At 38.0% G+C, this 284,800-nt stretch overlaps 15 protein-coding genes and 2 long non-coding RNA genes across 23 annotated transcripts in view; 13 read left to right on the forward strand and 4 right to left on the reverse strand.

Moving 5' to 3' along the window:
• Positions 1-55,600: 55,600 nt before the first annotated feature.
• On the reverse strand, positions 55,601-65,579 carry LOC139126071 (uncharacterized). 2 transcript variants are annotated; one of them, XR_011550453.1, is made up of 5 exons: positions 65,270-65,578; positions 60,142-60,258; positions 58,875-59,113; positions 56,251-56,392; positions 55,601-55,685 (listed from the first exon to the last, which is right to left on the reverse strand). It is a non-coding gene; the product is annotated as an uncharacterized lncRNA (long non-coding RNA). The 2 variants fall into 2 exon arrangements; XR_011550454.1 differs by having other exon boundaries at positions 55,637-55,678; positions 65,270-65,579.
• A 10,466-nt stretch (positions 65,580-76,045) lies between these two features.
• On the reverse strand, positions 76,046-84,089 carry LOC139125867 (uncharacterized protein PF3D7_1120000-like). The gene is made up of 11 exons (XM_070691962.1): positions 83,999-84,089; positions 82,980-83,026; positions 82,529-82,804; positions 81,747-81,954; positions 81,347-81,536; positions 79,722-80,001; positions 79,124-79,422; positions 78,363-78,641; positions 77,679-77,786; positions 77,435-77,494; positions 76,046-77,298 (listed from the first exon to the last, which is right to left on the reverse strand). Exons 6-11 carry the CDS (start codon positions 79,768-79,770, stop codon positions 77,086-77,088), a joined length of 1,008 nt encoding a protein of 335 aa, XP_070548063.1. The 5' UTR covers positions 79,771-80,001; positions 81,347-81,536; positions 81,747-81,954; positions 82,529-82,804; positions 82,980-83,026; positions 83,999-84,089; the 3' UTR covers positions 76,046-77,085.
• Positions 79,861-82,983, reverse strand: LOC139125763 (guanylate-binding protein 2-like). The gene is made up of 5 exons (XM_070691858.1): positions 82,980-82,983; positions 82,529-82,804; positions 81,747-81,954; positions 81,347-81,536; positions 79,861-80,001 (listed from the first exon to the last, which is right to left on the reverse strand). The coding sequence occupies exons 1-5, from the start codon at positions 82,981-82,983 to the stop codon at positions 79,861-79,863; spliced, it is 819 nt and encodes a 272-aa protein (XP_070547959.1).
• Positions 84,090-91,082: 6,993 nt separating the features above from the next.
• On the forward strand, positions 91,083-99,683 carry LOC139125907 (guanylate-binding protein 2-like). Its single transcript, XM_070691992.1, has 8 exons — positions 91,083-91,248; positions 94,631-94,906; positions 95,404-95,611; positions 95,904-96,096; positions 96,673-96,952; positions 97,532-97,826; positions 98,850-99,110; positions 99,574-99,683. Exons 1-6 carry the CDS (start codon positions 91,236-91,238, stop codon positions 97,753-97,755), a joined length of 1,194 nt encoding a protein of 397 aa, XP_070548093.1. The 5' UTR covers positions 91,083-91,235; the 3' UTR covers positions 97,756-97,826; positions 98,850-99,110; positions 99,574-99,683.
• An 8,328-nt stretch (positions 99,684-108,011) lies between these two features.
• Positions 108,012-203,264, reverse strand: LOC139125764 (guanylate-binding protein 3-like). The gene is made up of 11 exons (XM_070691859.1): positions 203,197-203,264; positions 114,776-114,807; positions 114,144-114,419; positions 113,290-113,497; positions 112,210-112,399; positions 111,066-111,345; positions 110,524-110,771; positions 109,935-109,967; positions 109,232-109,324; positions 108,611-108,670; positions 108,012-108,224 (listed from the first exon to the last, which is right to left on the reverse strand). The coding sequence occupies exons 2-11, from the start codon at positions 114,777-114,779 to the stop codon at positions 108,012-108,014; spliced, it is 1,605 nt and encodes a 534-aa protein (XP_070547960.1). The 5' UTR covers positions 114,780-114,807; positions 203,197-203,264.
• Positions 118,161-133,993, forward strand: LOC139125765 (uncharacterized). The gene is made up of 10 exons (XM_070691860.1): positions 118,161-118,252; positions 119,483-119,639; positions 120,902-121,054; positions 123,998-124,354; positions 125,860-125,984; positions 128,087-128,230; positions 131,121-131,943; positions 132,047-132,319; positions 132,641-132,772; positions 132,991-133,993. Exons 2-10 carry the CDS (start codon positions 119,531-119,533, stop codon positions 133,017-133,019), a joined length of 2,145 nt encoding a protein of 714 aa, XP_070547961.1. The 5' UTR covers positions 118,161-118,252; positions 119,483-119,530; the 3' UTR covers positions 133,020-133,993.
• Positions 140,519-154,404, forward strand: LOC139126127 (uncharacterized). 2 transcript variants are annotated; one of them, XR_011550477.1, is made up of 13 exons: positions 140,519-140,661; positions 143,243-143,322; positions 144,028-144,302; positions 144,812-144,976; positions 145,822-145,961; positions 146,854-146,996; positions 147,923-149,367; positions 149,992-150,123; positions 150,723-150,881; positions 151,052-151,324; positions 151,953-152,108; positions 152,376-153,008; positions 153,129-154,404. XR_011550477.1 is itself a non-coding variant. In XM_070692177.1 (12 exons), the coding sequence occupies exons 7-12, from the start codon at positions 148,419-148,421 to the stop codon at positions 152,402-152,404; spliced, it is 1,698 nt and encodes a 565-aa protein (XP_070548278.1). In that variant the 5' UTR covers positions 140,522-140,661; positions 143,243-143,322; positions 144,028-144,302; positions 144,812-144,976; positions 145,822-145,961; positions 146,854-146,996; positions 147,923-148,418; the 3' UTR covers positions 152,405-154,404. The 2 variants fall into 2 exon arrangements, 1 of the variants encoding a protein (XP_070548278.1); XM_070692177.1 differs by having other exon boundaries at positions 140,522-140,661; positions 152,376-154,404.
• On the forward strand, positions 158,180-165,117 carry LOC139125887 (uncharacterized). Its single transcript, XR_011550398.1, has 4 exons — positions 158,180-158,341; positions 160,751-160,867; positions 161,872-162,111; positions 165,000-165,117. It is a non-coding gene; the product is annotated as an uncharacterized lncRNA (long non-coding RNA).
• Positions 188,963-196,756, forward strand: LOC139126097 (guanylate-binding protein 2-like). The gene is made up of 8 exons (XM_070692151.1): positions 188,963-189,051; positions 190,757-190,831; positions 191,348-191,623; positions 192,735-192,942; positions 193,805-193,994; positions 194,401-194,680; positions 195,314-195,612; positions 196,491-196,756. The coding sequence occupies exons 2-8, from the start codon at positions 190,819-190,821 to the stop codon at positions 196,557-196,559; spliced, it is 1,335 nt and encodes a 444-aa protein (XP_070548252.1). The 5' UTR covers positions 188,963-189,051; positions 190,757-190,818; the 3' UTR covers positions 196,560-196,756.
• On the forward strand, positions 196,559-198,817 carry LOC139125766 (uncharacterized protein PF3D7_1120000-like). Its single transcript, XM_070691862.1, has 4 exons — positions 196,559-196,756; positions 197,058-197,126; positions 197,386-197,445; positions 198,605-198,817. Exons 1-4 carry the CDS (start codon positions 196,559-196,561, stop codon positions 198,815-198,817), a joined length of 540 nt encoding a protein of 179 aa, XP_070547963.1.
• Positions 203,265-212,874: 9,610 nt separating the features above from the next.
• On the forward strand, positions 212,875-227,463 carry LOC139126098 (guanylate-binding protein 2-like). Of its 2 annotated transcripts, XM_070692153.1 has the most exons (12): positions 212,875-213,004; positions 216,020-216,092; positions 216,553-216,828; positions 217,246-217,453; positions 218,401-218,590; positions 219,000-219,279; positions 220,122-220,419; positions 220,781-221,045; positions 221,239-221,321; positions 221,570-221,629; positions 222,748-223,404; positions 227,327-227,463. In XM_070692153.1, the coding sequence occupies exons 2-7, from the start codon at positions 216,080-216,082 to the stop codon at positions 220,346-220,348; spliced, it is 1,194 nt and encodes a 397-aa protein (XP_070548254.1). In that variant the 5' UTR covers positions 212,875-213,004; positions 216,020-216,079; the 3' UTR covers positions 220,349-220,419; positions 220,781-221,045; positions 221,239-221,321; positions 221,570-221,629; positions 222,748-223,404; positions 227,327-227,463. The 2 variants fall into 2 exon arrangements, with proteins under 2 accessions (XP_070548254.1, XP_070548253.1); XM_070692152.1 differs by lacking the exon at positions 227,327-227,463 and having other exon boundaries at positions 222,748-224,394.
• Positions 220,787-222,960, forward strand: LOC139125767 (golgin subfamily A member 6-like protein 7). Its single transcript, XM_070691863.1, has 4 exons — positions 220,787-221,045; positions 221,239-221,321; positions 221,570-221,629; positions 222,748-222,960. Exons 1-4 carry the CDS (start codon positions 220,787-220,789, stop codon positions 222,958-222,960), a joined length of 615 nt encoding a protein of 204 aa, XP_070547964.1.
• A 5,300-nt stretch (positions 227,464-232,763) lies between the features above and the next one.
• LOC139125768 (guanylate-binding protein 2-like) lies at positions 232,764-237,012 on the forward strand. The gene is made up of 7 exons (XM_070691864.1): positions 232,764-232,957; positions 233,651-233,921; positions 234,649-234,947; positions 235,306-235,566; positions 235,937-235,999; positions 236,273-236,332; positions 236,791-237,012. Exons 1-7 carry the CDS (start codon positions 232,790-232,792, stop codon positions 237,010-237,012), a joined length of 1,344 nt encoding a protein of 447 aa, XP_070547965.1. The 5' UTR covers positions 232,764-232,789.
• An 11,038-nt stretch (positions 237,013-248,050) lies between these two features.
• Positions 248,051-256,569, forward strand: LOC139126074 (guanylate-binding protein 2-like). 3 transcript variants are annotated; one of them, XM_070692130.1, is made up of 10 exons: positions 249,025-249,403; positions 249,949-250,069; positions 251,647-251,720; positions 252,165-252,440; positions 252,678-252,885; positions 253,587-253,776; positions 254,149-254,428; positions 255,111-255,409; positions 255,879-256,150; positions 256,450-256,569. In XM_070692130.1, the coding sequence occupies exons 3-10, from the start codon at positions 251,693-251,695 to the stop codon at positions 256,517-256,519; spliced, it is 1,623 nt and encodes a 540-aa protein (XP_070548231.1). In that variant the 5' UTR covers positions 249,025-249,403; positions 249,949-250,069; positions 251,647-251,692; the 3' UTR covers positions 256,520-256,569. The 3 variants fall into 3 exon arrangements, with proteins under 3 accessions (XP_070548233.1, XP_070548232.1, XP_070548231.1); XM_070692132.1 differs by lacking the exons at positions 249,025-249,403; positions 249,949-250,069; positions 251,647-251,720 and adding exons at positions 248,051-248,335; positions 248,914-248,996; XM_070692131.1 differs by lacking the exons at positions 249,025-249,403; positions 249,949-250,069; positions 251,647-251,720 and adding an exon at positions 248,386-248,996.
• Positions 256,517-258,592, forward strand: LOC139126075 (uncharacterized). Its single transcript, XM_070692133.1, has 3 exons — positions 256,517-256,569; positions 257,074-257,133; positions 257,454-258,592. Exons 1-3 carry the CDS (start codon positions 256,540-256,542, stop codon positions 257,673-257,675), a joined length of 312 nt encoding a protein of 103 aa, XP_070548234.1. The 5' UTR covers positions 256,517-256,539; the 3' UTR covers positions 257,676-258,592.
• Positions 258,593-265,668: 7,076 nt separating this feature from the next.
• On the forward strand, positions 265,669-280,200 carry LOC139126076 (guanylate-binding protein 2-like). Of its 2 annotated transcripts, none has more exons than XM_070692134.1 (11): positions 265,669-265,797; positions 268,552-268,596; positions 269,034-269,309; positions 269,541-269,748; positions 274,830-275,019; positions 275,453-275,732; positions 276,696-276,994; positions 277,396-277,668; positions 277,935-278,054; positions 278,530-278,589; positions 278,929-280,200. In XM_070692134.1, exons 2-11 carry the CDS (start codon positions 268,584-268,586, stop codon positions 279,142-279,144), a joined length of 1,935 nt encoding a protein of 644 aa, XP_070548235.1. In that variant the 5' UTR covers positions 265,669-265,797; positions 268,552-268,583; the 3' UTR covers positions 279,145-280,200. The 2 variants fall into 2 exon arrangements, with proteins under 2 accessions (XP_070548235.1, XP_070548236.1); XM_070692135.1 differs by lacking the exon at positions 265,669-265,797 and adding an exon at positions 266,249-267,693.
• A 4,271-nt stretch (positions 280,201-284,471) lies between these two features.
• LOC139125985 (coiled-coil domain-containing protein 91-like) overlaps positions 284,472-284,800 on the forward strand; it is a 12,264-nt gene continuing 11,935 nt past the window's right edge. Inside the window, exon 1 of the mRNA XM_070692057.1 lies at positions 284,472-284,600. The gene's annotated coding sequence lies outside the window, so the exon portion shown is untranslated. The remainder of the gene's footprint in view (positions 284,601-284,800) is intronic.

Genomic DNA, 284,800 nt, shown 5'->3' on the forward strand with positions numbered 1-284,800 from the left:
TTGCTACATTTCTGGTGCATTTGTAGCCCGCCTGAATGGAGCAGTGTGAACTGAGTTGTTACAACCACCAGGACAGATGAGATAGTTTTTATGCCTCTGGAAGGAGAAACCTGGACTTTATTGTTGTTGTTCTTGTTCATTCATTAATAAACTTCAAGTTTGTTGTAAGTATGTTGTATTTACATTGGATGAAACACAAAGTGTGTTCCCAATCTTAAGCCCCACTAGCTGTATCTTTTAGCATTATTTTTATGATTTTACTTTCAAACTAAAATAAGTTTGTGACAATGTAGTCATTTAGGTCTGTGTACACACTGCCGGGGCTATATATGCAATTTTGAACAAGATAAAGATTACACTGCGATTAAATGTTCGCCCAAACATTAATCACAGCCCCATGCAGAAAAGCTAAAACCCTTGATACTATGCATATCTGCGGGGATTTAAATCTTCATATAAACTGCACAGCGTAGTCCAAACTGTAATCCACAAGGGTGAATGTTTTCAACTATGACATTGTATGTTCTGATTCCTTTTTAATTTACCAATTTTTGAAAATGCCAGGAAATCAAAATGACCGTTAATAAAATTTTAATTTACATGTCAAATGTTTCTGAAAGGAATGGTTTCCTAATGCAGTAAAAGCTCATATCTCTTCAGAGGGTAGATTTCAGAGAGGAAAGAATAGGTAGATAATTTGACGTCAACAAATTTCAAGAGTTACAGCTAGTGGGCCTTAACGATGCATTACTTTATTTCACCCTAAATTGACTGATCCTTAGATTCGCTTTACATAGATAGAGCCTGGCAACAGGTTCAATATAAGTCAATAAGTTTCTAGGGGGTGGGGGGGGGGGGTTCGGGGGAAACTAAGGGAATTAAGTTTTTTATCCTACATTGAACTTTTGACGTCGCCCCATGGATCCTTATAAATCGCCGCTTTTTTGGGTATTAATAACAGTTCACAATATGTGAATAGCGAGGGGCATTTTGACGACAAAGGACTTAAAACTCTTCAACTCTACAATTTTTACACATTATACTTAGTTCATAACTAAGTTAATAACTACTCAGTAAAGAGAAAAATGACGTCAATGTGACGCCTTTGAAGCCATTCATATTATTCCAGTTTAATACAACAAAAAAGAATATAACATTATTTTGCAAAAAAGTAAAGGTACACATTTGTAGTTATGTTATACCACAAATTATGATTGTAATATAAATTCATGACACCTAGACTATGACGAAACAATTTTAATGTCATGGGGACATGATTGAAGTCAAAAGCATTGCGGCTATTTTAAGTAATTATAACAGCTCATGATACCCAGAATATGATAATGATATTTGTGAAGACAAAGGGCTCTTAAAGTCATACTAATCGCTGATATTAATTACTTCATTTTAATAACGGTGAATACATGCGAAGGCACCTCTGACATCACGCTGTTGCTGTAATTGAGTAGGACACAATCAATATATTGATATTATACCACTAATAGACAGACAACGAATCAGTACGACTTTAACAATTTACCTATTGTCTTAAAAGGTAACACTTTTGTGGCATGGATATCCCAATTACATTTAAAATATCCAAGTTAGGATATTTAATAGCAGCGGTTAGCAAGTTTAACATCCCCTTTTCTTCAACTTGTTTTTCCTTTTACTCTGCAGATCATTAAAGGTATTATTATGTCAAACTTGTTGTATCAAATAGAACCGATCAGTATGACTTCAAATGTGTCACTGTGTCTTTAAAAATGTCCCTTTGTAGTAAGGGGGTTATGAACATTTATTTATTTATACCTAGAAAATCACCAATTACGACGACAGCAAAAGTGTTTTAACGTCTTCCAAGGTGTCCGATAATTGTCTACGTATGGAAATTTTCAAGCGAAATATTCCAATCATAGCAGCAATCAGTTTCACTAGAGACGTATCTCATTGCCTTCAGAAGTGTCCCTTTATACTTTGTGTGAGTTAGAGTCTTTAATCATTGGGTCCTCGTTGCGGTACCAAATAGAACCAATATTATTTCAAAAGTTTCCTAATCATTAAAAATGTCCAAAGCAACAATAAGAGTGCCTTCGAAATTGCCATTTCCTAGTCTCGCAGCATATGCTAGCATTTATATTAAACTTACATTAATTAGTGGGATGAATTTGATTGGCTATACTCTGCAAGCTTGGCTATGTATTATAGCCTAGCCTTAATAGATCCAACTAGCACCTGTAGATTTAACCGAATGTCGCACTCCTAAGGCGCATGCTAGTTGCCACAAATATACTTGCAGTGAATTCAAATTGGTCCAGAAAACGAAAAATTAATTTATGTTCCAATCTGTTCGTAACTGACCCTGACACCGTGTCTTGGCTTGTAAATTTTCTGTGATATGTTGAAATAGGTCAGACTCCATCCTAAAATTCAGGTAAAAGTACTTGTGTCATTGTTGTCCATATGATATTATGACAACATATATTGTCTTATAGACAACAGAGATTTAGGTGAGCAGATGATTTATGAAGTTTACATGTTTAACAAAATCCAAAATGCTCTATATTTTATTTGCTTCCATTATGCGAAACGTAAGGAGGCCAACGACTTTTGCATACAGGGATAAGCTAAAGCAGATTAACATAAGTCGTAGACACTCATTTTCAAAAGAAACTAGTTATTTTGCTTTCTTCTAGGCATTTATTCTAGTGGTCGATAAACAGGATTTGAAACATAACTTGTTTTGGTCAAACGATAACACTCTTCCTCAAGGCTACTTACCACAATTTCCGGATATCCAGTGGTATTCATCCCGGCATTTGCAATTGTCGCGATAGTTGAAGTGTACCACCGAGTCAATGTATTGAAGATACTCCTAATGATTGTGAGGTTAGATCCCATTTTTCTGGAAAGAGAATGAATTGCTACGCTTATCAACAGTAACGAAACAATCAAAAGATGGCCCTTGGCAATTACAGCTAATATAACAAACTTGTGTAGCAAGAGAAAGGATTCAAAAACGCGTAAAGAAATATGATACTTTGATGAAGTTCCTTCTTTTCAAAAAAATCAAATACAAATTGCAACATAACAAAAATAACAGGACTTCAGTTCATCATAATCTACTGTGAAACATTCACATGCCCTGCCAGCTTTTGTAGCATCTTTGACTTTTCATTGGAATCACAGACCTATTTAATTTAGCTAAAATACATCCTTCCAAAGCAAATACAAAGACACTTGAAATTATTTGAGGTTTGTAGCTGAATTTGCTATGTAGCGTGTTAGCTAAATTTAAATGTTATCAGGAGTCAGACACTTTACGACATTATTTGCTAGTAACGTTGATATATGTAACTGTCATCTTAAGTGTTTAAATTAAGATGCTGTTCTACAATACGCCCATACAAAGGAATCCTATATATCTTCATATTCGTGCAGTAGTTATTCGTGTATCTTTATTAAGCGTCAGTCCTTCTTTACAGTGATATGACTACTAACAACACCATGCGCATGCGCTGCGGCAGAAGACTCCCTATATGTAGAGTGTGCATACATTGCGTTTAATCAGGCAGTTTTACCATGAATCATACCTTGAGGCAATATAACACATTCTAGGAATCTTTCAATCAGGATAAATTGAAAATCGCACCTGTACAACTGTCCTACATTACGTCATTTTAAGGAGAAAGCATAGCTTTGTCAAATATCATTAAATCATTTTCGTTGGATATAGAATTTTCTTCATGATTGAAAGCAAAGAATACTTAATACCCCTTTTTCGACGCCATATTCAAATTTATGTTATAAAAGTACTTAGAGTATTCTGACGAAACCTTTTGATTTGTAAAGACCTAATGCTGGCTTTGATTAATTATGTATCAATAAACATATCATAAAACGCGACACACAACTTGCGTTGAACGCTTAAAACTATTAAAATTGTGTTCAGGTAGCAGGCAGATTTGCGTTAGAAATAATTAACTCATCAAATACATAAACATTATCAATTAATACCTGCAAAAACATCTAGCTTACTATTCACCACACTGCCGTCTTCACCTCGTGTCGTCTGCGTAAGCTCTAATGCCATGATAGCCGAGTACATGTGCACGTATCCCCTTAGTTCCCGGCATTGAATTCCCGTTTGATGTCTTTCACTCAGCTTTTTATTCTATTTTCTACTATACCATTTAATTTGAAAACCACATGAAAAAGGTTCGCATCTAAACGCTTTCGATAACCGTACCGGCCCTTACGTTCGATCGCGACGTCACCAAATGTGAACACATATAAAAGTTTGATCACGTATTTTGACGAACATGCAACAAATTCACCAGTAAATGAACAGAACCAATAAATATTAAAATAATTACATATCTGCTATTTTATGATGAAAGAAATGTTATAGATATAGGAATATGACGCAAGTTCAATAGTTCTGAACGTGCCGTGTTTAGTTGTACATTTTGTACAACACAAGCCTGTGATCGGTGGCCATCTTGGCCGTCTCAATAAACGGTGAAGAATGCCGTGATACCAAAGTTTACTTTACATAAAGAAACCTGATCGCTCTAAAATTACATATTGAATTAAGATTTAGTGAAAATACTTTGAAATTTCTTCATCGTTAGTGTTTTCGGCCAACAAAACCTATCTGACAGACTTGATCTTGAGCTTTCATAGCCCGTGGTGACACTCTCAGAGAGCATGGGCATCCATGCTCGTTCCACAAAATTTCAGGATACCCCTAATCTGGGATTTTTCGATAAAAAGACCCCCTTATTTTGCGAAATATGGGAGAAAATACGACCAAAAATACCCACTTACTAATAAAATCTAGGAGAGGGAGACGTTATTAGAGTCAGGTCAATGCTGAATTATGATATTAATTTTACATATATTAACACATCAGAGTCTGAAAGAAACTGTTAACTTTGGAATCGGAGTGTCAATCTCATAAAATTCAATAGATTTAGAATCACAGTTTTAAACCAGATCAAAACATAGGAAACACACAATGCAACTTATGGTTAAGTTTGAGTGTCTGATACTATTAGGTAATTCCTGGGATATTTCAAACCTTTCGTAGGCCTGATTTTTGGAAATGTACCCCTTTTTCTCGATTTCATGGACCCTTGATAGGGAATAAAAACACTCCCTTCCCCGTGATTTTCGGAACACGCATGGATAACCATTTCCCCCGACAGTGACACCACTTGGTTTCAGAGAGACTGGTCAACGCGATGTTCTATGGTGACGCCATTCGAGCCGCTGTTCAAATTTAAAATCACGTTCGACCGATCAACATAAGTCTTCATTTTCAGAGAAAATATCCTCAAAAATACCAAAATATGTCAATTCTATCATGAAATGGCTAACAACTTGTCACAAAATCATCGTCCTATTCGTGCCCGGCAGAAAAATTGTTCAGAATGTCTCTTACTAAGGCTGAGTCAGCGACCTGATCTGATTAGAAATTCACCGTAAAAATAGTTGACCAGTTTTCCTCGAAAGTTGCTTAAATTACTGGAAATTGCCGTAGCTACATTAGATGATGTCATTATTTTAGTCCTTATATGGACCTGAAGTGGGTTCAAAGGGTAAGGAATGGATTTATTTGTCAGGTGACCTCTTAAACGTGGGAAATCAAGTTCCAAACTTTGCCTTAGCGAACCTCTGTGTACGGATATACCCGTGCCTGGCGCTGAGCGTCACCCGTGCCTGGCGCTGAGCGTGAGTTGGGCGTGTACGGATATATACGGGCATGGCATATGAGGGTTAAGACTATCAAATATTGTGATATAATATAACATTCGTGCCAGTGGCTAACTGACTACGCATGCAGAGGTTCAATATACTGTGCGAGCAACCGGATATGTCCCCGACTAAATGCTAGGCGACCGCCATATTGTTTGAGTGATTGTCAAGAAATATAGTCTAGTCGGAAGGTAGGGTTCCCATGCACCCCATGGATGTATTTTTTTTACTTACATTTTTGTAATCCTTAGGGTCTATATTTAATGAATTTTGATGTTCCCAAAATCAAATCGTGTCCCATGGGGTTCATTTGGCGCCATCTTTGCCGCCATCTTGGCCGCCATCTTGGATTTAACAATGGGGTAGGGGTCACGTATCTACCGCTCGACGGAAACAGAAACAATAAAATACTATAAACGTTACATTTTAGAAAGCCAAGATCATGGCCTTTTCATTGATATATAACTTAATAGGGATTAATTAATATTTGAACGTCGATTAGACTTTATATCGGTCATTGGCCGTAAATCGTAAAATTTGCGAAATTTCACACCCAATAATTAAGTTCCCGTTCCTCCAAACAATTTTCATAAGGTATTTTATATTTTTTTGGAAGAACTCAGTGCAATAAACAAGAAAAACAAGATTAAAAGTATGTGTCTTGAGATTTAGTGGGTGCATGAGCTTGTTTTCCTATTACGCGGTATGTCACATATCCGTGTGTAACATAAGGGGTAGGGGTAATGTTTCCCTTTCTGTTTCGAATCATGAATGATGAAACCATAAAAATGTTACATTTTTTGAAAGTGCTGCATCAGACCTTTCTAAAAATATATAGATTTATGGGGAAAAGTTGCATATTTAAAAGTTACAAAGCTTAAACCTTTCAGTTTGTGTCGATTTCAAGTGATTTTTTAAGAACGAAATTACAACATATGGGGTAGGGGTAATGTTTCCCTTTCTGCCTCGAATCATGAATTACGAAACCATATAAATGTTACACTGTTTGAAAGCTCTGAAATGGGCCTTTCAAACATGTACAGTTTTATTGGGAAAAGTCCATATTTTAAAGTTACAAAGCTTATGCCTTTCAGCTTGTGTCAATTTTAAGTGATTTTTTTAAGAACGAAATTACAACATATGGGGTAGGGGTAATGTTTCCCTTTCTGCCTCGAACCATGAATTATGAAACCATATAAATGTTATACTGTTTAAAAGCTCTGTAATTTGCCTTTCCAAACATGTATAATTTAATTGGTAAAAGTCCATATTTTAAAGTTACAAAGCTTAAACCTTTCAGTTTGTGTCAATTTTAAGTCATTTTTAAGAACGAAATTACAACATATGGGGTAGGGGTAATGTTTCCCTTTCTGCCTCGAATTATGAATTATGAAACCATATAAATGTTATACTGTTTGAAAGCTCTGAAGTGGGCCTTTCCAAACATGTATAGTGTTATTGGGAAAAGTCCATATTTTAAAGTTACAAAGCTTATGCCTTTCAGTTTGTGTCAATTTTAAGTGATTTTTTAAACAAAATTATAATATAAGGGGTAGGGGTAATGTTTCCCGTTCTGCCTTGAACCATGAATTATGAAACCATATAAATGTTATACTGTTTGAAAGCTCTGAAATTGGCCTTTCCAAACATGTATAGTTTCATTGGGAAAAGTCCATATTTGAAAGTTACAAAGCTTAAGCCGTTCAGTTTGTGTCAATTTTAAGTGATTTTTTTGAACAATATGCACAAAACAGTTAGTCCGTTGGCCAGGTATCGAAATCATCCCCTCTAAGGCATTTTACCCACTATGATTTTCTGTTAGCTAGTATTCTCAGCTGTCATAATCTGCTTATTTTCCATTTAACTGATGGTGTGTCAGAGTGTAACGACTTGTTTGTGAAGGGCTGTCACGCCCTCGGTAGTAAAATAGGAATGGGTTAGGGGTAACATATTTACCGCTAGTCGGAAACAAAACAAAAAAGTACCATAAACAATACATTCTTAGAAAGCCCAGATAATCCCCTTACCATTGGTATACAACTAAACGGGGATAAATCGATATTCAAACATCGATTAGATTTTATATCGGACATGAAATGTAAATTGTAAAATTTGCTTAATTTCAAACCTAATAATTAAGTTCACGTTCCTCCAAACAATTTTTACAAGGTATTTATATATCATTTGAAAGAAGTTAATGCAATAGAGAAGTAAAAAACATTAAAGAGTGTATCTTCTTGAGACGTATGGGGTGCGTCGATTGTTTACCTAATATATGGTATGCCGTACATCCCTCTATAATATACATTTAAGGGATAGAGGTATGGGTAATGTTTCCTCTCCTACCAAACGAAGCCACATAAATATCATATCTCTGAAACACTAACGCAGTTGTTTTTCCAACAAGATATGGCTTGATTGGGTAAACTCAAAAATTATGCAGTGACAATGCCTAAACTCAAAAGTTTGTGTTACTTTACTGACATTTACTTGTTAAAAGGAACATAGAAAAATACTCTATAGGCATTAAATAGCACTAAAAAGCTAAATGGTGGTTAATAAAAGACGTTTTACTCATTTCAATAACTCAAATTAGGGAAAGAAAGTTAACAGCTATAATATGTCAAGAATTATATATTCCAAACCCACAAACACTAAATTGGATGTCATAGTCGTCATGCCAAGTTGATATGACAGCAGCAACAATCAATCCCTTTTCTTTAATTGTATCGCGAGAGATATATAAGCAATAAAGCACCACTTTGAAAGGATACCACACGGTTTCGACGGTAAACAACATATACGCACGAACTTCAGTCGTTGTATAAGGAGTGAAATGGTCAAAACCGAGCTCGAGTGGTGTACCCAACTTATAGGGGTTGTTTATCGCTATATTATATCAGTATATCGAAACTTGTGATGAAAATACAAACAATGTGAAAGAAACCCACTTTGGAGATAGGAATGGCCAACTTTACAGTATATCGTAAATACATGCACAGTCACGTGACCGTCTGGGCAAATCAGAGCTCACTAATAATAGTGTTACTTTATATACCACACGGGAACACGAGAGAATCTTTTATCGCTGAAAACCAATCACCATTAATCCACAATATAGCTTCTCCATAATAAGATAAGATGGATCGACAACACTTTACCTTCCTTACCAGAAAACAAGAGATCATAACCAATTTTTCGAAATTATTTTACAACGCAGAACACTATATACTCCCAATGAGGATTACTTTTTCGACTGGGTACTAAAAGTCGATAGCAAAATAATTCTGGAACTAAAACCCGAAAAGCCAAATGTCACAGAACGCATTCAAATTACGCAACTAAATAGTAAACAGAAGGCAAACAAACACTCTCTACACCAAGCAATAAGAAGGCGAGACAAACCTCAGAAAATGACTAAAAAGGCTTATATTCCCATTGACACCTAAATGTTTAAAATGCCTTGTGAGTGAATCTATCATTAGTTTCTTATCATGGATGACATTTAACCAATGTTAGACCCTGACGTCTTTGAAGCAAAGACCCTACAAACGGACGTTTTAGGGTCAATGCTTGAAGATACCATTCCCACCAGCATGATCGAATCAGAGAGACTAGATTGATCTAACTTTCGAGCTGCAGCTGAGAAAAAATAAGTCAACATAATCATCAGAGTCAAGCGAGGTAGACAACGGCTTCATACATTATACTCCACAGAGAGGACATTCTTACACAATTCACAAAAAGCGTTCAAAAGCTTCGTTAAAGGCATTGTTCGCGATCCCAGGGACGGGCATGGCTGGTGGTGTGGCAAATGCAAAATGTTAGTCATGCTGATCAAGGTGTAATCAAGTAATAGCTTATTTATAGATTGGGAAAATCCTAATCCTGATAGTAATGATGGAATATAAACTTTGTGAAAAGTTGAGAAAATTTGCCACTTCTTTGATTTGTATGTTTTACATTCCATGTTGTACTAGCCTGTACTATACATGAACAGTCAATACATCCGGCAAGTATTCTGTGCTGTTCTTTTATAGTTAGGTCCCCGCAATCCGAGATAGTCTTTCTATAGTGTCAACCATTCTCTTCGATTACTGTAATCTACACCAATAAATTCCCATTTAACCATTTGTATGATTACAGGGAAGCCTAAGCCTATCTTTTACAATCTAAGATTTGAGATATTTGACAACAATATGTATGCAATTTTCATATTTTTCATAGGCCTAAATAACACACAGAAGAAAGTCATACTGAATGTTTTGTCCAATTGAAAGTCAAATTTTCAACGAAACAAGTAGAGGTGGCCATCTGTAAGCCAAACGAGAATTAATATTAGCAAAGATGGATATTAATTGAGCCTTTCCCATTTCCGATCCCAGTTACTCATACAACGGGGTATAAGCGAAAGCCAAGAGTATCGAATGTGTTGAAACCTAAGTGGCCCCTATTCAGTACCACGTATCCTACAGGTACACCTTAAAGAATACTTACCAGGCCAAAATACCGAGTGTTGAATTCCTTCAAAAGTGGCAACACCTGGAAAGACACTGCGGCAACCAATTTATCACCCTGATCTCAACTATTTACCTCTACACCCAATAAAGCACCGGGACTCAAGACAGTTGTACATCACAAACTTAAGAGAGCGATCGAAGACACTCGCTACACAGAACGCAGGATGGAAGGCTGCAAAGACGATTCTTCAAATAGGCAAAAAAAGAGGCTAAAAACAACACAAACATTCACAGCAACGACGACAGGTCGGGTTTTCTTCCTATACTACGGTACAAAACCAAACCAAAGGGTCTTTCAAAGGCCACCGCACTTCCCTTAAAGCCCGGCTCGAAATGGACTGGGATCATGATTAGTGCCAAGTTTGGTTGGGCGTTTTGCATAATGAGTCTGTTGGTAACGGTTGCGATCGTTCGCATTATCTGCGGATCTGTTTGCTCTCAGATCACGCTCAGGCTCGGACTAATATAGATACGTACAGCCTTCGTTTCAAGGTTCGTTTCAGTCATGCCATGGCAAATACTCGAAATAAAAAAGAAAGGAAAACTATCAACTTAATCAAACAAGAGTTTGCTTGAATGAATTTACCGAAGTTTCAGGCCATATCAACGTTCGTTATGTGAATGATTCAGCTGCTGACCGCCATGTACATACGGAATATTGGCGCCATCTAAAGTCGAATAATTATAAAAAATTAAAAAGCTTATATCTGGGCTTCCTAAGAATGTATTGTTTATGGTACTTTTTTGTTTTTGTTTCCGACTAGCGGTAAATATGTTACCCCTAACCCATTCCTATTTTACTACCGAGGGCGTGACAGCCCTTCACAAACAAGTTGTTACACTCTGACACACCATCAGTTAAATGGAAAATAAGCAGATTATGACAGCTGAGAATACTAGCTAACAGAAAATCATAGTGGGTAAAATGCCTTAGAGGGATGATTCGATACCTGGCCAACGGACTAACTGTTTTGTGCATATTGTTAAAAAAATCACTTAAAATTGACACAAACTGAAAGGCGTAAGCTTTGTAACTTTCAAATATGCAACTTTCCCCAATAAAACTATACATTTTGGAAAGGCCAATTTCAGAGCTTTCAAACAGTATAACATTTATATGGTTTCATAATTCATGGTTCAAGGCAGAACGGGAAACATTACCCCTACCCCTTATATTATAATTTTGTTCAAAAAATCACTTAAAATTGACACAAACTGAAAGGCTTAAGCTTTGTAACTTTCAAATATGCAACTTTCCCCAATAAAACTATACATGTTTGGAAAGGCCAATTACAGAGCTTTCAAACAGTATAACATTTATATGGTTTCATAATTCATGGTTCAAGGCAGAACGGGAAACATTACCCCTACCCCTTATATTATAATTTTGTTTAAAAAATCACTTAAAATTGACACAAACTGAAAGGCTTAAGCTTTGTAACTTTAAAATATGGACTTTTCCCAATAAACCATACATGTTTGGAAAGGCCTATTTCAGAGCTTACAAACAGTATAACATTTATATGGTTTCATAATTCATGGTTCAAGGCAGAACGGGAAACATTACCCCTACCCCTTATATTATAATTTTGTTTAAAAAATCACTTAAAATTGACACAGACTGAAAGGTTTAAGCTTTGTAACTTTAAAATATGAACTTTTCCCAATTAAACTATACATGTTTGGAAAGGCCAATTACAGAGCTTTCAAACAGTATAACATTTATATGGTTTCATAATTCATGGTTCGAGGCAGAAAGGGAAACATTACCCCTACCCCATATGTTGTAATTTCGTCCTTAAAAAATCACTTAAAATTTACACAAACTGAAAGGCATAAGCTTTGTAACTTTAAAATATGGACTTTTCCCAATAAAACTATACATGTTTGGAAAGGCCCATTTCAGAGCTTTCAAACAGTATAACATTTATATGGTTTTGTAATTCATGGTTCGAGGCAGAAAGGGAAACATTACCCCTACCCCATATGTTGTAATTTCATTCTTAAAAAATCACTTAAAATCGACACAAACCGAAAGGTTTAAGCTTTGTAACTTTTAAATATGCAATTTTTCCCCATAAATCTATATATTTTTAGAAAGGTCTGATGCAGCACTTTCAAAAAATGTAACATTTTTATGGTTTCATCATTCATGATTCGAAACAGAAAGGGAAACATTACCCCTACCCCTTATGTTACACACGGATATGTGGCATACCGCGTAATAAGAAAACAAGCTCATGCACCCACTAAATCTCAAGACACATACTTTTAATCTTGTTTTTCTTGTTTATTGCACTGAGTTCTTCCAAAAATATATAAATACCTTATGAAAAATGTTTTGGAGGAACGGGAACTTAATTATTGGGTGTGAAATTTCGCAAATTTTACGATTTACGGCCAATGACCGATATAAAGTCTAATCGACGTTTCAATATTAATTAATCCCTATTAAGTTATATATCAATGAAAAGGCCATGATCTTGGCTTTCTAAAAATGTAACGTTTATAGTATTTTATTGTTTCTGTTTCCGTCGAGCGGTAGATACGTGACCCCTACCCCATTTTTAAAATCCAAGATGGCGGCCAAGATGGCGGCAAAGATGGCCCCAAATGAACCCCATGGGACACGATTTGATTTTGGGAACATCAAAATTCATTAAATATAGACCCTAAGGATTAAAAAATGTAGGTTAAAAAAATACATCCATGGGGTGCATGGGAACCCTACCTTCCGACCCGACTAATACGGCTAGTTTTCAATCGGGTTCGAACCCACAACATACGGCATCAAGAAAGAAATACGAAAGATGTTATGTATTATATTAAAACTGACTATAAAAATATATTGTAGCTATTAGCCAGTCGGTATTATTCTCCACATCTTTATTGATACAAGATATCGTTAGTTTTACACCATAAAAACAGAAAAGAGAGAAATATGTCGTGTATATGAACGAGAACAACATTCAGAATGCAGAGATTCACAATTCCATAGCGCCCTCTCTGTCAATACACAGAAGCAAACATTGCCGGTTTTGGGCTGCAAGGTTTTATTCTTACCACTGTGAATTAGGCAGTACAGTTGCAATGGCAACGGCAATTATGGGACAATAGCCTCTTGAGGACCTGTCACACCCTTGACGATTTAGCCACCGTGTGCCGACATACGAACAAATTGGCAAATACGTCATGAGTAAGTTTTGTATAAGATAAGAGCACGTAGAAGCCCGCTGGTATACGTCGTAGTACGGCGTGGTCATCGAAAAGTTTTGTGCATGCACAAAATATTTTTGATGTATGCCAGCGTATGGCTCATAAGTCCCGCACACGCGGGCCATAAGTTGTGCGCTCGTTGACACACGTTCACACACGTTACTTGTAAGTTACTTATAAGTGGAAATGCGTCGAGATAATTGTCTAGCGTACCCAAAACGTATTTAAATATTTTTAACCTATGAGTAACGTGCTTGGGACCTATATCGAACTTGCTTCCAACGCATTTTGAGGTATGTAGACGTATTTAACGTATTGTATTTACACTAGAGAACTTACTGAACGTGTTTCTCACTTACAGCATACCGTATAATGGCGTATCGACAGTGTTAAGGCGAATGGGTATGTAAAAATGGGTTCACAGGAGGAACTTGTCAGTACTCCTCAAGACTCCATGGGTGAGCAATGTCTATGTCATCCGAGAGATTGAGGATCCGGCAAGGCTGAGACGAGAATACTTACTAGCTGTCCTCCAATATCAGCATGACCTCATCGATTTGACACTGTACCAAGTTGCGTGCCAATAGAGCCATAAGAAGAAGAGGCGAATGGAGGAGAAGGAACCGGGTGAGACCATGGATCGGGAGGCGACGGCAGTTTGGCATGTTTGCCCAGCTTATGGTGGAACTCCGTAACGAGGACCATGCACCCTTCACCAACTCCCTGCATATGCCCCAGCGATGTTCGACGACCTCTCAGCCAGAGCGGTGATAACAAAGCAGTACACATTCTAAAGGGGCCCGCTTGAACCTGGCATGAAGCTATCCCTGACTTTGCGTCACCTTGCCGTGTGTTATGCATAAGTTAGACTATCGTTGGGCATAAGTTAGAGCATTGTTGGGCATAAGATGTAAACGTCAGCAACACGCTAAGCATTCGTTGATATTAGTTATCTATAAGTTAATGAACCTTTCTACATACGTTACTAATACGCTATGTATAGGCCCGAAATTAAAAAAATACATCGTAAAGTTCAGCGTATGCCGGTGTTTTAGAGAAATTTGATATGCATACGCTGGCTAAATCGTCAATGTGTGACAGGGCCTTTGAACACGATAGGTTGTAATCATGGTATATGCAAAAAATGCTACTCTTTGACTTATTAAACAGAAATTATGTGACAATGAACTATCCATTGCGATTTAATTGGTCGAGCTGAATCGCGTGATTGCCCACAAATACACAGTAATGGTTTGTTTTCATGCCCGTGAATATGAATAATATCGTAAACATAGTCACTTTACGGCTAAAACGAAAATTGTGATTTGTACAAAGATCAAAATCAACCACAAAATAAAATGGAACATTTGTTGGCCAGTTTAAGACGCTTTCTTTTTAAAACAAATCTCCGGATTTGCAATTTTTTTGGCAGCGCGCGCACTACTCACTGACAGGTTATTAGGCGCCGTTGTCGTTCGCACGGGAAATTTTCGTAAATTTTGACAGTTTTTTCGGGTTCTTTGATTACATATTTTTTATTAATTAAAATAACAGACTCCGCACTGACCATTAACATTTATTTAAGGGCGCGGGTGAGAGGGAAGCCAAATTAACGGGCTCGGCAATTCTCGCCAGTTAATTTTTGGCATCATTTTTTCCTCTCGCTCTTGCCCATAAATATAAAAATAACGAACGACGCGCTGACCATTAACGTTTATTTATGGGCAAGGGCGAGAGGAAACCAAACAAATAAAGCCGATCCCGTTAATTCTGGCTTTAATCTCGCCCGCGCCTATTAAAAACGTGAATGCTCAGCGCGGAGTCTGTTATTTCCATGATATTATCAACGAACCCCCAAAACAGTCAAAATTTACGAAAATTTCCACGCGAAAGACAACGGGGCCTCATAACCTGTCAGTGAGTAGTGCGCGCGATGCAAAAAAAATTCAAATCCGGAGATGTTTTGGAAAAAAAAACGTCTAAACTTGGCTCACATATACTCCATTTTATTTTGTGGTTAATTATGATCTTTGTACAAATCACAATTTTCGTTTTAGCTGTAAAGTTACTATGTTTAAGATATTATTCATATTCACTGGCATGTAAACAAACCATTACTGTATATTTGTGGGCAGTCACGTGGTTCAATTCGACCAATCAAAACGCGAAGGACAGGACATGGTAATACAATAAACATTAATGGTCAACGCGTCGTCCGTTATTTCTATATTATTGACCATGCTAGCGTCGATTGTGCATCTTCAGACGGAATAAAAGTCTAAGCTTCAGAAGCTTAACCTCTGTCTCGACACCAAGAGCTAAACATCATTGATATTAGCAATAATACCATTGCTTTGATCAGCCTTCGTCTCTTACGTTCTCCTTGCTTTCAAAGTTCCTACGGATAAACGAACATGGGAATATCAGCGAGAACTCTAATCCCATGTACGCTAACTATGGTTCCCATAGAGGCGGTATAGACCTGACAATCTCACATATTGGTAATTGTAAGGTAATTTGTTTCTCTGGTGCCATACTTTGAGCATTAGACCCTGATTTCCATTCTCGATTTTATAGGAAAATGCTGAAAGATTAATTGGGAAAAAAGTTTGAGCAAAAGTTGAAGTTATTCATTTTAGAGATATTACCTTAAATACCTGGGGCAGCCACAGAGAACTTAGTTACAAAATCTATTTGAGGAAGTACAAATGCGCATATGAGTGTTTTAGTAGGTTCAAGAATTTGTAAGTACCAAAGTAATATTCGTGTAAGGTGAAGCTTGGCCATTTACTCAGTGGTACTTTTTGCGAATGCGTTTGGACATAGTTAAAAGTCAGTCGAAAGTGAAAGGTAAAATTTTGACATTATCAACGAAGTTAATTTCAGACTCTTCAACACATATTGAAGTACGAAACGACATACTAACTGTAAAGGTGAACTTTGGGACAGATGTAACAAAGGCATGCAATGATATCATTCAATTTAAATTTATTGTGAGTCACCAGGCCTTGATGTCAGTAAGGTGATTCGTTTTTAAAAATCAAGAATGGCCAAAAGGGCTCCTTTGCCAATCAAACCAAAGTAAAAATCATACGCTAGGCGTTGATACTGAATCACGCAATTTCAAAAGTAACGCCACCTAGAAAACGATAACAAATCGATGTACCAAGCCAAACTCTGCGCAGATTGTTATTCAGTCATGCGGATCTTTAAAAAAACCGGATGACTGACTAGCAAATTGATAAATGAAATTTGTACCGATTTATTGTTGTAGACACATACCAGACGATTTCCCGTCCAATGATACACAGTTTCACCACAAGACAAATGACGCGTAGGCGTTACAAAACTTGTGAAATATAACACTTTAAACAATGAGCAGGTGGCTCGACTGCATTCGTTTCATACTAGAACTTGGCTGCATGGTTATACACTTAAATAATCAAAAACAGTAAAGTATTGTAGATTTCCATTTATCTAATTCATCATGACCTACTATATGTAGAAATTGCTGGTTTATAGATTACTCATGTTTACCTTGCAAAGTGTTATCAATGGCACGTAATGACGGCGATCTCTCCTACTGGCGTTGATGTGAACGCCCCTTGAAAAGTTCTTAAAAATATGAACAACAATCATTACGTACTAAAAATCACGAGTTTCCCCATCACTCTCTTTATTTCCGTGAGGTGTAGCACTTTCAATAGCATGCACAGAATGTGCCAGAATAGTTTAAATCAGTAATTCTTTCTTCCTCCTTTCTCATATACACAGGTCAGGTATAGTAACTTTCTTAGATGTTGGGCATAATATTGCAACTTTAGATGTGAACATGTGCGCCAATGGAACGTTGATATTGTTTAAAGCTTTGAATTATTACGCAAATTAAAATGATCTTGAAACCACGCTTTCAATATTACTAGTAACACAATGCACTGCTTAGAAAAGTGATAGAACACGGATAAGATTAAACTGTATTACCTTATATTAACAGTATAGGAACGCTAGGTTGATGACTACGTAACGATGAACTGCTATATAAAGTCGATATGTCTACGGTTTAAGATCCCAGACATACACAGAATGAAATTTGTTGTATTGACGGTTATATCTTTATAGTAGAGCTGTGACAACAGCATATTTACTCTATCACCAGTTCATTCCGGTTCATTTTATTGTGAATGCAAATTTCAACATGTGTGCAGACATCCAATTCTGCAGGATGCGCACATTTTCACACCAGCAGGGGCCGTTTAAAACTGACAAGGGGCGTTGCCGCACAAAAATCGACAATAGTTTGTTAAAAAGCGACTTGTTGTTCTCGCTTGGCAAGTCATAACATGTTAAGGTATTTCGTTTTATCGCCCACAGTCGTCAACGAATGTCCCAAGGGCAACCAGGCTAAAGTGAAAGAATTAACCAACTGTAATCTCAGTTGCATTATTCCGTAAATGCAAGAGACAAACCCCTTTTAATCATACGTTAACATAAAAATGACGGCAAGCATATTTTTGAGTCATATAATAACCAACACAAAGAGGAAGATAGACAAAAAATGATGAAATTTATTTCAATGTACATAGCGCTATTTATTTTATATGAGTCAACATTCATACGAAAAGGACAAGGAAGCTCACTCTGCGAATAAGATAAGCGTAAACACAAAATTAACTGACGACTTTAATGTCATGCTATCAGCATCAAAAGCCTGTTGGAGTATACCGCAAAGTACAGTGATTACGGTGTTGTAAAACGTATGTTTAATAAAAAGGTTTGGTTAGACTTTATTATAACACGCCCAATGCTCGTTCCGTGTTACGATTCGTAAATATGTCATGTGACGGGAAATATACACGTCTACTCCCCATAGAATCGACGTAAACGTTACGCCAGAGTGTATTTTGAAAGATTATTGCCATAGGGAAAGTTTTTTTTACTGAATTTGAGTTTTTGAAAGACTATTTCCCTAGCTAGGGAAACAGTGTTTTGACGAAATCTGGAAAAGTGCTCGGTCACGTGATCGTGATGTCCAACTGCTAGGAACTTGAACACCTCATCGACGAAAAAGATTCAAGTGCAACCAAGGATGTTTCTACGTATGCTAAGAATATTTTTTGGAAGAAAGTGGTACTACTGTTATCACTTTGGTGAAATCGCAAAGTAATCTTGTCACAATGGATTGTTGCGGTGCATAATATCAAACACATTAAAAACCATAACATGATAGTGGTCGTTGGAGTGTGTTACCCAGAAACACATCGGGGAATAGCGATGTGTTTCTTGTAACGCACGGCCCCTCGGGGTTATAAACGGGCGCGTTAGCTCTTATGACCAGGTAATGTGACAGAACTTCATGACCTTGCCTTGACGTTTGTGTGTTACGAAAGTTATTTTCACGAGTGATGCGGTGTATCCTGCGGCCGTATTTTCACGACCGAAGCGAGTGAAAATACAGCAAGGATACACCGCATCACTCGTGAAAATAACTTTCGTAACACACAAACGTCAAGGCAAGGTCATGGAGTTCTGTTATTATTACATATGTTCCCAAATTACACACGTTGGTAACTTCGTCGAGCAAGTAAATTCTTCGGGTCGGCGGATGGATATTACTTAACCAATAGAGTTATTCGCCCCTCAGCTGGTACACTCAAACAACGTCACTCACACGTATGACACTACAAAATGTTTTCAAGCGAAACCGTTCGTATTTTATATCATTATAATCGAAATTCATGTACACTGGAACAAGAACAATGAGTAAAACTTCAAAACGAGAAAGTCTAATTATGTTATCGGTTGAATAATTCAATCTGAGTCGGAATCGGAGTAGATCACTGCAGGTCGGCGACGTTTGGAGGCGATGCAACGTGGTATACAGGTGAAGACTGTTTAGATAGGGAATTATTTCCGGTGATGTTGAAGGTAAAGTTGAACGATCCACCACTGATGTGTGCATTTGAGAACATCCCTGGTAGTTGCGGCAACTGATGGAGGGCATTTTGATGCATTGACGACAAGGGACCTCGAATAGCATACGAAGGACCGGCCACCGGTCGCGGTGTATGTTCGGCCGGCGTCAGGCTTGTACTTCCGGTCGCGGTCGGTCGTGGATGCAGGTTGTGTACCGGCGAGTATGTTGCTCATCTGACGCTGCTGGTCTGCACTGGCCACAGAATAACGGTTGAGTTTTTGTGCCCGCTTAGCTTAGTTGTGAAGCCACAGTTGGTGTAACGCCGGCATCGAGCAGTCGTTGTACGCAGGCTTTACGAGCGCTGTGATTACTCAATTTGTCAGTGAGTCCCGTCGCTCGGTAGATAGTCCATGTAGCCGACACGAATATAGGGGTACACGAAAATTATGCTAATGAGTCCAGGGCAAATATGGTAATGGGGGGGGGGAGAGGGTTGTCTGTAGTTAGGGTGGGCCAACTAGGCAGGGGCCTGTATCAAGTTGCGTACTTACTTAGTAGCAGAGTTAGGTTGGGCCAACTACGCGGGGGCTTGTATCAAGTTGCGTACTTACTTAGTTACAGAGTTAGGCTAGGGGAACTACGCGGGGGCCTGTATGAAGTTGCGTACTTACTTAGTTACAGAGTTAGGCTGGGCCAACTACGCGGGGGCTTGTATCAAGTTGCGTACTTACTTAGTTACAGAGTTAGGGTAGGGGAACTACGCGGGGGCCTGTATCAAGTTGCGTACTTACTTAGTTACAGAGTTAGGCTGGGCCAACTACGCGGGGGCTTGTATCAAGTTGCGTACTTACTTAGTTACAGAGTTAGGCTGGGGGAACTACGCGGGGGGCCTGTATGAGTTGCGTACTTACTTAGTTACAGAGTTAGGCAGGGCCAATAACGCGGGGCTTGTATCAAGTTGCGTACTTACTTAGTTACAAAGTTAGGCTGGGCCAACTACGCGGGGGCCTGTATGAAGTTGCGTACTTACTTAGTTACAGAGTTAGGCTGGGCCAACTACGCAGGGGCCTGTATCAAGTTGCGTACTTACTTAGTTACAGAGTTAGGCTAGGGGAACTACGCGGGGCCTGTTTGAAGTTGCGTACTTACTTAGTTACAGAGTTAGGCTGGTACAACTAAGCGGGGGCCTGTATCAAGTTGCGTACTTACTTAGTTACAGAGTTAGGCTGGGCCAACTACGCGGGGGCCTGTATCAAGTTGCGTACTTACTTAGTTACAGAGTTAGGCTGGGCCAACTACGCGGGGGCCTGTATGAAGTTGCGTACTTACTTAGTTACAGAGTTAGGCTGGGGGAACTATGCGGGGGCCTGTATCAAGTTGCGTACTTACTTAGTTACAGAGTTAGGCTGGTCCAACTATGCGGGGGCCTGTATCAAGGTGCATACTTACTTAGTTACAGAGTTAGGCTAGGGGAACTACGCAGGGGCTTGTATCAAGTTATTTACTTACTTAGTTACAGAGTTAGGCTGGGCCAACTACGCGGGGGCTTGTATCAAGTTGCGTACTTACTTAGTTACAGAGTTAGGCTAGGGGAACTAAGCGGGGGCCTGTATGAAGTTGCGTACTTACTTAGTTACAGAGTTAGGCTGGGCCAACTACACGGGGGCCTGTGTGAAGTTGCGTACTTACTTAGTTACAGAGTTAGGCTGGGCCAACTACGCGGGGGCCTGTATGAAGTTGCGTACTTACTTACTAATAGTTACAGAGTTAGGCTGGGGGAACTACGCGGGGGCCTGTATCAAGTTGCGTACTACTTAGTTACAGAGTTAGGCTGGTCCAACTATGCGGGGGCCTGTATCAAGGTTGCATACTTACTTAGTTACAGAGTTAGGCTAGGGGAACTACGCAGGGGCTTGTATCAAGTTGCGTACTTACTTAGTTACAGAGTTAGGCTGGGCCAACTACGCGGGGGCCTGTATCAAGTTGCGTACTTACTTAGTTACAGAGTTAGGGTAGGGGAACTACGCGGGGGCCTGTATGAAGTTGCGTACTTACTTAGTTACAGAGTTAGGCTGGGCCAACTACGCGGGGCTTGTATCAAGTTGCGTACTTACTTAGTTACAGAGTTAGGCTGGGCCAACTACGCGGGGGCCTGTATGAAGTTGCGTACTTACTTAGTTACAGAGTTAGGCTTGGCCAACTACGCAGGGGCCTGTATCAAGTTGCGTACTTACTTAGTTACAGAGTTAGGCTAGGGGAACTACGCGGGGTCTGTGTGAAGTTGCGTACTTACTTAGTTACAGAGTTAGGCTGGTACAGCTAAGCGGGGGCCTGTATCAAGTTGCGTACTTACTTAGTTACAGAGTTAGGCTTGGCCAACTACGCGGGGGCCTGTATCAAGTTGCGTACTTACTTAGTTACAGAGTTAGGCTGGACCAACTACACGGGGGCCTGTGTGAAGTTGCGTACTTACTTAGTTACAGAGTTAGGCTGGGCCAACTACGCGGGGGCCTGTATGAAGTTGCGTACTTACTTGTTACAGAGTAAGGCTGGGGGAACTACGCGGGGGCCTGTATCAAGTTGCGTACTTACTTAGTTACAGAGTTAGGCTGGTCCAACTATGCGGGGGCCTGTATCAAGTTGCATACTTACTTAGTTACAGAGTTAGGCTAGGGAACTACGCGGGGGCTTGTATCAAGTTGCGTACTTACTTAGTTACAGAGTTAGGCTTGGGGAACTACGCGGGGGCCTGTATGAAGTTGCGTACTTACTTAGTTACAGAGTTAGGCTGGGGGAACTCCGCGGGGGCCTGTATGAAGTTGCGTACTTACTTAGTTACAGAGTTAGGCTGGGCCAACTACGCGGGGGCTTGTATCAAGTTGCGACTTACTTAGTTACATAGTTAGGCTGGGGGAACTACGCGGGGGCCTGTATGAAGTTGCGTACTTACTTAGTTACAGAGTTAGGCTGGGCCAACTACGCAGGGGCCTGTATCAAGTTGCGTACTTACTTAGTTACAGAGTTAGGCTAGGGGAACTACGCGGGGGCCTGTGTGAAGTTGCGTACTTACTTAGTTACAGAGTTAGGCTGGTACAACTAAGCGGGGGCCTGTATCAAGTTGCGTACTTACTTAGTTACAGAGTTAGGCTAGGCCAACTACGCGGGGGCCTGTATCAAGTTGCGTACTTACTTAGTTACAGAGTTAGGCTGGGCCAACTACACGGGGGCCTGTGTGAAGTTGCGTACTTACTTAGTTACAGAGTTAGGCTGGGCCAACTACGAGGGGGCCTGTATGAAGTTGCGTACTTACTTAGTTACAGAGTTAGGCTGGGGGAACTACGCGGGGGCCTGTATGAAGTTGCGTACTTACTTAGTTACAGAGTTAGGCTTCGGGAACTACGCGGGGGCCTGTATCAAGTTGCATACTTACTTAGTTACAGAGTTAGGCTAGGGGAACTACGCGGGGGCTTGTATCAAGTTGCGTACTTACTTAGTTACAGAGTTAGGCTGGGCCAACTACGCGGGGGCCTGTATGAAGTTGCGTACTTACTTAGTTACAGAGTTAGGCTGGGGGAACTACGCGGGGGCCTGTATGAAGTTGCGTACTTACTTAGTTACAGAGTTAGGCTGGGCCAACTACGCGGGGGCTTGTATCAAGTTGCGTACTTACTTAGTTACAGAGTTAGGCTGGGGGAACTACTTGGGGCCTGTATGAAGTAGCGTACTTACTTAGTTACAGAGTTAGGCTGGGCCACCTACGCGGGGGCCTGTATCAAGTTGCGTAATTACTTAGTTACAGAGTTAGGCTTGGGGAACTACGCGGGGGCCTGTATGAAGTTGCGTACTTACTTAGTTACAGAGTTAGGCTGGGCCAACTACGCGGGGGCCTGTATCAAGTTGCGTACTTACTTAGTTACAGAGTTAGGCTGGGCAAACTACGCGGGGGCTTGTATCAAGTTGCGTACTTACTTAGTTACAGAGTTAGGCTTGGGGAACTACGCGGGGGCCTGTATGAAGTAGCGTACTTACTTAGTTACAGAGTTAGGCTGGGCCAACTACGCAGGGCCTGTATCAAGTTGCGTACTTACTTAGTTACAGAGTTAGGCTTGGGGAACTACGCGGGGGCTTGTATGAAGTTGCGTACTTACTTAGTTACAGAGTTAGGCTTAGCCAACTACGCGTGGGCCTGTATCAAGTTGCGTACTTACTTAGTTACAGAGTTAGGGTAGGGGAACTACGCGGGGGCCTGTATGAAGTTGCGTACTTACTTAGTTACAGAGTTAGGCTGGCCAACTACGCGGGGGCTTGTATCAAGTTGCGTACTTACTTAGTTACAGAGTTAGGCTGGGGGAACTACGCGGGGGCCTGTATGAAGTTGCGTACTTACTTAGTTACAGAGTTAGGCAGGGCCAACTACGCGGGGGCCTGTATCAAGTTGCGTACTTACTTAGTTACAGAGTTAGGCTGGGCCAACTACGCGGGGGCCTGTATGAAGTTGCGTACTTACTTAGTTACAGAGTTAGGTTGGGCCAACTACGCGGGGCCTGTATCAAGTTGCGTACTTACTTAGTTACAGAGTTAGGCTAGGGGAACTACGCGGGGTCCTGTGTGAAGTTGCGTACTTACTTAGTTACAGAGTTAGGCTGGTACAGCTAAGCGGGGGCCTGTATCAAGTTGCGTACTTACTTAGTTACAGAGTTAGGCTGGGGAACTACGCGGGGGCCTGTATCAAGTTGCGTACTTACTTAGTTACAGAGTTAGGCTGGTCCAACTATGCGGGGGCCTGTATCAAGTTGCATACTTACTTAGTTACAGAGTTAGGCTGGGGGAACTACGCGGGGGCTTGTATCAAGTTGCGTACTTACTTAGTTACAGAGTTAGGCTGGGCCAACTACGCGGGGGCCTGTATGAAGTTGCGTACTTACTTAGTTACAGAGTTAGGCTGGGGGAACTCCGCGGAGGCCTGTATGAAGTTGCGTACTTACTTAGTTACAGAGTTAGGCTGGGCCAACTACGCGGGGGCTTGTATCAAGTTGCGTACTTACTTAGTTACATAGTTAGGCTGGGGGAACTACGCGGGGGCCTGTATGAAGTTGCGTACTTACTTAGTTACAGAGTTAGGCTGGGCCAACTACGCGGGGGCCTGTATCAAGTTGCGTACTTACTTAGTTACAGAGTTAGGCTAGGGGAACTACGCGGGGGCCTGTGTGAAGTTGCGTACTTACTTAGTTACAGAGTTAGGCTGGTACAGCTAAGCGGGGGCCTGTATCAAGTTGCGTACTTACTTAGTTACAGAGTTAGGCTAGGCCAACTACGCGGGGGCCTGTATCAAGTTGCGTACTTACTTAGTTACAGAGTTAGGCTGGGCCAACTACACGGGGGCCTGTGTGAAGTTGCGTACTTACTTAGTTACAGAGTTAGGCTGGGCCAACTACACGGGGGCCTGTATGAAGTTGTGTACTTACTTAGTTACAGAGTTAGGCTGGGCGAACTACGCGGGGGCCTGTTTGAAGTTGCGTACTTACTTAGTTACAGAGTTAGGCTTCGGGAACTACGCGGGGGCCTGTATCAAGTTGCATACTTACTTAGTTACAGAGTTAGGCTAGGGGAACTACGCGGGGGCTTGTATCAAGTTGCGTACTTACTTAGTTACAGAGTTAGGCTGGGCCAACTACGCGGGGGCCTGTATGAAGTTGCGTACTTACTTAGTTACAGAGTTAGGCTGGGGGAACTACGCGGGGGCCTGTATGAAGTTGCGTACTTACTTAGTTACAGAGTTAGGCTGGGCCAACTACGCGGGGGCTTGTATCAAGTTGCGTACTTACTTAGTTACAGAGTTAGGCTGGGGGAACTACGCGGGGGCCTGTATGAAGTAGCGTACTTACTTAGTTACAGAGTTAGGCTGGGCCACCTACGCAGGGGCCTGTATCAAGTTGCGTAATTACTTAGTTACAGAGTTAGGCTGGGGGAACTACGCGGGGGCCTGTATGAAGTTGCGTACTTACTTAGTTACAGAGTTAGGCTGGGGGAACTACGCGGGGGCCTGTATCAAGTTGCGTACTTACTTAGTTACAGAGTTAGGCTGGGCCAACTACGCGGGGGCTTGTATCAAGTTGCGTACTTACTTAGTTACAGAGTTAGGCTGGGGGAACTACGCGGGGGCCTGTATGAAGTAGCGTACTTACTTAGTTACAGAGTTAGGCTGGCCACCTACGCGGGGGCCTGTATCAAGTTGCGTACTTACTTAGTTACAGAGTTAGGCTTGGGGAACTACGCGGGGGCTTGTATGAAGTTGCGTACTTACTTAGTTACAGAGTTAGGCTTAGCCAACTACGCGGGGGCCTGTATCAAGTTGCGTACTTACTTAGTTACAGAGTTAGGCTGGGCCAACTATGCGGGGGCCTGTATCAAGTTGCGTACTTACTTAGTTACAGAGTTAGGCTGGGGGAACTACGGGGGGGGGGGGGGGGGGGGGGGGGGAGTGGGCGTGGGTGAGTGGGGGGGGGGGGGGGGGGGGGGGGGGGGGGGGGGGGGGGGGGGGCCTGTATCAAGTTGCGTACTTACTTAGTTACAGAGTTAGGCTGGGCCAACTACGCGGGGCTTGTATCAAGTTGCGTACTTACTTAGTTACAGAGTTAGGCTGGGCCAACTACGCGTGGGCCTGTATCAAGTTGCGTACTTACTTAGTTACAGAGTTAGGCTGGGCCAACTATGCAGGGGCCTGTATCAAGTTGCGTACTTACTTAGTTACAGAGTTAGGCTGGGCCAACTACGCGGGGGCCTGTATCAAGTTGCGTACTTACTTAGTTACAGAGTTAGGCTGGGCCAACTACGCGGGGGCTTGTATCAAGTTGCGTACTTACTTAGTTACAGAGTTAGGCTGGCCAAGTACGCGTGGGCCTGTATCAAGTTGCGTACTTACTTAGTTACAGAGTTAGGCTGGGCCAACTAAGCGGGGGGCTGTATCAAGTTGCGTACTTACTTAGTTACAGAGTTAGGCTGGGCCAACTATGCGGGGGCTTGTATGAAGTTGCGTACTTACTTAGTTACAGAGTTAGGCTTGGGGAACTACGCGGGGGCTTGTATAAAGTTGCGTACTTACTTAGTTACAGAGTTAGGCTGGGCCAACTACGCGGGGGCTGGTATCAAGTTGCGTACTTACTTAGTTACAGAGTTAGGCTGGGCCAACTATGCGGGGCCTGTGTCAAGTTGCGTACTTACTTAGTTACAGAGTTAGGCTGGGCCAACTACGCGGGGGCTTGTATCAAGTTGCGTACTTACTTATTTACAGAGTAAGGCTGGGCCAACTACGCGGGGGCTTGTATAAAGTTGCGTACTTACTTAGTTACAGAGTTAGGCTGGGCCAACTACGCGTGGGCCTGTATCAAGTTGCGTACTTACTTAGTTACAGAGTTAGGCTGGGCCAACTAAGGGGGGCCTGTATCAAGTTGCGTACTTACTTAGTTAGTTACAGAGTTAGGCTGGGCCAACTACTACGCGGGGCTTGTATCAAGTTGCGTACTAACTTAGTTACAGAGTTAGGCTGGGCCAACTATGCGGGGGCTTGTATCAAGTTGCGTACTTACTTAGTTACAGAGTTAGGCTGGGCCAACTACGCGGGGGCTTGTATCAAGTTGCGTACTTACTTAGTTACAGAGTTAGGCTTGGGGAACTACGCGGGGGCTTGTATAAAGTTGCGTACTTACTTAGTTACAGAGTTAGGCTTAGCCAACTACGCGGGGGCCTGAATCAAGTTGCGTACTTACTTAGTTACAGAGTTAGGCTGGGGGAACTACGCAGGGGCTTGTATGAAGTTGCGTACTTACTTAGTTACAGAGTTAGGCTGAGCAACTACGCGGGGGCCTGTATCAAGTTGCGTACTTACTTAGTTACAGAGTTAGGCTGGGGAACTACGCGGGGGCCTGTATCAAGTTGCGTACTTACTTAGTTACAGAGTTAGGCTGGGCCAACTAAGCGGGGGCCTGTATCAAGTTGCGTACTTACTTAGTTACAGAGATAGGCTGGGCCAACTACCCAGGGGCCTGTATCAAGTTGCGTACTTACTTAGTTACAGAGTTAGGCTAGGGGAACTACGTGGGGGCCTGTGTGAAGTTGCGTACTTACTTAGTTACAGAGTTAGGCTGGGCCAACTGGGGGGGGGGGCGTGTATAAAGTTGCGTACTTACTTAGTTACAGAGTTAGGCTGGGGGAACTATGCGGGGGCTTGTATGAAGTTGCGTACTTACTTAGTTACAGAGTTAGGCTGGGTGAACTACGCGGGGGCCTGTACGAAGTTGCGTACTTACTTAGTTACAGAGTTAGGCTATGGGAACTACGCGGGGGTCTGTACGAAGTTGCGTACTTACTTAGTTATAGAGTTAGGCTGGGTGAACTGTGCGGGGGCATGTATCAAGTTGCGTACTTACTTAGTTACAGAGTTAGGCTGGGTGAACTACGCAGGGGCGTGTACGAAGTTGCGTACTTACTTAGTTACAAGAGTTAGGTTGGGTGAACTACGCGGGGCATGTACGAAGTTGCGTACTTACTCAGTTACAGAGTTTTGCTGGGGGGAGTACGCGATTGCTTGTATGGTGACCTTATCATCGACCATAAAACCCTTCGACAAGGTTTGGGGCATAGTCATTTTGAACACAAAAGATTACGAACACAAAGGGGAAAGGCAATTACGCAACACTCAGTTTTATAGCCTGATTCTGTTAAAATGTTTACCCAGCAGTTGATGTGTTTGAGGATTAAAACTGTTGCTCAGGACGACTTATCAGGTGTGGCTGGGTTTTTGCGTGATTAAGTGATTAACTACTGAAAGAAAACTTGGAAGCGGGTGATAAATGATTACGTACTGAAAGAAAACCACAGAGGTGTTAATGCGAAAGACGACCTGAAAAAATACACACGACCTAATATCAATTGAGATAATATAAATTAGTGCTATTATGTGCGTCGCCGACAGTAAGGGTGTTAGAAAAACGCAAGATGAACACGTGATTTTCATTCAAGCTCCTTAATGTGTAGCGAGTAACATCTCAAAGGTTTGCCTCCAAAGAAGACTAATTTGAAGACCACGATGGCTGCAGCACGTAATCGCTTCCATGTCATGTCTGAAGACGATATTAAGGAAAAAGTGTGTGGAAGAGCGCCGCAAAACACCAGAAGAACCACAAGCTGGAGTCTCCGCGTGAGGAATGAGTGGGCCGAGGCGAGAAATGCTACAGAGGTTTTGGGGAAGCAGCTACAAATTCCCATGGCAGACAATCTGGCAGAGTTTGGCGTTGATGATTTAGATGTGTTCCTGAGCCACTTTGTAATGGAGGTAAGAAAGAAAGAAAGTGAACCGTATGCTCCCGACTGTCTCAACTACCTAAGCGCAGGAACCGCAACTGTAACGCCAAGCAAACTACTCGAAGAAGTTCAAGAAACCTCGCGATTCACACTACCGTCATAAGAACTTCCAGTACAAGGACGTGATATTATCATCAGATTCGGATGTAAATTTTGAACTAAACTTTGATTTTTCAGAGTTAGATGATTGATGATATATTGGTTACAAAAGGATTTCTTGACTCATTGACTGTCAGAGACTCAATTGCATGTTAACTGGACGGCTATAAGTCGGTCATCACCGGCTTGAAACACATAGTATTTTGTTCGCAATTTATCCATAGACCGTACGCTCTACGATTTATTGATAATAAAGAATGAAGATAACTTGATAACCTCCAAAGTTGTTATTTTTCATGTGTAGGTGTGTGAGTGGTTTATCCATGGTAAATTTTTCCCTGATTTCAAACGTGTCAATGTCATTGTGGTCTGATGGGCAAGTTACGTGGCCCGAAAACAAAACATTTAAAATCGTAAGCAGTGTGACACGAGTGATAAACGCAAGTTGTGATAAGTCGATGTCATGCGGTCTGATGGGAAAAATTAGGTTGCCTGAAAACAAAACATTTTAATCGTAAGCACTGTCTGACAGGAGTGATAAATACTAATCCTGGGTTCCTTGTTAGCTCGACGGCTATAAGTAGGTTATCGCCCGCTTGAACGTAAAACAACTCGGCTCCGCCTCGTTGTTTACGTTTCAATCGGGCGATAACCTACACTTATACACAACCTGGCGGTGACGACACAGAACAAACAGTAAAAAGTAGTACACAAACTATTAAACGAAATGTACGAGAACAAACACATCGACCATGATACTTATAAGTATCTTGATCCAAAACATAAATGTCCGTACTCCACAGTGGTGCTCATTGCCTACAATTCACAAACTGCCGCCTGAAAACTCAAAATTTGCAGGCAGACCAATAATCAGTGGCTACTCCAGTCCCATTTACAGAATTACAGAATTCCTGGATTACTTCATAAAACCACACGTTCAGCAACAACCAACATATATAAAAGATACAACAAATTTCATACCAGAAATAGAAAAGACAAATGTCCCTTAACAAGCATTTCTCTTAACACTCGACGTGGTGTCAATGTACACAAAGACAATTCACAACGAAGCAATTCGGCTAGTCAGTGAAACACTAAACTCACAAACCTCGCATGAAACAAAATACAGCATCAAAAATGATCCACGGAAGAATTAATGGAAATGCTATCATTAATTCTCAAACACAACAGTTTTGAATTTAACAGGCAATTAATATTTCTGCCAAACCCGAGACTGCAGCATGGGATCAAACGCCTCACCGGAAATAGCCAACATGACTTTTCATAATCGTAAATAACCACAACAACATTCATTTCTGGAAAAGATTCAGAGATGATACTTTGCTATCTTTCTCGGAACACAAACCGAACTCACAAACTTCATCCAAAAAATCAACACAATGCACCCAACATTTAAGTTGTCATTCGAAAGCTCAACACAAGAAATAACATTTATTGATGTAGTTGTTTTCAAAGGTGCAAGATACTACAAAGAAAATATCCTCGACATCTAAACACATACAAAACCAACACACACATTCCAATTTGTACATAGAGAATCGTGTCACCCGACAGCAACTGTTAATGGCTTTATCAAACTTAAGGCAAAATCCTTAGATACGCTCGCACTTGTAACAACAATGACGACTTTACTAGAAAAGTCGCTTTCTTTACAAACAAACTACTCGATAGAGAATACAAAACAACGAAATGACGAAAATAACAGGAAAAATAGACCAGATTATCCAAAATACACTAACAAACCGCACACTTACACGTAAAGAAACAACAAACAAACTCATGTTCAGCACAACATACAGCCCACACATCAAAACAAAATATCTTAGGGGAAGTCATTTGAAAGATTGGGCTGAACTGGAGAAGGATTCAACACTAAGGAATGTATTCCTAGAATCACCAATCATTGCTTACAGATAAACAAAAATCTAACACTGCATGAAAACCCAATAATTCAGATAAATTCATATTAATGAGTTGCCTGTATTATAGTATAATACACGTGAATTCACATGAATCCACATGAATACAGGCTTGCTGAATACAAAAAATGGATTCTTGACTGTATTCATCTGTATATGCACTCTTCAGCTAAAATACAGGCAATAATCCATGTTAATACAGTAAGTATTGAAGGGTTTTTATGCAGTGTAAAAGACACACTAGTCAAAACAAATTTAGTTAGAAGTAAAAAAATAGAACAAACAAACCGGACCACCAAACAGACTCACAACAAGACCCAAACATTGATATACTTGCCTCGCTACTCGAAGAGCAAGAACACTAAATGCATTAAAATAAATTTTAACAAACACAAACTGAGGAAAGAATCTACACTGCGACTGATGAGAGACCACACTCGGGTTTCAAAACGCAAGCATCAAAGGGCCACTCTATGAAATAAGCTTTCCCCCACACAACAAAACATTACCGTACACACTAATGCAAATCCCTACATATATCCGAAACTAAACAAACATTATATGAACACAAACAATCGGATAAGAATGTAGGAACACATATCGAAAACGAATCAAACACAAATTCAAAAAAAAAAACATTTTGGATAGTAAGGGGGGAGCCTCTTTCACATTTTTTGTGAAAACAATTTCGGGCAAAGGCTAGTTGTAATGGCGGCAGAAAGTGAACCGAAAGAACGTAGAAAACGCAAAAGAATGGTCGTACTAAAGCAAGTATATGGTCTTGAGTATATGTGCGATTCCGATGAAATAGTTAACAGGGGAAAATGGAAAATCGAATAAACGCTGGTAATGGAGTGCATTCACAGGAGAGTTAGCGCCAAATCGGAAATGAATGAAGAGGAAGTTGTAACACTTTATAACACAGTAGCTGAAAGTGACATTGCACGTAACGAGGGTGTAATATATCGCAGAAATCCGAACCTTCTATCATGGTAAATGAAGAGAAGTTAGTAATAGAGGGAAATATCCCCACATTTTGATATAAAGGGCGACGATGAAAATCTAGAATGTTTAATGAAAGTCATGCCTGTAGACCTAGCAAACTTTGTAAGTAAATGCTTTTTGTAAGAGAATGTTTAAGTATGTTTACGCTTATTTATTCATAACTTAAAGAACTGTATTACTCCAGTGTCTTGTAAGCCGTAGGGGCTGGGTGTGGCATTATATAAGTCCACACATGACACTTTAATAAATAAAGATAACATTAGATAACATAACAATAAGAGAACGAAGTTTGCTCCGCATATTCGCCCGCCAATTAGCAGTTTCCATCGATGGTCAAAGGAAGGACACCTGATAAAAATGAGCCGGCATATTGCTAACACGAACACAGACACACAGTGCTAACACGAACACACCACACACACACACACACACACACACACACACACACACACACATGATACATAACATAACTTACAAACCCTGCCTATGGCATGTACCTTGACGTGCAGGGTGGTAGGGCAACTAGTTAATAGACAACAAGAAACACTTACAAATGCGTAAACAGAAAAGTAGACTATGAATCAGACAAAACCATGGCAGTGAAAAGAAGATGAAATTTATGACAAAATGAATGAAGTGAGTGTGGTTCGTGGACGCAGATTTTCAATGAAAATATTATCATAAATCGGGGTTTCACATCTAACATATATTTGAAGAAATGCGATTTGTTATGACATTGTAACATTATACCTTCGTATGTGTTTTGAAGTAAAGAAATTGTGATGTTAAGGTTTTCAAATGCTACATTGTTCCCCAGCCTAACTCTGTAACTAAGTAAGTACGCAACTTGGTAGAGGGCCCGGCATAGTTCCCCTAGCCTAACTCTCTAACCATGTAAGTACGCAACTTGATACGGGCCCCCGTGTAGTTCACCCAGCCCCCGCGTAGTTCACCCAGCCTAAGTCTATAACTAAGTAAGTCCGCAACTTGATACAGGCCCCCGCGTAGCTCACCCAGCCTAACTCTGTAACTAAGTAAGTACGCAACTTCGTACAGGCCCCCGCGTAGTTCCCCTAGCCTAACTCTGTAACTAAGTAAGTACGCAACTTCATACAGGCCCCCCGCGTAGTTCACCCAGCCTAACTCTGTAACTAAGTAAGTACGCAACTTGATACAGGCCTCCGCGTAGTTCCCCTAGCCTAACTCTGTAACTAAGTAAGTACGCAATTTGATACAGGCCCCAGTGTAGTTCACCCAGCCTAACTCTGTAACTAAGTAAGTACGCAACTTGATACAGGCCCCCGCGTAGTTCCCCAGCCTAACTCTGTAACTAAGTAAGTACGCAACTTGATACAGGCCCCCGCGTAGTTCACCCAGCCTAACTCTGTAACTAAGTAAGTACGCAACTTGATACAGGCCCACGCGTAGTTCACCCAGCCTAACTCTGTAACTAAGTAAGTACGCAACTTCATACAGGCCCACGCGTAGTTCCCGCAGCCTAACTCTGTAACTATGTAAGTACGCAACTTGGTACAGGCCGCCCGCATAGTTCCCTTACTGTAACTCTGTAACTATATGTAAGTCCCCCCGACGTACACACTGGAATGTGTAGGACGCCCTCAACCAGTCGTATCTAACTTCATAACTTAGTACGCAACTTCGTACAGAGGCCGGGTTAATCAGACGTAGGTAAGGTAGTAATATAGGTGTAACAACAATCTCGCTTCTACTGTGTAATAGTGTAACTTTAGTTGATACTTGACACAGATATACTGGAACTCCGCAAGGCCAACTTGTACTCCGTACACATGCAATTGATCTAACTCAGGTGGTGGAATGTTCAGAACTTCGCAAGTTTCTTCTGTCATGGTGTGAAGCCATTCCTTGAAAACTGCCACTTCGCGTCTTGTTTTCATTTCCGTGTTTTGGTTTTTCTGCGCTCCAACTTGGACGTCGACATCAGCTGTGTTGACACGGGCACATCTCCCTGTGCTCGCAGTCCCAGACGGCACTGTCAACGACGCTACCGTCGCGTTATCCTTAAAAAATACTTGTTTCTCCGTGTCACAAGGTGTTTCCATTGTGTCTCCGTAATAAAATTCAATTTCAAAATGATCAACATATTCGCAATTTTGCCAGTCGTAATGCTGGTCCTCAATCGAGCTGGTTTCAATATACAGCAGACGACAGTTTTTACCAAAGTATAAAGTAGTCCGCCAAATTTGATACTCATTTGCATAATTTAGCGTGAAAATACCGAAAAATTATTGAATGGGCACGTGACTAATTTGCATAGTTATTTGATGGCTTGTGACATTCTCCTTCAATCTGTAAGTACGTTTTTAGCTGTTTGACAAGGAGTTTATTGTTAACATTTTGTATTATTATGATAAAATTAATAAGTGTAGGAAACAACTGTGTGGTCAATATGATATGCAATTTATCCTGCCCAAAATCGAATTTTGAAAAGGAACTATTTTTCTCATATGCACATTACTGAGATTCAATACCAACTTTATGTGGTGGGGCACAATAGAATAATCTGCAGTACATATGTAATAATAAGTAATAGACGCAGATGCAATATTATAACAACATATCACACCTCCTTGTTTCGCAAATCTTTAACAATCGATGACACTTCAATTGTAGAAATTGTCGTGTTCAGTAACTGTTTATATCTGCCTTGCTACAAATAGATATTATTCTTTATCGATATCAAATTGGATCATCGTTTGAAATTAATATACCCCAAAATATGATTTTAATGTACTAAAGACAGCGTCTTTCGATATTAATGTATGGTACTCTGAAACGTTCAATATAATGTAACTTACTAAAGATAACATTGTAACAATATGTTTTCAATCCATATGTCCTTGTCATTCGTACAAAGCATAGGTGATTGTGCGTTCGCTCATCCCTTTCAAATGTGTTGATTCTTTTGTGACATATGCTCTTCATCATACATTGAAACCATCAAACGGTAATGAAGTAAAATTCTAACTTTTTAAAATGAATCTGTATAGAACTGACAAACGGTGAAAGCTAATTCGGGAATGACAGGGAAAGAGTTAATATTAAAGGAATCAAGAGGAGCTAATAGCTTTCACATTTCAAAACAACGCAAATCCGTTAAAAAACTGATACTCATTTGTCCACAATAAGTTGGTAGGGTTCTCGTAGTCTTTATTCACATTATACGAGGAAAACAAGTGAAAAATTCTAATGTTTACCTCCTAAAAAGTAATATCGAACCACAGAGCATCCATGTTTGAACATGTGATTTTTGATTTACGAGTAAATCACTGATCCTGCAGCGTGACATTGTATTCCTGCTCAGCGTCTTTGAATTTTGCATGCAGGCTGTGTAATCTCAAAGAAATGCGCAACATTGTATGAAACATACTTTATGTACCTATACCTTCTCTTTTCATTAATTATGTGATTATCAAGCAGGAACAGAGGTCGCGGCATAATGAAAAGCACGTCATGAAAAAAAACAAGGAAACTATTAGCTATACCGGACTTTATCAGAGTCAAACCTCGGGTATTTCAAGAGACACTGCTCGATCCCTATTCACGTATTGTTGTTGTTCGCCTCTCATTTAAACGTTGGCTCCATTTCAATTTTTAATGTGCTAGCAATACACATCAATCGCAACCGTTTGGTACCTGAGCTAGTCACCTAAAAACTGGGCTTCATTGTCATCAAAGCTGTTACAAACTAAGGTAATTGTAGCGTTCCACTGTTAAACAGTTGCCAAATATCTTCCAGACTTTCATCCAATCAAATTATTAACATCCCCTGTCGATGAGATCTTTTGACTCCAATTTGTCTGGCCGATCGTTTTGACAATTTTTACCCTAATCTTCCTCAGTCTGCTAATTTGATCGACGACACGACCTTCTGTTGAAGAGTCACTGTCCTACATTACACCGTTGGCTAAGAAAGTCGGGAGGCATCTCGTCCATAAGTTTTAGCATATGTACTTGCCCTGAATACACAACGTTTGACATTGATGGGCCTGAGTCCGCGAGGTGTACACAGTAAAACTGTCCTTCAACATGCCACTAGATCATCTATGAGCGTAGTTGTATACATGAAAGAATCCTTTCTTTTTTGACATGGATAACAGTGATTCTGCTGCTGAAGTATATGCTTAGGACATATGTCCTAAATCGAGAAAAATCTTTAGGACAATCCCATAATCCTTTGTGGTCACTTGTTTACCTAATCGCAGCGTTTGTGTCAGAGAATATTGTTTTTAACACACACATATACACCATAAAGGTACCAGCCTTGTTGGTAACCAACAAGGCTGGTATCTGTATTCAGATCTAATAATACACTTGGAAATCTGGAACACAAACAAAAGAAACAATAAATTTTGAATGTGAATACATCCCTGAGCTGTTTTATCCCTTGAATTGTCCTTGTGAAAGGTTTACACCTATCCTTGAGTCAGAAAGTTGAAATTTCAAGTCTCAAAGTGAGGTTCACAGACAAATTACAGTGAGGATATCACATAACTGTGGTATCTTCACTGTAAGTTTGTTTCTGAAAATTACTTTAGAACTTTAAATTTTAACTTTCAGACAGGGTCATCTGCAACAGAAAAGCTTTTCCATAAGATGGCCCTGTCTTCACTCAAGAAACTTGAGAGATCCATCTCAAATATTAGTGTTCCCTAATTTAACTCTCATCACCATATCTTGATGGTTAACAGTTAAACGATTTCTGAGGGGTGTGAGAATATGATTTTGTTCAATAAAACTTTTTGTGAAACAAATACTGACACTGTGTTGAATCTAGGATCAGAGAGTAGGGGCATTTTGGCCATGGACTTCAATTTGGGGGCTTTTTTCATTCATTAATGTCCATAAGATTAATTAATATTTATTTTTCTTACTGTAATTATTTATACTGTAATTGAGCAGTGTTTTAGCCAGTTTTGCTAGCATGAGGACACAGTGACCCATAGGAGGTTTAAATGGGGACAAATTGCATTTTTAAGGGACATAAAGTATTTCAATAAAATAACACAGTACAGTGTCATTGTGTATCATCATCACCTGGTACTATATTTGGTGTTAAATAGACTAGTCAGGTGAGTGCATTAAAGGTAAGTAATAGACCACTGTGTGTGTTGTTTCAAATTGTACCAACATAAAACCTTCAGTATCATTTAGTTTACTGCATTCGCATAAACTGCAGGACTTCCCTAGATCACCAAAATGATTAGCCAACTCATTAGCCAAATCAAAAATCTTGTAGCCACTTTGAACAACTTTTAGACAGTTTACGATTTCAAGTGTGGCAACAGCTTTGTTGGCATTCAGAAGTTCCCAATTATACAAATCAAGATGTTTTGTATGTTGTTCATGATAATTTTTACATTAAACAAATATTTGTTCAGTTTTTATTACATTAACTATCTGTGTTTTTATGACATTAGAAGGATAGAAATATATTTTTCATTTCTGGTGGTAAACTTTTTTCACCAGAAATAAAATTAGGTGGCAATTCTACAAGTCTGGTAGCAATGTGAAGTGTATATTACCACAGATACAGAATACTTCTTCAGCATTTATTCAGTATTCACAGTATGACAACTTATCATATACCGGTATGTAAGCTAAAAGCTCCTCATGTGGCTTATTTATGCAGTCTTTAAAGTCATGTTGAAAATTTTGTGAGCCACACAAATAAAAATTTTAGATGAAGAAAGCATTTGGTAGCATAGTGGCAGTATAGATCTATTGTGGTGTTTAAGGCCCTGGTGTTGTGTCATACGGTAGTTGTGATCAAGCAGGCTCAATAGCATCTTAAGCATAAGTATTTTTCTTGAGGACAAAAAGGGTCGGGCCCAAATTATGTAAGACAAGCAAGACACAATGATATTGTTCATTTAATTTCCCAATGTTTTTAAAAGTAATCATTGTATTAATGATTATGATAACATTTTAGCCCAGAAATATTTTCATTTGATATTTTGATATCATCAAGAACTGTCTGGTAATGTTCACTATTGCGTCATTATTAAACTGTTGGAATCTGCAAAATATTAAAATCATCCAGAATAACATCATTTCGTGTAGAAGTTATGGCAATTTGAAATAGGCCAAATGGACAATTTTCATAGTTCTACTTTTGAATTGTTGCTTTGATGTTAAGTTACCATGCAAAATTGCAGTTCTCAAATGTGACGATTTGAAAATGGATATGCTTATTGCAACTACTGTTCACAATGTCCCTTTGCCATGACTCTTAATAACTTTTGATTTAAAACTGACAGTCAAGCTAAATGCCATTAAATTGGAAGGCACCAAGGACCTTTGAACATAAGATTGTACCTATTGGACCTCCATAGGTGGTTTCTTTTGAACCATAATTGTGTACTTAAGGGGTCTTCATTCATGATGACATCACATGAGGTGACCCAGATTTGACCTTTGAGAAAACCTCAGTTTTTCTCCTCTTCCCTTGTATTATGATTCTGTTTGTGAAAGTTTCCTTTGAAATTATGGTTTTTACTATCAAACTGAGTAGTTACAGGCCAATTTTTTATTCAAGCAAGGTAGGTAAAATTTGGACCCATAGATGACTCGGGGACTCACAGAAGTGAGTCAGTGCAGTGTATTCATGGACGTATCGAACAGCAACAATGTTTGCTTCACGTACCAGGGAATTTGTAACTTTGTAGAAAGGAGAGTAAACTGTTTCAATACATTGCAACTTTGTAGGAAGGAGGGTAAACTGTTTCAACATCTTACAACATTTTACTTTTAGCTGTAGTTTTCTGTTGAGGAGGCAGCCACTAAAATACAGCCGACGGGGATTGTAACTTTGTGCCTCAGGGCCTGGCCGATTGAAGTTGGTTTGTGACAATTTTTTCCGGCCATTTGTCAGAAATTACAAAAAAACTTTAGGACATTTTGCAAAAAAAACGGCCATTTGCCGAAGGCCGGTGAGTAACTGAATCACTGGATCATGGGTATAAAAGGTTTTTACTGTGTCTGCAAAGTTTGTAGAGCCGGGGCAGGATGTGGGAGGGGAAGAAGGGCGATATACACCTACAATGGACGTAGTTGCTTGGCTCGGAATGGTGATACATGAAAAACAAGTGAGCTTATCACGCTTCTAATTACATGTTACGATCTTTTTCCCCTATGATCTATTGTTCTTTTGTTCACCGCAATTAGATAAAGTGTTATGGAAATAAGTTGTTCTATATATCAACTAGAACACGGATAAGGCGCAATAAACACCGACAGTAGCCCTATTTTGCTTAATCATTTGACTGCCGGTTGTTCTTAAGGAACCAACGGTTGTCACTTGCCGAGCTTTTTGTTTACAGCCGACGAAACCCGCATTATCGGGAGCGTATACTTGAGTAATAGCCTTTACACTACAGTTTTGAATAATGACGTCACCATCACGACAACCTCAAATCGATTGATATAAAGACTACACCTTTGAAGGGACAGGTGGGTAAAAAAGGAGCAAGATGGCAACATAGGGAGAGTTCTCAAGGTAATCTACCTTTTAGGGTGTTGTTTTTTCTACAAAGTCTCAAAAACCAATGTTGCTGTCATCTTGAATACATAAACACTCGATTAAAACGCTAAGTTTTTAAATCTAACTTACTGACATCTTTTTCTTCGCTTCAGTTTGAAACGATAAAAGAGAAATGATCTCTCTGTCGATAAAAAACCCTACAGCGTGAATCTCAGAGTGCATTTAAGCCAAATCGGTGTTGGCTCGATAAACAAATCCAAACAATACTGGTATTGTGTACTAAAGTTTATTACCACGTTCAAAAAAACAAGAAATGCTTGCGTCAAACTTAAGCGCTACTATAATGTTGGAATTATCGTACCATCAAATAATGTAGCTCTGAAGAATTACCACTTATAAACGATCTTGATACTTCGAATAAAGCAATGTTATGAAATCTAAGAAAGCCGTAGAACATACACACACACATTCACAAACACACATACACATATATGCATATATTATATAATATATCACACCAGTATATTGATGGTGCAAATACAGCGATCTGATTGTTCGGGGCGCGAAGAGAACCGTGGTATATTGGCGATATAACACGTCTGGCATGCGCACTAGCTCTCAGCATGAGTAAAAGTCCTTTTATGACGTTTCACGCCAGAATTTCAATATACTGTTATGATATAATAGCAATAAATCACACCAAGCGAACGGTAACCACTCGATTTTGACCATTTCACTTAATATATGCACTCGCTATTGCTCGTGCATATATGTTGTGAACTGGTCAAAATCTCGTGGTATACCATCGCTGGGTGTGCTTTATTGCTTAATTATATTATATATATATTATATATAATCTTGATATGTACACGCACTAACATATTTATTATATATTATAGTGTTATATATATATAATAAATATATATATATATATATATATATATATATATATATATATATATATATATACACTTTATATTGTATTATCAAATATTGATGGCGTAGAAACAAAATCAATGACAACATGACTATGAACTGCTCTAGAGTTGGTCAGGGCCCAAAACATACATAGAATGAATTGTTGTAGTGACAGGGTCTTCTTGATAGTCATACTATGGCAACAGTGTGTTTACCATATCGAAATTTCGTCCAAGTTTATAATAATAATAATAATTGTTCTTATATAGCGCATATATCCACAAGTACATGTGTTCAAGGTGCTTTATATTATTATTAGCCCTGGTCACTGGACCTAATATGATACCACTCAACTCCCTGGGGAGAAAACAACAGCTCACCTGTGCACGCAGCAGATCTAAACGCACACATGTACAACCACTGCCTTAAGGGAGGGGGAGTGTTACGAAGGAAGTTTGTTTACAGAAACGTTTGTTAAGACACAGTAATCAGTGCCCAACAGCATGCCAACTTCAGGGCTGGACAGTTGTATGTAATTAGAGACCATGACAAACATCTACAAAGGTGCCGACAGACACTGACAAGATGTCATTATGTTTAACTTGGCAACCGAGTTGGAAGTTCACGGTAGTCATATGCTTATAACATCCGTTGTTTCTCACTTTAATATTCTTATAACATCTGTTTTTTTCACTTTAATATGGTAATGAGTTAATTAACGTCTGCTGTATTTGCAATTTAGTTGAGAAAGTATGTAGTTGGACTTAAGTTCGTTTAGTAAGCTCTTAACACCGGCGGGCTCATCTGTAAGCATATTCCTTTCGGAAATAAAGACTTTTAATTGTCATCCACACGCCTCTACTCTGGTCGATCTCTGGTATCCTGCTCGTAAGACGAACATAGTATCCATAATAATACTGTTAGTAACACAACGGTCGTTGCCCATGGAGTACATCAAAGACAGATGTACAGAAAATGCATCAAATTGAAAAACATTTTTCTGAAAAATTGTAATACTCGATATACACGACTGTCAAAGTCAGACAGTATGGCAGGATATTTTTGTATCTACTTGATAGCCTTTACAATACCCGAAATGCATTCACAATTTTGACGAAATTTTTATTTTGTAATGTATAAATATACACTGCAAGATCCGAGGTGCAAACTTTTTATAGACTACCCCCTCGCTACGTATTTAAGTGTTGCGAGTGTAGCGAAGGCTAGGAAAAGAAGTCTAATTACAGAGAAATATATCAATGCGCAGCCTGTTTAAGATGGGACTATTTTCACATAGGGTGTCTTGTATGGAACAGTTCGATCTTCCCATCGATTTACATATCGTGAATAATTATTCCTTTCATAAGAGAAAGAAAGTTTAGAGTAGTCAAAAGAGAGAGGGTCACCTGAACTTTGTTTAAAGGACCAGAAACCCCTACGAATAATATAAAAACTATACTAGGGTACGTTGGCGATGGATGAAAGCTTAAACATGATAAGTTTCAAGATATGTTGAGGTGATGTATGTAGATATTCAGTATGGAATACAGCAGTAAAGTTGTAAAGAGCAGTCGCGTCATTACTCCGCCAGAGAGACAACCAATCTTGTAGCGTAGTTAAGAACGTGTAGCGAGGTGTAACCAAGTCTAGGAGTAAAATTTTGTGAAAATTGGAGAAGGGGGTGTAGCGAGCGTAACGAAGTGTAGCGAGGTGTAAGGGGCTGTAAGATGGTCACTTTTTACTCGCCAGAGAGACACCAATCTTGTAGCGTAGTTAAGAACACGTAGCGAGGTGTAACCAAGTCTAGGAGTAAAATTTTGTGAAAATTGGAGAAGGGGGTGTAGCGAGCGTAACGAAGTGTAGCGAGGTGTAAGGGGCTGTAAGATGGTCACTTTTTACTCGCCAGAGAGACACCAATCTTGTAGCGTAGTTAAGAACATGTAGCGAGGTGTAACCAAGTCTAGGAGTAAAATTTTGTGAAATTGGAGAAGGGGGTGTAGCGAGCGTAACGAAGTGTAGCGAGGTGTAAGGGGCTGTAAGATGGTCACTTTTTACTCGCCAGAGAGACACCAATCTTGTAGCGTAGTTAAGAACATGTAGCGAGGTGTAACCAAGTCTAGGAGTAAAATTTTGTGAAAATTGGAGAAGGGGGTGTAGCGAGCGTAACGAAGTGTAGCGAGGTGTAAGGGGCTGTAAGATGGTCACTTTTTACTCGCCAGAGAGACACCAATCTTGTAGCGTAGTTAAGAACATGTAGCGAGGTGTAACCAAGTCTAGGAGTAAAATTTTGTGAAAATTGGAGAAGGGGGTGTAGCGAGCGTAACGAAGTGTAGCGAGGTGTAAGGGGCTGTAAGATGGTCACTTTTTACTCGCCAGAGAGACACCAATCTTGTAGCGTAGTTAAGAACATGTAGCGAGGTGTAACCAAGTCTAGGAGTAAAATTTTGTGAAAATTGGAGAAGGGGGTGTAGCGAACGTAACGAAGTGTAGCGAGGTGTAAGGGGCTGTAAGATGGTCACTTTTTAGCAAAGTTTAACCAAGTGTGGAGAATTTAATTTTCTTGAAAATTGGAGGGAGAGGGGGTTTAAGAATGTAGCTGCGTTTGCATGATGTTAATTCAAGTAATACAACAAAAGTTACAGAGTGTTGTTAAAAATGTTTACAAATTACTCGAACATATTTAATTTGAAAAATTGTCACTTGTATAGTGCCCTGTAGCCTCTATATAGAACCTTTTTTAGATTATTCAAATAACAGAAAATTCCCCAAAACGTCATTCTTTCTTCTTCGATCAAAACCCTCGATCCTAGGTAAATTCTGTAACCTTCGTACGGAGCTATTTAACCTCGCGAAGGCATGGCACTGTGAAGCTCACCGAGCACTCGCACATGCGTAATTATAACAAAAACACTTCATATAGTACGCAAATACAAACACAGCAACTAACTTATACATCGGTAAATTGTGAAACAGATAGCCTTCCGACAGTAAGTGCATAAATTGGTTCTTAAGTATCGATGCCCTTATATTATCAGGAAGAGCATTTTCAATAAGGCATATTTTTGTCAGAAAACACTGATAGTTTCATCAAAATTTGTGACATAGAGCAGCTTTTGAAAAGGATATTATTGTATTATTGCTCTGTGACAGTGATTAACTTGAAGAGGATAAAATCATCAAAGTAAACCGCGTATTTAAAGAATGGCATCTTTATCAAGAACAACAGTGGAACTGAATTAAAGCGCAGTGGTCGTCGCACTGCGCATGCTCCTGAGGGGTTCCCCCCCCCCCCCCCCCCCCCCCCCCGTTGACAACATATCCGAGAATGCCGCATGAGGTTACGGGTTGATTGGTATGTTTGCGATATTGTCGATAATATGGCGGCTGATTTGTCACAAGCATACCACCTTTCCAAATCTAACACGCAATAAAAGGTCAATTAATCTAAGTTAAATATCTTCTGAATATTGAACAGTAATTACACGCTGGATTGAGATCACATTTGATCATGATTTCCTTGAATCAGTTGAATGGGCCTCGCTCGAGCCATGGAGCTGAGTAAACGTCAACGCGGTGACCTTCTCCATTATCGAAGCAACAACACCTCCCTTGTGCTGCTCTGGCTTGCCGATCATGGTCTTGAGTGTAATTTTTGTGTTTAGGCATTGTGCTTGTTCCTGGTCTTCATATATATACAGTGTTGATCATTTTAGTGATGTATTTTTACCGTGCTGTACATAGCATTGTGTACAACCAGCGTGATAGCGTGATCAAACCCATTTGTTCACTGTGACTGCGTGCAGTAAACTCGGCGACATAATGTGCAGAGTCTCTCAATGTTCGTAGCCTTACATGAGTTTATAGATAGAAATACACCACTGAAGTTCGTTTCCGATCTTAATATTTTACTAGTGCATGATGTTGAGTCTTACAAAGGCGTTAACAAAGTGAGGGACCGCCCCATCTCACTCCAATTGAAGTTGGCAAGACTTATGTTTACAAACATTTATGTTTATCAACAAAAAAATCGCGCACGGGCAGCGCGACGACCACTGCGCTTAAATTTCCTAAATACCACTCATACGTCATGAATCGGCTCTCCAATATATATTTCATTTGCAATTTACTCAAACAATGACAATGAGAATGCAACATCGACGATGGACAGAGAGACAGACACTGAACAAATTAGGAAAATACATGTACAGCTGTTTTGCAGTAAAACAACGAAAACATCAAGAAGCCTCAGATCAGAGTGCCGTGCACCAAAAGATGAAACTTCTCTATAAAATCATAAACATTGCGGAAGGTGGTACACGGATCGGTATTAGCTGTTCAGTGTTTCCTTACCTGCTCAGTGTCTGTTTTCTCTGAAACAACAGCACTCAATAGCTTGAAATTTAATTTTAAAGTGTACATGCAGGTTTGGTCTATGACAGTTTTTCTGAGATATTAATGTTATGGCTCAAGAAATATGAAATTGAGTTCGAACAAGAAAAGAATTAATAAAAAAGCCACAAGATTTGTTTACATTTTCCCAAAATATAGCCTTACTGGGTGGCAAACCTAAGTTGTTTAAGGAAAAGCCAAGTTGATCAATTGGTATACAAATAAACGTAGGGAGTGATCGCTCTATGACTTTAAAATTTTGTCATTTGTTTTTATGTTGTTGTTGTGCTAGTTTGCTGAACCAAGTTGATGACATAACTAATAGGCAATTGTACAAACATAATCCTAATAGTAATAAAAAATTCTAAAATAAGAAAGTATTTTCGCTGTAGTCTTAATGTCGTATGAGCAAACTGTCGTTGCAAACAGCATTTTCATCTTTTGGTGTCCAAAAAATTTAGTTTGATCCTGAAAGGGGCTGAAAACATACTCAATTCCGTACAACTTGAAATTATAAAGGTGGGTTGACCATGTCAAATGAGGGAATGGAAGGGATAGGAACAGGAATACCCGTGGTGTGCCGAATATGACTCCGTTCTACGACTAGGGCGATGTTCGGCCTCTGAAATAAACCATTTCATAAACAGATTGAAATATATGTGAGATGACAGCTTTCACACCTCGGGTAGCATTCATTGATTAACCGATCGACCGGTAAGTTATATGGTTGACCAGCTTCTTTGATAATGAGTCATGCTGTCGAGCGTCTGCAATGTCGCATTTGTCGTAGAAAAGGCGATATAATCTATACAAATAGAAATTAGAAATTAGGCTAATCATCAATTTTCAAACGTTTCTTCACGTTGATGAAGCGCGCTTTGGCCCTTTTCGAAATGAACAAGTTTTCAACGCCGGTGAAACTTTGAGAAATTGGTAAAAACTCTTGTGAAGATGGTACTTTGCGGACAGTCAGTATTTTCATATACAAATGTCATTGTAAATGATAGTTATCTTAGAAAAGTGCCTATTTTCATTGATGTTAGATAACTTTGTGTGATGCCGATCACCTTTCAAAACTGCAGGTGGGACCTTATTTCCAATTTGCCATTTTCCGACTTCCTATTTGAGTTTAGGCGTGGTCTATGCTAAGAAGAGGCGGAGCACGAGACGAGTTATCATGACAACTAGATTGATGTCTAAGCATTCCCGCGAATATTACGATTAAGCTAATCACAATTTCATGAATGTTTCACTGTACATTCCTGGCTCTTCGACACCTAATTATGAATCAGCCTATTCCGACAGTGTACATATTTGGAAGTATATCCGATATAAATGAAAGGATTGACATGATTGAATTGTTCATTTTCGCCACCGGTATGCTCATGCAACTTCTCCGTGCAAAATTAATATATGAAGTTGATCAACGGGCCGCGGTCTATCATTTCGTTAAAATACTAGCGCTCCTTTCGTACCCTATTACTGTGATGAGGGAACTAATAAAATTGTACATATTTTAGAAATATATTTTTAACTATAACCCAAATGGGATTCGAACCCCCACACACTCACGGCAACATCGCCTAGCTGCTAGGCCTCACACAAACCAGTCGGCTACCGTTTCCAAGAACATTAATTTAAATAATTTTATTCAGCCACAGGAAGTTTTCCTATCTTGAAATGCCATGACGGTCAAGATATTTAACATCGGGACTGTAAAGATGTTCACCTTGACTGAGTTCCTGCTGCTCCTCCCGGTTTACGTTGAACCGTTGGCTGTCGAAATTGAGATGCCAACACTCCGCTGTTATCATCTACTGAGCGGTAATATCCACCAAAAAATCAAGTCTGCGAAAGTTGAAACATTAATTGACTTGCGGAGGTCAGACTTGTAGTCAAAACGGATGACACCACACTAGATCCAAGCACACCTGATAGCCACCACACTGGTTGATATTATTAGTGATATATGTCAACGTCACTGTTTGGTTCAATCTGATTGGCTGTTTCGAGGTGTCCATTATTTACGTTCCGGAGGGAATTCCCAATAGACCACGCCTAAACTCTAATAGAAATTAGGATATGGTTGACTTTTGGAAAGTAAGAAAATAATCAGGTGTTAGCTAAGCAGCATTTTGAAAAAGATATGATTTTCAAATATTGAATGAAGTTTTCCAAGCAAAATTCTGATTTGCCGCAATGTACCATCCTCCCTATTTCTCACACTTTAACTTGTGGCAAAATTTAATATATTTAGAAAAAGGCTGAAATGCTCTTCATCTGCTCGCCTAAAATATTTTAAATCAAATTTTGATAATTACCCTTCATTTTATTTTTTTAATTGAATAGCTACATTAGAAAATGAACTGACTGCAAAGTTCCACGGATTCGATACTCGGCGCGCTTTGCCCTTTTTCTTTCTTTCGTTTAACACAATACACAGTAAACCGGCCGTTACAATTTCCATTTGCACTTTTAAATGGTTTTCAAACCTATACACTCAGAGTCTAGTCTTGCGTTTAGCCGAGCGTCGTCAGTGGGTTAGAAAAACGAAGTATGGTCTCCGTTCTTTCGAGTTGACAAGCAACCTTGCTATTTTACTTGTACAATAAAACGGCTTTTGTTCCGTTTTTTCATGTAAGATTTACACCCTCAGATACGCATTGTGTGTAAGGGATAAGGCGAATATAATATTTCGTTTCTTGCGTTATTCAAGTTGGAGGATATAGCCCCAATGTTTTCGCCATAAAAGCGTCAATGTTTCTGTAACGTTGGCTCAAGCAACGAGTTTTCATTCATCTGTTCAACTGTCAGGACTCAATGGGTTTATTTATAGAATGAAATGCGTCTATTTCCTTTCATGGAACCTCACTTGAGATTATTCTTTTTACAGAAGAGGAATAGGAGAAAGATGGAATAATGGAACTTTTAATTTCCTACTGTACTTACTTATTGTTGTACTATTACAGTATGGGAAATAAACGACTGTTATAACAAACTTGAGAAGAGAGCTGGGAGGGTTATATTGGTAGTACATGTTACGGTTTCTTCTCGCTTCCTTCTTTCACGTCAATGGGCTATGTATGGATTTACTTATTAATTATTTTGTCGCTGTTCAGACATTTAAAATAATGAATGATTTTTCACGTGATTATTTACAGTTTCCACGTTTTTTAGATGTATCACTTCAATACTCGGAGTTCTGGCAACGCTGATTTGTACATTCCAACTTTTCAGACAGCAGCAAGATATGTAGTTTGTATAACGTACTTCTACAATCGGATATAGTATTCCTTCATCTATATAGGAATACCGAAAGTTTGCCACAGTTCAAAGCGCAGTTACGTAGTTTTTTTAAATGATAAGTTTAAGAAAAAGGCTTCGATTAGATTTCATTTGTTATTGTTAACTTTCGTATTTATATTAAATAAAGTCAAATTTTGTATTTTCCTTATCTTTGCACTCGGAAGTCTCTGATGTAAATTATGATTTCAAATGGCAGAAAATGTAAAATATGTAAACTATTTACAACCTTGATACACATAAACATCGATCTCGTCATCCCTGAGAGAGAGAGAGAGAGAGAGAGAGAGAGAGAGAGAGAGAGAGAGAGAGAGAGAGAGAGAGAGAGAGAATCGAAAACCTATGGAATATACTCTTGGAGACCAACCTGCTAAATCACCTTCAGCTTTGCTATTTCAATACCAATACAGTTTTAAATTACCATATAAAATGCTTACTAAATAACCACATGTATACTCTATGTTCCTGAAGGTATAAAATAAGAACAAGTTTTTTCACAGTATTTATTAATTTTATTCACGTCATCACAATCTGAATATATATGGTACTGCACTCAATGGAACTTTCATGCCAAATTTCAACCAGCATCGGAAGTGATTGTTGTAGGGATATTTTTACCAAGATCGACAAAGAAAAATAATAAAATATCAGAATTGTTTATCTCATTCTAACATGCAATGTATGTATGAGAACATTTGTAGGGATTTGCAAACCTAATTTCCAATCAATACAACGAACTATTTCTGTATTTTTTCCCGTCAAAAATTCCGAAAAAAACTTCACAAAAACACAAAATTGAAGATATTTCTCTGAAGCTAGAGCCTCTTATGTTATATAGAGAACTTTTTGTGACATATGTGTTGATGGAGGAGGACATCTTTGACAACCATTGCAGGCTAGCCTGACCAAAATAGCAAAAATAGCTGCAAAAATACTTGATTACATATGTCATCATAATTTTGACATATTAAATTAAGATCATCCATGGGAATATGTCTACTGAATATCAAAGTTATCAGACGAGTACTTTTTGAGAAACAATTATTTAAACCAAAAATGACAAAAATTTTCCCCAAAATACAAAATTGTGGATATCATCAGACTTTCAATACATCACATTTCGATAAAGCTTATGAACCATTATACCAAATATCAAAGATATCATATGAGTAGTTTTTTGACCCAAAATTTGGAGAAAATCCCCGAATATTACCAACAAGAGAATTTCACTACAATTTTGATAAACTTGACTATAGTCATCCCATGGAACATGGATACCAACTTTCAAAGCAATCGGACAAGCCGTCTCAGGGAAAATTTTTGACTAAACACTGAAAAAAAAACAAGTCATTGACAATGACATAGTCCCCACTTGTAAAAGGAGTATTAGTCTTGATGGGGCAGGGGAATGGGGTCATTAAGAAGTATCACTGTGGTGTATATGCTGAGATCTAGTGGCACATAGGTCTATGTCGTTGTTCCAATTTGAAACACATGAGCATGTCTAAGTTGTGGTTCTAAATCGGGAAAAGATAGACCTCTAGCTGTATTGGCCAGCCAAGAAATACATATGTGCATAATAAATGAGGTACAAGATGTGACATCTGAAGGTCTAACATCCTATCAAAATTGGAGGGTATAGAACTTGCAGTTACTGAGTTATGCATATATATATATATATATATATATATATATATATATATATATATATATATATATATATATATATATATATATATATATATTTATGTGTGTGTGTGTGTGTATGTATAACCAAGGTCAAAGGTCATCGAGGTCACGTGACATTTTCAAAAAAAAATTGTATTGCTAATTAATCCCTACATAACAAAAATCAGACCTCTAGCTCTATTCGCTTGCCCAAAATTAGATATGTGCATAATTAATGAGGTACAGTATGTGCCGTCATAAGGTCTCCCATCATACCAAATATAGAGGGTGTACCACTTATGGTTACTGAGTTATGGACAAATATGTATATTTGAGGTCAAAGGTCATTCAGGTCACATGACATTTTGTCAAAAAAATTGTATTGCTAAGTTATCCCTTTTTACCAAAAATCAGACATCAAGCTCTATTGGCTCGCTCAAAATTAGATATGCGCATAATTAATGAGGTACAATATGTGGCGTCATAAGGTGTCCCATCACACCATATATGAAGGGTGTAGCACTTGTGGTTACTAAGTTATGGACAAATATGTATATTTCAGGTCAAAGGTCACTGAGGTCACGTGACATTTTGTCTAAATATCTGAGATATCTGCGTGAACGGATGGACGAACAGATGGACGAACGGACTGACATGACCCAATCTATAAGCCCCCTTGACTTCATCCGGGGGGACTAAAAACTGTGTCACTCCATCCTTTTTGCAATATGAATACGATGAGAAACTAAATTTTTATTTTTCTTGGCCTTATACATGGGAGTCTATGTAGAACTGCTTTATACATGGGAGTCTATGGAGAGCTGCCTTATACATGGGAGTCTATGGAGTTGTAAACTAAAAAGTCCTCTAACACGGCCAAAATGATCGCATTGTGAAACAAATCGACGTGCATCTGTATGGGGTAGGGTACTGTCCTTGTGCAAAGTGTGAAAGAAATTGACCACGGCATGTCTGAGATATCTGCGTTAACGGACTGACGCACAGATGCACGGACGACGCACTGACAGACTGACAGACAGACATGACCCAATCTATAAGTCCCCCCGGACTTCGTCCGTGGGGACTAATAACCCCAAAAATGCAAACATACATGTTTCACCTCAATTTGTACACTCCTTACTCTGTAACTTACTTAGTATACCTAAAGGAACCTGCGTACACCACGTTTCAACCCAATATGACCTAAGGTTACAGAGTTTTAGCAAGCTGCCGCATTTTTCCTTTATTCCCCTAATTTGCATATTTTTGGCACTGACATTTGAACATGTTCTCAACTACACCCCTTGGTGCACCTGTACGTGAAATGCTAAGATGGTAGGTGCTGCGGTTTAGGAGTTTCTAATCTTAATTGACATACATACACACACACACACACACACACACACACACACACACGCACACAAACACACATACAGACAGACATACATACATACACAGATATGCAAATGAACTGATTCATCTTTATAAGATAGCCTCTCATTGATTTTATATATATACCAAATGTGAGGTAAAAATGTTTCTGTTTCCTGAAAACCATGGCTTTTTGAATTTAAAAAAACCTGAAAATCTTAGAAAAATTGCAACAAATTTGCCTGTTTTCATTGAAAAATTCAACAAGTGAAATTCCACACTGAAAGATCTACATCTGTACATCATTTTCTAGGAACTATGCTACGACGTGTTATCAAATTTGATGCAGTATTTCTTAACTAATTACGCTTATAAGTAAATTTCATTAAATATGCAAATTAGACCTTAATTATCATGATACCGGTAAATGTCTTTGAACACTATTACAGGACTAGATTTTGTAAACTTTGCAGAATTTCTAAACACATCATCTTAATTATGAAAATTCATCAAATATGCAAATTAGCAAGTAATTGACTTAACACTGCTAAATGCCATTGCACACTATGGTAGTCCTGGGAGATCAACATCTGTACCACATTAGTCAAATTTGATGCAGGATTCCTTACATTAAACTTATCATAAATATTCATTAAATATGCAAATTAGCAATTAATTGACAAAATACTGATGTAAATCTTTGTCTGTTATCAGAGTTGTGTGAGAAACACCAGTACTAAATTTCGTCACCATCTTTCTAGAAACCTAGCTTTTTCAAAATTCACTTAGTACTAATTATTCACGCCACGCCAAAAACAATGGTTTTTGCATATGTATTTCATAGTTTTATGTCCTTGTACCAAGTATGAAAAGAATTGGCTCAGGCACGTCTGAGATACCTGCATGCACAAATGCACAGACTCATGCAACCATAAGTCCCTCTCTGAACTTACCTCCGTGGGACTAATGTGTGTACACAATGCAACAAGACCTCTAATATGTGATATTTCTTTGGAAAAATATCATATGAAAATATAGTTTTACTGTACATAGAAAGATAACTGATATTTTTTTTGGAGAATATACATTTTCATGACACGTAAACGTTTACTTAAATTTTTCTTGAAAACATTAATGCTTTCTATGATAAAATACGCATAATATCTCTGACACATTGAAATTGGTGGGATTCAAGATTGATCAACTTGCCATTTGGCACAGTGTATGAATGTGATATTCAAGATGGCTTACATCTATTTGAATATATTTCAATACATTTTAAAAAACACTAGAGACACACATACCCGGTAGATCATCCTACGATATGATAGAGACAGAAATACATGTTATGCTGTATAAAAGCTTGTTAGGAGGTTTTATTTACCATTAAATATCTGTATTACATTGTAAAAGAGTGATACACAATCAACCAAGTGTTCTTACATATGCAGCCTTGGAAAAAACTAACATATATTTCCACAATTACAAAGGTTACAAATGCAATAATTTGAACTACTGAGGAATCAATTAAATCTTACATATGTGAGGAAGTTTCAAGTATACATCAGTGTACAGCTGATACAATGTCAATCCTGCCAATTGGGGATGAGATCATTATCCCATGTAAATCAGCATTAAGTATTGTGATAAAAGTCTTTACTGTGTAACAAGAGAATTTCACAATACACAGCTTTAATACTTGGCTGCATATATTTTTACAGGCATAAAAGTGGAGGGCTTTTTCCAATTGACAATTGATGTCATGAATACATTCATTTCTAAACAACATGGAAACTCTCTTTTAATGGTTTGTGACATATTGGTAGCATTAAAAGTTCTCATTTGTAAGCAAGTGAAATGGCAGTGGATAGAGCTCAGCTGTGTGTTTGTTAGAGTGTAGAGACTATTTCTGACACTTATTGATGAAGAGGGTGGAAATCTTTGCTAGCTCATTTCAGGACAGCTGTAAAAATTCACAATGTCACATTAAGATCATCCCTAAGAACATGTCTGCCAAATATCAAAGCTATCAGATGAGTAACTTTTGAAACACAAATATTTTGACCAAAAATGGCAAAAATTGACCAAAAATACGAAATTGAAGATTTCATCAAATTTCAATATATCACACTAAGACAATCCCTAGGAACCTGTATACCTGATATCAAGGCATCAGACAAGTAGTTTTTGAGAAACACATTTTTTGACCAAAAATGGCAAAAATAGCACCAAAAAAACAAAATTGCAGATTTCGTCATATATTCAATATATCATATTAAGTTTATCTGTAGGAACCTGTCAGATGAGCGGTTTTGATGAAATAAAGTTTTGACCAAAAATAACAAAAAAATTCCTTAAAAATACAGATTTGCATATATCATCACAATTTGAACAAATCTAAGTTGGGTTATCCCTAGGGATCTTTATAACAAATAATAAAGCTGTCTGACCAGCGGTTATTAAGAAGAAGATTTTTTACCCAAAACGCCTTTTTTGGCACTAATTTGGATATTTTCAACAATATCAAAAACTTGAAAAAATTGGTTTCTCAAAATCATATTTTCATCTACACAACAAATATCAAATCAGTAAGTATGGTGGTTCTCAAGATATTTGAGAGGACGGACGCCTCACAATTAGACATACATATACATACATACATACCGTACATACATACATACAGACGGACGCCAGACGGATACCCATCCCAATAGCTTCTATAGACTATAGTAGCTAAAAATAAGCTCATTCACACTAACTGCAGAGCTAAAATAGAATTTAAACCATTTGATTCCATGTCTGTTCTTTTTAAAGTTATATTCCTTGGAATACAAGTAAACAAGTAATGATAACAATATACTTGTAAATCTCTATTTTTCATAAGCTTGTCAGACTGCTAAGGTGTGCTTGTGATTTTCTGATAACATGAATTTTAACTTATTACAAGCAATAATTTTGATCTCCAAAGCAAGCTTCAGATGTAGTTTTCAGCTTTTGCTCTTGATAATGGAATGGGACTTCATGTACTGTATTCACGAGTTAGTCCAATTTGCAATAATCTGCAACATAAATCTCTGTACCCTGTCCACAAGTTGACATTGCCTGAAATCCATATCACACAAGCTTGAAGATATATCTCCTTGGAAGCCATCATTGTTTACAGCCGGGGGGGGGGGGGTCAGAGGAATATGAAGGGGGTCACTCAAAATATTGAAAGCTATAGGGGGGGGGGTTACTCAAAATGTTGAGAGAAAGAAGGCGGTACTCAATTTTGGTGCAAAATGTATTGAAACGTTGGTGCAAAATGTATTGAAACACGTACCTCTCAGATTGCACCACTTCACACATCAATTTCTAAAAATTTTTACTCAGTAAAATTACACATTGAAAACACCTCTGAGATTACGCCAAACTGTACCAATGCACACTACAATTTCTCAAATTTTTCCATGCAAGGGAGATGAGCAAGCCCGTCGGACACTTTCCCCATCAGCCTTCCGCATGTTCTTCAATCAGTACTTTCAAAGTCTACCCTATCAGATATCCCAGTGAGGACCCTGTTATGATACCCATCCATATTAAACAATACTGTATGTGGTTGTATACTGGTTATAGTGTGACCTTTGACATCTATGTTTTGTTGTGACTTTGAATTTCATTTTGTGGTTTCACCTTTTTCAACCGTCATGAGATAACCAATGATTATCTAGCAGGGTACACTAGGATTTGAATGGTCTTTACTATTGCTGTATTTATGTAAATTATATAAAATACATGTATTGAAATTTAAGTTTTCAAAGTGAGGGGAGGGGGTCAGTCAAAATTTCCATGTAAGAGAGGGGGGTTACTCAAGTTCATCATGGTTTTTGGGGGGGGGGGTACTTGAAATTTTAGAGTTTCCGACAAAATTCCTCCAACACCCCCACCCCCCCCCCACCCCACCCCCCCCCAAGCCTAGGCTGTAAATAATGACAGCTTCCAATGAAATTTGGGCTGCAGTGTAGCTGTATCTTTTTGATGAATTTTTCACAAATTTTATAATATCAACTCTAGTTTCTTGTTCTTCTTCTGAAAGCTTACTGGGAAACAAAGTACCTATATATATCATACATGTGCACATTGCAATGTTATTGACCAGTATATGTAAATCTGGGTCCTGATTGACATGTACACCTCTGGAGCAGAAAAAGTGATAATGGAATGTTTATAAACAATCATCACAAGTGACAATTACCTACAGGTTTGTTATTATACTACAGAGATCACCATGATACTGAGGGGAGGCATGAAATAATAATTGTGTTTTCTCAGTGCTCTGAAAGTTGAATTTTTCCTCTCTTTGAGCTGGACTACCTTAAACAGTTCTGTGTACTAGCTGTAATATGATGATGCTTAGTATTGCGGGTTATATCTGTTAAGTTGCCCACTGTTTGTCTGTGGTAGGTGTAGTGGTTTAGGAGTTTTTGATCCCAACATACATGTACATACAATCTGTGTGCTGAGCAGTGTAAGGGTTCACGTCTGTCCACCATACTGACTAATAGGAAATCCTCTACCAAATGGAGGTGCAATCCCACTGTCTTCATCTTGAGACAACTGTCCCTGGTAGTTGGTCCTTTCTTTGCGTGGTAAAATGCTGCCTTGAAGTCGGTTTGGATTTATCTTGCTTCCTCTTCTGCATGGATATACACACCTGTTCCCTAACATAGAAATAATAATAAACTCATGGAAGACAATCATGGACCAATCATGGAAGATAATAATTTCTCTTCACAAAAAAGTTAGTTTATTTGTGTTTACATATCCAAGAATTCTTGTGTACAAAGAACAAATAAATTTATTTTTGTCTCCGCTATATGCATGTTTCTCTAACCTAGACATCTCAACCACACTTTTTCCTTCTTGCTCATGTCATATGTAATAGATTGGCTACAACCAATGTCCTGCACAGTTTAAGAATGAGGATTGCTATCACATGCATGTTGTGTATAATTCTGGATGGATTAGTGTTAAGCTGATGCACCTGCATAGTTGCTGCTGGCAATGTCAATTAAAATACAGCAATGTATCACTTATGTTTTTGTGAACCTGTGTTTCTAATTAGTATTCTTGTAATTGTAAAGATGCTATACATGTGTAGCTATATAAAGACAACTAACATAAAACACTTTGTGCAAGTTACAAGATACCACTTCCAGCACATCTTTGCAACAGTCACTTGTGTACATATACTTGGGTGCAAGGACTGAAATGGAAGAAATTTACCTGTTGTTTGATCATTTCCATTCATCTTTCGTTATAATGTCATGGTCCAAGTCCAATTCAAAGCCCTCCACTTTGTCTTTAACGCTCTTGTCAAGGTCAATGATATTTCTCATCCTTGATATTGCAGCATTCACTGCTGATCCTGAATTGTAAACAGATAGACTCATGATTACTTATAACTCTTTAAATGACAATGATAACCGGAATGATTAAAATACATTTGATGATGGGATGTATTGCTGGGATGAATTGTAAACACTCTGTATGTCCTTAACCCTAATGATGATAAGCATTACACACATGTAAACGTTATAAATCACGTGTGCATACCAGATGTATTCTCTCATTGGAATATATTTCATCATAACAGTTTTATGGATCCTACGAATGAAGCTACATGTATTGAATGTCTAGTCATGTGCATTTATCATATCATCTGCATTTCACTAGGCAATTCATAGAGTGCCAAGTCTAAAGAAAATTTTTTAGCAAATTCAGCTAAAAAAGAGAAAATAACTTCACCAAAATGTGTAAGCCATGATTATCACAACAAAATTACTGATTAAATACTAGTAGAGGTGTAATACATTTGATCTACTCAAGAGGGTATTTTAAAAAGAACTACAACTGTGTATGACAACAGCAGTGTTTCCGCTGCCACTCGCAAGAGCGTGAAATGGGAAATGAAATGTCTGCAGATTGGGAAATATTTTTCAACTATCCTTCGCAAAACTGGTTAGTGCTATTTTTCAGGGGGCTGATCGAGAGTGTAGTTAAAAGGCAGAGATATTTTTCAACATCCCTGGGTGGTCATTCTTTCCTCGCTTTAGTGTGCAGTCTCAGAAAACTATTATAATCAGTAACAAGTGATATGCCATGCTTTCAGATGGCTGCATGCAATGACCTTGTTATTTTATGATGACAAGTGCTTTGTAAACAATGCTTCTAACATAGTCAGGAAACACTGATTGCAGTGTATTTTCAAAAACTAAGCAGACAGCAGCAGCCAATGACAGCAAGGGTGGTGAACAGAATGAAACCAGTGTTTCAAAAACCGGCACCTTAGAACACTTCTGTGGCAACCTCAGAGGCAGCTATAAATGAGTGCAGCATGGTAAACTGTCAATTGGATGACGTCCTGAGCCTAACTTCATGTAAATGTTATAACCTATGCAAATACAATGACCTAGGCCTATCCACAAAACAATTATTCAGCATCGCAGGTGACCCTGGGCTAGCCAGAATACACATACAGGTACCTGCTATGGAAAATGACCCAGGCCTATCCTGAATACAATAACGGTACATATTTTATTGAAAATGACCCACGCCTATCCTGAATACGATACAGGTACAGACTGTTTGTATTGATGATAGGCCTTGGTCATCTCCCACTTTGTATTCTACATAGGCCTGAGTCATCTTACATGTACATACTGTGTGCATGTATGTGTATTGTGGATTGGCCTAGGTCATCTTCCATTGCATTTTATATATTATGTGTATTGTGGATATGTCTGTGCCATCTTCCATACCATGTGAATGCATTTGGATTGAGGATAGGCCCGGGTTATCTTCCATACCGTGTACATGTATTTGTGGATATAGGCAGGGGTCACTTTCTGCCATGATGTGTAAAAGTACTGAATATAACACTGTATTGTGGATAGGCATAGGTCATAAATTTGCATGAAGATATAACTAGGATGTTGTCCAGTTGAATGTTTACAATGCTGAACAACAAGCAGCACACTGTGACATGCTAAGTCGTGTTCGAGTACAAGTAAGCAAAAAAGATAATTGCACAGGCTGTCCGCAGAGTTGCAGGGTAGGAGTAGTTACAAAAAAAGAAAGTGTGCCAGGAATAGTTCGTTGAATTTCCATGGCTAGTGTTTGAATAAGAGAAGAGTCAGCTTTTTTTTTCTGTAAGACATGTGGCCAGACAGGACATTTTAACATATACACCCAGTTTGATTTTGAAACTAAAGCATTCACTGTTTGGACTACCAATAGAAAGAGGCGACTGTTTACACCTAGTGTACAAAATGTAATTACCAGTACACCTTCTTAAAGTGAACAGTTGGTGTAAAAATTAGACTCTGTGATTGGAGAACTGAAAGCACTTGATGACTGAGGCAGAAGCTATGGATCTTTCAAAGGAAACATCTTGAAGTTACCCTGTCAATGATGTAATACTTGTGATACATCTTGATACATTTACAAAAGTGCAAGTCACATAAGTGTTTGGCACACAGGAAATAAAATTTGTTGTGAATGTTATTAAGAAAGCAGTTTGTTCCATAAAAAATAGTTGTTTATTTACATTGCCACTGATTATCAGTCGTTCAGGATGGTCCTACTTAAATTTTTAAATCACAAATGGACCTGGTAATGTATTACCTTGAATGTAAATGATTATTGGACTAGTTTAATGTCATCTTGCCATTGTAGCAACTGATAGGACCCACCTGAGTATACAACTGTCAGTTGGATAAAAATCATAAATGCAATTACATGTAATTTTGATGGCTATAGTTCTGGCTAATCAATTTTGGTCTCAATTAGCCATAATGGCTTAGGGGAAAATTTAGCCAGTGGAAACACTGAACAGTGTAAGTACAAACCTGTGCCACAGCAAGGACCCATTGTCTTAGGAAAGTAAATATATTGATGAAAGACTCCCTCAATTCCACAGGTTTTTGCTCTGCATTGATGCAACACCACGATCTCTGTTCAGTTTTGGCTGTTTGCATAGCCACACACTGTGTATTTCCTTTGCAATGGAGGATGGTATTGTCACTATGTTGCTTTTCACCTGGTTGTCATTGCCCAGTATGCACTGTCTCAGCAAGGGATCTTGAATCTGATTAGGTGAAAAGAAAACATTAACTTGAAGCATGCAATGTAAATATTATCTCCTGCAAGTTGCTGACATTAGTTTACATCAGTTCATTCTAAAATATGGCTTTTTATATGCAAGATAAGACAACTTGATTGTTTATGACTTCTGTAATTTTAATTAAACTATAACTTTGCCCCAAACCCATTGTATTCACTGGTGATTGTGGACCTTTTAAGGAAACAGGTACATAATGTAGGTCAAGACGTGTATTCAAGCAAGTAGCAATATATTTATTTATATATTTATTTCAAAGGAAGACCAACAGGAACAAGTCACATTAACAGGCTCCATAAAATAAATACATAAAAATATAAATGCATAAGGTACAATAAAACAATAAACAACACAACAAACTATATGAAACCATTAAAAATATGTACATATTTAAGCATGACATTCTGACCAGGCATCTGAAACTTTGACAAGATAAAGTGATGTCAATGGCAGGGCTGGAAATGCACAATTCATTTAGAGTAGCCATATATCTTTGAAGAGCCAAGTACCTAAATACATTGAGTTTTATACTGCGAGTCTAAAAAACAATGCGGGTTCTAGTACATGTAGTTTACTGAGGAACATCAAAATTAATATGAAACATGACTGGGGACAATCATACACATTATTCTTATATTTCTAAAAAAATATAAATAATTTCCAATGATAAAGAGGCCAAAGGTTCAAACGCTTGCAGAATTCTTCATAATTATTTCGGCTGTAAGGATGCTATGTTTGAAACAAAGGAACTTCATGAATTTCATTTGCACTTGCTTTATTTTGTCCTGTTGTTTTTTTTTGCCAAGGAGACCACACTAAAGACGCATATTCTAAAATACTTACATGTATTACATAAGTTATGTACAAAGCAATTGATGTTGAAGAAAGTATCCGCCAAATAAAACAGAGCATGCGAAAAGCTTAACTGATAATGAATGAGACATGTGCAGGAAATTAAAAATAAAAAATAATTAAAAATTTAAAACAAATCTTACCTGATGAAGGATTTTATTAAAGATCAGTTATCCATCTTTTGCTTCTTGTTCCTTCTAAGTTTCACATACATGTACCTCTGAGGCTTTACGACCAGGGTACGTGAGGTATACTTACAGCTGTAGGCAAATATCAATGAATACAATTAGAATCTTGCAGATAATCCTATTCCTCACTGTCTGTACAATGGATACTCAACTTTATAATCATGAATATATGGGTCAAATGATTAGTAAAATCATTCACTCATTCATTATGTATTACCATGCTATATACATCTCATTTAATTGGTCGAGCTGAACCATGTGACTGACCACAAATACACAGCAATGGTTTGTTTTTATGTCCGTGAAAATGAATAATAATGCTAACATTGTAACTTTTCAGCAAACATGTAAATTGTCAATTGTACAAAGATCAAAATAGTGACAACATCACTGTTCGCTCCCATATAAGTTATCAAAACAAGTCAACAATTGTATGAAACATGGACATACATACAGACAGACTGACATACACAGACTGGCACAGAGTGATGACATTGACCCCAAGTGTGCCTTGGCCCATGGAGAGTGATAAAGATATAACAAACAGCTGAATGTAATGATAAAATAGTTAAGTATAGGCCTATACAGGCACTGAGAGTGAATACGTTACAGCAATTTGATTAGTTTCTTTTCCTTTTCAACTTCTGTGATAATCTTTAAGACAATCAATCTGCAAGGCAGTTTATGTATTGACAAATATGCTATCTTTTACAAGCACACAGCAAACTGTTCTTGATTTTTCATTTACAATACATAGACTGAATTACATAACATGCAACCAATGTTTACACTTTGCCCATACACCAGATACATGGAGAAATTTCAACATACAATCATCAACTCAGAAACCCTACAGGGAAAAGTAAACATTGTTTTCTTCCAGAACAGCTGGTGCATCCACATATGGAACAACTTACAAACTTAACCAATTACACAAGGATGATGACACAAGAGATAAAGTTAAACTGTGGTGAACTTGACTATTCCTTTCAAATCCTTAATTAACTTGACATCTTAAACTAAAATACACTGCATGGTTAATTGTGTGCAAAAATACATCGGGGTGGACCATTTGATAAGGGATGGTGTCTGAAAGATCGATGAGGTACATTATCTTTTTTATCCGATCCATTGTACATTCTGTTTTCCCCACCTTCCCACCTTTTCTTTTGTCAAACCTTCTCTGGCTGAATTTTTTATTGGCATTTGTTTGGAATTTTTTCAAAATCTGCCAGGATTTTTTTACTGCATTTCAACACCAAATACAGTTTACCATATCAAATGCTTACTAAATAACCACATTATATTCTCTTAGTTCCAGTAGGTATAAAATTACCAAAAAAATCTTAAAAATACAAATGAAAGATATCCCAGTAAAACTGAGAGTTTCACAAAGTTGCCCCAAAAATTCAAAATTCCGGATTTCAACTTAATTTCAATATATCTTATAACAAAAACCCTAAGAACCGGTTTACTAAATATCAAAGCAATCAGACTGGTAAATTTTGAGAAACAAATTTTTTGACCAAAAATGAGAAAAATTGCCCCCAAAATACAAAATTGCAGATTTCATCCTAATTTTAAATATATCTAATTAACGTAAACCCTAGTAACCTGTACACTAGATATCAAAGCTACCAGATCAGAAGTTTTAGGAGAAAAAATTTTTGACCAAAAAGGCAAAAATTGCCCCCAAAATAAAAAAAAATTGCCAGTTTCAACATACCTTCAATAATTATATTGAGATTAATCTTAGATACCTGTATACCAAATATCAAAGCTATCAAATCAGTAGTTTTTGGATAAAAAAAAATTATCAAAAATTGGGAAAATTGCCCCAACATTGCAAATATGACAATATCAATACAATTTGTACAAGCGTGACTGAGTTCATCCTGAGGAACATGAATATCAAGTTTCATAGCAATCAGACGAGTGATTTCAGAGAACAAGATTTTTTTACTAAAAACGGAAAAAATACCCTAAAAATACAAACATGCAAATTTCATCCCAATTTTTGCACACATAATTTAAATTACCTAAAGAAATCTGCATAGCAAGTTTCAACCAAATCTGACCATGCTTACTGAGTTTTAGCCATTTGCAGGATTTTCCTTTTTTCCCCTCATTTGCATATTTTTGACACTGACATGTTCATTTGAACAAATTCACATCTCCACCCCTAGGTGCACCTGTACACCAAATACTAAGACAGCAGGTGCTACGGTTTTGGAGTTTTTGACGTGGACGGACATACATACATACATACATACATACGTACTACATACTACTACGTACATACATACATACATACATACATACATACATACATACATACATACATACATACATACATACAACATGTCCTTACATACAGACGAAATTTTTCCACCATACAAGAATACCTCCCATTTGCATATATACTATACATATGCATATATGGGAGCTAATAATCAATTACAAAAACAAAATGAAGCACTTGTGGCCAAATTATACTTTTTAAAAAAATCTCCAGATTTGCCAAATTTTTAGGGTGGGCATGACCGTGCATTGCCTATTACATGCCTTGATGTGAGTGCAAATCAGTGAATTGATTTGAAAAGGAATATCTGGGTAGTTAGTGGGTCGGTTAACGATGTACTGACTGGTTTCCATGGTGACCCAGGCCAGTGAAGCACTTCAATGTTTTCTTACATCTAAGTAGACGCTTAATGATAGATGTAAAATATACATGCACACACTTTTTTTTACTTTCGTTAAAATCCGTTTGATGTTGGTCGATAATGGTAAAATTGTTTGAAAATGTCCTGCATATAACTACATTGTAAATGTCATATAGCATTTGTAACCATGAAGAGGCATGTAATAAAAATATTGTTGCCTGAATACATGGGTTTATGTGCCCTCGCAGCAGGAGACAATTTGCCCTCCTGGCGTCAGGCATATTGTCACCTGTTCTCGGGCACATAAACCCATATATTTAGGCAATAATATATATTATATCAAACCAGTATATTGATGGTGTAAATACAGCGATCCGATTGGTCGAGACGCGAAAAGAACCGTGGTATATTGGCGATATACCACGGCTGGCACACGCTCGAGCTCTCAGCTTGAGCAAAAATCCGTTTTTTGACGTTCCACACCACAATTTCAATATACTATTATGATATAATAGCAATAAATCACACCCAGCGACGGTATACCACGAGATTTTGACCAGTTCACTCCATATATACACTCGCTATCGCTCGTGCATATATGTCGTGAACTGGTCAAAATCTCGTGGTATACCATTGCTAGGTGTGCTTTATTTTCACATGGGAAATTTTTGTAAATCTTGATGGTTTTCTAGGGTTTGTTGATAATATCATGAAAATACAAGACTCTGCCTCGACCATTAACATTTATCTATACGCTTGGGCAAGACTGAAAGCCAAAATAAGCATGCTCGCCAAGCCTTGTTAATTCTTGACTTTCCGCTTGCCCTTGGCCATAAATGAATAATAATGGTCAGGGCATCACCCATTATTTCTAAATATTAATTACATTAATCATTAATTAATATGGTTAACATAAGTGTGATAAGGGCATTTATGTACAAGAAATTAAATTTTGGAATTTCCCCAAATGCACTCCATGTATACAAGGCTGCCAATAGAACAAGGAACAATTTTTTCCAATACAAAACTGACTACATTTTTGCACTCTGTAGACTTGCTCCAAGTCTGTGGGCATATAAATATCAAAAATTAATAAATTGAAGGAATAACTTCTGCAGGCTGGTGGGGCTGGTGCTCAGATAGTGGGGTGAATGCTTTTCCCCACAGACTTGTAAACCTTGCAGGGTTTCAGTAGCGATAAATAATTCATATGACGTCAGGTAATAAATATGCATGACATATAATCTCAATCTTACTCAAGCATAATTTTCCAACTAATTTAAAAATGGGGATAGAGAGGAATGGTGTTATAAACATGTTTTCAGAATTTTTACAACAGTCTGTGAATCTGTCTAAACATGGGGGATATTTTTGCCTTCCCCGGGGAATCACAGCGGTACAATTATCATAATGAATCATGAGAATCTCCAGTCCTGTGTAGCATCAGTAAATTTCAAAATTACAATAGCAGCTTGTCACCTTCCCTGATGTTTGTAAACACAGCCTCCAGATCCCACCACAGCACTGCAAAATTGCATACAAGCTCTCCGTATGTGTGAATAGGTTGTCAAACTTTGAGGCGTCACCGTTCTCCTAAGGCTATGATGATCTGCGGGTACGGGTATTGATGTCAAATGACTAGAAAATTCACTTCCTGAATAGAATCATGAAAAATAAATCTTTCATTGTCTAGATATAAATAAAATATCCTTCACAAAAAATCTTCATTCATGCATGGGCTACCAGACCTTGTCACTGGGCTAACAACTTCAGAAAATGGTAGCCCAATGCAATGGGACTACAAGAGAAAAAAGTTAATTTCGAGCCCTGGGGTGTGTTACCGGCGTTATACGGCCGTAAAAGGCCGGCAACACATACAGCGCCCTGCCACGCAGAGCTATAGATATAGCCATGCTGTGATTATTAAACCTCTGCGTGCAGAACTTTCGTTTCTCGGCGGTTCAGCAATAAAATGGTCTTCTCTGCAGGCGTCTACTGACAATATAGTATACGTTTGTACGTTTCGTGTGACTGTTTGTTGTAACAACACATGATGATTGACAAACACCGAAACCAGTGCGATCTCACTGCAATATCAATACAGCAACTCTGCGTGGCATGCTGTACGTGTTGAGGCTGACCAGCTGCAGTATCAGTACAGCAGCTCGCGCTTTAGGTTTTGCCTGGGTATTTGGGTCGGACGGCAAAACCTCGAGCCACTGTGCAGTTTTACACACACTGCTACAGCAGTGCCACGCATAGCTGCAGTACAGTAGCTCGAGGTTTTGCCTGGGTATCTGGTTGGACGACAAAACCAGATTTGCCGTCCGACCCAAATACCCAGGCAAAACCTCGAACTTACTGTACTGCAGCTATGCCGAGGCAGAGAGCCCCATAAGCGGCAGCATACTGTTACTTACGTGGAAGAAAGGACTTCGCCAGTCGAGGAAAATACGTGATCATCAGCTGCTACCCTACAATGGTGAGACTTGCAGTACGATGTAACAAAACGCAACTCATACGCGATCGACCGCGGGGCCGCATAATGAAGTGACTTCGGCGAGTTCCGCCTGGGCATTCCTCGTACAGTCTTCGGGTCACGGGGGTCACCGAGCGTTTGTGACAGTAGGTCCGCTTTACACAGGCATATCCTTCCATGACAAACAATCAAGTACGCCACTCTTGGCTTTATTTTGACAATACATCAAAGAAACTGAATGTACAAATTTTACAGAATGCTTTATAAAATATAAACAACACTCCTAACACATTAAGTTTTCAAGTATAGTGGTTAATTTAGCGTCGCTACACTTCGCTACACTTCGCTACACTTGTTCTCATTTGCATAGAACTTTACACCTCGGAATATTGCACTAGATGCAATGCTGACAAAGGTACCGAATTCTAGGTTTCTCCGTAGAGATCTTAGGAGCCTTCAGCAATTACAGGGGTGAGCCGGGGGAATTCAACGCACACCTGTACCGTAAAATTTGACCCTACTCCCTGTCCTCCTCTCTAAAATGTGACCCTCACCCTTGTCCGACATTCTAAAACTTGACCCTCCCTCCACCACTTCAGTATTCTCCCCAGTGGTATTAATGTTCTTGATTAGACTAGAGTGTAACAGGTCCATGGTTGTGCAAGAAATTTTATTTTGAAATTTCACTGAAATGTAGATTTATTATACATGGCAGTCTATGATGAAACTTTGAATAATTTTTTTCCAAAACAAAATAGGTAAATCAGAGCATTTTTGTACGCCTGATTATTTATATTAATGTTCTTGATTAGACAAGAGTGGTTACAAGTCAATGGTTGTGCAAGAAATTTGATTATGGAATTCACCGAAATGTTGATGAACTATGCCATGGCGGTCTGTGATGAAACTATATTTTTTTTTCAATACAAAACTAAGTAAATATGTGCATGTATGTGCGCTTGATATTTGATATTAATGTTCTTGATCAGAGTAGAGTGGTTACAAATCAATATGTGTGCAAAATGTGATTTTGGAATTTCACTGAAATGTTGAAATGAAATGAAATGTTACATGGCTGTCTACAGTTTTTTTTCCAATATATATAACCAACAATGTCTTTGCATTTATGTACATTGATAATTGGTATACACTTTTCCACTGTCTCTTGTCTTCATCAGTTTAACTGTTCAATGAGTTTAATGTAGAAAACCATGACACTTCCTTGCACGTGAAACTTGTGGATAATGTGTACCTATTGAAAATAATCGGCATATTTCGTTGGTAATTTCCTATTCAGGAAAATTACACGGACGATCAAAGGCTTAGCCATAAAATCAGCTTCAGTCAAAAATGATTATCCCCAAAAATAGATTTATAAAAGTGGCCCTCCCCCTTGAACAGTATTCTAAAAAAGTGACCCTTACACATGTTTTTACACATGTCTGTAGAACTCTTGCTCGAAATCGAAATAACGTTTTTCAAAGAAAAACTTAGATTTAGCTGTGTAGTAGTATGAGCAACTTTGATAGTATTTGTCTATTTCGAAACACTTACACCGAGTTCTAACCCCGCCAGGATAAAAAACAATTCCAGAATCTATATTTTGATGATACACATCGATGGTAGACACATGAAAAATAATCGATAAAAATTATTTTTAGATAAAATGAGGGAGACATTGTCAAGGTAGTAAGAGTGACGGTAGCTCAAATAACATCTTGTGGAAGTCACTCATCAAGCTGTATTGCTCAGTGTTTACCAGTCTCCTTATAATAGTTGATCTGCTATCTTGCTTGGTCTCTGATGAAAAACTGTGTATAGTATGTCGGAATGAAACAATGCAGGGAGACAAGACCTTAAAATGGGTGATGTTTTCTGCTTGACTTTTGAAGTTAGTGCATGCGGTAATATTATTTATTTATCTTGATATAGATATTTTGAAGACGTGCTGGTTTCACAGCAGTTAGGTATTGATAAGTCTCATACACCTTCACTTGCTATCGAGGTGCAGCTCTGATATTGCCTTAGACGGGCAGGTGGCATGTTGATCACCATATATAAAGCCTTTGTGCGAACACAATATCATCATTCTTGCCTGCGTCAGTAGAGCCTCGAGATGTTGGAATGTGCACTGTGGTGCAGGGGGGAGGTGCCGCCAGGCATGTGACTTTGTAATTTGATCTCAGTGTCGGTTGCCAACGATGTCAGAATAAGGGAGTTGGCGATTGTTGATAATGTCATATCAGGTATTTTAAAAGTCATGATTTAGTGTAGTACCCCCATTAAGGTAAAATATGGATAAAATGTGTCAATTTTAATTATTTTTATTCACATAATGAACAATTCTGTCGAATGACCTTTTTTCAGTCGGGGTATGAAGAGGCTGCCACAAGAATACGAGCGAGACATTTAAACTTAACTGCAAATGCTTTCAGTATGACCATTGCACATGCATGAGGAAAACCAGAATGACGCTGTAAGTAAAATTTAATGTACCTGAATTAGAGAGGTGTTCCCGTTCGGATATCTATAGATGAAGATCGATGCCTTTATGAAAGACTTGAATTGAAAATATCACAAATCAGTGTCATGATTTTCCAATTGGCGGAATGAAAATTAATATTTCACACTCTCGATACATTAGCTTCCAAGGACGCGATAAATCCAGCGCAAATCTGGCTAGTAAACCCTTAGCTATAGCCAATCCAAATTAACGTAGAATGTAGGACCAAGAGAGTCTCAATTAACTTAAAATGGTCTAAGATGCACGACCTCAGTGGGACAAGTAAGTCATATCTGGTCCGAATGAACTCAAGAAACCTAAATAGCTGTTCAAAGCAAAGAGACAATTTTTCTGAAAATTAGAACTGGTCTCATTCATTGTGAAATTGTGCATTTTAGGAATAATAGTGCAGTATCAAAAGTGCTAAAAATTTAAACACAGGAAAACTACCCATTAACCGAGCGTGGCTGCTCACAATGCTGCTATACCAGTGTGTACGCAATCTGAGGTATTTTCCATGCTATTCAATAGTTGTAATATTTACCTTAATCGCCTTAGTGCTTATGTTTTTATGGCCTTTCAATATCGCTCGCTCGCCGCTGACTTCACCCATGTGTTAGCCAGTTAGTGCGCCAGTCTCAACTATCTGCTGACGTGAGGCTGGCCTGATAGTTCCAAGTAAACAGTTTGTAATCGCCACCCTCCTTCAGTTTGTTGTAAGCAAGCAGACATCATTAGTATTTCTTGCGGCTTTATGTAATTTTGGGACTTTGCTGTGTTAGTTTAGAAACCAATCTTAATAATGGTGTTTCTCGATTTTTAAGAAACGCAAATCCTCTGGCATCTTCCAAACGGACATACATTCAAGGAACCGGGACAACGCTTCATGACCGTTTAAGGCACGTATATGGTCATACACTCATGAAAAGCTATGAAACATTCTCACCTTGTCACTAGTGGACACCAATGCACGGCCGTTTTGCCACAGACAATGGCTTCCATGAAGAGTGCCGAGATTCACGTAGAATCCAAGAACTATCTGAAGCAGAGTTTCTGAGTGACACAGAGACTGTTTTACCACGAAAAAATTGCGATCTGGAGTAAAAAAGAAATCGAGGACATCAAGAATTTGAAAGACAAAAAAGGAAGCGGCAGATTGTTTGGGAAGTAAAGATTTTGAAAGGTGATTACATAATTGCCGTAATTTTAGTAAACGTTGTACTCTCAGTGTTTCGATAAAACAACAACAACAACAACAACAACGCCATCAATAACAACAACAGCAACAACAAAACATTGACCGCCTTTCATTTTTCTAGAATGGTTAGAAAGTTTTGGGAAAGATCCAGAGTTTGAAGTCTTCCTGTGCAAGGCCTGGACAAACATGTTACTCCATTTCAACCCCGCTTAAAATTAGGGGCCAAGATAGACCAGCAGTACGGTTTTCAAGACTAAGCGCGAATTCGAGCAGCCGTCATTCGGCCATATCAACTTAACCATAGTTCCATACATAATATATAATGCAGGACAGAGAGTTCACTCGCCCCAATAACTTACATAAAGAGCTTTTAAATCTACATGATTGGCTCGCGTTGAGGCAAAAAGTACCGAGATGCGAGGCAAACTTGCAAAAATCTAGCAGAAAGCGATTTGCTGGTCCTCGAGGTTAAGATTTATCATTCAAAGTTCAACGTTTGACACTTTTGTCATTATGTAAATTATTTTTGCTATTATCTTCTACTGACCTACAATTCAAGTACTATTAATACTTCTATGTTGACTCTTTTTTTCTAATTTGTTCCTTTGCCTTGCGTGACATATCTAATCGACGGGTAACCAGGGATTGATTAAAATAAAGATATGCATGTTTCTAAGGGCACCCTAAATACGCAAACTTTATTTGAGCTGACAGTCTAAGAAATGGTCATTTTAAAATGTCTTACCCTAAATTTCAATATACTGGTATAATACAATAGCAATAAACACCCATTGTATACCACAAGACTTTTACCAGTTCTTTGCGTCATATGTCATGATCTGGTCAAATCTTGTGGTATACCTTCGTTGGGGTGTTTTAAAGCAATTAATCATACCCAGAAACGATATAAGTTTTGACCAGGTCACAAGATATCTGCACGAGCAAAATTGGGTGGTACACCCGTTGCTGACATGGTAATTTGCTATTATGTCATAATAATCAATTGGAATCTGACGCGTGGAAAAAAGAATTTTTCTCTAGCTGAGAGCTCGTACCTGTTCCAACCATGCTATATTGCTTATATGTTCATGTGCCGACCAATGAGATCACAGTATTGCGCCATCAATATAATTGTTAAGGAAGAGGGCACCTTTATTTCTCTAAGTATACGAAATCATATCGTCTCAATACAATAACATACAAATACATTTCGCTAAAGCAAACTATGAGCTTGTTAGTTATCAGTTTAGGTACATGTCTGTTTTCGCTCCATCGAAAGTATTACAATCTCAAGGTAATAAGCTCTACATTCAGGGATTTATCTTAACGAAGTTAAAAAATAGGAAGATGTATTAAATTTCATCTTGTGGTGGGCACATCCCGTACTATTTTTATTGGTAAATATTGTCGCCGGCTCGGCATGGACGGAACAAAGAACTGTGACTACCATGGAAGCGGTACCGGCGAAAGCTACTGTCATAACGTAAGTTGAAGAAGCTTGAACTGACGACGAGTGTTGATGTATAACTGCAACTTATTTATTGAATACGGAACCATGACTACGCCTAACGGCGCAGTCAACGATACATGAATCTGCCTGTGTGTCAGTCGGACCAAGTTAGTTTGTCCTCTGTTGAGTCTTGGTCACTCCACAGGGGAGTGACGTGGTCCAAGTTTCGGTCCTAACTCCTAGTGAATCTTGTCCAAGTTAGTTCTTCTTCCAGTTAGTGTGTCTATTTATATAGATTCTGGCTATGTCGGATGGCCGACGCCATAAAGAATAAAATAAGACCATACTTTGATTTACCGACATTAGAAAAGATTACAAAAGATAGAAAGTATCACTTGCCCGTGCGTGGCTTGCTACAATTTTTTGTTTGAAAACCAACGCCATAAATTAATTAAAATAATAAAAACGGCTCAATATTACGATTGTTTGAAACACAATAGAACTTGGGGGTAGTACGCAGAATACCTCCATGAGAAAAATAAGTTACTGGGGTAATTCTTTTAAATGTGTAAACGAGCGAGATCGTGTTGTCGATACTGTCTAGTATTTCGTGGCGCCAGCATTGTTAGAGTCCAAACAAAGAAAATTTGCAGCTTGATCAATCGCGTCCAACAAGCTTTTAAGGCGCTAAAGTATTGTGAGCGTGAACTATTCATATTCTGTGCGCCATTTGGAAGATTATGACACTACGATAAGCCGTTGACATCTGCAAGATTTTTCTGCGGTCTCGACCGAAGACGTCAAGGCTTTAGTGAGGTTGCAAGAAACTAAACACATTATGAAACGCGTCGCGAAATTGCTATTTTCAACGACTGACTTCGGACAATAACAACGGAAACTCGTAGACTCGAGAGTATTTCCACCAGTCGAGCTTGACCCACGACCGTGACGTGAATCTTGCCAGATTTTACGTCAGCGTACGGAAACATAGCGATGAAGAGTATGAGCTAGATTCGGTATCCAGTTACCATAAATCAGTCGCCAACGAAGATCAACAACGGCAAATGAGTAATATTGAGTAGGGTGATAACAAATTCAACCTGTGACCGAGCACATCGACAAGCGATAGTGCAATACCAGTGTCAGCCATGGCAAAGACAAATGTCTTTGGCCATGGCCAGCAACACGAGTGATTGCTGTAGTTTCGTAGCCCCGCCACTCCCCTTGAAAGTTTTTTTGTGTTGGGGGAAATTTCAAGGGGAGTAGACTGAAAGATCCAGTCGGTGCGGGCGCTCCGGCGCACTGCGACTACGACCCATCAGTGGTAAAGGGTCGTAGGTCGCGGGAGCGTCCGCACACGACTGAATCCTTCAGTCTACAAGGGAATTGCGAGACTACGAAAGTTCGGCTCCCCGGACAATCGCGGGCGATCAGTACTTCGCAATCCTTGCAATGGTGTGAGCCAGCGAGTTCAAACCAGCTTTCCGGGCTATTCTCCCACATTCTCAACTTCAAACATTCAACATCGCGGCCACCCGGGCGGGCCACACAAAAAAACACTCTTAACAGCGGCTTTCTTTCGCTAGATGTTCCGTGCACCACGTGTTTCATTCACTTGTAATCTGACAGCCGTACTCGGACCTGATCAGTCCGGGTCAGCCCAAAATTGGAGCGCTATACCATAATATTTTCCCCACTCTCATTAGCCATCAGAGCGGCCCGCGCGCCATCGTAAAAATTGTATTTCTGGCAACCTCCACATGCGTCCTTCGTTACGTACGCCATACTGTGTCGAACTCCCGTGCCGTATTCTGTCATAATGTCGAACAGTTGTGTGGCCACTCTGTCAAAACACGATTTCAAAATCGCGTACCAGTTTTATTCTGGCTAAGACAACCAACCCCATATATCGCTGTGATTTCCTAGACTCTGGCTTGAAAGTCCTGCGAAATAAAATCGTGTACCTACACAGATCGTTCAGAATACCCCATTTGTATCGGTGATGGCAGCGATACAAATTCTACCGTATGGGAACAGTTGTGTGGCCACTCTGTCAACACATTTTCAAAATCGCGTACCATTTTAGTCTGCGTTTGACAACTACAAAACAGGTATCGTTTTAAAGCTCTGACATTGCTCTTCTTCCTTGCAAAATGTTATACGCGTACCTACACAAATAACCTTTATAACAGTATTTCTAATAGAGATGACGAACATCCACAAAATGATTCTCGGTACTTGAGCGAAATCGATAAACTGGGGGTAGAAATGATCGTCAATATTCGAATATTTGTTCACTAATCGGACTCCTTGTTGGACATGACCTTCTGCAAACACGTGGATTATGTTGACTGTCGAAATTCGTCGAAAGTCACAAGACAGGGGCTTAATAAGCGGCCCAAAACTGCCGATCACACTTGGTGGGTAATTTGTGACCCAGCGTGACCTGTACTGGCGGCAGAATGCCACCGCATATCATGGAAAATACCTTCGGAACGCCACAGAGTGCGCTCCAAGGCCATGGGTTCTGTCATAATATGACAGAAACCCAGGACCTGTGAGGGCAAGTGCGCCGTACTATTAGCGGTATTTGCATGAGTGCTGTGGTGCATGTGGGTTTGTCATAATATGACACTGGCGAATCTGGACTTTACACTTACAGTCACCTAACTTGGAGGTAAGTGTACTACATAGTTTGGTCCAGTAGTAGTAGCCACGCTGTGCCGACGTCGCCCGTTGTCAATGTTTTTGCCTCGCTGACGACAAACTGCTCTTCCTGATAACAAAAATCATCCTCCACACTGCGATGAGTACATGCAACTTTCTTTGTCGAGTTTTTATTGGAAACGTCGTCCATTTTACGATAACTAGCACCGAACTAAAGTGAATTGAAATCTTGCAAGCAACAATCTTTGCGTTTACAAACAAAAATAGTCGGTCAAAATTGGTATATCATTACATAAAGAAATGGCCACAATGTTTTGGTATTTGAAAGGCCGTGCATTCCGGGAGTTACGCGCGCGTTTCGATGCAAGTTAAATGTTATGTAATAAACATAATTGATTTACACCCTCAAATCATTCAGCGTGCCACTGCCATTGGTTAAACACGACTCATGTGTACATATGTAAAAGAACGTGATGATGCCCTCTGCGAATGTGATGATGCCCTCTGCGAACCTGATGATGCCCTCTGCATTTGATATTACATGGATGACGTCATTTTACTTACTGCGCATGCTTTCTGCGCAAAACAAATTGTCGTTCGCTTGTTGTACTTTGCAGTCGGCTGCGAAACCTCATGCAGAGCTGTCACCGGCACAGTTAGACGATATTTTGATGCATTAAACAGCAAACGAACGAAAAATGGCAACAATGAATGCAATTTCTGTGTTCAGCAACTATGCAAGCAACAAATTGATACGCCAACGAGGAGATCGGCAAACTTTAGCGGCAACCCTAGACTCGGCACTGACAACATTTTCGCTGAGGTCTGGACTCAGAAGGCGAATTGTACCTGAAGAAGTTTTTGTGTTTTGTTTCATTGCCATGTTTGCTTGTTCGGTGTAATAAAAATAATACACATGAGAGCTAGGCAATATCACGATTTTTTGCCTGCCCTCGGGCTGTTGGTCATGATTGAATACTGATGATTCCCACGCCTACGGCTCGGGCATCATCAATATTTCGATCATTACCATCATCCCTTGGGCAGGCAATAAATCGTGATATTGCCCTCGCTCTTCATGTGTTATTATTTAATTATTGAATATTTGTTACACAAGCAAAACCTCTATAGAAGTGGCATCCGATGATTTTTTTTTCTTCAGATCTTTCTTTTACATATTCACGGCCCTACACAAAAGAGCACGTTTCAGCTAAAGACTTACACAAAATTATGCAATAACTGTACATTTGAATATGAAATCATTCTGGAGTATGATGTATTTTTTGAAAATGTTAACATATTTTTGCGTATTAAAACCGAATGTCTTTAGTGTATTCGTTGTTGCTTTATTTACTAGATCTTTTTGGTTTATCTTTTGCAGGAAACGTCGTCTTTGGTGTTTTACCATTATTGTTATTGTACTACTGTATATATGGCAGATTTTAATGATTCACTGCTTATTACTGAACAGCTTTCTATTGCCTATAACTTCCTCGATGTTTCATACGAAAATTGCAAGAGCTGAATTCCCTTAAAGTAGTGGATGTCATCCCGATACATCACCCTATATGTTGGACTATTGAATCTCGTTTTGGTGAAAGTACTGCTCTGATAATAGGCGGTAATTACTTTGCCACCAGTCTATGTACTCAGTAGACAAATGTTCCATCGGAATCAAAATCATTCAACAATAACGTGTTATGCCAAGATTCATCGGCACAAACGCTGGAGGTTCGAAATAATTTCCATATGAAAAGATACCTTACTTAAGTTACGAACTGACTGTCATCGGTGTTTGCTCTACAAATACACGGGTGGTGTCATTTTTGCAAAAAATGTGATATTTTGTTCTACCTGATCGGTAGTTTATTTGCTCTCTGGGGAGTCATAAGCCATGAATTTTTGGTAACGCGGTAATTTTCCGCTTTCAGGGTTTAGCTTAGATACATGGTTTTTGTGCCGGCCAGTTCTCTCATGTCATGTTGACAAGTTGAAGTAATTGTTTATCGGAATGTCATGTACGTCACATGCAGCTATACTATCATATGTTTAAACCAATACTCTGTGATCTGTTCTTGTGAGCATGGTTTCAGTATAGATAGGCCATGGATGGTATCGAGATTCGTTGTCGTTAACAACAACCAATACAAATTTATATATGAAGGATATTTTATCATGAATAAAGAGTCGGTGCAGTATTGCGGATCTCGTGTTTAAGTAATCAAATTAAAAACTTGAAAAGAAAATATCATGAAATATCTCTAAAACAGTCGTCCCCGAATTTAATTTCTTTTATATTTTCCACCATCGAATCAACTCATCTTAGTTTCTTCATATCTTCTACAGTCATGGATCCAAGCAGTTGTAAACATAACAGATGAAAAAAGCGATATCGCCGGGGAAAAAAACATTATACTGGCTGTAAGGGTAATGCATACGCATCGAGACCCTATGTATCCATGATAACAGCAGTTAAATAAAATTAGTAATTTTATCCACAGTTTTGACAGGGGAAATACCATTGAATACTATTGTTGTAGAGAATGTTCCCTGATAAATTTTCACAGTATAAAGATGTAAGGTGATTCTCCACGCACTGTTTTCGATGATTTTATCGCTAAACCTACGCCCTCTTCGTTTTATTCTGTTTTTGTTTTTATGACAGCATCATAATTGTAATGGCAGTGAATGTGCATATTTCAGTAAAATCAGTTCATCCCTAGTTAACTGCATTCTGCAGTATGTTTGAAACACTAAGTCTTCGAAAAAGGGCTAAATACTGCGTACGATTACATTTTGTAATAAGCTGACTCAGTGGAGAAAGTTTTCCTAGGGCGAATGTGGAGGTTGGCGACATTGGTTGATTATCCGGGCAATGGAAGACAAACACACACACCAGTACAATAGAGTTCTATGGCTTTATTCATAGAATGGGAACTATGTCCGAGTCCCATCTTCATCTTGCTGATAGCGTCCCTCGCAAAGAATGAATTCCATTTCTCATTTATTACAAATCAGTTTGCTTTCTTATGTTTCCTAACTTTACTCTAAAGTATATTATTGTATCACCACGGTGTTTTCTCTTACATATTTCGGTTAATGCAAATGACCATGATGTACAATCATTCGTTAATAGGAGTTATTGTTAATATATAGGCATTAATTCATACTTGACGCCGAGACTTGGTCTGTTAAGATATTCAAACCAAGCATTCATTCTATTAAGAATTCTTTCAAGAGAATCATCACTGTCGACACATAATTTGATATGGAAATCGGTTATGCAACGTCCAAGAAACTGAGAGCTTAGCGACACTGTAAAATGAGTGCAGCAGTACACAGACTGACAACCGAAATCTATGAAAACAGTACATTGACTGTAATGCAATACAAGTACCGTGATTAACAAATAAGAAAACACGAACCGGAATCTTTTAATAAAAGTAAAAGAATCACACACTTGACACAATTATCGTACGCCAAGTCACAAACAACTTCCGAAGTCCGATTCATAAGTCATTTTACTTGTATTTCATTACAATCGTCAAGAAACAGGAAGATCCTACAAACTTTATACAAAAAATGCGAATAAAAACAATCACACAAGACGTAAACAATCAAACAGTATGATCAATTGCGCTACCGACAAAACTCAACTTGATCCTCCCAAGAACAGGTACAGATATTTGGAATGTTATTTTTCACTGCGGCGTAGCTGAGTTCATACGTAAGTTAACCCTCTCTCCTCATTATGGGATACAATAGGGTGTACAATTATACTTAGAACCTAAGGCAAAATACGGAATAGCAATCAGGGGTTCTTTTTCTCGTCTTGTCGACTTCAAAGCTACTGTAAACTGTGTTTCTTGCTATATACACAGCGATGACGACTTAATTAATGATCTTTTCTCATGCCCAAGATCAACTCTACTCGATAACTTAATCTGTGCATTCATGTTTCTTCATCAGCTCTTTCTCCTTTGTTTTGCTTTCTTCCTTCAACTGGGCAATGAGGATCTGCAACTCGTTTGCAAGACCGGGATGACTTTTAAGCAGTTGATTGACCTGGGAGAGGATGGCGGCTATGCCTTCTTCACGATCATTGGCTATCCCCTTCTTTTGTTCGACGATGTCGTCCTTCCAACTCAAATGCTGCATTGAAAGAGAAGTATACCTTGAGAAAGGCGACTTTTTCGATTATAGGTAGATCGAAAAAAGATGCACTACGGTATGCCACAAAGGACAAGGCTGACAGTTTTGTTCACACACCTTACGAGAAGAGACTTACCATTATTTTCTCTTTCTCTATCTTTAAGCTTCGCATCAGTTCTTCCACATTTTCTTGATCCTGCATGGAAGAGATTGGGGCGCATGTATAAAATGAATACTGGCGAGGAAAAAATAACACCCCCACCCTTCCTCAGTCTGTCTGACTGTCTGTCTGTCTGTCTGTGTCTGTCTGTGTCTGTCTGTGTCTCTCAGTCTGTCTCTCTCTCGCTCTCTTTTGTAAAAGAAAGTTGTTTTTTCTTTACCTTTACTTCTTCCTTTGAATTCGCTACTTCCCTTTGTGAAATGTTTGATTTTGCACTTGCTTCAGTCGTGTCAGATTTCAATAAGGCATCAGTAAAAATCGTTATTTTCTGAAATAAGAAAATCAATTGTAACGATTTCATAATCGGTGTTATTTAACACAGTGTCAAATGGTATTGGAGAATCTATTGAACATCCCTAAAGAAGTGTTCGTCCACTTCGAATGAAATATGAGCTAAATTTATAGTTCTGTGCACCGGGCAGAATACGCTTATGAATTCGAAATGAGTTTGAAAAGTGCTTGCATTTTTGCAGAATGAAGAATGTCAATAACTCTGTCACATATGGTATCAATGCTCGTTAATCAGGTGAATTTTAATTGTGGATGGTTTACTTTTTCCCGACAAAATATTTAAGTGTCAGTATTGGTAAAATACTGGTGACAATGCTCACCGAAAAAATACTTCACTTAACTCTTAAATTACCAAAGATTTCAACCCAGGCAATATGATTGTAACGGCACGTTTATAGTGACAGGCATATCTGTACACAGAGGATTTCGAATTATCCCTGGACTCTGCCTTTCAAGCGATAGAAATAATTTCAGGTTGTATTTCTGGGTTGGAAGTTCTAAAAAAACACGTACGCAACACGTTAACCAATAATTTGAAAGCTAAGATACTTACCTCCGCCAACTCTGTTTTGTAAACGTGCCATATTTGTGGACCTCGCGCACGCTTTTTGTATTCTGTTTCTACATCGTTGATCGCAGATTCAACGTCTATGGATTTTCCAGTATCATCTTCCTCGCAAGAATCCATCAAAGGCTTGAGTTTCTCTTTAAAGAGATCATCGACAATCTTTTTGCAAAACGCATCTGATTGCTTAACATTAGACGCTAGTGATGTCTTCAAATGTCCACCGACACACGTAAGTCCGTTGTCACTGTAGACAGCAATCCTTTCCTGAAAAAAGGGGAAGGGACGTTTGATAAAAATGTAATATGGAATTTCAGCTTATATAAAGCTACTAATATACATTCACAGGTTTTGATTAACGTAGCTTTAGGTTTACGAACAGGTTTACAGGAAACGATCTTTGTGAAGAATATGCGCCTTTCACTATTTCCTATCTTGGCTTTCAATTATTCATTAGCCAAATGTCGGTTAAGATAACCGATTGTGTAGTGTCCTTATTGACATCAGGGAATAGGATGCAACCATCAGTCGAAGTATTGATACAGTGAAATAATTAAGGGTTATCAATCATGAGTGTATTCGAATACAAATATAAAGGGTGATCTTCCAATAATGTAGGAATCTACGCAATATTTTACATTGTCAATCCAAAGTGTAAACAATTTATTTCATACTATGGGTTTATGAAAGAAAGCGGAGAAAAATATCACTTTTGTATTTTATTTCATTATCTCTGCATGATACCATACCAACAATTTCTTCCTGTATATACTCAGGCTATCAGAATCCTTTATGTACTTAGACTTGACGTTGAAGTATTGCATCGCCCGGTCAAGACACGTCTTGTGTTTGTAGACGACTTCGTGGTTTGGGCAAGGAAGAACGGACTTGAGAAACCCGTCCATTTTACTGGTGTACTTATCAAACGCCTTCTCATGAACGTCGTTTAGAAGGGTTTCTACAACCCTAGAACCAATGGAGCGAATGTTGAGGACGCCACCAGACGACGAGAACTCTGACACATATTCTTTGAGTAGCTCGGCGAATTCTGTATGTGTGGAATGTAAACATTAATAACTGCATTTCATTGTTTTCCCTTATCGCCGACACCGACACTTTGACCATGAACATGTTGTTTTAAGATCGCGGACGCCATGTATAACTTACAGATGTATCATATATTGATCTCAAAGCTGAAAACAAAGACTAATTATGACTGTGAAAGACGCCATTCTTATATGACATGGAGTAAATCAGAAAACGGACCCACGATTTCTAAGTTGAAGCTCAAAATATGAACTAGTTGACTAAAAGGTTCTAATAGATAAATGCATTATTCCAACTCACGTTTACCATGGATGTTACCGACGTAAGGCCAGGCTTTCTTTGGTTTCATTAGAATTGCTAAACGGCCGAGCAAACCGTCGACTTCTGCTAGAAAGTCTTTGTCAAGTTTAGAGCGAGTTTCTCTCCTTATGCATGTTGGCTAAGACGTTTTATCGATTGATGGTGTGGAGAGTTTGAAGGCGTCAAACACGGGGAATGACTTCAGCAAAGCGTTGCGATAAGTGTTTCCCTCCTTCACTCTATCGTCACCGTCTCCAGTTTCTTCTTCTAGTTTTAACACCTAAAACAAAGTTAAAATGGCTCCTATTATCCAATTTACGCCGATCTCCCTTAAGAGAGAGGTTAGTAATGCTAGTTGTACATCTGACTATTCATAAAAGTAGATCAGTAAACTCTCGATCGGAATCGGACTCACATCGTAGGGCACCTATTCACTTTGTGAAGACATCACAGTCCTAATTGCTCGGTACAATCCATGATCCAAAGAAGAGTTCGAAAACCGAGCTAATTGTTACAATTGTTCTAACTTTGACCCCTTCAATGGATGTAAAGTTCATACAGCACTCGTACATACATACTCGCTATCGCATTACGCACACAAACCTTACCCAAGCAATAAAAACTATTTGCTAAACTGAGTTTCAAATATACTCATGGGTGCTTGTGTCCATCTTCAGAACTAGCCAACCAGGTTAGAAACGTGTTGTTAAGAAAATGTTGGAGAGATAGACTCAGGAACACGACTCATACGAATATTAAGAGAACCAACGTTCATGACAAGCAGATTGATTATAATCAACAATGCGAGGCCGAAACAGAACAAATTTGGTGTTCATTCGGTCTAATTCACTGGCCTTTAAATTAAAAGAAATGTTTAATTTGCTACATAGAGGAGCAAGGCAAACAGCTTTATAGGGCATATATATATATATATATATATATATATATATATATATATATATATATATATAATATATATGATATATCACAAACTTGATTAGTGAACAGAAAGGCTGATGCTAGATGCACTGCGACATACGACCCCTTACAAAGGTCCTTTGTAAAGGGTCGTAGGTCGCAGTGCGCCGGAGCGCCCGCACACGACTGACTCTTTCAGTCTAGGCTGACGCATGATATAAGAATTCCTGGACCTGTTCTAGGTAATTATTGAAAGAAAGGAAAAACACGATTAGAATTAATTTGACATAATTTTATCTTTATATTTTTTAATTTCTCAAAAGTGTTACGTGCCTAAAGCTGAATCTTGCTATTACAGATTACTCATAAAAAACAAGTATGTAACTTAAAAAGAAAATGAAAAGCGGATGAGCTTATATTTGCAGATTAAATCGACATTACTTCACCATCCAATTACCCCCAAATTAGTTCCAATAGTATTGAAGTAATATTATTAATTGCCAAAGTTTTTTTCTCGAAGTCTGTCATGATGGAACTTTTCACATCAACAAAAAAGAAAAGGAGGTGGTCAAAATATAGTAGGTGACATTTGAACTAACTATACCAACACTTGTAGAGGGATTATGTGACGTAAATTAAGTGTACTTTGATGAGTACAATAATATACACAAGTGGTGCAAAGAAACCATTTGTCTCATGGTACTCACCTCTTCAAGAATATAGTCTTTGATGTCTACTTCGATTTCTTCGTCGCCTCGTGAGATAGAAAACGTCATTGAAACATCACGAAGAAGCCACATAAAATTTGGAAAGAACTTGATAAAGTCCTTTACTTGTGATTTTGTTCCCTTCCCGGCTTCGTCAACATTTATAACATTACCAAGTGTGCCAACCCAACTGAAAAATTGGGAGTGAAGAAAAAGATTGGATTTGTTTTATAGTTGTAATGTCAACGAACTTTAGCACCAAATAAAAAATCTTTTGTGCTTTGAATTGTACGGGTAATAAATAACAGAGAAGCGCATAAATGCCAATTTAATATGTTTCCTGATTGACCTTCCCTGTTTTGAATTTCATTGAACGATAACGTCATTATCTTCAATTTACCTTAAGTTCTTTATATCATGCACAGTCATGGACCCTCTACTGTTGTAGACCAAGACAGACGCCAGCAACGAAACCAAAGAAAACATTTGCAAATCATCTTCACTGTACGCGTCATAGGCACCGAGACCCTCTGTGTCCATGACAAACACGGTAACTTCTACCCCTTTTCGAAGTTTCTTCTTGAACATGTCAGTACTCATCCATATACCTGACGTAAATGAATACTGATAAAGTCACATTCTGGAATAACACTATAGTTTTCTAAGTTATGTTGACAGTAGGATTGCTTATGACACGATTGGAACTAATTTGGGATAAATGGATGGTGATGTAATGCCGATTTCATCTACAAATGTAATCTCATCTGCTTTTCTTTTTACATCAAACATTTGTTTTTATGAGTAATTTGTAGTATTGCAAAATTCAGTTATACGGCACCTTACACTTTTGAGAAATTTGAAAAATATGAAAATCCAATTATCCTAAATTAGTTCCAATCGTGTTTTATTATTGCTGTATAGAACGTTCTCTAATACATGCTTTAAGTGCAAAATGTACGAGCTGATTGTCATCGATTTCGTAAATTTTTTTTGTAAATCTACGCTCTCTTCATTTCAGCCGATCATCTCTTCGCTTTCATTGAAAGACACCGTTATAATTTACTTATCTGTTAGAAATGTGCATCTTTCTATTAAGTCAGAGTAATCCTGATGAACTGCACGTCTCCAGTACAGTGAGACTTTGTATCAGCAAACAATCTTTATAGGGGTTAAAGTACACACCCATGGTCTGTGGTTGCATCTTGCCTGATGTTTTAAAAACACAATCGTGTGGTCTTGATTCAACCATCTGGCTGGCTATGTATGATTTTCCACACCTAGCTGGACCAGTCACCGCTATCGGACAGATTGGACCATCGATGGAACGTAGGATCTGCAGAGCGTCCTCACACACCACCAACTTTCCTCGAGCCTTTCGTTTTTTGACGAGTGTCCCGCTTCCTCTGTCCCACTCAAAGTTGTCCGGGAAGCAGAGAGGAATACTTGTGTGAACTTTATCTTAAAACAGAAAGTGAAAGAGAAAAGTTGGCTCGCTGTATCGCAGATCTTTCTATTAGCTTGTGGAGCTCTAAGGCCTAATTGGCGTTTATCATGGCTGAGGAATTATGAGAAAGGTTTTAATTTTTGCAATTATAAATTACGAAGGATGTTCCCTTTAAACGGACGTACTCACCCATAATGTTTAAAGCGTCGCCTTTTCTGTGTTTCTTATTTTCAATTCTGTAGCAAATAGGAGGAAAACTTACTTGAATGCTACACGTGTGATTTGTAAGTGGTTGAGAAACGCCTTGACATTGTTTCCCTGAAACATAAGTACGTTGGAGAGGTTCTAGGTCGCAGAACATCCTAAGTGACATCAAAACATTTGTCAGGATTGGATACAGTGATGATATCGCCAATGATTATTGTACATTCATTGATGACGAGCAATTTGAGATTACTATACCTCTACTAAGGTTCGACACGCCTTGCTGGAGTATACTCTAACAGAATCATGGATACAACAACTATCAATCACTGTTGTGTGACACAGATAATCTGTGCAATTCATCGAAACTTTGAACCAAGTGACACACACTGTTTGAGTAGGTGACGGATTTAACCTTTTCATGTTAATTACTAGATATAGTACCCAGACAATGGTATTAATCAAAGGGCACAAAGATGGATTCTTGAGTGTAGCGAAGGATATTTTACACAAAGGAACGGAGTTGCAAACGACTAATTTATCGCGCGAATAAATCTTTTACTACACGTATCTCCTATGTCAACAAAAGACCCTAAAAGAATATTTCTATTGCTTGCATTATCAACGATTACAGTTGTAGTGTGTCAGCTACGTGATTTGATGAAATATATCAATAATAAATCATGAAACCGCCGATAACATTCATCTTGCCTTATTGATTATCAGATATGGGGCGCTTTGAATGCCAATAAAGTTAGCTCAAAATATGTTTCAGTTGGAAAAGGGTTGAGTTTTATTATGAACATGCAAATTGGTGTATATCTAATAATGTTCAATGGTTTGATACAATCTTCAGTCACCCATTTTAAAATTTAGAAGATAAAAGACCAGCAAACTCTATTCCTTGTCTCGATATGTATTGTTTTCAACTATTAGAAGGGAATTCGTAATTATCAGTGCCTGTAAATTAAATAATAAACATGAGTATAGGAAAGCCGACTTACTCTGATATTAAAGTTTCGATAATTTTGAATCTTCACAGTAACCACGCTTGCCACAGCACTGTCCTTCGTTCATCTCCCAACAAGCACAAATACCTTAACGGTAAGTGCTTTAATCTATTCTGACTATGGGGGAGTGGCTACAAAGATTTATGGCGTCAGTCCATACCAAAGTGTCTGCCGGGCAAAGTAGTTCAATATGTCTGTGCACATTGAAGAAAATGACCTCTGTATAGCTGTGCATATATAACAACACAAGATACCAGCATTATCCGCTCGTCGTTCAGAGATAAAAACACTTCATCGCACCTGAAATCCAATTCCAATCCTGGAAAGGTTTAAGAGAGCAAGTTTCACTTTAGATCTGTTACATTTTATTGACATCTGTAACAAAGGTGTATCCTTAACTAGCACATATGTTACTTTCACAGTGACTCTAATTAAAGTCTATGTTACAGGTATGTATATATTCCATCAGACAAATGTACCGATTCGTCGAAAAATGAGTAACCTTGTTTTATACTGGCACGTGACGAGAACCACGGGTTAGTGGAAGGTCAGATGTTGTAGGGTCACATTTACTTGCATAGGCGGGTGGTACGATTTGAAAAGGTGTCAGCAGTATGTACTCGCAGAAGCGGGTGGTACACTTGGGAAGAGAGCCAGGATTGCCTAGACTTTAAAGACTTGCGTTCGATTACTGTGTGTTCAATTTGTGGTTTATAGTACATACATTAATGTATACTGCCTGGGTAACTGTACACATCCATAGTCTGTAGTTGCATCTTGGTAGATGTTTGAAACAGGCAGTCACATGGCCTCTGGTTCAACCATCTAACTGGCGACAAAGGATTTCCCATATCTATAGCTAGCTGAACAAGTGAAGGAGATTCCACAGCTTGTCTATCAATGAAAGGTAGGATTTGAAAAGCGTCCTCAAACACTTCCTACTTTCCCTCGTTTCTTTTCGTTTTTTGACGAGCGTAGAGCTTCCTCTGTCCCACTGAAAGTTGTCCGTATAAAGAGACTGTCTCTCAAAAAGTGCCAAAAGTGAACGAGAACAATTAGTTCACTTTATCACACTTCTTACTAATAGTTTCCTAAGCTGTTAATCGGTGTTCATCGTATGTTGATTTGTTGAACAACCTATTAAATCGCCACAACAATGGTGGCTAAGTAATTGTGATAAGTTTTGTTTTTTTCCACCTAATAGAATTGCGAAGGAAGTACTTGTGAACGGACATACCCGCTCCTAACGCTCAAAGCGGCGTCTTTTCCATTTCTGTACCAAGAAAGGAGAATATAACAGTTACCTGATTGACAGAGTAACAAGCAAATGTGATTGATTTTGTATTTTAGAAACGCCTTGACATTGTTTCTATTAATCTTATGTAGTTTTGAGAGGTTCTAGGTCAGTTTATATGTAAAGTGGCATCCATTCATTTGAGTGGGTAAAATTATATTCGCCAGTTATGGAATATTCATTGATGACGACCATTATATTTGTTATTTTAACTCTGGTTATCCTCAATTATACTGGCTACACAGTGATTAATTACTATTAATCATCGAAGCATTTCGTTAAACCTTAGAAAACAGTGATGGCACATAGGTGTTGAGTATATGACGGCTTTAACCTTTTGATATTAAGTTAAATATCAGATGTGCCGCTATTATCTATATATCTGTGAGCCAAAGACGATAGTATGTATAAAAAAGGCACAAATATTGATTCTTATGAGTGACGATTGATATTTTACAAAGCAAACGAGTACCCATTGCGATAATACATTCTGTATCAAACATATCTCCTGCGTCAACAAAGGAACCTCAAAGCATATTTCTATCAATCTCTTTATCAAAGATTGTAGTAGTGTGTCAGGTACGTGTTTTAATGACAAATTTTACATGAAATCGCCGATAAAGATGTAACAATTTATCTTGCCGATTATTAGTTATCAGATACGCGGCATTTTCAGTGTCAATAAAGTGATAGGGTACTGGCAGCAAAGATTTGTGGCGGCAGTAGCTCAAGATATCTGTGAACATCGGAAAGATGACTTCAGAATACCTTTGCACTCAGTTAACACAAAAATAACAGCAATATCCTCCTGTCGTTCTAAGATAGAAAACATTTTATCATACCTGGAATCAAATTCTAATCCTGTAAAGGTTTAAGAATTAAAGTTTCACTTTAGATCTGTTCCAGTTTAATGATATCCGTACCAAAGGGTTATCTGTAACTAACAATCTATCACTCACCATGTCAAGTAGTTAGAGTTTATGTGAAAGATAAATATGTCCCGTCAGTCAAATTGGTAGAAAAAGTCGTGGCCTCAGTGTGTATTGGTATGTGACACAAGCAATCATGATCCAAAGTTTAATGGAAGTCAATGGAAGGTCAGATGTTGTAGGAATATATTTATCCGCATCAGAGGTTTGACCGATTTGAAAAGAGGGCCAGTACTGTCTAAACTGCGAATGAATGTGGTTGATTAAAGACTGGCGTTCGATTTCTGTGTGTTTAGTTTATGGTTTATGGTACTTAACATTAAAGTGTACTGCTAGGGTAAGTGTATACAGCCATAGCCTGTAGTTGCATCTCGGTAGATATTTGAAACACGCAGTCAAATGGCCTTTGTTCAACCATCTAACTGCCGACGTATGATTTCCCACATCTAGCTGGAAAAGTCAAGGCTATTCGATAGCTTGGTCTATCAATTTAACGTAGGATTTGTAGAGCGTCCTCAAACACTTCCTACTTTCCTCGTTTCTTTCGTTTTTTGACGAGCGTTCCTTTCTCTGTCCCACTGAAAATTTTCCATATAATAGAGAACAATACTTGTATGAACTTTATCTCAAAAACAAAAGTGAACGAGAACAAATAGTTCACTCTATCACACTTGTTTCTAATAGGTTCTAAAGGTCTTAATCGGTGTTTATCGTATCTATTAAATCGCTACAAAAACGATGGCCAAGGACTTGTCACAGTGATAAAACTTTTGTTTTTTCCTTCTAATAGAAATTGCGAAGGTAGTACTTGTGAACGGATATACCTGCTCCTTATGCTCAAAGCGGCGTCTTTTCCATTTCTGTAGCCAAGAAAGGAGAATATAACAGTTACCTGATTGACAGAGTAACAGCAAATGTGATTGATTTTGTATTTTAGAAACGCCTTGATATTGTTTCTATTAATCTTATGTAGTTTTGAGAGGTTCTAGGTCAGTGTATATGTAAAGTGGCATCCATTCATTTGAGTGGGTAAAATTAAATTCGCCAGTTATGGAATATTCATTGATGACGACCATTATATTTGTTATTTTAACTCTGGTTATCCTCAATTATACTGGCTACACAGTGATTAATTACTATTAATCATCGAAGCATTTCGTTAAACCTTAGTAAACAGTGATGGCACATAGGTGTTGAGTATATGACGGCTTTAAACCTTTTGATATTAAGTTAAATATCAGATGTGCCGCTATTATCTATATATCTGTGAGCCAAAGACGATAGTATGTATAAACAAGCGACCTAGCGGCCGATATAGCTCCGCTGTGTTTATGTAGAGAATAACTATTTTTGACACATGTTGATGAAGAAGGTGGAAATCTTTGATAGCTCAATGCAGTGGCCAGAAAAGTGGCTAAAATAGCTGCAAAAATACACAATTGAAGATTTCATCATACTTTGAATATATCACATCGGACCATCCCTAAGAACATGTCAACCAAAGCTATCTGATGAGTAGTTTTTTGAGAATAAAATTTTCTGACCAAAATGGTAAGTAATTGTGATAAAAGTTTTGTTTTTGTCCTTCTAATAGAAATTGCGAAGTCAGTACTTGTTAACGGACATACTCGCTCATAATACCCAAAGCGGCGCCTTTTCCATTTCTGTAGCAAGAAAGAAGAATATAACAGTTACCTGATTGACAAAGTAACAGCAAATGTGATTGATTTTGTGGTTGAGAAACAAACACCTTGACATTGTTTCTATTAAACATTATGTACTTTTGAAACGTCCTAGGTCACTGTGCATGTTCAGAGACATCAATTCACATGTTTAAGTGGGTAAAATTATATTCGCCAGTGATTATGGAATATATATTGATGACGACCAATAATTTGTTATTGTAACTCTAGTAATGCTCACTTCTACTGGCCACACCGAGATTAATCACTATTATATGGCATAGATGCATTTCGTTGAAACTTGGAACCAAGTGGCACATAGGTGTTAAGTATATGACGGGTTTAACCTCAGATATTAATTTAAATACCATATGTGCCCCTATTATCTATATCCCTGTGATCCAAAGACGATCGTATAAATAAAAAAGGCACAAATATTGATTCTTATGAGTGGCGATGGATATTTTACAAAGCAAACGAGTAACCCATGGCGGTAACACATTCTGTACCAAATATATCTCCTGCGCAAAAGACCCTAAAAGCATATTTCCATCGATCGCTTTATCAAAGATTGTAGTAGTGTGTCGGGTACGTGATTTGATGACATATATTACAAGAAATCACCGATAAAAATGTAATAATTTATCTTGCGGATTACCAATTATCAGATACGCGACGTTTTCAATGCCAATAAAGTATTGGGGTATTGGCTACAAAAATTTATGGCGGCAGTCCATACCTGCACAGTGTCTGCAGGAAAAAGTTCAAGATATCTGTGAACATCGGAAAGATGACTTAAGAGTACCTTTGCACCCAATTAACACAAGATAACAGCAATATCCTCCTGTCGTTCTCAGATAGAAAACATTTTATCATACCTGGAATCAAATTCTAATCCTGTAAATGTTTAAGAAACCAAGTTTCACTTTAGATCTGTTCCTGTTGACCAGTCTAATGACATCTGTACCAAAGGGTTATCTGTAAACAGCAATTTATCACTCAAAATGTCAAGTAGTTAGAGTTTATGTCAAAGATAAACATGTCCCGTCAGTCAAATTGGTAGAAAAAGTCGTGGCCTCAGTGTGTAGTGGTATGTGACACAAGCCATCATGATCCAAAGTTCAACGGAAGGTCAATGGAAGGTCAGATGTTGTAGGACCATATTTATACGCATAAGAGGTTTGCACGATTTGAAAAGAGGGTCAGTACTGTCTAAACTTTGAATGAGGTTGTTTAAAGACTGGCGTTCGATCCCTGTGTATTCAATTTTTGGTTTAAAATACATTAAAGTGCACCTTTTCATGGAAGGTAAGTACGTCATGGTCCTCTGAGTAATTCTTTTAATCTCGACCTTAAGAAAATTAGCCATGTTTATCGGTGCATTGCTGTTTTAGATCACTGATGACATTCGTTTTGTTTTCTTGCAAATTAAAATATTTTTGTTCTGTGGGTTTCGTGCTCATCATGGTATGGAAAAAGATTATTTCATATAACAGAGACGAGTGCCTTTTCAACAATATGCTGCATCAAACCTTTAAAACTTAATTGGTAGAGGACTTTCTGGAATACTTAGGTCGATATGAGAATCTATATGTACCACTGTGTGAACTCTCTTCGAGTAATACATTTGGACACTCATTGCCATATATTTACAATAACTTTGGTGCACTCCACGAACCATGTTGAAATACACAACTTTAACATAATTTTATTGAACTACATATTATATCGTTAAATTCATTTGCATAAATTTATTGTGTTTTTGAAATTTAACTCTCCATACAAATATTTTCTCAGAATTCACTTCTTTATGAAGTGGCTGCCCTGTACCTGATCGATTGATGCTTTGCCTTACCTTGTGGAATTTTTAGATGTATCATGATAAATCTTTCTTTCGACAAGAACTGTGAAACACTTCGGTAATTGACCTCAGTATGTAGTCTAGTTGGTGTATCATATCACTCCTGTACAGGGAAGGCTTCCCAGCAGGCTTGTGTCTTCATTTGTTTATACATTTCTCTCATTTGACGGTAGGGGCAGTGTGCTCGCAACTTTGGAAAACGTTATCATTGTAAACGAAGCACCAACCGTTTTAAATAGGGCACTACATGTATTAATATTTTACTTACCGATAATTTATGCGGCACTGGGTGACCTAGTTAAACTGTAACCACGCAGACTTTATGACCTTGCTCTATTGTACGAGATGATTAGTTGATCTAAAGTGAAAATGTCAGTTTACAAAAACCTCGAGACCCGGAATAAGTTGATAGCACTAAAATCCGAAAGCAGTGGCCTCCAATTTATTACTGTATGTTTTTCCAATTATTTGTAGCAATGTTAAAACGCATTCCAGGTGCTTCTGTCAAAGAATCAATGCCACGCCTACTGACACATCCAACACTGTTAGGCCCATGTGGACACATAAATCTTCTGCTTGAGTCGTCGGTTTGGAAGTGCGGCGCCGTTGGCAGGAGAAGGTGTATGGTCTGCGATCTACACTGAAAATTACGTGAGTACACAACTTCAGGCTCGCTTTTTCTTTCTAAACACAAGTTTCATCTTGTACAGCTGATAAAATGTGTGGAATGATATATCTGCAAACACAAAGCTGGCGCAAAGTGGCACTCGTTAATGCATCGACTGTATTCGTAGTTCCAGCCTTCCAGTAATTGCTGCTCGAGAACGAATGCAACACGCATAAAATATACGACTGTCTTTAAACGACACATTCGGGTTTTGACTATTCTTGGGAACATTTAGCTTTAAATGTATGGTGTATTTTATTCTGATCGAAGTAATTGTACCATACAGAAATCGACAAAGATATTGATGAACAAGGGCAAGATGTGTCATTCATAGAATTTTACATGACGTTTGTACAGTTAAAGGGACAAAGTAGCTCTTTGGTGACCTCTTAGTGACGTCAAGAAAACGTGGAATACTTAAGTAAAGGAAAAAATGCCGACTGTACATAACTGCAATGGTGTCAGAAATAATCTCTTTGTTGAATACAAATAAATGATTTTGTTTTTTTACCTTTACGCAAGTCGGGTTTTTCCTCTTGAGACGCTCTTTCCCATGACAAGTAACCATTGCCACAAGCAAGAAAAAGCTGATATACATATCCATACATTTAATAGAAGTACAGCGATGTTTGATGTGTTGTGGTAGAAGTGTACAATGTCCTGCAGCGGACTCATTTCCAACATTTATGACAACTTGTCTTTCTAGGAATGCTACAAGTCACCGACGCATCGTAGACCATAGAAAAGTCTGACTTTTGAACAACTGTTGTTCTATCACTCGGTAGCGAAGTTCAAATAATGAGCAAAAAGAGTGAGTATTTTCATGTATGATTTAATAAAGACCAGATACGAGAGAGGCGCCTTCCGTTTAGAGTGTAATTCAGTAAATTCTCAATGGATTCAAAATCACAGTGTACGGCACCCAGACCTTGCGAAGACATCAAAGTCAAAACAGCTGGGTTAAATTCCTACCCTTAAGGTAGTATGCACCTCGAAAATGAAAGACTTTTGCTCAAACATTCCCCAAGGAATCTTTCAACCATTCTCTTTCAAAATCACGAATAAAATCGACGGTCATTTTGATACCATAGAAATACATTACCAAAGATTTACGGATATTTGAAATTTAGATTGGCCGTCATCCCGGTACAAATTCTATGGAGCAAAATAAAATTTTCGATTTCTGAAAAAGTTGGAAAGTGAAATTTTTTCAAACAACAAGAGCTGTAAAATGAGCCCCCACAAGAGGTAGATCAGCAAGAGAAGTGTAATTATTTGAGAGTCTGAATATTTGTCCCATAGGCGCATTTTGCCTTAAAAAGACTGGTTCAATAAGCGAGCTTAGTCGTTATAATTATTCTGACTGTGACCCCTCCGCACGCTGTACAGTTCATGAAACACCCACGCGCTGACACGCACTATCATGCATCGCTCAAATCGTTTATCAAAGCAATGGGTCATCGCTTTACTGGGCTAAAGATAGCCTCTCCACCAGCAGAGCTATCAACCCAGGTTAGAAAATCCAGTAAATTCTTGACGGGATTCGAACTCACAATGTACGGCACCTTGTCGCCGAGAGAAGACATCACAGTCAAAACCGCTCGGCTAACCTTAAGTTTACCAATTTAGTGAATAGGCGGTTGTGCCTGGGCAAGCAGCCAGGTACTTCAATGTAACGCGACCTCTGACATTCGAGATAGAACCGACAATTCAGAATAGGTTATGTAAACATTAACAGCATATTAAACTAGTGACATTTAATCTGCCTATGACATCAAGACATACCAATCATGTTGTCTGTTGGCACCTAAACAGTGTTTGGAACTCGTCTGAGATTCCGAGAAACATAATATTCTGTTACGGATTTACTACACCGACTATAGCTGCTAAAAACAGTTCACGAGTTGCTTCCGCATATAATGCACTCATCATTCTTAAATTGACTCGTTTAAGAACAAATAGCCATGCATTCAAAATACAGTGATTAAAAATTTATACAACTTGGTTGACACCAAGGCATTGTTCGGTAGACCGTTATCGGTCGAGATAAATACACACCTTGTCTATTGATGCACTCAGCCTTTTGTGAATCAGTGTATCGTTCTCTTCTCTGCGTCACCAATGTTGTCTGTGACAGTGTTATGGTGAGATCCGCACATAAGTAATGACCGTAGAAGGGGCCGGAGGAAGAGTAAATTCGTCAGCGGTGGACGTTTGTCTCCCGGTTTGCAAGTGCGAGATTTCTACATTATGTTGTAATTTGTCGCCCATGTTAGTTTACTTGGTAAAGTATGCATACGATTGCACTGTGTAAATTTCATCGAGATAAATGCCTTAAAAATTGAATTTCAGGTCAAAATGCTCATTTTTGATCAAAAGTACTATATACTAGTAGAGTCCAGTACTTTGGACAGAACCTCACATTTTATCAAATCTTTTTGACCATTCCAAAGTCTACATGAGGTGAAATATGGAAAGGAGAGAGTCAAAACCGAGATGCATATGTTTATTAGATTCCTGTAGCAGTTTCTTGTTTTGAGCTTGTATCTGGCTTTGCATCACTTAGTATAGACTGTATGTCAGGCCTGTTGCATTGCATGGCCACGTTTGAGAATTGCCGAGTAGGCCAAGTGAGTAAACTGACATTATCGTGTCCAATATATTACTCGATTGTGACCAGTTTGTTTCATATATGCACTCGCTATCACTCGTGCATATATATCGTGAACTGGTCAAAATCTCGTGGCATACCGTCGCTGGGTGTGCTTTATTGCTTAAATATAGTACATAATTCTTACAACAATTGAGATTTTCTTTGACCTACTTTTCACGTATCACAACAGCTAAGAGCACAAGATGTTTCGTTTAAATTCAATATTGACCACAATGGGAAAGATGAGAAGATCAGGGATGCCCTCGGATGACCCTTACCTTCCTTTGTCTCTAGCTGTCCCTAGCAGCCAAGGAATCCAATTGAGGCCTTTGGCCAATGCTGCTTTCATCCTTAAATTCATAACTTTTATATTATTCTACACATAACATTGCATGTTGTCATGTTACTTTGCCAGCCTTATTGTATATCTATTAAAAAATCAAAATAAACTGAAAACAAATCATGTTCTCAAGAACTTTTGGGTCATTTCAGGTAAAAGTTTGCTCATAATGTCCTCAGTCTAAGAATTGAAAAAAGTGCTGAAGGTGTTTCAATTGGGTGTGCGGTTCATTGGCCGTATTTGCGTTAACAAAAAAATCATACTTAATCATGAAACTAAATTAGACCTTTGACCTAATTTCACATATCTCGACAACCACTTGGGCCAGAGGTTTGGTTTTGGTTGGATATCAGCTAGCATAAGACTACAGTCTTACACCATGTTTTTGAATGACTTTGATGACAATGCTTTAATTCAAGTTTGTGCGCGATGTGTGATAGTGAGTATTTGAGTACGAATGCTGCATGAATTATACAGCGTTTGGAGGGATCGCAGTCAGAATAAATATAACAACTTAGCTTGATTATTGAAGCATTCTTTTTTAAAGGATGGGATTAGGCTGAGCAGTTTTGACTGAAAAGTCTTCGCTAGTCGACAGGTTGCTGTACATTGTGAGTTCGAATCCGATCGAAAATTTACTGCATTTACACATCTCAGTATCCGCCGCAAAGGATGGAAGTATAGTTCTGGTAAGACATTGACCGGTATGAAACAATAATATTTCCACAATGTTTAAGATGACCCTTGATGACCTTTGACCTTATTTCATCTACCTTGGCTAGATGTTTAGTTGGTTTTGAATATTGATCAGAATGGAACAATATGTGTAAAATTTTTTGCTATCACCTTTTCCGACCTTTGACCTACATTGGCAAATGTCAGCATTAACAACAAGTACGGATATGGTGTTAAGTGATATGAGATGCATTTTCTCTTTTATTAATGAGTAACCGCATCCGATTATGTGCACAACTAATTAAAGGTTATTTGCCACGGAAAAGTATATAGCCTGAATTGGTTCCACAATTTGATTAACATTAACCTACTGATGGGTAATTCAGCAACTGGTACCCTCACACTTTCAATATTTGCTTTGCCATTTTAAACAAAAACACATTCCGTCAATAATCACGCTGCAAAAACCAATTTACAGTCTTTTAATATTTGGTTTAAATTCTTATTTTTCGCCAATCATTTCAGACGAGAAGCCTCAATGTATTCCACTGTGTTACCCTGACAACTACAAGTGGGACAAAGTCAAGGGTAAGCTAGTTGAGAAGAAAAAGAGTCGAGGGCTGCTTGTGGTGTGCGAGGACGCCCTGGAAATAATACGGTCCATCGACGGTCCAATATGTCCGGTTGCTATCACTGGTCCTGCTAGATGTGGCAAATCATACATAGCTAGTCAGCTGATTGAACCAAGAACAGACAAATGCGTATTTGAAACGTCAGCAAAAATGAAGCCTCAAACGATGGGTTTGTATTAATATCTGCTATGTACGTACGCTAATATTTAACAACATTACATCAACAAGGCGGATAATAATGTAACAGACTTTTCTAAATGAGCTTGCCATCTCAATTAAGAATCCAACCACTTACAATTGTAGTCATTGCCGATCCTATCCATGGCAACCAGTCACCCCTACAGATGCCTTATCTTTGTCAAATGTAGAAATAAACTATTATTCATGCTGATAGTTCATAAATCAAAACCCGAACTGTACACGATGTTTCAAGCTAAGCTTGCGTCATGCATAGTCGTGTGACAACAATCAAAATGAAATCAATTCATGAGATCATGAAATATTGATATTTGCTAGCACAGAAACGTTAGGTCAATCATCTTACCGGCATGATTTCTTTTCAGCGAATTATGCAAAACCATTTAGTCAATATTCTACTCTATATGACTGCTGATATCATGTACAAAAGTCATATGATAGGTATCATTTAATACTTTTATCTAAAAGGGATATGGATGAGTACAGATGTGTTCAAAAAGACGCTGTCAAACGGAACAGAAGTTACTGTCATTATCCTGGACACAGAGGGACTTGATGCATACAACGCTCATAAAGAAGACGATATGCTTATGTTTGCTTTGATGGCCTTGATGTCGTCTGTCTTGGTCTATAACAACAAAGGATCCGTTAATGCAGAGGACATTAATAAGCTCAGGTAAAGTAGTGATTGAGAGAGAAGAATGAGATAGAAAAGCAAGATTTTAAGACGATTGGTATACAAAACGGCCTACCAGTGTCAGTGTTTGTCAATAATGAGTAAAGTGACATAGTGACACAAATTCCTACGAATTTCTCTTCATTTCTTGTGGTCAGTCTTTGGTGAAAATCTGCAGGTGTCTTTTGTTTTTTTTGAAAATGCATTTCTTGACATTTTGGTATGGCGAGCGCTATCAACAATTCAGTGTTGTCTCGTTTTATTTTTTATTTTTGCCCTATTTGTTTTTTAGCTGGATAAGTAAACTCAACAAGGTGTTTAGGTGGAGTGGCGATGGCCAAAAGACAACAACACTACTGGAAAATGAATTTATAAAGTTCTTTCCAAATTTCATGTGGCTCCTACGTGACGTCACCATGTCATTCATGCTGACCAGAGACGATGAAGATGTGGAAGTCGACTTCAAAAATTATCTATTGGAAGAGGTACGTCTCATGCTAATATTTTGTCACTAGAACCTAACACTTTGTCGTGATATTTAATGTAATGTTTCAGCTTTCTTACAGCAGTCACATTTCTACCAGACTTAACATGCTACCAAACCATTTCTGCATTGACTAATATACGCTAAATATCTGCGTATTTGTTCCCGAATTCATTGACCGAGTAGGACAAAATATAATTTTCGTTCCCTTTTTTCCATCGTGTCTGTAAAGCCTCTGATGAAGGTCGTCCGTGTACGTCCGAAACGTTAGGAAGAATAAACATCTATTTTATAGTAGCAGATTGGTCTTGTCAACTATTTTTCACACCTCATGTATCCATTATCTACAAATACCCGCTGCAAACTTCACATATGGACTGTGGTGGACTGACCCACTTGAATAAGTTGTTGTATGATAAGCAAGTAATGTCCCTGTCTTTTTCTTGCATTGTCCTTGAAAATTGCGAAAGATGAGAAGGAGAGTCTCACTGACAAAGGGAAAAGCAAAAGGAGTTAAAACTCAACAGTTTAGCCTGAGTTTTGAAATACACTAGCAGCTCCTAACCTACTCTTTCAGGTATTGAAATTAGAGAAGGAAAGTATTATGACTGAGACAAAGGTAAAGGAAGCCAATGCCACCAGGAGGGCTTTGTTAAAGTCATTCCCAGTGTTCGATGCATTGACGCTCCCCATGCCATCACTAGATCAGTCCGTGTTGAAAGATATGGACAAAGGAAAGAATCGCGGACGTTTAAACCAGGCTTTCCTGAAAGAAGTCGACGTTTTCATATCACATTGTGGCACACTAATGAAACCAAAGAAGGCTTGGCCGTATGTTGGTAACATCAATGGACATCGTAAGAAATATTTTGTATCTTATTGTTACAGCCAAAGTGATGACATTAAGGGTCCATCGTGACCGTGTCATATGGTTAAACCAAGACCTACCCTGTCTAATTCTGAATAAATAATATTCTTCAAACGGTTATTCAAAATTACAAATCTGGCCACTATATACAAAAATTAAGACATTTCGTCGATATCAAACTCGATTGTAGGAAGCGAACTATGTTAATAATCGACACGAAGTCAAAGAAACTATACAGCTACTTTTGTTTGCAAGCTTAATTGAATGTGTACAGGTCTTTAATATAAATTATAAATTTTAGCTATGCTTATTCACTAAATAACGTGTATTTTGGATTTATTGCTGAAATGTGGATCACTTGCCACATTTTCAAATTTATAAATGACCCAATGCAACATAGATGCAAAATCAATTACGTCGTGTTGAATTCACAATTATTACATAGAAAGGAGTTTTCTCATACCGAGGCAAATATTGTTGGGATATAAATCATGCTCAGAGATGTTTGCTTTACGTTCAGTGCATTTTTGCCTTCATTTTTACTATTGTCCATAATTCGTTTCATTAGAATTTACCAAAATGCTTCAACAGTACGTGTCCGGGTTTTCGAAGACAAAGTCAATCAGCGTGGATGCCGTTGTCACAAGTGTGATAGATGCCTTACTACAGGAGGTGGTTGGTCTGGTGTTTGCTGACTACTGCATTGCTATGGACGAATATGCAAAACAGCCCTTCCTTGTCAGAACTACGAGATCATCAATAAGCACAACAATTGTATGTTTAAGTCAATGAGGAAATTTAAAGAAAAGTCAAAATACGTCAATGACGTCGGCTGTCTGGAAAAATATAGAAATGTGTTGAAGGTAGGCGATAAACCATATATTTACCACATCATCACCATCACCATCATCATCATCATTGTCCCCTCAGGGTAAAAACACAGGAACATATTGCTCGGTCACATTCTTTTCGGAGATTCCCGAACCAACTAGTTTAAATAGACCTAATCATTTTCGATCCGATCTAGTATAGAATAAAGCTTACCATTCTGTTTCATTTTATGCCTAGATTCGTAATTAAGATTTGCTTTAAAGTTGTTACAGAACAAAACCATATTCGTACATGCTCTCATCGATTTGCTTTACGATACGATCCATTATAGGCGCCATGTGGCCATTTACTTACGAATTTTCGCTTCGAGAGACATGACATAGACATATCGTGAGCGATTTCAGTTGAATATGGTACAGGGACAATGTATTGTGACATACCTTATACAGATCGATATGTACTATTTTATGCAGATATAAGACAATTTGGGTTGCGATGCAATCCAATACAGTAGGCACATGGATATTTTCTTCACATGTAAAACCATTACACTCATGTTACAAAATTAATTTCGTTCAAACTTGATACATGGACAATGTTCCGTGACAGACAACTGCATGACAATTTATGACACGACGCCATTAAAAAAGGCTGCCAGACTGCAATCTTTCCAAGGATATTTTTTTATAATTATCACCGCCATTACAAGAAAGGTCTCAATAGACCTTACAATAAATATTATGTAAGGACAATGTACCATGACATACTGATCCTTATAATCATACTAAACCATACATGGCTTAATAGCTTAGAAATACAAAAAAATGATCTAACAGTGACTATGTCGTCAATGATGATTTAGTATTGTTATTATTATGATGATGATGACGACGACGACGACGACGATGGTGATCATGATGATAATGGTAATATCAGGCATGCGATAATAATCGAGGTAAATTAGTATATTGAAAATGCATTGATTATAATTCATTGACATGTTAATTTAAAGATTCTGACGTTTCAATTTACCATGCTAATTGATTCATCTCTAGGAACGGATGGTCCAATACAGCGACGACGGTGCTATGGTTATCGGCGGCTACTTACATACCATATTGAAAAAAAATGAAAAGGAGTCCGACACGTTTTGTAAACAACTTGTTGACGAGCTTCTGGTGGAGAACTTGAAACCAGGAAAGAGCTACCGTCGACAATCATCATATGGATCGAGTGTGGACTTCATAAACGAACAGTACAAGGAAAGGGCACGTGGTCCTCAAATATGGCATGTGTATAAAACTGTACTAGCTGCGGTGAGTTACAATTTACCCTTTGTATTTCAGCTGAGTGACTTCCAATTTGTGCTGTATCAAATGCAATGAATGTCTTCAATAGGGATGCAGCTTCTGAAAAGTCTGGTTTTGGTTTTCATATAGGATTAATCCAGTTCAAGATTGGTAATATTGACAAATAATGCAAAATTGCAGACAATTTTATACGGTTTTGAAACATTTACCAAATCCACTCAAAACGTGATTTAGTGGTAAAAATTAGCGAAATAACAGTGTTCAAATAACAACATCTTTGCATATAGAGGAAGTGCTGAATGCAAAAACAATTACATAACACGTGTGCATCTAAATTCCAGAACGTTTTGACGTACTTGCGAGAATGGTGTTACGATAATTTGATGCAGAACGATGATAGATAGTCTTACTCAATAGTATGCCATCTTGAAGCGACGATTAAAATGCTCTCTCGACCAATTTCTTTTAGAAAATCGAAGAGACGTCTCGAGGCATATCCACGATAAAAGAAGACGGGGGTGTGAAATCTAAAATCAAGTTCGATCCTTACAAGAATCTTATTGAAAATTTTGCAGAAAAGAAGAACGGGTAAGCAGCAAATACGATTTGTTTGGACCCTGGCATGGTTTGATTGATGAAAGAAACAAAAAATTAAACATATATTTATAAATTAGGTACGGTTCTCAAATGTTTATATTAAATATAGTGACAGGCTCTAATATCTCTTGGCCATATTTTGACAGGAAAGGGAGCAACTTAAAGAGCAGATGCTTGCTTTGAAAGAGGAAGAGGAGAAAACGATCGTAAGTGTCACACCACCTTTAGACGTTACTGGTTTAACATATACAAGTATATTGAAACAAATATATTGAAATTACTTTTTACTAAGTTGAAACCTATATTGAGTTATTGTATACAGAACGGAAATTTATAATCTTTATGCGATATCGTATTGACGAGTTCTTCTTGTGACGTACATGTTATTGAAGCCACACATGGATCAATGTATTGGGTCTTAATCCTTGCTGAAACTGAAGTAAAGTTATCTAGACAATTTTGTTAGAAATATCCTGCATACTTCCATATGCGTTTAATAATTTTCATCGCAGTAAATATTTAAAACCGCTTGTACTTCATACTTCAATACATCAGCGAGCCATGGTGGCTGAAGATATTGTTGACGAGCAGAAGCAATCAGAAGCAGATTTTCAAGAAAGAAATGCGGCTACGAAGGTCAAGTTGAAACCCTCAAACGAACCCACAAGGACTTGGCAAAAGAACTGCAGCTCACAGTGGATAAGATGGGGGAGGAGAACAGAAACGCGAAGAAGAATTGATAAGAAAAAGGGAAAATATGATGCGACAATCTTAATTTTTTTTCACTTTACAGAAAAGCCTTTCGTTAATAGTCATCCTTCGTGTAAGATATCTAATGGCACTTTCGATTCAACGCTTCAGTTTGTTTACAATATTAATCCAAATTCCAGTGCTGTACACTCTATATATTTAGTTCCAGAGACCAGCTGTGGAACTGTTAGCTTTTGCTCACTTTCCTTCTTTCTTTCTTTCTTTCTTTCTTTCTTCTTTCTTTTCTTTCTTTCTTTCTTTCTCTATTTCCGGTTTTACTACCATAGAACATGCTATACACAAATTTTACCTTAATTACCCAGAATGCATTGCGACACGCTTATGACGTCATCGCTCAGCTCGGACGGGTTTTACGGGCATTTCTTGTTTGTTTATTTATTTATTTTTATTTGGCATTGCTCAACTATCATATTGCGTTCAGTTATTAATAATTCTAGCTTTCTTTCGCTTTGTTTTTTGTTGCTTTTTGATTTTATTTTTCTCTAAATACTCGCCGTACGTGGCGCTATACTGTTTCGCCCGAATGCTCATGAGACAACATGGCGGCGTATCGATCGCCTCGCTCGCACAGAGAGAGAAAAGTAGCCTTTCCCTAAGTTTACAAGCGCGGCTGGGCACATCGTGTACCTAGGCGAGGTGGGTGTGCTCGAAAACGATGATCAATGCAAAATTTGGACTCAAAATCGGCTGTTTTGGCGGAGAAACTGCCCGCCGTATTTCTGAGGAGCCACCAGCGGTTTTTCCTCAGCACCAGTTTTCTATCAGTCTGCGGGGCTGTGGTGGGAGGCCGTTTAACGCCGGTAACACACAGCCCTGCCATGCAGAGCTAGGCATTCATAGTGAACGTACTGTCTGTCATGCACCGGCATGCGTTGGCTGCACGTAAAGCAACTCAACTTTCCAAGATCAAATGGTCAGTATCTTGTGAAAACAGCGACATAGCAATGAAAATTGTTTTAGTCTGTGCTTTTAATCAAATGAAAATGCATGTGGCTCAATTTCAACGGCCTAGGTCCGATGTTTCCTCTCGTCTGATCATCATCGTAAATGACACGCCTCTTTACGGCAACAACTCAGCGCTACCCGTCAAGCGATTGATTTTTGCGTAGGTCAGCGGAGCGAAAATTATTGCTCTGGCTCGCGAGAATGTCGTCTGATAAACATTTCCGTGCGTTGTCGCCCCCGTATGTATCTGTTGCGTTTTTACCGTACATGTAGGCATTTGTAATCTGTGTACTGTAATTCCTCGGACTGCCTTGCTTTTAGTTGTATTATGGTGTTTACTGCTATCAGCCCTGAATATTAAAATCCAAAGCACTCTTTCATTCTGCACCTATCTTTGTCACACATTCTCTTGTTTCTTCCGCTTCTCTGGTCTCTGGAACTTCGCTTTTGCTTGCAAATGCTTTCTAGTTGAGCTTTAATATATTAGCGTTTTAATCCATTTTAGCTTTCAAAGAATAGAAAGACTTCTGATTAATTCGACATGTCATTCAACTTAGTTATTCAAACTTCAATTTGAAATTCCAACGTTTAACTCTATGACTTTAATGTGCTAGGGTAAAAGGACTCTGATTGGACACGCCCTTTTCAATCTATTTTGATCCTGGTCTTTCATTATCAACAAATGAAATATTTAGAATCTCGATTGTTATTTGTCAACAACTATATATTCATATACTATTTCTGAATTGATAACACTTTCTAAAGTAGACACTTATATTTACCTTTATGGCTTCGGTTTTGTAATGAATGATTAGATAAGTCAAATTACAAAAGATGAGTGCAGAATTAAGCATCAGAAATCATATGTTCTCAAATATGGACATAGGGCTGGATTTGTTATTCCAATGCACTCCCAGACAGGTAGAAACTTACACAAGTACAAATACGCCGGAAATGTAACAGAGAGTATGTCCCTTTAATTGTCTTGTTGCATCTCACATACAGAAATTAAAAGCAGAATTTGACCTGGATGACAAAAGTGCGTGTCACAAAAATGTCATTCAAAATATCCATTTCCAAATAAATGTTATGGTTTTAATAATATTATTTATCTTTAAAAGTTCATTGTCTAGGTGTCAAATGATATGGGACAGTTTTAAAAGACACATCGTAATAAAATATATGACATTCGTCACATGCAAATGAACAATAAAGTATGTATGTATGTATCTACCAACGTACGTACGTAGTACTTATGTTTGTGAACATCTATGTTTACAGAGAAAATAATTTACAGACAATGGAGGTAAAAGGTAAAAAAAAACTTGATTAGGAAATCCTTGAGACTCTCATGTCAAATTTAAAAAGCGGTCAGACCACGAGTTTGAATTAAATTATGTTTTGACCAAAAATGAGCAAATTATCCCAAACTTCCAAAATATGTCGAATAGATGTAAATACCCTTCAGCAAAACTGAATACCATCATGACTGGCCACATGACGGCTGATGGAAAAAACGACGTAATAAATCTTTCAGTGAAAAAATTTTTTGAAGAACTTTGAGGAAAAACGAGAAAAAAATTCTTAATATTTTAACCTATGCAAATGTATATATATTTTCAATTTAAACTTAGCGAAATGTTATTCTTAAAAAGCTATTTATCAAATTTAAACCTTTCAGACAGGCGGTAAATTGACGTGATGCTTCGACAAAAAATTATACATTCAGTGGCTTAATTAGCAATGCAAATTTCACAGCAATTAAAGCAACTAAATAGGTTTTTTTCTCGACAACTTAAAACTAAAGCTTTATTCTATTGTCATAGAATGTGCACTAATTTACATTAAAGGAAATATATTGAGATAATTATACAAAATATTGAAAAAAAATTCAAAAATCTCTCTATTTGCAAGTTTTATAGTAATTTTCATAAAAAAACTTGTCCAGGGGATGTCAAAGTAGAAAGATATCAGAGAGCTCTATCAAAAAAAGGAATAGTTCGACCAAAATTTGTGAAATTTGCCCAAAATATTCATATGTGAACCTCTTCAACAATTTAAATTACGGTCACACTGAGTGACTGAACGCCCCAAATAAAAGCCACATTATTATCAATCTATGCTAATTTAAAACGTCATGCTACTTATCGGATGTGTCGCGTTTGGTCCCAGAATCAAGTACTGTTGTCATTCTGAAGGCATTCACTGCTTATCAGAAAACGCAGATGTTTCAAAAACGTGTTTACTGAAGGATCATTCGAACCCATTTAAATGTCACGAAACTGCCAATCATGATAATTCAAATTTAGCACACGGCCCAGGCGATATTTACCTCAGCTGGCCGAAGTAAAAACATCTAACAGACGTACAAGTGCCATATTCTTACGTAAATATTGCCCACACAGAAAGCTAACAAACGTACATGCACCAATTGAATGAACGATAAACGATTTCCTCTTTTTGGAGAATAAGGTTATCCTGAAGAGGACTATTTGGCATGTGGTTCTGATAAGAACCATTCATTGTTGTTCTAACGCCACCTGTGTCGGACATATGCGCCGCCCTAGGGATTAGTTTTCTGGTCGTAGCCAACGAGGTTCCCGACCAACATGCCCTTCTTTTCGTACGCCATTTCAGCGGAAGTACAAGTGCGTAAGCTTTTATAACGGTTACATGCCGACGTCAATTGGTCAGTGATCGTATCATCGATTGAGTCTTCGGTATTGGCCAATAATATCTTAGGGGATGTGTCTATTTAATATTTTTAAGTGCTGCATTTCTTTTTTACCAAAAGCAAGTGCTGCATATATGTCTGTTTTCGTTTATTCAGACTACCGGCCTCGCTACATTAGTCACTTTGTTTGTTTGCGTTGATCAGTCAATCTATTTTCCCTTTATCATAATATCGAAAGGCTAGCCAGTCGCTCTGAATTTTCGCCACTGGATAAGCGTGGGGAGGCCAAAACAGCAAAAAAAGAGTAGCGTCTTCAAGGGTTTAGACTATTCTTGGCCACGAGGTATGGAGGTACTCGCTGTTGTATTCCTTATAGAGAGGTTAAAAACAAATTGCAATTGCAATATTCAAAATTTCAATATACATGAATGAAAAACTGTTAGTTCTGCTTTTTACTACACAGTAGCTGTGTTGTTTGCTCTCCTGTATCAGACTCAGTCAAAGGTCACATTGCAAACGTACATTCCGCCTCAATGACGTCACCCTGCGTTGAAGCTACCTGCTGTCACATCGCTGTAGCCGGCGTCGGTTGATCTGGCATAGTATGCTAATTTGAGCCAGGTTGTAGGACGCTGCCAGCACTGCCTATGTTGCTAAATAGTGGGTGGAAATTGTCTATATTTCATTCATCAATTTTAGTACCTGAATTAGGTATAGATAGGACAGTCATCATCCTGAAATATATAACAAATCTGTATTTCCACTTGGCATTCACATTGGCTGTAGAGTCAATTTTGTCTATATCCTTGAAAGACGCTTCCTTTTTTTGTGCTGTTTTGGCCTTCTACGCTTATCTGGTGGCGAGAATTGATTGGCTAGCCTTTCGATATTATGATAAAGTTGGAAGGCATTTACTACGATTCTCCCGGCTAAGGATTAATCTTGTTCAGCGATGGAGATCTGTGGAGACAAATCTCTTGCTTGCAATCTCCATCATATTGAGAGAGACAGATGTAATTGAATGTTTCACAGCCCCCTTAGTGTGTAGCAGATAGTGTTTACCCTGCGATTAACTATCGTTTACCCATCGTTCAAAAATCTGCGTCATCATTGCCAAAATCCCCATTTAGCCCCCACGATTATATATACTCCCGTTTAAATGGGAGGTTCTCTATTAGCTTTATCTCTGAGCAAATTGACCACCAGTGCACAACTTTCAAAGGACAACAAAGGACTAAAATCAAGTAAGCAGTCAATAAATCAATAGCTACTAACGCGAGAGCTAGGGATTTAAGACTGCCCCTTTAAAGATTTTTGAGAAGCACCTCCGTAGAAAAAGTACAAAATTGAAGGAGAATGTCCGATGCTGGACACCAGGACACTGGACGACAACCAACCAAAATAATTTATAGTTCTGACTTAGAGTTCGCTGACCATGGAGCTAAACAGCAGTGCGTCAAGTTTCAAACCAATTTTCATGTCATGTTAACAGCTATTAAGATGAAAAGGCTGTCTCTCTAGAATTGTATTCAGCTTGCGCTTCTATTTATCTTACACGTGTTGCGCCTGATTGTCGCCTAGTCTATAGCACCTCATCATTCTCAATTGAAATCAATAAGCTTGACCAATGATTTGACTGTTCTCTTTAGACACCATTAGCTATCTTTCATTGGCTTTCGTCGCGAACGGTTGAACTTCGTCAGCTACCTCATTTTAAAGATTTCAGTGCACCCGTACAAAACTTCACTGCTTCGTTGAACCTCGATTGTCCATTGTGGTCCTCATATTACTACTTGTAACTAATTTCGGATAATTAGATCTTCATATTATTCAAATTCCTCAAAAGTGCGAGGTGCAATACAGCTGAATGTTGTAATATAGCAAATTACTCATATAAGCAAGTGTGTAACTTACATAGAAAATCAGATGAGGTAACATTTGCAGATGAGCTTTCATTTGCTGGTTAAAACGACCTTTCTTCACCATCCAATTATCCCAAATTAGTTGCAATCGTGTTTTATATAATTTGTATAAAAAAAAATTATGTACAATGTTTGGAAATCTACACATGACTTTTAATATGTTTTAATGAAAATACACCAGAGAGATTAAATATTTATCAGTTTATTTATATCAGACACCACAGATTTAGACATTTATCAGCCTTTTTAAAGATGACAAGCCTCAATCCCATTTTATCTGGTAAACACAAAATTCAGTTTTGGACTAAACACAAATTGCTGAGATGCTGAATGGTAATGAAAGCGCTTTGAATGTTACGCATAAATTGAATGATGAGACGCTACTAATGGAAAATAAATTTGACATTGCTTGTAGACCAGAGATGCAACAGTGATAACTTTTTATAAAGCCTGTCTCTGTGATTGAAACGATATGTACATTATGACAGGACCTGCTATTTTGTAGTTTAAAAGCGTCGATACTGTGTAAGATTCAAAATCATTCAATTTGAAACATTGATCTCTAATTCAATCATGGTATAATAATGATTATTCATGTTATTCGTGTATTGATGTTTTTTGTCAACTTTGGTCAATCTAAATGTGGAGAGTGAAGTGTGTACGTCAGGTTATCACACTGCATTTTGCTTTTTTGTGATTCAAATCAAAAGGAAAACATCTCTGCGCCCGAGGCTGACTAAAAACAAACAGGCAACTTAGAAAAATTTAAAAGTTGAAAAACCTACATTTAACTGAACTTTCTTAACATGAACTTTTGTTTTTGGTAAAACTCTTGATATTGTGTGCATAGACATTAAAATTGCATATTTTAGCATCCAAGAAATACATGATCAAGGCGTTTTCAATAAAACATTGACTGACACATTACAAGGTTATCGTAACACGCACAGACAGATAAATCATTAATGTGTATTGATGTGACAGTTTACAGATACAGTAATCTCACTGTACTGAGTGATTATAAAATACAGAAAATCACAACGTCACAAGCTAAAACATAAATAGTCGAATCAAATCGAACATCTTCATTTGTCAACGGAATTTATGATAGAATTGAACTACATTACACCCGTGGCCACTTTAGTGTTGATCAAGGCTACTTGATAAAGACAGAAATTCTGCTTCTATAAAGGCAAAACAGGCCCTGCCAAGGATTGCAAATGAGATCCAACGATTGCCTCCCCCCTGTTAAAGATTGAGATACAAGATACCACCTCCATTCATGAAAGCCTCTACTCGATAATTAGTTTATTGAGGCAACACACTTTTATGAGCTCACTGCTATAGCATCAAATAAAATTGTATGTCCCTTGCAGACAGTATGTCTGGGGAAATTGAAAAAAAACAAGACTTGAACATGGACCAGTGCAGACAGAAATTGTATCGCAATCTTGAACAGAGGGTGTCAATCGTAAACTCTCATTTACAACCCCAGACAGAGTTAGTTTTGCCATTGTACAAGCAGAATTTCTGTCTGTATCAAGTAGCCTCGATCAACACTTAAGTGGCCACGGGTGTATTACTCGACACCGAATCTCCTTATCAAAATAAAAAGACTTACGTGAAATATATACAGTGTTCAAAGAAACTAATATCGGTTCACTATGTGGAATATAAATCTATAATTACATTGCAAGCCCACTGCTAACGCAAGCGAAATACATTCAATTTACTGATAGGTTGAATTTAAGTGTATGCTGTTCTTTTTTTCACTGTAAAGGGGGAATGATTTTACACTGAAAAGTGTAAAAATTAACTCGTTTTTGTTCGAAGTATGGTTACAAAATAAGTTCCTCTCGATGATCAGCGAAGAATTATATTATTTGCGTGTATCTGGGACAGTTGCATAGCTCGCCTTGGGGAACGGATAGTATTGAATCTGTATCTACATAGTATACCGTACTTCGATAGTAGTTTCTCGTGCATCCATCCGTGTATTTAGGTCGTCTTTTCTTTCTTTCCTTTCAACTCTTCCTTCATTGCCTTACTTTCTTTTTCCATGTGATCTCTGACGAGTTGCAATTCTTTCGCCAATTCGGCGTGTGTTTGCAGCAGCTGACTGATTTGAGTCAGTATGGCAGTGCTGTTTTCTTCAAGATCGGCGGCTATCTGGTCCTGTTGCTTGGTAATGTCCTCCTTCATAGTAAGGCGCTGTGGATGTGGAGAAGATACATTTGGGTGTATTTCTTTCGTTGACGGAAGGTACACATTACTAAATATTAATATAAAGTCAAGCAAAATATATTGTCGTGTAAGAGAGTAAATACTGTGAGCTTAAATAAGGAATGGGGCTTAAGAAATTATCTGAATGAGTACAACGTGAAATATTTACTTTCACCTCTACGGATAAACCCAGTTATATTAAGGAGCAAATGTTAAAAGCTTTAGCTGTGACTTTGCTGCTACGTCAGTTATCACATTCGATGGATTGGCACTCTTGCTGGAAGCAATGGACATGGCTGTACATGTGAACTGAATCATGAAAATAAAGTCAGAGACAGGGTCAGGGCAGAAAATGTTTAAAAAGTGATATTTACGAGAGTTTTCTTTTCCTCTTCCTTCAGATTTGACATCTGCTCTTCCTCTTTCTCCTTTTCCTGTTGCCGAATAAGGAATATAACACGTGTCAATTTAACTACTTAATTACAACAAGATGCTTCGGAACTTAGTATACAAGCTGGTTTTTCTGTCTATGTTTTATCTAGCCAAAGGGTCCTGATGGACGGAGTGGCGACGAAATTTGCAGAAAAGTTACCTTTAGCGTAACCATTATTAAAAAATTCCCTGCTGACATATATGCATAATATATGACAGGAAGGTTTAAGTTGTATCTTTAAAATACGTAAGAATATATAATTAAAATTTTCACTTCAATTACCTAACGCCCCTAACTTGTTCCTTTCTGTAGGAGTAAAGGTCCAACTATTTCCACCAAGAAACAAACTTTATTTTCACTTTATGTCAGCAGAAGGATATATGAGATGAATTCGAATTTCTTTCGCTTTGCTGTTTCTGTATTTAATAGAGTGAAATTTTACTTAAAAGCGTAGTTTTTGGCTTATGTTGTATTTTCTATAGAAAACTCATCGATAACTTTGAATGTCAATGTCTTCCTCCCTGTTTGATCGAAGGAAACTTATATGACATGAGAACGTTACCTTCCCCTCCTCCTCCTCAGCCTCCTTCACATAAGGAGCATCCACTTCATTTCCATCAACGGTTCGAGCAGCCGCAGAAAAGATAGTTATTTTCTGAAATATGAGATTTTGTATTCATGTTAATGGCGCTTGCTCTTGGTAAAAAACATTTTAACCATATTGTCAAGTACTAACCTTTGGTTATCACTACGTGATTTTGAGCTTAAACAGCGCAGGAAAACAGTATCTGAATTTCGCACATATCAACACACGATGTCTCTTTTTATCGCGATCATATAATGATAAATGTTCTGTAACGGATGATTTGCTAGTAAACATACGATAACTGTGAATTAGTGAATGAATAATCAGCGAAATATTAGTAACTGTCACGTTCTGAAAGCAACAGTATTTTGTATATAAGTTATTGTGTCATGTTGATGACGGCACAATGTTTAAGAGCAAACTCGATAATGGTGACTTACATCTGCTAACTCTTTTTTGTACACTTGCCAGATCTGTGGACCACGTGCTCGTCCTTTGTATTCTTTTTCGATTTCGCTAATTTCCCTTTCAACGTCTATGGAACGTCTAGCATCTTCGTTTTCACACTTACTTATTAAAGGTTTGAGTTTGTCTTCAAACAACTGGTCGACAATCTTTTGCAATACTTATCTGACTCCTTGACGTTCGACGACAGTAAATTCTTCAGGTGTCCGCCTACCAAGCCACCTGCAGCGTACACAGCGATCCTTTCCTTTGCGGAGAGACAAAACAAGTCAGTTGACGTGAAAGGATACAATTCTTAGCAAAGTCAAACAGTATTATGAAGGCCAGTATACGCCTCTTGGCATATCTATCACATAATACAAAATCACAATAGAAATGATGATCGATGATGCTTGATTTCCCGATGAGTACACTTTCTAGCCAATGAAATGCGATGCATCAATAGCGATGAAATAGGGTGTATCATTACACCCTATTTCCGTCATTGCACCCTTTTTTATAAGTGATTAAACATCATCAATGTCAGTTAAAGAAAAAATGAAAATCAGCACGGAAAGATTCAAGCTAATGTTTTTTTTATCGGTGCTTAGGGCTAAATATGTCTAACTTGTTCATTTTTAGACGAATAAAGGTAATGTGAATAAAATTATCAGATAAAATCAGATAAATTCCGATGGACATTTTCTGCAAGTGTAGCAGTCTAATTTTCTTTGAACATGCATACAGCCGAAGCACAGAATTACTAACATCTTACCAACAGTTTCTTCCTGTGCATATCGAGAAGAGCGGAATCATTTATGTACTTGGATTTGACATTGAAGTATCTGATCACTTTGTGAGACAATCGTTGTGTTGTAGATGATCTCGTGGTTTGGGCAAGGGATAACTGACTTGCTGAAATCGTCCATGCTGCTGCGGTACCTATGGAACGCCTTCTCTTGAACGTCGTTGAGAAGGGTTTCAACCACCTTAGAACCGACCGAGTAAATGTTGAGGACACCACCAGACGACGAGAACTCTGACACGTATTCTTTGAGCAATTCTGCAAATTCTGTAAGCGTCATTTAGAAAATATACAATAAGACCAATTACTGTATATAATCAAATTATCATGATAACAAGCATATTTCGCCTACGCTTTGATCAAATCATTAATGTTTTGTGTATCAAGATAAGGCAAGTTTCTTTCATTCAATATCTCTGACAAGTATAGAATTCCCACGTGAACATACTTGTAAAGCTGTGCATTCGACAGATTTTTATTCAAAGGTTAGAAATCATAGGCTCATATCATCTAATGTTGGCAACGTATTAACGTACACCTCGCCAGTAAAGACTGACTTACGTTGTCCATGGATGTTCCCAACGTAAGGCCACGCCTTCTTAGGCTTCATCAAAAGCACCAGACGATCGAGGAAATTATCAATCTCCGCCAGGAAAGTTTGACTCAGGCTTTTGCGATTTTCCCCTTTGTCCATATTAGCCAAAACATCACCATCGATGGATGGAGTGGAAAGTTTGACAGCATCAAACACTGGGAAGGATCTGAGCAAAGCCTTTCGATGACTATTGTACTCCCTAATTCTGTCAATGCCATCTCCAGTTTCTTCCTCCATCTTCAATACCTGAAACAAAAATAAAATGCAAAGTAAAATATTACAGCCCTCTAGGTAAATGGGTGCAAATCTCGCGCATAACACATAGCATTTCTAACGGAATGAAGTAAAAGACTACATCAGTCACTCATGTTTGCGTCACAAACGAATCATTACTCATTGTATTAAACGTTAAGAAGATATTGACTATGCAGCTGATATCATGTGATACTGCTAAAAGAATTCATCACTCAAGCAAATCACATCACAAATAACATCCAGGATTTTAATTTTGTTACACAATATAAGGCCTACTTCATCGCTAAATAAGGAAATGTTTCATAAAGTGTACTTTTTTCTAAATTCCTAATTCCGTTTGTATTCATCTCCAACAAGTATTGTCTTCTGTTGGGTTTGTTCAATTTTATTATCCTTTTTATCCTCAATTTTATTATCCTATGTTATCTTAATGAATCTCGATATGTGAGAAGAACCATAACTCAAAAGTCACTAAAGATTAAATCATCATCATCATTATCATCACTACCGTTGACAACTCTGTCATTTAACGTCTGCGAAATAATCATCGACAGTCGCTATGTTGTGGCATTCTACTTCGAAGTACAATGCTATCAGAGTCATATTTCACTTAATTGATAGAGAGCAGTCAGGAGAACCTCTCACAGGTGCCATACCCTCGAATGCATTTTCAGTTGTCGTTCAGAAAAATTAAGAATGAGTTATCATAATCTTAATATCCATCAATTATTCAGTTTTTGCAAAACAACGTTGGGGAATGCGTCTGTTTGTTAGTTATCATGCCATATATGCAACTTTTGTATGACAGAGAAATCCGATGTAGGGAAACAGTCACCAAATAAATCTGTCACATACCTCTTCAAAGATGTACTCTTTTACATCTACTTCGATCTCTTTGTCGCCTCTTGTGACAGAAAATGTCATCGACACATCACGAAGAAGCCACATGAAATTTGGAAAGAACCTAATAAAGTCCTTGGCTTGTGACTTTGTGGTCTTCCCATCTGTACCTCCTTGTATTACGTTGCCTAGTGTTCCAACCCAGCTACGGGTAGAAGAATGTCGTCCGAATATCATGATTAATGATAATGCGTTGAGGTAAAGAAAATTATTTGATTTGGGGAAAATGATTTATGTCGCGCAAGTTGTAAGTTATTTCTTACGAGACGCTTAGAAACAGCAATTTGGGATGCGTGTATGCTGCATGCATGTTTTGCTTTCTATCAGCATTTGATGTTTCAAATCGCCTTCGATGGAACAAATGTCAAAAATATATTTCCTTAAGTAACCAAACACGATTGAGACGTTGCTAATACTCACCCTATGATGTCACATATTACTAAAAAGCTCCTAAAGCCGTAGTCACTGTCTGGAGAACGTACGTTTACGACATTTGCACAGGGTTTAATTTCCCTTCAATTACAGACATCATCAAACCCTTCATTCTAAACGTTTAACATTTACTCCAAGTTTTGTGGAGTTCTTACTTCACCCTTGTTTTGAAAACGAAAACGTTTAAATATGTTTGATTTCTATATTTCTACAGAGTGGGCAATATTCTATCATGTCTCTTTGGAATCATACTTGATTAAAAACTAAGGTATCCTGATTGATTAGGTTACGGTCATTATTGATCAGGAAGTCATTGTATCACATATATCATAATTATACACTGTGTTACCGTTGATCCCCTCAGCTAAGTACTTTGATAGGGTTGATTTGAGTATAAATGTGCATTGGCGTGGCATTTGTATTTGTTGATATTGATATCAATTACAAATTTCTGTTATGAAGGACATGTCATTATGAATAGACGAGTGCGGTATTGCGGAGCTCGTGTACACTGAAGGGTTAATAATTTGAATATGAAACCAGAATGAGATATCAGTAAACATAGACCGCCTAAATAATTTACATTTGCCACCATCTTTTCACCTTAATTTCTTGATATCTTCTCCAGTCATGGATCCTCTGCTGTTGTAAACAAGAACAGATGACAGCAGCGACATCAATGAAAACAGTTGCAAATCATCCTGGCTGTATGCATCGTAGGCACCCAGTCCCTCTGTGTCCATGATAACCACAGTCACTTCGACTCCTTTCCTCAGTGTCTTCTTGAACAGGTCAGTGTTCATCCATATGCCTGACGTAAAAGACATTTTTTGAAAAGAGATGAAAAACAAGGTCGAGCATAGTGATCATATCCACTCAGTATATTAACTAATTTTTATGCAAATTTTATGCCATTAAGTAGGTACATCCCACGGATGACGGGTAGAACTTGTTAGGCGGAACAAAAAAATGGTACTGAAAAGTTTATTACTATTCCATAATGCAAATGTTTCAAAGATGTTAATAGTAATACCATGATTAGATTCTTCTCAAACCATTCGTTTTAGTCCCGGATATTATCCCAATACGACAATATCTCCTATTGGTATGTTGATTATTTAGACATAGTGCATAGGCCGTACAAAGCCATCAGCAGTATTTCTCATGACTTTGGTTTATGATAGACTTGCGCATAGGCGAATTTAACGTTGAATTATTCAATAGACACATCTTTAAGTTAGTGTTGTGTTGTGTAAATGATAAAAATGGCCCACTGAATGGCTGTGAAAGTTACTCATAAGCCACTATTACTGTTGCCGATAGGAAGTTCACTAGTTCCCCCTACCAGTGTCAATATATCCTAGACTTTAAAACTGTCACACTTACTAATTACGGAGTCTCTGTCAATATTGAAAGAGTACTTGTCGATTTAAAAATAACAATGCTATAATACAAACCCATAGTCTGTGGTTGCATCTTGCTAGACGTTTGAAACACGCAGTCAAATGGCCTTGGTTCAATCAGCTGACTTGCTATGTATGACTTTCCACATCTTGCAGGACCAGTCACAGCAATCGGACAGATTGGTCCATCGATGGAACGTAGGATTTCCACAGCATCTTCACACACTACCAACTTTCCTCGTTTCTTTCGTTTTTTGACGAGTATTCCTTTCTCCCTGTCCCATTCAAAGTTGTCCGGGTAACAAAGGGGAATACTTGCGTGTGTTTTGCCTAGAATTTAGAAGAAATCAAACCCAAATAATGACTAAGATCTCAAAGTGAACATTTGCAAGATATCTGTAATGTGTTTTAGGCGTATCTCTTAATGTAAAATTTACGTGTATTCTATGCTTAGTAATGTTAGGCACATTTGAAATGTCCAAGACTTAATAGCTATCATCACGAGTTTAGGCATCATATTCCACAAATAGAATTCCTGGTCACAAAGTGAGTATTCACAACATTTCTGTTATTGTTTTCCCATATGTTATTTATGTAAAATGTTGTGTTGATATTCTAAAGTTATCATTACGAGTTTGAACACAATCTCACTAATATAACTTTTTGAGGTAATCTATAGTACTTACTCATTCTTCCAAGACCCTAGTCTTTCCAAATTCTGAAATAAAGCAAGAAATACAGAAACATTAAACTGTGACCTTTGGAATGATTATATCTTATTCAGTAGATTTTCAAAACTACTCAACTGCTTCTAGATTATTATCAAGGACGCTGCATGTCACCTATAGCAGTCACAAAGGTCTCAAAGACGTGAAGGTAGTATATGTCATAATTGATCATGTCAGATGAAATGAGAAATTGCAAACGTAAGAGCATGAGTCGGTAACAAAGGTGACATAAGTTGAACAAATCATCACCCTGCGAACTCAACTTGATTTATAGGAAACCCCTTCAAAGTGAGCGGTGTTTGGTGTTTTACTGCTGTTACTGTTGCATTATACCGAACAAGACCTAAAATAGCTGCGTGCTAAAATGTAAAAGCTTGCTAGTGTTTCAGCCGAAACCACAAGCAATTTCGATGACACTTCAGATTGTATATCTGAACATCTTATTATGAACGTATGTGGTTTCACCATTTATGTAGACTGCCGAGCTCTACTTATGGTCCTTGGACTCGTGCCAAGACAACGTTGGGGACGCATAAACGTCGAATTAATTGCTAATTATTAACTTTGCCATACCATCTGATAGCGTGAGAAACGTGTTGCAAACGATTACCAAAATAGTACAGGTACTCTACACTAATGCCTTTGCCTTTGACCAATCTGATTCTAACATAAATGTTAAGTCAATTACATCCTCTACAGTAAAATGTTGGCCAATTAACCAGCAGGAGATAAAATACTTGTTAAAGGTAAGGGAATCAATCCAAGGGATCGAGTTTGTTCTAGTCTGTAAGATTATTATAAAGGTGTCATAGCCTTTCGTTTTCCATTGAAATTGTAACCTAGTAATAAATTTCCTGGCAAGACAATCTGATGCCGGAACCATGCCTTTAAAGGGCAGAGGATATAAACTGCAACAAGTTAAAACAAATACACAAAAAAACTGACCAACCAGCGGGAAATAAAACACTTGCAAATCGCAGAGAATAAAAACACACAGACGTTTCGGGTGCAACTCTTCGTCAGTACTAAAACTCAATGGAAAAACGTGGAAACACAAAAAATTAAAACAGCAGAGAGAACGATCAAATGCATGCATTCATTCCGGCTGGTGACAGAGTTCCAAGTTTAAAAATGTTCACAGTTTCTGCGCGCTCGGCGCATTTGCTCTCACCAAAAGGACTTTGAGCAGCAGTTAGACACTGTATACACTTATTTCTCGGCTCGGGACTATCCCCGCTACAGCTGTAGTGAACGAAGCCAAACAGCGCGTCCAACCACTAGCACAGGAGGATCCGATTATGTCAACCACCCGTTCTCAATGCGATCGCATTCCTCCTGACATACCACCCTTTTAACCATAAAATAATCTCTGAGGAGTTTTCCATCTTAACTAACTCCCCAAACACACAGTATATTTTCCGCATCTCCGATCGTGACATATCGACGTGACTGGAATAACAAAGACCGGCTTGTACGTTCCAGTTTACCTAATCGCGACTGAGCAACTGGAACATCACCATGTGGCCGTCGAGTGTGTAACAGCTGGCCGCATACTTTTAATTCGAATTTCATTCAGGGCCCGAGGGTCGAGTCAATGTTTCCAGCGTGTTCACATGCACGTCGGCTAATATTATACTGCATCAAACGTAAACGCTGCAGCATGTTATATATTGGCGAAACAAAGCGTCGCTTAGGCGATCGCTTAGCTGAACACCTTCGCACCGTGACCGACAACAAGCTTGCGTACTCGGTGGACAGACATTTCTGTACACCACCAAACCGCGGTCGGTCTGACATGGCAGTGTCTGCTATCATTTCCACCACCGACTCTACCCGCCATAAACTCGAACAGGCCACAATTTTTAAACTTTAACTTGGAACTCTGGCACCAGCGGGAATGAATGCATATTTTAATGCGTTTGATCGTTCCCTAGTGTCATTCACTTTTTAAATTTCTTGTGTTTCCACGTTTCTCCAGTGTGTTTTAGTACTGACGAAGGGTTGCACCTGAAACGTCTGTATGTTTTTATTCTGTGCGATTTGCAAGTGTTTTATTGGCCCCTGGTCGATCAGTATATTACTGTTTTGTTTTAACTTGTTGCGGTTTTTATCCTCTGCCATTAAACAAGAATTTATCTACTACTACTGTATTCATTTTCACTTGCTGCAGTTTTATCCCTCTTCTGAGATCGTTTGCAATTACATCCTCGATATTGGAGAGACGATAATCAGACATACCAAAACCAATGAATGAAAATGGGGCTCGATTTTGTTATTACCTTCCCTTCATAAATATATTGAAAATATTCTAAATAACTCTGGCTATGGTACTATGGCTGTCAGGCGCTAGCGCGGATTCGGAGAAAGCCCCCTTGCCAGCCGAAGGCACACTTTCTTTGTCGTTTGACAGCGCGAAACAATGATTGACAAGTACATGTGACGGAATCCGTATGCCTGATTGGTTAAGATGGCGTTAAGTGTATCGAAATTTGAACTTGATCGGATTTATGGATGAAAGTAACTGCATATCTTCAGGACGAAGGGCCGTTTTACCCATTAAATGAAAGTAATCCAGGGAAATATAAACCAGATTGCGACAATGTTTTTGCAATCCTGGATTATAAATTTGATCCATCCACATCGAACAAAAAGTAAGAAGACTGTTCATGTGATAAATATAAATTCCCATGGAATTTTTCTTGTTTGATGTTATCGTATACTCGTGTTTTTCGCGGAGCTGCAGAACGTCTCGCCTTCGGCTCGAAGTTGAATGGTTCCACGAAAAATACTCGCATACGATGACGTCAAACAGAGAAATATATATATATATATATATATATATATATATATATATATAGAGAGAGAGAGAGAGAGAGAGAGAGAGAGAGAGAGAGAGAGAGATAGAGAGAGAGAGAGAGAGAGTCGCATTTAATTCTATTGACCAAGTCATCTTGTCATCTTCATAACCAGGCTAAAGACTGGTTAGTGTTTTATGGGAAAATTAAAGTGAAAATGAAAAACAGTCTTCACAATAGAACGATGCCAGACAACGAAGTTGCTTGACGCCTCCTTATCACTTCGGTTTGTCACTGTACCTTGTTTATAACTGCGCATGCGCGACTGTACCATTATAGAAAGGTGACATGAGAAGCATGTTATATTAAATTGCAAGGCAAAGTTTGCCAAAGATGTGGCAGGAGCTTTGATTTTGAACAACTATTTCACTTCGATTATCACTCGTATAATGCTGTTTGTAAGGACGGTAAACAACACTTGAAAAATTACATCAACGTACGACTCGCCCCTACATATATCATGTGTCCGGTAACCAAGCCGTCGATGGCAACCGCCATATTGTCGCATTTAACAAAGCAGGGCCGACTGTACCACCAAACGACGGGACGAGTAGGACAAGACACTGGACCAGGGGACAAGGTAGGAAACTGATACGACTGAAATTAACCATGGAGACTGTGTTATCTCCAAGGATTTCGCTTAACAGATGATTGTTTCTCGTGACCATTAGGGTAATATGATCCATTTCACAAGCTTTCAGAAATAGCCATATGTCAGGGTAGTGGTAAAGACACTTGTCATCGAGAGATATATGCCTGACCTTTTTGCAAGAGGTTAAACGTCGTGAGTACTACCTACATTTTAGTGGTCAGCAAACGTCTTTGTACAACATTGACATGAACAAGAACGATAAAATATCGTACATACGCTGTAGGAAATTGAAGTTGATTTATAGGTTAGGACAGGTCACAGGTTGGTAAAAGTAATTTACCAGTCAATCTATACCTAAGTACTCAACACCGGCCTGAAGCGGATCTAAAGCTTTGAATATTTCTGTGAAGTGAAAAACAACATACCAAATGAGACTATTGATGACAACAGCGTGAAGTACGAGAAGATGATTGTTGAAGTAAAACAGACTTAGGCTTTGCTATAAAACGTTTGGCTATATTTTATAGTCATATTTTAACCATATGCTGTTGAGGTGACGAAAGAACACAGTAAGTAAGAATGAAGATAGTCTCTTCAGAAAACACAAATTTCAAACATGAGAAAGAAGGGACGATATCGATAATAATGTTATCAAATCTAATGACACGCGTTACAAACACAGTCGGAATTATTCCAAGCAGGAAAATAGGCACGGCCATTTCCGCATCGCGTTTATCTCCCGATATACTCAGATCACGTGCTCAGCATAGAAATGTCGCGTGATTAACTACGTAGTAAAGATTGGTAGAGACCGATGCGTCTGAACAAAAATAAACACATATGAGTAGCACCAATCTGCTCACGTGAATACTGTTAAAGTAAAGGACATAGGGATACTTTTTATGACCCGTCATACTTAATTAATTTTTTCTGTGCACAAGGATAACTACTCTAGGGATAAAGGAATAAAATGGCAATATTTTAGGCATTCTTTTCATTCTTCCCTCCTGAAATCAATAATTTAAGGAAATTGAGTAAAATTTTAGCACAATGCATATTTCGCCGGTCAACCAGAAGATTAAAATGATAAGCTGTTTAATTGTTTCAATGAATTATATCACACTAATTTGAAAACGTCTCCCCTTTCATAGTGTCATTTGATTTGATAAAACGCCCACAAAATACTAAACCAGGGTTCCACATTCTTTATGTCAACAGGTTAAGAGAACAGGGCACAAGTTCATGTTACCTTGACCTCGAACAGAAATGGCCATCCGAAACAGAGGTCCTGGTACTGCAAATGAGCAAGAAGACGAAACAACACACTCGTCATCATCTACAATGGTAAAGTCGAGTTGGTCTGACGCTCCCAAAGGTGGGTTATATGAATTTATTTGTGCCAATTACAACAATATTTAATGGTTGTTATTTACGTTGACAATCGTAAACTACCGCTGACAATTGATATGTCATAACTATTGATTAAACATTAAGCCGGGTTACAAAATTTCGTAAGTTATTTTTTAGAGCAAGAAAGGCACAGAGTCTTTCCCTCGATAACATATGAGTGAGAATAACTCAAAAGAGGCGAAACAAGTCCTAACTATTGTTTTAACGTTGTTTACGAACAATGAAGAAGAAAATTGGATATAATGTTGAGCATTTCAAAATGGCTTCTATAACACCCCTTTCATGTTTCCCAAAGTCATCTTTATATCTATGACTTGGGTTAAACATGACTTTCCCCCTAAATTATCTCGTTTTGCACGTTCAGAAATTATTTACTAGGTAAATGCTGTGCAGTCGAATATGCTTTAAAAAGATATATTACATGCAGCAAAAAAGCTGAAATAATTCAAAGTATACAATTTTGTCCCAAAACTTTCTTAAAATTGTCCATAATGTGTCAATTTTTCCCAATAACGTCGATGGCATGTTTCAGGCTCTTTAAAAAGTCTAGGTATATCGTCTACACTTGTGGCTATATTTCATGTTGATTGGGTTGATTTTAAAAATTGACCATTAAGAGAACTGGCCTGCTGGCTATTAGGAACAGCATACTTTCATAAAACTGCGTTGTACTGTAGCATATATGCAAACCCAACTGTTTTGTTTCCCAAGTCATTGTGGAGTTTGTTACTACCGGTGAAAACAAGCCTGCAACAAAATGGCTGCGTTCAGTTTCATTATGTTTATTATCGGGAGGGCTATTTTTGGTCATGGAGAAGGGGGTCAATTTTGTGCAGGCTATCAGGAAAGTCGATATTTACGCATTATATTGTCAAAAAGCACTACCCTTTCTGTTAAGGTTCTAACCGTGTGGCATTTATGCAAGATGACTTTCCCTCTAAACATTCGCAATATATGGCTACCATAGGGAGTAATAGCGCTTCGTTTGTTAAAGACATGCAGAACCGGTGTTCAGCAACATTGACTGCATTCAAGCGCGCAAGTACAGCACATACATTTGTGAGTGATCTGTCAGCTCGAGCTCCATGACAAGATGCCTGTAAGATTAGATGAAACACAGATAAGATGTTTCTACAATTGTTAGACAAAGGCATAATACAAACGATGAGGTGCAAAATCACATTCTTGCCACTTGATTAATCATTCTCATATATGACTTTTTTCTAGATTTCAAGAGACACGACTCGGTTACTGTACCTGATGACATTGTTCGCTCTATGGAGAGTCTTTCAAAGAAGGACACACGGCGATTTGCGAGGGCACTCAACATTCTCAACGAACCGGATATCGAAGACATCTTTGATGATCATGGACGCTATGGTAATGAGGAAATAAAATATCAAATTGCACTCATCTGTGTCCGAAGATATGGCCATGAAGTAGTCATAACGAAGTTTGCTGATGCACTTATGAAAGTTGGCAACGTTTCAGCCGCACGAACACTTGTTCCAGGTCGGTCACATAAATCAGTTTAGATTTTTTCAGATAGAAGAAACGTTTCGTTCTAGCGTTATTTAATCCCTTTGTATACAAGTTTATCAATATGCCAAGTGATTTGCGAACATACAGCTCTGCAAATCAGGAACGCTACTTCGCCTGAACACAAATTAATACATCTCCTTGTGGTATTCCGATATTTTTTTTCTATTGAATAGATCAAAAGTTTTTGATACACATATTGTTACAATGTTCTTCATGGCTCAAGCTGAAAGTTAGTTTTGTGCTGGCTGATTATATTAATAAATCCTCTCCTCGGATATCATTAACACAAACCTATTTTTCATTTCCCTGCATGGCACTGCTGTATTATTTTCAGTATAGAGAAATGTTTTTGTAACTACGAACTACTAAGGACTGGACATAAATTACAGGGGGGGGTGGGCCGGTGTTTTTCGAAAAACCGCTGCGTAAAAATAGTGACCCTTCAAAAGTTCATGCACAAAAATTAGTGACCCTCCCCCTTATCCGTGCATGAAATAAGTGACCCTCCCCTGTTACTCAATACCCCCCAAAAAAACCCGCAATGTATTAAAGACCCCCTTCTGACTTGCTATACTTTTTAAGTCGCCCTCCCGAAAGGAAGGCAAAATGTGGCCGATATAACGCGTTGTCCAAGAAATATCAAATCATATGTGTGTGATAATTCATGTAAATGTACTTTGCTTGAAGTGGCAGGTAAAAAGTGCATGCCTGTACAAAAAATGTAATTTTTAGATTTTATCGATAATGTTGATTCACTATACATTTAGTCGACTATAAGAAAACTACGAACGTGTATTTTCCAGTATAAAACTAGCTATATCTGTTCATATACAGATGTTTAATAACTGATATAGATATACTTGATTAGCATGGGTTGTTTACAAGTGCACATGTGAACAAGATATTTGATTTTGGAATTTCTGTCAAAATGTTGATCCACTATACATGGGAGTCTATGACAAACTATACATGGGAGTCTATGACAACACTGTCAAATAATTTTCAGAATTAAAAATTTGCACTATTTGTGCATATATGGACCCTCAATAATTGACATAATTGTGCTTGATTAGAAGAGGGTGGTAAAATGTGCATCTGTGTACAATAACTTTGTTTTTGGAATTTCGCATAAAATGTTGATCCACTATACATGGGAGTCTATGACAAATCTGTTAAAAAAAAAATTTTCAGAATTAAAAATATGCACTATTTGTGTATATATGACCCTGAATAATTGACATAATTGTGCTTGATTAGAAGAGGGTGGTAACACGTGCATCTGTGTACAATAACTTTGTTTTTGGAATTTCGCATGAAATGTGGATCCATTATACATTGTAGTCTATGAAGAAACTATGAATAATTTTTTTTAAATACAAAACTTGGTAAATCTGTGTATTTATGTATGCTTGATTATTGATATTTATGTTCTTGATTAGACTAGAGTGGTTACAAGTCCATGTGTGTGTAAGAAATTTGATTTTGGAATTTCACCGAATGTTGATTCACTATACATGGCAGTCTATGGTGAAACCCTATGAATAATTTTTTTCCGATACAAAAATAGGTAAATCTGTGCATTTATGTACACTCAATTATTGGTACTAATGTTCATGATTAGACTAGAGTGGTTTCAAGTCAATGGTTGTGCAAGAAATTTGATTTTGGCATATCACTTAAATGTCGATTCACTATACATGGCAGTCTATGATGAAACTATGAATAATTTTTTTCCAATAAAAAAATAGGAAAATCTGTGCATTTATGTACACTTGATTATTGGTATTAATATTCATGATTAGACTAGAGTAGTTTCAAGTCAATGGGTGTGCAAGAAATTTGATTTTGGAATTTCACTGAAATGTCCATTCACTATACATGGCAGTCTATGATGAAACTATGAATAATTTTTTTCCAATACAAAACTTGGTAAACCTGTGCATTTATGTACACCTAATTATTAGTATTAATATTCATGGTTAGACTAGAGTGGTTTCAAGTCAATGGTTGTGCAAGAAATTTGATTTTGGAATTTCACCAAAATGTTGATTCACTATACATTGTAGGCTGTGAAGAAACTACAAATAACTCAAAGGTTATCCGTTCCTAAATTGTTATTCAAAAGTTGTTCGACCTGAAGCTTCCAGTTGTTATTGATGACACTATGCACTATTCTGAACAGTTTGTATTCTGTCAATGTCCTCAAAAAATAAAAAATGCACATACAGCGACATGAACGTTTGACACCGACCTATACCCAATGTATTGTCAATGGAGAATGATGTCAAATAAGTAATCTCCCAAATTGTTATTGAAAGAGTTATTATAGGGGACAGTTATGCACAATAGTGTTGAATAAGTAGAAATCATGACAACTTAAATCATGTGGCTGCTTGGATCATCAATACATTGTTTATTATACCTGAAATTTGCGCCCGAAGGGCGCGCCGAAAATGGTAATGGCAGAAAATGAAAGTGCCAGGAGGTATTTTTTCTTTTTTCAGTATTCCATAACGTGCACATGCAATTTCAGCTTTGATGCATGAAAAAAGGTGACCCTCCCCCATAGGCTTGCACAAATTTTATGACCCTTCAAAAATGCTTGCGCGAAAAATGGCGACCCACCCCCAAAAAACACCGGCCCACCCCCCCCTGTAATTTGTGTCCAGTACCTAAGATGTAATTAGGGGTGTTTCGGACGCATTGGTGATTTGCGCTTACAGAGTATGTTCTTGTACATTAGACACTTATACCCTGTCTTTTTCCTTTGCGTATTCGAAGAAGTCCAAGCAACACAGGAAACGGGATATGATTGTTCAAAGGAGGGCCTGGAAAAAGGCAATCATCAAGATAAGAGGCAAGTCTTTCGGAAGAGAAATGAAGAAGACGAATCGTCGCGCTCTCTTTCATCCCGCATCAGAACAACAGATCAAGAAGAAAGACAAGGAAACATGATTAACAAGACCATGATTTTAACAGCATTGGCGATTATTTTCCCTTTCTTAACGGTTGTGATGTTTAACTGGGCGCCGTGGTCGACGTGTTCTAGTTATTGGTACTTGGTATTTGCTGGTATTAATGCTTGTGCATCCATAGCAGTGCTCAAGTCAGTTCCAAAGATTCGTCGCTGGTTGTCACGTAAGGAATAAATATTGTCCATTTTCGCATCTTTCTAATGCATTTTGCGCTGTGTAACGCAACATTTTCAAAATAATTAGAATCATTTTTTTCTCGTGCTATCTATCGTTTGTGTACCGTTTGTTATCATACTTGAAACACTTCGATCGTTCAAGCTGTTTTGATTATCGTGGGGAATAAATTGCAGAACGTAGTTGAAGTTTCTAAAATTTGTCCTTTGGTGGAATACTGCAGTCTTTCCTGAACCCATGGTTTTTAGTTCGGGTCGGAGAGCTGGTACCCATGAATACCAAATGGTGTCCTACTACCTGAGCTCATAATCCAACAGGTTTATGCCATGCCTATAGTGTACATTGCAAAAGTTGTCAGATAGTATAGAGGCAAATTAAATGCCTTGTCTTGCTCAGATTGGTCACCTTGATCACTCTTAACAAGACAAAACAGGTTTATTTATAGTACCTGAAGTAGTGAAATGCGCATAAATATATTAATGTCATGGCTGACAAAAACTTGAAGTAAATATGACCGACGACATTGGTTTTCAGCTTTTGGAGAATTGGAGAGAGCATATTTTTAAAATTTTGAACGAGACCTCCTAATTATGGCAAAATGTGTTGAGAATTTTAAATTAGTGGCATCTTTAAGTCAGCTAATTCAAGGACTTTGCTCATTATTTCAACACTCATGCTAACTAAAAGACACTTTATACCCTACATGTCTGGATGTTTATCAGGATATATTAGAAAGAATTGCCCCCAGGGACATCCATCCCCTTGTTTAAGATCATTTGATGTTCTTGGAGAAAGTAAACCCTACCCGACTTTTGTGAAAATCGACCGCTCGTGCGACCTCATTTAAAAACGCATCTCCATTTTCAAATCAAATTTTAATCATATCTAGAGATTAAATACAGCAATGGTGGCCACTTCGATTTAAATTGTAGGTAACTTTAGAAAGGTAATTTGTTTCCGTACTACCAGGCATGCTTGTTGATCACCGAATATAGTATCGCTAATTTTTAAGAGAATTGCTGAACGTTGTCTTGAGGAACATTTTAGGAACAGTTGAATTCTTTCGAGGTGCACACTAATTCTTCATATTCCCCTATGACATTGACACAATCCCTTGAAATAAATGCGCCTTATCACAATCACCTTATCGCTACATGTCACTGCCCTAATGAGTCATTGAAACGTGTGTGTATAGTAAGTGAACAGCAATTCGACATATCGATCATATCTTGTCTTTTTTCGACTTCAGTTTAAAAAAGTTACTTAAGTGTACAGATTTCATATTTTGTCTTATGTATGTATGTATGTATGTATGTATGTATGTATGTATGTATGTATGTATGTATGTATGTATGTATGTATGTATGTATGTTTGTATGTATGTATGTACGTAAGATATTCTTGTTGTTGTTGTTGTTGTCATTATTATTGTTATTATTATTATTATTATTATTATTATTATTATTATTATTATTATTATTATTATTATTATAGCTACGCCACACATAGATTTAAGGAGACCTTCAAGATCCTTCACTGGTTCAGGACACGATGAAATCTTACGTCAAATAAATCTAAATTACAGAAGTAATAAGAGAGAAAATGACGTCTTCGTTGAAGTAAGTACAATAAGTATAAAACTTCAGCTGTCTTCACTTACTTTCAAACTTGATCAGTTTGTTTTTCCCATAACTACCCATAACTACCCATAAAAACCCATAACTACCTACTTTTAAAAATGAAGAAGTGAGTGTAAAGTTATCCTACTTTATAAGCACATCAAATATTTCATCAGGTATGCAAAGTGATGAACAAAACACCGTCAGTCGTCTCCGAAAGGTATTTCAAGATAATAAAGTTAGACTATATTAGGCAAATAAAATTGCCTAAACTTCAAAATTATCGATAAAGAAAACAAGGCCAGTCGTCACCGAAAGATATTTAAAGATAATAAAGTTACACTATATTTGGCAAATAAAATTGCCTAAACTCGAATTTGTCATTCACTTCAAATATCCAACAATAAAGAAGTGGCTATGGCCAAATGAAAGAAATGGAATTGCATTTTCCCTCAGGTACAGATGAGTGCAAGCAAGGGGAAAGGCCGACTCCTAGGAGGAAATTGGAGGCATTGTGTCACAGACTTACCAAAGTGCTCTTGTTGAGTGAAAAAGACAAAATTAAGTGTTCGGCAAAGCATCGTAAGAAAAATGTACAAGGTCGACTACCATTCAGCCAGGAGAGTTACACATTTGAGGAGAGTCCAACTCACGTATGTGTGGTTAAATATCCCAGCCTTATATTACACCCCTGATCTGTAAAACCTGGATGGCAGGGGTGAATGCAAAGTCTCTGTGACCTAACATACCCAAAGTTGTTCGGAATGGACTAGATGATAGGTAATACTAATGAATTTCAGTCTGCTCTTTTGGATTCCTGTTGTTGTAATATTGACAAAATAATTCAATTAGTGTAGTAACTCTAGACACAAGAAAAGTGTTTGATCTTTTAAACAATGTCATTCTGATTCAAACACTTAGAATTGATGGCGCCGGAGATATCGCACAGGTTTTTTCCAGTCATATCTTGCTAACCGAGAACAGTGTATTGCTCTCAACGGATCCAAATCAGACAGTCTTACATTATCAGTAGGCATACCCAAGGGATAATTTCTGGGTCTTCTTTTTCTGCTATACATTAATGATATGCCTGTACATACATCTGAATGTAAAGTAGAGATGTTTGCTGATGACACAACAATGCACACGTCGGCGAAGACCACAGGTGAATTAGAATGTAAACTTCACAGTGACCTGGAATATGTTAATAAGTGGTGTTCATCCAACAAAATGTGCCCGAATACCGAAAGCAAATGCATGTTGGTCACAACGAGGTAAAAAGTCACACTTGGCCATCCCAGTGCTAAACTTTCACGTTGGTGACAATCATACTGTAAAGGAAGAATGTGAAAAAACTGCCTAGAGTTCAGGTTCAGAGTAATTTATTAGGGACATCACATGTTAGTAGTAGTGTGAAAAATATAGAGTAAACTGTATCTTCTTGCTCTTCGTAAATTTAATACACATACCTTTACCGACACTTTTACTCAATAACCTAATTGTGCTGTAATGTTATTGTTATCGCTATATTTTTGTATATCTTGTCGATAAGTTTTTTGGTACTCGACTTGTGAAAAAGGCGTGTTTCTATCAAAACTATCAAGTTAAAATAGTGATTACATAAAATACATTATTATTATTACTACTATTATTATTATTATTATTATTATTATTATTATTATTATTATTATTATTTTTATGTTGTTGTTCTTGTAGTTTTTGTTGTTGTTGTTGTTGTTGTTGTTGTTGTTGTTGAACATGAGACAATCAGAGGTTCATGACATAGTACATGTGCCTACCTCGGGAGTGACAGAGCGCCATGTATGAATTATGAAGTAGTCAAAATCATGCTATAAGTAAGAAACAAAAGAGAAAAGCGGCTTGTGTCATCAGTGACATTAGATAGAAAGGGACAACAATGTGAGCCTTACAACTAATTTGATATGCCAGCAATGAAATATGATTAAGACAGACAAAAAGTGGGCCCTTTCATACTATACTGAAATAATAAGGCCAACTAAAACTTTAAGGAGGGCCAACGTGTCAAGTGCAACTGTTTTCAGTTGGTGTAATCTTGCATATTTTCTGGTTTTGTTTTTGAGGTTTTATATGGTCTAGGTGGCTGTGGAAAGACTGAAATTGCCTGTTCATATGTATGGAAGAACTGGAGACGCTATGACAGTGTGATTGTCTTAAATGGGAAATCGAACAGTTTCCTCGACTTCGGGTTCAAGAAAATGTTGGAGGTATTTAGGAATATTGTCAAACGTTTACAGTGTACATGGCAGCTTTTCAAGACACAGATCTACACGTGGCCACTGTCGCTATCTCAGCCTAGACAGACAACTGGTCACGTCTATTATCATGTAAAACCCATGTTTTATCTTGTATACCATGTAAAACCCATGTTTTATCTTCAGAGTTTGTTTTACTTCCTTCCGGTCGGCGTTTTCAGTCCCCGGCTTGCAGGTCAAATCGGCGCAAACATTCTTTTATTCCAACCGCAGTGCGGCTTTTAAATGAAAAGAAATGATGTCAAGCTTTTTATCCAGTGTCTGTCTGTTGTTTGTTTTTATTTATTTCTCTTTTGTAGATTTCTCGTTCGTGCGTGTAAGTTTTCTCAGTCACCATTTTAATTGCCCAGTGTTTGGGATGAATAAAGTATTGATTGATTGATTGATTGATTGATTGATTAAGACTCATGTTCACAGTACAATCCCCATTGTGATTTTTTCCACCCCGTAATGCCGCTCAAAAATGACGCAATAAACCGTAAGTTTCCAGATTTCTTGCGGTTACCAAAGCCAGCGGTACCACTGCACTTAGACTTGGTTCAAGTCTGTGAATAAAAATAATTTGGTGAATGCGATGTATAAAAGAAATCGCGAGTTTTTTTCTGACCGTGACGTAGTAGAGTTATTGCTGGATTAGGTGCCGGTGATTCCGCGAGAAACTTACTTCCAATCGTCTTCACTCAACAAATGCGCAAATGCACCTAAAGTTCAGACAGCGTAGTTTTGATTTTACTGCGATCAAGTTCACTTAAAGAGTTTCAAACGGAAAAGTATCACTATTGCATCATATACTGCCGAAATGACATTCTTTAACATATTCACCGACTTGAACAAAATCTAGATCTACATTGCACTGTCTTTAGGGAAAATAACAAAACACGGAGGTGTAGAAAAACATGAGAATTTGTTTTCTCCTAGGAGTTGAATGCATATAATAGCATCAGTCATAGTAATAGAGTTTGTTGCATTAAGAGAACACAGTCGGACACCCTAAGCACTTTCTCCGATATTAACAATTAATTTAGGGGAAATGTTTCTACTCCAACACATGAAATGTGACATTTTGTACGTCTTGTTTCATATGTCTTTTTTCGGCCCAGCAAATTGATTGTATTTCTAGAACTGATCTGACAATTACGAACATGAACTTGACAGCGATTTGTTGTAGTTCAGTAGCCCCAACTCTCCCCGATGATTTCCCTCTATATTCTCACCGCGGAACATTCTGGTTTTGCGTCGCGATTTAATAATTTTTGCATCACATCACAGTGAAAACAAATGATCTAGGTTCGGATTTACTGTACAATATATTCAACGTTTAAATGTACATGAATGTTTAGTTCTACTCTATGTCAAACAATCCCTGTATCGTTCACCGACTTGTATTCTGAATCTAACGATACTTTGTAGTCGTGTAACAGCTGTCTTTGTAGTTTGGCGAAAAGTTGGAATGTAAACAATAACAAATAAATGAATGAAATGAGTAAAGGATAACATTCGCTATGTGACCATATGCACTTGATTGAACTACGCTTTAAATGTTTTTGATGAAACGACTGTGAATTATTTTATTAGAGCTGTATGCATTAGAAAGTCTCTTGTTCAAACAAATCGATTGGTCATTGTCGTGCTCCATTCTCCACTCATACTGTGTATAACTAATGATAATTCAAACCAATTCTAATTGTTTACAGCATTGAACAGTAGGGTTGTATGATTTTCCGATTAAAATATAAAACCACAATGACCACGTGCAATACCCTACCAGTGAAATGTCTACTCTACAATTTGACTGATCAGGATGTAAGAGATGCACAATTCACACTGATCACAGATACATTTCTCAAAATCTTCTGAATGATAATATAGCTTTTTGACCGTCATTATCTGCAAAGAAGAATAATGGTTGTTTCTCTCCAAAAGCATCTACTTGTTTTTGTTTGCTTCCATAGCGTACTTTTCATACAATTTTAAAAGGCGAACTTAACGTGCTTTTTTCCAAGCTTGATCACTTTATTGTATTTATATAGCCAATTTATGAAGCAGCTTCCCATGTTAGGTGGTGATATTGAACCAAATCCAGACCATGTCACTCCAAACTGGGCACTTTCATTTTCAACAAACAAAGTTAGTCATTAAAATTTGCACTAGTGTTCCCTAAAGGTTTATTATATTATTACGCCTTGCCAGTCGGATTATGATTGGTCGAGCTGACCACGTGACTGACCACAAATACACAGTTACGTGGTTGGTTTACATGCCTGTGAATATGTATAATAGGATTTACAACTCAAAGTGTCGTAACTTTACAGCTCAAACGTAAATCATAACCAATCACACAATAAAATGGAGCACTTGTGGGCAAGTTGAGATACTTTTTTAATGAAAACATTTTCGGATTTGCCAAATGTTTAAAGCACGGGTGACAGTGCATTACGTAATTCTCAGTTCAGGGGCCCAGTTATATTTCGCTTGAAATATTTTCGCAAATTTTGACGGTTTTCTTGGGTTCGTAGATAATATTATTGAAATAATAGACTCCGCCCGACCATTAACGCTTATTTGTGGGCGCGGGCTCGAGGAAAGTCAAAATTAACGATCTAGGTTTGCCGAGCCCCTTAATTTTTTGCTTTCCTCTTGCCCTTGCCCATAAATAAACGGTATTGATCAGCGCGTCGCCCGTCTAATTGCTTTTGAGTTATGATTTACGAGTGATTCTTCTTTTGGCCTTTGTGAAATATTACTGCAGGCTTTAACAATCATATTGCTAACATTCACCAACAGCCCTTGGGATTACATCAATAAAAATTTTAATTCTTTTTCGCTTTTTTTCAAACGCAAGAATATGAACATGGATTTATCTGACGCAGAAAAGGGTCCAAGCAGTATCAGACTTGCTGCCCTTAACAAGCTGTCGAGTATGAAAGATTGGTTACTTGTAATCGATGATGTAGATGACCCTCGATTTATCAAACAAGCTCTTCCAAAATCAGCACATCTGCAGAATGGACATATTTTGATAACTTCGAGAGTTGGAGCTGAATGGGATGATTGGTATGAAACTATCAATACATTTGTGCGTCCTTTTTCACCAGAAGATTCTGCATTGTTTCTAATTCGGCATGAAAAGAAAAAACCTTTGACGCTACAAGAGGCAAGAAATACTCTGGAAAAACTCAAGTCAAGTAACCGTGAAGAATATGATGCTCTCATGTGGCTTGGTGGTGAGGAGGGATTGCATGGACTACCCCTGGCACTGAAGCAGGCGAGAAATTACATTTCGAAAAATAATGTAACTTTCAAAAAGTATAAACAGATGTACGAAAAGTGTAAGCTGGGTATGCTTGAATGCGATCATGACAGAGGATCACTTGAAGCTTGGATTGAATATCATAAAATTGACACAGAACTTGAGTCAACTTTACAAACCTGCATTGAGAAACATGCTCATGGAATGAAAGATTTAAGTGAGGAAAAATTGCAAGATGAATTCAAGATGACAGAATATCAAGCTAGCGTGGTAAAAAGGGCAATCGATGGAACAAAAGCACAAGAGTTTGTTGAATTCGCCGATGAGAGTAGTATGAATGTAATAACGACCTGGCAGATAAACTATAAGAAAACAGTAAAAGACAAACACACAAAGGAATATGCATATAATATCGGCAAGTTCGAAAAAAAAACCCAGTACATTCTGCGATTATTAAACACAGCTTCAGCTATGCTTTTTAATGGGCCTGATGGTTCAACCGTTTTTTCTTTAATCAGCACTGCATCAGCTAGGTCGGTTTTATCAAGACTCCAAAGCTTACGACAGAGCGCATGGATACCTGAAAAAGTCTTTGGAAATGAGAAAAAGATACTTGAAAAGAAAATTCGGAACATACAAGGTTGGGAGTGTTGCATGCAGTATGACAAACCTGGCAAGGAACTACATTCTGTCGTCGTCAAACGAGGTAGCAGATACGGAAAGGTTACTGAATAAAGCCATGAAAATAAAAAGGAATCTGATGGCGGAAACAAATGAATATTTTCAGTTAGGTAAGAATAGTTTTAAGCTGACAACAAGCAACACAACAACGAAGGTTAATCTGTCCACGCGTTAAAAATCGCATAGTTTTTAGAATTATCAGCAGCATTGCATTCATATTCTCATTTAACAGCTGTGCCCCGATTATGACTTGCCTCGGTGTTATCCTAACAAAGTACCCTCTATTTGTTCCATTCATTCAAGCGTTAGACTGATGGCACATAAACGGAGCCAGCATTACGCAAATGATATACGAATCATTTTAGATCATGCTTCACAATAATGAAACTTAAAAAATCTTTTTAAAAGTATGAAAAAATTACTCCTTCTAGGTGTGTATTATTTAGCCGTCTTCTACCGTCAACAAAAGAGCGACCGTGAGTCAGAGTTCGCCAAAGAAATCATCCTAGAGGAATACAAACGTCTTTATGAAGCTGAAGTTGAGTTGACTGATCTGCATACAGGTAAAACTTTTAAGAAAAAAGAACAATAAGTATATTGCAACTGTTTAAATAGTTATGAATGTTTTTGCGGCAGACATTCAAAGTTTTATACAGTGAAAAGGGTGACTTTAATGTTCTGCATGTCGTATCTATTACCATGTTCATTGGGTATGTCATATACATATTTATTTATTGCATTTAGATTCATCATTTTTAACTCGACTTGTTTCTTCCTCCAGCATTCCAACCTGAAAAAATGATCATTTGAGGAGCTGGATTGAATTGATGATGTTGCAGTTGCTACAAGGTTAAGATGAAACAGAGTCATCGTGATCTATGAAAGTCAAGTATGCATTTTCAAATCTTTGAACTACAAGCCCTGTAGTTCCATCTGTAATTGATTGAAAACTGCTTGCTACATTTTGATACGTTCGCAGTCACCTTTTTCAACTAATAACATCGATAAAGATAACGATGACGCAATATTTCTTTTAGCTTTTTCTCGTTGTATATTCAAGTGTGTGAGATGAACATATCTGTCTTCGCATTCGCTGTCATTGTATACTGTTTTCATCCGATATATTTTAAGATAAACATGGTAAACAATTAGTTTTATTAACTTTTACAATTATTTGTCGTTTGCGAATTATAAGAGTACTACGTAGAATTGAGTGTACTTGAACGAGTCGGTCAGCTGTCACGTTCGTTAATTTAGATGAGACATGTTTATCTTGACTGCAAAACACCGTCGTTTGTTTAATAAATTTAAGCATTGCCATTTGATTTTGTGCACAATATTGTATCATAACAATTAACAATTTTCGTGGATAGAACGTGTAGATACCTGTACCTTACCCAAGGTAGTTACAGAAGATGAACACAACTGGAACTAATTCGGGATAATAGGATCTTTATATTTTTCAAATTTCTAAAAGGTGTTAGCCTATAGTTGAATTTTGTAATATTACAAATTACTCATAAATACAAGTGCATAACATAAAAAGAAAAGCAGATGAGCTTACATTTGCAGATTAAACCGACATTACTTCACCATCCAATTACCCAAAATTAGTTCCAATCGTGTTTTTGACATAAATTGTCGTGCGAGCAACTACAATTGCATCTGTTTAATTTGCATTGTCACAATTATTTGTTAATCGGTCGTTCAATATGGTTTCAATTCCGAACATTTTCGTGATATTAAAGTAGGTGTACTCTATATTTTGTCATTTATCAACCTGGACCGGTTTTTTCTTCGTTAAATATTATGTTTACATTTTGTGTAAATGTAATGATCATTCTTGAACTTGTGATGTGTAATCTCAGTTACAATTTCAATCGGTATGAAGTTTATGAAATATGTTCATTTTTAATGGTAACTTACATCACTAGTCTTTGTTATCTTCATCATTAATGGCCCTTCAGTTAACGCATAGCGTTATAAATACGTGACCTCGCACTAAAGTGCTTTTATTTGCATTTTGAAGAACTTATCAGTCTACAGTTTAAATAATCAGAAGCATGTATTTTCCCACTTGTCTATTTGTGAACATTTTTTTCTTTTGAACATAATGCGCATAGAATAAAATATTTCGACCTTAGAATCTGCTGTACCTATGAACTGTGCCACGTTAAACGACAAAACAATGTTACTGTTTAATCAACTCGTTTTACAGTGCCACACTAATTGTGTCTTGTTAACAAGAACAGCTGTCATGAATAAAATGCTGTGTTTTCATACCGTATGACGTTAGTTTGACTTTAATTTGTCTCTGATGGTCGTACATTTGGCATCAACAAGTTTTCGCTACTAGGCAACGAAAATATTTGACAGTAAAACGGGAAATAACTTGTTATTGGCTTGTTACCAACATTACTTGTCGTGTGTGTTTGTGTGTGTTTGTTTTTGTTTGTGTGTGTACGCGCGCGCACACTCACGCAGTATTTATCACAGGTATATTTACACAAACAAGTAGCAAAACAGAATCACTAATGGATTATCGGCAAGAGTAAAGGTTGGTGGACAAAGCACTTCGTGTTAACCACTAATCAGTTAGGGAATCATTAGGAATACGGTTAATTAGATAGGGAGTACATGGCCAGAGCCGCCACTCCATCCCAACGCCACAGCTATTCACTATCTTTTTTTTGAAAAAAAAATCATTGTCCACATGAATTCAAACTGTGGCCATGTGTAATTTCTAACTTCAGTAAATGTTGATGAATTTGTTTCGCTAGTACCAATTTGAAACTTTGTACGGTGACTCTTTATTTTTCCTGATTTAGTGAGAGAATTATTGAAATTTTATTCGAGGAAACTGAGAGCAAAAGTTGAATTCTTTCTTTTTCGAAGCGCATTCTACATTAACATCAGCAGACAATTCAAGGCAAGTGAACTTAGAAATCGTGCACGTAGTAGCACTGTACCACAGCATGTTAATCTCCTATCCGGAGGCCTGGGGCTATCCGTTTGTTTGCAGCGTGCCGAGGCGAGAATAATGTGCGACCGTTGAACAGGCGGGGCTGGTTCACGAAAGGCAGAAAAGTATTATGCATTTTCTGTTTTTAATAGGTCTTTGTCATTTCAATGAGCCTCTGCAGTATTTTCAGTTTATAGACAACAGTAGACCTTATTAGAAAATAACCTAACAATATGCTCCGGGAAAAAGAATGAGCTTGGGAGGGGGGAGAGAAACGAAGCATCGGCACAAAACAGGGACAGATGATAAGCTTAGCGTGCCAAGAACCTTACTTTTCTAATGTAGAAAGCTCGTATGATGGAAATGACAGCACTCATAGACAATTGATTGCGTATCAAGTTGAGGGACGGTCGAATTCATGATATCACTTAGCGACCTGCCTTGTCTGAAGGTCAAACTCTTTACACTGGTGTCAGACTTAATTTCTACCAACTAGTGCCTCCACTTTAAAATACTGAGAGACTGTTTGTAGAACCTAGAGTCGTCTTTGTTCATAATTTCGTTGTTGGGCAACGAAATGTCACCAGAAACAATGAAAACATGTAAAGCATGACGGCGTGAGATATGCAAGCCATCATATTAACTTTTATCACTAATAAGGTTACACATCTGCCTAATATGTCGCTGACAGGTGCTCCACAATGTGATGGCACGCGGCCTGCCGGTTATATCTAAGGTATTTGATCGTGCACTTACTTCAGCATTGTTATACAAACAAGCATGCCTTGCACAGGCAACTCATAGGGTTATTATGGCTCGCTTGTTGGGCATTCATGACGAAATCACCGTTTTTACAACATTACCGCAAATTAATGACATGTCAAAAGCTATTCTCAAGGAGCCAGAGAGAATTCAGTGCTAACCGACAGGATTCTGGTTTGCCTGATTTAACAGCGTTCAATGAGATGACACCGAAGGGTTTGTATAGAGGCCAAGGGAATTGGATTCAAAAATAATTCCAACGAGGTTTTGACTCTCAGGGTAGGTGTCAAAATACACTTTTGAAAATAGTACCTCGCAAAAGCCCAAGCCTGTGAGCACAATCAACCTGTAACTCCTGAAGCCGTTAGTTTAATAATGTTATAAATGTATTTATTGAGAAAAACAATCTGAACTTCGCAGATAACATGTTATTTTGTAGTCATTTTGCTTTCCTGCTGATGTAGAAGTGAGAAGGACGCAAAAACCCTAATATCTGATATTACGACTTCTACTTATGTATCCAAACAAAGAAGGACATACTTGTGAAAGGAACAACATTGCAAATATAAAGGTGCTGAATAGTATCGTCATCAATATATGGGAGATTTGAGTTTTCGAAAAGATTCTTCAAGGCAAATCGTCCCGGTTTATGCATTGCGGCATCCACATGCTTAAAAAAAACTTTGTTGTTCGGTTTTCATGGTCACGACCAGCTGCCATTTGAAAGGAACATTTTTAAGGTGTCATGCTTAGACAATAAGTATTTCAGTGTAACATCGAAGAGTTTTCAAATTTATTGTCTACGGAGCAACGGATGAATTCAGGATACTACAGGTGGCCGCCTTTGAGATAGCTAGCGTCAACATCTGCACATTGTTTGCGTCACACTTGACAAACACACAAGACGTGTCTGCCAACTAGGCCAGTAAGAGGACAACGTTGCGAACTTATGGTATTTTTTCTTGACACCTAGGTCATACAAGTTTCCTGATTTTCCTGTCAAACGACGAAATTTGACCGGACACAATGGGGACCCAGATTATGAGGGCGGCGCACGCTAAATATATGTAAGCCGTGCGACCTGCTATTAAGGCACAGTCAACTAGGAAAAAAAAGCAGACCACGCGCGGCACGCCGTTTGATATCATGGTCTTCTTGAAAAACTATGGCCTTTTCATATTAAAATGAGCTTCACATGTGTCAGACGTCTCAGACACTTCGTGCATAATTGAAATAACATGACATTATGCGAAAAGTAGGAGGGATATCCCACAGTCCTGTGCGTGGCGCCCTTTTCTGATACAAACACAAACAAACATGAACGTGTGCGTCGGTGACGAGCTTGAAGACGAACTCGAAATTGAAAAACTTTAAAACAGTAGCTTTGACAGTGATTTTGACCTGTTCTTTTGGGAAGAAAGCAATGAGAAGTTGTAGATATCAAGTTGTAGGCGAGCTTTGAACTGATGCCATGCCGACAGGAAAGTACAATAACTGTCATTTTCAGGCGTGAATAAAACAGTTTTGACTCGCAAGCAAACACCCGATGTGCCTAGAATTTACCTCGGGGCAAAGGGGAAACAAAACCGATCCGTTAAATCGTAGGCAACGCACCGGGCTTGAATCAGCCGTTTCCACTGTCACTGCAGCGAAGAAAATGGCGCACATGACTTTCGACAGTCTCATCATGAACATGGAAACTCTACTTTCATGGCTTGCACTTGCAGTTAGAAAGTAGACTGTGTTTGAGGTCAACGTTAATAAATATTATGCACATTTGGTTGATTAGAAGTGTACGTAGCATACGCTTGCATCTAACCAGTAATTCAAATATCAACATTTTCACATCATCTTAGATTGAAATATTTTTATTCACAGAATATTTTTCTTGCTGTCCATTGCTGATTGACAATTTCCTTTGGCCATGAACCATTCAATCGACATTAAAGCCTGTGTTGGCACCAGATTGTCTCATCAGAAAATTTACCCACCATATTACAATTTCAAAAAGGCTATCACACCTCCATAATCCTCTTACAGACTAGAACAAAGGCGATCCCAGGGATCGCGAACATGTCCTTTTAACCTTACCCGGACATCTACTGGTCGGTTTGTTTTCAGGCATATTTTTACAATAGCAATGTGAATGAAATTCGAACACACGGGACACGGCGGAAACCCCCGATACAGTGATGGATCTTGTCAGGACGCACGGCAAAGGGTTAGGACAAATTCATTTCCCAATGCAATACATTGTTGCATTTTGATATGCAAATTTATATCTGTAAGGTTAGATCACATATTGTCGTTCTCATTGAATTCAATTGCCTTCGTTTGTGTTACTGTATTTAATTTTTATGTATTAACGACAGACGTGTGGCTCTTTATGTTTATGCTTTTTTATCTCTCCCGCGTAGATTTTAGATAACTGAATGTATGCAAACGAATTATTATGTCTATTTCTTTGTTGAATTGCTTAGATAGGGATTACAACATGATGTCATCAACGGGAATACGGAAGTAACAAAACACAAAATGGAGGTGCACACTTCCCGTCAAAAATGACCACAACACCAAATATATAAATGCATTTTGCCGTGAGAGGGACTAGTAATAAGTTAAAAAGAATTTCCAGTTGGTATACGGTATTTCAAAGACCATTATCTTAGTTTTTACTTAGAGGCATTATTGATGCCGACCACAAAAGCATGTGGACGGCACTGCCATGCAAATTTTAATGGCTCAGGGTCACAGACATCACTGTTAATATCATTTATCAAATTATATATTGTATTACTGGATGGATGACAGGGGTACGAATATGAATTTCAACGACAAGGCACGAGGTCATTTAGGGGAACTCTAGTATACATACAATTTGACTTAAGGAAGATATGAGGGAACACCCATTTATCGAATCAGGTATTCCATACATCGAACTTTACATAACAAAAAGTGTTGTTGCATCTAACGCGATTTTTGTTGGCAAATATATGAGACAAAAAGCTACTGTGTTTGGTATGCATACTTCTTAAAAATAAAAAAGTGTGGATTTCGATTTCCTTGGCGGTTTCTAGGGCCTATGCAAATGGTAGACATGTAGTCACATAATACGTATGGTAAACTTCTCTTTTCTATCCGACCAGCATTCCACCAGAAAGGTCGACGACATGGTGTCACACATTCTTGTGTTTAAAGAAAATTTTGTCATTCCCGGTAATTTATGTTTCTATTTCACGCAAATAACGAATAAAGATACCAAAATCGAGATTACCTGTCCCTTCGAAGTAAGGAATTTTCACAGAATAGTTTCAAGAGTGTCTTAAAGACATTCATAAGACAGTTATTGTTTGCAGGTTTCTACCTTATTAAATACTGTTATTTGTGGTCTCATAAATTGTTCTCAGGAAGTACAACCTAGTAAGAAATCTTAGTATATTAGTTTCTTTTCCAGTAAATAGTGCAATTTGGATTTATGAAATATATATGCATAATAAAAATTATTATATATTCTAGACACAATGTTTCAGTGTAACATAGTCCATGTGCTCAGATGGTTTATCCACAAGATACACATTTATTTACGTAATGTTGTATCGTTTTCCTAACACTCATTTTCCATAATTTTCTTTCCCATTTTAGAATGTTGGATAGGTCAAACAAGGAAAGGCCGTAAATGTGATTTCAAGATAATGAAATATAGGTTTACTATTATTGACGTCAATATTATGGTAATTAACTATATACTTTCAAATCAATATTCGTATGTTAGCTAGTATCAGATGTACAGACTTGACATAGTCACAGACTATTGCAATGCCTGGTAGCTATGTGTGGGTAGATATTGTGCAGTATAACATCAAACAGGATTGGAACTAATTTGGGACAATTGGATGGTGAAGTAATGTCGATTTAATCTGCAAATGTAAGCTCATCTGCTTTTATTTTTTAAGTTACACACTTGTTTTAGGAGTAATTTATAATATTGCAGCATTCAACAATAGGGCGCCTAACACTTTTGAGAAATTTGAAAAATATAAAGGTTCAATTATCCCAAATTAGTTCAAATCATGTTAACAGCATTATGAGATACATCTTAAAATATTGACAGTGCGGAAAAATTTACTTGTGTCACCTTAACTGTGGGAAGTAACACTTTTCTTCCGATTTAAACGCCAGTAAGCTTATAGATCGCAATTGAGAACACACATTAAACAACCCGTGAATCTCAAAATATAAGTCCTGGCAGCTGTCCAAATGGTCCCTTGAAAGTATCTAAAGTGAAAAAATAGGGGTTCGGCATCCTGAAAGGCCAGTGCCTCTAAGACGTCAGAAAACTGCTAAACTTTGTGGATCAATCCTGTATGTATGCCATATTTATCGCACGTACCATTCATATCATTTTCGGTGGCAGATGTATGCTATTATTTAAAAATCCTGAATATTAAAACGTTTTCATTGGTCTTATTCTCATGTTGTCAGTTGCAGAGTCAAATGAGTGACCTGCAACCTCTATTATCATGAGCATACACAGTTACCAAGGCATCTCATGTAATATGCAAAAGACACCAAACAAGAGAAAACCAATCTACTCTTGCGCATGAGCTGTGAACATTGCATATTGCAAAGCTGAATGTCTGCAATTTCTGCGTATACAACACTGGTGCTTGTCAATTTCCGATGTTAGCTTAGCAAACGAGGCTTGTGAAGAGACAGTAAGCACACAAGGTAAGTAAATAGTGCTTTTAAAGTTTAAGCAATATTCAGCCGACAATACAACAATGAAACAATATGGCGAAGACGGAAACAAAATGGAGGCTTGTTAAAATTTGACATGTAGCTTTATGGGCAAATTGTTATTTCCTCATTACAGTACGCCCCTCATAGGGGCATTTTAAAACCGTTGTAATCTCCATATGTCGACGACGAAAACTTTCTGTCCTCCACAAGTTAAAAAAAGAGTATGTTACAGACCTATAATATCCACAAAATTTTGAGAGTTGGTGGATTTGACAGATTTGATCCCAGGCACTTTCTATTGCACTGGCTTGTAGAACATTGTGAGGAAGGTACAAGTGAACACAATGTCTTTGAATAACAAGCTGGGGAGTTTGACCCTATATTACACTGAACTTTACAGTGTTGCTGATCATCAGTTACAACGGAAGTAGAATTCCTTCAACTGCTATGTATAAAGTAAAGCTAAACATTTGCTAAGTATCATTTTAGAAAATCCTAATCGGGTGCAAAAAAATAGTGACACAGGTTTCAACGCTTATACCTCTTGTCTCAGTCTCAAGTTTATCGTGAAGATATGATTTCTCTTTTTAAAGGCTAGAAAACCATTTTACACTTGTAACAAATAACGCTAATATTGAAAAAGTCGTGTTCAGCTCTTTAAATCAAAACAATACGCTGCATGGCTCTCTGTTCTGCTTAAAAAGGGGAAGCTTATTCTGGTAATATTTATTTCGAAACGTCGAAGGTCGTATTGAAAGCAGAGGAATGACGTCGACGCGTCAGCTAGTCAGCGAAACCTGTCGGCAATTGCGGATTCACTGACATGTTGTGACATGTCACGTTCAATATCAACCGCTGATCAGCAATCGTTGAGGGAGGCCGATAGTTAAATTACCGGTCACCAAGGGTCAGTACACTGCCCTCTGACCCCGAGATAACATGTATTCTAAACAATAGTTCCATTGATACGACGTTACGCATCGACAGTTGGAGAATTGCCAAACATACCGATGTTGTGTGGCTATGAGACGCTATGATGTAAACTCGTTGAATTTAATCTGTGACCTCTATTGTTCTAAGGACATCATAATAACCAATACCTTGAAATTTACGTATTTGCTAGCCCTTGAATAATTTTAGACCTACCAAGTCCGGTATTATAATACAGTGGTTAAGAGTGAACTGAACACACTTTGGGTAGTCAGTTAGCATTCGTATGCGACTGATGAAAATACGTGACAAAGCTTAGCTATATACTTGCTACAACTTTGATCTAGCTTAGAAGAAGTGTGATTCCACAGTATTTGAATACTTCCATTGTTCTTGATATGATACATTTGTGTCTCCCTGCCTCTGTGCATCCACCCTATAACTGACCTATACATGTATATTTCCATTGGCTCATTTCGCTTGAAGAGCGCCCTCATCCCTGCATCCTAGAACTGACAAGCTGTTGTTACTCATGATTGTCCTTATTACTCCCCTTTTATTTTCACAGGGTATGAATTAAATAGCAAATCGCAGGAGATATTTTATATTACTCATAATATTATAATATTTTAAGACACTCAAACTATTGTCTTAACATACGTTTATCACATACATTTTCTGTCAAGTGTATTCATAAGAAGATATAGATCTCGTGGTGCCATTATTCGAGACGTTGCTTGTACATTTCTGTGTTACCCAAGGAAATATCAGGAATTTATTTCATAGAATCTCGAAATTACACCAAATAAGTATAGTATAGTACAGTATAGTGTAGTGTAGTGTAGTGTAGTATAGTATAGTATAGTATAGTATAGTATAGTATAGTATAGTATAGTATAGTATAGTATAGTATAGTATAGTATAGTATAGTATAGTATAGTATAGTATAGTATAGTATAGTATAGTATAGTATAGTATAGCATAGCATAGTATAGTATAGTATATAATAGTATAGTATAGTATAGTATAGTATAGTATAGTATAGTATAGTATAGTATAGTATAGTATAGTATAGTATAGTATAGTATAGTATAGTATAGTATAGTATAGTATAGTATAATAGTGTAGTGTATTTAGCGTAGCATAGGTGTTGTTGTTGTTGTTGTATTTTATTTATTTAAGTGTCCTATGTGGACTTATTCACCATTTCACTAAAATGAAGTGTTTTCTATTGCAACATCCAGCCTGCTGGGCTTATAAGACAGGTTAATAATAATGAATACCACATAAGACAAACAAGGATACATTATTCGTAAAGTGTGCTTTTCCTTCTCGAAAATGCCCTAAAAATGTAGTCTGCTAAATTATTACAGAATTTTATCATAAGTATACAAACTTGTTATCCTCGCTTAAGCCATTAAAATCTGGCATAACAGTCATTATTATACATTTACCATCGAGAACAATACTATACTATACTATACTATACTATACTATACTATACTATACTATACTATACTATACTATACTATACTATACTATACTATACTATACTATACTATACTATACTATACTATACTATACTATACTATTCATAATAAAATGTCCAATTTATAGTTTGGCTTTATTTATCCAATAGGTTTACATGCGTCGCACTTATTACCTGGCTGGATATTTGTTTAGCTCAAGTTATTAAGTGAGAAATGGCTACACAAAGAGGTAACTCTATTTGTATTTAATTTACTGGCATAGTGTTTCTCTGAACCTATCTACTTGATTAATATGGATAACCATTGCACCAAAACTGATGTGTTAATCAGGACGGTTATTCAATATGGAACATTATGAACTGATATCCGGGGCATTTACCGTCTCTTACGAACTAATTTTTTTAATAGTTCACATGAAGCATCTTCTTATCTCTTTTGTATTTTAAGTATTTTGCGTCTACCTGAGTGCATTGCCGAATAGGATATTAGGACGATTTTGTAATATTAATGTGATCTGATGTTAATCAGTCTCATTCATCGGTAATGACTGTCTTCAAAAGTTGGCTATTGGAAGTATTTTTAACGTCCAGGGGGGTTTTCAGTCGTGGTCTTCGTTACCATTTCAGGCTATAACCCTGTCCTGGTCATATTACCCAAAAGTAGTTGGGAAGTCATAAATGTGTTAGAGACTTTCTACTCTGTCTACATATCCGGTGACTTGTACACAAGTAATGAAGACACCTTTGTCTGCATTGATGTGCAGACCCTGTAGTTGGGCAACTTGCCAACTTATCTCTGATCCTAGAAACATTTATTTACGAAATAAAATATAAATTGTTAATTTGATCTAGTGATTTAATTTTGTGAAATCATTTTGATAGCTGAGAAACTATGTGAAAACAGTAAATAGCACTTTTCTATCGGTGTGTTGCAGAATATAGGAGACTTATATCTATCGTACCTGAAAAGTATATTTCTGCAGTAGCGAAGATACGGAGCGAAGAGATACGACCATTTGCAAGGAAACTCAACATTGACGATAATGAAATCGAGGATCTCGAAGCCAAAGAAAAAAATCCCAGTGAACTAAATATCAAATTATACGCAGATGGCTAGAACGATGTGGTGAAGATGAAGCGAGTGACCGACATTTTGCATGGGCTTTAAAAGAGATTGGTCAAGTTACAGCTGCTAGAACGTTTTTACAAGGTAAGGCCTATTACGTGATTGTGTTCATTCCTACGCACTGGCAGTGTTGTTTTCAAGGAAGTTTTTATACTACGTGCATTTCATCTTCCACCGATGGTAGATAGTGTCAGGAACTATAGGTAAATGCATTGCCATGATCGTAGGAGAGTCAAACGAACAAATAAATACACATATGAAAAGCAAGTGTGCGATAATAGCATTGTTTGCATCGGACGTTTGACTGCTGATAGTATGGTCATGACTTCAACAAAGATTGATGGTGTGTCGGTCTCTCAATTAACATGAAAACATATGACGTATCTGACAGATAAAGGACAACCTCCTTTCACTTGAATTGTAATGTACTACCTCTTAACCCTTCCAACTGTGATATTAGAATAAATGTGTGTCATCAAAGTCATGGTACTTATGAATAGTATTGTATGTTCTTAACGCTGAATAATTGACAAACCGAAACACTTAAATAATTTCAACATTTGCCATATCATTACTACGATTATCTTCGTTAGAGAGTCCACCTACACAGGAAACTGGATATTCAAGTTGGAGTTATGTAACCGAGAAGGATAACAAATGTAGCAGTATTCACTCATTTCAAACTGAAGACGAAATGTCCGTCAAAGAAACACTTGGATCCAAGGAACCACGTGAATCCAAGGACCAAGTAACACAAAGTAATACCTTGGATATTTTCTTCTCATACGTATTTTCTTAACTATTTAAGGTAGAGACACACGTTAGATGATACTTATTTTAAACTCACTTTTCTCAATAAATTTCACTTTTAGACTCCACACATTATATATTTTCTGTTAGCCCTATATCTCAACATTATGAAAAATATAATTATTTTTCGAAATCACAGTGTTTGTGACCATTTCTTTCAAAAATATGCGTTTTTTGAGTTTTTTACCTAAAAATATATTAGGTGTTACAGGACTATGGCGACTTGAGATCTTTTAACAAAATCAACAATTGAGTAGTCTGGCGAAAAAACGGTGTCCCAGATTTTCGGTAAAATTGATAGAACAAGAGAAATTCTTGCTGAAGTGAACGAAACCCGGTAATTTATTCAAAAACCCAGAGTTGTTACTTTCACACCTTATTGTGCTGAAACAAAAGGGAATAGAAAAATTTCTCTTCCATCTTGTTCGTCTGTCTGCCTTTGGCACTAAACAAATACTTGTGTACGTGTCATGCACCATTGAATCTAATTTAATAGTGTGATTAAAAGCTTGCTCAAAGTAATGGTATGAACATTTCCCGAAATTAGCTGTCAAGATAGATATTAATTTCAGCAATTTCAAGTGTCATAAACGAAACATCTCAAAAGCGGGCTCTGTAATTTTCATTGTACTTGCATACACCCTGAAAAGAGTATATGGATTGATTTATCTCTTCAGTAAGAATAAAAATGTTAGTAATAATTTCTGATCTCAACTCGAATCGAAGACATTACTTCAGGGTGATTGAAGAATCATGTACTTTCTCGTCAAACTTTCTTTCTGTTCTATTTAAGAAGATAAGCCGCCTCCTGAGCTGCGCAAACCGTCGAGTGTCTTTACTGGTAAGGAACACGATAAATGCCTGCAAGGACTTGCCCACAACTACCATGAATATAGACGCAGCGGAAGGAATGAGACAGGCGTGCATATTGAGGTAACACATATCGTGAACCTCATCCCTGTGTGAATTCTAATATTATAGCAAATCGGTCTCCGTTTTTCTCTCAGATACACTCACAGATATTCTTTAATGTAGAATTTGCCTCGAGGTCTAGAAAGTTTACAATATTCTTTCGACCTAACATTTAGTGGACACATTTTGAAGCTAATGAGTTATATTGAAAGATTTCACCGTCACAATTTTGTGAAAACAGGGGATTTCATAGTCCGGCGAAGAGAAAACAAAGGATGCGTGTTGCCATTTTGAATTTCAAATATGGGTAAATACCGGTCAATTTGCTTCTGTACTATTTCATTTTCCACCGTGAACCTAAATTTAGTCTTGACTTTGAAACAGTACGGTTAAAGGTTTGCTTGAGAAAAGTTTGAGAAACTTGTCTTTCATTTCGAAGCACATGCTACCTTAAACATATCTTAAGTTTGAATATTAGGTGTTAGCTTCTTTCTGATGTAGAGAAGTTTAGAGAATCCTTCGTTTTTATAGTATTAAATAAAAGTATACCGATGATAAAGTTTCCACAACTGTTTAAAAATAATCTCCATATAATGCCATTGGATCAATGACAAACTAAGAAATATAATATAAAGTAAGGGCAACAATGGGAAGATTCCTTCAGCAGAACCTTATCTTATTAATAATGATTTACTATGCCTATATTGGACTTCATTAGGTAATTGTAAGAAATCAACTGGTCTTAATGTAAATTTTCCATGACGAAATATCGAGAAACATAGCGAGGCGAATGATAATGAGTATAGCTAAAAGAAATTCCAATATTTGCGTACCAAGTCGTTCACAGCAGAGAGCGCTAGTTGTGCAGACTCAACAATCCTTCTTCGATTCTGACTGTGCATCTCATCGACAGGTACTGTACGGCTTGGAGGTTGCGGTAAGACTGAAATTCTCTCGTCATTCGTTTGGAAGAACTGGAAAAACTATTCAGGTGTGTTTGTTTTGAGCGGAACATCTAATAGCCTCCTTGATTTTGGATTCAAGAAAATGCTGGAGGTAAGTATTTTGCTAACAAAACGTTCGTTGTATCATTGAAACGTCGAACTGCGTATGCGCTTTAAATATCTTAAATAACAAATTAGTGGCTGCAATTTCTCGTTCGACAGTCACTGTAAGGCACTGGACACAGGGGAGAAACCTATGGTGTCCAAATAAATTAAAGTTTTAATGGTGTGACATTGATGCTCATTTACTCTTCTGTGGCTATTGGCTCTAAACTTTGTCAATCCAGATAGAGATTTCAACTCTTATTTACTCTTTGTGCCTTTCTGTGTTCATAGCTGAAGCCTATACAATCGTTAAAATAATTAATTAAGAGTTAAAATAATTAATGTGAGGAACAGCTCTAGGAAGATCATCATAAGTTTTTTTTATTGGTGTGTAAATTATAGCGCTGAATTAAATTCTAATCGCAAAAATCAATCTTCGGTGTGACCTTTCACGATACTTAGCGTAAGTACTCATCGACGGACAGTGGTCGCATTATTAAAATATATACGTCGCATGCCCGCGCCAGTACACTCACAAAACTCTAACAAATAAATGTCTGTCTCTCTGTCTGTCTGTCTGTCTGTCTGTCTGTCTGTCTGTCTGTCTGTCTGACTGTCTGTCGTCTGTCTGTATGTATGCATGCATGCATGCATGCATGCATGCATGCATGTATAAATGTATGTATGTATGTATGTATGTATGTATGTATGTATGTATGTATGTATGTATGTATGTATGTATGTATGTATGTATGTATGTATGTATGTATTATGTAATATGTATGTATGTATGTATGTATGTATGTATGTATGTATGTATGTATGTATGTATGTATGTATGTATGTATGTATGTATGTATAAAGTTGCTAGCTTCCATCCATTAGAGGTGTGTTCACATTTCGTCTAATTTATTTCCGTCTTCGAAATTACAGAAACTTGATATGGATTTATCAGACGAAGAGAAAAGTCCGAGTAGTATCCGGGTATGTGTCCTTGACAAATTATCAAATATGAGAGGATGGCTTCTTGTGATTGATGACGTAGATGATCCACGCCTCATTCAACAAGCTTTGCCAGTGTCTACGCCACTACGAGACGGACACATCTTGATAACTTCAAGAGTTGGGGAAGACTGGGACGATTGGTATACGCCAATAATGGTAAATCCTGTCCTGCCATTATCGCCAGAAGATTCTGCCTTGTACCTCATTCGAGAGGCTCACACCGAACTGTCATTAGATGATGCAGAGGCCATGTTAAAAAATTGGCCTCTGATAAAGAAGATGAATACGAAGCACTGCTGTGGCTTGGTAGTGAAGAAGGCTTGCACGGTTTACCCTTAGCTCTAAAGCAAGCAGGCAAATATATCTCAGAAAATCGATTCACCTACAGTGCGTACAAGGAGTTGTACAGGAAATGTAATCTCGAATGCTGCAACCGATGGGAAGTGATCCACTTGTCGGATGGTTGAAGTTACATAAGATAAATACTGACCTGGCACCTACATTAAGAATCTGTATAGAAAAGTATGCACATCAAATCAAGGAACTCAAAATCGAAGACCTACCAGATAGGGACATCAACATTCCTGATGAGGAAATTAGTAAAGTTCAAGTGGCGATCAACAACACCCGACCACAAGTCTTCGTCGATCTAGCTGACCGTGGGCGTCTTAACATTCTGACGACTTGGAAGATGAATTACGATACAATAGCAAAGGAAAACGACACCAGGGAATTCCTACACATCTGCTCGTGCCTGGCTACGCGTATACAGGTGGCATTATTCGTAGACGGGGCAAAATGTCTATATCCCGGAGATTTGAGGGACTCTATATACCCAAAACAAGGTAGTGGCCGTAAAAGTAGCAAGCAGGCAGTACAGAAGAAAATTATAGATTTATTTCAGAGAATAAAGCATTTCTCTTTTGCAACAAACGTGGTTGGAGAATCTGAAGAAGAAGAGCATCGTCGCAGCCTTGGACGCATGGGAGAATATACTGTCCATCGTCTCCTCCAGTTCGTTGTCTTTATGCGGTTCATCAAACCACACGAAAGAATTCAGTGCATCAACAACACACTTAATATCCTGGAGAAGCTTTTCCCAAAGATGGAAGAAAGTCAAGACGGTTCCACAGGTGGTGTGCGCGACAGACACTCCATCATTGCGTTTCATACACTGGCTCTTGCAGAGCAAATCAGGTCCGCAATAGAAGAAAACGGAACAGCGGCCCTCAACGATGTTAATCCGCTGTTCGTTGCCGTGAGCACATACCTATTCCGCCTTGGACGTGCACGTGATGCCAAGGTTCTTTGTAAAGTGATGGTTTCACTCAGTAGAAGCCGAAAACCAGTCAATAAAATCAAACTGGCGGACGGTATGATAAGAAAAGTATCGAATTATAACACTAAACAGACATTACTTAGTTAAGAATCAGTCACCGATGTTATCTCGCTAGATACCGTTAGGCTCATCCATGTTTTGTATTTTTAAGATACAAAAAAGCAGAGACGTCAGGGATTTTCTTTAAAATTAATTTATTAAAACTAATTACTTAGTCTCGGGATAAGTTTTAAAAAAAGGAGTACAAAACTTATTGTCTGTAGCTGGGACGGCACAAAACTCCTGAAATACAGTCTGAAGGGAGTAGTCTAGCCAGACACCGATGAGTGAGGAAGTGAGTCCTTCTCTGGGTACAGGCTTTATGTAAGTCTGAACCTTGCAGCAGGATCTCGAATATTCTGGTAACAATCCGTACCGTCGCTGTATTTATACTGAAAAAGTAGCTATATCCTGATAAGACCAGACAATTCTAGAATTTCTATTTGTGTGCTAATTACCAGTTCCAAAAATATATCTTCACTTGTAGTAAACGTGACCTTCATAATGTTCTAGACTAATTAAGTCATGGGGCGAACGACCTACATAAGAGTATGAATTTCACATTTTTACATTATATCCAGGTTTCAAGCATACATGAATATATTGTTCTCTAATTCAGAACTCTGCCATCTCGGAGAGGCGTACTTTCAAATTGGTGAAGAAAAACTTGGCAAGGCTGAGGAACGTTTGGGCGAGAGTTTTGCATTATTGGAAAAGATCAAGGGGAAAAATGATATAGACGTGTTAACAGGTAACTTAATCCAACCGAGAGCTAGATATAATATGCATTACTTTCCCTTGAAATTATTTATTGAATGTATAGTTGCTATAATCTGTTTACTTTGTAGTCAACATGGTGTACAGCATAATTAATGTTGCAACGTAATTAACAACAGGAGAAGATTCAAGCGATCAGACAACAACGCCATGATATTTATTAAGACCGTTGCAAGACGTTATCAAACAGAATGACATATTATTACTATTTTCGAAACACCCGACATCACTTCTTTGTCTTTTTTGCCAGACGTCGATATATCTTTCCTTCACGGATTTAACATTCATATGTGTAAAGGTACATTACTGTCTGTTATGTGCTGTTTTCGGTCTGTGTTTATAACAGTTGACAATGTATTAAGAATTTGACTTATTGTCATTGGATTCTGGACGGGTATGATTCTGATTATTTTATATAACTTTATTTATCATCATAACCTTCTTCTTCTTCTCCCTCCTCTGTCTGTCTGTCCATCTGTCTGTCAATCTCTCTCTCTCCCTCTCTCTCTCTCTCTCTCTCTCTCTCTCTCTCTCTCTCTCTCTCTCTCTCTCTCTCATGTAAATCACATTCAGCTAAACAACGCCATGCAAGGATACTGCAAAACATGAAGGAGTATTTGATGGACGAGGAAAAGAGAGTTAAGGTCAAAGTAATGTTAGAAGATATACTCGAAAAAATGAAGACACTTTTCGAAACACCGGAAGAACAACAAAATTTGAACATTGCCAATGGTAAAATTTGATTTTTTACTACCGCAATAAATTTTGTATATTGTTTAACATTAGATTTGATTTCGAACAATTTTGTGAACAAATCACTTTCAATGTTATTTCACCTGCCAAGAATGTTACAAGAAGAATTCATTTAAGTATTAACATTTTCAAACTTCTTCCTCTACCAGCCATGCACCAACTTGGTCGTTTCTATCAAGACACAAGTGACTACGAGAAAGCACAGCATCTTTTGGAGAAATCACTGGAAATAAGACAGACATACTGGCAGCGAAAATTTGGAACAGCTGATGTTGAAAGCGTTGCGTACGGTTTGACAAACCTTGCCAGAAATTATATCATCTCTTCATCTAAGGACACCAAGAAGACAGAAGAATTACTCGAAGAGGCCTTGAAAATTAAAGAAAAGAGATTGGCACCCACAAATGAGTCGTATCAGCTAGGTATACATGATAGACTAAAGTCGTATGCGTGTGTCTACATTATAGGCAATGAAAGTTATTACAACCCTTTTCAGAATTAGAGCGCGAAGCCACTGCAGTGAACTGCAATAAAACTGCTCACACTAATTAGTTTTCAGCTGTAGCCAGCTGGCAAAGTCGACAACATTGTATGTCCCATGCAGACAGTTTGTCTGGGGAAGTTGAAATAAAAAAGATTTGTACATGGACCAGTGCATGGTAATGTTACATTGTATCTTAATCTTGAACACAGGGTGCCAATCGTAAACTCTCATTTACAACTCGAGCCTCAGACAGAGCTAGTTTTGTCTTTGTACAGGCAGACATTTTGGTCTTTATCAAGTAGCCTTGTTCAACACCAAAGTGGCCACGGCTACTGCTGAAACTAATTAGCGTAAGCAGTTTTATTGCAGTTCACTGCAGTGGCTTCGCGCTCTAATTCTGAAAAGGGTTGTATGTGTCATTACTAGCAACATATTTATTCTCCGATCACATCTGGAGGAATTCAAACGTACATGATTTTAATGAACCACAATCATGTGTACATTTCAATTAAAATGAAATCCATGTAAGCCAGCATAAAATAATACACTGCTGATTTTTTTATCAGGTAAATACTATTTAGCCGCATACTATCGCATACAAGGACAGAATGACCTCTCTGAGAAGACTGCAGAGGACATCGTGACGGATACCTACAGGAAGAAGCTCGAAGGTTTACTACAAAAAGGATCAAATACTTCCGGCAAAGTGAACTTGAAAGAAGGTAGTATATTCAAACTTTCTGAACTAATTATTAATTAACAAGTGTGCAGAAACCATTCTTTCTTGTCGATTTCTCAATATGTATTACTGTGTACTATAACAGTCAAAATATACAACAGGTTTGATCGATGCTGCTATCTTGTAGGTTTAACCGTTTACTTATACTTTTTACTTATTCAATATTCTATAAGATATTTCACTTATTATATGAATGTGTCATCGTCTTCATCGGGTAACAGTGTCAATTTACTTCTTTTCTATCACACAGTGTTCCCTCCAGAGAAGATTGATATCTGAGATGTTGTCAATCAAGTGATATTTGATATGTGCTGACATCTTCCAAACAAACCGATCGTTACAAACGCAGGGCAAGACGAACATTGCATTTCCCCTTAAATGGCAATCTGTATTGAGTGTTAAAGACATTTTGCATTGAAGCTCCAAAGCTAGTTACTGAATTTAATAATGATAACGGTGTAGTTGAATGTCATCGACGGCTCGACACGTCGAATTTAAACAATCATGGCAATTATTCATTCTCAACAAGTCCATTTGAACGACTCCACCTGTATTGCTATTGGCTTGCAATTGTATTCCTTGTTTGAGGTGATTCCAGTTGTATGCATATATACAAATAAAGTGTAAAATAATTATCGGAAAGGAGATACGACTTTAACATTTTTGATATTCTAGTTTTCGTTTGAACTCATTTATGAAATTCGTCAAATGTTAGATACGTATATTTTTTTCGGTTTATCTTTCACTTAAGCTTATAATTAATAGACGATACTTAGCTATTTGTACTTGTTCAAACCGCTTGTCATTTTATACTTTTTAGTCCTGTTATATCAACATATAAATATTAATACTAAAGAGGTTTTGTTTTAAAGAGTACATCAATGCAATCTTTATATCTAAACAATAGTATTAGAAATGATAAGGTTAGTGCGATTTTAGATATTATTTTGGGCAAAGTATCGCATTGCTACATCTTTATAATTGTATTTTTTATATCTAAGAGTTTCTCACTGTAAGTTGTATTATCATTTATTAGCGTCTCTGTTGAAATTCATTATTTAGCGACCATACTTTCCCCATCGGTCACTAGCTGTACTTATACAATTTGAACGAATGAACAGTCAGTTAGTATTTCCTCAATATGACTTAAAATAGGCGTATTCTCATTGAACTGAGAGTTCACAGATTACTCAAAACGTAGCGGACGCCGAAATGTTAGTCACATAAGTTTTACATTTTGTCATTTGTCTCTTATATATCATTTTGGTCTATCATGTTTGTAGTTTTATCTTCAACAGATTCGTGTGTTGTCAGTTTATGCCAGAAGGACTTTGATTTTCACTAACTCTAATTTGGTTTTTGAAGCACTGAGATATTAGTGAAGGCATCAACCATATTTTATTATTTTAATCTCATTTACTAAGTGAAAAACTAACATTACTGACTAGCAATAGACCATGAGTTAAAAGACTATTATGGTCAAATATACAATCGATACGACGTTATTGAAACAAACAACCTGTAAATGTTTAGGAATTTCTCAGCACAATGTTACAGTATCAGCCTAGAAACTCAGTAAGTAGTAAAGACTGTTATTATAGTGATCAACAAATTAATTATCATTATGGTGACGTTTGCTATGATCTCGAAATAGGCTGTTGCTGAGCGACAAGATGCTTTTAATTTTAATTCATGTCTAAATAGACAGTTATCGAATGCCCCATGTTCCAGTAGTTTATTACAGTAGGCCGCTATATGCCTGTAGAAAACAACGTTATATGTAAACACAGCTACTGACATGACGGACCGAACTGTTCCCTAGAAAGTTTGAGCTCGCTATCAACGCAAATCAGTTTCTAATTATTTTGTGTTAGCATTTGGCAATTAAAGTGAGATTTCGTTTGTCTCTAGAATATTTCAAATCAGGATTGGCAACAGTGGCATTTTATATTAATTTATTTGACTCTTACATTCACACTGACACTACGGCATATCACCATAAAAATACCAAGCACGTTAAAATGTTCATAATGTCTTACGTCACCAAGACACCTAAATATTTCGTTAGACTGATGATAGGCAAAGCAGGTATGGACAGATAAGCTCACATGTTTGAGTGGATGACCGTCTCCAAGGACTAGTGTCCGAAACAACCAGACCATGTGCCTGTAATGACCTGGAATTTTTCCTCCTGTAGAGACACCAAGCACTTGATATTATACAACATTCTGATTTACATAACCTCATTAAATTGTTCATGTCATATATTAAGCCTCATATGTTATGCTTAAGAGTAGCGTCTTTTGTGTGAATTTATCCTGACAGTGATGATATCATTGTATGTGTCAGTACCAATGAATATGAATTCTATCAACACTTTATTGTATACAACCTGTCATAGAGAAAATATATTGATTTGCCTATATGTTATAAGCTCTGATTGCGTGTTTACTTGTAATCTCGCTCATTTGCCGATGTAATGACCTTTTGTGTGTGGCTGTACCATTGCAGGTCAAAACACATTCATGTCAAGGACGTGACCTGACGCCACCTCTGACTCCATGTGTAACTTAAAATTTATGCTTCAGCAAATTCAGCTAAATCTTGTACAATATGTTGTTAACATTTCACTTCTTCTGGAGTGTAGAACAAAATACATAACGTCTTTTCAAAACAACGTGTGCAACAGCATATGATTACTTTTGACTATTCACACCTTGTCAAAACTAGTCGCTATATAGGGAAGACATGGAGTTAAATATCACTCTTTGTGCATGTCCCTTTAATTTGCTCTTACTGTTTGCACGACTTTCTATCCCTTTCACAACTCGTTAACACAAATTACTATATGAAGGTATAGAGAATATAAGTCATTGTGCATATCCCTCGAATTTTCCTCTAATATTTGCACGGCCTTTTTTATCGATTAGGTGAGTTACCAGCATGCACCTTTTGAAATATAGTACGTTTGCCTGGCCTATGAGGCCAACCATCGCGACTGGACGGCTGATGCCATGGTCTAACTACTAGCTTATGCAGTAAAATGACCTCTAGCCTGTATCCCACATAGGAGCACACACTTGGGATGGTCATTAAATTGGACCTTCATCAATATAGACTTGTAACTCGGTAGAAAGACTTGTCAAGACAAATCGTCCAGGTGTATGAATTGCAGCAACCACTTGCTTAAAAAATCTTCGTCCTTCTTTTTGTAAACTCACCCACCATTTTGTGCATTTATGCAATAGGAGTCTGTCACCATATCTATAATAATATTGAGTAAACTTATAGCACATTGCTTTCAACCTAAACCAATGCAGAGAAAATAAGTCGATCTACGGCCGTTTGTTTGCAAAGTAAATCATACGGATGCGGCATGCCAGTAAATATGACGAAATGATATGACGTTATAGTTTTACAGAAAGAACACTGTATAAATACTCAACAACGAAAATTAATTAACCCGAGTAATATATTAACAAGCCGTTTTAACAAATATAGATCTGAATAATTCCACTAGTAAATATGACATCATCAAATATTTGAAAAAAACCCAGTCTTTACACGGACGAAAGTAGAACATACATGCACACAAAGATAAAAATGACAAGTGTGCTTGTATCTTCCTACTCTGCAATCGCGCCAATATTTCTGTTATGTTGCTGTTCAACTAAAGTTATTTTTGTAAATATATGACTTCAAATATTCCGGAATGGCTTGCATTAATGCAACTTGTATTCGTATTCATTCAATATTTTAAGAAACAGTATAAGGTTTCACTCTTTGCAGAGCTGAGGGCGCTCCATGAGACCGCTACGCACACGACAGTAAGTGTTGGCAGTTGTCGTGTACATAAACATCACATATGCATTATTTAGCCAATTAAACACAATGTAGATATTTCAATAAGTCGTGTTCACTATTCGATTTTAAGGCAGAATGCTCGTCGGACTCTCTAATTTTGGCAATTCTGCTTCTTTCTACTGCTTGTTTGGGTCCATGTTGAAGCTCTTAGAGTGTATAAGTTTTCGTGGTCTTACTTTTGCGAAAATTGAAGTTTAACTTGTACTCCTAGGCTTATATGAGGATGGCGACCATTTCGAAATTTCTGAAGACTCATCCATGGACGCTGTTTTGACAGCTTTGCACTTTCGTTTTGTGGATAGAATCGCAGGGCATTATATACCTTGTCTCCTACTTCTGATAATAAATTTATAATTGACGATTCCACCTAATTTATCAGTAAACATTTTGAAAGAGCATGACCTGAGCAAAAGGTGACAAGCACAGTATCACAGAAGGTTAATCTTACATCCTGACAGAGGGAGTTACTGGCTGGTTGGCTGTGTTACATGGCAAAAAGAATGTATGAGTTGGCCGAATTCACGATAGGTAAAATAACGTTGGACACACTGCTTTGTCGCTATATACCATACCTCTGAGATATTTTCACAGTTGCAGTGAACCGATTGGAGTTAGTCGAGAATTGAGTTTTCGACGCATTCCTGAAAAAGTTGGTGAATTCTATGAATTAGAAGGCATCAGAAGAAAACGAAAGCGGAAACGATAAACATCGAGGAACCTCCCGTACAAGAACCTGACACTTGTAGGTGTCATTCTCAGATAATAAGTATTTCAAAGTAACTGCAGACGGTTTCTAAATTGTCCATGAAGCAAAGGACGAATTTAGGATACCTCGTGGCCCTCTTCAAAATTGCTTACGTCAACATTATTGGCATCACGCTTGACAAACACACCTATGACATGACGTGTCTGCCAACAAGACCAGTAACTGGACAACGCTGCGAAATGGTGATGTATAATTATTGAAACCTAGGTCACACAAGATTCCAAATTTTCGGACAAAGTGTGACAGGACACAGTGGATAACTCGCAATCGAATTATGAGGGCGCACGCTCTAGATAATTATGCAAACCTGTTAAGCATAGTGTATATGCGTCCGCCATTGACAAATTGCGGCGGCACGTGTCCTGCCAGTCTTATGAATTCTACACTTACTTTTTTAACAGTTGTTTACAGACACACAAAACCAGACGAGCAAATCATTATATATCTTTGCTTTACTTTTGATTTCACAATGACAGTCCATCCTCCAAGAAAGCAGTATTTCTGATTTGTCATTCACTATCACAGAACCAAACACAGGGGAGGTGCTGCTCGGTATGACTTGGACACTTGTTCACATTGGACAAATGACCTCGAGTTTACGATCAGTAGCAAGATGTTTCACTTCATCAATATTAATACTGTATTTCAGATTCCCAATAGTAACTCAAAACGTCACTATAATCTGTTTTGACATGACCATGCATCTCTGAACAAAATGTTTTGATTAACGTTCTACTTAACTACTGAAATACATAACGCAAACCTACTTTTAAGATTTCGCTCTGAGGGGCCGACGGTTGTCAAAAATGTCGATGGTAGCCAGCCGAGTCCGCTCACCGATGATATCCCGCCAAAACGATTCGGTAATGCACTGAGGTGACCTATTTGTGAACTTAACCAGGTGTATGCAAATCACTTCTTTGTTAAATGTCACGTGATTACGAATATTCGCGAAAAATAGCCTTAAGGTCAGATGCGTGCTCTGCTGCAGGGTAGCAGTAATAGACTAATCACAGCAAAGTCCCACGCACACCAAAACGAATCAGAAATCTTGATAAAACGCAGCATCATTATCGAATACTAATAAAACTTATGTGTGTGTACGCCAGGATATTTCTCGATTAATCGTCCGAATGTACATCGTTACAAAACTCATCTATTGCAAGAAGCGATATACAAAGTTGTATGCAAATGAGAACAAGTGTCGCGAAGTGTAGCGAAGTAAATTAACACTACAATTGAAAGCTTAATGTGTTAGAAGTGTTGGTTTGTATTGTATAAAGCATTCTGTAAAATTTGAACATTCAGTTTCGTTGACGTATTGTCGAAATAAAGCTGAGAATGGCGTACTTGATTGCTTGTCATGGAAGGATATACATGTGTAAAGCGGACCTATGTTTCGCTGACCGCACACGGTCGCGCGGTGACCGGTACTGTGGATGCAGAATGAAACCCTTGGCCTCGGCGAAAGTTAACTCAACGCGGCGCCGTATAGGCTACATCGTACTCAAGCCAAGTCTCACCGTTGTAGGGTAACAGCTCTGATGATAACTTATTTGCTCGAGTTGTGAAGTCCATCCTCCCACGTAAGTACTTCTGTACTGCAATTAAAATATGTTAGTAGCTGTGCGTGCGTGCCACGAGTCGACTGTGTCAACACACCACCGTCCCTCGTGGGTGGAGGGACGGTGAACACACTGACTCACAGCCCTGCCACGCAGAGGTACGCTCGATCATATTATACTCGAATTGACTGAATTTGATATATTCATTGCACTGATTTCGGTGTATAGTCGATCATATGTGGTGTGACAGTTGTGTCAACATATGGTCATACGCTAGAACCGCCGAGGATCGAAAGAGTGAACGTTGCACGAAACCGCAGGTTATTCACGGCATGGGTATATTAGCTGTGCGTGGCAGGACTGTGTTTTACCGGGGTTATACGGCCTCCCGCCTTATAACGCCGGTAAAACATTGCCCTGCTGCCACGCAGAGCTGGGGGTTTTACCCCTTTCGTCAGCTGAGGTAACCTGATGATTCACTGTATAAGTATCGCCGTGCGTACAGGTCTCAGGCGTGGCGGAGGCCGTAACGCCGGGAATACAGACCTGTACGCAGGGCTACGTAGTGTACTTGCTTAGTCACACACGTTCTTTTTTCGTGTTCGTGTCTTAGATTTTTTTCATATGTGGAACACGTACACGTACATACGTACGGGAGCTGAATTGCATTACATACGCTGGCGATTCAGTGTACTGTACAGAGATGTTTGATTAAAACGATATGGCATCAGCGGCCAGGAGGTATCATACGGATAGAGGTCACACTGTGAATCATGGAGGTAGAAGGAGAGATTACCTCCATGGTGAGATCAAGCTTGTTCTCACGGGATCGGAAGCAGCTGTGCCGAGCCCGTATGCTTTATGTTCGGACAGTGCATGCACTGACGAAATTTTTCAAGTAAAATGGTTTACATGCTGTACAGTATCATGGATCGTAAGCATGAGTGTGTGTTCACAGTTTCCTTACCTACACTCATGGAGCTAGGAACAAATACCATTTCTGGCTCCATGCTAAACTGGTGTATAAAAACTCCGGTGTGTGCATAGTTAATATTTAACTTTGCAAATTATTGCATATTTAACTTTCATGGAGTCACAGATTTGATAATCATTTTCATTCTGAAGGTCTGAAAGTCCGCTCTACAATTATTGTTTACATGTAGCGTTCAGGGAAATCAATCGAACGGGACCTTGTAAACTTCCGGTTCAGGGGAAAGGCTGGCAGGTAAATGAACAGAGGCCACATATAATCCATGTAGTGCATTTGGTGAAATTCAAAAATTTAATTTCTTGTACATAAATGCCCTTATCACAGATATTTTAACAATATTAATTAATGATTAATGTAATTAATGTTATAGAAATAATGGGTGATGCTCTGACCATTATTATTCATTTATGGCCAAGGGCGAGAGGAAAGTCAAGAATTTACAAGGCTTAGCGAGCAAGCTTATTTTGGCTTTCAGTCTTGCCAAGCCTATAGATAAACGTTAATGGTCGGGGCAGAGCCTGTTATTTCCATGATATTACCAACAAACCCTAGAAAATCATCAAGATTTACAAAAATTTCCCATGTGAAAGACAACGGAGCCCCAGAACTTGTGCAATATTGCCTGAATACATGGGTTTATGTGCCAGAGAACAGGTGACAATTTGCCAGACACCAGGATGGCACATAACCCATGTATTCAGGCAACAATATTTTTATTACATGCCTCTGGTTATAAATGCTGTATGACATTTAGTTATATGCTGGACATTTTCAAACAGTTTTACCATTATTGACCAGCATCAAACGGATTTTAACGAAGGTCAAAATAGAAGTGTGCACATGTATATTTTACATCTATCATTCAGGGTCTACTTAGATGTCGAAAACATTGTAGGGCTTCACTGGCCTTGGTAACCATGGAAACCAGTCAGTACATCGTTCACCGACCCCCTAACTCCCCGGATGTTCCTTTTCAAATCAATTCATTAATTTGCACTCACATCAAGGCATGTAATAAGCAATGCACAGTCATGGCCACCCTAAAATTTGTCAAATCTGGAGATTTTAAAAAAATGTATAACTTGGGCCACAAGTGCTTCATTTTGTTTTTGTGATTGATTATGATCTTTGTACAATTGACAATTTACATTTTTGATGAAAAGTCACAATGTTAGCAGCATTATTTATATTCATGGACATCAAAACAAACCATTACATAATGTGTATTTGTGGTCAGTCACATGGTTCTGCTCCACCAATTAAATGAGATGTCTATAGCATGGTAATACATAATGAATGAGTGTATGATTTTACTGATCTTTTGACCCATATATCATAGCTTCTATGATTAGAAAGTTGAGTATCCATTGTACAGACGGTGAGAAATAGGACTATCTGCAAGATTCTAATTCATTGTATTCGTTGACATTTGCCTACAGCTGTTAGTATACCTCGCGTAACCTGGTCGTAAAGCCTCAGAGGTACATGTATGTGAAACTTAGAAGGAACAAGAATCAAAAGATTGATAACTGCTCTTTGACAAAATCCTTCATCAGGTAAGATTTGATTTTCAATTTCCTGCACATGTCTCGTTCGTTATCAGTTAAGCTTTTCACATGCTCGGTTTTATTTGGCGGAATTGTAATACTTTCTTCAACATCAACTCCCTCAATGCTCTCTACGTAACTTTAATACATGTAGTATTTCAGAATATGCGTCTGTAGTGTGATCTCCTTGGCAAAAATTCAACAGGACAAAATAGAGCAAGTGCAAATGAAATTCATGAAGTTCTTCTGTTTCAAACATAGCATCCTTACAGCTGAAATAATAATGGATAATTCTGCAAGCGTTTTAACCTTTAGCCTCTTTATCATTGGAGATTATTTATATTTTTATACAATATGTGAATAATATGTATGATTGTCCCAATCATGTTTCATATTAATTTTGATGTTTCTCAGTAAACTACATGTACAAGAACTCGCAGTATAAAACTCGATGTTTTTAGGTACTTGGCTCTTCAAAGATGTATGGCTACTTTAAATGAATCGTGCATTTCCAACCCTGCCATTGACAACACTTTATCTTGTCAAAGTTTCAGATGCTTGGTCAGAATGCCATGCTTAAATTTGTACATTTTTAATGGTTTCATATAGTTTGTTGTTTGTTGTTTATTGTTTATTGTACTTCATGCATTCATATATATTATTATGTTTATTTTATGGAGCCTGTTAATGTGACTTGTTCCTGTTGGTCTTTCTTTGAAATAAATATATAAAGATATTGCTACTTGCTTGAATACACGTCTTGACCTACATTATGTACCTGTTTCCTTTAAAAAGGTCCACAATCACCAGTGATTACAATGGGTTTAGGGCAAAGTTATACCAGTGATGGAAGGTTTATTAAAATTACAGAAGTCATAAACAATCAAGTTGTCTTATCTTGCATATAAAAAGCCATGTTTTAGAATGAACTGATGTAAACTAATGTCAGCAATTTGCAGGAGATAATATTTACATTGCATGATTCAAGTTAATGTTTCTTTTCACCCAATCAGATTCAAGATCCCTTGCTGAGGCAGTGCATACTGGGCAATGACAACCAGGTGAAAAGCAACATAGTGACAATACCATCCTCCATTGCAAAGCATATACACAGTGTGTGGCTATGCAGAGAGCCAACACTGAACAGAGATGATGGTGTTGTCATCAATGCAGAGCAAAAACCTGTGGAATTGAGGGAATCTTTCATCAATATATTTATTTTCCTAAGACAATGGGTCCTTGCTGTGGCACAGGTTTGTACTTACACTGTTCAGTGTTTCCACTGGGTAAATTTTCCCTTAAACCATTCTGGCTAATTGAGACCAAAATTGATTAGCCAGAACTATAGCCATCAAAATTACATGTAATTGCATTTATGATTTTTATCCAACTGACAGTTGTATATATATACTCAGGTGGGTCCTATCAGTTGCTACAGTGGCAAGATGACATAAACTGGTCCAATAATCATTTCTATTCAAGGTAATACATTACCAGTCCATTGGACATTTGTGATTTAAAAATTTAAGTAGGACTCATCCTGACCGACTGATAATTAGTGGCAATGAAAATAAACAACTATTTTTTATGGAACAAACTGCTTTCTTAATAACATTCACAACAAATTTTATTTCCTGTGTGCCACACACTTATGTGACTTAATTTTGCACTTTTGTAAATGTATCAAGATGTATTACAAGTATTGCATCATTGACAGGGTAACTTCAAGATGTTTCCTTTGAAAGATCCATAGCTTCTGCCTCAATCATCAAGTGCTTTCAGTTCTCCAATCACAGAGTCTGATTATTAAACCAACTGTTCACTTAAAGAAGGTGTACTCCAAGCAGTAAATGCTTAATAGTTTCAAAATCAAACTGGGTGTATACATGTACTTTAAAATATCCTGTCTGGCCACTTTATATGTCTTACAGAAAAAAAAAAGCTGACTCTTCTCTTATTAAAACACTAGTCATGGAAATTCAACAAACTATTCCTGGTACACTTTCTTTTTTGTAACTACTACTACCCTGCAACTCTGCGGACAACCTGTGCAATTATCTTTTTTGCTTAATTGTACTCGAACACGACTTAGCATGTCGCAGTGTGCTGCTTGTTGTTCAGCGTAGTAAACATTCAACAGGACAACATCCTGGGCATATCTTCATGCAAATATTATGACCAATGCCTATCCACAATACAGTGTTACTCAGTACGTGTACACATCATGGCAGGAGGTGACCCCAGCCTATATCCACAAATACATGTACACAGTATGGAAGATAACCCGGCCTATCCTCAATCCAAATGCATTCACATGGTATGGAAGATGGCACAGACATATATCCACAATACACATAATATATGCAATGGAGGATGGCCTAAGCCAATACACATACATGCACACAGTATGTACATGTATGATGAATCAGCTGGCCTATATAGAATACAAAATGGGAGATGACTAAGGCCTATCATTAATACAAACAGTCTGTACCTGTATCGTATTCAGGATAGGCCCAGGTCATTTTCAAAATGTGTACCTGTATTGTATTCAGGATAGGCCTGGGTCATCTTCCATAGCAGGTACCTGTATGTGTATTCTGGATAGTCCAGAGTCACCCTGCGATGCTGAGTAATTGTTTTGTGGATAGGCCTGGGTCATTGTATTTGCATAGGTTATAACATTTGCATGAAGTTTGGCTCAGGACGTCATCCAATTGACAGTTTACCACACTGTGCTCATTAATAGCTGCCTCTGAGTTTGCTGCAGTAGTGTCCTACGGTGACGTTTTTGAAACACTGGTTTCATTTTATTCACCACCCTTGCTGTCATTGGCTGCTGTTGTCTGCTTAGTTTTTGAAAATATACTGCAATCAGTATTTCCTGACTATGTTAAAGCATTGTTTACAAAGCACTTGTCATAAAATAACAAGGTCATTGCATGCAGCCATCTGAAAGCATGGCATATAACTTCATAAGTTACTGATTATAATAGTTTTCTGAGACTACACACTAAAGCAACGAAAGAATGACAACCCAGGGATGTTGAAAAATCTCTCTGCCTTTTAAAGGTGGAGCCTCCCTTTAAAAGGACGCAAAGCTATAGCAGCGTTCATTGTGTTAGTGGACACCAAACAGTCAACACAAGGTTACACGCTCCAGAAAATGCCACTTTTTAGTTTTCCCCGGCCACAAGAAGGCAGACAGACTGCCAAGCGGTCAGCGTGAAGTTGCTGCCGATCGGACTCTGTGGTTATATTAAAAGTCTAACGCGACTAGAAGACAATTTTTTAGGAATTGAGTGTTTGTTGTGACTGTTGGCGATTTAAACTGACCGTCAATCAAACGCTTGTATAAACTCTGTTTGCAGGATTAGCAAAAGGTGATAAAAGGTTGAGATCAGTTTGTGTAATTAATGTTATAGAAATCAAACATCGTACTGGCCAAGTGTTGACTGGGAGAAGAACTCCACTAATGCGAGAACCTGGGATTGAAAAGTGCGGCTTTAACTGCACTCTCGATCAGCCCCCTGAAAAATAGCACAGACCAGTTTGGCGAAGGATAGTTGAAAAATATTTCCCAATCTGCAGACATTTCATTTGCCATTTCACGCTCTTGCGAATGGCAGCGGAAACACTGCTGTTGTCATACACATTTGTAGTCCTTTTTTAAAATACCCTCTTGAGTAGATCAAATGTATTACACCTCTACCATACTATTTAATCAATAACTTTGTTGTGATAATCATTGCTTACACATTTTTGGTAAAGTTATTTTCTCTTATTTAGCTGAATTTGCTAAAAAATTTTCTTGCCACTTGGCACTCTATGAATTGCCTAGTGAAATGCAGATGATATGATAAATGCACATGACTAGACATTCAATACATGTAGCTTCATTCGTAGGATCCATAAAACTGTTATGATGAAGTATATTCCAATGAGAGAATACATCTGGTATGCACACGTGATTTAGAATGTTTACATGTGTCTAATGCTTATCATCATTAGGGTTAAGGACATACAGAGTGTTTGCAATTCATTGTAGTACATCCCATCACCAAAGTATTTTAATCATTCCGGTTATCATTGTTATTTAAAGAGTTATAAGTAATCACGAGTCTATGTGTTTACAATTCAGGATCAGCAGTGCATGCTGCGCAATATCAAGGATGAGAAATACCATTGACCTTGACAAAGAGCATTAAAGACAAAGTGGAGGGCTTGGGATTGGACTTGGATCATGACATTATTACGAAGATGAATGGAAATGATCAAACAACAGGTAAATTTCCATTTTAGTCCTTGCACCACAGTATATATACACAAGTGGCTGTTGCAAAGATGTGCTGGAACTGGTATCTTGTAACTTGCACAAAGTGTTTTATGTTAGTTGTCTTTATAGCTATACACATGTCTAGCATGTTTACAATTACAAGAATACTATTTAGAATCACAGGTTCACAAAAATATTAGTGATACATTTCTGTATTTTAATTGACATTGCCAGCTGCAACTATGTAGGTACATCAGTTTTACACTAATTCATCCTGAATTATACACAACATGCATGTGACAGCAATCCTCATTCTTAAACTGTGCAGGACATTGGTTGTTGCCAATCTACATTGTATTACATATGACATGAGCAAGAAGGAAAAAGTATGGTTTAGATGTCTAGGTTAGAGAAACATGCATATAGCGGAGAGAAAAATAAATTTATTGGTCCTTTACACAAGAATTCTTGGATATGTGACACACAAATAAACTAACTTTTTGTGAAGAGAAATTATTATCTTCCATGATTTGTCCATGATTATCTTCCATGAGTTTATTATTATTACTATGTTAGGGAACAGGTGTGTATATCCATGCAGAAGAGGAAGCAGGATAAATCCAAACCGACTATAAGGCAGCATTTTACCATTCAAAGAAAGGAACCAACCACCAGGGACAGTTGTCTCAAGATGAAGACAGTGGGATTGCACCTCCATTTGGTAGAGGATTTCCTATTAGTCAGTATGGTGGAGAGACGTGCACCCTTACACTGCTCAGCACACAGATTTGTGTATGTTAGGATCAGAGGCTCCTAAACCATAGCACCTACCACAGATAAAGAGTGGCCAACTTAACAGACAAAACCCTCAATACTAAGCATCATCAGTACAGAACTGTTGAAGGTATATAATTATATACCTGGATATATAATTCAACTTTCAGAGCACTGAGAAAAGACAATTATTATTTCATGCCTCCCCTCAGTATCATGGTGATCTCTGTAGTATAGTAACGGACCTGTAGCTAGTTGTCACTTGTGATGATTGTTTATAAACATTCCATTATAACTTCTTTTTCTGCTCCAGAGGGTGTACATGTCAATCAGGACCCAGATTTACATATACTTGTCAATAACATTGCAATGTGCACATGTATGATACACTTTGTTTCCCAATGAGCTTCCAGAAGAAGAACAAAAAACTGGAGTTGATATCAAAAGAAATTGTGAAAAATTCATCAAAAATTACAGCTATTGGAGCCCAAATTTCATGGGGAGCTGTCATTATTTACGGAGTACAGGTCGGAGAGGAGATGTTGGAGGAATTTCGTCGGAAACTCTAAATTTTGAGTACCCCCCAAACCATGATGAATTTGAGTAACCCCCCCCCCCTCCCTTACATGGAATTTTGACTGACCCCCACACTCAATTTTGAAAAGTTAAATTTCAATACATGTATTTCTACAATTTACATAAATACAGCAAGAGGAAAGACCATTCAAATCCTTGTGTACCCTGCGAGATAATCATTGGTTATCTCATGACGGTTGAACAAGGTGAAACCAACAAAATGAAATTCAAAGTCACAACAAAACATAGATGTCAAAGGTTACACTATAACCAGTATACAACCACATACAGTTTTGTTGTATGTATGGGTATCATAACAGGGTCCTCACTAGGATACCGACAGGGTAGACTTTGAAAGTACAGATTGAAGAACATGCAGGGCTGATGGGAAAGTGTCCGCTTGGCTTGCTCCCCTCCCTTGCATGGAAAAGTTTGAGAAATTGTAGTGTGCATTGGTGCAGTTTGGTGTAATATCTAAGAGGTATTTTCAATGTGTAATTTTACTGAGTAAAAATTTGTAGAAATTGATGTGTGAAGTAGGCAATCTGAGAGGTGTTTCAATACATTTGCACCAAAAATTGAATAACCCCCCCTTCTTTCTCTCAACATTTTGAATAACCCCCTTATAGCTTTCAATATGACCCCTTCACATTCATCTGACCCCCAGGCTGTAACTAATGATGGCTCCCTAGGAGATATATCTTCAAGCTTGTGCGATATGGATTTCAGGCAATGTCAACTTGTGGACAAAAGGATACAGAGAATGTTGCAGATTATTGCAAATGGGACTAACTTATGAATACAGCACACCAAGTCACATTCCATTATCAAGAAAAAAAGCTCAAAACTACATCTGAAGTTGGCTTTGGAGATAAAAACTATTGCTTGCAATCATCGACCCTCATTACTCGCAACGCGCTATGCCAGAGCAAAGTGTACATATTCAGAACATCAGTTTGATCGTTCATGAGATTCAATGTTAAGTACCAAGTATTGTTGTTGGGACCGCTTGGCAAATAAACTTAATATATTTCAATATTACTAAGATTACACAAAGAAACCACAGCAGTTGCCTGTCCCATTTTCTCGAAGGTGTATGTTGCAATAAGTGAAAATATTTCAACAAAATTCACCTTTAGCAGTCAGACAAGCTTATGAAAATAGAGATTTATATATGTAATCATCACTTGTTTATTTGTATTCTAATGGATATAACTTTAAAAGAACAGACAGGGAATCAAACTGTTTTCTATTTTAGCTCTGCAGTTAGTGTGAATGAGCCTATCTTGTGTACCCTGGTAGGTGTGTGTTGTTGTTGGTCATCCGTCAACTTTTAGCATTTTGGGGGTGAATTTGCTTTTAAGCTTCACTATCAGCAAAGCAGAGCTAATCTAATGAGTGGATATGTATTGTTGTTTGTCAGCCTTTTAGCTCTGCTGTCAGCAATGCGGAGCTTATCAAATGGGCTGATTTTACGTCATTGCCCATCTCTCCCTCCGTCCATCATCCGTCCGTCCGTCATCCATCACAATTGCGCTCTTCTCTGAAATCACATAAATTGTCTGGTTGCTTTGAAATTTGATACTCGTGCAGAATTTGCATATTTCTATATTTTAGGTATTTTTTTGCTGTTTTTGGTCACAAAATCTATTTCTCTGAAGTTGCTTATCTGATTGCTTTAAAATTTTATATGCATTTCACTTGGGGTGACCTCAGTTAGGTTAATTGTTCAAATTTTAGTGAAATATGCAAATTTGTATTTGAGGCAATTCTTGTCATTTTTTTAGTCCCCATGGACACCGTCCGGGGGACTTATAGGTTTGGCCATGTCCGTGCATCCGTCTGTCCATGCATGCGTGCGTCCATTCACGCAGATATCTCAGAGATGCCTGGAGCGATTTCACTCACACTTGGTACAAGGATTACTTCATAATCATACATATGCAAATTGATTTGTTTTGTGATATGATCCAATATGGCTGCCATGCGGCCATTTTGTTACGATTTTTTTATGTGCAGAGCCATAACTCAGGCACATCTCAACCGATTTTATTCAAAGTTGGTACAAGGACATTGACCTATATCATACATATGCACGTCAATTTGTTTCACGAAATGATCCAATATGCCGGCATGACAGCCATTTTGTTATTGGACACCGTTGTGCGAAGCACCAAAGGTGTCCTATGTCGCCACAATGTCTGTGTGTGTGTCCGTCTGTCCGTCCGTCTGTCCGTCCATCTGTCCGTCCGTCCGTCCGTCCGTAGACAGATTTTGTTCCACTCATAACTTAAGAACCCTTAGGTCCAATGTCATGCAATTTGGTATTTGGTATTATCATGATGAGACTTAGATCTGATTAGATTTTGGTGGGTGTGGCTTATTAATTAATTGCTCATTTGCATATTTTATGACTTTTTTCGTTCACGCAGATATCTCAGAGACGCCTGGAGCGATTTCGTTCAAACTTGGTAAAAGGATAGTACTCTACCTCATACAGATGCACGTTGATTTGTTTCACAATGCGATCAAATTTGGCCGTGTTAGAGGACTTTTTAGTTTTCACCTCCATAGACTCCCATGTATAAGGCAGTCCATAGACTCCCATGTTTAAGGCAGTCCATAGACTCCCATGTATAAGGCAGTCCATAGACTCCCATTTATAAGGAAGTCCATAGACTCCCATGTATAAGGCAGTCCATAGACTCCCATGTATAAGGCAGTCCATAGACTCCCATGTATAAGGCAGTCCATAGACTCCCATGTATAAGGCCAAGAAAAATAAAAATTTAGTTTCTCATCGTATTCATATTGCAAAAAGGATGCAGTGACACAGTTTTTAGTCCCCACAGATAAAGTCCAGGGGGCTCATAGATTGGGTCATGTCAGTCCGTTAGTCCATCCATGTGAGTCCATCCGTTCATGCAGATATCTCATACGCTTTGACAAAATGTCACGTGACCTTTGACCTCAAATATACATATTTGTCCATAACTCGGTAACCACAAGTGCTAAACCTTTCATATATGGTATGATGGGACACCTTATGACGCCACATATTGTTCCTCGTTAATTATGCACATATCTAATTTTGAGCGAGCCAATAGAGCTAGAGGTCTGATTTTTGGTATGTAGGGATAACTTAGCAATACAATTTTTTTGAAAAAATGTCACGTGACCTCAATGACCTTTGACCTCAAATATACATATTTGTCCATAACTCAGGAACCACAAGTGCTACACCCTTCATATTTGGTATGATGGGACACCTTATGACGCCACATATTGTACCTCATTAATTATGTGCATATCTAATTTTGAGCAAGCCAATAGAGGTAAATGTATGATTTTTAGTATATAGGGACAGACTATAGGATAGAAATTTTTTGACAAAATGTCATGTGTCCTCGATAACCTTTTACCTAAAATACACGATTATGTCAATAAATAAGTAACCACAAGTGCTATGTCCTTTATATTTAGTAGGATGGGAGACCTTATGACAACACATGCTTTACCTCATTAATTATGCCCATATATAATTGTGGGCAAGCCAATAGAGCTAGAGGTCTGAATTTTGGCATATATGGATTAATTAGCAATACAATGGTTTTTTTTCGCAAAATGTCACGTGACCTTGATGACCTTTGACCTTGAATATGCATATATATGCATAACTCAGTAACCACAAGTTCTTTACGCTTCAATTTTGATAGGATAGTAGACCTTAAGATGTCACATCTTGTACCTCATTTATTATGCACATATGTATTTCTTGGCAGGCCAATACAGCTGGAGGTCTGATCTTTTTTCCCGATTTAGAACCATAACTTAGACATGCCTCTTGTTTCAAAATGGGAACAATGACATAGACCTATGTGTCCGTAGATCTGAACATATACACTCCAGTGATACTTCTTAATGACCTCATTTCCCTGCCCCATCAAGACTAATACTCCTATTACAAGTGGGGACTATGTCATTGTCAATGACTTGTTACTTCTAGAATATACAGAATATTATCTCACATAGTGAGTGTCTGAATATTATTCTGAATTGTATTCTAAAGCACATTCTGAAAGGACTCTTCTGGAATATACAGAATATTATCTCACTAGTGAGTGTCTGAATGTTATTCTGAATTGTATTCCTAAGCACATTCTGAAAGTAACTCTTCTGAAAATTTCACATTCTTTGCCACTGCACCATCTCCCTAATACATACTGATGACCCACGGTGTCCACTCAAGTCTCACTTTGATTATAATTATTTCATGTACGGAGCCAAAAATCGGGCACTTTCAACATCAATTTTATTCAAAGTTGGTACAAGGACATTGACCTATATCACACATATGCACATCAATTTGTGTTACAATATGATCCAATATTGCCGCATGGCGACCATTTTGTTACAATTTTTCATGTCCTTAGCCATGACTCAAACATGTATTATTTGGGGCCGTTTTTGCCATTTTTTGTGAAAAACTTTGTTTCTCAAAAACTGCTCATCTGATAGCTTTATATTTGGCAGACATGTTCTTACTGATGATCTTATTGTGACATTGTGTATTTTTACAGCTGTCCTTAAATGAGCTATCAAAGATTTCCACCCTCTTCATCATAAGTGTCAAAATAGGTAGTCTCTACATAACACAGCTGAGCTTTATCAGCTGCCATTACGCTTGCTTACAAATAAAAACTTTAATGATACCAATATGTCACAAACCATTAAAAGATAGTTCCATGTTGTTTTGAAATGAATGATTCATGACATTGATTATCAATTGGAAAACGCCCCCTAGTACTTTTCCCTTCAGTGACTTTGCTTTGCTTCACTCACTCGGTGACCCCCTATTTTAACCATCATGGATTAGGGTGTCCCACCTTTCCAAAATTCTTGGAAAAACACTCACTGAAACCGACAAGTACATTATTCATCAACACATTTGTCTCACACATAGTTTATTCTCTGCACACCACAGCAGGACTCTGTCAGCCGCTAGGTCACTTTTTTGGCATAACTCTTCTTCCCCTAAACATTTCAACCTATACTTTGAATAGGTCAAGTGGACCCCAGTACAGTTGGTTAAAAACAACATGTTTGAGTGTTGAAAACTTTGTGAACCTGTTTTATGCAGCTATAGGTATGATGCATCATTTTCCTCAGAATATTTCAGATTATGTACAATGATCAGTCTAGGCTTTATGTGCTCATTGGTATGCCTGTAAAAATATGCAGCCAAGTATTAAAGCTGTGTATTGTGAAATTCTCTTGTTACACAGTAAAGACTTTTATCACAATACTGCATGCTGATTTACATGGGATCATAATCAGATCTCATCCCCAGTTGGTAGTATTGACATTGTATCAGCTGTACACTGATGTATACTTGAAGCTTCCTTACAGATGTAAGATGTAATTGATTCCTCCAGTAGTTCAAATGACATTGCAATTGTCACCTTTGTAATTAAGTAAAATATATGTTATTGTTTTCCAAGGCCTGCATATGTAAGAACACTTGGTTGATTGTGTATCACTCTTTTACAATGTAATACAGATATTTTAATGGTAAATAAAAGTTCCTAACATGCTTTTATACAACATTACATGTATTTCTGTCTCTGTCATATTGTGGGATGATCTGTGTGTGTCTCTTGTGTTTTGTACAATGTATTGGAATATATTCAAATAGATGTAAGCCATCGTGAATATCACATTAATACTCCGTGCCAAATGGCAAGGTCATCAACTTGAATCCCACCAATTTCAATGTGTCAGAGATATTATTCATATATTATCGTAGAAAGCATTATTTTTTTCAAGAAAATTGTAAGTATACATCTATGTGTATACTTGAAGCTTCATGGGATCATAATCAGATCTCATCCCCAGTTGGTAGTATTGACATTGTATCAGCTGTACACTGATGTATACTTGAAGCTTCCTTACAGATGTAAGATGTAATTGATTCCTCCAGTAGTTCAAATGACATTGCAATTGTCACCTTTGTAAACGATTGGAACTAATTTGGGATAATTTGTTTAACTTATTTTTCAAATTTCTCAAAAGTATTAGATGCCATATAGCTGAATGTTGTAATTACTCATAAAACAAGTGTGTAACGTAAAAAGAAAAACAATTGAGCTTACATTTCAGGTTAAAACGACCTTACTTCACCATCCAATTATCCTAAATTAGTTCCAATCGTGTTATATGTTTAAGTGATGAAAATAGGAACACGGGAATTTCACATGATGGGTTTTGCAACATGTAAAAGTGACGTTTGAACATTAACTGTTAGATTTGTATTCATGATTGGATGTACCATTTTATCCATAATTCATACCTATAAGGTCAAAGCCACGCCTTAAAAATGTTTAAAGGCATATTATAAGACAATTCAACGAACATTGGAAAGAGGAACACAGCGGACCCAAGACATTTTGATTATGGCAGAAGCGCATCTTGGCGATTGCAACTGCCAAGCTTATCTACCGAAAAATAAAGTCTATAGTACCAGCGAACTCTGAACGTCTCGTGTAGTCATTACTTTGAAGATTCCCAGTACTTCTCAGCATGTCAAGGCGAGTAAACGAGATACACAATAAAGGCATATAGGCCTAGAATCAAAATAGTCGCAGACCCGGCGTGAGGAGACATAAATTGAATGCAAATTATCTAGTACCGTCCGGTATCGATATTAGAATCCCGCAATTGCCGAAATTTATCGAGTAAACATCGCGGATTTCGCAGACCCGGGCTGTCGAGATATTTTAAGAGTGTAGTACTGTCTTATCGATATTAGAGTCCCGAAATCACTAACATTTAGCTTGTTGATACCGGCTATTTTAGCCTTACTCATGAGCGTGTCTATATATGATCCACATTGTGCAGTGTCGTCGTGTATCGTTACTAGTGTCCGAAACACCTTAAAAACAATCTTGCTCGAACTGTGCAGAGCATGACTTGGCACCTTTGATAGTTTTTAACAATTTCAGCTAACATGTTCACACCTGTGGGCTAATGTCGCAGAGATGTGTCTGTCGGGCCCGACATTTTTACTAAGGGGTTGACCATTTGATATCCTGGGGGTCTGGAAGATTTTCGAGAAAAAAAATCCCAGCAGATACAAGGGGAAAAAATTCTGCCTTAGATGAGTTCTGTAAAAAAAAACTGGCAAGCTAATGTGGAAGAAAAAAAATCTATCAGTATCAGCAAGAACCTTTTGGGATGTAACTTTTTCATTTCCATGCACCCTTCTTGTCTTTCCAAAAGCCTCTTAAAATTAATTTTCAGTTACATTTTGCTTTTTGAATTGTTCACTGATTTTAGATAAGTGAAGACACTCTGTCGATACATGCATATCATCTCTTGTATGTTGACCAATAAATAATACGCTGGTATGATTGCATGCGACATGGACAGATCACACTGACAAGACAAATGACAGAATTTCAGAAGATGTTAAAACAAAACTGTCATCGTCAAGTATTATAATCCATGGCACGTTTCCTCCAACCAATAAACCAATTTGCATGTTCAAAAAGAAAATCAAAAATGTAACTATATTTTCAATTTTCTAATGGTTTTATCATCTTGATTAAAAACTCTTAGGCCTATTTCTAAATTTAAAATCTTTGGGCTGAGATTGAATATAGGAAACGGGTATGTATACTACATATGTATAGGTGTCAGGGCTCGAAATTAGCGGCAGTTTCGCGTCCACAGACTACCAACTTTCCCTGGGGCTACCAAAATCCATGAAATGCACGGCTCAAAATTAACGTTTTCCCCTGGTATTCCACTTGGGTTACCATTTTCTGAAGTTGGTAACCAAGTGACAATGGCTGGTAGCCCATGCATATTTTAGTTCAGGGATATTGTTTTTCACTAACCAGACAAGAAAAAGCGATTTTGCAAGATTCTGCCCATGAAGTGAATTTCTAGTAATTTATCATTGGCTGCATAATACTTCCGTTTTCTGTTTAGCATTTTTGGACATGCAAACAGGGATATCAAGGATAGCTGTACTGATCACTATGTAACAACCCCCCCCCCCCCCCCAACAAAAAAGCCATGACGCGCAGGTTCTGAAATGACGCACGCGGTGACCAGCTGACAGAAACGATCTTTATTATTTTGGCCTAATGGACAACAGTGATACTCAAAGCTTGGTAATCTATTGACAACTTGTTTCATTCTCAGAGTTGTATGAAAATTTTGATAGTCATCATGACAACGACCACGACTTTCTCAGCACGTCGAGACTAGATATACTGTAGCAGTGCTAAAATAGACCATGGGCTTTCTGTTGGGAGGAGACATATTGTCTGTGATTGATACATTATGATCCAATTGCAATGAAAATGCGTTTTCATTGACCATCACTTCCAGTGCCTGTCACTCAAGTACGTCAGTTCAGATATTGGCCATTGCACGCCAAATACTGGCTGAATTTATGTCCCGGCTTTTGGTAGTCCGTATGGGCTACCATTTCATGGATTTTGGTTGCCCCAGGGAAAAGTTGGTAGTCTGTGGACGCGGGACTACCGCTAATTTCGAGCCCTGAAATGGTAGCCCATGGTGGACTACCAGGCGAAAACGTTTATTTCGAGCCGTGGGTGTGTATACAGAGGATGGAACTTTGCGCCCATTCAAATTCTCTCTGACAAACTCAATTTCCCACAATGCACATTTCCGTTTTTCAATTTCCAATATACCAAATGTCCAATTTTCCCATTTCATTTGGGGCGTGGCCCAGTATCTTTTCATTACTATGGCAGAAATAACTCTTTCGAATTTGCACTGTGACCAAATATACTGGGGGAGGGCTTGGATATGATAATTCGCACAAGATACTTTCGGGGATACTTTTAAAATTAGCGGGAATGAGGGACTGGTCAGTTTCTTTGGCCTAGGTGACCGGTGGATTCATGGGGTCTCCCTGTTTTTTTACTTTGGTGAAGGGGTCACCTACATGTATTTTAAAATGCCCAATATTATTGGGGGTCAGTGTTTTTTAAATATGACGCGGGCTCATACTTGCCTAAAATGCATCAAATGCATCGTGCTAGCCATGAATTTCATCATTCAATTTCATACCCTGTTTTTGACTTTGGTGATAGGGGGTCACCATGTTTTGAAATGCCCAATGGGGGGGGGGGGGGGGAGGGTGTCAGTGTGTTTTTTAATTTCGACAAGGCTCATAATTACATAAAATGCATTGTGTCAGCCACAAATTTCATTATACAGTTGCATCGTTCGGCGCGCCCTTCGGTCGCGTAACTTTAATGATAATAAGACATATTTTTCAGATCCCCGTCCTAGTGCAAAACGTAATATATCAGACATACATACATCTGAGATATCTGTATGTTTAAAATTTTTCGGCGCGCCCTTCGGGCGCATTTCTTCAAAATATAAAATAATACTTTTCAGCATCCCCTTCAGCTGCGTGACTTTCATATATCAGATATTATGTATATCAGAGATATCTGGATGTTTAATATTTTTCGGCGCCCCTTTCGGTCGCAGTAAATTACATATCAGAGATATATGTCAGAAATATCTTGATGTCTGTAAAGTGAAAGTCTGTTTTGCGCAGTGTACTGATCATTATGAAATCTGCTGGTCATATGAAAAGCATGACAAGTTCCTGATACTTTCTGTTCTCTGTGAGAATTCAGTATTAGAAGGCAACATGCACTAATATTTCACAATCACATTTTTCTTACAACAGTTCTGGACATCTGGTTATGCATAAAAAGAGTGGAGTACATTCACAGCTCATTCAATATACTGTATTCAAACTTTAGAATGGACACTTTTAAGTTCGTATCTTACAACTGACATGACTACAATTCCATTAAAATACAGTATGACTGAGTGTTTAAAATATACCAAAAATATTATATATATATATATATATATATATATATATATATATATATATAATATATATATATATATATATATATATATATATATATATATATATATATATATATATATATATATACACAACTGAGTTGATCAGGATAATCTAAAAATTTACAGGCACTACAAATTTGTTTCGTATAGGTTTCAGAGCCGCCTATACTCATCGGGTGGTTGTGATCGACTGAAACGTTTGGGCTGCTGATTGCATATGTTGTTAGGTGGGGAAACAATATCTTTTGTTTTTGTTGGCACTGTTTTTTGCAAAAGGGTGCATAATTAGTGACTGCACAGGAGAAATTTTCTCCTGTGTCTGCAGGTCGATACTAATTCGTTTCTATTGTTGAGGGAGCACATTTTTGGATATCTGAGGAGTATGAATTTCTCGTGGAGGCACAGATTGCATTTTTGTCGCCTAACAACATATGCAATCAGCAGCCCAAACGTTTAAGTCGATCACAACCACCCGATGAGTGTAGGCGGCTCTGAAGCCTATACGAAACAAATTTGTAGTGGAAATGTAATTTTTTAGATTACCCTGATCAACTGAGTTATGTATTTAGCTCTACTCTAGTATTGAGCACTCCAGCTGATCTTGAACTAAAGAAGTATATATATATATTATATATATATATATATATATATATATTATATATATATATATATATATATATATATATATATATATATATATATATATATAGGTTGCCATAAAGCCATTATGGTGATAACCGGGAGGGCACATTGTATACATTTTGTATATGTAATATATATATATATTATATATATATATATATATATATATATATATATATATATATATATATATACACTGGATTATTCAATTTAATTCCAATTTTTGTTTTACCTTTGTCGCGCGCAGGGGGGTCACCCTGTTTTCGAAAGTTTGAATGGGGGTCATCCTGTTTTCGAAAGTTGGAATAGGGGGACCGGTCCCTTTTTCTGTACAAGTCCGTTGATGTAAGACAAACAGATTGATTTTGCAACATCGCTGCATTACAACATTTCTGTGAAGGAAGAATGCCCCCCCCCCCCAAAAAAAAATGCCAGAATTCACAAGGGAAAAATCCAGTGGAACATGTAGAAAAAAAACAATAATGTCCCCAATCTTTCAGACCCCCAAGGATAACAAATGGTCCACCCCTAAATGCTTCGAGTAACAGGGGAGGGTCACTGATTTTCATGCACGGATAAGGGGATGTTCACTAATTTTGTGTGCAAGAAATTTTGAAGGGCCACTATTTTTGATGTAGCGGTGTTTCGAAAAACACCGGCCCACATCCACGCCCCGTAGTTTCTGTCCCTTATTTGTCGCTGACGGCCAGTATAATTAAAATTGACCGGCACTTCTACTTATCAGATTTGGTCGTAGGTTTTACAGACTATTTCACCTTTGGTGAACATTGCTAGCATTAACAGACATATGATTAACACGCATGGCCATGGAAACACACATCCTCAGCGACATCATGTCCGATATTTACCCGATGTATGAAACGTGCTTTTCCGAGCATGAATAATACCTCCAGCCTACCTCAGGGGTTTCATGAAGTTTTGAAGTTGGGGGCTAGAATGGAAAAGTAGGCGGCTTGCAGCTGCCATGACCACAAAGCAGTCGTCATCGGGGGAGGTGTTCCCCCTCCCGGCCGAAGGCTGGAAACCCTGAAATATGAGCTAAAATTTACTTTTTACAGCTTACAGTCACTTGAATTTCTATATAGTATTTTCGGGGGAATTGTCAGCAGTGCTCCAGGGCAATTTGTGTTCATATCATAAAAGCCATTTTCCTGGGAGATTAGGCCTAAATATGATAATTCATAATTAAAAATGATAAAATGTGGTAATGTTGACGATAATTTGAACAAAGAAAATTGATTGAAGTCTTTAGAGCCTCTATGCTTTTAGGAGGTAAACTATAATAATTCACCATTATTAATGATATAAATTTGATATGTAGATGATATTATACAGTGTTACATCTAGATAGGGGATAGGGAATTCCCCCTCTGTTGAAATGTTGGCACCCCCCAATTAATTTGACAAGGGGACCACTCCCCCCCCTCTTGCCATGAAATGGTGTCAGTCACACCTTAGAGGTACAAGTAGAACACATGAACTGGTGAAATGCCCCCGAAATTTTCTGGTAAAGGGGAAACATTCCCTTGTTGATGCCATCCTGGATGAAAAACTCATATTTTAAGCACAGTAAATTAGAAACTTATTAATGCATAATGTTATGCTTAAAATTAAGAACCCTGATGTTTGGTATGGAAATCTGTAGATGAAAAAGTGGAGGTAAAAAGGATAATTTATATAACGAATAATGATAAAAAAATGACAATCATTACCATATTTCGCAAATAGAATCCAAGATCCTCAGGTTATTTGACTATATGGGTATGCAAAGTAAGAACCTTAATATAGGATATGAAAATTTGTACGTTCATGCAGAAGCGCACATTTGGATTGAACTTGACGAAATCTTTTGAAGTGAATTTAGAGGTCTGATCGCATTGTAACCACTCTGCGCGACGTTCTTATTGGCGTCGATAGACCGAAGAGCAGTCAGTACATATCATACGTCCTGCTGGCTATACTCCTTCACAATTACGCCAACCGCAGTGCAACGCACATCGGCTTACTAAAAAGATTTTCGTGAAAATCAGGTCATTGCCTACGAAAACAGTTTAAATCCACGTAATTATCCTTCTCTTGTTTCTTGGTCCACTTCAAAACCGAGGATCGTACAGCAAAGCTTGACCTTGCGATCGCTTCCGTCTTCATTTGTTCATCGACCATTTTGAGTTGAGCTAACGACGGCCGACAGGTGTAGTATGCACGTTTTCATTAGCGTATATAAAGGTCACCAAATAGGAATCAGCAATTCAGGTAGCCAATAGAATCGTCAATTGCAATTCCGATTTTTATTGAGGCAGTATACGCAAGACCGTGCTGCATCGTAGTACAAAGCGATCGTAGTAGTCGCTCGTCTTCTAAATTTTGTTTCACATAAAAGCCGTTGAAAAGTTTGATTACACATCTTATGAAACTTGTCCGTATCATTTCAGAAGGTAAAACATATTTTAGCTATAATGAAAGAGTTCAAATTTCCAAAAAGGTAGCCGGCGAAATCGTAAGAGTAACGGTCAATTTCGCCGGCTGCCGGCTCTTGATGAAACCCCTGGCCTATGGTAACCGACCATTGCCGAATAATGCCAGATCAACAGAGTTGTATTTTGAGTATGGCTGCTTTATCGATCTCGACTGTTGATAGGAATGCCGAAATGCCGTCGTTGAAAAAGTTGTTTTCGTGCACCATTGTGATCGAGTCTGAAGCAAGAATTACGTCATCTCATTATTTGAAACACGACGGCGCCGATGTGCAACATTATAATGTTGCAAATTTTAAACACGATCTCACAGGTGCCGTACTGCACCGTTTGACGTTTAGACGTATCAGATGATCCATTAGGTTTTAGTGTACTTGTCTATTCAATGTGGCATTTTGTCAGTTGCAAACTGTCACATATTCAACTTCCTTGCAGAAAATACGCGATACATGTATCATCGAGGTGGAAGTCAAGTGTACAAATCGAGGTTACGTACACTAAAAACATAAATTAGCCCGGCCCAACATAATACGAAAATTTCTTCAAATTCGTGACATTCAGGCTTGCCCAGCAACCCCTGACACGTTTGTGCGGAATTTTATAACTGACAACCTACTTTGACGAAGATTGTTTTTGTTGAAGAATATGAATGAATTCGAAACTGACGTATTTTTACTATGCAAGAATTATCTATTGTGTGTACACGGAGCTTCGAGTGTTTTCCAACACGTATTTGTTCGTTTTGAAATCTAGCAGTGAACTGCCTCAGAATCAGTCACAACATTTTTCATTTGCTGTCAAAAGACTTACTTGTTTTCGGATGTTGTCATGACAAAGAAAGATCCTGCCACTGTCGATCTCGTTACTAGAAACATGAGAAAATAGTATGTGAAACTTTTTATTGATCTTAGTCTGTAGTACGTCCATGATCTTGTTATTGAATACGGAACCATTCCTAGGCCTCACGGCCCAGCTACTGATACACCAGTCAATGAGTCTGCCTGTGAGTGTCTAGCTGCGTGATTGAGTCCTGTCTCCCTTGCCTGAGTCAGTCCTGGTTATAGTGTGTGTATGTCCATTTAGACAGTATCTTGGGCATGTCGGTAACAAACACCATAACGATAAGTTGATATAACAATACAATGTTAATAACAGCTGAATATTACATAGAAGTGGTTGAAATACAACGGAAAATATTACGCAGAATACTTACACGAGAGAGATAGGTTACCGGCTGAATTTGTAAATGTGTAAACCAGTAAGACAATGTTGTCGAAACACTGCTGGTATTTAGTGACGCCAGTATTATAAGTTCCAATTCGAGAAGAATTGCGCAGGTTTTATCGTGTCGAAAAACGATAACGTATCGCGAGGGTAAATAATTAATTCCTTTGCGCCAATTTGGAAAGACTATGACAATTCAGGCGGAAAATGCTCGAGTAATTTCTTAAGAATTTATAAAAACACTCTGCAACCTTTTGTTTGGTTACTTGAATTATCATGAAGAAAACATCCACACACGCTCACCCCTTCTCCAATTTTCGGACAAATAAATCTCTAGAATAGGTTACAAAACACTTAACCCTTCTCCAATTTTCAAAAAGAAAACACTTCTAGTCTCGGTACACGTCGTAACACGCTACACTCTAGCTGTCTCTCTGGCGAGTAAAAAGTGACCATCTTACAGCCTATTACACCTCGCTACACTTCGTTACGTCCGCTACACCCCTTCTCCAATTTTCACAAAATTTTACTCCTACACTTGGTTACACCTCGCTACACGTTCTTAACTACGCTACAAGATGGGTGTCTCTCTGGCGAGTAAAAGTGACCATCTTACAGCCTATTACACCTCGCTACACTTCGTTACGTCCGCTACACCCCCTTCTCCAATTTTCACAAAATTTTACTCCTACACTTGGTTACACCTCGCTACACGTTCTTAACTACGCTACAAGATGGGTGTCTCTCTGGCGAGTAAAAAGTGACCATCTTACAGCCTATTACACCTCGCTACACTTCGTTACGTCCGCTACACCCCCTTCTCCAATTTTCACAAAATTTTACTCCTACACTTGGTTACACCTCGCTACACGTTCTTAACTACGCTACAAGATGGGTGTCTCTCTGGCGAGTAAAAAAGTGACCATCTTACAGCCCCTAACACCTCGCTACACTTCGTTACGTCCGCTACACCCCCTTCTCCAATTTTCACAAAATTTTACTCCTACACTTGGTTACACCTCGCTACACGTTCTTAACTACGCTACAAGATGGGTGTCTCTCTGGCGAGTAAAAAGTGACCATCTTACAGCCTATTACACCTCGCTACACTTCGTTACGTCCGCTACACCCCCTTCTCCAATTTTCACAAAATTTTACTCCTACACTTGGTTACACCTCGCTACACGTTCTTAACTACGCTACAAGATGGGTGTCTCTCTGGCGAGTAAAAAGTGACCATCTTACAGCCTATTACACCTCGCTACACTTCGTTACGTCCGCTACACCCCTTCTCCAATTTTCACAAAATTTTACTCCTACACTTGGTTACACCTCGCTACACGTTCTTAACTACGCTACAAGATGGGTGTCTCTCTGGCGAGTAAAAAGTGACCATCTTACAGCCTATTACACCTCGCTACACTTCGTTACGTCCGCTACACCCCCTTCTCCAATTTTCATAAAATTTTACTCCTACACTTGGTTACACCTCGCTACACGTTCTTAACTACGCTACAAGATGGGTGTCTCTCTGGCGAGTAAAAAGTGACCATCTTACAGCCTATTACACCTCGCTACACTTCGTTACGTCCGCTACACCCCCTTCTCCAATTTTCACAAAATTTTACTCCTACACTTGGTTACACCTCGCTACACGTTCTTAACTACGCTACAAGATGGGTGTCTCTCTGGCGAGTAAAAAGTGACCATCTTACAGCCTATTACACCTCGCTACACTTCGTTACGTCCGCTACACCCCCTTCTCCAATTTTCACAAAATTTTACTCCTACACTTGGTTACACCTCGCTACACGTTCTTAACTACGCTACAAGATGGGTGTCTCTCTGGCGAGTAAAAAGTGACCATCTTACAGCCTATTACACCTCGCTACACTTCGTTACGTCCGCTACACCCCCTTCTCCAATTTTCACAAAATTTTACTCCTAGACTTGGTTACACCTCGCTACACGTTCTTAAGTACGCTACAAGATGGGTGTCTCTCTGGCGAGTAAAAAGTGACCATCTTACAGCCTATTACACCTCGCTACACTTCGTTACGTCCGCTACACCCCCTTCTCCAATTTTCACAAAATTTTACTCCTACACTGGTTACACCTCGCTACACGTTCTTAACTAGGCTACAAGATGGTGTCTCTCTCTGGCGAGTAACGACGCGACTGCTCTTTTACAACTTTACTGTTCTATTCCATACTTAATATCTACATGCATCACCTCAACATATCTTGAAAATTATCATGTTTTAGCTTTCATCAATCACCAACGTACCCTAGTATAATTTTTAAATTATTTGTAGGGGTCCCTGGTCCTTTAAACGAAGTTCCGATGACCCTCTCTCTTTTACTACTCTCAACTTTCTTTCTCTTCTTAAAGGCATAATTATTCACGATATGTAAATCGATGGCAAGACCGAGCTGTTCCATACCAGACTCTCTATGTGAAAATAGTCCCATCTAAAATAGGCTGCGCATTGATATATTTCACTGTAATTAGACTTGTTTTCCTAGCATTCGCTACACTCGCAACACCTAAATACGTAGCGAAGGGGTAGTCTATAAAAAGTTTGCACCTCGGATCTTGCAGTGTATAAAAAAACTGATAATATTCTGCAAATCATGCTAAGTAGTCTGTTGTCCGTGCGACGGCTAGTCTTTTGAAAAGCTGGGGCAAATGGCAATTTATCAGGCTTCCACAGAACAACGATTTCAGTCATTTCGGTTCGGGAAAGGCTTTATGGACAGTAAGTTTAACGTAAAATATAATTATATAGTTTATGACCTGCTTCATGAGACATAGTACACATGTTGCAAAATTCGAAACCAACGGACGAAGTAGAATTACTTTGCTTGAGGTACAGTGAACCTCGGAGACAACTTTTCAGGCATTGCATTCATTGATAATACTTTCCAGTCTACTGCTTATTGGATTCATTTAATAACACGTAGAAGGTCTTGTTTTTTAACCTAAGACCTAGTTTCCGTGATACGGCACACGGTCGGGCGGTCAATAATTTCAAATATCGCTAAATTGTACTACGCTCCTTGTTCTTTCATTCAAAGACGTTGCAGTAGCTCGTGCTCTGTACCCTTGGTTATGAAAGAAAATGATTTAGAGTTTCCTGAGAAAAGCTTGACCTGAAGCTAAAAACTTCGAGCGTCGTGGCGCATACCACCTGGAGTTTGATCAACTCTTGTAACCTGTACACGCCCTAAACCTCTTGACCTCCGTGTTTGTTTGGCGAATGGAGAAAAGAAATGGAGCGTTATCCATGGTTGCGTTTTGTTTGAAAGAAAACCACTCGACTGAAAGTTTCACTTATTCCGTATACCTACAGGCGTATCTTATACCAAACTACACTGTATTGACAATACAGTTTATGGGAAAAAGAACATTCCTGATTTTCAAAAACTTACGCCAAAGAAAACCTTTACTTGCTCTATGAGCTTCAAATGAGCCCAACAAGTGGTAAACCAAAACTGAATTGTAAAAGTTTGAAAGTCTGAATATCTGGCCCAAAGAAAAATTCTATCTTAATAAAGAGCAAGCAAACAGAAACACAGAAAATTGATCGATTGAAAGTAAAAACCGGCAAGCCATCTCTTTACGCAACATCCTCATATGATAAATATATTTGACATCTTCTTGTAGAGTAACAGAAAAAATAGAGAGAACGCGCGTCAAGCATGCAAAGATTCCCCGGCACAAACGCTGTAGGTTGGAAATCATTTCCATGTGAAAAGATACCTTACTTGAGGTGCGAACTGACTGTCAATCGGTGATTGCTCTTCAATATCAGGGGTGATGTCATTTTCACAAACATTGTGATCTTTTGATCTCTTGATCGGTAATTTATTTACTCTCTGGGAACTTATAAGCCAATAACTCTGCTGATGTGCAGCATTGAATAAGCTCTTTCTGTGATTGGTCAATGTCACTATTCACAGCGACTTAGGGAGTCTATTTGTATTGTTTTAATTATATTGGTAAGATTCAGCTACCCAAGTCAAGAACAGCTTATTCAGTACATTAGCCCCAATAATTCGGTAATGAGGAAATTTTCCGCTTTCAGGGGATTAGCCTTGATGCATGGTTTGTGCCGGCCAATCCCCTCATGAAGAGAAAGTGGACGTCCTTCTGACGGATTGTACCGCAATGTAGCAGTAGCAAGTGGACTGCTTCATAAATTTCCGAATAGAAGTGATAGGTGTGATTGACTGAGGAGAAACACAATCAGAAGTAAAGTTAACAGCTGAACTCGCATCGCCGTGTTTACATGCCATTGCCTAACGGTGAATGGGTGTTCGATAAGAAATAATGATTGATTAGAACTGTAAAATATTGTCCGTGTTTAACCTGACCAAATTTAAAAGTACCGGATGTGTCGTCCATACAATTCAAATACAGGTTTACATATCCTATTAATCATTACAACATCTGTATTATAACACACATTCCGCGAAAGACCTTCGCTCCCGCCCTCAAGAATGCTACAGCGTATTTGATCAAATAACTTTCTAGCGATGAACAAATAACAATGGCGGCATCAACTCACGAATATCCTAGCAAAACAGCCAGAGGACGTCTATAAATAGATGTCATGAACAGAAACATCATCTGACAACATTAAAACTCATATTGTGACATACAAACTATGTATACCGTCTATTATGTACTTGAAGAAATTGAGAATAGAGCTACAGAAGTTGACAGCAGTTTATGATTTTGGGATAAGTTTTGAATACCCGATTACATTTCTGTCAAACTGCCATCCCTACGAATTGTCCTCGTCGACAATTATGGAAATTAAACCGACCCCAGCATTCTAAGCAATAAATTACAACAATCACACAAGGTGACATCTATATGTCTGGTTTCGGGATGAAAATATTGTCAACAAAGGGGTGTTCAGTCACTGGTCCACATGCAAGTAAAGAACAGAAACGAACATGAATTAATAAGTGAATGAATGGAGAACCTTGCGTTCACTGTTTATACAGGCAAAGAGGTGGCCTACTTTTCACAAGTATTTGAATTGAAGACATTATAGCTGCTTGCACAAACTATATCCCTCCTATTATCTATTACTGTTAATTTAAAGTTGATATAAAATAACAAAAATTTTAAATTATAGACGTTTGAAATAATGCCAGTTAATTATATATGGAAGATGTCATTGAGCTTGAGTCAACTTTCATTTTGTATGCCGTGAATTAAAAGGCCGCAGATGCTGAATCGCCGATTTACATGCTACAGGTATTATCATCTGTGGACTAACACCTTATTCGGGCAAAAGGAAAACCTAGAACGTATTCAGCGAATTACGTCACATGATCCAGGATTTATTTTTCGGTGTACAACAGTACTTTCAAATACCTGCCCCGTCCTGTGATTGTATGGCGAAGTAAATATTTGGTGACTAACATGTCAAGGACTCAAAATGAAAGTAGATTCTCCCGAAGAAATTCGATTAAGTGTAGTTTAAGATAAATTATTCCTCTATTAGATATTCAAATATCCGTTGTGTAAGACGTCATCGTCTTGAACTTTCAGAGACAAAATGTTGGTTTACATAATTCAAAAATGAAAAATAATGATAATTCTCACCGTCTGCTTTAAATTTGTGCAATTGTATAGGTAATCAGAGTAATACATGAACGGTTTTTTTTTTCATTTTTCGTGGTCAAGTGGAGTTGAAGTTAGTTTGTCCTAAAGCTGTCAACAAATGGATTAGACCGTACAATCTAATCTAGGATGGTTTGTGATACACCTTCTGCAGCAGAGGTAATTCGTTTCATCCCAGTTGAACTCTATCCTTACCCACCTCCCGTTTTGAAGTAGTCCGTTGAGGTACCCGAGGTCAGGTCATCACACAGACCGAAGCCACGCTGCAATGCGTTTTTGTTGTTTCAACCCCACTATGACCTGTGGAATTTGCCAGTATCGCAGAACGTTATGATATTCTCACGATGAATTTTTTCGCTTTTGCCAAGATTACGTATATGGTAGAAACACACCGATTTAATTCAAGCAATACAGATTCAAACAATAAAAATGAATGTCAGTTATAAGATCATGAAAATGTTGTACGTTAGATAATGTATGGAACTTTTGTGATGATTGATATGATAAGATAACACGGTGCTTAGGTACGACCACGCGGTAGAATATGCGGTCATCTCCTTGACAACGGGTTCAACATAGATAAACAAAATCCTGTCTGAATTAAAAAATTATGGTCACGAGGGTATGTGCAAACTCAATGAAGAGAACTAACTGCAACTTGACGGGAATCAATAGCCAAACTGTCCTCGCCACTCCGAGCAAAATCGTTTGGTTGCTATGAGTGTAAAAATTTAACTCCTTTTTCACGACAACACATTCCTTCAGCGCAATGGTATGATGTGTTGGAATAAAGTGAAAATAAGGAGAAAATACAAATTTAATTCTTTTGACAATACCAGGTACTTATCTTGACTGAGTGATGAATACGTACAGAGTTGATACAGCCACTGAGTGTTTGTCACCATGACTACAATGACAATAACAGTAGATATCACCATGACAGCAACGGAGCTCATGGTAAAGGGAGACCTAAGTCTGGTTCTGGTTAAAGATGGGGTCAACGACAATGTCATTCACCAACCGAAGTAAACTTAAGAAATCAAAGTGAAATTACTGGTGGGCGTCTGCAGAATAGCGTGTACCTGTTAACGGTGTAAGACTATGAATACTCAAAGTAAAGAGGCAGAAACTGAGTTTGTCGAATTTTGCAAACCTAGCCCGACAAAGGCGACCTAAATTTTAGATGGCCAAAGTTTCATAATTACGGGAAAATCAAAGAAGTTAACACTATTCAAATTCGTGTGATGTAACTCACTACTTCAAGGCACTTTAAGGGACAGGAAAAGAATAGAGATAGTTGTCTCAGCGTGCCTGTATGCAGAACGACAAAATGTTGAAGTTACTTCGATCTAATGAGAGGCAGAGTGTTCCAATTTTTGCGTATCTTATTCCGTTGTATCCAGCGGTCTCATTACGTTTTTTAAAAGTCGTATTTTCTCAATTACCTGTATGCATATATTGGACAGAATGGAAACTTTGGAGTGCACCTGGCAGCCAGCTTCGCTTCCCGATGGAAGAAAATCAAGAATGATATGACCTGCCTGGAACAGAGGTCATGGCCATTCAACAGGTGTCAGCTTTGACAAACGTTAACCGACCCCAGGGCAAATTCAGTTCACACAAAAGTCGTCAGAAATTGAATTTAAAATACGCTCGATAAAATTCCGACCATGTTAATGGGTTTCTCTCATTACAATTCCGCCGTTCCATACGCCAAGTACTAGTCACAAAAACTTACTGACAAAGCGGGGTAAACGGTAAGACTGTTCAATGGAATTGAAAATAGAGGATTAAATGAACAAGTGTAATTATACATGCAAATTTAGACACATGGAGACCTACACATGTAACCCGGGACGAACCTGACTCTCAGACAATGAATCGGTCTGTGGAATGACGACGGGTCTATAATTGATTTCGAAATATTCCGTCACGTGATGTAAAATTAACAAATCACCGCGCAGAGCAGAGTTAATACAGCCTCTTTTTTTCGCAGCGCATCGGAAATATTTAAAGACTTTAAATGCGTGCATGCCAAACTAAGCAAAATATATGTATAACAAACACCGGGCATAAAAATGCTTGCAATGTACTGACCAGACTTTGCTGTCTGGAATTTTTAATTGGCACACCATGTCACAATACTGAATTAATGAATACAGCTGGTCGAAATCAATAGATAATGTGACCCAACACCTAGCGCTATCTCATGTAACTGTCGGTAATGTTTTTGCGTAATTGTCTGCTAAACAAAGAGACATTAATCAATGGGATAAGTGCGATACTTATTTCTGAATAATCCCGACTTGTGTCCGTGGCCATTGACGCGTAGGATAAATGAAAGGCGTTTCCGAATCTTCAAACTCATTCACAGCTTCAAACACGTACCAGATAAGCTTGAAGTGTCCCTCGCTGATAAGTGACGCCAACTTTTCCGAGGTAATGTCAATGTATCAAAATAACCCCCCAAAATAATGGTCTGTTCTGGTCAAACAGTCAAGTCGAAACCACGCCTCCAGCTTCCAGGTAAAAAAACTGAAGAGTAATCTACATTAATCGACAGCTCTAGAAGAACGGCGTCGCTGGAAACGTGGATAATCAGTCGCTGACACTAAAATTGTGACGAGCTTTGGTGAGTCGCCTTAGAGATCAATCTACGCAACATTTTATTGAAACTTCAAATCCGATCTGTGCGTTATAATTTTCAGCAAAGAGAGTCATGAAACAGACTCGTGTGCGACAACTGATAGAAATCATCTTAACCTTTTCGAATCGCGTGATATATGCACCAGTCACTGCAATTTATTGCCATTTTCCCCACAATAATTTCGTTTTCCCGTATTTTCTGTTTCAAATCGTAATGCTTTTGATTTCCGTGAACGCATATTTAAGTTAGTATAGAACGGAAAGAGCGCAACTTTCGTTTCTGCTGATGGTGTTAGGGCAGTCATGTATAACGTGTTGTCAGTGACAACGCATCGTTGGATACAACTCTATCAGACGCAGGCTCAGAGTACAACTTGATCTCGTAGGCTAAGTTCCTCTATCTAGCTACCCTGGTATTCTGCGCTTTACCGGGTTTAGTGTAAACAAGACGACGCCAGATTCCCGCCCACCCCACGCTGATGTTTGGCTTCGTGATGACATCCGGCAGAGTATCATGCAAGTGAAAGAGATAAAAAATGACGCAGGAATAAGGCTTTTGTGGTCTTGATCATGTGGCTTTTACATTTATTACATTAATGGCATACAGTCATATCTCTCTCTCTCTCTCTCTCTCTCTCTCTCTCTCTCTCTCTCTCTCTCTCTCAAATTTCATTGAGGAAGGTTTGAGCAAAAGTTTGAATCATTCAGCTTCGAGGCGCATAGTAACTTAACTGGGAATTGTACAGGTGCGCTATCACAATATTTACTCTTATCAACGAAGTTTGCTCTTTCATACGGAGGCTACAGGCGGTGCTCATAAATTGTATTTATGACACAAAGCATGACATGGCAGACTTTTCACTTGTATCGGATAAAGCTACTCCGGACATCTAAACTAGACTAAGAAATAAAAGAACTTTACAGTCGATACAGTCTTCAAGTAATCAAGACCTTTGAATTGAGAGTTTTTTACTTTTGCTCACAATTATTCAAGATCTCCATGCCAAGTTTGGAATGTGAAAACAGGATTATCAATCTTACTCGCATAGATACAAAATTGCGCATTCTTTCTATGAAATAAATTAATTTCCGAATTAAACAATAACAAGAAGATCGTTGACAGTTTTCATAATAAATCTATATCTGCATAGTCCCAAACATTGAGAGCCCAGAAAGCTATAAAAATTGACGGAAGTGACCTTTATCGTTCTGAAGTAGAGTTTTTCGGGGCTATGCGACCAGAGTCCATGATCTGAAGTGGCGACTGCCCTAGAAATGTTCCCGGGGCGTGCACAATGACCCTTGACACAGCTTGCTCAGTCTGATTAATAACGTTACCATTCAACGACCCTTGTCAATTGTGCATAGTACACAAAGCACTCAAGTTTTTAGAACCTGTCCGTCAATGTGGCGGTTTGGTTGCTTTTTCATTTATTTTTGTTTTGAAAGAAAGTTTTGACTCACAGTATTTGTTTATGTAAGGTCTATCACATTTAGGTCTTTTCATACTCCGATTCATGTGATTTACGTATACTGATTGGTACTAACAGCTGAGCAACTGGCCATTCTTTGACCTTTGAGTCATTCTACTCTTAGCATATTTAGCAGTCTCTCGACATTTCCGTATTTATTACATTTTCTGACACATGCTGTAAATAAATAAACTTGCATTATTGCTTTCTAATCCCTAGTGACGCACACCTGCGAAGATATCTTTTGCAATAAGTTTCCAAGCCATTGAAACATTGAAACGATGAACAAAAAGGGTAAGTATGATCATTTGCTGTGGCTACGTTACGGGGAACCTAACACTTGGCTCAGACCATTATTGTACATGGAGACCGACCATTGAGCATATGCATGAGGCAGCCACTGGGGAAATAGCGTAAGATATTCAACGTAAAGCTCAAAACATCCTTTAGACCGTGTGCTCGTTTATAATTATAGTTTTCTCACAAACACTACATAGCAAACTCACATTTATTTTAAAATCTGCAATTTAAATGTGCAAGACCGGGAAGGGTCTCGATGTCTTTTTTAATGTTGCACGTACACTTGTAGAATATCAACGACTCTTGCAGAAAAAAAACCGTATTCTTTTCGTTAATAACCAGGCGTTGTAGCCAGTATCGCTGAGTGATTCAAAAAGGAAAGAAACACTTCGATATTTAATACAGAAAAACTATTCTCTCTACTTATATGAATTCCTGTCAGGGCATTAATACAACTTTTATAGTAGTTTGGATTGATACCATTTATACACTGTCTTAACAATATTTAAGGCAAACTACCAAAGGTAATTCCACTGTGTTACCCGGACAACTATGTATGGAAAGGAAGTAAAGGTGTCCTGGAGAAAAAAGGCAAACGTCGAGGGAAACTCGTAGTGTGTGAGGACGCCATAGATTTCTTGCGTTCCATCGACGGGCCAATCTGTCCCGTTGCTGTCACTGGTCCAGCTAGGTGTGGAAAATCGTACATATCGAGTCAGCTTATTGAACCAAGACCACAAGATGCTGTCTTTAAAACATCACATAAACAAACTCCAGAGACGATGGGTATGTACATGCCTTTAGCGTGCGTACGTATTTATTTATGTACTACTATGTATGTACTTTATGTATGTACTTTATGTATGTACTTTATGTATGTATGTATGTATGTATGTATGTATGTATGTATGTATGTATGTATGTATGTATGTATGTATGTATGTATGTATGTATGTATGTATGTATGTATGTATGTATGTATGTATGTATGTATGTATGTATGTATGTATGTATGTATGTATGTATGTATGTATGTATGTATGTATGTATGTATGTACTTATGTATGTATTTATGTATGTATGTATGTATGTATGTATGTATGTATGTATGTATGTATGTATGTATGTATGTATGTATGTATGTATGTATGTATGTATGTATGTATGTATGTATGTATGTATGTATGTATGTATGTATGTATGTATGTATGTATGTATGTATGTATGTATGTATGTATGTATGTATGTATGTATGTATGTATGTGTTAGTGTGTGTTTGTGTTTTTGCGTGTATGTACGTATATACGACGGTAGAGTGACCTCCAGCACGTGGTCACTAATACGGAAGTAGAGACCAAACTTAAAGTCGGACAAGATAGTACTATACCTGTTATGTTATATACTGTTAGAATTTCCACGTTTTCCCGTGCAGCCGTGGACGTAAATTTCATAGATAGATAGATAGATAGATAGATAGATAGATAGATAGATAGATAGATAGATAGATAGATAGATAAATGTTTGCTGGTTTTGTCCTTTTTGCATGCAATCATGTAAAATTGTAATAGTACCCCTGTGCACACACTAACCCTCACACTACTACGTCAATATCATTATCGTTTCATTTTATTGTAAAGCGTGGTTTGGTAGGTGAAGAGTAACAAGTATTCATTGAACTTTTAACGTATTAGGTAATATGTCTGCAACATAAACACCCTTATCGTTGTATATAAATAAAATTATCCGTGACAAATCATGAAGATCTTCGCCTGAACAGTTACTGTACAATTTGTTTTGGTTCTGTCTCAGTTTATTTTCAAGCAGGTCGAAAATTTCAAACAAAAGATGTTGATAATTTTACTCTGTTTACGAGACAAACATCGATTGAATGTTCCAGGAATATGGATAAGCACTGACGTGTTTAAGAAGAAGATGAAAAACAAAGCGGAGATGTCTGTGGTGATTATGGACACTGAGGGACTTGGCGCTTACAACGCTTACAGCCAAGATGATTTGCAGTTGTTTTCGTTGATGGCATTGCTGTCATCGGTGTTGGTGTACAACAGCAGAGGATCCCTCACATCCGAGGATATCAAACAGTTAAGGTTAGTGTTCGTTTTTATTTCAAGTGCGAGATAATCACTATTAAATTGGTAAATTATTAAAACTGAATTACTTTATCACCATTCTCGCATTTCTCTGTCTCCTTGGATACATTTGGTATGTGGTTAAGGCGTTAAACGTTTGGTGTGTCCTTCACTGAGTAGTTTTACCCTACTTAATATGCCTTGTCACTCTTTCGGAAGTGGTATCCTTCTCTAACACCATCAGCATTTTACTGACCATAACATTTGAATAACACATCAGACTTACAAAAAATGTCACTCTAGGGAGGAACTCAAGATGGGAAAATACGGTTAAATGCAAACTAAACCTTTTTTTCTTTTGGGATGAATGACAAATTTTAGGGAACCGTGTACTGATTACATCCTTCACAGACCTATAACTTTGTTTCTTGTTGAAGGTAGAACTCATCTAATAAAGAGGGAGTACTGTGCCTATTCGGTTTACACTTGATCATCGTTCAGAAGTATTCCTTAAAATTCGATTTTTCACAACAAAACCCCCAACTCCCAAAAAAATCAACAATGTTACCTTCCAAAGATTAATCGTCTTTGAGCGAATTTTAATCACAACTTCGTCACCAGGGTGTTCGCACTTATATGTAACCTTTCTTTAACGGGAAGAGGAGTTTGAGGTCTGAGGAAATTAGTTCATTTAACTTTGAGAACGCTTTAATAAAGTTCATACTAAGTGAGCTGCTAGGCTTCTCAAACACATAGAACAGTCCACAGAACAGTCCAGTATAAAAAGGACCTGTTGCTTCTAATGGGTCTGTCATGAATTGCTGGAATATCCATGCGAATCGAAACAGGATAATTCCTCATCGCGTTTCTCATATTACAGCTGGGTGAGCACTCTTGGTGACATGATCCACGGGGAAAGGGATGGAAAGACATCGAAATGTCGAGAGGATGACTTTATCAGATTTTTCCCGAACTTCATGTGGCTACTCCGTGATGTGTCCTTGGCCTTCACTTTGGAGAGAGATGGTGAAGATGAAGAGGTGGAGGTTAAAGAGTACATTCTAGAGGAGGTGAGTGATAAACACCAAAACGCCCAGGTAACATTTTAATCAGTTTGAGGACAGTTTCTAAGACTTAATATTGCAAGTCATTTTCACCCAGATTTATCAAAATTACTGTCCAACTTTTCTTAAAAACGAGTTTGAAATGACGAGTGGTTACTAAAAGAAATTGAATAGTGTGAAATCAGTAACTAACTTTGATGCCAACAAATTAGTCAGTCGACAAATTCTAGTTAACAAGCTAGTTTGCTTCTATACTTGATAGTGAATGTTCAAGTGATAAACGCACAATCAAATACTTTGAAAAAAAAAGATGCTACAATAATTGCAGAAAGATTAAGAGGAAACCAACAAAGGCAAATACGTAATTTATTCTCCTTTTTGACAACACTTTAATACCTTATTCCTTCTAAAGGTATTGAAGTTAGAGAAGGAAACTGCTATGTCAGGCAAAGCCGTCAAAGAGTTTAATGGTTATCGAAGAGCAGTTTTGAAATCCTTTCCCGTCTTCGACGCCGTAAAACTTCCATTGCCGTCAATTGATCCAAAGGTCCTTGCTAAGATGGATAAAGGGGCTAACCGTAATCGCTTGGACTCAAAATTTCTGTCCGAAGTCGATGATTTCGTGGAACGTTGTGGAAAACTGATGAAACCAAAGAAAGCTTGGCCTTACGTCGGTAACATAACCGGTCGACGTGAGTACATTTTTGTTTGTTTCGTGCAACAACGAAATTAATTACACATGCACTTCAGTCGGAGTGTTATCCCTAAAGTTGAAATTGCTCGGGTTAGACCTGGGAAGTACAACACACCCGTTTAGTCAGTTTCCAGTTTTTTTTCTCATTTTGAAGAAACTTCGTGACATTTTCTCGAGTTCTGACTGGCACATGTTAAACAACCTAAACTCAAATATACACATGAATCTCTTTGTCTTTTTATTAACAAAGTAGAACTTACGTGAATTGGCATTGAAGACACTTTTTCATATCGAATGCCCCTACAACCATAGTTCTACCTTCTTAGTCTAATACAAGTAAGAATAGTTTTCAACTCCATTTATAACATCGGATGATGTTTGAAGTATCCGGGAGAATTTACCTTTTCAACGTCTTGATGTCGTAGAAATATACTGAGAAATAAATTATTTCCGACTAACTAGAAAAGACAACCGATACTAGGAAAATTAAAGTAATTTTCACCTCTAAACCCTGCATTGCAATGGCCTCGAATTTCTAACAATGGTCAATAGAGCGAATTTGCAGCATTAAATAGAGTAACGTAACAACGTTTATAATTCTTGCGTACTGAATTATATATCCTACCCACAGAATACGCTGAGTTACTCAAACAGTACGTCACGGCATTTGCATCTCCCGGTGCTATGTTGCAAATCAACACCGTAAGTCACAAGGTTATTGAGACCCTGTTGGGTGAAGTGCGAAGGGAGGCCTTTGATGATTACAAGGACAGCATGGCGGCGTTCGCTGGGTCAGCTCTCCCCTGTGCTACGTACGAAGTCATCAACGCCCACAATAAATATCGTATGAAGGCGATGAGAATGTTTGAACAGAATTCAAAGTATATTAATGACGCCGATCGACTACACTCCTACAGACAGTCACTGAAGGTAAGGAGGAGCAAACGACAATATTAGTTCAATTGTAGTTCAGGCATAGGACATTTCATTCATTCGTTTTAGCTCACGTGTTCACACGTTGGCTAATGTCGTAGCTATGTCTTACTGTCTGCTGGTGTGTTTGTATTTGTGTCTGTCTGTTTACACGATAACTCAACAACGCCTGAAAAGATTCATATCAAATTTTGTGAACACACACTATATGCTAATTGCAAGAAGTGATAAGATTTTAGTTAGTGTGGCTTGCATATTAATGAAGTTATGAAATATAATTGTTTTTCATATAATGGTTTCCTATCAAGAATCTTATGACAGTGTCGATATAAAACAAGAAATACTGCACAAAATTTCATGGAGCTTGTCACACATAACCATCTCAGAACATTATGATGACACTGTTAGTGTCATGTCAATTATCTGCTCATTTGCATATCTAATGAACGTTTGCAATTAGTGCTATAACGCCGTAATTCCTACACCAAATTTGAAGATACCAGCTACAAATATTGATCTGATAAAATTCTGACTTTACTCAGAAGTATTGAGCGGTGTTACTTTAATAATTAACTCATTTGCATATTTTATGAAGTTTTGTAATCAGTGATATAACTCCGAAATAATGCACTAAATTTCATGAAATTTGCTATAGATACTGATCCGACAGATATCTGACTGTGTTGAGAAGCATTTAGTACTGTGAAGTTAATTGAGGGTTAATTTGCATATTTAATGAAGTTGTAATTAGTGATATAAATTTGGCACCAAATTTGATAAAAACTGCTACAGAAATTGATCTTATAAATATCTCTCTCTCCTCTCTCTCTCTCTCTCTCTCTCTCTCTCTCTCTCTCTCTCTCTCTCTCTCTCAGGATCTCATGGCCATGTATGACAAAGATGACTGCCATAATGCATCGGCGGGCATCTTGACAAGATATTGATGTCAAACGAGAGGAAATCTGAAGCATTCTGCAAGAAGCTTGTCGAAAACTTGGTGGACGAGGAGTTACGGCCCTTAATAGACGCCGAAAGAAATGAGGACGAAATTAGTTTGAAAATAGCCGAGGTTGAACGATTGTACAAGGCAAAGGCACGAGGTCCATACATATGGGATGTCTACAAAACAGATTTGGCTAAGGTAAGAAGACGATTGTCTCAGATTTATGATAATTGACGACACATAGTCAAAGACCATATTAAACTCTCACAAATAGAGATGAAACACTTTACCATTGCTCAATATTAGTACCAGGCGTTCCATCTTACTTCCAAGAGCAGTGTGAAAGGATAATCCTTCCGTGCATGCAAATGTAAATTTACCTATGCAGGTGTTCATGTCATTCAAAATTCTCTCTCTCCCCCTTCTCTCTATTTAATCACATCATGCTAACGCCTGTAAGTTGGAATCACAAGCTTTGCATTCTGTTTACTTTTTACAGAAAATAAGGGCAATTTCAGGTGTCGCGTCGACGTTCAAGGACAAAAACAAGGAAGACGAAGAATTTAAGGTACAGAAACGTGCTTGGACTTTCTTAAAGACAATTGGTTAAATCAGGTGAATTAATAGGAATAACATTGCAGTCAATAACAATGAGACTTGCAGATAAACAACACGTGCGAACTATATTAACATCGTCATATTAAGGCTAGTGGTTTATGTCCTAACATTTTCCCAAATTGACCTTGTAAAATGTGCTTATGTACATGATTGGGATACCCCATGCTTGACTTCGTACAGTGATTGAGGTATACTTCAATCTTTGACAGGAAAAAGAAAAGACCAGAGAAGAGATGCGAAGTATTAAGATACAGGAAGAAGAAACATTGGTAAGCATCCATAATTATATCAACGTTTGCTCTAGCGCGACGTTTTGGTTTTTATTATTTGCATTAAAAACTCAGAATAGGCTCACGTTATCTTTTCATATTAACATATTTTAAGATGGCGTGGCTCATAACCAATACACTTTTTTAAGGAGCAGTATTTGTCATTAAAGATGAAAAGGAACCCCTATACCATATATTTTAAAAATGCAGAAAATCAAAGTTAGTATGGTAGTTCGTATTAGTTTACTCGAAGAATGGAGGGTACAAGTTTTTGGTAGAACACCTCAATTATTGTATTGATGATACTGATTAATGTACGTCAAAATCTTGATGATAATTTATGAAATTTAATATCTCATTTGAAACTGAAGTATGTATAACAACAAAAAGATAATCTTGTTTTTATTATCTATTCTCATTCCCAATTGGTAAGGGTTGAAAAATCGGCATTCCAAACAGTAAATGATAAAGTGACCATGATAAAATGATGATCATGATGAGCAAAAGTGAAATTACTCTTATTCAGTATGTAAAAATTACCCAGCTAGAGTGGAGTTAAATATTTTGCAATTTTGGAAGCGTGAGAAAAAAGGAAGACAGGAAATCAGAGATTTACATATTAAATTTGCACAGGTTGGCACTTATTTATCATCCACCCTACATCTGCTCCAAGGTCAACCCGATCAATATTTCAATTGCAATTAATAAATTAATAAAAAATGGATGAATTTTCGCCAAAAATTTGACTTTTTAGCAAAATATGCTGTGTTATGTGCAACGCCACCTTAACATGTTCTTGTATTCTACTATACCATACAACATTCGTTTGTTTTAGAAATTATTATTTCGTTTATGATAATATATTCATTGCTGCAAGTATGCGTAATGTTTTACTCAATGGCAGAAGAGTATTTAATGGATAGAATCATAGAGATACATCCATCTTCACTGTGCATCTTCACCATACATGGATTGTCATAAATTTCTTGGATGCATTTCACGAGCATCTTTTAAAACAACTAGTATTGGAAGTCAACAAAAATTGATTGACCTGGCAATATCTCGTGCTATTCAAAAGTGTTTGAAGAACACTATAAGGTCATACGCATCGTCTTATTACAGTTATTATTCACTATCCTGACATCTTATATTCAAACAGCGGAAAAGTCGACAGGAAGACATCATCAAACAAGAGAAGCAAGTAGAAGATGATTACAATGAAAGGAGCGAAGCCATCTTGGCACAGGTAACACAGCTTCTCAAAACGCATGCTGGTCTGGCAAAAGAGCTGCAGGAGGTGAAAGCCAAGCTTGAAGAAGAGACCAAGAAGATGAAAGAAGAATTGAACATGAAAAAGAAACAAATGCAATAACTTGTATTGACTGATAATGGCGTTGTTTTTAAACATAAAGTGTCAAGTTGACAAAAGAAATGTACCAAACGTAGTCCACACTATTAGAGAACATATTGTATACGAGTTGCTAGTTTGGCACATCGTGGAGATTGTGCGCAGATGACCACCTCGCGTTGTTACCACAGTGATATTGTTAGCAAGTTATTATATTCAAAATAATTATAACAGCAACATAAATTATGTTAATGTATGTTGATGAAGCATTTATACACAAAGCTACTTACATGGCATGGGAATCAGTATCTATCGACATGATCGACTATTTTTGAGTAGTGCACTGTTCAAAAATCGCTGAGGAAGATCATTCTACTGAAATATATCTGAACCTACACTACTATCCTAGGCAATATGACTATTCGGACTATCAATATTTATTTTTACGGAAACATCTTTCTTTCCTTCTTCAGTATTCTAGCGACAATTCCGAAGCAAAAGGTTCAAGTAGAATAAACAAATCAAAGGTTACAACCCCGCAGTTTGCACGTGCACTAGCCTAAGATAATTACACAATTTCAAATTGTACTCAGACGTTATCTCAAAACCAACCATTTCACGATTGTGTTTCATGTGTTTTATTTAGCGGTAGTTCTCGGAAAGTAGAAAATGTATGTCTTTTCTTTCTTCATTGTGTGTATTCATTCGATTTCTCCATTTATATAATACTATACAAATAATAAAATCATTGTTCATCTTTCACAAACATATGATTTAAACGTGCATCTATAAGCAATGCAACTCGAACTTATTTTGATCATCTCAAATTTTACAATTATAATAACATAACCTATTGTATTGCGTTTGACATTATTATAAACTTTAGTTATGAAAAGGTAATATATATATATATATATATATATATATATATATATATATATATATATATATATATATATATATATATATATATCACATCAGTATACATACACGTAATATTTCAAGTACATGTACCCCTCAAAGAAATTATGCTGTGTTTTTTCTCGGCTTATTATCATGTCAAGTTGACCCCTTTTCGATCTTGTTTAATAAATAACTATATTTCATAATATATTTCTTTCTTCATGATTTTGATTTTGTTGCGTGTACCGGTGCGTTACTGTCTGTTCTGTGCTGTTTTGTGTCTATGTTTACAGCTATTATGTCATGAATTTTGACCCAGGAGTTTCGGATTATGGATTGTATGATTGCAACTATGTTCATATTTTATTGTTTAAAATCAGTTAACTCTATGTCTTTAATTTCATCGAGATCTTTCAACATCTTCCTGTTAAAGACACAATGAAAAACTTTTACATTCTAAGTCCTAATCCCTAAAGTAGACACCGTTCATGGTCTTCCAAATCAAATGTTTTTACTCAATTAAATCGAAAAACCATCAAATTTGGTTGGTTTGGGTCTTTGTCGAATAGTCTCTATTTTTTATCAATCACTACTGAAACCGGAAAGAAATAAATATCCTAACAACTTTACTTGTGAAGGCAACAACATTGCAAATATGAAGGTGCTGAATCGGATCTTCACCAATGTATGCGAGTCCGAAATTTTCAAAAAAAGATTCTCAAAGCAAATAGTCCCGCTTATGCATTGCGGCAACTATATGCTTAAAAACAATAATCTTAGTTGTTTTTCTATCGTCAGTCACCATTTCGTGTATTTATACAATGGGCTTCCGTCATGAAATATAAAATTGAAATATGTACAAGCACATTCTATTAAGATGGAAGCAATATACAGAAAATTTGTCTATTTATGGCCTTATGCAAAATAAATAATGTGCATATATGCTAATAAGTTCCGTGCAATCTTAAGAGGTTATCAATGTCAGATATTTTGGCGTTATTAAAACTTTCAACTAGCGTCCGATACAAGCAATACTGTATGGATACTCAACAATCAAAATCAGTCAACCCGATTCAAATGTGATGAAGCCATTTATATCAAAAATAGATCAGATTAATTCCACTGGTAAATACAACATCATCAAATATTTGAAAAAAATATTTACACGGACGAATGTATCGAACATACATGCACACAACGTGTTTTTAGTTTCTACTCCGCAATCACTCCTTTGTGTTCGACAAAAACTTCTTTTCAAATATGTGACTGTACCATATTGGCAGAGCTCGCATTAACGCAGCTTTAATTCTTGTTCATTCAATATTCAAATGGTATGAGGTTTTATTCACTGCAGAGGTGGAGCGCTGTATAAGATTCCCACGCACACGACAGTGAGTGTTGGCAGCTGTCCTTCATAGACGTCAAATTAGCATCATCCAATCAAACACACACTACGATCCAGCCCTTCGCTAGATCCTCAACTTTGAGACGTACAAATATAGAAATATTTCAATGATATTTCAAGTTATGTTCACAATTGGATTTTAAGGTGGACTAAGGTTCGGGGACACATTTTCGGACTCTCTAATTTTGACAATTGTGTTCCCTTTACTGCTTATGTGACGTCATTTTGAAGCTCTTAGAGTGTATAAAGTATTACGGTCTCACTTTTGTGAAAATTGAAAATTTTACTTGAATACTTGAATTCATTGGACTAATACTGGGTGGCGGCCATTTCGAATTTCAAATATCGGCAAATTTATAGAAATTTGTTTCCATGGTACCTTAATTTTGCATGGTGACCCCCGCGATTTTTCTTCTTGATTTGAAAGACATTGAAAGTTTGTTTGAGAAAAGGCCGAGCAAAATTTCGAGGCGCGAACTACATCCACTTCCAATTATCCGTAATATTTGATTTCACCAGAACATTTAAGTTTGTTGGGGATGGGCCCTTACACCGCCTATTCTTTGTTTTGGCATCCAACAATACCATTGAAAGATGGGATGGAGGGGTGCCTTCCAATGCCAGTGCGTTGAATTTGGATCCAACCATACTATTCAATCTTATATGGCATGCTTTTCAACTGTTCAGATATTCAATATAGTTGTGCAGTATGTTAATTTCAACTGACGAACAATGGTCAAATTTACGTCAGAAGATACATCCATAGACGCTGTTTTGACAGATTCGCACGATGTCGTGAAGAAAACTCGTTTTAAGCATAAAATCGACGGGTATGATAAACCCTGTCTCCCAATTTTGAGTACATATTAATATTTGATCACCCCACTTAATTTATCAGCAAACAATATGAAAGGACGTGACCTGAGAAATAGGCGACAAGCACAGTATCACAGAAGGTTAATCTGAGAACAAGACTGACGGTTACTGGCTGGTTGGCTGTGTTACATGGCAAGAAGAATCTATGACTTGGCGGAACTCACAACAGGTAAAAATCATGTTGGACACACTGCTTTGTCGTGATTAATCATACTTCTGGGATAATTTCACCGATGCAGTTAACTGATTGGATTGAGTCGCAAATTAATTTTTCAACTCATTCCTAGAAAAAAGTTGGATGAATTAGGAAGGCATCAAAACAAACCGAAAGTGAGAACGACAAGCATCGACGAACCTCCCGTACAAGAACCTGACACTTATGATGAGTCATGCCTGGATATTAAGTATTTTACAGTAACTGCGGAGAGTTTCTAAATTGTCCACGGAGCAACGAACGAATTCAAGATACCACGTGACCGCCTTCAATATCGCCAGCGTCAACATATGTACATTCATGCTTGACAAGTACGCATGGCATGTCTGCAAACTAGGACAGTAACTGGAAACGCTGCAAACTCATGATGTTTAGTGCACCTAGGTCACACAAGTTTCCTAATTTTCCTGACGGGCGACGAAATGTGACCGGACACAGTGGAGACCTTAAAATATGAGGGCGCACGCTCTACATATGCAAACCGTGCGAACTTTCAGCACCTGTTGAGGATAGTGTACTACTATTTGCGTACGCCATTGACAGATACTCCACATTGCGGTGGCACGTGTCCTGCCAGTTATATTCAAGGTAATAGATTCTATATATACTTCACCATTGTGTACAACCAAGCCCGACCTAGTTGCAACATATTTGTTACAGTTACTGTAGCTTTTAAAATTCATCATTAAATGACATAATCCTCCTTGAAAGCAGCACTTCTAATGTGTTACCTATGCGCACACGGATCTATATATACGAGGTGTGCTTCTCGGTATGACTTGGGCATTTTGCTCATTATGGGCAATGCACTTTGATTTTGATGATCAGTAATATGATATGTATATATCTTCATTAATATTAAATTGTCAATAATATTAATTTTTCCTATCCCATCATGTAACTCTAAACGCCACTGTTGTCTGTGTTCGCACTGCAATTCCTAAGATAAAGACTTTCATTGGTTCATGTTCTACTAATCATGCTACTGAAATATATAACACCAACCTACTTTTAAGTGTTCGCTCTGAAGGGCCAACGGTTGTCAGAATTGTCGATGGTAGCCGGTAGACTCCTCTCCGATTCAATGCCGCCACAATGAATAGGTAACGTTCAGCCAGTGACCTATTTCTGAACTTAACCAGTCGTATGCAAATCGCTTCTACGAAAAAAAATCACGTGATCACGAGTGTTCACATAAAATAGCATTTAAGTTCAGATAATGCTGGGCTGCACGGTAGCAGTAATTGACCTACCAAAGTAAGTCCCACACACGCCAAAACGTACCTGTAAAACGCAGTTGATGAATCGGAAAACTTGACATGTCTATTCCCTCAGTACATCAACTTGAAAACGTCGAATGAAAGCAATATAAGTTAATAGACAAATTAAGGAAAATTGTATTTTTATAAAGGAGGCCCCCGACGTATTTGGACTGACTCACGTGGGTATAAACCGGGATATTTACTCAATTAATCGTCCAAATGTAGATCACTACAAAACTACACGTACTCTGCATTTGATGCGAGGTAGTCTGTTGTAATCCGGGCAGTAGCGAGTATTTTTCAAAAAGCTAGGCAAGTGGCAAGACTTTTGCAGGCTTCCGCAAATAAATGATTTCGGTAGTTTGGGGAAGGGCTTGATGGACATTGGCTAAATTTAAAATATTATACAATGGTTTTTGAAATGCTTCATAGTACACATGTTTTAATATTCAAAAACGGCAGACAAAGCCGATTTCTTGCTCGACGTATAGTACGCCTTGGAGACAGCTTTTAAGGCGATGCATTCATTGACAATAATTTCCGGTCTACTGCTTGATGGGTGTATTTAAAAAAACAACCTTGAAGGTCTTGTTTTTTAACCTAAGACCTAATTTTCCTGATACAGCACATGGTTTGAGGGTCGATGATACTTTCAAATATCTCTAAATTTTAAGGTTCCTTTTTTCTCTAATCCAAAAATGACTCGTACCCTGTACTCTTGGTTATGGAAGAATATGATTTAGAGTTTGCCTGAGAAAGATTTGACCTGAATTTTATAAATTCGAGCGCCGTAGGTCACACCACCTAAAGTCTGATCAACAACTGTAACCTGTTCACGTACACCTCAGTCTCGACCTCAATGTTTGTTCGGCGAAATTGCCGTTCATATGCAAACTAACAAATGAAGAATGAAGAAAAAAAATGGAGCGTTATCCACAGTTGCGTTTTGCCTTAAAGACACTCACTCATTCGACTCACAAAGTTACACCGTATACCGAGAGAAGTATGAAAACTTTACTTACTCAAATACTTTCAAAATCAGTCCCGATAGGTTGTATGTGTCCCCGAGAAGCATTCTGCCATAAAAGGCAAGCAAAGAGAAACACAGAAAATCGACCATGTCAAAATAAAAAAGCAAGCTACCTCTTCTCATAAATTCTTTGTCATATAATAGAAATCTCTGACATGTTCTTGATAGTGTCAAGCAAAAAATAGAGAGACTGTATTTGCGCCTCAATAGACAGTGAACGTCCTCTAGGCTGATTGTCATACATATGCCCTGGGCATATGACAAAGGTAATTTATGCAGCTGCTACGGCAATGTAGTGATGGGCAATGGGGTAATGGTCTGCTTCATAAATCTTTGAATAGCAATGGTGGGTGTGATTTGACTGAGGAAAGGAACAACAAACAAATTTCACAACTGAACTCGCATCGTTGTGTCTATATGCTATAGCTGAACATTGAATTGTGTTCGATTATGATTGATTATAACTGTACAGCATTGCCTGCGTTTACTCTGACCAAATTGAAAGGTACCGGATGTGTCTGCCATAAAATTCAAAGGACGTTTCACATAGCCCTTTAATTTTTGTTCCAAACACATTCGGAAAGTCTCTCACGATCAAAAAGGCAACAGCATGGTTGATCAAATCAACGTTTTAGCGATGGGGAAAAAGTAATCCTATGAATTCATGAATAATCTAGCAAAACAGCTAGAGGATGCCTTTAAATAAATGCCATGAATAGAAACACCATCTGAACACGTGATAAACAGGAATACTGACTATTAAATATTTCAAAAAATTGGGAACTAGAGCTACAGGAGTTGACATCAGTTAATATTCTAGGGATGACGATTTTATACCCGATTACGTTTCTGTCAAACTGCCATCCCTACGAGTTGTCTTTGTCGACAATTATGGAAATTAAACTGACCCCAGTATTTTGGGCAATAAATCATACAAGGTGGCGTCTATTTCTGGTTTGGGATGAAAATATTGTAAAGAGAGGGGTGGTCAGTTCGTGATCTGCATGCAATTCAAAAACAGAAGCGAAAGTGAATTAATCAGTGAATTTACTGTTTATACAGGTATAGACGTGACCTACTTTCAACAAGTATTTGAATGGACAACATTATAGCTGCTTGCACCAAATAGCAAGAAACTATGTCCTTTCTAGTCGTCTATTACCATATTCTTAAATTAATACAATTTTTTAACTATTGAAGGTTGAACTAACGCCATTGGATGTACCGTTTATGCCACCTGGAAGGTGTCATTGATGTTAGATTCAACTTTCATTTTGTATTCCGCGAATTTAAAGGCCGCACATACTCATCCAACGGAACCGTCGAGTTAAATGCTCATGGTATTAGTGTACTCTGAACGTACATCTTATTCGGCGAATGCAAGTCAACAATGTATCCTGCGCATTGTGTCACATGATTTATGATTTCCAATATAATGGAGTTGGCGACTTAGCAATAAGGTGCGACAGTATGGTGCTTTTGTGGTTCGTCTCAACTCAAAATTGATTTCATTTAAATCGAATGCAGTGGACCCGTTTCAAAAATGGTTTGCCCTAACTCAAATGCGTTCAACTCAAAGATTAGTTTCAAGCAAGACGAAAGCAGAGTAGTTCACATGAGGCGAGCTTCAACGCAAATCCAGGGAGTCCGATTCAAATGAGGTTGGCTCAAAGCGAAAGCTCTACACGAGAGTTGTATTGAGGTTCTCAAAGCGAATGCATTTCACGAGAGTTTCATCGCCCAGAATTTTAGGTGATAAATTTGGATCTGATTATGCGCCATAAAGTGTGGTGGTTTAAGATTAAATAAAATATTCAAATATTCAAATATCCGTTGCGTAAAAATATCATCATCAGTGAACTTCCACTAGACGAGATGTGGTTTAAATCTGTGTAGGTGTATAGTTAATGAGAGTACTATCGACATTAGCTAATTACTTATTTTGTATTTTTCATGGTCAACTACATTATCCTCTAATTGTCAACTTAGACATGGACTGGATGGTACAACCTAATACAGGATGATTTGTGTTATACCGTACTGCAGCAGAGTGATTCTTTTCATCCCAGTTGAACTCTATCCTTATTCACCTCCCATTTTGAAGTATTTACCCGAGGTCAGGTCATCACAAAGACCGAAGCCACGCTGAAATGCATTTTTGTTGTTCTGACCCCACTATGACCTGTGGAATTTGCCAGTATCACAGACCGTAATTGATATGCATACTGAAGACGAATTTTTTTCCTTTTCGCCAATCATATATGGTAGATACCACACCAAGCAATACGGAATCAAAACTATAAAAAAGGCCTGTCAGTAATAAGATCATGAAAATGTTATGCCTCAGACATTGCATGGATTTTATTAGGTGACTGTTATGCTAAGATGACACGCTACTTTGAGTACGGTCACCCACTAGAAGATACGGTCGTCTCCTTGACAGCGGCTTCAACATAGGTAAACAAAATCTTGTCTGGTTTGGAAAGATTAAGCAATATGGTCCCTGGGGGAGTCTGTACAAACGGAACGAATGGAGCTTATTCTAGTTTAACAAGAATCATTGGTAGACTCCGAACTGATTCATATGTGTATGAGCCAGTACATTTACTCAATCGTTGAAAATGTACATCGCTACAAAACTACTTGTATTCTGCATTTGATGAGGGGTAGTCTTTTGTAATCCGGGCAATGGCTTGTCCTTTCAAAAAGCTAGGCAAGTGGCACGTTTTCGCAGACTTCTACAGATAAATGATTGGAGTCATTTTGTGAAGAGCTCGATAAACATTGGCTAAACTAACATAAAATTATATAACAATTTGTGAAATGCTTCAAAAGACATAGTACACACTTATAAATATTCGAAATTGACATACAAATGCAAATTTCTTTGCTTGAGGTACAGTACGCCTCTGAGACAGCTTTACGGGCATTACATTCATCGATACTACTTCCTGTCTGCTGCCACGTGGAAAATCACTCAAACCGTGAGGATCTTATTTTGTACACCATAGCCCCAATATTCCTAATATGGGCACTGGGTTTGGCAACCAATGATAATTAAAATGCCGCTAAATTTTAGTTGCCTTTTTTTCTAATCCAAAGACTTCAAAGTGACTCGTGCTCTGTTCTCTTTGTTATAAAAAAATAATTTAGAGTTACCCTGAGGAAGCCTTGACCTAAAGTTAAAACTTCGAGCGCCGAGGCCCATACCACCTGGGATTTAATCAACAACTGTAACATGTTCCCGTACACCTCTCGACCTCAGTGTTTGTTTGGCGAAATTGCCGTTCATATGCAGACATAAAATGAAGAATGTAGAAAAGAAATGGAGCGTTATCCATGATTGCGTTTTGCCTGAAAGAAAACACTTCGACTCAAACAGTTTCACCGCATACAGAGAGGCGTATCTTATACCAAATTAACATGACGAAATCATTTAAGGTAGTTCGCACCTCCGAAATGAAAGACTTAAATTTCGTTAAAAATTTCCTCAATCAGTCTTCCAACCATTTTCTTTGGAAATCAAGAACGAAATTCAGGGTTCATCGACCAAAGTTTCGTACAAGAGAAACGAATTGCCTGATATTTACAGATATCTGAAGTTCAAAATGGCAGCCATCCCTATGTTATCTCTGTTCGAAAAATAAAATACCCGATTTTTGAAAAATTTTGCTGATGAAAACATTTCTTATTCCAAGGGCTCAAAATAATCCCCCATAATCGGCAGACCAAAACGGAGTTGTAAGTTTGAACTGGGCAAAATACTTGATATACAACAATATATACACATATACCGATTCTGTACATATGTCAAATACGTTAATTATACACGTACGTATACTAATAAAATGCAAAACTACAGTGTATACACTTAATGTGCAAAGATCTGCATTACGTATACTCATGATCTGCATAGATACACCGTACGCTACGCATATCACCATATTGGAATGTCCCATGTACAAAAACATACGTTACCTATGCAATAAATATTGTGTTCCATATACGTCAATATACGTAGATATTATACTGAATGTATATAAAGCATTCTGCCCAGTGTTGAGAGTCCAAATCCTTGTCCCCGAGGCACATTCTATCTTACAGAACATGCAAATGGAAACACAGAAACTTGATCAATTTAAAATAAAAAAAGAAGAAACCTCTTTGTACAACATCATCATATGATAGAAATCTTTGAAAATGTCTTGTACAGTAACAGAAAAATAGAGCAAATGCACGTCGAGAGAAAGTGAACGTTCTTCAGACAGATTGTCATGCATTTAAGGCAAAAGTTCGTGTTCACAGTACACCCGGTACGGCTATGTAACAGTAGCAATTGGACTGGTTGATAAATATTTGAATTGATATGATGGGCGTGATAGACTGTGGAAAGCGATTATAATCAAATTTAACGACTTAACTCGCATCACCATAATTATATGCTATAGCTCATAGTGAATGGTGTTCTATAAACAATCATATTTGCTCAAACTGTAAAATATTGTCTGTGTTTACTCTGACAGAACTGAAAAGTACCTGATGTGTCGGCCATAAAATTCGAAGGAAGTTTTACCTCTCCCATTCTTCTTCGCATACTGATACTGTTTAAGACACATTAAGACACACGAAAGAACTCTACACATGTAGACTACTTCTTGAAATCCTCTCTCTCGATTAAGCGCGTTCAGCAAATCAACTTTTTAGCGATGAAAAAAGCAAAGGCCCTATGACCTCATGAATAATGTAGCGAATCCTGACGCCTTAAAATAGTTGGTATGAAAAGAAACATCACCCGAAAACATTAAAACTCACATTTTGATAAATGAAGACAGTATACCGTCTTTTGCAGAATTTGAGAATTAGAGCCACAGAAGTTGATGGCACTAAAGGTTATTAGGGCATAGGTCTGTACACTCGATTACATTTTGGTAAAACTGCAATCACCACAAGTTTTGTTGGACAACAATTATCCAAACTAATTGACCCGGCATTGCCAGACCTCATGAAAACACTCATACAAGATAAAGTCTTCATCTGGTTTGTGTTGCAAATATTATCAACACGAGGGGTGCCAGTTTCAGATCCAAGTGACGAACAGAGACAAATTTGAATTTTCCAGTGGATGACTGGAGAATTGTGCGTTAACTTTAATACAGGTATTTCGCGTGACCTACTTATGGCGAGTAAATGAATTGAAGACATATCTACGTGCATCAAATCTTCAGGAAACTGTGGTCTCGGCATTCCTCTACTACCATCAACTTTAAATTGACATGAAATATTGCAAATATTTAATTATAGAGATTTGAACTAACGCCAGTTCATGTACTGTATATGACACCTGGGCGGTGTCATTGAGCTTTGAGTCAACTTTCATTTTGTGTTCCGCGAATTAAAAGGCTGAAGATGCATAAGTTGAATCGCCATATTAATTGCTCAAGGTATTATCGTACTCTGAAGCTACACCTTATTCGGCGAATGCACAATCAACAACGTATTCTGCGAATTGCCTCACATAAGCCTGTATTTATTCTTGAGTGTATGACAGTTATATCAGGTCAAACACATGTCCCATCTCATCATTGTATTGCGAGTGACATAGTTGGTGACCAAACGTTATGTAGCATGTCAATAGACTCAAAGTGAAAGTAAGCTAACCCGAAAAAATTCGATTAAGTGTACGTAGTTTAAGATTAAATGACCCATCTAATCAAATATTCAAATATCCGTTGTTCAAGATGCCATCGTCTTTGAACTCTCAGAGGCGAGGGGTGGTTTAAGTAATTCAAAAAAATGAAAAAACAATATGATAATATTCACCCTATTGCTTTGAATACAATTGTATAGGTAAAGTTAACCGGAGTACTGTCAACTTTTGTTTACTATTTATATTCATTTTTCATCGTCAACTTTTGTTGAAGCTAGTTTGTCCTAAAACTGTAAACAAATAGATTGGACCGCACAACCTAATACAGGCTGATCTGCAGGAAATGTGATTCGTTTCGTTCCCGTTGAAGTCTATCCTTACCCACCTCCCGTTTTGAAGGAGTCCATTGAGTTACCCGAGGTCAGGTCATCAAAATGGCCGAAGCCACGCTGAAATGCGTTTTGTTGTTCTGACCCCACCTTGACCTGTAGAATTAGCCAGTATCGCAGAACATAATTGATATGCACAAGACAACTTTTCTCCTTTTCGCCAAGATTAACATAATGGTAGATATCACACCAGGCAATACGGAATCAAAACTATAAAAGGCCTGTTAGTAATAAGATCATGGAAATGTTATGTCTCGGACATTGAATGGTTTATTAGGTGATTCTTATGCTAAGATGACACGCTGCTTTGAGTACGGTCACCCTCTAGAAGATACGGTCGTCTCCTTGACAGCGGCTTCAACATACTAGGTAAACAATATCCCGTCTGGTTTTGAAAGCAATATTGTAAAGGGGGACAGTACAAAAGGAATGAATGGAACTTATTGTAATTTTACATGAATCAGTGGCCGACGCCGAACTGTCCTCGCCCCTCCCGACAAGCACAGTTGGTTTAATGTTTGGTCATCATGGGTGTAAATATAACTCCTTTCTCGATACGATGTCATTCTTCACATATGACGTTTTGGAATAAGTTGAAAACAAACAGAAAATGAACATTCAGATATTTGAACAATACCTGTCACCTAACCTATCTGAGTGCATGATACGTTAAGCGTTCATACGGCCAGTGATTATCACCATGACTACAATGAAAATAACGATAAAGTTACACCTACGTCTGGTTTTGGTTGCACGTTTGATCAACAGTGTTGTCAGTCACTAACCGACGTAAACTAATTAAATTAAAGTGATATTAATAGTGGATATCTCCAGAATAGCATTTTATTTTACTCTCGAGGTATAAAGCTTTATGAATGCTTGAAGACAAAAACGCTGTGACCGAGCCTATCGACTTATTTAAACTTACTTACCCCTAAATAGACGACCTAAATATTCGACGGCTCAATTAGCATATCAAGACACTAAAGTGAAAGAGAAGCAAAATATGGACATAATGCAAGACCGTATTATACAAATCACCATGTTAAGCTGCTACAAAGGATTCTAAATATTAGAGATTGTTGCCTCAGCAATAGCGTGACTGCATGTTGACCATAGCAATGTTAAGGGTACTTCAACGTTACGAGGCCTTATGCAGCTCGAGTTTACTATTTTTCTCGTCCCAGTCCATTACATTCAGCGTTCATGTTGCGTTTCCTCTTAGATTATGAGTTTTCTTAGATTCCCTATATGCATTATATTGGACAGATTCGGAAGTTTTGGCTGCACCTGACCACCAGCGTCACTATCGAAGGCAGAAAATTGGCGATGCTATGACCTGCCTCGAACAGAGGTCACGGCCATTTAACAGGTGTCAGCTTTAGCAAATAGACTCCTTGGCCCAGTTCAGGTTGCACTAAAGTTGTCACAAGTATTACTTGACAAGCGTTTTACATTGCGTGCAAAAAGTTCAATTAAAATTCGCTCGATTAAACTCTCATCATTTTAAAGAATTTTTCTTCTTACCGAATTCCATACCAGTTCTATACAGCAATAGATGATACAGCGGGAACGAAATCAAAAAAACTTACTGACGAAGCAGGAAAAAACGACAAGAACGTTCAACAAACTTAAGAATAGAGGAGTAAAGGACAGGACTAATTATATATGCACAGTTTTAGTAAGAACCATGGAGATAGCCACGTGAAGTCCAGGAGAACCTGACTCTCAGACAATAAATAGTTTTGCGGAATGACAACATGTCTGGAATTAATTTCTGATTATTCTTTCACGTGCTGTGAAATTGACAAATCACCTCGCTGAACTCATTCAGCGTCTGTTTACGCAGCTTATTGGAGATATTTTGAGACCGTAAATACGTGCATACCAAACTGAGGCAAATTGACGTAAAACAAACACCAGGTAAAACGCTTGCAATGTACTCACTGTGCAGGCTTTGCTGGCTGAGATATAAATTGGTACTACGCCTCATTTATATCTGGATTATTGAATACATATAGTCGAAATCCATAAATAATATGACCAAATACCTAACGATATTCCATGCAACTGTCGGTGAAGGTTTTGTATAACCGTGTTCTAAACATAGAGGCGTTAATCGATGCGATAAGTGCGATATTTATTTATAAATTATCAAGACTTATGTCCCAGGACACTGGACTATTAAAGGGGTTTAGGAGTCTTCAAACTCATTCAAAGCTTCTGACAAATATACCAGATGAACTTGACGTGTTCTTTAGTGATGAGTAACACCTAGGTTTTTTCGAGGTAACATCAATGTGACACCCCCCCCCCATTAATGGTACGTTCTCGTCAAGCAGACGAGTGGAAGCCACACCCCTTCGACCTTCTCCATCTGCCAGTAACACCGACGCATATCTACGATAATCTGCAGCGGTCGATTTTCGGCGTCGCTTGAGACGTGGATAGTCTGTCTCTGACCCTAAAATTGTGACAAGATTAGGTGAGTCGCCTTCCAGATCAATCTACGCCACATATTATTGCAACTTCAAATTTCCGATTTATTGTCTGCCGTGCTAATATGAATCAAAAAATGTTCGCAAAAGAGAGTCACGGGACAAGCCAGTAAGGGAAATCTAACAGAACCTGTTTGAATGCTCGAATCTCGTCTTGTACGCGCCAATAATTGTAGTTTATTGTTATTTTTCTCCACAATAATTATCATTCCCCTATTTTCTGTGTCAAAATATTACGTTTTTGAGTCGCGTAAATAAATATTAGGGTAACTACAGCAACAGATATCAAAAACGAGAAAGCTACTTTTGATTTAGCTAAAAAAATTGTGTCAGGGCGGTCAGGTGAAGAAACATAAATAACCTGTCCGCGTCTTTCGCTAATATACTTGTGATAGTACGTTGCAAATGATAACGCATCTTGATATACAACTCTACCAGACGCAAGCTCAGAGTACAATTAGATATGCTAAGTTCCTCTATTCAGGTATCCTGATATCCCGCGATTTAAAGCCCTTTACGCACTTTAGTGCAGACAAGACAACACCCCCCTCCCACCCCACGCTAAAGTTAGCTTTGTGATGACCTGGCAGAATATCACGCATCGAAGTAAAAGATGACAAACGACGTATGAATTTGACTTTTGTGACCTTGATCGTGTGTTGGTTTTTTGCATTTCAACATGAGTGACATATGCTCGGCTGTCTGTCTGCTTGTCTATCTGTCTCTGTCTCTCTCAGTCTGTCTGTTTCTCTCTCTCTCTCTCTCTCTCTCTCTCTCTCCATCTCTCTCTCTCTCTCTCTCTCTCTCTCTCCTCTCTCTCTCTCTCTCTCTCTCTCTCTCTCTCTCTCTCTCTCTCTCTCTCTCTCTCTCTCTCTCTCTCTCCACGAACATCTACGATGAAAAGAATGCCAATCTTTATCCGTTTATTCTTTAGTAATGTATCGGAGAATTGGAGAGTACGATTCTATAACCTCAACCTCTTGGCAGTTGAAATAGCCAGTTTGCGAGAGAGTATATCTTTAACAACTTTAAGAAAAACAAGTTGACTTAAAAGCATTGACAGAACTGACATTCATTTAAAAAGTACTTGTGCTTAGTATAACCGATACGTTGCAGTATTTACACGAAGTGTTATGTTAAGGTCATGTTCATGTACTTTTGACTCAAACGATAAGTATTGCCAAAAAATTCAGAATGTAACATGAATCCCATGAGATTCCTAAAATACCATTGATCTCTAAAATATTAGCAATAGAAAATATTATATCCGTTGAATTTCGGACTAAATATTGTTTGGTGCCTATACTTTATGTGCCCCTCCCCCGTTCTTGTTTTAAAGGGAAAACATCATGTCACACAGGGAATAGCCACTTTACATTTTTAGTGGTATTGTCGAATGTAATTTAACTATTTAGAAGTGTCTTAGACCATATCTGTGATAAGAACACTATGGAAAATAATAATGCCATATTCTTACTGTTAACCCTTTCACTGCCATAAAAAAATCATTCAAAACCACCGGTTTATATGTGTTATTGTTCTAGGTGATAAAGAGTTTTGGTTATGAAAGTCATTTAAAGTGCACCGTCTGTGATTTCTATACAGTCTCATTTTAAAATAGGGCATCATTTTCAAAAGGCAAATAAGTTTCGGTTTTCGTTAAATCTATCTCACTCATATTAATGAAAAGACTGTACTTCTAAAATGCATTTTATCACAGCTTCTATTCGAGGCATTCCCTATCATTTCTAAAATGCGCCCATAAAACACTTAGCAAGCGTGATAACCAAGTTGACAAATCTAATCAAAAAAGATCCGTGAGGTGATTTGCCAATGCAAATCTACAGATATTTGAATATCTCTTTTGTCAGCAAAGAATAGATCTGCTCTTAAACTTTTCAAAGCTTTTTGTGCTATCTGTACACATGCGTAGTGATTGCCATGTCGCCAAGTAACAAGAACCTCTGTTGTTTATGATAGTATTCCGTCCGACGGTACAAAGCGGTGCGTACCTGACCAATCATTTAAATTCTCACATCGTGGTAGCTCAAGCGTCTTCGCTGCAAAAGGAAACCATGGCACTTGCATATTAACAATGTCATGCTCTTAACTCTATCAGCTTGGGATTGCGCAGGTGTGCTGACACCACCGTTACCCTTATCTATCTACCAGGTTTTCTCTTTCACATACAGGCTATATTTGTGGTGCTCATAAATCGCATTTATGGACAGATATTTCACTTGTGTACCACATAACACAATTCCAGATATGTAAACCAACTCGCAAATAAAAGAACACCAAAGTCGATATACTGTCTTTAGGTAATCCACACCTTTTAATTGAGTTTTTATTACTTTTGCTAAACATTGTTCAACTTAATGTTACACCATAGTTATTGACATATTAGTTGAACCTTACATTTTAATTTATTCCATGAGATTTTTTCATAAGAGTCCCATATTGTTGCCCAGTGACCAAAAAGGCTATAAAATATAAAAAGAAGAGACACTTTATCGTCCCGTAGTAGAGTTTTTCGGGGCTAGGCGGGCAGAGTCCATGATCTTAAGTGGCGACTGCCCTAGAAATGTTCCGGGGCGTGCACATTGACCCTTGGCACAGCTTGTTTGCTACTCTGATTTATGTTACCCTTCAATGACCTTTGACAATTGTGCGAAGTAGACAGAGCACTCAAGTTTTAAAACATGTCAGTCCAGGTGGATCTTGGCTGCTTTTTCATTTAATCTTGTTTTCAAAAGGAAGTTCTCGTGCACGCAAATCTTTCAGAATTCGTGTAGGTAAGGTTTAAGTTCTAGGTGTCTCAGCATTCTCCGATTATGACATTTAATTGGTACTTACAGCTGAGTCACCTGCCGACCATTGACCTTTGAGTTGTTCTACTCTTAGCAGATTTGGCAGTCTCTTGACACCATTTCATATTCATTACATCTGATAACTGCTGCAAAAGAATAAACGTGCATTATTTCCTTCTCTCTTATCCCTAGCTACAATTACCTGCAAGGACATTTCAACAAAAATTCCCCTGCCATTGAATCTTTGAAACGATGAACAAAAAGGGTAAGTATGATAAGCAGAGAAGTTACGGGGAACTATAAGTACATGGATAGCAATATTTGAGAACGTGGCAGCCTCTGAGGAATAGCGATTGATGTTCACCCTGAAGGTCAACGCATCTTCTGGACGGTGTGCTCGATTACCATTATAGTTTCCTCACAATCACTAAGCAACAAAATTTACATGTGTTTTAAAATGTCTGCAATTTAAATACACAAGACTAGGAGAGGTCACGTTATGTATTTAAAGGTCGAAACGTAACAGGTCTGTTAAACGTCGACGATTCTTGAGGAAAAAATCTTAATGTGAATATTAAACCAAGCTTCGTAACCAGTATCGGTGAATGATTCTAAAAGGTGAGAAGAAAACTATAATTCTCTCTACTTTTGTCTAGCTATTAATAACATTTTTAGGTATAATATTTTTGTTTCGCCATTTATACGCCATTTTAACAATATTGTAGGCAAAATACCAAAGGTTATTCCACTGTGTTACCCGGACAACTATGTGTGGAAAGGAAGTAAAGGTGTCCTGGAGAAAAAAAGCAAACGTCGAGGGCATCTTGTGGTATGTGAGGATGCCATAGAATTCTTGCGTACTATCGAAGGGCCAATCTGTCCCGTTGCTGTCACTGGTCCAGCTAGGTGTGGAAAATCATACATAGCGAGTCAGCTGATTGAACCGAGGCCACAAGATACTGTCTTCAAAACATCACATAAACAAACTCCAGAGACGATGGGTATGTAGGATTTATGGCTGGCTGGCTGGCTGGCTTGATTGGTTGGTGAACGGGCGGGTGAATGCATGGACGGATGGATGGAGGGAGGGAGGGACGCACGTACGCATGCATGCAAAATGATTGATTGATAGATTGATTGATAGAAGTGTGTGGGGTAGGTAGGTAGGTAAGTAGGCATTGGTATTATCTTTGACAACTAATACGTCATAAAAATAAAACTGCGTATGCCAAAGTGGTTACCGTCTACCCCTTACAATAGTATAAGTAAATCATAGTTTACATATCGTTCATATCCTTGCCTGAACTGTACAATGTCTTTAGGTTCTATTTCAGTTTAATATCGTGAAAACCAAAAATAAGGATGTTGACAGTTTTAGTTGCGCTATTTACGACACAAACATCGATTGAATGTTGCAGGAATATGGATGAGCACCGACGTGTTTAAGAAGAAGATGAAAAACAAAGCGGAGATGTCTGTAGTGATTATGGACACTGAGGGACTTGGCGCTTACAACGCTTACAGCCAGGATGATTTGCAGTTGTTTTCGTTGATGGCATTGCTGTCATCGGTGTTGGTGTACAACAGCAGAGGATCCCTCACATCGGAGGATATCAAACAGTTGAGGTTTGTGTTCGTTTGTATTTTATGTGTAAGATAATCGCTCTTAAAGTGATAAATTATTGAAACTGAAGTACTTAATCAACGTTTTCGCATTTACTTATCTCTGTTTAATTGTGAATTGAAACATTTTTCTGTAACAGTATAACCATTTCCCTACCTATAGCATTTGAATAGCACATCAGGTTGAGAAAATGATATTACTATAGTGAGGAACTCTGGATTGAGAAATACCCTATTCGGCAAACTAAACCTAGTTTTCCTTTTGGAAACTATGGCAAACCTTAGAAAAACAGTGGTACATCCTTCACAGACCTATTACCTCTTTTCTTGTTGAAGGCAGAGATCATCTGCATAGGGAGATACTGTTGTTTTGATCCTTGTTATTGATCATATTATAACAGTGATTGACATATGCTAGAAAACAACATTATGGCTGGTTTGCACCAAAAACACATGTATGCTTGCAAACATATCTGATACACTATCAACGTTAGGGATAACGATAATACCTCCACATGGTCAACAGAAGTCCTATTGTGAATAGTGGAGAATATGAAGATCTTCGTACTTTTAATTATTGTTCTGATTTATAATCCTTTTTTAAACATCAACGCTTTATGTTCTGAAAATTAATCGTCTTTGTAGGAATATTAATCTCAACTTCGTCGCCTGGGTGTTGGGATTTGTATGTAAGCTTTTAATTAAGGGAAGGGGAATTTGAGGTCATACGAGCTTAATTTCTATTACACTGAGCATTGAATGATTCTGTACTCAGCTGCTAGGCTGCTCAAACACATAGATAGCCTAATTTAGCCTGCATGATTCACCTTTTAGAAAGAACAGTCCACTCTAAGTAGAGTTTCTTGCTTTCCATGGGTCTGTTATGAATTGTTTGAATATCCATGCGAATCGAAACAAGATAATTCCTCATCGCGTTTCTCAAATTACAGCTGGGTGAGCACTCTTGGTGACATGATCCACGGGGAAAGGGATGGAAAGACATCGAAATGTCGAGAGGATGACTTTATCAGATTTTTCCCGAACTTCATGTGGCTACTCCGTGATGTGTCCTTGGCCTTCACTTTGGAGAGAGATGGTGAAGATGAAGATGTAGAGATCAAAGAATACATTCTAGAAGAGGTGAGTGATAAACACCAAAACGCCCAGGTAACATTTTAATTATTTTTAGGACGTTTACCAAGATTTGAACCTGTAGTGATTTTTGCCTAGATCTGTCACAATTATCGTCGAACTTGTCTCATCCAGTTACAGATAACGAATTATTACAAACGAAATTTAATTTTGTGAAATTAGTAACTCATTTTGATGCCAACAGATTAGTCAGAGGACATTGCCTTGGAAACAAGCTAGTTTTTCTCGTGCACTTTATAGTACACTTTCGGTTGATTAGCACACAATCATGTACTTTGAAATAGAAAGCTGCTACAACAGCGACAGAGAGATGAAAAGGTCGATTAACACAGGCAAAAATGTCATTTATTCTTCTGGTTTTGACAACACTTTAATAACTTTACCTTGTTCCTTGAAGGTACTGAAATTAGAGAAGGAAACGGCTATGACCAGCAAGGCTGTCAAAGAGTTAAACAGTTATCGAAGAGCAGTTTTGAAATCCTTTCCAATCTTCGACGCCGTAAAACTTCCATTGCCGTCAATGGATCCGAAGGTGCTTGCTAAGATGGATAAGGGGGCTAATCATAATCGCTTGAACCCGTTATTTCTGTCGGAAGTCGATCATTTCGTGGAACGTTGTGCAAAACTGATGAAACCAAAGAAAGCTTGGCCTTACGTCGGTAACATTACCGGTCGACGTGAGTATATTTTTATTTCTCACATGAAACAATAAAAAGAATTTCACTGACGATTCAGTTTTCAAGTTATAGATGAATTTGACGTTTTCGGGCGTGACTTATCAAAGGCAGTACGCCCGTTTTTATAAGTTTCCAGCTTTTTATTCTAGTTTTTAATGCAATCTCGTGACATATAATGCTGTACTTTTAATTTGCAAAATAAATTGGTCAGTGTTGAAAAAGAGTTTTCCTACGGTAAACATCGTGCTAAACATTTATCAAAATAAAGTTCGCAGATGTAAAATTCTCAAATTTACTCATTGAATCTGATCGAGCTATGATGGCCTAGACAATTTGATTTATATAGAGAAGCCCTAACATGCCATAATGTTGACATTTTCTCGAGTACGGGCATCTATTTAACCACCTGAACTGAAATATATACTGTACAGGAATCCCTACGTCTTATACGACTTAATTGAAAAGATTTTTGATAAAGTTGTACCGAGGGTACTTTTTCAGACATTATGCCCCTAGGACCATAGCTTTACCTTCTAAATCTAACAAGTGTTAGAATAATCTTCAACTCCTTTCGTAACATAAGGTAATTTTGGAATAGGATGAATTTACCTCTTCAACATCTTTTTGTCGTAGAAATAGTGAAACATATTATATCCTTCTAACTATATAAAAGACAATAGATGCTAATGCAGTTGAAGGGGTTTGGGTGTGTCTTCCAATCATCAAAGTGGCCTCGAATTTTGTTAATGATAGTTGACAAGGCGAATTTTCGGCTTTGAATGGGGTGATTTAAGAAGGTTGAGAATCTTAATGCCGTTACGAATTGCACTTCCCATCCGCAGAATACGCCGAGTTACTCAAACAGTACGTCACAGCATTTGCATCTCCTGGTGGTATGTTGCAAATCAACACTGTAAGTCACAAGGTTATAGAGACCTTGTTGTATGAAGTGCGAAGTGACGTTTTGATGATTACAAGGCCAATATGGCGGCGTTTGCAGAGTCAGCTCTTCCCTGTGCCACATACGAAGTCATCAACGCCCACAACAAATATCGTTACAAGGCGATGAGGATGTTTGAACAGAGTTCGAAGTACATCAATGATGCCGATAGACTACACTCCTATAGACAGTCACTGAAGGTAGGGAGGAGCAAACGACAATAAGATATAATTCAATTGTAATTAACATTACATGCATAGGTATCTGGTATCAAATTTCATTGAACGAAATGGACCGAAAAGATATATTCAAACATCTCCTTTACTTCCTTCCCAATAATGTTTAGTTCTCCTAAATGCAGCCATTTTTAAAACAAAACGTATATTTGAGGTTAAAATTGCTGACAGAATTCATTTGCTTATCATTTTATGGCGATTTCTTTGTAAAATGAGATTGACTTAGAGATCAAACGTGACCTCAAAGATTCTCTCTCTCTCTCTCTCTCTCTCTCTCTCTCTCTCTCTCTCTCTCTCTCTCTCTCTCTCTCTCTCTCTCTCTCAGGATCTCATGGCCACGTATGACAAGGATGACTGTCATAAATGCATCGGCGGGCACCTTGACAAAATATTGATGTCAAACGAGAGGAAATCTGAAGCACTCTGCAAGAAGCTTGTGGAAGACTTAGTGGCCGAGGAGCTGCGTCCTTTAATAGACGCAGAAAGCAGTGAGGACGAAATTAGTTTGAAAATCGCCGAGGTTGAACGATTGTACAAGGCAAGGCACGAGGTCCGTACATATGGGATGTCTACAAAACAGATTTGGCAAGGTAAGAACGCGAAAGAAGGGTTTGCAAGAATAACACCTTACCTGGCATATCCTCTGTCTGATGTGTATACACATTTATATCGACACTAGCAGGTTTCCGTGCTGAAACGCTTCTCTCTGCGATTGATCACACAAAGAACATGCCTGTTATAGTCTGTGTCAAAGGCTGTGTATTCTCTGTTCTTTCTTTGCAGAAAATAGTGACAATTTCAGGTGTCGCGTCGACGTTCAAGGACAAAAAAAGGAGAACGTGTTAAAGGAAGAGGAAGAATTAAAGGTAAAGAAGTGAACTTGACTTTTCTTATAGATAGTCCATCTTAATCAGATTGATTAATAGGAACAACATTGCAGTGAGACAATGAGACAACCTGGAGATAAAACACGTGCAAAATATGCCAACAACATCATATCGAGGCTTGTCGTTTACGTCCCGAAAAATTCCCGATATTACCTCGTATAATTTTTTGATACCGTCCTCGTGCTTGGCTTACTATGGTGATATGGGTTTACATTAATCTTTGACAGGAAAAAGAAAAAGCCAGAGAAGAGATGCGAAATACACAAATACAGGAAGACGAAACAATGGTGAGTATCAATAATAGCATCTGATCTACACTGACAACTTCTATTTCAGCGCTAAGTTTCAGCTAGAATCATTTGCATTTAAAGCTAAAAAATATTCCTATCTTATCTCTTCATATTGACATTTTGATTAATATAGAATCCGTATTAAGGTGGCGTTGAATTTATCCGACTCCCTTTTTCAAAGCAATATTTCTCATGAAAGATGACATGAAAACCCCTAATTATATATATTTTCAAAAGGCAGAGAATTAAAGAGTTCAGTGTGGTCGAAATATTCGAACAATGAAGGGGCTACTAATTTGGAGTAGAACACCTCAATGTTGATATTGATGGTAATGATCAATTAATGTGGAAAAATTGACACTGCTTCTTAAAGTTTAATATCCACTTTTAACTAAAGTATTATTCTGAAGTAACAGACAATTTTGTTTTTGCATTGCGTATTTTTCATTTTTTAAATGGCAGGGATTGAAAGATAGACATCAAAAATCATGTCAAGCAAATTAAAATGCGCCTTACTCAAAATGTAAGAAACTATCGCCAGAGAAAATTGTCATTTTAATATACAGCAACATAATGTGAAAATTTCATCAAATTTTACCCGGAATTAAGTTTTTTTTAAATGTTGAAAATAAAAGGAAAAAAGAAGACAGGTCACCGAATATTTAACAAATTTGCACAAATTTAAACTTCTTTACCACCAAAGCAATGACTGCTTGTTATGCTATAAGTGAAAAATAAAAATTGAATGAATCCTTAATTTGCAAAACAGTGATCTTGAGCAAAATATGCTGTGCTTTCGTATTACATGGAGATTAAAAAATTCATCTCTGCAAGGTTGATATATTATTAGATGGCATCACAGAGATGCATGCAACTTTGTTGTTTTTCATTCCTTTCCTGGATGAATTTCGGGAGCAACTTTGAAAGCAATCGACATTGAATGACCTGTGCCTGACAATATATCTTGCTATTTATATCATGTCAGGTAGAATTGTGTGAAATCAACTAAATTGACATGTATGAAGAGCAGGCTATCTAGTCATTCACATCATCACAGGTTCAGCCTTTTTTGAAGTTACAGTTATTTTTACTGTCCTGACACTCTCTTCAAACAGTTAAAAAGTCGACAGGAAGACATCATCAAACAAGAGAAGCAAATAGAAGATGATTACAACGAAAGTAGCGAAGCCATCTTGGCACAGGTGGCACAGCTTGTCAGGACGCACTCTGTGCTGGCAAGAGAGCTGCAGGAGGTGAAAGCCAAACTTGAGGAGGAGACCAAGAAGATGAAGGAAGAATTGAACAGGAAAAGGAAACAAATACGATAACTTTTATTATGTGAATTGCGTTGTTGTTCAAAGTTGACGTAAGAGTCAAAATGATCAGACAATGCTGTGAAACGTAGTTGACGGTGTGAGAGTACATTGCACAAGATCGAGATGACACACCGTTGAGGTGTCCAACTGGCATTGTTACCGATTTTATTTTACTAGCAAGTTATTATATTCAAAATAGTTATGACAGCAACATTTATCATGTAAATGTATGTTAATGGGGCATTTCCTTATCGAGCTTATTACATGGCATAGGAAAGGGTATGTTTGGACATGACCTGTTTTTCCTGATGAGTAAAGCACCATCAAGGAATCGCTGATAAAAAGTCATTCTACAAAGTTCCATATGAATCAAAAACATTGTCTTAGTCTAGTCAGGTTATTAACATTATTTTTTATTGAAACGTTTTGTATTCCTGCTTTAATAATACAGCCACTGTATTACTATTTCAAACAATTTTTATAGAATGCAATGGAATTTGATAGAATGCAGTTTGACAGGATAGCAAGAACGACAATGTACGCATCTAATGTAATTGAATAATTCCAATCCCATATTTATCTTCATTACTTATGCAAGTGTACTCGTCTATGAAAGTTACACAACTTCACACTGTATTAAGCCATTACATCAAAGACTACCATTTGAAGATTACGTGTTCTATTTGGTTTTGGTTTCCACCGAGTAAAGAATGTGTGTCTGTTGTTTGTTCGTTATGCTATTTGGATCTCTAATTCATTTATGTGACACAATGTACAAAAAAATCGTCTTTCAACGTTGTCACAACGTAATACCAAAATATCATTCACTTCCAAGATGCTTGAACGTCAAATTTAATAATTAAGATAACATAAAGTATATATCTCTTTTATACTATTACCCTTAGTTTATTAAGTGTATATATATATATATATATATATATATATATATATATATATATATTTGTACGATCCTGATTTATAAATAAATTTCACTTTGTTATTTTGTTATTTTGTAAGTACAAAGATATCATTTACTTACCAGAGGCTTAAACATGCAACAAGTAATCAAGTTCACTTGAACACAAATTTGATAAATAACATTACTTAAAATATTTATCTGTTTATGGAATTACCCTTAGTTGATAAAGTTTATACACACATGAGTATAAAAAACTATGAGTAAATAGAAACGTAATATTACATGTACCTTCAAAACATAGTATTCTCTGTAACGATACAGCAAATGGAAAATTAATATCTATTCAATCCTGAATTATAAATAAATTTTACTTTGTTATTATGTTAATAAGCTCATACTGCAATTTTTTACTCTCATCTTTTAATGCTTTCCTGTAACACACATTGCAAATGCTCAACATGCTTCTTCCCAGTTTTGGAGGATAACTATATAATTGCAAAAACTTTGTTTTTTGCTACACACTACTGTGAATACACTGCATGAAAACGCAATAATACAGATAAATTCACATTAATGAGTTGCCTGTATTATAGAATAATACACGTGAATTCACATGAATCCACATGAATACAGGCTTTCTGAATACAAGCTATGGATTATTAACTGTATTCATCTGTATATGCACTCTTCAGCTAAAATACAGGCAATAATTAATGCTAATACAGTAAGTATTATAGCGTTTTTATGCAGTGATAGTTTTCCTGGCATAAAATTAAACTTGAAACAACCGATATTGATTGTTTGCCTAAGTCTAAATTTATATATAAATCAACCAAAATCAGACTCAGAGAGAGAGAGAGAGAGAGAGAGAGAGAGAGAGAGAGAGAGAGAGAGAGAGAGATTGGAGTTCTCGAGGAGACTGTACTTGTTGAGTTCAAACAACACGACTGACCTGACCAGCCACCTTTTGCTCACATTGTAACCCTTGCATGCCGACATGCCAGACAGCCGGCCTTGTACAGCAATGAATCATAAATTTAATTGTAATTTGAAATTATATGCCAGACTAAACGACGGCCGGCCGTAGTCATGATCAATAATTGGAACGACTATTTGACATCGAATATAGCGGCTAATGTCTAATCTTTGATAGCACAATTTTTATAGACTAATAATTACCGTACTATCTACGCGACCCCCTTATAAATTTGGTCAAGTGATTTGATAGTCCAAATCTCAAAAGAAGAAAGATCTTTTGAACAGAGCCCTAATGCCTGACATATTGTCAGAGGCAGTTACTAAACCATCACCAACAAACTTTGTACCTTGGTAATCGACCTTTAACATCCCACAAAAGATGTTTGCTTGTCACGCCGGTAACATTCAGAGTCGACTTCTAAAATCTTCCAAACGCCCTCTCATAGGAAATAGTCTCCTAATTTTGAAGAGGTTTGATTATATTTTTCATGGGTAAGCAGGTCTGAGACTGTTTGTTTGTTTGTTTGTAAGGTATCTTATATAAGCATGTGAGGTAGAATTCGCCTAGAGGACAAATATTCGATCGACGAACTTTTGCAATTCTTTTCTGATCTACCACTTGCAAGGGCTTACGTTAAAGCTCTTGATATAGGTAAACTTTTCGCCGTCTTATTTTTAAAATCGGAAATTTTCTTTTTTAAATGTTGGGTTATTTGTTTCTCTTCTACTAAAATTTGTAAAGTGACCCCGATTTTTATTTTTGGTAAGTTTTAATTGACAAATGGTTTGGCAACAGTTTAAGCCCTTCGCTTTCGAGGAGCATACTACCTAAAAACATTCTCACATTCCCCTTCCAATGTAATTATTTATTTTCTCGGTGGCCTTATAGGTTTCCACTTGATCAGCGTTAACCTGCTAAGGTTTTGTTCATGGAATCACTAATGCAGTGCACTTGGTAGACTTGGTCCAGGCAGATACTATATCCAGTAGCAACTACGTCAGAGACACTCATGTCTCATTAATCGGTAATATCAAGATGCATTCAGTGTCATTTTGAGTGCTTTGTAGCACGTTGAGTTTTTTAAGTTTGCCACACACACAATAAGTTAGCTGAGCAAATTTCATTTTAGGCTATTTGATCAAGTCATTTCACTGTAGTGAGCCACAGTCTTTCGCAGATGCGCCAATGCGTCCGTATAAGTCGTTATTGCGATCGCCCAACGCGGTGGACGACAGGGCATTCTCAAAAGCTATACTTGTCTACTTTCATTGTACAAAACCGACTAACAAAGGTGTAGAATGATAAATCTATTCACAAAATACCGCAATTTATGTCTTTGTACATAGTTCCCTGATGATACACGAATCAAACAACACGCACACCTCTCCTGTAAAATGGACCCGGACATAAAATCCCGGTATTTTGAAAATAACCCTATGTTATTTGGCATGACATGCAATATCTAAGTATATACAAAAAGGACGTCTGTTACATTGATGAATCTACAAAACTTCGTAAAAACCTAACCTACGCTCTCTATCAATTTCAAATATTCAGTGTATAAACGTTTATTTGCGAAGATGACTTTTTGTCTTCTACAGTATTACTTCAGCTCTTCTGGACAAACTACGAATTTAGTTAAATGTGTGCATCAACTGTAAATCTCGTTTTGCAGATCCCATAATTAAGTCGCTTCATAATGTGTACCAAAATTATGCAACTCTTCTGTGCATAAATATGCTTAGACAAAAGCTTGCGTTTATCGTTTGGTGAGACTAAGAATACCACTGCATAATAGGTGAAATCGTCGTTCATTTGTGCTACAAGAGGCTTAAACTATTTAGTTCTCAATCCAATACAATCTCGACAATAAAACCTTCGATTGTATTTGAAGTCATTTTTCACTGTCAACCACGCTGAAATTAGTTTGTTCTCACAACTGTCAGCCACCAAATTGATGAATTTATTGGTCATTTTGAATCGCAAAGCAGTACAAGCTTGTGGTCCTAATGGACGACGGTTTGTCTTTCATGTCACAGCAGGGGCGTCATGCTTCGTCCAAGTACGACTCTCCATACTTACACACACCTCGACAACCCCACTCGCTTCGAATGATATAGTTCAAAGACCTGGGATCAAACCCTCAATCAGGTCGAAATCGCGATACAATGCAGTTGATACTAATTTAACCCCAGTAGTACGCAAACAAAAGTACAAAGAAACATTTTGGAGATAAGATCGTCAAAAAGCTATGGAATAGGTATTTCATTCACCGATTATGATGATGAATGAAAATAGTTGACACATTGCTTTGGATACGATCACGCAGTAAAATATGTAGTGTCGTACAGAACACCGACGTCAAAACGGTAACTAAAAGTATGCCTGCTTTGGACAGAAAATTGGTTACCTGTGTAGTATGAGTGCTTCTCGTCATCTCTACAGAAGCAAGGGATAGATCACAAACAAATGAAATGAAGGAAACCTTTCGACTTTGTCTGAAATCGATGGCTAAGCAAAGAAAAGTGCATTTGAAGGAATTTGATTTTTGTGATGGCTGGAAGAGGTAAAATGAGCTACCTGAATTATACACCAAAATATAGCGACTGCATATTCTATTTCTGATAGCAACGTAGATGTGTATCTGTCTCCCAAACTGAAAGAGATTGTGTCTCAGTCGTCAAAAACCACGCCAAGCAATAAAAGCCGAAATATTTAAATAACACCTGATAACCCCAAAATAGTGGTTTGTTCGGGCAAATAGGTCATGCTGAAGCCACGCCCCTTAATAACGCCCTGTATAATTCCAAATTTTTATCTACAAAAATTATCAACTCTAAAGTACGGCTTCGACACACATGTAGATGGTTGCTCACTGACACTTAAACTAAGACAAGGTTCGGTAAGTCCTCTGCAAAATGTTTCTCTTCCAAATTTTATTGCAACTACTCGAATTTTAGTTCTTAACAATACTGCGAATCTTGAAAAACGTTGTGCCGAGAAAGTCACGTAATAGACAAGCGAGTAAAATCTAAGAGAATTAAAATAAGTGCTCGAATCGCATGAGCTGAGCACAGCTCACGGCAATTTAGTTGTTATTTTTCAACACTAATTATTCTGTTTTCGACCATTTTATAAGTGAGGATGCAACAGATTTGAACTAATGTAAATGCGGCAAATGCAAACAGAAGAGCGTCATGTATAAAGATCGAAAACATAGACACTTTCGTTTTGCTTTTGCAAGGTTTCCAGGTCAGTCAGTATGAGACATGTACAGCATACAAGTGTCTATCACTGATACGCTTTATCAAACACTTTGCAACTAATGACCATAGCATGGGATATCGTACGATTAGATAAAGCTCAGAGTAGAATTCGCTCTGTAGGGACCCTGGAGTGCCGGACTGGAACACGCGTAGGACGTGTTCATGTAAGCAAGAGAACCTCATATTCCCGACTCTATCGTAACTATTGCTTTGTCACGACATCCGGCAACATATCAGTTATAGAAGTAAAAGATGGCAAATGTTACAGAATTTAGATTTCCGTAGACTTGGTCGTGTGACAATCACATGCATTTTAAATTATATGGAAGGTGGCCTATCTTAAGCCATCCGCCTATCAATCTATCAGTCCGTCATTACATTCGCCTATCCCGCCCTCCAACCCCCCCTCTCTCTCTCTCTCTCTCTCTCTCTCTCTCTCTCTCTCTCTCTCTCTCGCTCTCTCTCTCTCTCTCTCTCTCTCTCTCTCTCTCTCTCTCTCTCCTCTCTCTCTCTCTCTCTCTCTCTCTCTCTCTCTCTCTCTCTCTCTCTCTCTCTCTCTCTCTCTCTCTCTCTCTCATTTCATCGTTTCAATTACATGGCATATGATCGCACAGTATGATTAATTCATTTACATATTCTAAGTTGGATTTCATTGAATAACTTATATAACAGTTGCATCCAAAAATGTACTGTTAAGTATGCAGGAACACAGCCCGCTATTCACTCGGTTTGTTCTTTTATCTAGAGGTCATCAGGAGCGTCTATTGTGCCGTGCACACGTAATTTGTTTCGTGTGGAAAGAAATCTTGACTAGGTATTTCAAAACCTACTAGTGAAGACATGTAAAACCTAACTAGTAACAATGGAATTAAGAACAAAATGATCAATTCCTGTTGCTAAATAATGTTTCGGAAGAAGGGCTTTACATTTTTTCCCATACTTTCACAGGGAAACTTTGATGAGCAAGAAAAATATGAAAAGACACCTGGGCAGAGTTTCAAAAATTGGCAAATAATTGCTCAATTGCATATTTAATGAACTTGTGTTAGTAGTGACATAACTCTGAAATTCGTGCACCGAACTTGATGATACGTGCACCAAATATTGATCTGATATATATCGAATTACACTTAGAAACATTGGGCAGTATCAAGTTAATAAATAACTCATTTGCATATTTTATGAAGTTTTATAATTAGTCATATAACTCCGATATAACTGCACCAAATTTGATGAATTCTGCTGCAGATACCGATCTGACTGATATCTAACTGTGGTGTAAAGCACTTAGAAGTGTCAAGTTAATTAAGGATTCATTTGCATATTTAATGAACTTTGTAATTAGTAATATTACTCTAAAAATTACAGCATTAAATTTAAAGAACGTGCTACAAATGCTACTCTGTTAGATATATAATTGTCCCATGAAGCATTGAGCAGTGTCAAGTTAATAAACAGCTTATTTGCATATTCCATAAAGTTTGTAATTTGTGATTTAAGGTGAAGTACTACGAATTACGTCAAAATTAAGTTGTGGTGTCATTTTCTTGAAACTTTGCACAAATATCCTTGGAAGTGCAAAAATGAAATAAAAAATGGGGGTCACCACGCTCGTTTCCATGGAAACGGACGTTAAAATGGCGTCGTTAGAAATAAATAAAAATGATATAATTCACTTAAACTAAAGAAAGCAATTATAAAACGCTTAGCAAATGAGTTAATTTTATAAATACCAAGACTTAAGATCCATATCTATCGAATGTATAGTTTTCATGATGTTTGTAAAGAAATTTTAATATAAGTATCGATTACAAAATGACGATATCGAAATTATATCACTACATAATTTTCGAACTTTCTTCCTGTCGCTTTGAATGGTGACATTTTGACCAAACTTGGCGAATAAACTCCTGACATAATACCATTTAGTTTACATCTTTAATAAAAGGGTGTCACCACGTTACTTTTTACAATATCTCTAGGTGAATGGGTAATTTGCGCCATATAAATGGGAGAGAAATGTTAATTTTTCGCTCATATTTAATAAAAACCAGCTTCCTAGGGGGTCAAAATATGACAAGGTTATAGGTCACATGTTTTCTAAGACACTGGGTCAAAAATTAGGTAAAAGCGCAATTTCAACAATGACAGGTGATGTTAAATACATACGCTACAAAATAACCATTTGCGGCAGGCTGGAGTTAAATCTGCGCAGAAACGTTCTAAAGCGTGTGCGCGTCCGAATTCGTCGCCCTTCACCTTAACTCTGAGAGTACTGTGCGAAAGTTGATGAAACCTGCTACATATAGTATTATAACAGATATCTGATTGTTTTGTGAAACTTACTACTATACCCATTCAGTTCACATCTGGTTTTTTAAGGAGAGAAACGTTTCCATAATTTTATGCACACAGGATCTTCCTGTCCACATCTACAGTTTCAATTATTGCGTTTACATGTGACGTTTGTAGATAAAATGCGAATGGTAATCCCACTGTGTTATCCGGATAACTATGTATGGAAAAGTAGTGAAGGCGTCCTGGAGCAAAAAAGCAAACATCGAGGGAAACTTGTGGTGTGTGAAGACGCCATAGAATTCTTGCGTTCCATCGAGGGTCCAATCTGTCCCGTTGCTGTCACTGGTCCCGCTAGATGTGGAAAATCATACATAGCAAGTCAGCTTATCGAACCAAGGCCACAAGATTGTGTCTTCAAAACATCACATACACAAAAACCAGAGACGATGGGTAAGTATACGTTTACCTTTCCGGAATGAATTATAACTATGTGGAAACGTGAAGAGCCAATGAACGTCCGCACATATGTACGCTTTTACATCGCACGCGCGTATGTGTGCGTGCATATGTATGTATGTATGTATGTATGTATGTATGTATGTATGTATGTATGTATGTATGTATGTATGTATGTATGTATGTATGTATGTATGTATGTATGTATGTATGTATGTATGTATGTATGTATGTATGTATGTATGTATGTATGCATGCATGCATGCATGCATGCATGCATGCATGCATGCATGCATGCATGTATGTATGTATGTATGTATGTATGTATGTATGTATGTATGTATGTACGTACGTACGTACGTACGTATGTATGTATGTATGCATGCATGCATGCATGCATGCATGCATGCATGTATAGGCAATGATTATGTCATTTGAACTATTAATGACAATCATCACTTGCTTCTAGGAATATGGATTAGCACTGAGGTATCTAAGAAGACGAAAAACCAGACAGAGATGTCTGTTGTAACAATGGACACTGAAGGACTCGGTGCTTACAACGCTTACAACAATAATGATATGCAATTGTTTTTATTGGTAACATTGCTATCATCTGTATTAGTGTATAACACCAACGGAACTGTTACTGCTGAAGATATGAAGCAACTGAGGTTAGTTTTGTCTTTCATGGCAATATACTCATTTCAATAAATCGTGAAATAATTGATTTACTGCATCAACTATTTTGTTCTGCTTTGACCCATTTTTAAAAATTGTTTAGGGTTAAGGTGTCCCATTTCCTTTGTGTCTTTCACAAAATTTCACTCAGTTTATATTCTTGATTACTCCGTGAATTCCGTGGAATATAATTCTTGTCCCTGATAATTTTAGTATTTTCCTTGTGCCGTCATTTAAATGAAAATAAATAAGACTGCAGAACTTGTTTCACAGTACTGAGGAACTTTATAATTGGAGAAAACTAGAAAGAACACCATGATGCATACTTTTGACTTCAATGTTGTTAGGGTCTGTTTTGGCAATAATGCCAAATCTTAGGAAAGAGTAAGGCGGTAAGATCATGCACAGACTTGTTACTTTATTGTTTATTTGATAGTAGAGATAGGCAACACGAAGAGGTACAATACTGACGTCAGTATTGTAATGAGTTATTTTTTAACATGTCTATAGCCAAACGACAAATCTAGTTAAGTACTCGACTCTTCATAAGGGTTCATATTCAATTTTAAATTTGTAAAGATGTTAAACACGAAGGATGGTTAAAACACTCGCATGACAAAGGGAACCCATTGCATTGCATAAAATACTTTCGATACGCACTATATACCAATGGAACCATGTAGATATTTGATACTTTTGATGACGGGAGTTTTGTCAGCTTTATCTCCATAAGACGACTAACTAAACCTAGCCTTCAAAGTGGAACAAGCAGTTTTTAAAATATATAAATAGTCAATTTCAGCTAGCACTGAAGCGATAGAGGATGGTCGCTTTAAGAACAGGCAAAAAAAACTGCTTCTGAAAATAATTCAAAAATATAAGCTAACAAGAACCTGGTTCTTATATTTATCTTATTTAAAAGAATTTTAGCTCATATAATCTCGCGCCAATGTTTATGCACTTCAAATATTAATCCTTCATTGGAGGGAGAGTTTGAAGTCGAAGGTAATTATTGTCTCATACCATTTCCATGTTGCATGACTTTCCAACGGAGTGAATTCTGATACCTTACTGCTGAGCTGCTGGAGCAAATATACTTTGTTGTCATACACAGTATACACGATTCATCTTTTAGTGTATTCTTGCTTTTTCATGAGCTTCATATATCCACGTTAATCGCAAAATGGATAATGACTGGCGTGCATGTCTACTGATTTCAGTTGGGTAAGCACTATTAGTGACATGATCCACGGGCAAAAGGATGGGAAGACTTCGAAATGTCGAGAAGAAGACTTAATCAGGTTTTTCCCGAACTTCATGTGGCTTCTCCGAGATGTTACAAAGTCATTCACTTTGGAGAGAGATGGTGAAGACAAGGAGGTAGCACTCAAAGACTACATTCTAGAGGAGGTGAGTGATAAATACTAAAACTATCAAGCAAATATTTCTTTTAAAATTAACTAACAATATCTTTCGAGGTTTGCACAATATTTAGAACATTGCCTTTTCTGTTTCAAATAAAAAAATCATAAAAATCGGAATTGTACGTGGTCACTTTTTTGGAATGTGAATCATTCTGACGCTACAAGATTGTTCAATCAACAACTAATGGGAATATACAACAAACTTGAAAGTACAGAGAACAGATGCACAGTAACACAAGTTATATTTGAATCATGAACAGGGATTGCAACGGACACGGCTACAGACGGAAAAGTCATCATCTTCTTTTAAGGAAGAATGCGCCTCGGGGACAGATATTTTGACTCTCAATCTTTTTCAATTCTTTTCTGATCTACGACTTATAGGGGATGATTTTGAAACCTTGGATTAAGAAAAACTTTCATCGTCTTCTTGTTTTGAAAATCAAAATATGCATTCTTCTCCATAGCATTGACACAGGGATGAGGCCATTTTGAATTTTAAATATGGGTAAATTATGGGTATTCTGTTTCTCTAGTACCAAAATTCATTTTTTTATTTTCTGATTTCGAGAGGGAATGGTCGAAAGATTCTTTTAGGAAAGTTTTAGCAAAGGTTTAAGTCTTTCACTTTCGAGGCGCACACTATATTAACTTTAATTTTATATCGCCTTTCGTGAAGGTACTGAAATTAGAAGACGAGACGCCCGGGTCCGCCAAGGAGTGCGATAGATATCGCAGAGCAGTTTTAAAGTCCTTTCCCGTTTTCGACGCCGCAAAACTTCCAATGCCGGCAAGCGATACCGAAGTTCTTGCAAACATGGATAAGGGGGCTTATCGTAATCGCCTAAATCCAACATTTTTGTCTGAAGTCGATGATCTTGTTGGACGTTGTGGTCAACTTATGAAACCTAAAAAAGCTTGGCCCTACGATGGTAACATAAACGGTCCACGTGAGTACTACCTATCTTTATATGTTCAATGTGACCTGAGTAAATAAATACATTGATAATACAATGTGTATTTTATCTTTGTATCTATAATTGCACTAATAAGAAGTACCAGGGGGAAATTTGAACTTCTCCTCACTGTCAACCTTTCCATTCGTTTTTTTTTGACGTTGCATTCATCATGCAGTGTACACACAGCAAGGAATTAACACGACAAGGAAAAAGGGTATATACACCATGCCTAATCGAAAATAACATCGATAATGACTATAATTTGTATCAGTCACGTAAAATTTATCTGAAATTACGCTAAAACTTTGTCTTTACACTACCGTCAACATTCAATTTACTTGTTCTGTTGGAAACGCTAAAGATTATGCGTCTGCGTACATAAAACTCTTTGCACTTTTTCAGATAGAATGCCCTTCAAAATTAAACGCCAATTACCTTCAAAATTTCACAAGTTTTTATATTCATTTTTCCTCCATATTCAGCATTGTGTCATTATAGAATTATTGAGTAGAATTAGCTCTTCAATGCATTTGTTATAAAAGATAGCAAGAGAAAAGTTTTTTTTCCACCTAGTGCAGAGAAATAAAATGTAAGTTAATTTTAAATAGTAAATGTAAGAGTATGAGAGTCATTTTGAAACTTGCGGTGGCATAAAATACTCTTAGGTGAACTTACTGCAGGTAGAACTTACCGAAATGAAATTATTTGTCGCCTTCAGAATTCGCCGAATTACTCGAACAGTACGTCGCGGCATTTGCGTCCTCTGGTGGTGCGTTGCAGATTAATATAGTTAGTGACAAAGCAATGGAGACCCTGTTGGGTGAAGTGCAAAAGGAAGCCTTGGCTGAATACAAAACCAACATGGCAGCGTTCGCTGAGTCAGCTCTTCCCTGTGACACACACGAAGTCATCAACGCCCACGACAAATATTATTTGAAGGCGATGAGGATGTTTGAACAGAATTCGAAGGACATTAATGATGCCAAACGCCTACACTCCTACAGAAAGTCACTTAAGGTATGGATCATGAAGAAGCAAATAAAGTTAAGTTCAAGAGCAGCTAGTAATTTTTTCCGTCATGAAATGTCTTGTGCAGTGTCGGAAAGGGTTTCCAAAAGGATTAAAAACATGATAACTAGTCATCCGGTCGTAAACAATATTGTTTGAAAAACAAAAGATGACAGACCTAGTCGACGTTTTATGTACTTTTTATGTTAAATGGCCCAATCTTTGCTCCGACAGGTTAGTGTTTAAAATTTTACAAGCGTTCACTGTACAAGAAAAGACCGCTACAATACATATAATGACGCAATTCTCTCTCTCTCTCTCTCTCTCTCTCTCTCTCTCTCTCTCTCTCTCTCTCTCTCTCTCTCAGGACTCCATGGCTACATATGGCAAAGATGACAGCAGTGAATGCACTGGGGGATATCTCTACGTAATACTGCAGTCAAACAAGAAGAAATCGGAAGCATTTTGCAGAACGCTAGTGGAAAACTTGGTGGACAAGGAATTGCGTCCCTTAAAAGACAGCAGTAAGAACGAAATTAATTTGAAAGTCAACGAGTTGGAGACATTGTACGGGGCAAAGGCTCGAGGGCCGTGTAAATGGGATATATACAAAGCCGATTTGGCAACGGTAAGTACGTGAAGTAATAATTATGGAATGCTGCATCGGAACTTCAGCAATGGATACATAAGAGCACTTGCTTCATGTTAGCGTTAGTCATACTCGCTAACTCTATAGAGCAGTTTTTACAGTACAATAAAAACATGGTCCTAAACAAGTACCTCCTTTGACAAATGTTCTACAAATACATAAAAATTTACCTTTGTAAATATCCAGACGTGGTGTGTGTTGAGGCTAATGTGTTAATGTGACTTTCTAAATGATTTCATATTTAACTAGTTTGATCTCTGTGAAATTATTATGTTCTCGCACTCTTTTTCATTATGGATGTGCCTCAATAAATGCAGCAAAAACATATAATATTTTATCCTTTTGGCAGGAAATAGATACAATTTTGTCGACGTTCAAGGACAGAAAGAAGGAGGAACAGGAAGCATTAAAGGTACAGGGATACACCATATTTTGGCTTTTCTTAACGATAATTCAATTTCTTTTTGTCACGTTCGAACTAACATTGCAGTCAATATGAGAGACACAGTAAACATACAGAAGACACATGAGAAAAATGAGACAAGGACATCATTATGATAGTAAGACCGACTCATTAATATACCTGACTTCCCGTATTCAGCTTGTACGATTTTTTGTTGTTCTGCACTACTGTATTGTACATTTGCTGCCGTGCCTCGTAAATACATATATTAATCTTTTACAGGAAAAGGAAAAAGAAAGAGAGGAGATAAGAACAATGAATCTAAAGGAAGATGAAACTTTGGTAAGTCTTACATAAGTATATAGTGATTTTATCACTATTATTAAAGCTTTTGTCGTTCGCACAAGATCTGCAAAATTATCTTTTCCCTTTTCTTTCTCACACTCTCATATTCTATTCTAGAATTGCAGCATCTGTTACAGTAGGGATACTCTGTGACGTTGTGCAATATCATACAGGTATTTGACGGCAAGAAATTAAAACGGAACTAAAATAATCTGTACAATGTCCGATACAGGCAATTGGAAATGTAACTAAACCATACGCGTATAGATTCCTGGACGTATTTCGAAAGCGACGTTTTCGAGTCTTACACTTGAAGTCGGCAAAACGGTTGAATGATCATGCCTTCCCTATCTCTTTTGCTATGCATATTCTCTCAAATTAGTTTGCTCAGGTGACAAAAACCTTTCGACAATACACGCACCATTAACTTTTCTGGCATCTTCTCTGAAAAACAGCGAAAGAATCTGGAAGAAGATGTCAACAAACAAGAGAAGCAAGTAGTAGATGACTGCAATGAAGCATGTGAGGCCATCCTGACCCAGATAAATCAGCTTCGCAAGACGCACGATACTCTCGTTAAGGAACTAGAAGGCATTAGGAACAAGCTTGACGAAGAGACAAAGAGGGCGCTAGAGGAATTAAACAGGCAAAAGGAGACACAGAAAAGCTCAATTTAGTTGAAACTACACCGGTCCGCTTCTTGGTTCAACGAAAGAGTGAAAAGGATTTGAAAATGTGTTAAATGAATGTAAGGTGACACATTACGTCAGGGCAGTTAGTTTAAACTTTATTGTGGTTGTATCCAGGTAAAGTTTCTGAAACTCGGTTTCCATCGTTACATGTGTGATATTATATACTATTTTCAATCTCACTATAGCAAATCTATGATAATTCACTTTGGTTTATGTTTATGTGTCATTTCTCTTCTTAGATAATTACTAGGAATAACGACGATATTTAATGACAACAGAAGAGGATAATTCTACTAAATTACATATACACAAAACTTCCCCCGCTTTCTCTAAATCAGGTTTGAAATATTCACTGTACAAACTTTTTTTAATTTTTCCACTAATACAGTTATTTCAACTCTTCCTGAGCGAAGTACGCAATAGAATACGTGCATCAGCTGATATTCAAGCTCCACTCTTTGCGGTTATTTTACTCTATACTCCGTTCAATAACACTTCTCCGGGGACAGTGCATGGTGACCTACATACAAAACTACCAGTCCTGTAATTAGGGGCCCAAGCCTACCGGCTGGGCCCCTATTGCTTTTACTGGAGTTCAATATTCTTCTTCTGGTTCTTCCGCTCTTTTTTTGTCGACCTAGAACTCAAACATCGCTTACCGCAAACTTCTGAAACTTGCAGGGCTAATAGGTATCTATGAGATCTCGTGCACCTGGGTATACAAATTTCGATTGGTCACGTGACCTGGCGGCCATATTGGATTTTCCAAAAACGTAAAAATGGCTTTTCCAGAATACCCAGGGGTCTAGTCGATTTGAAATTTTTTGTATAACAAGCATGGCCTAAGGTCTTAAGAATTTGCCAATAAAATCGCATGCGGTCACGTGACCTTGGCCGCCATATTGGATTTTTGAAAAATATCAATTTAATCTTTAAAAATCTTCTTCTCCAGAACCAAAACACCGATTCCACTGAAATTTCACATGTAACATCTTAAGTGTGATCTCTTTCAAGTTTGCGAAAGGCGTTTTGATCGGTCACGTGGTTTGGCCGCCATATTGGATTTTGAGAAAATCGTGATTTAATCTTCAAAAATCTTCTTCTCCAGAACCGATACACCGATTCGACTGAAATTTGACATGTACCATCTTAAGTGTGATATCTTTCAAGTTTGCGAAAGGCGTTTTGATCGGTCAATTGGTCTGGCCGCCATGTTGGATTTTGCGAAAATCGTGATTTAATCTTTAAAAATCTTCTTCTCCAGAACCAACGCACCGATTCGACTGAAATTTGTAATGTAACATCCTAAGTGTGATCTCTTTTAAGTTTGCGAAAGGCGTTTTGATCAGTCACGTGGTTTCGCGGCCATATTGGATTTAAGGAAAATCATGATTTAATCTTTGAAAATCTTCTTCTCCCGAACAAACACAGATTTGACTGAAATTTTGCATATACCATCTTAAGTGTGATGTGTTTCAAGTTTGGGAAATGCGTTTTGATCGGTCACGTGGTTTGGCCGCCATATTGGATTTTCCATAAAATAGTAAATTTCAAGTGAAACGTACAATAACTATTAGATAATGTTGAAAATCCTACTTTTCAAGCTCGAATTTTGCACATAATATCTCTAGTGCAAGATTTTTCAACCATGTTAACCGCTTGGGCCCCGCCAACGCTGCTTGCAGCTTTAATTTTTTAGTTATTTTCCTTTCGTAAGAATGCCAACTGTTTTGTTCACCATCAGCTTTCAATACTGTCAACATTTCAAAATACGACGACGACGATGATGATGATGTTGATGATAGCGATGAATCACATAAAGTAACTTTTTCGTAGTTAAGAGAGAACAATAGCAATGAAGTTAACGTGGCATGTTTATCGTCAATCCTACATCTAAGCTTTTCCACACCACATTAACACAGTTATACCTTTTTTTCGATTAGTGTTATACATTTTGAACCTTAGTTGCTGAATTAGTTGTTCTTTGTCATAAATACTGATCATTATACGAACTTGTAATTCTTCGTATATACCAATATATTACTGCTTTTAGCTTATATCAAACACACTACTGCTGTTATGATTTTATAGTTATTGAAATAAATTGCTCTGATATAAGTTGACCTTAATGCATTGTTATTTCTGTGAAAAACACTGGCTTCACGACTTCCCGCTTTCTATTCCACCGTCTTTATGCGAAATGGTAATGAAAATATTTCACTTGGTGATTTAATTTTAAATAGCAATAAATGTCTTTTCACAAAGAAAGATTCTACATTTCTTTCGGTGGATGATACATAATTCTTAATGTCTCAAATACAATTTGCTGCACGATAACTTCCTTGAGGTTAACGTGGCCTCTACTTGAACTTGGCGAGTGTCTCCGCGTAACAGCCTCAATTGTGATAGGCTACCCGTCAACTGTAATTTCATCATAGAGAATAAATATCATTGATAATATTTCTTTGAATTTGAATTTATGGACCCTAGTCCATTTATCTTTGTTTATTTTTCAAGGAATGTATTGAATAAGAGCACAACTGAGAGAGAGAGAGAGAGAGAGAGAGAGAGAGAGAGAGAGAGAGAGAGAGAGAGAGAGAGAGAACAACAACATGCAAGGAAAGAACAAAATCTACTTTAGCTATTGACAAAAGGTGTCTCTGGCAAAGACACAGAACTAGCTTCTGGATAACTTATTTTTCAATCAGATATTATTTTTATCTTGGCTCACAACGTTAGAGCTATAAGCGGACAATGCACACTTGGCCTGCATCGCTCGCGCCCTCAGGCTGTTTATATACCTAGCGATTTGACCTTTGTGAATAAGTGGTAGAATCGTATTAGGGCAAATTGTAATCGCTCTTACAGTGTTGATGTTAGATCATTTATATTTTTAAATCCCCGAACGTTAAGTGGCACTTTGTCACCTCAATATGCAAACGAAGAAGAAATTATACTTTTTGGCATTTTATTTTATGAGATTACTCGATGTTCTTCATCAACCCAGATAAGATTCAACATCTATTCCAATCTCTAGAAGACTCTACGGTAATTGTAGAAGAGTACTCAAGTGTTGTTCTAAATTATGACCATATGCGTGGAAAGGATCTGTACGTTGTAGACGCAATTGGCTACGTACGGATCACAAGTCGGTACTCGACCGTACTCTGTGCATAGCTCTATAATTTAGAAAGCTTTAAATTCTAAATATTGAAAGAAAATCCATTTTCAGTAAATATTGAAAAGCTGGCGATCGATTCATGCAATGAATGCAAGTAAAATTGCTGTTTCATCATGCTCACTCAAAGCTACATATAGTGCCAGATGGTATAATTTCATGTGACCTAGGCTAAGCTCAATGAACGACATTCTGCATTTCCCGCGTTTATCTTCCGACAAAGAATATAAAGTTTGATACACACAGAGTGTTAAGAATTCGTACGGCCTGTTGGTCACACAGAATAAAGTTCTAAATGCTCTGAACTATATATGTTTACTTGAATGCGAACCAAATGGCTATAAATAATTGTTTACAAGTCATGAGTATGTGACCTCCTGTGAACTCTGCTCTGACAAAGAACACGCTTGGCGGTTTTAAATGCACCTGGATATCAGCCGCCTCTTTCTATCAACTTAGCATAGTTGACGCCGGGTGACCTTCCGGCGTGACCTAAATGGCCCCTTTTCATAAGGTGCAGACTATATTAATATGCAAATTGGTTCTACGAATCAGACGTCACAGGATATGTATGGTTACTGTGCATTTTCATTTAATCACCGGAAGATTCCTGTGTAGCATAGCACAAAAAACATACTCAATAAATTGACAAATCTGCCACAAGTTGCCTCATCTAGGCTATTTTTGATTATGCGCTGGATACGAAGAGTATCAAACTTTTATGATGAGCTCTTATTTCCATACACCTATCAAATAATAGTACATAACAACTTGAAAACATGCACAGGAGACCGTGCACTTCGACCAACTGATGTTGAATTTATATATTCCGTCTTTTCCGAGAAGCACCGGTCGAATGGAGCTGAAGTCAACAAGGACAGATTGCCTATATAGTGATTATGTCAGTAGATTCATGAATTGACATTTATACTATGAAAAATGTAGTAGTTGCGGGCTGGTTTCTGTTTCCTTAGCTTGATATGAAAACGTCTGCCTCTAATTGTTTTTCTTGAAAGCTTCCCAGTCCTTCATTTTCCCAGTGTTACATCGACCTTCAGCCATTTTACCTATACACACATTTGCCTCGGCCGATTCTCAAACAAGCACCGCCGGCACGCCCACTAACCACACGGTTGTTTCACCTCGATATCGCCGACGGTGATCAGCATCTCTCTATGAATTGGTTGTATAACGTGGATGTCTAAAAGCTGATGGTGGAGTTCTTGAGAATTTCGGTAAGGTAACCCCTCTAATGAATCGTAGGATCTCCTACTACTGTTTCATCCCAGATCTCAATATAGTTCTAAAACGATGTACGTTCGACAGTGGAAGCAAAGTGTTCCCGCTGTCAATGGGTAATTTTTGACCTGCCACGAAGAGCAGTATAGTATACAGCGTACACGCTACAGATATCACATGCATATTTCCGTATTTCATAGCATATACTCCAAAGCCGGAACAATTGCTGGTGATGACCACTGAACGGTCATCTTTCAAACAAACCAGATGTTTTATAATGTATCCAAAATACGGAGCACGGCTGTTGGTACAAAGAATGTAAAATCCATGATGTTACACCATTTTCACTTTGTTGTTAAGGTAGAATGCGCTTCTGAGACAGATGTTCGGACTGTCAATTATTTTACAAATACCATTCTCGCCTATCACTTGTGGGGGCCTATTTTAAAGCTCTCGGAGTAAGGAAGGGTTTCACCATCACAGTATTGTGAAAATCGAAAATTGTATTTTTCCGAACATAGTAAATACAAGGATGACGGCCATTTTGATTTTCAAATATCGGTAAACATTGAGTAATTTTTCTCTTACTAATACCAAATTTGCACGGTGAGTCATCTAATTTTTATTCCTGATTTAGTGAGACTATGGTTGAAAGTTTCCGTAAGTAAAAATGAGGGAAGTGTTGAAGTCTCTCAGCTTGGAGGCGCGTACTACCTTAATGCAAACATGTGTAGGTGAGTCACGCACTGCGCGTTAAGTTGCCTCGTCTGGTACACTAACTAGGTGCAGGTCAGAATGTCATGATGCGGATTGGTGTTCACCTAGCGTGGCCTCACCATCATTTTCGTTCCTCTCAGATTTTTTGGTTGCTCGCTAGCCCTCATATAGTAGATGTTACTCTAAGCTGGTATTCATCCAATTATGACCTCGGAGGTAGCATGTGTAGATAACATTCTATGTTCTCATATGGTTTGCCCTTGTCATCTGCGTTGGGGCGAACACGGAGTAAAAATAGAATCCATCCCCATTGCAAACAGGTAATCCTGGTTTCTTAGTTGCGTCAGCTCGCCAATATGTCACGGCTGTATTATACAGTTAATATTAAAGACACATGAGAAAGATATGGCTGACACGAACACAGTAACATGTACATGTATATGTCACACTTTATTACTTTGTATTGGAGAAAAGCATCATGGCCTTCGAGTGCGAAATACGTTCGAGTTCGAAATATGTGAAATTTCACTGTTATGTTAAGATTTGCTCCAAGTCCATGGGCATGTAAGTATAAACACATATAATAAATTGAAGGACTAAAAATCAGCAGACCGTCGCGGCGTAGTGGTAGATAGGCTGTTGCGTACATCCTGGGGTGAGTGAATTAGCCCACAGCTTGGCCAGCCATTAACAGCTACCGAGAAAAAAAACCAGGGGTCAGTCAATGTTATGTTAAAATCATGGCAAAATCGTACATGATTGACAGAACAGCCAGCGAGACACAAATGCACATAGCCGTCGACTGGCCTCGAAAAATGCCCCACAAATCGGGGAAGACCCGAAGGGGGTGGCACCAGTCGGTTTTACTACTGTTATCTAGTAAGTCAATAATACATGTACAATATGGGTTTCCCTGTGTTATTTATCCACCTATTTGCGAGTCATGCTCTCACGTAAATATACGAAAAACTGGCTGCTTTCTGATACACTAGCAACATAAGAGAAGAATGCCAAATCGAAAACAATTAAGCTGCCTTCAAAATGTAGGAGTCAATAAAAATACTATATTCGCTTGGCAACTCATGTCGTTTCCAGAAAGAGTGAATGTAATCGTTGGGAGGTACCCGTGTCTATCTCAATATAGAAATTTGCCAATTACATATTCCTAAAATGCAAACTGTGACTACAAATCATGATGCGACGTCGCTGTGATAAAGAGACAAATGTATAAACGCCCGTTTGATAATTATCCTAATTTACTGCAGAGGGACATTAATTATGCGATCAGAAGCTTGATGTTTTCTGAAAATGCAGAGCCATGATGATATTTTTAGCAGCAAAGTCCATTGCTACGTTGCAACGAACACTGTAACTGTGTTGTAAAAATGTCATGACTAGCATGATCGAGAAGTGTCAATATGGATGACATTAAAAACGGAGAAGGAGCGGGTATGTCTACATTGTAACATAAAGGTAGCTTTGAGACCTTCCTCATTAAATCAACAAGGCAAAAATCACTCATGTGTTCAACTGTAATTCGTGGTAAATTCGGCCAATCAATATTTCAGTTTATTCATTAAAAATCGAAATTAGTAATTAGGCTAATGATCGATTGTAAGCGTTTTGTTGTTGTGTAGATGAGGCGTTTTTCGGTCTGTTTCGAAATGGCCAACAGTGAAGTTCCTCGTCTGCATATATTTTTTCCTGGCATGGCATGAAATGTTGTGTTCAATCAGTGAGCGACTTGTACGAGAATGTCTCCAAGTTAGTCTTCGTATTTCAGAAGACGTCACTACGTGCTAGATGGTCAATCAGTAATATGAAAAGGCATGTGTGGGTGACACAAACTGAATATCCTCACGTAACCTAGAAATGAATACAAGAACACAGGCTCACGCGTGGCTTCCTTCGGCCACGACTTTAAATAACCAGATTACTCAAATCACAAAGTAAAAGTAAAGGTGTTTGTCGGTTTGTAACAACATATGTATAGATAATGACATTCACATACACACATTAAAAATGATGCTATCTCTGCAACAGGTGAGAGTACCAGGGGCTGGAAATAGCATAAACTTTGAAACTGACAGCTGGTATTTTTCTTTCAAATCCAAGAGGGTCTGGCAGATTTTTTCCGTCTTTAATCAGTACAATATCAGGCTGAGCGTTGTTCCTTTTACACTCCTGTTGATTAAGCATATAGAAAACTGGTAATTTTAGCACATGTATGAAAAAATTGCTATTACTGACATGCAAATTAGAACAATTATTATGTTCAGACATAAATGGCAATCTACCATGACGCTGTCTTGTTTATTCGTTGTATTGTGACCCATCTCTTTCAACACAAACACTCACTTCAAGGTTATCCTTCCTGGCAACAGTGGTGGTCACACTGTTGCAATTTTATCGATAATTAATTGTCACAAGAGAGCGCCTATGAACGCATTTGAATCACTATTAGCAACAGGCCTACAAACGCAGACTAATAAAGGCTCAACGTGGTGTGTTTAATGATAATATCATTTATTAGTGGATATTAATTGTTCAGACACTGTGCCATTGCACATCCCCTAAAGTAAACAAAAATGACATCACTGACGCATGCGCAGAGCTCACCTGGTTACGGTGAATGCCGAACAACCTTAATGCCCCGATTCAACGATTTTTCTATTGAAACAAATGGTGTTTTGACTGTCAAACTGTAGCACATACACCCTAACAAGAAATGGGTCACAAATTACTGTTATTCTGTTATTCAATATTATTCGGGTTTGCTCTACGCAGTTTATATTTTTTAAGTTCAAAATTTATCAACTTTGCAAAGTGAAGTACACCACTATGTAATATAATAATTGAAATATACGTACATAATTATGCAAATCTTTGGATGAATTTATGAATAATTTGAATAGGGAGGGATGAATTTACAATGACACCACTGTGATATATCTTACCATCATAAAAATATGTTACATATTGTTCTTACTTCAGATATGACCCCGGTAACAATAGATATGTAAGTTATGTATTTCTCGATTACTAAATGCTTATTATAGTCTGCTTCATATTCAAATTAGGCCATCAGTCATCAGAGGCAATAAGGTACCTTGATCGGTGTTGATTTGCTTGTTACTTTTCCAATATGGACTTTTATCTAAAGCTATGCCAGGGTGGATTTTGGTAGACACAGCAAGCGTTCCTCCTCGCATGTTCTATAGGGAATTCTGCATTCTCCATGATAGGTTTTTATCCGAAAAGTCTTTTGAAATCGGTTACAAAGTGTGTATAGAATTTGCAGGGTCTTCACAGGGCCCAGAAGTCACAATCTCTACAAGTGCCCTGAGATGCTTAGGTCTATCTGAACATCAAACTATGCTGTAAATCTATGTTAACAAATAATACAAACAATGGGTACTTGAACCCCTGTGAATTCAACTACTGTGAAGTACACCCTGGATATGATTTATCACTTCACATCAATGACTGACAGTTGACACCATGAAACATTCCGGTATAATACATGACACCTCATTCGGTAAAATCTTGATCGATATACACATTACTTGTACGAATAATGCGACACCTACTGTTAGCAAAGTTGTTCATTTGTCTTTGGTCACCAGGCGACTCATTGTATACATGGCATCAAAATGATGAAAAGATTAGCAAACGTTATATAGGGTACTACCACTCCTTAGCATCAACAAAGTTCTTCAGAAGGCGCGTGGTATGATTAACAATTAATGAACTATGCTCGCAGGGTTTACAATAATCTCCAATGATTATACACTGATCAAACTTTATGTTGAATGTGGTACAATAACAAGAGCAAAAATGGGCCATGCGCGTTGACTCTACTATACTTAATTGATAGTCACTTTTATGTGAAGCAACAGCCCGTCAAAGACGAATCAGCGAGGACAGATCACATACTCATGAAGGCTATGCCAGTACACCTGTCCCTTAAACCACGAGGTTGGGGACTGTGGTCCTAAGTTTCATGAATCATTCAGTTGCCTTAGCCGATTCTCCAACCAACATTCAGGTCACAACCTTCTGACCATAAAATCCTTTCCTGGGCGCACCTCATGCGTTGTTTGGTACAGCGTTATTTTATTGACAATATTGCTGTCTTCCAAACTTTGTATGTTCAAGACATTATCTAGTTAAACGTGACCGACTTTTGCAATGCTAAGTGAAGGCTTTTTGCATTCTCGACGGTTCATTTTTCTGGTTGTCTTTTTTAAAATATAGAACACAGTACCCATAGTTTTTTTCTAAATTCCGCAGGGCATAAAGAGTGATAACCTCTGTACACGCATATTTGTCTCCAATATGCATTCCAGTGTAACCTACAATGACCACTGTCGTTAGGCTCAATACACAATTGATGAATTCTACGAATCATGGGTCACCGGATGTATGGTTGTGTATTTTGGTTTTGTTGCCAAGAAGTCCTCTCGATGCATATCATGGTCATATTGAATTAGTTCACAGTACCAAACGTTTCTTCAGGACATTTAACTAACAAGCAGCGACAAAAATTCTTGGAATGCGCTGAGCATTGTTTGATGATATTCAGTGTGTATATGTCGGCTAAAGTTTGTCCTTGATAAAATCAAAAACTAAAACACAAGCTGGACTTGGACTTGCTTGCCTTTTTTTTCACCCTAACAAGGCTGCTCAGAGGAACATCAACCAGAAGGGATTGTACACATTTGTTGACTCTGCATAGTTATTTTAGAAATAGTCAGTCACAGTGCAAAGCTGTTGCAAAACCAAGATTTTTTTCTAATTCAATAGCTTGAACTGTTTCCGATTGTTGTTCATGAATGCAGCTCCTTACTTTCGTTTTCTCTGTGGCTCATTCAACCTTTTGCCGTGACATGCGCGTCTAGTTGCCACGTCTAGTGAAGCCACGCCCTCTAACCTTAACATACTTTTTGCTGATTCTTACTTCATTTGTAAAAAAATATGTTACTAGAATTGTTAAGCAACGTTATTCTAAAGTTTGTATTTTCAAGATGTAGTGCAGATTATAAGAGTGTAAAACGATCGATCTGGATAACGTTTCGTATGAAGATTATTCTGCAGTTTCCAAAGCTTGGTTTTTCAAACGAATTCTTGTGTCACAGTGTGTACAGAGAAATCTTAATTGGGTATTAAGGGTACAAACATTCATAACCTCGGTAAGTATTTTGAGATTATGGAAGTTTATATCAATGCCAACCACCATGGTAATTAATCTGTTTAGAAAGCATGACTAATTGAATTCGTGTGAAATCTGCTCAGGTGCAGCCGACACATATTCTTGTGTGACCTGAGACGACCCGTTCTCCTTGGACCCTCCTTCTCTATTATGATGCAAATATGTTCTACAAATCAAAGTTCCCCTGATGTATGGCTTTGTGCACTTTCGTTTTATCGTCTGATTGATACATAGCACCAAAATCATTCTATGACTTGACACAAGTGCCAATACAAATTGTTTCATCTAGGACTCCACTGTCAGCATCAAAAGCGATTTGGAAAATGCGTTGGGAATGAGTAATAATGAACACAGGTGGTACAGTTTATGATATCCTTCAATGATTACTCATTGATCAATTTGTTGCAAATGATGAAAACAAAACAAGTAAAATATAACTACAATGCACCATAGATAATCACTTGGTGAAAGTCACTTTTATAATAAGCAACGGCTGATTATGGGGACATCCATAAACGAGAGACAGTACTCTTTAAGATGGTGATTATGGAGTTACTGCCTGACCGTGGTGTGATTATGTGAGTACTAGTTTCATTACATACGCCGTCTGGTCGCAGATGAAGTCGTTAGTAACACAGGACAGCTAAAAAGAACATTAGCTGCATCTTGCTATTTTCTAATGGTAGACCTGACATCACAATCTGTCTCAGATATTTTTGTGAAAGTAAGATGCCGTTGCTTTGAATTCCGTTTTCCAAGTACTACATCGACCTTCAGTCAGTTCATCTGAATACTGTCGCCATGTAAATTCTCAAACATAAACTTAAGGCAGATGACACGCCCTCTGACCCAGTGTAGCGATGACGTCGATATCTTTTGCGATAATCGACGGCTTTGTTAGGTTGAAAACAATTGCGTGGATGTGTTTGGTCTGAGCAGATTTTGAACTTGGGAGAGTTTCGGTAAGATAACCTCTATATTGTATTCTTCAAGGCTGAGTCTCTTTGACAGGATTCATCCTTTTAATTAATCTTCATTCTTATAAGAAATGGTAAACCGACAGACCGGATGAAGCAAAGTGTTCTCGCTTTCAACGAGACACATTTGCCCCGCCACCTTGGGTTAGTGTAATAGACATGCTGTAAATATCTTGATGCACGCGATTGATATTACACGCATGTTTCATAGAAATGTTAATTTGTCGATTTCCATGCTAACGAAAACCCGCCCATGCATATTATCGCTAAGAGTTATTTGCTCTATACACCTGACAATTTTGTGTAGTATCAAGGAGAACAAACGGTATCCAAAAATGTGATTAAACACCGTGTCGAGCCATTTTCTTTGCAGTCAGCGCAAACACATTAAAGCAAAATAAAACACTACGTGGCTGTGACCGGTTCGATGCACATCAGAGGTTGGGTATTCATAACATTGATTTACCCCTGTGTCGGTATACATTACAAAGATTGGCATTCACCTATTGTGGCCTCATCACCATTTTCGTCTCTCTCCGATTTCTAAACGAGTCGTGTTTCAGTTGCTAGTCAGCACTCGTACATTCGCTGTCTCCTTTGAATAGCTGAGGACGACGAGTTTAGCAATTCACCATACTTTGACCGTGTAAGTATCAATACATCCAAACTCTCTGGTTGATTTATCTGCGATGTCTGAGTCTCTACATGCAGGTAATCGTGTGCTTTCAGGTACCACAGAGATACATTATAGTCAGTTAGATAGTTTTTTCAAAACGTTTAGCAGACAGACACAAAATATAATGGGCATGGGTACAGCACTGGCATGCAAAATCAGCATCAAACATGTATGCCACTCTCTAAATAGAGATGTGTGGTTTTTAAATGAGCTACAGGTAGCATTGCACGGCGGACATCCATTCGATTCAAGTGAAAAATAATATTTATCTAAAAGTTGTGTGAAGATTGTACGTGAACTTGGCCTCACAACAAAAAGAAAATCCCCCGATGACCAGCTCCATACATCTTCCTGCCAGTCGAGCAAGATCCGATAAGGTAGGCAACAGCCTGACCTTCAAATCTTGTTTGTTAATTGTTCAAAGCTTCTCGAGTAAAATATAAATGATAGAATTGTTATTTATAGTATTCTTTACGAATCGTCTGATAGAATGCATTTTATGACAAACTGGCAGCCTTGAACGCCAAAAACTTACGACAGTACCAATGCGTATAAATGATAAAATGCGAATCAAATGAAAGTGATAATACAAAACCGCAATACGCTTGGCACTAGTTTGTGGCGCTTCCTGGAAAGTATGGGCGGAATGCATTTCAAGACGCCTTAGTAATTCTGATAATCTGAAATAGCTCATGGTACATTCTTACATCGCAAACCATTACGTATTCATGAGGCGAAAAGTGCATGAGGCGAAACCATCGTCTGGACGCGGGCTCATTCGGAGGGATACGGCGTCTCAAAAGTCATAGTTTACCGGTTAAAATTAGGATAATGTCACGGCAGATTTTCCCTTCTAGCTGCTGCATGTCAAAAGAAGGTTGAGTAATTTACTGCAACGCTGTATATTTGTTCGGCTGTCTAGTGACCAGCTTCTCAGAAGACTTCTTGGTTAATCCTACCTGCCACGTTACCGGCCAAACTTTCAAAGTTCATGAACTGTGGCACCTATCCGACAACGGTACTCCACAAAAAATTTGGTACAGGTAAATGAGCAGCCAAACGCCAAGCGCACGATAGGAATCAGTCAAACAGGCAGAGACATATGCAAATCATCTTTTATTCGATTTGCGAACCCGAATCAATAACAACAATACATAACCAGTATAGTAACGCTATACAAGGTCGACTTAAAGTCGTCGACTGTACTTATAAATGTAACAAGATAACTGCAGTAACTGATCACAGCATGAGCCTGAACTATATATATAGAAAACGCCACAAGCAAGCCAAAATGGTAATGAACTGTGACATGTGACTGATCACGTGCTCGTCTTTTTTCGATAGCTGGGCCGCGGAGGGCGGGTTGCACATGTCTCTGCCTGTTTGACTAACTCCTATTATACTAACATATATCAGTCGACACAGGTAGGCAGAGCCCTACGCAATATAGAGAGAGAAAACGTACAATTAATTTTGAAGCTTTGAAATTACGAAACGCTGGAACGACTGACTCATATCGTGCTAACGTTCTCACTTGCTGTGGATCTTCAGAATGCTGTCCGTATAGTTCTCAGCAAATAGTCATTTATTATCAACTTCATCAATGCTTTAAATGATCCTTAAAGTGAAGATATCAATTTTCTCCTGAGATGACAAAGTGAAATGGTAACCTCAAAAATGTTGATGATGTGAACAGCTAAAGGTTGCTATTCTATTGACAACGGTGTCCGTTTCCATACAGGCTTCATTATTTTTTACAGTCAAATACCTTTCTGGTCAAATGTCAGAGCGTACACCTTGTTAATTTTGAATGCCCATTTTCACTAGACTTTTCACGCACGAGATTTATTGTTGTACGGATGTCGGTGTGCCTGTCTGTTGGTATGATATCTACGGAAATGCTTATAGGCTTGGATACAAATCTGTTACATACATTCTGATTGAATTTGATTACTGATGACGAAATAGTACCTGTTTTTGTTCCTATCTCTCTCAACCTAACACGCGTTTTAATCGTCTAGAATACGATATTCTCAGAATGATTGCAATATATACGATCAATGTTGCTAAAAATAGTCATCTCGCATATATTTTGATTACTAAGCCGTTCATTGTTACTGATATTGCTCATATGCTCATCAAAGGCACTTACACTTTGGTATATATACTAAAATTCAATCACGTGACCCTTGATAAGTTAACATTTAACAGTTTCGTACCAGCTATTTGAAAATTTGCATCTTTAATCCTTATAAAATGAAGCTGTATATCAATTGTGACCACACAACATTTTATGAACCTTGCAGATAAATTGCTCACAGCGTATGAGTAAACGTAACGATTTATCATATCGTTGTTTACGTCAAATAATTAGTAATTTGCGCATTAAACTGTCTTTTTGAATGTTTCAACATTTTGCTAATTTAGCGCAGAACGGACACACTTAATTCGATGCATATTGTCAGTGATATTGACATTAAGATAACATAGGCATGAAGTCAGAAAAAAACTATTATGTCATTTCGTGGACGTAAACTGCGTATTCTGAAACACTGGCAAATTTTCAGTTGACACCTGATATCTCAGTGTAAAATTTATCGCAAATTTATCTTCATTGCAGGGCTAGTAATTGTAAGTTGCATCGACTAGGAGAGTGCGTTACAACAATGCCAAGAGCCGAGATGAGCAAACCAAGTAGGTGTAATTATTTATATTGTAAAGCCATGCCATGCATTTTATCATTTTTTATATTGCTGCTTTCGGAGATGTTAGGGTGTTAAATATTTTGATTCGTCGCTCAGTATTGATACTTGTACATATAAGTTTCCAACAAATTATAATCATTGCGATAAAACAACGCCCGTTTAGACAGTGAGCGAACATTGGCATGATTTTGGAAGCAGACAAACAGTAAGGACATACATTTAATCCTCATCATCGAGGCATTTACAGGAGTCTGAGAGGTTTATATGTAATTGGTTCACAACTGTAGACAATACGGCGCACAAGAATGAAATCGGTAAATTTGCCATGTATTCTTCTCAGAACTATTTGTTTATTTTGATATACTATTGCTAGGAGTCGTTGCTATAGGAATCTAATGGTCATTGTTTTATATATTCTTTTATATCATAACAGGTAAAATGGCACAGAGCATACCACTCTGCTATCCTGACAACTTTAAATGGGACAGAGACAATGGTGTTCTCGTCAAAGGAGGTTCGACTCGCGGTAAACTGGTCGTGTGTGAAGATGCGCTGGAAATCTTACGATCCATCGATGGCCCAATCTGTCCAATAGCTGTCACAGGACCGGCTAGGACAGGGAAATCATACATAGCCAGTCAACTGATCGAACCCAGACCGATTGACTGTGTGTTTACAACGTCCAATAAAATGAAAGCATCTACAATGGGTAAGTGGAAGTGTATTTTACACATAGGAAGATTGTGTTTGTGTTTTATATGAGGCATTTTGTTTGTAAACAGATCTGAGGTAACAGGTTTTCTGCACCAAAATGCGTTAGTTAAGTTTGATAGAGACAAAAGATTGCCGTGATTAATGTGAAGAAATGACCCTACGGATGGTGTTTGGAAGCTTTCTGTCTTATCTGCATTATACTTTCTGATTTGCCTTTTCAAAAAATCACCAGGCATATGGATGTGCACTGAGGTGTTCAAGAGGACTCTAGAAAATGGAACAGAAGTGACTGTGATTGTTCTGGACACTGAAGGCCTCGGTGCCTACGATGCGTACAAGAAAGATGATATGCAACTCTTTGCGTTGATGTGTCTGCTGTCTTCCCTTTTGGTTTACAACTGCAGAGGAGTTATGTCAGCCGAGGACATCAAGCAGTTAAGGTAATTTAGTTTCGAAAATATAGACCACGAAAAGAATTGATTGCAAAAACAATGTACAGCATGTATTTATTGCAGCATTTTGCAGTCAGTTTAGCCTCTCAAGACATTCTGTCGGGTATTGTTAAATTCACAGAAAGCCTTTACTTCTGTGCTATGTTTTCATCGCTTGTCTGCTGTGCAATCACTTCTCCTTAGGTTCAACTTGTTCGCAGAGGCTTAATAGCAAACTAGTGTGCAATATTGACGATAGTGAATGTTTTCTGCAAATATTGTTTGGCATGTACTTGTCTGAGGTAGAACCTGTGAGATGAATAAGAAGTTTTGGATTTCGGTGATGCCAAAGGTAATTGTGGTCTATCATTTCTGACATATACCATAGTCACGCATGTGAAAATCTTTCGCTCTTTTGTATCGACGTTGAACAAAAGGCTCACAATGTTGGCCCACATTGACCAGAGTTGCGAAAGAACATAGTGATAGGGCGTCAAGGAATACGAACGGCCCTTCACAGTAACCCCTGTAGCTTTCGTTCTGAACATTGCCCAGTGTTATCTGTTACGTAAACTTAAATTATTAAAGTTCGCCATTTACGAGATGCAATTTATGTCCCTGAACTTCTTACAAAAATCAAAGGTATTTGCCTTGATCGATCTCTTCATCGTTTGCAGAGATTAACTAAATCTTTCTACTTGCTTATACAGCTTAGTGGGAACACTTGATAAAGTCCTTCAGGGAAACAAAGAAGGAGGTGGCAATAAATCGCTTGCTACAGACTTCATCAACTTCTTCCCTAACTTCATGTGGTTGATACGTGATGTCACATTGGAATTTGTAATCACGAGAAATGGAAAGGAGGAAGTGGTTGGGGCGAAAGAGTACATCCTTCAAGAGGTTAGTGATACTTGAAAAATATATGTACTCTAACAGACCTTTAAACCACGTTGTACATTCACGCTTACCATCAAGGTCTGTGTCAGGATCGTGTTTGAATATGCTACGAAATGTGTTTTCTGGTAACTTGTCTTCAAAACGGTCACGTGCACTTTACAACCGCCACTAGTATGGCCAATGCTGACTATAGAAATTATTGATCTTCATCGATTAATTAATTATTGGGTATTTAGTAAGTAACTAAGTTTCCTGTGTGATTGGTCAACTAATGATGACAGGCATTGACATAGATTAAAGACCTAAACAGTAACAAAGGCATGTCACTAAAATTGCGTGTGTTCTGATAGAAGGTTATTCTCACTCAATTTATAGGTGCTAAAAATAGAGAAAGAAGATTACAGATCCGATGAGAAAATTAAGGAAAGTAATCGTCTTCGCAGAGTTCTGTTGACATCATTTCCGGTGTTTGACGCAATGAAACTTACCATGCCATCGAGTGATCCCAAAGTGATGTCCGTGATGAATAAAGGAGTAAATCGCAATCGCTTAAGCCAAATATTTCTTGATGGTATAGACGATTTCGTCTCCAGGTGTGGATCACTTATGAAACCAAAGAAAGCCTGGCCCTACGTCGGAAATATCCACGGCAAACGTAAGAGCTATAAATATATACCTTGTCTAAATCTCTAACAGTCTGAGACAGTTTCCATGTTGCTATACGAGCAGAATAAATTACTGTCTACTACGGACCGTTGATAATCGGACCACGCTCATAGCAAACGAACCTCCTTTCACTTGTTTTCCCATCCTCCACAACTAAACGATGCAAAATATAAGGCAGACGGCGGAGGCGAGAACCGAATTCCTTTCGAATGTTACAGATTGCTGAAATAGACTAGCTTTAAGTTTAAATTTTTGAAAGATGATTGAATAGCAAATAAAGATAAAAGATAATCCGACAAACGATGAGTACAGGGCATTTACTCGTATTCCACTCCGCAGGGTGGCATACAGTGAGAAAGTGTGAAAGTTAACTCGTGGAGATCTAATTACAGTTTAATCTTTACGTGATTACGTTTGTTCTTAATGCAGTCCCTTACGCAAACAATCAAATATGTTCTTGTGAACACGTAAAATTGACGGCTTGTGAAAAGGCTGATTAAATTTTAATTATGACGATCATTTTACATGTGTGCGTTTTTACAATGAATACAGGTAATCCTTATGCGAAAAGCATATCTTGTGTTGGTAATGCAAAGAAAGGTTCATACCAGAGGTACATTTATTCAAAAATCCTACATCAAAAGCCAATCTGCATTTATTCCTCTTCACAGAGTTTGCCGAGCTTGTCAAGCAATACGTCTCAGAGTTAGCCATCAACAGTGATGAACTATTCATACACTCCGCTGTAAACAAAGTGATGGAAGCTTTGTTGAATGAAGCAAAGAATTGGCATTCGTGGAATATCGTAGTGCCATGGACAGTTTTCGCCAAATCAGCTCTTCCATGCCCCAACCACGAAGTCCTGAACAAACATCGCAGCTGTCACTTCAAAGCGATGAAAGTATTCAGAGACAACACAAAGTACATCAACGATGCCGAACTTCTGCACAGACACACACAGCATCTTGAGGTATGTCCTTACACCATTGTTTTTCGATCTGTTTTTGTAACACAACATTTAAATGTGATGCTTCAATTATACTGAAAAACGTTTTGTTCATTGAAGCATATTTGAAATTATCGCAATTATATTTGTTGTTGCCAGCCTTCGATGTATCTGAAAATTGTATTTAACTCATACTATTTTTCTACCTTTCACACAGTGTTCCCATTTCCCTCCCCATTGTCAGTATGTTTGGTTCATTCTCGAAACTTGTTTTACCTACATTCTGAGTTTAAATTATAATCATTTTCTTTCTCTCTCTTTATATTCATATCTATGCCTGTATACATCTACTTCACTCTGTTCTGGTTTGCATGCCTGTCGACTCTATCCCCTTTAAAAGCAAAGTTTTACATTCTCTGTTAACATTTCTTAATGCGGGTTCGTCACCTTGTTTTATAATTTATCATGTTTTTTCGTCTGTTATTGTTATAAGGAACGGATTGCGTATTTTAGCAAAGATAGCAATGCATGCATCAGTGGGCACCTGCACGTGATATTGGAGTCTAATGACAAGAAGTCCGACGCATTTTGTAAACAGCTGGTGAAGGAATTGATCGAGGAAAATGTGCGTCCATTGATCAGCCCATTTGGCTCGCCGAAGCAGTCTGCAGATTTGAATACTGCTATCCAGAAGGTGGAAACACTGTACAAAGAGAGGCGAGAGGTCCACAGATGTTACACGTCTATAAAACACTACTGGCTGAGGTGTGTGAGTTGACAATTATTATTCAGTGTACCAGTAAAATTCAAAACATGTCACTCTTTTGAAGAAACTTGTCTTTTGACGTCATGATCAGTAACCATCTTAAGTTATGAATTATCTCTGGTGAATGCATGGCAAGCATACATTTAAGAAAACGCGAGACATAGCCTCAGTGTCTTACATCTTGAAATTGACCATAGAGTATACTTAAGGTAAAATGTATGTAGGCATATCACATTATGATAATGTATTATCTTTTCTTATCTATTGTACCTCATAACGATGGGACTTCGTATTTCAGGAAATTATCAAGTTTACAAAAGCCGCTTCTAAAAGCAGAAGCAGTAACGAAGGCAAGAATAAGGAACTAGACAAAAGTACCAAAATTGATATGCTGACCGTGGAAAAAGAAGAGTTGAAGGTACAGTTTAGACATAGGTCTTGAAATACCAAGCAACAAGACAAAAACGAAAAAATTGTCCTCCCAAACAACAATGGTCCACAATGTATATAGATATGATAGGAAATAAATTATGCTATGAAACCATAGATAGACACCTTTACTGGATTTTTTTTGACAAGTTTCATGCTGAAAATATGCTGCACAGTAACAACTGTGAACCACATGTTCTGTGTCCTGTTCTAGTAACAAACCAGGGCGATAAAGCTGGCGTATATTTGCAGTTGTGAAATAATCTTTTTGAAGATTTTTTTCGGGACACTGGACTAACGCGCAAAATGAAAGCACAATGCTTAATCAGTGAAAAAGTTCATTCATCATGTATTCCATACAACAGGTACGCTGTAGGAATTAATTGCCACGCGTTTTTGGACGCTTGCAATAAGCGAGGCAGAATATCAATCATCTGCCATAATGTGTTGATTTGTTGTTTGATTCAGTGGTTTTTTTAATTTTTGCTTTTAGAAAAAGGAAGAGTTTAAACGACAGATCTTGGAAATGAAACACAAAGTTGAGGAAAACATCGTAAGTACGCCACTGACGTTTAGCAGTCGATGATTCAGTGAAAACATTAAAACAGAGTGTAGAACACAAGGTGGGAATTTAAATATATGGGAAATGAGTTCCTCAGGGCAATCACAGTTAGGTTAGGGCATATAAGTCTTGATCATTGCAAAGTAAACACAGAGGCACGGTCAGACTAGGTGTAAACAGACACTGGCGTCTATTTTGTAAATACCTTTCTGGGTCGAAGTGCACATTTGCACACAAGGGATGTGCTCTTCCATGTGTGTATGCTTCTTTATCTACTTAATCACGTCATTCCTTTTGATTTCCAAATTCAGCGGAAGGCAATGCAGGACGACGTCGCCAGACAGCAATCCCAGTCCTCAGCTGACAACAAGGAGAGACATGCCACCGTGTCGTCCCAAATCAAAATGCTGTTTACGACTCATGCTGGATTGGCCAAGGAGCTGCAAAACATAAATGCTGCACTGGAGAAAGAACACCGAACGTCCATTGAACTGCTGAACAAGAAAACACAGATGATGAAGCTGTCACACTAGACGCGCTGTCGCATGCTAACATCATTTTAACGTGACTTATCAATCAGGCACGACAAACGAAAGCCTCGTCCAGTGTTGTTAATTTTGTTCTCCATCTTAGCGAAAGGGCTTAGTAGAAATATTCTCTCGAGCAACCTTCCATTTTGAAAACAAGTATGTCAACGCTGCAGTTATGGATAAAGACATACATATCGGTTGCGAGCAAAGGTTTTACAAGGCTCGATGGAAGGCAATAAGATAAGGAAATATTTCGATTTTTGTCAGGAAATACCTTACTTCTAATCAATTGTTCAAAGTGAGCATTGTGCCTATCATTTCAAGCCTCAAGCGCGTGTCGAAAATCGAGCTCACGGACGTGGTATTGGAGTTCTTGATGATACATTCATATGCATCTTTGTGTGCAGTTGTGTAATGTCTTCTTAAAACCTGTTGATGTTAAAGTATTCAAGCATCACTTTTATATACTGCCATTGAAAGACCGACATATTTACACAATAATCTTAGGTCATCTTGAATTAACGAGAGTGTGTTTGTAGATGAATAGCACCACAAGGATACGTTCATATTAGTTACAGGCCACAAATAGTATTTGTTATTATAAGTGTATGAGTACATTGACAAAATCCTTTAGGATTGAATTTTGATTCGTTGATAAATATATCGTAGTCATGAGTACTTCTAGACCTTTCCCAAATGTGGTGCGAATATGTCAAATTACATTTGCGTACAATTGGTGAGAATTAGACCGGTTAAGATCTTGATATACTCACCAATATAATATAATATGTTATAATAAGTAGTCACCAGTGAATGTAAATATACTAGATTTGTGTCAGTACGCCTGGTATATGTGAATGCATGACTTGTATATTTGGTAATATTTACAACGATATTAAACTTATAATGTAATATATAAAGTCTTATCACTCCGCTCGTGGATCTTAAGTGTTGGAATCGGGATATGAACTTAGGTGACCTGAGCGAAATGAATCAACAAGCTTGGGGTGGGCTGATAGGGGTCAAAATTGGTCAAACTCAAAAGACGTTCTCCAAATTTTACCCATTCCTCAACGGCTTATTCTCTATATTTCCCGCCGGTGTTGTAGGTCAAAGAGTACCCCGTGTGCAGATCAATATTACGTTTTGAAGCCAATTGTATAATTATATTGTTCCAAAGTGTTGACGAGACAAAGCCGCGCGTCGGAACATCGCTTGACAGCAAAACTATTTGATGCGGGGCCTCGTAGAATTTTGCCAAAAGTATAATTACATATAAAACCGGATTGTCCGGGAAACGAGAATTTCTTTTGTTCTCAGGTGGCCAAGATCACCTGCACGATCCCCCAGGTAGTATAACCACAGGGGCTCATAAGTGGCTATTTAAGTCAATATTACAGAGTAATTCTTTCTTTTTAAATGTTACAATAAACCACAGCTGAAGAGCACAACAGTTGTGTAGCTGTCTTTTGTGTAGCTTGTATTGGCATGTATAGTGCGCCCTCAATGGGGAATGTGATCATATGTAAATACGACCTTTAGTTCCGTGACCTCTAGCCAATTCCTCTGGCCATGCCTACTGGCCATGCGTACAGACGTCGCTGTGTTTACTGTACTAATATTTCAGTACAGTAAGCATAGCGAGGGCAGGGCAGGAAGTAGGCATGGCTAGAGGTCACGGAACTAAAGGTCACATTTACGAGGACGCACTATACATGCCAATACAAGCTACACAAAAGACAGCTACACAAGTGTTGTGCTCTTCAGCTGGTTTATTTGTAACATTGAAAAAGAAAGAAAAACGCTGTAATATTGACTTAAATAGCCATTTATGAGCCCCTGTGGTATAACATCTTTAAGAAAGCTAAATCCAGTGCATACAGGCTTGGGTCGCCGATAAAAACGCCACAAGTAGATCCATGATCGATGTGATCAAGTACCCGTACCAACTTTGTCACAAAACAGAGGCTTGGCTGGTTTGACAGTGACATGCGCTTTGGCCTACTCTTCGGATATCTTTCTGAGGTACAGCTGGACCACAATAACTTTAGGTAGGTCAAATTTACCACGCCTAGGATCGGACTGAATTGCCTGAAAATAGGCGGATAATGTAGACATCATATTTCTGGCTGTCTCCGTCCTCAGTCGCTTCGGAGATACAAACGGTCATAGACTTACCTGCCCTCGATACCGGCAGTTATAAAGGTGAACATTCGTCTTTGCATCCTTGTCCTTGAAAACCAGAAACCGCATGATGTCTTCTCTATCTCAATCAATTTGAAATAATTATTGTACAAACGTTTGTTTGAAAATAAACTGGTTTTTTTTCGTCATGCAGTGTTATTTGAACTCTTCCTGAGTAAACTACAAAACAGAATACGTGCATCAGCTGAAATTCAAGCTCCGATCATTGCAGTTATTGTGCTCTATAATCTGTTCAATAAATAACGTGTACAGATAATGTGTACCAGATAATTGTACACCTCTTCAGTGCACGTTGACCTGCTCACAAAACTACCAGTCGAATAAAGTTACTCTAGACTAATATTTGACGTATGTTACATTGGTAAAATGTCCACTGTTTTGTTCATCATCAGCTTTCAATACGTATTGTCAACTATCAAAATACAAACGCCCTCCACGTTGATGGTGTCGATCATCAACATAAAGTAGGTTTCTGAAGTTAAAAAAGGAAAATAGCATTCAAGGTAACGTGGCGTGTTTAACAATCAATCCATAATCTAAAAATTTTCACACCGCATTAACGCCATTCTGTCTTCTAATAACTGGTACCTTTACATTCCGAACCTTAGTTATTGAATGAGTGGTATTTATTCATTAATGTTGTACATCAAGTTAAGCAAACATGTTGTATTTCGTATCTAGGCTTTGTTTGTTTATGTATAACACAGGGCTGCTATTCCAGTTTCCAAATACTACAGTACAGTTTCTTGTTGTTTCTTGCGCACTCCGAGGAATACCACCACGTGTTAAAACGACTGTAAACGTTTGGAGCGCATCTGCTGAATAGAAAACGACAGTGAGACGTAGATTGAATACGTTCATTGCCACCAGAGTGGTGTCAACTGTACGATCCCATTTGAATTATGCTCGACAGTTTATAGAAATGATCTTACAACAACAATGAAACCACCACACGTGGTGACACTTTGTCAGTTCAAGTTCTTCATCAACCGAGATAAGATTCGTTATCTACTCTTATCTCTAGACTCCTCCTCTGTAATTATAAAGTATGACATTCGCCCGCAAACGAGATCTAAGTACTGTCAATACTCGACCCTACTCCGTGAATAGCTCTATTATTTTCAGAGTTTTAAATCGAAATCATTGAATACCGAAACAATTGGAGTAAACATAGAATAGCTGGCGATGGATTCAAGCGATAAATACAAGTACAATGGCTTAAAAACAATTAATATGGGCAAAAATAGAAGGTAAGCTTTCATACACGCAGAGCTGCCTATCGTGACAGGTGGTATAATTCCAACATGGTGACCTAGGCTATGTTTAATGAATGGCATTCGCATTTCCAGTGTTTACATTCCGACAAAATATTTCAGAGTTCGATGCACACAGCGTGTTGAGAATTCGTACGGCATGTTGGACACAACAAAAGGCGCCTCTTAAATGCTCTAAAACATATATGTCTTGTTAAATGCTAACCAAATGGCTATAAATTTTGGTTTACAAGTCATGAGTATGTGACCTCCTCTGAACTCTGATCTAACAAAGGACACGCTTGGCAGGATTTTAAACGCACCTGGATACCAGCCACCTCATTCTACCAACATAGCACAGTTGACGCCGAGTGACCATAGGGTGTGACCTTAACAACCCCTTTTCATAAGGTGCGGATTAAATGATATACAACTTAGCTCAATAAACCAGGCGTCACCGGATGTATGGTTGGTATGCTTCGTCGTTCAATCGCCGGAAAATAACTGTCAGGTATGGCATGACAATTTACAAGTTGCTTCATGTAGGATGCCACTTCTTCACAACGACAAGGTTATTTTTGAATATGTGCCAGATATGAAGAGTATCAAACATTGTGATGATGAGCTATAATTTCCATACATCTATTAGAAAATAGTTCATGATCGAGTAACAACTGAAAATTATGCGCAGTAGACCGTGCACGTAGACTAAATGATTAAATTTATAGAGTGGGTGTCAATTCTGTTCCACAACTCAGTGTTTCAGACGGACACATTGCATGTACAAAACAAACGATTTGCTTGATTATTACGACATATTTGAAAGTCACCGCCTCATTGATAAATCACGGTAAACAAGTATTGGGTGCCTTTTTCTAGACCGATAGTTGATAAGCTGATTACAATTTACCTACGATACCGTCTTTTCCAACAAACTCCGGTCGAATACAGTGGAAATCCACAAGGACAGATTGCCCATATTTTGATTATGTCAGTAGTTTTGATTTATGAAATGTCATTTACATTATGAAAGCTCTGGTAGTCGTAGGCTGGTTTCCCTTTCCGAAGCTTGATGTGAAAACATCTGATTTTCATGACAGCGTCCCATTGCTTTAATATTCTTAGTTTTGCATCGTGACCTTCAGCCGCTATACCTATACACAGTTGCCGGGCCGATTCTAAAATAAACACCAAGGTGACGGCACGCCCCCAACCATATGTGGGTGTGATACCGATAGCACCAGCGATAATCAGCAGCTCTTGACGGGTTGATTGCAATAAGGTGGATGTCTTAAAGCCCATGATTGACTTTCGGAGAATTTCAGTTAGGTTACTAGCCTCTATTTTGAATCTTAGCGTCTACGGTTTCCTCTGAGATCTCAATAATTCAGAAACGGTATAAGAATGACAGGATGAAGCAAAGTGTTCCTACTTTCATTGAGTTATGTTTGCCCCGCCAGGAAGAGCTGTGTTATCATGCTGAAAATATCTTCATGATCATACACTCATGACATTTACTCTAACGAACACATGCTTGCGAAGATCACTGAAAAGTCAGCTGTGTTAGGCAGCTAATACCAAGGACACGCACGCTTGAGACAGTTATGGCCGAAAAGGACACCGTTTACATGTATATGCCAAACTTTATCACTTGTATAAGAGAAAGGTTGCACGGCCTTTGAGACAAACACTGCATGACGGACAGCCGCTCAACTTATATAAAAAGTTAGTGCTATATAGGAATCATAGCAAAATTGAATATGGTTGACAGAACAGCTAGCGATACACAAAACCACCCATCTGTCAATTGGCCTCGGAAAATGCCCTGCTATTATTGGGGAAGACCCGAAGGGAGGTGGCAAAGTCACTGCTACTACTGTTATCTTGTAAGTCAATAATATATGTGCAATGTGAGTTTCCAGGTGTTACTTATCCGCTTATTTGCGAGTCACGCTGTCGTGTAAATACATGACAAACTGACTGGCTTCTGTTACATTAGCAACATAAAGAAAGGGGAATGCAAAACCGATAACAATTAAGCTCCCATCAAAATGAAAGTGTAAATAAAAAACACGGAATTCGCTTGGCAACACGTGGCGCTTAAACGAGTGAACTGGATGCGTTTCGAGATACCCGTGTTAATCTGAAAAAAGAAATTATCCAATTCATATTCTAACGATACAAACTTGTGATTACCAATTCATCAGGCTACGTCACTGTGATGAAGAGGGAAATTTTACAGACGCCCGTTTGATATTTATCATGATTTATGGCAGAGACACGCTCTTTATGCAACCTGATGCTGGAATATTTCTGAAAACTTGCATCAGAGCAGCCAGCGCGCAAAATTTCGCCTGTTGTATTTTGCGTGTTGTATTGTTTGTGTTGTCAATTGGTAGCGTGCGGCTGGCCAACAGCGAAGTTCCTTGTCTACAAATATTCCATAAATATTCCATATATTCCATATCCGGGGCTTCCAGTATAGCAAGAAATGTCGAGTTCCGAGTTGGTAATTTGTACGAGAATGTCTCAAAATTAAGCTGTGTAATTCAGAAGGGATGTCACACTAGTTATTTTACGTGCTAGATGATCCATCAGTAATTTTAAAGGGCATGTGCTGGCGATATGACTTGAATATATTCGTGTCGCATAGTTTCCCATGGAAACGAAGACAGTAGACACACAGGCTCAGGCGTGTCCTCCAGCGGCCACGACTTGGTCGAGCGGTTTTGACTGTGATGTCTTCGCTAGGTGACTGGGCGCTATACGTTGTGAGTTCGAACCTGATCGAAAATCTACTGAATTTAAATATCGAAATTAATTTATCTATGCAGTATAAGTTCAGGTGTCGGTCGGTTCATGACAATATGTGCAGATAACAACATTCAAATACACACATTAAAATGAGTATATCTACAACTCGGGCGAGTACAAGGTTCTGAAAACGGCATTTTTAAGCTTTGAAGCTGATAGATAGTACTATACTTTTGAATCCGAGTGGGTTCCGTCTCTACTTAGTAATATCAGCGTTTTCCCTCTTACACTTATTTCGATTTAGCGCATTAACGTAATGCTGTAAGCACACAGAAAATTGGTAATTTCAGCAGAAGTATGTGTCATAATTTGCTCTGTCAGATATTAATTGACATAATTATTATCGTGACATTGTGTCAGACTGTTATAAAGTAGTTTTTCAACATTTATGTTATTTAACATTATTCACTATTTGCTTCCGACAATTTATATTATTTTAGATTCAATTGAACTTGCAAAAGTGTAGTATCATATTATGTGATATAATCATCGAAATATACTAAACATAGCCTATCTACGCAAATTTGAATAAGTTTATAAATAATTTTGACTAGGAAGAATAAAATCATAATACAACCACCGTGATATTTCTCACCATCAAAATTGTTCTTGCTTCAAGTGTGACCGAAAAATTTCATGAATGAAATCTAAATGATTGAAACAACAGTTCGAATTCATCTTAGATAACATCATCGGGACAGATTACAAATCCCTGGTGACACGGTCCCTCATATCACGAGGTTGGAGGCATGTGGTGTGCAGTTTCATGAATCATTAGTCAAAATGATACTGAGCTTGATATGAAGACGTCTAATTCCATCTCTTGTTCATGTGGTCATTTCACTGCTTTTCATTTATCAGCATGACAGCTTTTCCCCACACGGATTTCGACGTGACAAGATGTCGCTATGGCAGCCAAGAGAGACAACTGGCCACGTCTGTTAATATTCATGTTTACTTTACGTCTCATTTGTAAAAAAGATATTTTACTAGAAATGTTATACTACACTATTCCAAAGTCTGTGTGTTCAAGCTGTAGTGTACATGATGAGAGTGAAAGAGATCGTTTCGGATAACGATTTGTAGTGAAGGTTATTTTGAAGTCTCCAGGGCTTCTTTTTTTTCAACAGGGGCTTTGTGTGATACGGCATGCACTGAAAATTAATTAATTGGCGTATGAGGGATAAACATTCACAACCTCAGTTAGTGTTTTGAGATTATGGAAGTTAATATCAATGTTTCCCACCATGGTAATTAATCTGTTTAGAAGCCATGACTAATTAAACTCGAGTAAAATTGGCTCAGGTACAGCCAACACACATCCTGTGTAAACTAAGGACGACCCGTTCTCGTTCGACTCTCCTTCCGTATTATTATGCAAATATGTTCAACGAATCAAAGTTCACCGGAAATATGGCTTTGTGCACTTTCGCTTTACTGCTTGAAGTTTCCTTTGGTACATAGCATCGAAAGTATTGAATGAGTTGTCACAAGTGCTATAAAATCGTTTTATCTAGGATCCCACTGTCAGCATAAAAAAACTGAATTTGAAATTGCGCTAGGCATGAGTAATAATGAACATTAAAACGTCTGTCTCAGATGCTTCGGTCACCAAAACATGCCGTTGCTTTGAGTTTTATTTTCCAATCGCTGCATCGACCTTCAGTCAGTTCATCTGAATATTGTCGCCATGCAAATCATATCAAACATAAACTAAAGGTGATGACACGCCCTCTGACCCAGCGTAGCGATGACGTCGATATCTTTTGCGATAATCGACGTCTTTGTTGGGTTGAAAACAAACGCGTGAATGTATTTGGTCTGAGACGATTCTGGAACTTTGGAGAGTTTTGGTAAGATAACCTCTAAATTGTATTCTTCAAGGCTGAGTCTCCTTGGCAGGATTCCTCCTAAACCTTCATTCTTCCGAAATGGTAAAATGACAGACCGGATGAAGCAAAGTGTCCCCGCCAAGTAGGGTTTGTGTAATAGAGCATGCTTTCAATGTCTTCATACACGCGATTGATATCAACTCATATTTATAGAAATGTTATTTTGTCGATTTGTATTCTAACGAACACTCGCTCATGAATATAATCACTAAGAGATATTGGCTCTATACACCTGACGATGTTGCGTGGTATCAAGGAGAGCAACCGGTAACCAAAAAACGTGATTGAAGACGGTGCTGAGCCATTTTTTCGCAGTCTGCGCAAACAAATTAAAACACTACCTGGCTGTGACCGGTTCGATGCACATCAGAGGTTGGGTATTCATAACACTGATTTACCCCTGTGTCCGTACACATTACAAGGATTGGCATTCACGTATTGTGGCCTCATCACCATTTTCGTCTCTCTCAAATTTCTAAACGAGTCGCATTTCAGTTGCTATCAGCACTCGTACGTTTGGTGTCTCCTTTGAATAGCTGAGGACGATGAGTTTAGCAATTCACCATACTTTGACCGTTGAAGTATCAAAACATCCCAATACCCGGGTCAGACGTCTGAGTCTCTACAAGCCGGTAATCGTGTGCTTTCAGGTTCCCAGAGATACATTACAGTCGGTTAGTTCGTTTTACAAAGCTTGTAGCAGACAGGCACAAAACATAATGAGCATGGGTACAGCAATGGCCGGCAAAATCAGCATCCAACGTGTATGTCACTCTCTAAATAGAGATGTTTTGAAATGATCAGCACGTGGCATTTCACAGCAGACCTCCACTTCTTAATTCAAGTGAATAATAATTTTACAAGGTTGTGTGTAGATTGTACGTGAACTTTGCCTCACAACAAAAAGGAAATCCCCCGGTGACCACCAACAGACATTTTCCCGCCAGTCGAGTCAGATCCGATAAGGTAGGCAACAGCCTGACCTCCAACTCTTTTTTGTCAATTATTAAAAGCTTCCCCTGTAAAATATAAATGGCCGAATTGTAATTTGTATGACTCTTTACGAGTCTTCTGATCGAATGCATTTATAACAAACTGGCAGCCTTTAACTCTTAAAACGACAATGCCAATTCGAGCACATGTTGAGGACTGAATCAAAATGAAAGTGAAAACGCAATATGCATGGCAACTGTTATGGCGCTTCGTGGAAGGCGTGGGCGGAATGCATTTCAAGACGCCCTCGTATTTCTGATTATGTGAAATAGCTCATTACTTCTTACTTATTTCGCAAACTGTTACATATTCATGAGGCGAAACGACTTTTTGGATGCTGGATTATTTGGAGGGACTACAGAGTCTCAAAAGTTATAGAATATTCCGGGTAATATTAGGATAATGTCAAGGCAGATTTCTCCCCTTCTAGCTACTGCATGCCAAACGAAAAAGAGTAATGTCAGTAGATTTATACTCACTATTAAACGTCACCACTCAGTCATTCAGATAGGTTGGCATATCGTTGAGTAATTTACTGTATCGCTGTATATTTATTGGGCTGTCTAATGACATACTTTTCAGAAAAATCTGGGTTAATCTTCCCTGCCACATTATCGGTCAAACGTTCAAAGTTCATGAACTGCAGCAGCCAGTTTTACGACAACGGTCTTCCACAAAAAAAAAAAAACTATGTATAAGCAAACGAGCGGGTAAACGCCTCGCGCGGGAGGAATGTTGGCAAATAGTTGTTTAATATTAACTTCACCAAAGTTTTAAATGATCCTTTAAGTGAACATATCGATTTTTCTCCCGAGATGACAAAGTGGAATGGTCACCTCGACAAACGTTGATGGTGGTGGACAGGTAAAGGTTGTAATTGTTTTGACAACAGTGACCGTTTCTATATAGGATCTATATCATTTGTTTCAGTCAAACATACCATTCTTGTCATATGTTAGAGCTTACACCTTGTTGAATGTTGAATGCCCATCTTCACTAGACTTTCGCGCACGTGACCTATTCTTGTGCGGATGTCGGTATGCCTGTCTGTTGCTACGATATCTAAGGAAAGACTGATAGACTCGGATAAAATCTGTCTCATACATTCTGATTATTGTTACTGATGACTAAAACATACTTGTTTTTTATTGGTATCTCTTTCATAATTAAGCCTAATTCGCCTACTTAATCGTCTAGAAATACGATATTCTCAGAATGACTGCATTATATACGATGAATTTTCTGAACAATAATCATGTTCGTATTTTGAGATCATTAAGCAGTGCACGTAACCCTTGATAACATTTAACAGTGTCGTACCAGATATTTGAAAACTTGCATCTTTAATCCTTTTGAAATGAAGCTGTATATCAATTATGACCATACAACATTTTATGAACTTGGCATATAAATTGCTCACAACAGCGTATGAGTAAACAGAACGATTTATCATATCGTTGTTTACGTCAATAATTAGTAATTTGCGCATTAAAATGTCTTTGTGAATGTTTCAACATTGCTAATTAAGCCCAAGAAAGGACTCACTGAATTCGATGCATATTGTCAGCGATATTGATACTAAGATAACATAGGCGTGAAGTCAGAAAGAAATCAAATATGTCATTCACCGGCGCATACTGCGTATTCTGAAACACTGGCAAATTTTCAGTTTACACCAGACATCCCAGTGTGAAGCTTATGGCAAAGTTATTTTCATTTCAGGATACGTTGTTATAGCTTACAAAGACTAGAAGATGAGCACACCAAGTAGGTTAAATGATTTTACATTGTCAAGCATGCAATTTATCATTTATATTTACTTCTGCTTTTGGATTTTTTTGCTGTTAAATATTTGTATTTCGTCGCTCAGTATTGATATTTTTCACATAATTTGACAACAAATTATAAGCATAGAGGTAAATCAATCCTGTGAGCGAAAAGTGGCATGACTTTGGAAACAGTAGGCAAACAGTAAGAAGAATGATGCATTCAATCCTCATCACCGAGGCATGTACAGTAGACTGAGAGTTTTTACATGTATTTGGTTTACGACTGTGATTAATACCGCGCTCAACTATGAAACTATGCTAATTTGCCATGTATTTTCTCAGAATTATTTGTTTATTTTCATGTACTCTTGCTTGGAGTCGTTGATATTGCAATCTATTGATCATTTTTCCATATGTTCTTTTATGTCATAACAGGCAAAAAAGCACAGAGCATACCACTCTGCTATCCCGACAACTTTAAATGGGACAGAGACAATGGTGTTCTCGTCAAAGGAGGTTCGACTCGCGGTAAACTAGTCGTGTGCGAAGATGCGCTGGAAATCTTGCGATCCATCGATGGTCCAATCTGTCCAATAGCTGTCACAGGACCGGCTAGGACAGGGAAATCATACATAGCCAGTCAACTAATCGAGCCAAGACCAATAGACTGTGTGTTCACAACGTCCAATAAAATGAAAGCATCTACAATGGGTAAGTGGAAGTGAAGATTGTGTTTTTGCTTTATATGAGGCATTTTGGTTATAAACAGATCGGAAGTAAACAGGTTTTATGCACCTAAATATGATTGTTAACTTCGATATGACCCAAAAAATCTAATCTTTGCTGTGCTAAATGTGAAGAATGACCCTTTGGATGGTGTTTGGGAATTTTTTGTCTGATCTGCATTATACTTTTTGTTTTGCCTATTCAAAAAATCACCAGGCATATGGATGTGCACCGAGGTGTTCAAGAAGACTCTAGAGAATGGAATAGAAGTGACTGTGATTGTGCTGGACACTGAGGGCCTCGGTGCCTATGATGCGTACAAGAAAGATGATATGCAACTCTTTGCATTGATGTGTCTGCTGTCTTCCCTTTTGGTTTACAACTGCAAAGGAGTTATGTCAGCCGAGGACATCAAGCAATTAAGGTAATTTTGTTTCGGTAATATAGATCATTAAATACTGTGTATTTATGTATTCAATGCAGTATTTACAGTCTAACACAGTTTAGCCCCTATAGACATTCTATCAGATATCATTAGACAATGCATGTCCATCATCGCCCTGAGAAGTGGGATACTCAGCAATAACTCTCTTTATTGATTGAAAGTAAGAACTCGAACGAGTCCAAAGTCAAAGGTCAACACTGACCATAACAACTGCACATGCTCATTCCCTCTAAGCTTGGGTGACTAACCCTTACCCTAACCCTGCAAGAGATGGCTTCTGACACTTCGAAACCGAAAAACTCTGTTGAATTTTCAACTTACAATCTTTGGAATTAAGACTCAGTCTTGCTTATGTGCGTCCAGTGTTCACTGAGGACGTAGTTCAAGGGCGTGGAGTTTAAAACATCGATGCTACATCGAGTTAAAATCAGGTCGCTCCAAAACAAGGTGAGCACAGCAGTCAAGATGGCGGCAAGACGCGTGTTCTAATGAACGGGAATACAGCAATGTCAAACCTCCCGCCCCTCCTGTGATACGAAGGACACAAGGTAAGCTCGAATTCACGGTTGCCAACCCAGAGCTAGTCTCCAACAAGGGGCTATCATCAACCAGAACGCCGACAAACGCAGACATTCTGGATATCTTGTAACACATTTCATGGCGCATTGACAACAGCAGTCAAGCCATCGAGGACATCCAGCATTGGCAACAGCCCTTCTTCAACCCCCACACTAGGGTATCTACCTCACATATTCCTGCAGGAGCCCTAGTATAATGACAAGAGTCAAGAATACCGCAGATATGTCAAGCTGCCTCTCAACTCAAACCAGGGTCGATGATATTAATTGGGGAGAATCTCAACCAAAGAAAGTAGCAACTCCCCAGCGATTTCAAAGGGGTCAGAAAGTGACTTGAAAGGTTACACCTCACAGTCTCCTGTGACATCTGCCAAATTACTAGTGATGAGGAAGACAGAGGAAAAGCACAACAGTTGTTGTTTGGACAAGTTAAATACCTCCAGTGCCTACTCAAGTTGGTCAAGCTCAAAATCCCAGAATCAGTTATGAGCCACTGTCGAAACAGTTTCTCTGCCCGACTCAAGTCTATACTCGACTCAAGAATTATCGGATTCATCGAATCAAAATTATCATCTTAGGCTGCAGCCCTGTATAAGCAAATGCAACAAAAGCAAATATGCAAGATGAAGACCTTGCAATACTTCCAATACCCTGCAAAGCACTGTACAGTTGGGCACTAAAAAGAGTGGGAAAAAACAACCAGAGGGGAAAGCAGCGACCATGTGCACCATTTCGGCAAAACAATCACCTGAATTTTTTTTCTAACAATCAAATGCTGTGACAAGGTCAACAGTCAACGCCTACACCTGACCCTGCTGGCATTCAGGGGCCAGCTGGGAAATAGTAATAGTAACAACAGGCAGATACCAGCAGCCTGGACCTCTGTCATTGTTTCACTGCAATGCAATGGTCCCTGTTCCGCGGTCTTTACATGCAAAACGTCATCAGTGGGAACAAATTCATACCCTAGGGGTGAAATGCAACCGACTTTCCAATAAGTTCAAGATTCCACTGAAAAACAGCTCAGCTCAAATATTCAAGCAGAACCGTGTTATTGGAGATACAGGATGCCATTTGTGGACACAGTGAAGGAAGGGTCAATGATGGCATGCACGACTAAACAACAATGTGTTTCACCTCTGCCGTATTACCCAAGAAAAACGGCAGGATACTTTTGATATTGGATCTGAGGGATACTTGAATGTCCTGAAATTTGCTTATGAAGATCTGCACACAGTAACAGTCACTTGCCAATTCACCCTGCCCATTGAATTCTATTGTCAATCTAATGGCAGGGCAAGTTTTACCATTACAATGTCCTACTTTTCGGCCTGGCGCCGAGCCCTTGGGCACTCACAAAGCTACGTCGCCCAGTCCTCTGATATCTTCACAACGAAGGTCAACGATTATCCAACTATGTCGATGATTGGATTCTCTTTGGCCAGACATACCACCAAGTATTGACCGACTGTAATCATTCATTGAAGGTATTTCACAAGCTTGGTCTACAAGTAAACTTTCAAAAGTGACAAATGATTCCAAGCCAGAAGGTAGAGTATTCGAGTTATCTTCTAGACTGTACCGAAAAACCAGTGTATCGGATTCCATGAGATCGACTACACGATGTGCGTCACAGTGTGAACAGACTTTTACGACAGGCCATCCAGAAAGCAGTTCGCTTCGTAGCATAAGTATCAGTACTTTGTATGTCAGCGGCAAAAGCAGTCCCTCCAGGAATTCATCCTTCGCATTGTACAGGCTGATTTTAGCCATCGATCCAAATGGGCGACACCAATTATTCTTCACTGCAATTCTAAACTTAGAATTGTGGAGAGATCGCCTCTAGAACTGGTATGACCGCAGTGTCATTATCCCAGCATAACCTTTGACATTGCAGACCAGTTCAAGTTTGTGCAGTGTTGGAAAACGAAAAAGCAAGCGGACTTTTCCTCAACCTATAAGCCAGCAATCATCGAATTACAGGGAGCTGCTCAAAGTATTACTTGAACTTTATAGCTTTCCGGGTCATCTTCCGGATTGCCACGCTCTGCCTGGAAAAGACAAAACAAGAGCAGACAACCTGTCTCACCTGTTGGATGCGGTCGACGGGAAACTTCATCCATCAATTTTTCACACGTTGAAACAGCGTTTGGGTCCTCGGGCCATAGACAGATTTGCAGTGGTACACATCACACAACTTCTCCGAGACAATTCATGCTTTTGGTATGAACACACTGAAGCAGTGGATGCATTTTCCAAAAATTAGGCAGGGGAGAATAATTTCGTCAACCCACCACGGCAGATCTTACCAAAGGTACGTTATTTGTCACATTTTCCAGTGCAAGGCTGTACCAACAGTGATAGCACGGTTATGGCCGAGCCAGCAGCGGTTTCATCAACTGCGTCAATTCCTGTTCGACACACCAGTCTTCATTCCTAATCTCCCGACATTTCTACCAGGTGCAAGCAGAGCAGAATTGCAGATCTTAAAGAAGGTCATTCGCCACATTATCCATTGCAATGCTGTAACAACAGTGCAGTGATAGCACCGTCGTGGCCGAGCCAGCAGTGGTTTCTTCAACGGCGTCAATTCCTGATCAACACACCAGTCTTCATTCCTAATCTCCCGACAACATTTCTAACAGGTCCAACCAGAGCCAAACCAACCACAAACACACACTGGGCAGGGTATGCATTCAGAGTGTTTGGGGATCTGAGAAAGAGAGACTTGGGTGTCTTGACAGCATGATCAATTTACTGTCTTTTTCGCTAGCTGATGCCACCTCTACGAATACAACTCAATATTATGTGACTTCTGAGTGATGTAAGCCAAGAACTAGCACAACCTATGGTAGACTCGGCGTATATTGTTAACCAACTTGACTGACCAAATCTTGGATGTGACACACCATTATCTACAGTACAAAACAGTATTTGCTGCACTGTTATCATTTACTGCAGCAACATGTCAAATATTTGATCATCCACTTTTCAGGTTACAATGATCAAATGAATCTTCGCAAGAAAACTTGCACTTTCTGGATACTGAGACCATCTGATGCTTCTTCCAGATACTGCACAATTTCTAGTTTTATTGATACATATGTTACAATTCGATTGAGTCATACTTTACAATGTGGTATTCAAGCCAGATATCTCATTAGCCCATATCAGCCCATCATGGGCTAATCAGCCCATATCACTTTATTAGGGACAGAGAATAATTATCAAATAGATTGCCAATCATTAAAGATTAAAGCTTGTGTAGATACATAAATCTACCCCGTGAGAGCAATACATGCATATATCAACCGTACAAAGTTAATCAAATCTGATGGGGTCAATAGACTAGTCTTTCTAACCCTAAATAGACCTTATCGTGGAATGTCTACACACTTAATTGCTCACACACCTACTAAAGCGTGTCATGCAGCAGACTTAATTGCTTTTAAAGTGAAGTCTTTAAGACCCGGGGTGTAAATGCCACCCTCCTGACTAGGGTTAATTCTAGTTACATACTTAAATTGGCAGATGGTACTTTGCAGATGTGTCCTTCAAACATTACATACATAGCCGCAATGCGGGTGTCACGGACAAAATACTTTACCATGATGTTGCTGAATATCCTATGCCTCAGGGTGACCATAGGCATAAAATGCCCTAAGTCTCAAGAGACGGGGAGATAAGAGGCAATCCTCCACCATCCGCCACCTCCAACAATGTTTATAGTTGCCTTTTTGAGTTTTTCTCCTGTCATTTATTCACGTGACACATTTCCTGTTATTTAATTTACAAGTATTAATATTCTCATTGGTTATAACTTGTAACAGTTTCAAAGCCTCGCTTAGAGAGAAAGATCATGCGCAGTCATTGTGCTCCACAGAAAGCCTGCACTTCTGTTAACATGTTTTCATTGCTTGTCTGGTGTAATAGGTCCTGTTCCACTTTCATTGGGTTGGATTTAATAACTTAACCTTGATAGCAAACTAGTTTTCACTAGTAACGATAGTGAATGCGTTCTGCAAATATTAATTTGGCATATGCTTGTCTTACGTAGCTGAATACTAACATAGAAGCTTTGAATGTTGGCCATTGAAAAACTAATCGTATGCTATCATTTCAGAGACATACAATTGTCATGCAAATGTTAATCTTTCACTCTTTTGTATCGAAGTTGGTCAGGAAAATTAGTATGTAGGACCTCATAGAGTGAGTTTACAAAACAGCATAATAACAGAGCGTCAAGTTGCTTACAAATGTATAAGAACGGCCCGTCACGGGAAACCCAGTAGTTTCTGTGCAAAGACATTGCCAATTTCTCTAGGTGTGGTTTAAGATGCTTAAATTATTAAATTACATGTTCGCTGTTAACGAGATACAATATATTGTTTCCCTGACAATCTTAACAAAAATCGAAGGTACTTGCCTTGATCGATCTCTTCATCGTTTGCTACTACTAAATCTTTCTACTTGCTTTAACAGCTTAGTGGGAACACTTGATAAAGTCCTTCAGGGAAACAAAGAAGGAGGTGGCAATAAATCGCTGGCTACAGACTTCATCAACTTCTTTCCGAACTTCATGTGGTTGATACGCGATGTCACATTGGAATTCACTATCACGAGAGATGGAGAGGAAGTACAGGTGGGAGCGAAAAAGTATATCCTTGAGGAGGTACGTGATATTATTCTGATCAATATATGCTCTAATAGACGTACATTCACGTTTATTATCAAGGAATGAGTCGGGATTAGGTTAGACTATGCCTAGAAAATTTGTTTGCTGTTGATGTGTTTGATATGTCTACAAAACAGTAAAGTACACTTCACAACCGCCACCAGTACGACCGTTGCTGACTTCAGCAACGTTTTGTTTCGATTGACCTTCAACAATTCATTAATCATTGGGTGTCTAATAGGCAACTCGATCGCCTGTGTGATGGGTCACCTACATAACAGGCAAGATGAAAATGACAAACATTAAACTTCCCAAACCCTGAAAGAGGGGCAACTTGCATCTGGTTAATATGACATGTCATTGGCCCCCCCCCCATGACACTGAAAATACGTCTGTTACTAATAAAAGGTTATTCTCGCTCGATTTACAGGTGCTTAAGATAGAGAAAGAAGATTTCAGATCCGATGAGAAAATAAAGGAAAGTAATCGCCTTCGCAGAGTTCTGTTGACGTCATTTCCGATGTTTGACGCTATGGAACTTACCATGCCATCGCTTGATCCAAAAGTGATATCCGTGATGAATGAAGGAGTAAATCGAAATCGCTTAAGCCAACTATTTCTTGATGGTATAGACGATTTCGTCTCCAGGTGTGGATCACTTATGAAACCTAAGAAAGCCTGGCCCTACGTTGGAAATATTCATGGCAAACGTAAGATCTTTTCATATCTGTGTCAAAATTCTATCAGACAGATTCTATGTTGCTGCGCGAGCAGATTAATTCATTCTGTTCCCTAGAGACCGTTCATTATTGGATCACGATCACAGTCAACGAACCTAAAATTGCTTGCCTTCACCCCGTCCATAAAAGAAACAATGCAAAAAACTAAGACTGACAACGAAGTCATGATCCAAACTTCCTTAAAACTTTACAAATTGATTGAAGTTAAAAAGATGAGAGATGATTCACAGCAAAAAACAAAAGAATCCGCAATATAAAGCGTATGAGCCGTTTACTCGTTTTCCATTCCTCAGGGTGACATACAGTCAGCAAAAATGTGAAAGGAATAGTCTACCCAAAATTTAATCAGCTGTATAAAGGTTTATATTTATGTCATTAAAGCATTTATCATCACTTTTTGCACAGAATCAACGATTTGTTGAAGTTATTTACGAAAATAAATATCAATGACCTTTGTGAATGACGTTTGTGCTTCATTCAGGTGTTTTGATATGTACAGCCATTTTTACACGATTCGAACTAATTTGGGATAATTGGATGATGAAGTCATATCTATTTGATCTGCAAATGAAAGCTCGTCTACTTTTCTTTTTAAGTTATGAGTTATTTGTAATTTGGAATATCGCACTTTCAGCTAAAGGACACCTGACTTTTTTGAGAAATTTGAAAAATATGAAAATCCAATTATCCCAAATTAGTTCCAATCGTGTTTTTTTTAACCATGTTCCTGTGAAGTCTCATTTTACATGTTTTTCAACCACGTCTGATTTACGGCAGTCATTGTAAATGGATGAAGTTTATAAGAAATTCACGTGTTCCTTATGCAGGACGTGTTAGTAATGCAACCATTGGTATAGAATAGTTCACACCAGCAGTACAAACATTCCGAAAATCCTTAATACAATGCGACTTTTGATTTATTCCTCTTCACAGAGTTTGCCAAGCTCGTCAAGCAGTATGTCTCAGAGTTCGCCATCAACAGTGACGAACTATTCATACACTCCGCTGTAAACAAAGTGATGGAAGCTTTGTTGAATGAAGCAGAAGAACTGGCAATCATGGAATATCGTAGTGCCATGGACAGTTTCGCCAAATCAGCTCTTCCGTGCCCCAACCACGAAATCCTTAACAAGCACCGCGGTTGTCTCTTCAAGGCGATGAAAGTATTCAGAGACAACACAAAGTACATCAACGATGCTGAACTTCTGCACAGACACACACAGCATCTTGAGGTATGGCTTCACAAAACCTTTTTTGCGATCTGTTTTAGTAACACCACATTTACACTTACTGTCTCAAATTATACTAAAAAACGTCGTGTTCATTGGCACATATTTTAACGTATGCCTATTGTATTTGTTGATGTCTGAAATATGTATACAATTCATAATATTTTCCATCTGTTTTCCTGTACTCCGTACTTGTTTGACATCGGTCTGAGTTTTAAATCCTGAATGTTTTCTTTCACTATTACCATAAACGCTCATGTCTGCGCCTCAATACATCTGCCTTACTCTGTTCTGCTTTGCATGGCTATTGACTCTACTATTTCATAAGTTGTTAAGTTTAAAATATGTTTTTCATTGCGTATTTTTAAATATTTTTTGGGTTTGTTTTTAATATCTATTATAAGGAACGGATAGCGAATTTTAGCAAAGATAGCAATACATGCATCAGTGGGCACCTGCACGTGATATTGGAGTCCAATGACAAGAAGTCCGATGCTTTTTGTAAACAGCTGGTGATGGAATTGATCGAGGAGAATGTGCGTCCATTGATCAGCCCCTTTGGCTCACCGAAGCAGTCTGCAGATTTGAATACTGCTATCCAGAAGGTGGAAAAACTGTACAAAGAGAAGGCAAGAGGTCCACAGATGTTACACGTCTATAAAACACTACTGGCTGAGGTGTGTGAGTTGACAATCACTATTAAAGAGACCACTTTCTCGAAGAAACTAGTCTTGTTATCAGTAACCCATGAATGATGAATCATCACTGGTGATGGTATGACGAGCACATTCAAGACAACGTTAGACATTGCCTCAGTGTCTTACTTCCTGAAACTGACCATAGAGCGTAGATTAGGTACAATATATGCAGGCATATCAAGTTATGATAATTTATTATATATTCTTCTTTATTGTACCTCATAACGATGGAATTCGCATTTCAGGAAATTATCAAGTTTTCAAAAGCCGCTTCCAAAAGCAGAAGCAGTAATGAAGACAAGAATAAGGAACTGGACAAAAGTACCAAAATTGATGTGCTGACCGTGGAGAAAGAAGAATTGAAGGTAAGTGTTACACATAGTTCGTAAAATACCAAGCAACTAGCCTAAAAGAGAAAGGTTGTCCTCCCAAACAACAATGGTCCACAATATCTAGATATAATTGAATATCAGCTATTACATGCAACCATAGACACTTACCTTATTTCAATTTTGACACGTTTCATGATGAACATTTTTGTTGTGCAGTTGTAATAACAAACTACTTGAATCCAACTGCAACAAATTAGGGCAATTAAACCGGCTTATCTTTGCAGTTGTGAAAGAATATTTTGTAAGATGTTTTCACAACACTTGACTAACGCGCAAAAAGAAATCACTCTGCAGAATCAGTGAAAAATTCATTTATACTACATTCCCATCAAAATGTACGTTTTTGTGCACTGGCAGTAAGCTAGGCAGAATATCAATGATCTACCGTTGTCTGTTGATTTTCATGAATTTTAATTCAGTGTTTTTTTTAAATATTATTTCATTTCAGAACAAGGAACAGTTTAAACAACAGATCCTGGAAATGAAACACAAGGTTGAGGATAGCATCGTAAGTAAGGCACTAACGTTTTGCAGTCGATGTCTTAGTGCTAGCATTTGTTGGGAACGGTAGAACGTCAGGTGGGAATTTAAAATCTATGGGATGGGAGTACCTTAGGGCTATCACAGCACTGGTCAGTAGCCATGCATAGCCTTAATCATTGAAGACTACACGCAGAGATAAGGTCAGACCACCTATAAATAGACACCAATATCTGTTTGGGCGAACAATGTTAATACCTTGCTGACAGAGAAGTGCACATTTGCACACAAAGGGATGTGTTGTTCTCTGTGTATATGCTTCTTTTCTCTACTTAATCATGACATTCCCTTTGATTCCCAAATTCAGCGGAAGGCAATGCAGGATGACGTCGCCAGACAACAATCCCAATCCGCAGCTGACAACAAGGAGAGAAATGCCGCCGTGTCGACTCAAATCAAACAGCTATTTCTGACCCATGCTGGATTGGCTAAGGAGCTGCAAAACATAAACGCTGCGCTGGAGCAAGAACACCAAATGTCCATTAAACTGCTGAACGAGAAAACAGAGATGACTTCACTGTAACACTAGACATGCTATCGCATGCTGACATCAATTAAGGGTCACTATTCAGGCACAACAAACGACAGCCTCGTCCAGTGATGTTGATTTTATACTCCATCTTAGCGAAATGGCTTTGTAAAAGCATATCATCTCGAGCAACCTTCCATTTTGAAGACAATTTTGTCAACGCTACAGTTGAGATAAAGACATATATATCGGTTGCCAGCAAAGGTTTTACAAGCCTTAGGCTAGATGGAAGCAATAAGATTAGGAAATATTTCGGCTTTTTTGTCAGGAAAAACCTTATTTCTAATCAATTGTCCAAAATGACTATTGTGCCTGTTATTTCAAGCCTCAAAGGCGTACCGAAAATTGAGACCACAGACGTGGTATTGGTGTTTTTGACGAGGCATTCATATGTATCTTTGTGTGCATTTGTGTAATGTCTTCTCAAAACCTCTTGATGTTAAAGTATTCAAGCATCAATTTGTATATGCTTTAAGTGAAGACTGACATATTTACACAATCCTATCTTGTATTAATGAGTGTGTGTTTGTGGATGCATAGCATCATAAGGATACGTTCACATAAGATACAGGCCATAGATAGTATTTGTTATTGTAAGTAAATAGTCATATTGATAAAACCCTTAAGGATGAGATTTTGAATTTACAACGCATGTCAACTATTCATTTGTTTGTAAATATACTGCAGTCATGATTACACCCTAAAATACAATCTCAAACGGGGTGCGAATATGTCAAATCACACTTGCGACCTGCTGGTGGAAATTGAGTGAGATAAAATATTTGGTAAACTCACCAATCTATTGAGTTGTCTCTGGCGAAGGTAAATATACTAGAGTTGTGTCAGAAACCCTTGTATATGTAAATGTATGTCTAGTTTATTGACCAGTATTTACAATATTTGTAAACTTCGATTGAATTACCGATACACATACAGAAATGACATTTGAACTGTTTTGAAAAACAATATGACAAATACGTTCAATCTGCATACGATCTTCCATGTAAAATTGGTCATTATGTTTTTATTAAACTTTTCAGAGCCATTGTACGTGCTATCAAAATTTGAAATCAATTTTTTCCCCAAGAGCGACTTATTCTAAACATTGTCGTATAGTTATATACTTTTAATACAATGGTCTAATATTTTCATGTAAGGTATCGAAACAGGTCCATCGTGTGAGGCCTTTGAATCACGTTTCCAGTTAACGTCAATGTGACCTCAGGTATTACTGTGTGAGTTGTAGAGTGGGCAAAGAAATCGTCTATCACTCACATGCTGATGTCTTAGTCACCTTATATCGCCATGTTTAGTAATTTCCCACAGCAAAGACAAGTGTTAAAATATTGCTGCATACTCATTCTTTTATTCACAGTTTACTGACGAGAAAAATCAATTCTCGCAAACTCATTTCGAGAGATTATAAATGTCGCCAGCTTATGAAGAGAACTCTTTCTTTCTTGGAGATTCACAGCAAAAAAAAAATCTCGCGTGATTCTCGCATATAGCGAGAACTTGTCCATTTTCAAAAGTATCACAATATCTTCCCACGGTTAATGGGCAAAGGTTAATGGATTACTCAAATATGTCTGCAGGATAATGAAGTGTAGAGACAAAATTGCTAATTGCTAAATATTCTCATCTTTTTATGGAAAGTTCACATCGGGTGAGTATAGGGTGGACTTTAAAAACTTTTCGCTTCTTCGACTTATCATTGCATATGCAAACTAAAATCCGTTGTAAATATAGGAAATCGCAAAAAACGACGACGACAACAACAACAACAACAACAACAACAACAAAATGCTAAACAGACAACGCAGTAGTATTGATGATAAAATTATTTTGTTTACACTTGAACCATAATAGCCCCGTCGAGAACTTATGCAGATCACTATCAGGCGGTATGTTTGGTGAGAAACGAAGGATAATGTTGCCCCTTGCTTGATTCACACACTTGAAACTTCGCTCATATCCATGTTATTCTTTCCTAGGCAAGTGAATTTCTTTCACCGAATAAAACATTTATTTTCTGAACAAATTTGACTAATTTTTTCGAGAAAGTTAGGACTATGCAGCTAGTGGATTCTTCAATGTCAGCGAATTGACTTTGACTGTGCTAAGATGTTGGACCCCCACATTGTCTAAAAGACGGATCATATTGTGTTGTTCTTGGTGGCTTAGGTAACAGTGAACAAATTATCAGCATCTTAAGCATCATCAGGACCTTGGATAAAGAGCGACGAAGAGAGGATGCAAAATAATAACGCTATTAACAGTCTAAATCGGATGAAAACAGCCTGTCATTCCAGTGGTGTAAAACTCAGTACACATTGTGTAGTTCTTGGTGACTTAAGTCATAGTGAACAAATTATTAATAGCGCCGGAAGCATCATCAGTCCCAATGATAAAAAGCGTCAAAAGCGTAAAGAGAATGTAAATGAACAACACCATTGACAGTTCTAATCGCGTGAGGACATCCTCACAATCCAGAGGTAAAAATGCCATCTTGGCCAAGTTCAGCCATGCTTGGCCAAGCTCAGTCACGGTTGGAGTATCAAATTCAAAATGCTAAATTTTAGGTAAGACGAAACTCAAAAGACCGCGCCCTACTTCGCCTCGATCGTTTGCTTTCCGCTCACCCTTGCCGATAAATCAAGGTTTACAGTTCGCGCGTTGACCTTTTTATACCACCTTCTTTAAATCAGATTTACATGCTGTTTCCCACGAACTATATATAAATTAAATACCACAGACCTACGCAGCTGGCTACACTTTTAATGGCTATATGGTCATTGATAATTTCCGAGAAACTGTTATCCGTTACACTTTAACACTCGAGCAGGTGATCATTGAATCAAGGTCAGGTCTTTTTTAGACAGGAGGTGATTTATCATTGTTGTTCTGAAATTGAAGCTAAAGGGAGAAGATATGGTTCCTTCTCGTCCTGTTCCCAGGATTGATATATTCAAAACTACCAGTATTTTGCTCTATTTTGTGTGAATTTCTGTGAGTTTCAGAAAAAAAACATAACAATGAGAGGGACTTTAGAGTTAAGTCAAAGAGAGGGATGTGAATTTTGTAAATCTCCTTTCTGTAGCAACCAAGCAGAGCACTTCAGATCAATCAACGTTTCAATGAACTTTCGTCCGGTGCACTTTCATCGGGTAGTTTAGTCAAACACTTACAATGTCACCCAATAAAAATCAACAATTTCCGTTGCCCTGTTCCATTCGTGACGCACTTAAGTTATCGTTACCAGGACGAGCGAAAATGTCCACCCCTGCTACAGATCTACATTATCGGTTCCATTCTGATCCTGTTCACCTTATCACCGTATCCGACATTGATAATATATGAACTTTGGCTTCTGTACCTTGGCTTGGTCGCGCGTTAAAGTTTTACTGAAACCTGCGGTGCACTTCAAATACGAAGGCCAAAGTTTTCAATAGATCCAGCGTAGATAAAGTCATAAAGTACGACGGGAAACGTCAATGATCAACATTGAGCAAGGCGGAATGAATCAGGGTATTGTATAAGCAGTTATGGTAATACCTTTGGTTCTGATCACAGTACACGGAAATCTTTACACTTTGTGTCCCATTGCACTTCTTTTAAATTTTGTTGAAATCCAAACTGAGTCATGAAAGGACCAGTAAATGTAATTTTGGATGATTTTTACACTATTTTATTTATTTTGATGTCAAGTACAGTTTCTTGTTCACGCATGTGTAGACACATATTAATCAGTTTACTAACTCAGCCTATATACATGTAAACTGCATTGTTATTGATAACAAGTTGAATTCAGGTCAGGAATAGAATTCAACAATAACAATATATTTTGCGCCCATAGACAACATCTTGATAAGCTAAAACAGTTTGTAATGAGACTTATCATCAATAGTTACAATTATTTCCCTTTTCATACATGACAATCATCGGCCATCGACAATAACAATTTTACAGCGTGCAAGGAAAGACATGAGAGGCAATACATTTAATTCCACTTCAGTTGCACAGGCACCTCATAATTCCATTTGAGTACTACACATAACTGTGCTTAAAATCTTTACAATTCTGTCAAAAGAAGATGTGGGAGTATCATCATACAAAATCTTTAAGGGCGCATTTTGCGAAATGTATTCCTTGCAGGGTCATATTTATTTTTGCATGGGTATTCGGACCTACAAGGACATAAAACGGTTCATTTTCACATTTTCTACTTTGACGAAAGGATATAATGTTGGTTAGCCTTAAAATATGTGCAAGCAAATGTAATTATTCAGTCTATTAATGCGTTTATCGTGTTTTATATTTGACATAAAAGATAAATATTGTTGCTTGGACGAAACTTGTAACATGAGTTTTTCTCGATGTTTTAGCCATTTAAGGTAGTATGTGTCTCGAAATTTAAAGACTTACACTTTTGCTCAAACTTTTTCTTCTGGAAACTTTCAGCCATTGTCATTCAATTTCAGGAATAGAAAGTACTGGTCACTGTGCAAATTTTGGTAAGAGAGAAACAAATTACCTTATATTTACTGATATTTGAAATTCAAAACGGCAACGATCCCTGTGTTAATTCTATGGGGTAAAATAAGGCTTTTCGCTTTTCATTTAAAATAAAAGCAGTGACAATATGTATTCCATACCCTTCAAAATGAACCATCGAAGGTAGTAGACCAAAAAGTATTATAAAAGTTTGAGAGTCCGAAAATCTGTCCCCAAGGCGCATTCTACCTTAAACAAGAAAATATTTGTTTGGAAATATCTGAAATTTCAATGTCATTGATCCTGTAGTATTTTTTTAGGAATGGGCAGTCCGCAAAACTAATGTAGTCAAATTCCTGTACGACACATGCTGTCAACTAACATAGGATGTCACGAGAATTTTCTGGGGCTCAAGGTACATGGTAATTTATTGTTGCGCCGCAATTTTCCGGCCATTAAGATAGTCAAGGGGTTAATCTCTAACAATCTCAGAAACTGTTCCCTCAAGTGTTTAGTTTTACTACACGCAAAAAACGTGGTTGTCCAGGTATTATTATGCAGGTGACCTTGTTTTATACCATTCAAGCCAAAGGACATACACAGTTTTATTCATATTTCCAAACCCTACGTTTTACATAATGGAAAACCTGTATCCCCAGGGACTATATGTAGACCACTAATATGGTGTTCAATACAATAATCATTTTCACAGAAAAATCGGTACATACCAGTACCTGACATCCTATGCCCTAAAAGCATTTTATAGACACATCATAAACGTCCACCATGAAGCCCATGCATTGTAAATTGTAAATCCGACCAGTTGTAAAAAATTGACAGGCTTTTAAGTCGCCCCGCTAACGCCCTACAGCCGTGCTATTACCAAACACCGCGATTTAATCTGCCCGAGGGTTCGCTTTGGACTTGGTAGCCGATATTCTGACTGCGCAAAAAAGGTATGGCAGAAATTTAGAATGCAGATCGTTCTTCATGGGTCGTTTGATTCAGCGTAATTTAAGTAGCATGGACATGGTGGCTCTACTAAAATCCACGCGTAAACCTTTTTTAACCTCCCTGCCGTGTGTAAACACGTGATTTTACAGCGTTTCCAAGGCACAAACCTTTCTAACCAATATGTCTTTCAGTTTCACTCAGA

Source organism: Ptychodera flava, assembly GCF_041260155.1.
Source record: "Ptychodera flava strain L36383 chromosome 3 unlocalized genomic scaffold, AS_Pfla_20210202 Scaffold_26__1_contigs__length_13983176_pilon, whole genome shotgun sequence".
NCBI classification, from domain to species: Eukaryota; Metazoa; Hemichordata; class Enteropneusta; family Ptychoderidae; genus Ptychodera; species Ptychodera flava.

Bases quoted from the DNA above. Each gene is read 5' to 3' on its own strand.
- LOC139125867 (XM_070691962.1), bottom strand. From the start codon at position 79,770: ATGAAACCAAAGAAAGCCTGGCCTTACGTCGGTAACATCCATGGTAAA. The intron at 79,423-79,721 runs GTGAGTTGGAAT...CCACACATACAG, and splicing joins CGGTAACATCCATGGTAAAC to AATTCGCCGAGCTACTCAAA. The intron at 77,495-77,678 runs GTAAAGAAAAAA...TCTTCCATGCAG, and splicing joins ATTCAAAGGAAGAAGTAAAG to GATCAAGAAAATGTGGAAGA.
- LOC139125763 (XM_070691858.1), bottom strand. The intron at 81,537-81,746 runs GTAAATTGAAGA...CCAATTTTTCAG, and splicing joins CATGATATAAAGAACTTAAG to TTGGGTTGGCACACTTGGTA. The intron at 80,002-81,346 runs GTGAGTACCATG...ACTTTGTTTTAG, and splicing joins AAGACTATATTCTTGAAGAG to GTGTTAAAACTAGAAGAAGA.
- LOC139125907 (XM_070691992.1), top strand. The intron at 95,612-95,903 runs GTAAAGTAGTGA...TTTGTTTTTTAG, and splicing joins GAGGACATTAATAAGCTCAG to CTGGATAAGTAAACTCAACA. The intron at 96,953-97,531 runs GTAAGAAATATT...TCGTTTCATTAG, and splicing joins TGGTAACATCAATGGACATC to AATTTACCAAAATGCTTCAA.
- LOC139125764 (XM_070691859.1), bottom strand. The intron at 113,498-114,143 runs GTTTGTATTATA...CTTTTACGTCAG, and splicing joins GATGCAACCACAGACTATGG to GCATATGGATGAACACTGAC. The intron at 108,671-109,231 runs GTAACGTTCTCA...ATTCGGCAACAG, and splicing joins CTGAGGAGGAGGAGGGGAAG to GAAAAGGAGAAAGAGGAAGA.
- LOC139125765 (XM_070691860.1), top strand. From the start codon at position 119,531: ATGGCCATCCGAAACAGAGGTCCTGGTACTGCAAATGAGCAAGAAGAC. The intron at 124,355-125,859 runs GTAAGGAATAAA...TTATTATTATAG, and splicing joins GATTCGTCGCTGGTTGTCAC to CTACGCCACACATAGATTTA. The intron at 132,773-132,990 runs GTAAAACTTTTA...TTCTTCCTCCAG, and splicing joins GTTGACTGATCTGCATACAG to CATTCCAACCTGAAAAAATG.
- LOC139126127 (XM_070692177.1), top strand. From the start codon at position 148,419: ATGCTGCAACCGATGGGAAGTGATCCACTTGTCGGATGGTTGAAGTTA. The intron at 149,368-149,991 runs GTATGATAAGAA...TCTCTAATTCAG, and splicing joins TAAAATCAAACTGGCGGACG to AACTCTGCCATCTCGGAGAG. The intron at 150,882-151,051 runs GTAAAATTTGAT...TTCCTCTACCAG, and splicing joins AAATTTGAACATTGCCAATG to CCATGCACCAACTTGGTCGT.
- LOC139126097 (XM_070692151.1), top strand. The intron at 191,624-192,734 runs GTATGTACATGC...TGAATGTTCCAG, and splicing joins ACAAACTCCAGAGACGATGG to GAATATGGATAAGCACTGAC. The intron at 193,995-194,400 runs GTGAGTGATAAA...TTCCTTCTAAAG, and splicing joins AAGAGTACATTCTAGAGGAG to GTATTGAAGTTAGAGAAGGA.
- LOC139125766 (XM_070691862.1), top strand. From the start codon at position 196,559: ATGTCAAACGAGAGGAAATCTGAAGCATTCTGCAAGAAGCTTGTCGAA. The intron at 196,757-197,057 runs GTAAGAAGACGA...TACTTTTTACAG, and splicing joins ACAAAACAGATTTGGCTAAG to AAAATAAGGGCAATTTCAGG. The intron at 197,127-197,385 runs GTACAGAAACGT...AATCTTTGACAG, and splicing joins AGGAAGACGAAGAATTTAAG to GAAAAAGAAAAGACCAGAGA.
- LOC139126098 (XM_070692153.1), top strand. The intron at 218,591-218,999 runs GTGAGTGATAAA...TGTTCCTTGAAG, and splicing joins AAGAATACATTCTAGAAGAG to GTACTGAAATTAGAGAAGGA. The intron at 219,280-220,121 runs GTGAGTATATTT...TCCCATCCGCAG, and splicing joins CGGTAACATTACCGGTCGAC to AATACGCCGAGTTACTCAAA.
- LOC139125767 (XM_070691863.1), top strand. From the start codon at position 220,787: ATGGCCACGTATGACAAGGATGACTGTCATAAATGCATCGGCGGGCAC. The intron at 221,322-221,569 runs GTAAAGAAGTGA...AATCTTTGACAG, and splicing joins AGGAAGAGGAAGAATTAAAG to GAAAAAGAAAAAGCCAGAGA. The intron at 221,630-222,747 runs GTGAGTATCAAT...CTCTTCAAACAG, and splicing joins TACAGGAAGACGAAACAATG to TTAAAAAGTCGACAGGAAGA.
- LOC139125768 (XM_070691864.1), top strand. From the start codon at position 232,790: ATGATCCACGGGCAAAAGGATGGGAAGACTTCGAAATGTCGAGAAGAA. The intron at 232,958-233,650 runs GTGAGTGATAAA...CCTTTCGTGAAG, and splicing joins AAGACTACATTCTAGAGGAG to GTACTGAAATTAGAAGACGA. The intron at 236,000-236,272 runs GTACAGGGATAC...AATCTTTTACAG, and splicing joins AGGAACAGGAAGCATTAAAG to GAAAAGGAAAAAGAAAGAGA.
- LOC139126074 (XM_070692130.1), top strand. From the start codon at position 251,693: ATGCCAAGAGCCGAGATGAGCAAACCAA. The intron at 254,429-255,110 runs GTAAGAGCTATA...TCCTCTTCACAG, and splicing joins CGGAAATATCCACGGCAAAC to AGTTTGCCGAGCTTGTCAAG. The intron at 256,151-256,449 runs GTGTGTGAGTTG...TTCGTATTTCAG, and splicing joins ATAAAACACTACTGGCTGAG to GAAATTATCAAGTTTACAAA.
- LOC139126075 (XM_070692133.1), top strand. From the start codon at position 256,540: ATGCTGACCGTGGAAAAAGAAGAGTTGAAG. The intron at 256,570-257,073 runs GTACAGTTTAGA...TTTTGCTTTTAG, and splicing joins TGGAAAAAGAAGAGTTGAAG to AAAAAGGAAGAGTTTAAACG. The intron at 257,134-257,453 runs GTAAGTACGCCA...TTCCAAATTCAG, and splicing joins ACAAAGTTGAGGAAAACATC to CGGAAGGCAATGCAGGACGA.
- LOC139126076 (XM_070692134.1), top strand. The intron at 277,669-277,934 runs GTGTGTGAGTTG...TTCGCATTTCAG, and splicing joins ATAAAACACTACTGGCTGAG to GAAATTATCAAGTTTTCAAA. The intron at 278,590-278,928 runs GTAAGTAAGGCA...TCCCAAATTCAG, and splicing joins ACAAGGTTGAGGATAGCATC to CGGAAGGCAATGCAGGATGA.